The 288,358-nt window shown below is 44.1% G+C and overlaps 2 protein-coding genes across 3 annotated transcripts in view; both read right to left on the bottom strand.

Annotated features, from left to right (window-relative positions):
* Nucleotides 1-57,480: 57,480 nt before the first annotated feature.
* On the bottom strand, nt 57,481-225,494 carry sema4gb (sema domain, immunoglobulin domain (Ig), transmembrane domain (TM) and short cytoplasmic domain, (semaphorin) 4Gb). The gene is made up of 16 exons (XM_041209634.1): nt 225,106-225,494; nt 201,191-201,457; nt 138,519-138,667; nt 136,534-136,596; nt 135,860-135,958; nt 135,645-135,735; nt 130,786-130,902; nt 129,745-129,899; nt 112,886-113,061; nt 99,985-100,129; nt 97,167-97,389; nt 92,674-92,789; nt 90,825-90,979; nt 87,532-87,593; nt 81,130-82,480; nt 57,481-61,393 (listed from the first exon to the last, which is right to left on the bottom strand). The coding sequence occupies exons 2-15, from the start codon at nt 201,429-201,431 to the stop codon at nt 81,603-81,605; spliced, it is 2,670 nt and encodes an 889-aa protein (XP_041065568.1). The 5' UTR covers nt 201,432-201,457; nt 225,106-225,494; the 3' UTR covers nt 57,481-61,393; nt 81,130-81,602.
* A 46,494-nt stretch (nt 225,495-271,988) lies between these two features.
* slf2 (SMC5-SMC6 complex localization factor 2) overlaps nt 271,989-288,358 on the bottom strand; it is a 103,837-nt gene continuing 87,467 nt past the window's right edge. For both annotated transcript variants that reach the window (XM_041209783.1, XM_041209784.1), the window contains 9 exons: nt 288,152-288,263; nt 287,465-287,641; nt 285,635-285,732; nt 282,791-282,878; nt 281,220-281,348; nt 278,588-278,665; nt 277,652-277,738; nt 276,353-276,421; nt 271,989-274,546 (listed from right to left, as the gene is read on the bottom strand). In XM_041209783.1, coding sequence (XP_041065717.1) covers nt 274,409-274,546; nt 276,353-276,421; nt 277,652-277,738; nt 278,588-278,665; nt 281,220-281,348; nt 282,791-282,878; nt 285,635-285,732; nt 287,465-287,641; nt 288,152-288,263 — 976 coding nt within the window. In that variant the 3' untranslated portion in view covers nt 271,989-274,408. The remainder of the gene's footprint in view (nt 274,547-276,352; nt 276,422-277,651; nt 277,739-278,587; nt 278,666-281,219; nt 281,349-282,790; nt 282,879-285,634; nt 285,733-287,464; nt 287,642-288,151; nt 288,264-288,358) is intronic.

Genomic DNA, 288,358 nt, shown 5'->3' with positions numbered 1-288,358 from the left:
ACTGTCCCCCTCTGGCGAGCTTAGGCAGGGATATAAAATCCAGCAGGTGGCCTTGCCTCTGCCTACCTGCCTGCCCCGATCTGTCTGAAATGAGGGAGGCATTGAGCAGCCAGCCTACCCTTGGGTCTATTAAGGCCCTTAAGTGGCCGATTAACTTGGTTTAAAATCTCTTCCGAAAGATGGCACCTCCGACTCCTGCATTTCCTCGCTGTGAATTTTGTGAAGTTGTTAGAAAGAAATTTAAGAACATAAGAGGGGTAGACCATATTTAAGCCAACGTCAACATTCAATACAATCGTGGTTGAATTTCGTCCTTAGCTTCACTTGCCCACTCCCCACATCCTTTGATTCCCTAAGACATCAAAAATCTGTCTAACTGAGCCTTAAATATATTCAGTGATGGAGCATCCACACCCTCTGAGGGAGATTCACAACCCTCTGCATGAAGAAATTTCTCCTTATCTCAGTCCTAAGTGATTGACCCCTTGAGACTGTGTCCCCATGTTCTAGATTCCCCAGCCAGGGGAAATTCTCTATCCAATCAAGCCCTTTGACAATCTTATGGTTTAATAAAATCACCTCTTATTCTCTTAAACTCTGGAGGATATAGGCCCAATTTATTCAGTCTTCCAGGAACCAATCCAATGGACCCTTGCTGTAACATCTTCAATGAAAGTAGAGCCATAGAAAAGTTATGGTGCAGAAAGAGGCCATTCAGCCCATTTTTGGTGCCAGCCAAAAATAAGAGAAAAAAAGAAGCTAGCCGCTCATTTTTAATCCCACTTTCCAGCGCCTGGTCCTTAGCCTTGTGGGTTACAGCACTTCAGGTGCAGATCCAGGTATCTTTTAAATGAGTTGAGCATTTCAGCCTCAACCACCAATTTAGGCAGAGAATTCCAGACGCCCACCATCCTCGGGATGAAAAAGTGTTTCCTGATGTCCCCTCTAATCCTTCTACCAATCACCTTAAATCTACGCCCCCTGGCAATTGACCCCTCAGCTACAGGAAATAGGTCTTTCCTGTCTATCCTATCTAGGCCCCTCATAATTTCGTACACCTCAATTAGGTCACTTCTCAGCCCCCTCTGTTCTCAGGAAAGCATCCCCAGCCTATCCAATCTTTCCCAGGATGCTAAAAACAAAAAAACTGCGGATGCTGGAAATCCAAAACAAAAACAGAATTACCTGGAAAAACTCAGCAGGTCTGGCAGCATCGGCGGAGAAGAAAAGAGTTGACGTTTCGAGTCCTCATGACCCTTCGACCGAACCGGTTCGGTCGAAGGGTCATGAGGACTCGAAACGTCAACTCTTTTCTTCTCCGCCAATGCTGCCAGACCTGCTGAGTTTTTCCAGGTAATTCTGTTTCCCAGGATGCTGCCTGGGCCGGAGGGCCTGAGCTATGAGGAAAGATTGGATAGGCTGGGGTTGTTTTCCTTGGAGCAGCGAAGGTTGAGAGGGGACCTGATAGAGGTGTATAAGGTTATGAAAGGCATAGATAGGGTGGATGGGAAGGCACTTTTTCCATTAGTAGAGGGGTCAATAACCAGGGGGCATAGATTTAAGGTAAGAGGGGAGTTGAGGAGAAACCTTTTCACCCCAGAGGATGGTGGGAGTCTGGAACTCACTGCGTAAAAGGGCGATCTCGTAACATTTAAGAAGTATTTCGATATTCACTTGCGTTGCCATAGCCTCCAGGGCTATGGGCCAAGAACTGGAAAATGGGATTGGTGTAGTCAGGTCCTTGTTGACTGGGCTGAATGGCCTCCGTCTTCTGCTCTGTAAACGTCTACGAGTCTACGGGCAGAATTTTACGTTTGACGGGTGGGTGGGACTCGGTGGCGAGTGGACGGCTGGTTGCCGCTTGGCGAAACGGGCCGCGCCGCCATTTTCTGTGGGTGCGCCAAATGAAGGCCCACACCGCGGCTTTGCTGCTCCCGTGGAGAACGGGAAGATAGTCACGGGGGGGGTGGGTGGACTTAGACCGCCGGTTCCAATGGGGAGTCGGCCGCCTGTATAAAGAGTGGCCGGGCTGCCTGCTTGAGGCAGTGCACCATGGCCACTCAGAGAGGTAGCAATACGCCAAGGAGGGCGGAGGATGAGGAGGAGGTGGAGGAGGAGGGGGGGTGGGTGGGCAGGCTGTAGGGGAGGCCAGCGGGGTGGGGGGGGTTGCTACTGTGCACCCAGATTCTCGGACGCATGCCTTGCTGTCCTCCTGGAAGAGGTGGGCCAGCGACTTGATGTTCTGTATCCTGAGGATTGGGAGGAGGAGCACCCCCCCCCCCCATGTTACCAGCCAGGCGTGGGAGGGGGCGGGCGAGGCTGTAAGTGCCCATGAAGATGTCAGACACACTGGCACCCAGTGCCGAAAACGCTTCAATGATTTGCTGCGCTCCGGACGGGTGAGTACCATGTCTGTCTGGGCTATTTGAGGCAGAAGGCAGCCTGAGCCTTTGCCCCACTCCCCCACCATGTATGGCTGCCGTTACTGCAGAGGGCATCTGTCGCACGCTGGGTTGGCAAACGGGTACTGACTAAGCTTATACCAGCCTTAGTGGTTGAGGAGAAGATGAGCTTTCTGCACAGCATATGTTGGTTTCTGTGGCATTTGAGCAGTCCGGGGGCAACCTGCACGACACATACTCAGAACTCCAACACCTGTCATATTGACGGTGATGACAGAGTCCAAAGGGAACCTCAAGGTCTTTTGGGCAAGTCTCATCTGCTGGTATCGACGCCGCACCTTTTTGATCCTCCTTTTCATGGGCGCTAGGACCCATCTGCTATTCAAAATGATGGACGCCAAATGTGTCCAAGGTGTCCGTTGGGGGAGGGGGTTGGGAGCAGCCGTACTATCTTCTGGGGACTGATCACCATTAGTGTGGACAGGAGCCGCTGGAGGCCTCAGATGGGCCACTGTGGTTGGGGTGAGCGATCAGCCCCAATAAATCCTCTTATGTGTTTTGCAGGCAAAAAGGAACCACAATGCCCAGGAACGCCTGAGGACTGGTGGTGGGCACACCCTCCTCCAGCGCCTCACCCCATTCGAGGAGCAGGCCATGGAACTGGGCAGGAGGCAGGAGGCCAGGGCAGTGAGGCTGGGGTCTAGCAGGCAGGTATTTGAGGTCCACAGTCCCATCCATCCTGTCTGCCCACCATCCAAACCACTGATGGTTGCTGCAATTGTTAATGCTGCAACACTGCTCATTGACAGACTGAGACACTCTGACGTGAGGGTCATACAGAAGGGACCCTTGTCCCCTTGAGGAACCGCCTCTCCACCACCTTCCAAAGTCACCTTATCCCATTTGCGACCACTGTCACCATGGTCTCACATGCCATTGGATCGCTGCTGCACACCCAAAGACTTATTCCTTTTTGGGGGGGTTTGGGACCTCCTGCACCCTTTCAGCCAGTGCGCCCCACATCACTCTGTCCACAAGGGCCTCAGCACTTCAGCTGTGAACCTCATGGCGCTCAACTTAGATGAAAGCCACCAAGTTAATCATCCCTGCGCCAAGGGGAAATGTTGCCTTCTGCCCACCCGGTCTATGTCCCTCCTTAAGGAATGAAGGACAATAAGGTGACCTCTCAATCTCCTGAGTTCAGCGGAAAATGACACAACTGTTTGAAATGTTTCCTAGCTGCGCAACTATCCAGGCCACAATGCATCCACATCAGATACCTCAGCACTCTCCCTACTCCTCTGGTTCTTTACAAACTGTGTGCCATTCATGAGGTCATCTAACCAGCCTGTTTGCACGTGGGTTTAATGCTTGGGGCCCATCTGGACTCATTTGGACCTCACCAATGTTCTTCTTTTAGGGCTCTTTAAGGGTGAGCAACTTATGAGGCTGGGGGGGGAAAGGGATGAAAGGTTGAACTGACTGTACGCTAACTGATGCACTGTCCTTGTTGTTAATTTCAGCATCACCACCAGAGCGACCCACACCCATAGACACCGCAGCCCCCCCTCCACACCCGAGGGCCAACAAGTGCAACTTGTGGCACATCATTTCAGCCAGCCAGGCACCAGCGCAGACACAAACACCTCGGTGGGGACTTCACCGTCGGCTAGTGTCCCGGGTCACAGTGGATAGGCACATCACGATCGCTGGAGGAGATGGTAGGGGCAGAGAGTGCCGATGGTGCCAGCAGCTGGAAGGCTGCAGGGGATGAGGCACACGCTGAGTCCGGCACTGATGACGTGCCTCTGGAGTTGTCCCCAGTGCAGCAGCTGCAGGAAAGGCAGCAGTAAGTGTGTTTGCATCTGGCGGGGTTGCATGAGGGAATGGTTCAGTTGCTCTCTGTGTCGGAGGTGTCTAGGCAGAGTGCGCGTAAAGAATCCACTCTCAGGGCAGAGCATCAGGATTCCTTCGATGAGAGATTGGCGACTCTCAGAGAGAGAGGCTTCCACCAAATTGATGAAAATATGATTGGGTTACACACTGACCTGCAAACCCTCTCAGCGGTACTGGCCACAGGTGGTGTTTTCCACTGTGGGAGATGTTGTGGACACTAAGCGCCGGCACTCAGTGCCCATGCATCTGCGGTGAGCAGGGAGGTAGATTTGAACCTCATGTTGGTGCAGCAGCTGCCTGTCGTTGCTGTGAGCTCCTCTCAGGGCGCTCCGGATGAGGGCAGCAGCTCCTCCGCCCCTCTGCCAGTCAATGTTTCTTCCGTTGAGGCTGCAACAACTGGGGAGGTGCCAGTTCTGGAACTGGCCACTGACTCCCAGGCGGGGCCAGCATGGGCTCCACAGGCCAGAGGAAGCCCGCCTAGGTCATCGAGGCCATCAGGACAGCAGAGTCAGCAGCTGTCTCACAAAACACTCCGAGCGATGGGGCAGCACCAAGATGTAGCACCCGCAAACGTAAGCATAAGGCACCTTAGGCACTCCCCGGGTATGTCACTGGTGATTTTGTGTTGGCCTTAGAATAGGGACCCCTTTTTGTAACATTGTCGAATAATCATGTGGGCTTGAACTGTGGACAGAATAAAGTCCACCTTTGTTACCACGGCTGAGCGGCTTTTCATTGTGATGCTTTTTCCATTTTCACAAAATGATCATGATTGATAATTGATGTTTCTGTATGAAGGCCTTAGTTGCAGCTGAACAGGTGGAAGATGTGGTACCTAAGTGCCAAGTGTGGAAGTTCCAGGCAATGCTGCTCCTGCTGATCCATGTGTGTGGAGCTAGCTGAAGGTTCTTTGGATTAAATTGTCCCGAGTGTCCCTGCCTCCTTGGTGTAAACCCGAGTCGTCGTTGTGGCCCTCACCATCGCCCTGTGCTTCCTCATCTTCTGAGGCACTGCTGGATTCATCATGTGCAGCCTCATCCAGGACATCAAGGTCTTCATCGTCAACTGCATCCCCCCTTTCCAGCGCAAGATTGTGCAGAGCACAGCGGACTACCACAATCAGAGAGACGCGATCTAGGGGGTACTGGAGTGCCACCCCCCACCCCCCCCCCCCACCCCAGCCTCCCCTGAGCGGTACAGGCAACAGAAGCACATCTTGAGAAGATGGTTCTCTCCACCACAGGCCTTGAGGAGGCGTGGCTCCTATTGTATCGCTGCTCAGCTTCTGTTCTTGGTTGGGGGAGAGGTGTCATGAGCCACCTTCTGAGGGGATAGCCCTTGTCACCCAGCAGCCATCCATCCAGCCGGGCTGGAGCACTGAAGAGCCCCGGCACCTGGGAGTGTCTGAGGATGTAGGCGTCATGGGAGCTGCCTGGGTACCTTGCACAGATTTGTAGAATCAGCATCCTGTGGTCACACACTATCTGCACGTTCACGGAGTGGAAGCCCTTCCTGTTGACGAAGTCACCGGGCTCACCTGCTGGCTCCTTGATGGCCACATGTGTACAGCCTATAGCACCCTGGACACGGGGGAAGCCAGCAATGGCCGCGAAGCCTCTGGCTCGCTCTGATAAAAACAAAAAACTGCGGATGCTGGAAATCCAAAACAAAAACAGAATTACCTGGAAAAACTCAGCAGGTCTGGCAGCATCTGTCGAAGGGTCATGAGGACTCAAAACGTCAACTCTTTTCTTCTCCACTGATGCTGCCAGACCTGCTGAGTTTTTCCAGGTAATTCTGTTTTTGCTCTGGCTCACTCTGTCTGACCTGCCTGGTCGCAGCGGAAGTGGATGAAGGTGGATACCCGTCTGGACAGAGCGTCTGTAACCTGCTTGACACAAGTGTGGACAGCTGATTGGAAGACTCCGCAAAGATCACCCACCGAGCCCTGGATGGAGCCAGAGGCATAGAAGTGGAGGGCAGCTGTGACCTTTAGAGCCACTGGCATGGGGTGTCCATCCATGCAGTTAGGGGAGATCTTAGGGCCAATCATCTGACAGATATAGTTGACTGTCTCCCTTGAGAGTTGGAGCCTCCTTTGGCACTGCACCTCAGCCATATTGAGGTAGCTGCTTCGCTGCCTGTATACCCTGGCAACAGGATAGTGGCACCTCCTGCGGCCCCTTGCACCTTGGACAACCTCTTGGCACTGAGCCCCTTGTGCCTGCACCTGGACACCCAAAGATGCCTCCCCTGGAGGCTGATTGTCCAGTCCTGGCCTCTCCTGATTCTATCCCTCCCTTCCTCCTCAGCGGAGCTGCCTCCAGTGGAGAGGTCAGAACCCATAGCCCCAGGCTAAACGGAAGCCTCCGGAAAGCTGCAAGGCCGATAAAGAATGCTGTCTGCGGACTGCTTTCACTTTACACAAAAACCTCCTGGACATCGATGGGAACGACTAACAATCACACAGGTATGTTTTAAACACTTTCATCAAATATAACTTTGTCAAAAACATGAACAACCCCTCTGAGTCCACATATCCCGACATTGCAAAAGTTTCCTTAAATAATCTCCTACTCGCCTGCCCATTGGGCCCATGCGCCGCCTCGCAGTTCACACGGGCCCCTCAAAATCGTACACAGTTGGCAAGTTATGGGACTTAATGAGCCCTTCAATTAAATATGGGCGAACTGATCACGCCCACCCACCGAAATATCCCGATGGCGTGAGCTGACATCGGCACACTCGCGCGATGCCAGCACGCGTCATTTTAGGCGCTGACTTGCGCGCTACGCCACCTACACATCAGCCGGAAGATTCTGGCCTATGAGTCTACCCGTAGCTGCAATTTTCCAGTCCTGGCAACGTTCTTGTAAATTTCCTCTGCACTCTCTCCAGAGCAATTACATTCTGTCTGTAATGTGGCGACCAAAACTGTACACAGAATTCCAGCTGTGGAAGGAAGTACATCCTTCCTTAAATATGGAGACCAACACTTCACACACTGTCTCAACAAAGCCCTGTTCAACTGTAGCAAGATACACTCTTCTATCCAATCCCCTTGTAATAAAGGGAAACATGTCATTTGCCTTCCTAATTGCTTGCTAGTCATCTAGATGCCTGGATGGAGGAAGGAGTTCAGATTTCACCAGGGCAGCTGGAGAATTTAAATTCAATTATTTAAATTGGGAGTTAAAAAGTTAGTATTAGTAATGGTGGTCATGAAACTACCAGGTTGTTGTAAAATACCCAAACAGTTCACTCAGATCCATGAGAGAAGGAGATCAGCTGTCCTTACCTAGTCTACATGTGAATTTAGACCCTGTGGTTGATTCTTAACTGCCCCGTGAAATGTCCTAGCAAGCCACTTGGTTGTACCCAACTGCTACACTTGCAGCAGTTCAAGAATGAACCATTACCTTCTCATGGGTATTTTGCAATGGGCAATAAATGCTGGTCTTACCAGCGATGCCCACATAGTGTGCATGAATTTAAAAAAGCATTATCTGTTGACAAAAGTCTTCTGTTTAACCCACAAAATCGCTGCGCTCTGGAAGACACTCACTCCCAACCTATGTGATAAAAACAAATCAGATCTCCTTTAATTGCAAGTATCGCATTCTTCAGAAAAAGACGAATATATATAATCAGGGAGTACAGTAAATGAGATTCTCAACTTCCAATGTGGAGAATTGATTTTAATATTTAGTTTAAGGACATTTTTTGGTTAAAAAAAATCAATAAAAAATGTACTTTGACTGAAATATTTAAGAAAGGATTCATTATCCAATATGGGATTCGAATCCATGACCTTGAGATTATCTACCAGATGGGGTACCTGGGCTATGTAGAATTTCTCTGCGCAAAGCCATAACACACCGGATTCAGCTTAGCGAAGGAGCACTCATGTAAATTTTCATTGAGATTGCTATCCCATCATAGGTTGGCAACTGGGATGGATTGTTGCCAGTAAATTATGTTTTTCTACGTGCTACAGGACTACACTGAAATGCTGCAGTAGGGTTCCCATCGTCATGCCACTTGCTGGTATCACTGGTAACTTACACACGTGCCAGTATTGAATTTTAATATTGGGATTCCCATGGGAAATGCTTACATTGCAGATTCCAAAGCAGCGTGAGGCTGCATTACTATTCCTTTTTGAGAGATCCAAACTCCAGCGGCTGACAGGAAAGGCATCAGGAACTGTTGTGATCTGCTGACAGCTGCAGTGTGCGCCCAGTGCGCATGCACAGCTGTCCCTGACACCTTTCCAGTCAGTGGTAGGAACATAAATTTGAAGTCTTGGGGGTCACAGATTACCCAAAATAGGCAGTTGAGAACTCATAGGTGATTTTAAAGTAGTTGATCTCTGAAGGCGGAGGGGCATGTTAGTGGGGTGGTGAAAAAGGCATTTGGGACACTTGCCTTTATCAATCATGGCATTGATTACAAAAGTAGGGAGGTCATGTTGGAGTTGTCTCGAACCTTGGTGAGTACCTGGAGTACTGTGTGCAGTTCTGGTCATCACAGTATAGGAAGGATGTGATTGCACTGGAGGGGGTGCAGAGGAGATTCATCAGGATGTTGCCTGGGATGAAACATTTAAGTTATGAAGAGAGGTTGGACAGACTTGGGTTGTTTGCATTGGAGCAGAGAAGACTGAGGGGCGACCTGATCGAGGTGTACAAGATTATGAGGGGCATGGACAGGGTGGATAGGGAGCAGCTGTTCCCCTTAGTTGAAGGGTCAGTCATGAGGGGACACAAGTTCAAGGTGAGGGGCAGGAGGTTTAGGGGGGATGTGAGGAAAAACTTTTTTTACCCAGAGGGTGGTGACGGTCTGGAATGCGCTGCCTGGGAGGGTGGTGGAGGCGGGTTGCCTCACATCCTTTAAAAAGTACCTGGATGAGCACTTGGCACATCATAACATTCAAGGCTATGGGCCAAGTGCTGGTAAATGGGATTAGGTAGGTAGGTCAGGTGTTTCTCACGTGTTGGTACAGACTTGATGGGCCGAAGGGCCTCTTCTGCACTGTGTGATTCTGTGATTAAGTTTATGAAGAAGCACCAGTTTAGATATGATGCATAAGATAAATAGATAGGAAAAGTCCTGTCAATGTCAATATTTCAGAAGAAATTAGAAGCATGAGGGACGAGGAAGCTTCTTGAAGAATAATATTATTTATCATAGCAATTTAAGAGTAGCAGCAAGATTAAAAGCAATAGGTCAATTGATTGATAAAATGTAAGCCAAACTTAACAAATGTATTGATTTTCTGACATTGTCACTCTAAGTCTCATAAAGCGTAGGATAAGGTCTCTTACAAGAAGTGAAAACTTCTAGGGTTAAGTAGGGTTTGTATAGAGGTGACGTTATGGGAGAAGTGCACAAGACAGGTGAGTGCTGTTTCCTCACCCCAGAGGACGAATGGATGGATGGTGCCGATTGTGTTAATTTCTGCACCTCTTGGTGGCAGGATTCTGCGCTGTATCCAAAGTGTCAGGGAACTCTTCCTCTAGTCTTCCGTTATCTTCCTTGGATTTCCTCCATTTGAAGGAGGCAGCTGCCTAATGAGGACTGCCCCCTGCTTCCGAGCAGCCGTTAAAATACTTTATTGCTGAGGGCCGGTTGTTTACCCTCTGTCGATCACTTACTGGAATAACTCTGGTCAGTGACTGCAGGGCAGATACCACCCCCCATGTCACCTCTCCCCCCCACTGTCCATCACTTTAGCTCAAGGTCACCTTTTAGTTTACCTCATGCTAGAAGCCATTTGTTAACTTTTATTAGACACTCGCATAGATGAGAGGGTACAAGACGCCATCTTGTTGACTTAGGAATGTCAATATGGAAGTCTGAAGCAGGAGGCCTCGACATTTCTAGAGACTATTTATGTGTTTTTCTGGAGAGAGAGGAGAAGCAACTTTTCTGCCAGATGTCATCATGCTACGCAAACTAACTCCGTTAGAATTCTATAATATTCTGAAAAGCGCCATTTCTTACAGAATTGGAATGCTCCTTAATTTCCCTTTAAATTACTTATTTCACAGCTGCAGGAAAATGCACATTCTCCACCCTGGTTCTAACTTGGCAGAGTCTCAGCCAAGAAGGTGGCAAATATCACGGGTTACAGTGCTGGTCGTTAAGAAACTGGAGTGACCAGAATGTGCCAAGCCTGGCAGGATGAGATTAAGACATGGAGACCCCATCAGCAACTTTAGCTTTACGAAGCTTTTTGAGCAGTCCGATCAATTTCAAACTTTCAGAAGGAATTAGGAGCATGAGACAAGGACACTCTTTGAAAAAGTAGCCAGCAAGATTAAAAGCAATAGATCAATAGATCTAAAACCTGACAAATGTATTGATTTTCTGAACTTATCGCTCTAAATCTTATAACACACAGGATATGGTCTCTGGGTCAGAATCCTGGAGCTCCCTGTCTAATATCGCTCTGGGGGCTGAATTTTTAGTTCAGCTGGTGGGCACACGTCTGACCCAACTGAGCGTAAAATGACACACGATGAGGTTGGGTCAGCACCCACCTTCCCCCCACCCTCAAACCACACAGACAGCGCTGCCGCTCGCTTTTCACACTGCGTGGGCCTTAATTGGCCCGCCAGTGCAAAATCGCGGCCCCACCCCAATCGCGGGCAGCAGTCAGCTTCCTGACCGCCCCCACCCATCCCTGCCAAGCCCGCCCGAAAAGGGCAAAATTCTGCCCTGTGTGTACCCACACCACATGGACCGCAGCGGTTCAAGAAGGCAGCTCACCACCACCTTCTCAAGGGCAATTAGGGATGGGCAATAAATGCTGGCCTAGTCAGTGACACCCACATCCTGTGAATGAATAAAAAAAAGTGAAAACTTCTGGGGTTAGGTTGGGTTTGTATAGAGGTGAATTTATGCAGGAAGTGTACTAGCTGCAGCTGGGATCCAATGAACACTGATGTATCCCAGGACCATTCATGGGAGCCCTGATGTGTCTAAATTTTAATGTAAGAATCTTGACAAGGGTATTGTAAAGAATGCCCAAGTCTTTGAATAACGTGAATTGTGCAGATTAGTAGCGGAGATCTACAAAGATAAATTATAGGATTTTTTCCTTTATTCTTTCATGGGATGTGGGCATCAGTGGCAAGACCAGCATTTTTCTTGCCCTTCCCTAATTGCCCCTGTACTAAGTGACTTGCTCGGCCATTTCAGAGGACAACCACATTGTTGTGGGTCGGAAGTCACATGTAGGCCAGACCAGGTAAGATGGCAGATTTCCTTCCCTCAAAGGACACCAAAGATGGGTTTTTACAAAAAAATGATGATAGTTTCTTGGTCACCATCATTAAAACTAGTTTTCAATTCCAGGTTTATTAACTGAATTTAAAAACCCACCAGCTGCTATGGTGGAATTTGAACCCATGTTCCTAGACCATTAGCCTGGAATTCTAGATTATTCGCTCATTAACATCACCATTTCCCTCCCCCCCCTCCCCATTATAGTTCATATTTCATAGTAAGAAGCCCAAGGTATTCAAGCCTGATAACCTAAAGTAAGGAATACTGAGGATCCTGGAGTGAAGAACACTCCGTTTTTCAGGAGTAAGGATCATTGGTTATCCTAAAGTAAGGAGCACTGGGTATCCTGGAGTGAGGAACACTGGGCATGCTAAAGTTAGGAACAGCGGATACCCAGGAGTGAAGAATACTGTGTATAAAGTAAGGAATACTCAGCATCCAGGAGTGGAACACTTGGTATCCAATAATGAGGCTCACTCAGAGTTCCAGTGTATCTGTGTTTGACTGGTCACCTTCAGGAATAGATCTGGAAAGATATAATTTTTCTAGGAAATCTGAGCTTCACTCAGGCCAGTAAATAAATCAGCCATATTATTTCTTACTGTGTGCAGAGTATTGTAGCACAACCCCTATTCCTTCAGAAAGCTATTGAGAAAGAGACTCTCATGTATCTGGGCTCAATATGAAGTTGAATAGCTTGTTGGCAATGGGTTCAAAACTAAATGAGTTTGCGGTATGAAGACTGAACCTATTGGCAAAGTATTAGTGGTTTGCCTTGGCCTGTGACTCAGAGTGAATCAGAGGTTTCAAGTGAGGAGGGGAGAAAAGGAGGAAAGCAAACTTGCTGTAGTCCATTTTTTTGCATGCTTGCGATTTTATTTAACAGTCAAAATGTGATTTAATTCAGAAATCTTCGTCATGGAAACAGCAAAGGGGATCATTTTCCCTACTTACTTATCCTAATCTCATTGGCTAGGTTCTCATTAGGATGGTGCAGCACTGAGCTGTGGGCTTGTTGCTAGGTAACCAGATTCCTTATGAGTTGCAAGACAGAACGAGCAGGCCTGAAGTGGAAGGTACAGGCTGCAGCTATTGATTTTTAAAAAAAATATCATAGCCTCTTTTCCGGGAAAACAAGCTTGTTTGTTTTTTCCCTTTTATCTCATCTCCTCTTTAACAAAGAGAGTGATTTTGCACGTACATTTCAGGCATGCAGGGCTCCAACTAGGGAAGCTGGTTCTGGGGTTATTGGGGTTGTGCAGGGAAATCCTGCCCTTCACTCGGAGGATAATCCTAACACATATGAGCATGAGGGATCAAATTGCCATCAGGCATTCAGGGTCTGCTTTATGGATAGTTACACAACAGTGTGGATGAGTCATTTCCCTCAGTAGCTGCTCCAGTCGTCCTGGTTTATTTGCACACTAACTCATCCCTCAGAAGACATTGGCCAATTTTAGGTTAAGCAGTGCGACACAGCACTAAGAGACGAGGTGCAACAACTCGGATAGCCAGACAGTGAAGGATAGAACTACAGCCTAGTCTCTGTACACTTCCAAAGCTTTTATTCACAGAACCATACATTACATATCAAGATCTGCCCAAGAAATCCGGCCACCCCAACGAGGCTTATGCCTGAAGAGGCAAGATTGGAAAAGGGCCAGTTTCAGCCTGCTCCTATATATATATATGAGCACAGGTGAACCTCCAGTTAATGCCCACCATCTGAATACAATTAAACACCCAATTAATATGCAATTAGTACAAATCGCTTGGTTTGCAGGAAGGGGACGTGGAAATAAGCGGCTTGTCTACCTTGGGCTGCACTCCATCGGCCTACAGAGCAACACTAGAAAGACCAGTGGAGATGTTTCTAGTTACCGATGTGCATTCGCTTCATCTCACTCTACAGGGTGAATGGTGGTATAGTGGTAAATGTGACTGGGTTCACAATCCCTCTGGGGCATGAGTTCAAATCCCACCACAGCCACTGGTGGAATTTAAATATGTTTAATAAAACCTGGAATTGAAAGCTAGTATCAGTAATGGTGACCATGAAACTATCATCAATTGTTGTTAAAAAAACCCATCTGGTTCATTAATACCCTTTAGGGAGGGAAATTTGCTGTCTTTATCTGGTCTGACCAACATGTGACTCCAGACCCATGGCAATGTGGTTGACTCTAAACTGCCCTCTGAAATGGCCTTGCAAGCCACCAAGTTCAAGGGTAATTAGAGATGGGCAATGAATGTTAGCCTTGCCAGCAATGTCCACATCCCCTGAAAGAATAAATAAGACTAAAATTTGGGAGGCTACAGTTTGGGCAAAATGGGAATAAAGTTTGGGGCCATCTCAAAAGTAAGCTGTTTAAGTAATTGTGAGCATGTTTTTGAACCCTTGTGCTCCTGAACTGGCTCAATATGTAGCGCACCCACAGAGGAGGTCCTTGTGAATACAGGGTCATCCTTGAACCAAGCCGGGCTGTGATGACAGACGATCAGAGAGGATTCTGTACTTTCTGCAGGATTGCCTTTGCCCTTGGGTTTAATCAGCCACACTTTCAGGCCAGAATTTTTTTTAAAAATATCTCTTCGTTTGGTAAAGAAGTGGCTTGAACTCCAAGGGTGGGAATTTTCAGATCGGCGTGCCGGCACGCGCCCAACCTGATCGGGCTTGAAATCACGCAAGATGATGTTTGGCGAGCGTCCTAACGCCATCTCTCACTCGCACGATATTTCGGTTGGTGGACAGGCGCCAGTGCCGGATGCATGCCCGCTGACAATTAAAGAAGACAATTAAAGTTGTTAAAATTCCAGTTGTCGCCATTTCTTCATGGCCTGTCCGACCTTACAGTTGGCCGACGGGGCGAATCTGCCAGGCAGACTTTGGATTTTTGATGAAACCTCATCCAAGTGTGGGGGCGAGGCTCCCGTCATTAAATTTTAAAAATTAAGTTGTATGGACTGAATTTTCACCGTGTATATTTTCAAGTGACTGATTGTGATGAGCGCCCATTTCCTTTCTGGATTTTAATATCTTTATTTAATCGTCTTGAAGCCTTCAGCTCCCTGAGGCAGCTCTCTGTCTCCCGGGAGCCTTCATTCAGCGCTCGCCCTCGCTTATGTCAGCGCTTGCCCCCCTCCTCCCCCCATCCCCCTCCTCCCGCCCACCCCCCACCCCCCCCCCCCCCAAAGCAGCGCTGAGCATTTCGGCACGCGGTCGAGGGGCCGATACCCCAGCCCACTGATCGCCCCGCAAGCCAACCTGGAAATCCTGTTCCAAGAAGAGAAAACAAAACCAGGGTTGCGTTGTGATGAAACAAAAACAAAAATAGCTGGAAAAACTCAGCAGGTCTGACAGCATCTGCAGAGAGGGACACAGTTAACGTTTCGAGTCCATATGACTCTTCATCAGAACTAAAGAAAAATGGAAATGAGGTGAAATATAAGCTGGTTTAAGGAGGGGTGGGACAGGTAGAGCTGAATAGAGGGCCAGTGATAGGTGGAGGCAAAGGAGAGGTTGCCAAAGATATCATAGACAAAAGGACAAAGGGGTGTTGACGGTGGTGATATTAGCTGAGGAATGTGCTAATGGGGACATTAAGGGTAGAAAGCAGGATGAGCAAGGGACAGATAGCCCTAGTGGGGGTGGAGTGGGGGGAAGGGATTGAAATAGGCTAAAAGGTGGAAATAAAACAATGGATGGGAATAATTGTGTTGCGATGAACCTTTCTGTTTCAGCCCCACTCCCTCAGTCACTGACAATAATCCAGATTTTAATGTCATAACAAATACTCATTGAAGAGACAGAATTTGGGAAATAAGTGCAATAGAAAACAGTGAAAAGGATTAACATAGAAGAGAGATAAAGGGAGGCATTTTAATCCCCCCAAAATGGGTAGCTTGGGTAGAGTGGGATATAATAATGTTAAAAATCTGAAACCCAACACATCTCCAATCCACTTGCTTTCAAGTTTTAATGGAGGTGGGCTGGGTGGTGAGTCAATCAACTTGTACCCCAGAGGCAATTGGTCATTGAAATGCTATAATGAATCAGCATGCCCCAGAATTAACCTTCTTTTTAAATTTTACCCTAGCCAGTCAGGCTTCACAAGCCTTGGGAAACCCTGCAGGTAAAGGGAGGGAAGGACTCATGGATTCAGGAGACGACTGCTTTTCCGCTAACCTGCTGCATTTGGTTTACTTCCTCCATCCAAACAGTCAACCCTCCCAATCACGAGCCAACCACACTCACCTGCCTCCCCTTCTGGCCTTTCTGATCCCTCCCTCCCTTCTCTCTACTCCTTGAGTCCAGCCAGGTGCTACAGGACTACCAACCCCCACAATAAGGTTCATAATCCAACATAAAGGCAAAATACTGCAGATGCTGGAAATCTGAAACAAAAACAAAAAATGCCGGTAAGACTCAGCAGGTCTGACAGCATCTGTGGAGAGAAAGACAGAGTTAATGTTTCGAGTCTGTATGACTCTTCTTCACAATCTGTCTGGCTGTAGTTAGGACACAAAGACAAAAGTGGTAATTTACCTAATGGCAAGCCCCAAAGAAAATCCAAACTTTGGGTTTCCTGACTGCAAAAATCACAAAATTCCTTTTCTGGTTGGCAGGATGTAATGATTGGTCACAGGGATCAATGCTGGTGCCTCAACTTTTTACAATTTATATAAACGACTTGGATGAAGGGACCAAAAGAATGGTGGCTACATTTGCTGACGACACAAAGATAGGTAGACAAGTAAATTGTGACGAGGACATAAGGAGACTACAAAGGGACATAGATAGGTTACTGAGTGGGCAAAGGTCTGGCAGATGGAGTATAATGTGGGCAGATGTGAAATTGTCCATTTTGGCAGGAAAAGTGAAAAAGAAGCATATTATCTAAATGGTGAGAGATTGCAGAGCTCTGATATTCAGAGGGATCTGGGTGTCCTAGTGCATGAATCAAAGGGTATGCAGGTACAGCAAGTAATTAGGAAAGCAAATAGAGTGTTATAATTTATTGTGAGGGGAGTTGATTACAAAAGTAGAGAGGTTATGCTTCAATTGTACAGGGCACTGGTGAGACCACACCTAGAGTATTGTGTACAGTACTGGTCTCCATACTTAAGGAAAGATGTAAATACATTAGAAGCAGTTCAGAGAAGGTTTACTAGACTAATACCAGGAATGGACGAGTTGTCTTATGAGGAAAGGCTGGACAAGCTAGGCTCGTATCCATTCGAGTTTAGAAGAGTAAGAGGTGACTTGACTGAAACTTTTAAGATTCTGAGGGAACATGACATGGATGTGGAGAGGACGTTTCCTCTTGTGGGACAATCTAGATCCAGGGGTCATTGTTTAAAAATAAGGGGTCGCTCATTTAAGACAGAGTTGAGGAGATTTTTTTTCTCTCAGAGGGTAGTGAGTCTTTGGAACTCTCTTCCTCAAAAGGAGGTGGAAGCAGAGTCTTTGAATATTTTTAAGGCAGAGTCGGATAGATCGTTGAATAACAAGGAGGTGAAAGGTTATCAGGGATAAGCAGGAATGTGGGGTTGAGGTTACAATCAGATCAGCCGTGATCTTATTAAATGGGGGAGCGGGCTCAAAGAGCCAAGGGCCTACTCCTGCTCCTGATTCATATGTTCATATGCACATATGGTCTTGAGAGCTCCCTGGCATCAGCCAGTCACATTCATCAACAGGACAGGTTTTCACTGTTTGAATGTGCAGCTGATATGTGATCACAGAAGGTAAATGCTGCAAGTTTATACTCAGTTCCCAGGGAGCTTTCACAGCCCCTACATTCTGAAGCACTCCCAGGTGCCACAAGTTTCTGAAGGACCTTGATGGTCTGCTGAGCCAAGCAGAGTGCTCCACCACCGAGCAGGCAAAAGGCATCCTAAAGATTTAGATGTTTGGACCGCTCAGGCAGGGGTCTCCAATACCTCCCACAGAGAGTGTCCTGGATCATCTTTGTCCACTTCACCCTGCACAACATCACGATACAAAGGAGGAATATATTGGCTAAGGGGGGAATGGAGGAGTGAGATGTCTCCTCCAGCGATGAGGGCAGTAAAGGGGAAGGTGAAGATGAGGTCATTGTAAGGGCATGTGGCAGAGAGGCCTGTGACAATCTGATAGATAAGAGATTCTAGGCAGAGTAAGCTGCGATACATTTCCTTTACAGTTTGGTTTTCTATCCTCTGCTGGTAATTCACAGCCCCTTTTGGTAACAGACATTATACTTTGCTCTCATGTACCTTAAATTATGATAGCTGAATTAAATTGCACTACTTAACATCTGCCCGGCTGGTGGTTGATCCTTTGCATGGACCAAATTGTGCTGATATACAGAGCCCTGGTGTTAAATGCACACATTAGAACCTGTACAGCGCTCTGTCCTCTGGCAATCTTGGGCACTCAAAGTAGAAATGTGATTTTTCCCGTGCCTCTACAAAGCCTGTATCTATGGCAACTTGAAAGCAATATCAAAACTAATCTCAGCAGGGAAGCACTTGTGTCACCCTCACACCTGTTCCCAATGGTCGGGGGGGGGGGTGCAAACCAGGCAGAACCAGATAGGTGGGTGCACAAGGAGGAGCACCATGCAAACACCATTTGGCCCCTCGAGATCACTCCTTCACAGTAATACCAGAATCTCTTGACACCTTTATCATGCTGAAAAGTTTCAAGGTTACTTTGAGAGTCCACTCACCTGAGTGAGGACTCACCTTCACTATGGGTTCCCCCCACCCCGATTCATGGGATGTGGGCATCACTGACTAGGCCAGTATTTATTGCCTTTCCCTAATTGCTCCCCTTGTTTAGAGTCAACCACATTGCTGTGGGGTCTGCAGTCACATGTAGGCCAGACAAGGACAGCAGATTTCCTTCCCTAAAGGGCATTAATGAACAAGGTGGGTTTTTACAACAATCATCAGACTTTTAATACCAGATTTTTTTTTTAAATTCAAATTCCACCATCTACCATGGCAGGGTTTGAATCCAGGTCCCTAGGGTATTACCCTGGGTTGCATAGATTACTAGTTCAGCAACAGTACCACTACACCATCACTGCCCCCACTGTGCAACCACTCTGAACCCTCCAAATGCAGAGACCCCTACAAATCCCAGTCCTAGATGACCTCAGCATTATTGTGAGATGTGATCCGTCATTCTGGACACACCAGCCAAATAAAACTCCTTTCCTACATGGACCCTGGAGAGACCTGTTAGAGTTGCTGATGCTTCACATGGATAGCCTCACAGTCCTCGGCACGGTCCAGTACACAGGCCCATTCTACTCTCTCTTACCTCATGGAATAATACCCCGGTCCTTCAATGAGGTCAAGGGCATTTTGGTTGCAGTCCCTTTATGAGAAGGTTACTGTAACCCTCGATAAGGAGATGAGCAGGCCAAATAAATCTCAATGTGAGGTCTGACAAAGGCTTCAGATAACTGCACACACACATCTTTAATCCTACACTCAATCTCTTTTGCAGTCAAGACTAACTTGCCCATGGCCTCCTTATTTGTAAGCGTCGCCTACTTGTTAGTTCAAAATGACAAATCACCAAGGACAGCCAGTAACGACGGGATGTGCCCACCAGCTTTCTCCAAAAATCCAGGGAAGCCTCTGGTTTTCTATTGTTAAGACAGTGTAGAGCTTCACTCAACCCTGAAACTGTATGTACAGTGCTCCTTGCCACTCACATAGCCTGTTTAACTCTCCTTGTGAACCCCTTGCATCCACCCACATCTCACATCAGGGTAGCAGCAGCAGGAGACACAATGACCTCAGGGAACACTCTGCACAGACATCATTCTCAGAGCTCAAACATGGGGAGCTGCAAGAAATGGGTTACATGATGCGTGGCCAGGCCACACATTCACAATGACGGCCAGTGCTTAATCACACACCTATCGGATTATTGAGTAATTATGTTGATAATGTGAGAGAAGTGAATCGATAGGAGTTCATTATCAGACTCTGATGGAGGAACCAAACACACCCTTAAATACCATTGAAGCAATTAGTAATAAGATGGAATCTAGGACACATCCATAGAGTGCAAGTGAACATAAGTTTACAAGTGCCAAAACTACATACGATGGTTGTACACCTGTGCCACCTGAGTGCCTTCAAAACACCTTATCTTTTCTTTTCCTATTACTATGTCCAGGTGCAGCCCCACATCCACAGCTGAGCTGGGGGCAGCCTCTGGCTGCTATACCCTGTTGACTGTGATGACTTTGGCAAATATTCTCTGGTTGCCCGAGGCTAATAGGGCCCCAGTCTGCCAGGGGTCTCCTGCTCAGGTGCGGGTGCACCCTCCTCAGCCTGACCTGCTGGAGGCGATGGGGTCACAGGCAGAGGTGAGGTTGAGCGGCTGGATACCCTGGGGTGAAACCCCTGGGGTGCTGGCATTCCTCCTCCCTGTGGGCTCCCAATGGCACCTCCCTGACTCCTTGAGGAAAAGGGGCACCTGGAGGGAGGTCAAGGTGCTTCACCTACCTCTTGCATGGCCACTACTGCACTATACCCATGGTGAGAGCAATAGAGTGCTGGTCCAAGCACCTATCAGCAGCCACTGTGTGTTCTGCTGGACCTGGGTCTCCAAGGCGGCCACCACCCTTTCCACGGAGGTAGCCAAGAGCTCGCATGCTGGAGCCAAAACCTGAGCTGACTCCTCCAGCCTTCGGTCCAGTCTGCAACATGCTCTGGCATCTCTACCTGATGTTCCCCTGCCTGTCTCTGCATCTCCATCAGGTTTCTTAGGGCTGAGACCAGAGGCTCTTCATCTGCATGGGACTGAGCAGGGGCCTGGTCTCCAGCTGTCCTCCAAGAGGCCTTGGCTGTCACTTCCTCCCCCAGCTGAGGGCACGTGTCAGTGTTGTGACCCCGAGCATACTCTAGAATGTGCACCCGCAGGGGTGGATGTCTCTGCACTAGTGATAGTGCATCATCTGAGGCTTCTGCGGCCTCCTCCTCAGAGTGGGGTTGGGGCTGATTCACTGGCTGGCTTCACTCGTGTGCCTCCCTCCTTTCTTGCTGGTATCTGGAATGGAGAAAAGGAAAATTTAGTGGACGCCTAAACAGACTCCCTGATTAAAGCAATGTCTCATTCTGCGAATGCACCTGACAACCGTAGGCTGGAGACGTACTCACTGGCTTCCTGGGGGAAGTCCTAACTCACCTCCATGCTCCTCCCCGGCTAGGTTGGCAGCCTCCTCCTCCAATGGGGTGAGCATTCCAATATTGGGCGTGCCACTGCCAGTCCCAGTCCCTTCTGGTGAGCTTGTTCTTGTGCTGCAGACAGACAGAAGCATTGATTAAAAACAAAAAAACTGCGGATGCTGGAAATCCAAAACAAAAACAGAATTACCTGGAAAAACTCAGCAGGTCTGGCAGCATCAGCGGAGAAGAAAAGAGTTGACGTTTCGAGTCCTCATGACCCTTCGACAGAACTTGAGTTCGAGTCCAAGAAAGAGTTAAAATATAAGCTGGTTTAAGGTGTGTGGGGGTGGGGGGGGTGGTGGGCGGAGAGAGAGAGAGAGAGAGAAGTGGAGGGGGGGGTGTAGTTGTAGGGACAAACAAGCAGTGATAGAAGCAGATCATCAAAAGATGTCACCAACAATAGAACAAAAGAACACATAGGTGTTAAAGTTGGTGATATTATCTAAACGAATGTGCTAATTAAGAATGGATGGTAGGGCACTCAAGGTATAGCTCTAGTGGGGGTGGGGAGAGCATAAAATATTTCAAAATACTTAAAAATAATGGAAATAGGTGGGAAAAGAAAAATCTATATAATTTATTGGAAAAAAAACAAAAGGAAGGGGGAAACTGAAAGCGGGTGGGGATGGTGGAGGGAGCTCACAACCTAAAGTTGTTGAATTCAGTATTCAGTCCAGAAGGCTGTAAAGTATTGATGTCATCCCAATATGGTTGCATGAGCAGGTTAGGAGCATGCAATGCCTAGGCCAGCTCCTGAGCCCTCCCCATTAAGTGAGTAACCAGCAGGATGTCCTGCAACCGATAGAACATTGAGAGCATGAAGTGGCCGGCGCACATTCAGCGCACTTGTCCCATCTGCTGCTGGGTCCTGCAACCCAAACTCCTCCCTGACATCCCTGTGCACTCGCACACTCGCACTGCCTGATTCCCTTCTGAGTTTCAATTCTCAGTGAGCAGATGCTCCCACTTACCCTGGGGGAAGTGCAGTAGATCATTCATCCCCTTCCTGCACTGCTGGGCAGTCCTCCTATGGTCGCCGCAGTCGCTAACCTCCACTGCGACCTCCACCCATGTCGCGCTGGTCAGACGGGAGGGCCTCCTGCGGCCATCCCTGGGAAAAACAGCTCTTCCCGCCTTTCCTGGAGGAGAGCCTGCAGGGAGGCTTTGCTAAACCGTGTGGCCACATGCTGTCTCCTCTGTGACATTCTGGCTGAGGCAGAAAGTGGAGCTCCTGGCCTACAGCGAGTGAATGGCTGTCCAGTTGCCCTTTAAATATGGCTCCCAGACCTTCGAACCCCCCGCCCCCCCCCACCCCAACCCACAACAGCAGGATGGCCACTTCCTGCCTGCCCTTGTTGCGAGATTCGTCCTGCTCCTCTTGGGTGCATATGTAATGAGCTGGATGGTGTGAGATCACACGTGGCCAGCTATTCCCGCCTCCCACAGTGGAAACCACTCCCACTTCCCCGCTCGCCACTGTACTTAGACTCCAGAATGGAAGATTCCACCCATTGTTGTAACAGAGGGAAGATGGCAGCCAATTTGCACACGGCAAACTCTCGCAAACAGCAACGTGACAATGACCAGATATCCTGCTTTTTGTGAAGTTGACTGAGGGGTGAATACTGGCCAGGAGAGCTCCCCTGGTCTTCTTCAAAAGAGAGCCTTGGGATCTTTTACATCGGCCTGGGGCCTTCGTTTAATATTGCATCTGAAAGACTGCAACCTCTAGCGAGTGCAATGCTCTTTCACGACTGCGCTGGAGTGTTAGCTTTGATATTTTTGCACTTTAGTTCTGGAGTGGGACTTGAACCCAAAGCCTTGTGATTTAGAGATTAGTGTGCTACCCACTAGCTGAGCCATGGTTGATGCTTTAGCTGTTTAGATTCCAAGTTGAAGCACCCACACAACCTTAATGCAGCAACCAGGATGAAGAGGCCCTGCACAAAAGATAGATTGACACCAAATTCAAAATCACAGATATCAAGATCTGAAAAATGAGTGTGTAGCACATGTTGTGTTACCCAATCCATCAGCAGCAAGCTGCAGTGTATATATAAGGAATTGTGCTGTCAAAAGTACACGTTAGAAATGGTTGCCTAATTACACAGGAATGCTGATGTCTGTGGGAAGGGGACACACACTTATGGGATGTATATATGGCAGATGGCTTCCAGTGGAGCCTTTTGTAGATTTCGATGCAGTTACTGCAGTTCTTTGAGCTGCACCTGTAATTGGAGGAACCGGCGAGAGATGCACAGGCCTCCCATCCAGCGGTTACATTCCAGTGTATAAGCACTTGGCAAACCACTGTCACAGTGGGGCCATATAAACATGAGTCCACACAATGCACGTGAGATTGAAGAGTGGCCGTTTCACATTCAACTGATACAAGCAACTCAATCTCTGTTTTGTAGAGTGGAGGCCAACACAACAAACATAAAAGCAATAGGGAGGGAGCAGCAAACAGAAATCACTCCCCCAAGTTGCATTCATTTGGCACCATTAAGTTAGTAAAGGCGTTTGATGGAGATGTAATCAGAATTTGATACTGAATTTCCTAAAGAGATGGTAGGACAGGTGAACAAATGCTTGGTCAAAGAATTTGAAAAAGCATCCTAAAGGAGGAGAAATAGAGAGGTGAAGAGGTTTATATTGGAAAATGCAGAATTTGGGGTCTAGACAGCTGAAGGCATGGCTGCCAATGTTAGAGCAAAGGGGCTGCAAGATGCACAAGAAGTCAGAGTGGAGGAATGCAATGCCTTCAAAGAGTTGTAGGGCAGCAGAAAGTTACAGAGATAGTAAGCACAGGGGTGATGGGTGAATGGGACTTGATGTGATCCAGCCACAGTTAAACCTGTCAAACGGATTAAATGAGAATTAGCCAACCTCATTAAAATATAGAAAATTGTCAACCCCCCCACCCCCACCCCCGGGAGTGGGTTGGCTGCAAGCCTCTGGTCCTGCCTCCCTTAAACCCGGAAGAGGGCATTTTGGGATCAGGTTTGAGATTTTCAAAATTCTAACCTCTGAACTGACCCCAAGCCAGCATTTTATGAGTGTTGCAGTCCAGTGGCTTTGGCCTTTGCAGTATTTAATTGTGTAACAGTGAAAACAAACAGCGGAGTTTAGTCGAGTTTACTCGTAGGATAGTTTCAGGATGTCAAAACAGGAATGCAAGGGAACCTGGAACGTGTGCCGTTTTAACAAAAGCTGTCGGCACATCTTTAACACAATGGCATAAAAAGTCTAGAAGCTAATATTTCTTCAAAATAGGTCAGATTACATATCTGTGTCAAGACTATAATAGCCATATTAACCAGTAGCCCAAATGCATATCATGCCAAAGGCAAATTTGGTCATTACAAAGGTGACATCAATACATTCCCTAACTGCGTAATGCTGCCATTGAAATGTTTTATTAAAACACGGCTCTCGCTGTTGAACGGGATTAAGCTGCATATTGAAAGTGAGAAGCGTTGGAGAGTTGACCTTTCCTTCCTTCAATCATTTGCAAGAATAGAAAAGCCTGGGCGATACCAAACATGCACAGACACACATCGCCTTCCCAAAGGTCACCACCATTTTAATAACCCTCACACATATTTAATTAAACTCTCAGTAGGATAGAAAGGTTCTTTGAGAAAGATGCATCATCTGTGGCTGAATAAAGAAGTTAAGGACTGTATCAAATTGAAAGGAATGCTGTATAAATCTGGAAATATTAGAGATAGGTCAGAAGACTGGTCAGATTTTAAGAACAAGCAAAGAATGCCTAGAAAAATAAAGAGGGAGAAAGCAGAGTTTGAGAAAAAATCTAGCCAGTAATATACAGATAGTAAGAGTTTCTGCAAGTATTTAAATAGGAAAAGAATAACTAAAGCTAGTGTTGGTCCTTTAGAGAGTGATTCTGGGGAATTGATAATGGAAAAGCAGGAAATGGTGGAGGCATTGAGCAGGTATTTTGTGTCTGTCTTCACTGTAGAAGGCTTAAAAAAAAATCCCAAAGATATTTGAAAATCCAGAAGTGAATGGGAGGAAGAAAATTAAAATAATCACCATCATGAGGGAAAAGACGTTGGGAAAACTATTAAACCTAAAGGCTGACAAAGTTCTCCCTTGTGGGATAGTCTCGGACCAGAGGGCATAATCTCAGAGTAACGAGGCGCCCATTTAAAACAGAGATGAGGAGGAATTTCTTCTCTCAGAGGGTAGTCAATCTGTGGAATTCTTTACCGCAGAGGGCTGTAGAGGCTGGGTTGTTAAGTAGAGTTGAGGATGATCAGATCAGCCATGACCTCATTGAATGGCAGAGCAGAATCGATGGCTGAACGGCCTACTTCTGCTCCTATGTGTTATGGTCTTATGGCAACCCCAGGACCAGATGACCTGTATCTTAGGGTCCTAAAAGAAGTAGCTGCAGAGATAGTAGAGGCATAGGGTATAACCTTCCAATATTACTTAGATTCCGGAAGGGTCCCAGTCAATTGGAAAATAGCTTTATTCAAGAAAGGAGGGCGAGAGAACCAGTTAGCCTAACATCTGTCTTAGGGAAATTGGTAAAATCCATTATTAAGGCGATTGTAGCAGGATACTTTGTAAATCACAGTGTGATCGGGCAGAGTCAACATGGCTTTGTAAAAGGGAAATCGTGTTTAACTAATTTATTAGAGTTTTTTGAGGAAGTAACAAGCAAGATGGATAAAGGGGAACCTGTAGATGTGTGTACTTGAATTTCCAAAAGACATTTGATAAGGTGCCACCTCAAAGGTTACCATACAAGATAAGATTTCATGGTGTAGGGTGTAACATATCAGCATGGATAAAGGATTGGTTAGCTAACAGGTAGCAGAGGGGATAGGGACAAATGGGTCTTTTTGGCTTGACAGGCTGTGACTAGTGGAGTGCCACAGGGGTCAGTGCCGGGGCCTTGACTATTTACGACCTACGTCAATGATTTGGATGAAGGGGCTGAATGTATGGCTGCTAAATTTGACAATGACACCAAGATAGGTAGGAAAGTAATTGTCAAGAGGAGGGAGAGAGTCAGCAAAGGGATATAGACAGGTTAAGTGAGTGAACAAAAATTTGGCAGATGGAGTACACGGTGGGAAGATTTGAACTTGTCCACTTTGGCAGGAAGAATAGAAAAGCAGTATGCCATTTAAATGGAGAGAGATTCCAGAACTCGGTGGTACAGAGGGATCTGGGTGTCCTGGTACATGAATCACAGAATGTTATTATGCAGGTAGAGCAGGTGATTAGGAAGGCAAATGGAATGTTGGCATTTATTGCAAAGGGAATGAAATATGAAAATAGTTTTATTGCAGCTGTACAGGGCCTTGGTGAGACCACAACTGGAATACTTTGTACAGTTTTGCCCTCCTTATTTGAAAAAAAGATATAATTGCATTAGAAACAGCTCAGAGAAGATTCACTCGACTCATTCCTAGGATGAAGCGTCTATCTTATGAAGAAAGATTGAACAGATTGGGCCTATACTCATTGAAGTTTAGAAGAATGAGAGGTGATTTTATTTAAATATATAAGATCCTGAGAGGATTTGATAGGGTGGATACTGGGAAGATGTTCCCCCCTACAGGGGAGACTAGAACCAGGGGACGCAGTTTAAGAATAAGAGAGCTGCCTTTTAAGCTGGAGATAAGGAGAATTTTTTATCCACAGAGGGTCATTGATATGTGGCATTCTTTTCCCCAGAGAACAGTGGAGACTAGGTCAGTGAATTTATTCAAGGCTAAGTTAGGTAGATTTTTGATAGACAAGGGAGGCAAAGGTTATGGGGGACAGACAGGAAAATGGAGTTGAGAGACAACAACCAGATCAGCCATGATCTTAATGGAGGTGGAGCAGGCTCAAAGCGCTGAATGGCCTATTCCTGCTCCTAAGTCTTATGCTCCTCTGTTGTTACGTTCCAGTTGTTCATAGAGCTGCCAGGTGACATTCTTGCTGCTTCGCCCTGGCACTCTCCAAAGAGGCACAGCTGTCCTAATACTTCCTCATCTGGCTTGGTGTCAAGTTTTGTTTGATAACAATCTTGTGAAGCACCTTGGGGATGTTAAAGAGGCCATAAAAAGACAGATTGCTGTCATCTCAGGTCTGACCTTACCCTGCATTTAGTGAAGAGCAATGGCCAAGGAACATGCCTGGCCTTTATACAAAGAACATATGAACAAATGAAATAGGAGCAGAAGTAGGCCATTTGGCCCCTTGATCCTGCTCCACCATTCAATAAGATCATGGCTGATCTTCTTGTGTTTCGATTTCCACATTCCTATCAAACCCAGATAACCTTTGATTCCCTTGCCTAACAAGAATCTATCTACTGCTGCCTTAAAAATATTCAATGACCCCACCTCCACCACCTTCTGAGGCAGAGAGTTCCAAAGTCGCACAACCCTCTGAAAGAAAAACATTTCTCCTCATCTCTGTCCTAAAAGGGTGACCCTTAATTTTAAAACAGTGCCCCCTGGTTCTGGACTCACCCGCAAGAGGAAACATCCTTTCCACGTCCACCTTGTCAAGACTGTTCAGGATCTTATATACTTCAACAAGCTGAGAGTTTAGGTTATTGATGAGCATCGATATGTTGTAGCTGTGGCTGACATTGCCAAGGTTGGACATATTCCAGGAGGTTGCATCATATGACCTTTGGCCTCCAAGAGCCCAGCCCCTCCGATTTTGCTGTTCATCTCTGAAAACGTCCACCTTCATGGTTTCCCCTTTCTCCACCAATTGGAGACTATCTACATTACTCCATTGATTATGTCAAACCTCCTTTGTTACAATCTGCCAATATTTATAATTAATGAAAGGAAAGGAGAGATTCATCTTTCATTTCTGGAGACTCCAGAATAAACGTTGGAGGCTTGACAACCCTTAGTTGCAGCTATTTTAACTCAGAGGCAGCATATCCAAGGGTACAGGAGGAAGATTCACTTATGTTATCTAGAACCATAATTAAGCACATTTATGTGCCTTTCAAAACAGTATTCATGAACCAGGGGCTGTCAAGTTGAGAGTGGTCCTGCTCTAGCTCGATGGAAGACGAATGCATATGCTGAAATCTATAATGGATGCTCGGTGCAGAAGACTTTAACAGGGCAGGATTACACCTGTGCACGCTGTTGCATGGCTCGTTCTTTGATGATATGCAGTTTTATCTCTTAGATCCCAGGCTCTATGCCAAGTGAAATGCTACCCACAGAAAGAAAAACAACATTCCCTGCTATTATGCAACATACAATAAGCCTCAATGATCTAAAATTTCCATTGGAGAGCTGCAATTGTTTGGTGATCATGCACGATTCAAGCCCATTCAGCAGCCAGCACATGAGGGCACGTTATCAGTGACTGTTTATACTGTACCCGGCTCCCGGTCTAGTATTTTTCACATCGGAGCATCGCTTGTACATAATCAGGTTCCAAAGAAAGCCAACAGTTGCACAATGGAAACTCAAATTACACCAGCAAATCCCTCCAAGTTAAAAGTGTGCTTATTCAGGGCAATTCAGAGTCAACTTGACTTACACTCACTCATCTAAACACAGTTGCCCACACCCCACAACACCCTCACCCCTTCCCCCCCCCACCAACCTCAGCAAACTTCACTGACTCATTATGCACTAACAAATTGATTTCAGGAATGATTGCCCTTGCTTTCGAATCCTTTTGATCACTCCCACCTCAAACCATCTTCATCAGTCAGCCATCGCCAACTCATCCTCTATCAGAGAAGCCAAATGGCCTCCCTCTACATTGTAAAGATACTGATGCTGATATTGATCTGTTCCCTGTTCTTTATCCCCAAAAATTATTGGTTTTATCTTTCAGCCATTAAATCTTCACGTTCTGGAATTCCATCCCTAAACTCCTTCTTCTTAACCTCTCTCTCACTAATTTCCAAAACCTTCAAAGGGCCCTACCTAAACTTTTGGCCCTCCTGCCCCATTTTCTGTTTCACTTGGTGTCCACAACATCCCACTCTCCCCAATTCTGGAAAGTGTTGGCACTTTGACAGGCTGGCTCTCCTAGACAGCAATCCCTCAACCAAAACAAAAACAGAAATACCTGGAAAAACTCAGCAGGTCTGGCAAACCAGGGTTTTGCCAGACCTGCTGAGTTTTTCCAGGTAATTCTGTTTTTGTTTTGGATTTCCAGCATCCGCAGTTTTTTGTTTTAATCCCTCAACCAACACCAACAAATTTAACAGCTCATTCATCTTACTGCTCGTACAGTTGCAGGGAGACTGTGGTGTAATGGTGATGTCATTGAGTTAGTAATCCAGCCTAATGCTCTAGGGAGCATGGGTTTAAATCCCACCACAGCAGTTAGTGGAGTTTGAATTTAGTTAATATATCTGAAAAATAAAGCCAGTCTCAGTGATGGTGACCATGAAGCTATCATTGATTGTCATAGAAACCCACCTGGTTTACTAATGTCCTTCAGAGAAGGAAATCTGCCATCCTTACCTGCTCTGGTAAGTGATTCCAGATCCACAGCAATGTGTTTGACTCTTAACTGCCCTCTGAAATGGTCAAGCAAGCCCCTCAGTTCAAGGGCAATTAGGGATGGTCAACATATGATGACATTGCCAGTGATGTCCACAGCCCACGAAAGAATAAAAAAAAACCTAACAGTGCCCAAATTGACTGCCGCATTTGTCTATCCAACAGGGATTACATGGAAAATAGCTACTTGGTTGTAAAAGACTTTGGGCAGAATTTTTGGTGGGAGCAGGCAGGGGTGGTCAGGAACCCAACCTCCGCTGCCTGCGATCGGGTCCGTGCCACCATTTTACGTGGGAGGGCGGATTAAGGCCAGCTCAGTGTAATGTGTGACTCCGGAATCGGCGTGAAGATGGGGAAGGGAGCTCAATGTCCAATGGCGGCCAGGCGGCCTATTCAGAAACAGCGCAGGCGGCCAATGAGAAGGCTACCATTGACTCAGAGGACCGTTGTCAGGAGGAACATCAGTGCTGAACACGGTGGGCGGGAGGAGTCGGTGGGGCAGTCAGTGGGGCAGTCGGTCCCGCGGTTTTCCGACGAGTGTCTCGCTGCCCTGCTGGAGGAGGTGGCAGCATCACCGGGATATACTTGTCCCTAGGGAATGGGAGGAGGAGGACCCCCACCTCACCACACATGCCTGGGAGGAGGTGACATCCAGGGTCAGCTCCCATGATGTGGTGAGGCGTACATGGGTGCAGTGCCGTAAGTACTTCAATGACCTCCTGCAATCAGGAAGGGTGAGTATCGTGTTGGCATGGGTCACTCAGCGCAGCAGTTAGGAGCGCCACCCCCCCCCCCTCCGGACTTCAGAGTCCTTAGAGTGAGTGACAAATGTCAATGAGGCAGCATCTGGGCAAGAGGGTGAGCCCTGGCTGCTTGGAATGAGTGTCTTGCAGCTCCAGGGTCACGAATCGGCTGAGCCCTGCGAGGTGTTCCTCAGGTGGGGTTGACCAGGCTGCAATGGCGTTGCAGGTACAGGGTGGACTAATCAATGCTCCTCTGTCCTTTCAGGAGATGACATCCCACAATAATGCTGAGAGGCTGCAGACTGGTGGAGGACCAACCCACCTTCTAATCCTGTCCAGATATGAGCAGGAGGCCCTGGAGCTGGAGAGGAGCCCTGCACCCAGGTCAACCGGCCACGGTGAGGTTGGCGTGCCACAGGGAGGTAAAAGCGCAGTGCACAGAGGTCAGGATGTCTGTAATAGCAACCATTCCACTGTTGTCTCTATATTGATGTGAGCCTCGGACATGGAATCCCCATTGATAATGGAAAGATGAGGGCACCCTGATCCGGGTGCCAGGTATGCACAGTAACAGTGTAATGACTTCAACTAATAACATGTCCTTGTTCTTCCTTTCAGGCTCACCAAGAGCCCGTCAGGGTGAGAAGCCTAAAGGCCCCCCCGCTCACCCCAGAGGACACAGATAACATAAACACACTCCCTCAGCCAGGTAGCGCCAGTGCAGATACCAGCACCTCAGTGGGCATCAGATCGGTGGATAGTATCTCAGGGCACAGCGGTGAGGCCACTCCACACTCACTTGAGGTGCAAGCAGAGACAGAGAGTGCCCAGGGTACTGGCAGTCGGAGGATTGCTGGGGACCAGGAATATGCTCAGTCGGTGGCTGTTGATGGGCCTTTGGAGTCGTCCCTGAGGCAGCAGATGCTGGAAGTCCAGCAGGGTGTGCGGGAGGATCTGGTGGAGATACATGAGGGAATGCGTGGCATGGTCTCCATTGTGGAGGAGTCCATGTGGAGCATGAGCAATGCAATGACCCTTATGGCCGAGCGCACTGCCTCCTCCATGGAGAGAGTGGCAACTCTCATGAGGAGGCTGCTCCAGGAGCTGATTCAGGGGTCCCTGGGGACCTGCAAGCCCTCACACCAGCAATGACCTCAGGTGGTCAGTGTCAGTGTGGGACATGGGTTGGGCACACAGTATCCCATTTCGGTGCCCATCTATCAATGGTGAGCAGGGAGATCCAAAGCGACCAGATGTTGGCGCATGTGCTGCCTGTTGTCAGCTCATGCACCAGGTCAGCGTCCATCCCCTCAGTGTTCTCCTGACCGTGCTCATCCTCGGACTCACTACTGGACTCATCATCTGCTGCCAGAGCAGATGCGTCGACATCTCCTGCCTCCATTGTTTCCCCCCCCTTTCCAGTGCCAGATTGTGGAGAGCGCAGCATGCAAACACTATCAGTGACACACAATCTGGGGGGGGTGGGGGGGTGGGGGGGTGGTGGGTATTGCAGTGCGGCCCCTGAACAGTCCAGGCTTCGGAAGCACATCTTGAGAAGACCGATGGTTCTCTCCACCACAGCCCTTGTGGAGGCGAGGCTCCTATTGTACCGCTGCTCGGCCTCTGTTCTTGGATGGCAGAGAGGTGTCATGATCCACCTTTTAAGGGGACAGCCCTTGTCACCCAGCAGCCATCCATCCAGCTGTGCCGGAACATGAAGAGACTCAGCACCTGGGAGTGTCTCAGGATGTAGGTGCCATGGGAGCTGCCTGGGTACCTTGCAGAATCAGCATCCTGTGATCACACACTACCTGTACATTCATGGGGTGGAATCCCTTCCTGTTGACGAAGGTACCCAGCTCACCCACTGGCACCTTGATGGCCACATGTGTGCAGTCAATTGCACCCTAGACGCAGGGGAACCCAGCAATCGCGGCAAAGCCTCTGGCTCGCTCTGCCTGGCTGACCTTGTCCGTGCGGTAGAGAATGAAAGTCAATACCCGTCTGAACAGAGCGTCTGTCACCAGCTTGAGACAACTGTGGACAGCTGATTGGGAGACTCCACAAAGATCACCCACCGAACCTCGGAAAGAGCCGGAGACATAGAAGTTGAGGACCACTGTGACCTTCAGAGCCACTGGCATGGGGTGTCCACCCACAATGTTGGAGCTGACCTCAGGGCTGACCATCTGACAAATGGCGGTCACGCTCTCCCTTGAGAGACAGAGCGTCCTTCGGCATTGCACCCCAGGCATATTGAGGTAGATGCATCGCCGCCTGTAAACCCTGACAGCAGGATCGTGGCATCTTCTGCGGCCCCTTCCACCTTGGACTTCCTGGTGGCCCTACGCCTCTTGTGCCTGCACCTCTCCTCCCACAGGTTGTTCCCCTGGAGGCTGAATAGGGACACCTGATCTCCTCTTCCTTCTGCCCCTCTCTTCCTCCTCAGAGGAGGTGCCTCCAGCGGAGACCACAATCCCTATTCCCAGGGTAACAGAAGGCTGTCTGATACCTGGAAGGTCCCAAATGGTATGACTCCTCCAGAGTCCTGAACTGAAGCCTCTTATTTCTGGCAAAGCAGCTCTGAAGCAAAATGAAGTTGTCCTGTTCACACAAGCAAACAGCAGCAAGTTATGAGCTAAAATACAAACAACTCACATTAGCGAGCCCACTCACCCCTCTAATCCCACCCGTGGGATGAGGTTTTTGAAAATGTGACCTACCCGCCTGCCCGTTGCACCCGTGCAACACTGTGAAAATCGCACGGGCTGTGTAAAAATCACAGATAATTGGTGCCTCGAGGGCCGTGAATTAATGGCGGGTGTGCCTCCGCCCTCATTGCACACCCACCTACTGAAATATCACGATGGTGCGCGGTGACATCAGGACACGTCATTTTACATTCCGGCGTGTCGATCCCGACCCCACATGCTGCATGTAAAATTCTAGCCTTCAGAATATATATATATATATATATATTTTTTTAAAAAAAGACTTGCATTTATATTATGCCTTTTATGACCTCAGACTAAAAATAGTCTACAGCCAATTGTGTAAATTTTTTTTTTGAAGTGTAGTCATGGTAATAATGTGTAGGAAAGATTGCAGCCAATTTGTACACAGCGGACTTATGGAAACAGCAATGTGATAATGACCAAATGATCTGTTTTGGTGACGTTGGTTGAGGGATGAATATTGGCCAGGACGTTGTGGAGATCTGCCTTGCACTTCTTCAAAATTGTGCCATGGGATCTTACACGTCCACCTGAGAGGTTAGATAGAGGCTCAGTTTAATATCTCAGCCAAAAAGTCGAACCCTTAACAGTCCAGTGCTCCCTCACTACTTGAGCCCACAGTCTTCTGACTCAGAGTCGTGAGTGCTAGCGTTGAACCACGGCAGAAGGTGCTAGAAAATTCTTTCTTATCACATGCAGTAATCAAAGGTCTTTTTGCCATCATTGGCTATTAATGCCAGCATTCTGTCTCCTCAAAGTTGATCAAACAGATTCAGCAAATAATAGATGAGTCATCAGAAAAGCTCAGGAAACTTGCAGAACTGAAAGAAACTACTTGAACAAAAACAAAAGTACCTGGAAAAACTCAGCAGGCCTGACAGCATCTGCGGAGAGGGATACAGTTGACGTCTTGAGTCCATATGACTCTTCAACAGAACTAAAAAGTATAGAGAAAAAGGAAACTACTTGAGTTGCTTCATGTCATCGCTACAACTGGAACTTAAACTTCCTAATCCATTGATGTCCTGAAATCTTTGATATTCTGCTGACACATCACACACTACAATTGCAGGCCTCAGTCACCCAGACTTAATGTAATCGATTTTCATATGGTCATATCTCTGAAGCAGTATATCCAGTTCTTTAGCTGTGAAAAGTGCGCCTACGCTACCAAACCAGCTCTTTGAAGCAGAGGTAAATGATAATGAACTACAGACTGACATTGGAGTGAAAATTTAATCAGCTTTCTTCACATATTACTGGAGTCCAAGACCCTTTGAAAAAATCTGAACGTAGTTTGTGATTTTTCTCACCGTGTGATTTAGATCCTGGAATTTGTAGCCTCCGGGATTCATTAGTTCAGCAAGATAGCAAGTCCTGAAAGAACTATAAGAACTAATTAAAAAGTTTCACCTTCAACAGCCCAGGACGATACTCAGCATTTTTGCAACACACTACTACCTCTGGTTCCAGGCAACATAAGAGACTGGTCTTAAAACGTCATTGAGTTTTCACTTAGCCAAAGTCTGAATATTGATTTCTACTTGTCAGCAATTTGTGCAAATTGTTTCTAATGGCTTCAATTAAATGCCTCAAACTAAAACCTGCAAATTAGCGATGGAAGACTTTGGCTGAGAACATACAGATGCTGCTCGTACTCACTCAGCAGATTGAGCAGACTATGGTTCGACACTAAAAGCCACTGTAAAACAACTCGGAAAGAGATTTGTTCTGATGAAAGGTCACAGACCTTAAATGTTAACTCTGTTTCTCTCTCTGCAGATGCTGCCAGACCTGCTGAGTATATCCTGCACTGTCTGTTTTTATTTCAGATTTCCAGCATCTGCAGTATTGCGCTTTTGTCAAAAGGAGATACATTGCGTCTCAGGGTATTACATAGTACTTACAGCACAGAAAGGCCATTTGGCCCATCAAGTCAATGCCAGTGTTGATGTTCCACTCAAGCTTACCAAGAGGTACTTAAAAGCTCCCTCAACTCTATGGCCAGGCTTTTTCATCCCACGAGCAGGCGCGCGCCTGACTGAACAGGAGTGAAATAGTGCGTGATGTCAGGCGAGCGATATTTCACTCGGTGGGCACACGCAAGAGGTGGCAGTGTGCCCACCCACAATTAAGAGCCTATTAAGGCCCTTAATCAATTAATTAAATGAGTTTATCACTACCTGATCAACCGTTCAGTTGGGGATGGGGGGGTGGGGGGGCAAATAGGCCAGGCATTTTTAACGAAACCTCATCCACGGGCGGGCTGAGGTTTCGGACAGTAAGTAAAAAAAAGCAATAGAAAAACTTCTCACTCATTTTTAACATGTCCCCACTCGTGTGACAGAGTCACATGAGGGGACACGTTTTCCTTATATTTGAAATCTTTCTTTTGAACGTTTAGAAACCTTCAGCTCCCTGAGGCAGCTCTGTGCCTTCGGGGGAGCTTTCACTGAGCACACACGCCCCACACCACCTCCCCCCCCCCAACCCCCCCACCACCCTCCCCACCACCCCCCGCCCTCCCCCATGCATGCGCACACCTCAGCGCTCACGATCTTCCCGCCCCCACCCCGGTAGCACTGAAGCTATGAGCGTTAATTGACCGGCCAGCGTGAAATCGCAGTCAGGGCCCCAATGATGGGCGCCGGTCAGTTTCGCGGGCGCCGGTCAGTTTCGCGGGCGCCGGTCAGTTTCGCGGGCGCCGGTCAGTTTCACGGCCACTCCCAGCCCCTCCACCACGCCCAGCTGACGAGGTAAATGTTCTGCCCCGTGTAAAACACCACCTGGTGAGGTAGTCAGATTTTGCCAGCTCATTTTCCGCCCTCCCCCCCCCTCCGTAAACTCAAAACGCGAGGTGGTTCCCACAAGAATGTCAAAAAATATGGAATAATTCCCCTTTGCCTCTGCGTTAGGCCTCAGCTGGAGCATTGTTTCGAATTCTAGGGCACCGCCACATGTTAGGAAGGACCTCAAACCTTTGGCGAGGGTGCAGAATGCTACCAAAGTTAAGAGACTTTTGCTAGGCAGAAAGACTGGAGAAGATGTGGTTCTTGAGCAAAGAAGGTTAAGAGGAGATTTGATGGGAGCATGAACGATTTTGAGTGAATACAGGGAAACTATTTCCAGTGAGGAGAGGTTGAAGCCTCAGATTCAAGGCGTTTTGCAAAGGAACCAGAGACAACATGAAGAAACTTTGTTATCCAGTGAGTTGTTGTGATCTGGATCGCACTACCTGAAAGTGGGGTGGAAGCAGAGTCAATAGCGACTTCCAAAATACGAGAAGGAAAATTATAGGGTTATAGGAAAAAATTAGAGGAGTGGGACTAATTGGGTAGCTCTACCAAAGAGCCGCTACTGGCTCGATGGGCTGAATGGCCTCCTTCTTTGCAGTATCCATGGGCAGGATTTTTTAGGTTGGCAGCAGACATGATTGGCAGGCCAGGGATCGACCGGGAAGGGTACCACTGCCCGCGATTTCACGCTGGCTGGCCAATTAACTGGCAGCCAGCATGAAGCAAGCGCTGAAACGCTCAGCGCTGCCGGGTTGTGGGGGTGGGGGTGGCGGAAGGAGGGCTGGCACTGATGTCAGTGCAGGTGTCAGCGAGCACTGAATGAAATTTCCCTGAAGGGGGAGAGCTGCCTCCGGTGGGGTGGGGTGGGGGGTGGGGGGGGGGTGGGGTTGAAGACTTTAAAACCCACCAATAAAGTTTGTAAAATCAGGGGAAAAAAAGTCACAATCAGTCATCTGATCACTTACATTTTAAAAACGCTGTGCATAGTTTTTCAGTTTTCCTTATTTAATAATGGAAACCTCATGCCGCCCTCGGATGAAGTTTCATGAAAAATGCAAAGGCCGCCTTGGCCGATTCGCCAGTCTACCCACCATAAAGTTGGACGGACCACAAAAAATCGAAGACAATCGGACCACGAAAAATCGGACCACGAAAAATCGAAGACAATCACAACTTTAATGACCTTAATAATGATCTCAATTGTTGGCGGGCCCGCTTCTGACTTTTGCTCGTACCCGCCGACCGCAATATCGCGGGAGTGTGGGATGACACCGGGACGCTTGCCCAGCGCCACCCCACGCGATTGTCCATCCAATCGGGTCAGGCGTGCGCCCGCATGCCAACCGAAAAATTCTGCCCCATGATTCTCTGTTCTCTTTTCCCTTCTAATTTTTCCATTGCTCTCTCTCTCTCTCTCTCTCTCCCTTGTCCATTTTTCTCCCCCCTCTTTTATCTGGGGTCATAGGAACAGCAGGAGGCCATTCAGCCCCTCAAGGCCTTTTCTGTCATTGAATTAGCTGATCTGCATCTTACCTCCATCTGCCCACCATGGTTCTGTTGCCTTTAGTTCCTTTACCTGCCTCTCAACCTTTTCTCCACCTGCGCTTCTCTTTCCCCCCTCTCGCCCTTGAACTGAATCTCCTGTCAACCATCAGCTTTATAGACCATACATCAGTCTGTTGGTGTTTCATCTGCCCTCACGCCTTCTCCTCCCTCCCTTGATAGGGTTCCCCTTGTCCTCACTTATCATCCCACCAGCCTCCGCATTCAAAGGATCATCCTCCGCCTTTTCCGCCAACTCCAGCATGATGCCACCACCAAACACATCATCCCTTCAACCCCACTGTCGGCATTCCATAGGAATCGTTCCCTCTGGGACACCCTGGTCCACTCCTCCATCACCCCCTACTCCTCAACCCCCTCCAATGGCACCACCCCATGCCCACGCAAAAGATGTAACACCTGCCCCTTCACTTCCTCTCTCCTCACCATCCAAGGGCCCAAACACTCCTTTCAAGTGAAGCAGCATTTCACTTGCATTTCCCCCAACTTAGTCTACTGCATTCATTGCTCCCAATGTGGTCTCCTGTACATTGGAGAGACCAAACGCAAACTGGGCGACCGCTTTGCAGAACACCTGCTGTCTGTCCACAAGAATGATCCAAACCTCCCTGTCACTTGCCATTTTAACAATCCACCCTGCTGTCTTGCCCACATGTCTGTCCTTGGCTTGCTGCATTGTTCCAGTGAAGCCCAACGCAAACTGGAGGAACAGCACCTCATCTTCCGACTAGGCACTTTACAGCCTTCCGGACTGAATATTGAATTCAACAACTTTAGATCTTGAGCTCCCTCCTCCATTCCCACCCCCTTTCTGTTTCCCCCTTCCTTTTGTTTTTTCCAATAATTTATGTAGATTTTTCTTTTCCCAAGTATTTCCATTATTTTTAAATCTATACCTCTTATGCCCTGTTAGTCTCATTTCATCCCACCCCCACTAGAGCTGTACCTTGCATGTATTGCCATCCATTCTTAATTAGCACATTCTCTTAGATAATATCACCACCTTCAACACCTCTTTGTTCTTTTGTCTGTGATATCTTTTGATTATCTGTTCCTATCACTGCTTGCTTGTCCCTACAACCATCACCCCCCCCACATTTCTCTCCCCCCACCACCCCCCACCTTAAACCAGCTTATATTTCACCCCCTCCTAATTTTACTCAGTTCTGTTGAAGGGTCACGAGGACTCGAAATGTCAACTTTGCTCTTCTCCACCGATGCTGCCAGACCTGCTGAGTTTTTCCAGGTAATTCTGTTTCTGTTTTCATCTTCCCTCACTGTCATTGGAGGCTGTCAGTAAAAATCAATGAGATCATTTAGAAGATGCAACTGGATGGCTTGGAAAGCAGGCCTGCAACATTTCTGTCTCCCAGTGTTTGCTGTGCACAATCTTGAGGCAGGGAAATTTAAACTGAGCTGTTGGTCTCCGATAGTCCCAGTTATGGGTGTGTTTATTCAGTGCTCATCCCCAAAATAAATTATGAATCAACCACTAAAATGTAGCTTCCAAAAACATTTTTATTTCCCTCAAAACGAACTTGCAAGGGCATTTCTGATTGTTGCCTTATACAAAGGTTTATTCCCTTCAGCTCTGTTTGCAACCTTTTACTTGATGTTCCCAGTATGATGCATTCATTGGTTTGACCCCTGTCACTGCTCTCCCAGAATTGCCATGGTTTTCAACAAAAATAGTTGGAGTGATGACGATTTTTATTTGTCTGAGTCAGTGGTCGTACACTTGCGGCTGAGTCAGAAACTTGTGGATTCAAGTCTCACTCCAGAGGCTTGAGCACACAGTCCAGGCTGACACCAGTTCAGTGCCGAGGGAATGCTGCACTGTCAGGGGGTGCTGTCTTTCGTAAAAGTGAGGCCCTCATCAGGGGTCAGAGCTTCAAGATACCACGAAATGCACCAAATAAGGCATTAAAAAAATCACCATGTTCTGAGAGGACCATGTCCCAAACCTTCAGCACTGAACCTGCTGATCACTGTGCATTCCAATAAGAGCTATTGCATAACAAAAACAGAATTACCTGGAAAAACTCAGCAGGTCTGGCAGCATCGGCGGAGAAGAAAAGAGTTGACGTTTCGAGTCCTCATGACCCTTCGACATGAGGACTCGAAACGTCAACTCTTTTCTTCTCCGCCGATGCTGCCAGACCTGCTGAGTTTTTCCAGGTAATTCTGTTTTTGTTTTGGATTTCCAGCATCCGCAGTTTTTTTTGTTTTTATAAGAGCTATGGCATGTTGAGTTCACCTGTTGCACAGGTTATGACTTATCTTGTGTCCCACTGCATTCTCAATCTAACTTCTTGACTCCAAAGAGTCCGGATTTTAACTGGAAATAGGAATCATGTAGGCCGCGGAACAAGGCGAGAGTGAAACCCTCGACCCCAACAGCATGAAGATAACCTTCTGACCTCACGCCTTCTCCATCACAAAAAAAACTACCTCATTGCAAATCCATGACATCACCTACCTTCTACCACATTCATCTGCTACTGAAACCTCACCCATGCACTTGTCACTTCCAGACTTGTTTGCGCCAATGCTCTCTGGGTTGGCCTCTCATTCTCTCCCCTCCATAAACTTCATTTCATTACAAACTTCGTGTCCCACTACCTATCTGGCACCAAATTCCACTCACTTCATCTTTGTCCTTACTACCTAATTAGCCCAAGGTGCCCCAATGCCTCAAATTTAAAATTTTTATCCTGGAATACTGTGGTCTCCATATAAGATAACTCGCATTGGAGTTTCACTAGGTTGGTCCCTGGGATGAGAGGGTTGTCCTACAGTGAGAGGCTGAGTAAACTGGGCCTCTATTCTCTGGAGTTTAGAAGGAGAGGTCATCTCAATGGAACATATAAAGTTCTGAAGGGGCTTGACAGGGTAGAACTTAGAGGTTGTTTCCACTGGCTGGAGTATCTAGAACACAGGGGCACAGGTTCAGGGTAAGGGGTCGATTGTTTAAGACTGAGGTGAGGAGAAATTTCTTCACTCAGAAGGTGAAGGTGAATCTTCAGAATTCTTTACCCCAGAGGGTTGCGGATGTTCTATAGTTGAAAACATTTAAGGCTGGAATAGACAGAGTTTTGATCTCTCAGGGAAACAAGGGATATGGGGAGCGGCAGGAAAGTGGAGTAGAAGCCCAAGTTCGTATTGAGTGGCAGAACAGGCTCGACAGGTCATATGGTCTTCACCTGTTCCTATCTCTTGTGTGTTTTTGTGTGTTCTTATCTTTATTTTTAAATTCCACCATGGCCGCAATCTTCCTTATATCTGTGGAGTCCTCCAACTCTCATCCCCACTACATCTACGGAACTTCCTGTTCCTCCAACTCTAGCCTAACGTGCATCATCCCCTTTCTTTGCCCCTCAATTTCAGCTGTCTAGGTCCCACACCCTGGAATTCCCTCCTTAAATATTTCCGCCTCAACAGCTCTCTCTCTCTCTCTCTCTTTCTCTCTCTTCCTTTAAGATCCTCCTTAAAGCTTGTGTATTTGTACAAGCATCTGGTCACCCCTCCAAATAGTTGATTCTTTGGCTCAATGCTCATTTTTATTAACCGTCTGTGTGGTCCTTGGCTGCATCAGAGATGCTAAATGAGTGCAAGTTGTTGTTGTGCTTGAGAGAGAGAGATGACCTATGAGGAAAGTAGCCCATTTTTGTGTTGTCTGCTCTGGTATGCGTGAGAGCTATATCATCCATACATATAGTAACAGTGTCCAAGTCTTAGATGGATTTGGAGATTTACAGAGAGATGGGAGCTGTTGAGGGGAACAGAATTGTTGATAGCAATGAGAAATCCTGAGAATTTCTGAGGGGTCTCCCACTTCATCAACACAACTTCAGCAGAAGCTTCACAGGAATCCCTTTTACCACAACGAGACAGAGTACTGTGTTCAGCTCTGGTCACCACGTTTTAGGAAGGATGTGAGGGTCCTTGAGAGGCTGCAGGGAAGATTTATCAGATTTGTTCCAGGGTTGAGGGATTTTAGCTCCAAGGTTGGGCCGGAGAAGCTGGGGTTGTTCTCCTTGGAACAAAGGAGATTGAGGGGAGATTTGATAGAGGTGGACAAGTGTATGGGTGGGGTTTACCGCACCCACCCGCTGCCGGGATCTTCCGGTCCCGCCGCTAGTCAATGGACATCTGGCTGGGGAGCCCACAAAGGGGCCATAAAATCCCGGCCTATGACAGGTTTAGATAAGGCTGACAAAGCAAAGCTGTTCCCATTAGCTGCTGGTACAAGGACTAGAGAGGCACAGATATAAGATTTTGGACAAGGGTTACGGGGTTGGGGGGGGTGGGGGGGGGGTGGGGGGGTTGTTGGGGGTGGGGGGGGTGGGGGGGGTGGGGGGTGTGGGGGCGGTGGGGGCGGAGGAGAGATCTGAGGGAATCTCTTTTACACAGCAAGCGGTGATGACCTGGAACTCTCCGCCTGATTTCACAAGGAAATTGAGGGAAATAAACTTGCAGAGCTATGGGGGTAGATTAAGGAAATAGAACCAATTGGATTGCTCTACAGAGAGCCAGCATGGACTCATTGGGCTGAACGACCTCCTTCTGTGATGAACTTACACAGGGAAGAGTAGTCTCCAAGAAATTCACCCTTCTTTAGCAGTGGAGATACGCTCCATTGCAAACAACGGAGAGAATGAAGATATGGGGAGGCAGTGGTGTTGGGGTAACGTAGTTGGATTAATAGTGCAGGATGCTGATGCTCTGGGGCCATGGGTTCAAATCCCACTGTGGCAATTGGTGGATCAAATTTGAATTCAATGAACAAACCCGGAATGCTAAAGCCAGCCAGTCTCAGTAATGGTGACCATGAAACCATCATCATATGTTGTAAACAAAAAACCTATCAGGTTCACTAATGCCTTTTAGGGAAGTAAAGCTCCATCCTTACTTCGTCTGGCCTACAGTGGCTCCGGACCCACAGCAATGTGGACCTCTGGAATAGCCTAGCAAGCCACTCAGTTCAAGGGCAATTAAGGATGGGCAACAAATGCTGGTCTTACCAGTGACACCCACATCCCATGAAAGAGTAAAGGATAAAAAATACACCTGGGATGGTGGCGAGCGGCATGGGGAGAGAGTTTGAAAGAAAAAAAACAAAGGTAATTGGCTGTCTTACCAGGGTATTGATAGAATCTTACAGCACAGGGGGAGGCCATTCATCCCAGAGTGCCTTGCTAATCCTGTTCCACTCCCTCCCTCTTTCCCCACAACCTTGCAAATGTGTGGAAGACAATGAAAGCTGAGGGTGATAAAAACCTCCGTAGTTTAAATCGAATCGAGTGCAGCTTTGGAATCGTTCTGACTCACGTGCTGAAATAAGATGATCTTAAACTGAGCAACATTCCCATTATAAACAATGCCAAGGAGAGTTTCTGAGGGAGGGTGATTAATCCGAATCGGATCTTTAGAAATCCTCATTGGAACAAACATGGGTCAGTCTGTGACACCGTGCGATCGTGTAAAATGAATGTAGTCAGTTGTTCGAAGAAAGCCGGGAGGTAAGTAAATCAGGCAGCCAGCCGACTCTCTGCCACCAGCTTTACGCTATCACAAAAAGACAAGATGATAGAAGTCTTGAATGGTTACAGAACAGAGGGAGGCCATTTAGTCTGTCGATCCTGTGCTAGCTCACCGGAAGAGCAGTTTAGCTAGACCCACTCTCTTTTCACTAGCTCTGCATTTTTTTCCTGTCAGGTGCTTATCCAATTCCCTTTTGAAATCTACCTCCACTACCGCATCAGGTAGTGCATTCCAGATTCTAACCATTCGCTGCATAAAAATGTCTTTCCCCGTGTCACTGTTGGTTCTTTTGCCGATCACTTGAAATCCTTGTCCTCTGGTTCTCCACCCGTCCGCCAATGGGAGCAGTTTCTCCCCGCCTAGACCCCTCATGATTTTTGAACACCTCAATCAAAACCCCCTCTCAATCTTCTCTTGCCTAAGGAGAACAACCCCAGCTTCTCAAATCTATCCTCTCATTCCTGGGTGACTTCCTTTAAATGGATCTAACCTACTGGGTCATGTCAGTAGATGGCTGATGTGCCAGTCACTGATCCCACATGCTTAAAAAAAAATCTGCAGCTCCCGGATCAAAATGGGCTTGTCAGAGATAGAAATCAGAAAGTTTATGTTAAAAAAGTTGTAATTTTAGCTAGATCGATTTACAAGAGAATTCATCCTAATAGAATTTGCTTAATTGAAGCCTGATAATGTTAGTCTCCCCAGATATGTCTGATAATAGAATGTGCATCTGCAGAACGACACAAGTCATTTCCTCCTGGTGCTTTGCCTCAAAGTGGAGCAGAGCTTCATTTTGAGAGAATAAAGCTTAACAATACAATCTGCTTAATGAGGAGACCAATGGGCTTAGGTGGGGATGTATGAGAAATTACAGTTTCCATTAATATATTAATGTTTTATGATTATCTGCAGGCTCAAAAATATAATCCTTCTGCACACTCACACAGTTACTGGTGTTATTTCTAGGTAACATGTTGCCTTGCAACTTTGCAACTTAACTTTGAGACTTTAAGACATCTTTTGTGAGATATTTTTCAACTGTAAGTCCTGAAAATAAAGGCATGTACCTCTCAATGACATTATTAAAAAATACAGTCATTGCTGTTTGCAAAGGCCCTGTTAAGTGAATTCCTTCGGTTTCTATTTAGTTGGTTCTGCTCTCTTCCCACTTCAGATATGGCTGCTGTTCATTGATTGGCCAACTTCCCTTTGTCTCGTTTTATTTTACTTCATCTTTAAGTGCCTAGGCTGAAGGGTGACTTGATAGAAGCCTTTAAAACCAAGAAAGGGTTTGATTAGGTAAATCTAGAGAAGAGGTTTTTATTTGAAGGGGAGACCAAAACTAAGAGTTATATCTGCAAGATAATCAATAATAAATCCAATAAAGAATTCAGAAAATGTCTCTTTACCCAGAGAGTGGTGAGAATGTGAAACTTGCTACCATGGAGAATGGTTGAGGAGAATAGTATAGATGTAGTTAAGGGGAAGCTAGATAAGCATTATGAGGGAGAAGGGAATAGAAAGATATTCAGATAATGGTTTGATAAGGAGAGGTGGGACAAAGCTCGTGTGGAGCATAAACACTTATGTGGGCTAGTTGAATCGAATAGCCTGTTTCTGTGCTGAAAATTTTCAGCACTATTTGACTTCCTCCTTCTCAGCCCCACATCATCCTTTGACCCAGACTGTGAACCACTCTCAAGACTTTGGTAAGCTCACTGCTCAGTTCTTCATGATGAGCATGCGATCCAGTTATTGAGCTTAACCTCTGCTCAATGTCTTTCGATGTCCAGGAGCGCCCCACATGGAGGAATGCAGAGAGAAGAGTGCACTTTAACAGTCCAGGTGTATTATGTTAGTACCCTAACAGTCAGCACCCTTTTATTCAGTAGCAATGTACCTTTCAGTAGCACCATTCATGTAATAAAGTATCATGAGGTGTTCCAGGGTTGGGACATGAATTCAAAGTGGCAAGTTGGAGATAAATGAGGTGAGGTAATTGAACATCTCACTATTTAAGATATTGAGACATGCTGAAGCTACGACATGTCTCTTTTTTTACTCAAATTCTGTACTATCAAATGGCTATTTAAGATATAGTTCCTTTCCCTAATATTGGGCCTATCTCCTACATACCTACCCAAACTGCATTATTTTTCAATCCTTCAATGTAGCGTTGTCTAGGACAGCCAATCACACAGCATAAAGACAGCTGTAAAGGCAAGAGTGGGTGACGAAGAGATCAGTCTACGTTTCTGGTTGATGTTGCCAAGGAGCGGGATACAACTATGGAAGCAGGAGCTGGCCGAAGACAGGAAATTGAGACACACCGCAGTGGTCAGGCAAATGCAAGAGGAGAATGACTTTAGAGGAATTCACGGGAACAAGTACAAAGCCAACCAGACGTTCCCATGGTGAGCCGTGGAGGAGAGGTGGTAGAGCAGGATGGAATGTCGATTGTATTGAAAGCTGAAGAGAGGTTAAGAAAGATCAAATGGAATAAAATGTCCCAGCAGCAGTCACTCTATATATCCAGGATGTACCTACTGACAAGGTTGGTTCCAGTATTTTGGGCAGGACGGAAGCTGGATTGGTAGCACTCACGTTGGAGGGAGGAAGAAAATGAAAAATCAATGTGCTAACTCTCATAGAAGTATTGAAGTTTACAGCACAGAAGAAGCCAATATGCCCATTGGGTCCTTGCTAGAGCAGTCCAGAACCAGTCCCAAACTCTTCCTGTATCTTCCTCTGCTTCAAATCTTTATGCAATTGTTTCGAAATAGCTTTTCCTAATATTTATGTTAGTTCCAATCACAGTAAGAAGCTTGATGCCACCCAGGACAAAGCAGCCCACTTGATTGGCACCCCTTCCACAAACATTCACTCCCTCCATCACCAATACACAGTAGCAGCAGTGTGTGTACCATCTACAAGATGCACTGCAGGAATTCACCAAGGCTCCTTAGACAGCACCTTCCAAACCCATGGCTACTACCATCTAGAAGGACAAGGGCAGCAAACAGATGGAACACCACCGCCTGCAGGTACCCCTCCAAGCCAGTCACCATCCCGCCTTAGAAATATATCGCCATTCCTTCACTATCACTGGGTCAAAATCCTGGAAATCCTCCCTAACAGCACTGTGGGTGTACCTACACCACATGGACTGCAGTGATTCAAGAAGGCAGCTCACCACCACCTTCTCAAGGGCAACTAGGGATTGGCAATAAATGCTGGCCCAGCCAGCGAAGCCCACATCCCGTGAATGAATTTTTAAAAAGCACGGTTAAACCTAAAGCTGTCTATTCAATATGTGTAGGCTGCAGGTTAAGGTGTATCACATTTGAGCTGGACCACACTGTGTGTGTCAGCATTTGATGCACATTTTCATAAAGTGGTCTTGTTGCCATAACAACCTTCCCATTGGCCGCAGGTGAGGGTGGCGAAATGTGAGATCATCCACTTTGGGCTGAAGAGAGATCGATCATAGTGTTTCCCAGATGGTCAGTATTTTGGAACTCTGGAGGAACAGAGAGATTATGGACCTACGTACTAAAACATTAAAAGCTAGCGATAAGCACACAACAAAAAAAATAAAAAGCCTTCATCTCAAGAGGGCTGGAATTTTTTTTAAAAATGTGTGCAAGTTATGCTCCAGTTGTATAAAGCTCTGGTTAGACCCCATCTGGAGTATTGTGTTCAGTTTTGGGCATCGCACATTACGGGGGTGGGGGTACAGGGTTTCCTGGGAGGGAGTGTGGCATTCACCACAATGATACCGGGGCTAGAAGAGTTAAATTATGAGAATAGGTTGCGTAGACTGGGCTTGTATTCCATGGAGTATAGAAGATGAAGAGGTGACCTAGTTTTTCTGCCACTTAAAAGCAAAACTTCGGAAAGTGCTTCTATCTTTAATGTTCTTTTACCACAGCAGACAGCAGCCTTCTACTAGGATTATTTTAAAAGGTGAAACTTTGGCAGGGGGTGGGAGGGGAAATGTTTATTGGCAACTAACTTAAGGAGACTCACCTACAGCAGTCTCCCACCAACTGAGTTGCATGTCTCATTGGTCTTCTCTCCGCGAAGCTGGTAATTAAGGTTTTCTGCTTTCATCAGGTGTCACTGTCTTCTATTCCACCACCGAATCTGCTCAGTCATGCATGGCCTCACACTGGTGGAGTTAAATATCTCACTGCTGGCTGAGTAGCAGTCTATAATTATCAGCAAGCTTCTGCTGTTTGGGTGGCTGCATTTGTTACTCTCATTGCTCAGTCTTCAGCCTACTTACCTGTGAGAAAAACCTGGCTCTCATCCACCTGGGAAAAAGAATTCTACCACATTTTGGATTTAGAACACAGCTTTAATTACGATTGTTTCCATGGAGATGAGTTTCGAAGCATGAACGGTCTCAACGACTGCCTGGAGCTCCACTCTAAGATTTCCTTCTGAGGAGGTACTTGGTCAGTCTCCATCCCAAACGTTCACATCTACAAACCTGCAGTGAACTTCACACACTGGTTTCCCGATCTGCGGAACTCTCTCCCAAATAATATTGACACCTAACTTTGCCTGACTGGAACAAAAATGTTAAGCGTCTGACCTGCTGAACTAGGATTGTTGAAGCAGGAATTACACATTGAGAAAACTCTAGGCGTTGATCTTATTAACCAAACAGGGAGTCAGGTAATTCTAGTGGGACTAGAAAGCAGCAGTTAATTAGACCAGCAAGCACAAATGTCATTTGGTCTCCATTTAAAAACCTTATTTTTATTACTTATTTAGAATTAAATGGCAAAACCTAACTCAATGGGGAGGAAGAGTTGGTTGAAACATAAACATTTCTCTCTACAGTACAGGCTGTACTACTACAGCACCACCTCTGGTGGATGGTATAATGACAGTGTGACAGTGTGACATTTACATTGGCAGTTTCCTCTCCTTTCTAAATGTACGTAAGAACATGAGAAATAGGTGCAGGAATAGACCATCTGGCCTACTGAGCCTGTTCTGCAAGACTGATCTGGCTGTGGCCTTAACTCCACTTTCCTGCCAACTCCCATAATCCTTGACTCCCTTGTAGATCAAGAATCTGTCTAACCGAGCCTTGAATATATTCAATGACCCAGCCTCCACTGATCTCTGGGGTTGATAATTCCAAAGGTTAACAACCCACTGAGAGAAAAAATTTCCATACAACTCCATCTTAAATGTTGACCCCTTACCTTGAAACTGTGCCCCCCGAGTTCTAGATTCCCCTATGAAGGGAAACATCCTCTCAGCCCCTACGCTGTCACCTCAGAATCTTATATGTTTCACTAAGATCATCTCCCATTCTTCTAAACTCCAGTGAGTATAAGCCCAACCAGCTCAATCCCTTCATCCTAGTAATCAGTCTAGTGAACCTTCTTTGAGCTGCCTCCAATGCCAGTATATCCCTCCACAAACAAGGAGACCAAAACTGTACACAGTACTCTAGGTGTGGTGCAGTGCCCTGCACAGTTGTAGCAAGATTTCCCTGCTTCTATACTCCGTCTCCCTTACAATAAAGGCCAGATCATGAGAACTTATAATGGATGAAGTTGACAGAAAAACGTGACAGAAATATGGCAACAGGAAGTAAATCTTCTAGACAGGAAATGCATGTGGGTATAACACTTTTAATAAGATATCAAAACTTTAAATTATAAAAATATATTTTAAAGTAATTATTTCAGCTTGGTGTATTGATTGATTATGGTTATTAGCCTCGACTCAATGGTAGTACCTTCTCCTCTGAATCAGTTCAGTGGGTTCAAATCCCACTCTCTACTGACACTCCAGTGCATTTCTGAGGGAACTGCCATCTTATGGATGATATTTTAAACTGAGGCCCCATCTACCCTCTCAGGTGGATGTTAAAGATCTTATGGCCTCTATTTCAAAGTGTCTTGTCCCAATATTTATCCCTCAATTAATATCACTAACCCAGATCTGGCCATTATCCGATTGCTGTTTGTGAGGCCTTGCTGTACGCAAATTGGCTGCTATGTTTCCTACACTGCAGCAGCAACTACGCTTTGAAAGATCCTCGTTGGCTGTAAAGTATTTTGGGATGCCTTGTTGTTGTGAAGGGCACTAAATAAATGCATGTCCTTCTTTCTTTAAGGTACAGCTAATTATTCTCCTGCTGTCCTGGCTGTGCTGGATGGTGATAACAGTTAAAGGAAAAATTCCACTCCACAACACTAATATCTTTCACCCTTGACACAGCATCTAAGTAACTCCCCTTTATTGACCAACTGTGTAGGCGATGTATTTATAATCTTCAAATGAAAGGCTCCTATAAGAAAAATTGGGACAAAGAGATGCTGGCAGAGACATTAGCTTTCAGTCTTTCCCCTCACTGACCATAGTGCTGTACTGATGATTCTCTGAGGCCAATAATGCTGAGATTAGTTTCTTTATTACTTGGCAATTTGACACAGGGCTGGGCTCAATAATGTTTCGCTGCAAGTGGAAACAGGGTAGAAGGTCAAATGGTTCATACTTGCTGACAGCGTGGGCCTTTATAATGCCTCTTGTCTGAGCTGGACGCTCCTGCCCTGGGAATTTCAGCACGTACACTGTCACTGTAACATTCAGGGAGCGCACACACACACACATGCACATACACATAGAAATACATACACACACACGCACATACACACACATGCACATACGCACAAATCCACACACACACAAAATACATCCACGTACACACTCATACACACTTTAGAAGGAGGAGGAGCTGTGTCACATCTAGGATAGAGGGAAAGCAACCACAGGTTAGTCTGCTTTACTAATGGTGAAACGTCACTTAATAAAGCTGTCTCACTGAGTTAACGTATAGCGTGCAACAACGTTCTGTGGGCTGGTGTCACAACCAGAGGAAATTAAATCTCCAAACGTAGACAAATAATTTCAAAAAGATTAACTGAAAGAAAAACAGAAAACTTTGCAATGACCTGGTCAAATATTTGAACAAGTGTTGTGCACAACATTGTGTTGATGTCTGCATATTTGAAGAAGGACCCACCAGTTTAAAGCAGGTTGAGGAACCTAAGGAACCTGAGATTGATGAATCCCACAGGCGATTTTAACCACATGCCCCTCCAATTTCTGCCCTTTGGCCATGAGGAGGTGAATTACTTTTACAATGCCCTTAGGCACCAATTCATGTGGATTTGTGCGTATGTGCATGTGTGTGTATGTGCGTGCGTGTGTATGTATTTGTATGTGTATGTGCATGTGTGTGTGTGTGTGTGTGTGTGTGTGTGTGCTCCCTGAATGTTACAGTGACAGTGTACTGCCGCCGGAGCAGTGAATTGTTCAGTGATGAGTGTCCCAAGAAGACCCAAAGAGGAAGAAGAGAGATGAATTTAGAAGGAGCAAACCTTCAAGACACCACTTCAGTGATCTTATTTCACAAATATATTGATCTTTGTGCAAAATACATTCTCCCAACTTTCCTTCTAACTTCCTACCTTCATACTCTTGTCTCCTGGCACTGCAGATACTGCAAATCTGAAATCATGACAGGAAAGGCTGGGCACACACATTCCTTACACCCTATCATAGACCTTTCCATTTACTCTTGCCCTGCCCTGCCCTCTTCTTCCCTCACTCTGTATTTGCGTAAAAGCTGTTCATATCTCATGTCTGATGAAGTGTCATCGATCTGAAACTTTTCTTCCCTGTCCACAGATATTGACTGCCTTGCTAAGTGGTTCCAGCAATTTTTCTTTCCATTTCACAATCTTGAAGACTCTAATTAGATCACCCTCACATCCCTTTCTTCAAAAGGGAACAAGTCCAAAGTCCTTAATCTATCCTTAAAATTGGACTGCCTCTCACCATAAATCAATTTACTTGCTGTCCTCTGTACCTATAAGAAGCTTACATCGAGTATATTAATTTCTCGCATCTCTCCATGTGTGTGTTATAGTGTTAGTTTGGTACACAGACTGTAGTGCAGTAATGACTGGCGTGAATACATATGCGTATGGCAATAATAGTTCCTAAATCATTTTGGAATAATATGACAAAATAACACCACCGCTCTGCACTGACTAAGCACACTGCAGTTTTCAGAGTCCAGACTAATCCGCAGAAGTATCCCTGCCACATTCCTCTACTAAAATAGGGGTACACAGGTGCTGTACAGCCATGAGGTTTTTAAAGGAGAACCAGAAACAAATGGAGTAACAATGCTGCCAAGGATGAGGTAGCCTTCAGATCACAGGTACAGCACTAGTAGTTTACTTTAATCATAAATCAGTTGTGAGGCAGAAACAAAGCTAACAACTTGCGCATGACTCTGTGGAGTCAGACGTCTGTGCTATAATAAGCAGGTTTATGGCAAGCAATCATTTTTGCGTTGTTGGGCATTTAACCAAAAGCATAGTCAAACTTTCACACGTTCCAGCCCACAGAGCTCTCTCCCAGACAATCTTATTATCTATGTGCTCTGTTGCTTGTGTGCAGGAGTTCAAAGGCAGAGTTAACCCACATTTGCTGAGCCAGCATTGTTGGAGCATGTACTGGCTTATGATAGTCTCTGGGGTGAGTTAATGAAATCCCAGCACTAATTGTCTTGTGCTGCTCTGTTCTGTCATCAGCCATTATGATATATATCCTTTACAACAAACACTTGCATTTATGTAGCATCATTAATCTAAAACATCCTAAGATGCTTTGCAGGAGTGCTACCAAGCACAATTTGAATAGGACTCTACCTGTTTACCTAATCCAAAGCTAGACAGAGGGCAAGTCAAGTACAGGACAGTGAATGCAATTGGAAGTTCATTGGCTTTGCTAGTGATGAAATATGATAACGCTCCTTTGATGGTTTGTCCACAGTGCTGCAATAGTGCACAACACAATGCTGCGTGCTGGCATTAAGTAGTGCACTACCAGAGAAAATTAAATCTTCAAATCTACTAAAACAGATTAATTGAGTGCATAATAAAGCAGTGAAACAAGCTGGTTAAATATTTGGTTAAGGGTTATGCACAATATTGCATTGTTGTCACACTGAATGAACTTCCAATTCATAAACTAAAGACGCAAAAAATACTATTCAGCATTTTGCTTTGTTATCCTCCCATATAACAGGATCTGAATGACCAGTTCAAATGTGTGGACCTCTCAGACACTGCCTGGGGAGATTAGCTAACAAAATGCTAAGCCTTTCAGGCTTTTTCCTTTTAATCTTGTACATCTTTGACCCTTCCCCTCCTCTCCTGCCCCACAGCAAGTTCCCACAAACAGTAACACAATAATTATCAGATAATTCATTTTAGTGATGATGGTTTGAGGGACAAATATTTGCAAAACACCAGAGATTACTCCTCTTCTAAATACTGTCATGGGATATTATCCATTGAGATAGGGCAGGCAGGGCCTCAGTTTTAGCGTCTTATCTCCCATGCATTAGCAGCACAACAGCCCCACAATTTTGCACTGGACCTTCAATCTAGATTTTGGTGTTTGACTCTCTGGGGTGGGACTTGAACCCATGCTTTTCTGACTCAGAGGCAATGCTGATACATCTGCATCATGTTCGCCAGTTGCATTTCCACAAGCAGAAGTGAGCTTGTTGACAGAGTACATGGAAATAGTGCAATAGGAACATTACTGGTAGGGAATGAAACCCTCTGTTAAATACTGACAGGGCTTTAACTCTACCCATCTGGGAAAGAGGAGCTCATCGAAACTGAGCAACACCTGCACAACTATAACATTTTCTTGCTTCTGCATAAGCATCTGCATTTCAGAGTATGGGGCTAAGGTGAAAACTCTGTAGCAAGAAGCAGACAGAGGAGGGAAAGTGCAGTGGACCAGAGTTATAAATGTATATGGGCAGGGAATAGGAATTGAGGAGGTGGTAGAGTCTTCTATAATTGGCCTGTATCTTGTCTAATGAATAATTTTACCATGTTAACTAATTTTAGATCATCCTCGGTTTAGACACCAACTGTAGCCCTGGTGTGGAGGGGTCCTCAATTCTTTGATATCATTCTTGCTGTGGGAGAATTTCTTAATGTTGAATTTGGCTGGAAAAGCTAAACAACGTTTTTCATCTTGGCCTCAATTCCACTTTCCTGCCTGTTACCATAACAACTACTCTTTATGTTTCCTATATTAAATCATGATACTTTGTGGTGCAGTGGTTAGTGTCCCAAGCCTCTGAGCTAAAAGTTCTGGGCTTGAGTCCCACTGCAGGGCTTGATGGCCAAGGAAGGCTCATTCAAAATGTGTCAAATAGGTTGGTTATCAATCTACAGATCCTTTCAATCCAGACCTATGTCAGGTGGTAAGAGTGGTGGAGATTCCTGATCAGCCATGTGATGGAGCAAAAATTGGTGCCTCTACCATCACTATCCATAGCTCTGACTACAGTGTGCGTGTTGTGGACTTCTGAGGGGGGGTTGTTTGGCTCATTTGGCTGCATTGGATAGTGTGGATCAGATTTGTGCCTGTTCTGGCTAGGATGGATTTGGTAGCTGTATCCTTACCCTAAAGTAGGGTTGCACCTGCCTTCATTCAGAAAACTGAAGAAGAGCATTAGATCAGTGACCACACTTCACTGACCTCAAAACAATTTAGAATAGAACATTAGAAATAGAAAGAGGAGTAGGCCATTCAGCCCCTCGAGCCTGCTCCACCATTCAATAAGATCATGGCTGATCTGCTTGTGTTTCGAATTCCACATTCCCATCTAACCCTGAAAAACTTTGATTCCCTTGCCTAACAAGAATCTAGCTACCTCTGCCTTAAAAATATTCAATGACACCGCCTTCAGAGGCAGATAGTTCCAAAGTTGCATAACCCTCTGAGAAAAATTTTTATTCATCCCTGTCCTAAAAGGACAACCCCTAACTCTAAAACAGTGCCCCCTAGTTCTGGACTCACTCACAGGAAACATCCTTTCCACATCCATCTTGTCAAGACTGTTCAGGATCTTATATACTTCAGTCAAGCCACCCCTCACTCTTCTAAACTCCAGTGGAATAATGGTTTTGAGATGTCATGAAAGGCAATATATAAGTGTAAGTTCATTTTTCTTTAATCCATTTACGGTCAGGTATATAATCTTTTGTACTTATCTGGCATGTTTCTGTAGTAAAGCACTGAGACATACAGACTTGGAAGGTCCCAGGTTCAAATCTCCTGCTCTATGGTGAGTTGGTTGATCTTGGCCTGTACACTCACAGTTCTATGCATCTGCCACTAAATGATGGCTATCTAGTGATTCCTATCCCAGAGCCTGCAAGTGAGAGTAGCACCGGCTCTTATATAATGCCTCTGTCTCATAGCCAAGTGTCCGCACTGTCTAGGAACAGGCCTGAAGAATGACCACTTCTTGGAGGTGCCAGAGGGCACCTGGAACCCACAGAACTGTTCCCCAATACCACCTTCTGCAGAAGAGAAAGGAAAAACTGTAAATGGGGAAGTTCTTCAACAATAAATAAACCTTTCATGCAACTTTTCAAGTAGTATTTTCACTGATTTTATTGAAAGACTCAAACTCTGAGGAAAGTTGATTTTAACACAATCATATAATAAATAAACAGAAAAGAAAAATTACCAAATTATTTATACAAAAATTCCATTTAGCGTTGCAAAGTCAACATGGCTCAGTCAATGAAGTAAGAATTTCATGAAGAGTCGGAATTGAGTAAGAATGCATATATTATCACAGGCGGCCATGTCATTGCTACATGGCTATTTTAATTATCTCTCCTCTTTCCCGCATTTTTGCCCCTGAATTTTCTTTTTGTCCTGTTGCATCCATCTGCTCTGCCCTGTTGGGTCGCCTCCTTCCTCAAGCTTAAAAGAATATATTGAGGTTGTTGTTGATGAAGGCCCATCAATTCATACACTCTCCCTAGTCAGAATTTCCAATTGTTTCCTAAAATAAGTCCAAGGCTTCACCTTATCTGGAAGCCCAGTCCACATGTTGCTGAATCTTTGTGTGACAAAGGATGTCTTGCCATCAGTCCTGAGTTTCTTTCTTCAGAGTTTGAACCTGTATCCTTTTCACCCAATTCACATGGCTTTGTTTTGAAGCAGCGGTTCCCGATTTACTTTTTCTACACAGCTGCATCAACAGGAAATTCCCATCTTAAATATCTGAAAGGACCAAGCTTCCATGCTGTTGCCAGTTTGGCTCAGCAGTAAGCCTTGTGTCTCAGGACCTGAATGCTTTGGGTTCAAAACCCGCTCTAGGACTTGAGTGCTGACATTGATAGAGAATGCTGCATGGTCTTACGAGCTACTTTTTTGGAGACATTTAACCCCGTCTCATTTCTCAGATCCCATGACACTAAATGAAGAAAAGCAGGGAGTTCTCCTGGTGTCCAGGCTAATTAATGTTCCTCCCGCAAACAAAACAGAATAACTGGCCATTTACTGTGTATGCAATCTTACTACGTGCAAATTGGCTGCACTGTAACTACACTTCAAAAGCAATCTATTGGCTGAGAAGCAGTTTGGAATGTCCAAGGTACGATATAAATGCAATTTCTTCCTTTGAAAATCACAGTGCTATGAGGAAGGAACATGGGGAGTGAGACTAATTGGATAGCTCTTCCAGAGCAATGGCATAGGCACGATAGGCCTAATGGTCTCCTTCTGTGCTGGATCATTAAAACCACATTGCATGCTTGCTGGGTCTAAAAACTTGGACCAAGCAGTAAAATCCTTTTCTCAGATGGTGAACAACATTGAAATCATTGCTAAGACCTAACCATCAAAAACAAAGCAGAAAACGCATGGCACCATCCAGTTTATCTATTCTTTATGGTTTTCTGAATAGAATTTAGGAACAATGGCCCACAATGATCAGATTGATTACTGATAGTCAGTCTTCATTTGTTGCTTATGAGAGGCTGCACGCAATGTGAATGCTGAAGGTAAAGAGATTGTAATCTGTGGAGAACATGGATCAGTTTCAACCAGGCGAATCAGTTCATGCTCCAGTCCTGGAACTTGTTAAGAGCCTGTTACGCAGGCTTGAGTAGCAATCATCAGACTGAAAACTTCAAATTACTCCTGATTCAGCTACTAAAAAAGGAAATATTTGCAAGGCTATGGGTAAAGAAGAGGTAAGTGGGAATAATTGGATAGGTCTTTCAAAGAGCTAGCATGGGCATGATGCTGAATTGCCTCTTTCTGTGCTGTGTCATTCTATGATAGAACTCTTGAGCGAATCTCTACTTGAAAACAAAAGGAAGAAAAGCTAGTTTTGCTTATGCTCTTACTGAGGTGGCAAATGTTTCAGTGTTAATTAACACTTCCTCAAGGGCCACAATTGTACTGTATAGGGCTGCCAGCCCTCCAGAATTGCCCTAGAGTCGAGGAATTGAAGGTCAGTCTCTTAGACACTGCTATGGGCACCTCTGGGGAGAAAAAGAGTCCTTGAGGCTTCTGAAACAAAATTATGTGCCCTTTTCATTTTCGTCGAACAAGGTTGTTTGTTGGTTACAACAGTATTGGAGTTAAGGGCAGAAAATATTTTTTGACTGAATTAGGTGGACAGGCGCTCATGTGATAACATCTCCAGGAATAAGTTCAGTCAGAGTTGGCAAGCCTACCACTAACCACGGAGCAATATCAAACAGGCTCCCTCAGCGTGAGCTCCTGATATAAACCATGCTGCAGTGGAACAAGTGAAGCCAGCACTTACAGGAAGAGATTAGAACAAATATTAAACGTTTCATAGATAGTGGACCCCACTAGGCTTAACTATTCTCATGTTCACTTGGCCAGCACCCCCATCTTCCACCCTACATAAACTCGAGCTCATTCCAAATTCTGCTGCCTCTGTCCTAAGTGGAGCCAAGCCCTGTGCACCCATCAACCCTGTGCTTTCTGACATACATTGATGTATTACCAGACCACGAGCCAACGTTAAAATTCTCAGCCTTGTTTTCCAATCCCATGTCCTCATCCCTCCCTATGTTTGTAATGTCTTCCAGCCCCACAGCTTTCTAAGATCCCTGTGCTCCTCTAATTCTGGCCCCTAGTGCATCCCCAGTTTTAATCTGCCCCTCTTTTGGCAGCTGTGCCTTTAGCTGCCTGGGCCCAAATCCTTCTGCCTCTCCCTGCTCCTTTTAAACACCCCTTAAAACCAATCCCTTTGGCTAGCTGCCTGAATATTTCCTTATGTGGTTGTGTCAAATTTTGTTTAAAAAAAGGCTTCTTGGGCTATTTTACAACATCAGCAACACTACAATAAACCTTGGGTCTACTGCCAGCATTTTCAGTATGAGTCATTGGAAAGAAGATATGCACTCAAGTGTAGAAATATCAGGATGAGTGGTGGGATTTGAACCCATGTCTCCAGAGAATTAATCTGTGTCTTTAGATTACTAATCTAGTGATATTACCTCGATACCACCATCTCCCCAAAGGTGAGGGTGATTGGCAACATTCTGTTTAACATTGGATCATGTGACTACTGGGATGATGGGAGAATTAGGTGGATCATGGTCTTTCTTCCATCCTCCATCCCTATGAAATGCTGTAATTTCCACTCTCTTTCCCTGGACAGTACAGCTCAGACGGGGAAGCAAATGGAGCAGTTCCCAAACCCGTGCCTGCCGTTTAGAGCTTGCTTCTTTATCGTCACATGTTAAGAAGTGTATTTCTGAATGAATAAAATACAATCCCTCGATGCATGTGCATTACCGCGTAGAATCGCTTCCAATAATGCACACCTCTCAGTTTCAAAGAAACATATGGTGTTTATTTACTGATCTTCAACAATAATTAACATTTCCTAATGTGGAAAAATATATATAGTTCACTAGCAAATGTTTCTGTATAAATACATCTGGGCAGCTGCCAGGGCAACTCATGCCCTGTAACAAGGAGTTGAACCCAAAAATCTTCAAGTAAAAATGCCAAAAGATTGGATCTGATAAGCAATCGCTAAGATTTTGTGTTTCCCTTGACGCAGCAAGCTGACATTGGCCAAATCTCTCCGCACAGCTGCCGCTGGTATCTCGATGGCACAATGCCAGGAGTCGGAGGAGAATGGTAAGCTAATCGATCTTTCCGAGTGCCATGCAAGACAAAGAAGAGTTCCTACTGAAAGGAAAGCTTAAAAACACAGCAGAAAGGTGCTTTTAGTGCCTGTGAAAGCTATTCACACAACAGCTAGATTTCTGTACAATACCAAGAGAAAGGAAAAAGGTTATTAAGTCTGGTAGGTTTATATATTTTACATTCATCACGTTGGCAAGTGAAGTAGTCCTGTAATAATGGTTCTAAACCAAACTGTTCAAAATTAGGCGGGAGTTAAACAATATTGTTGACATGGGACCTTAGCAGAGGAGAGATGCAACAAATTCTAAAGCAGATTTACGGGCTGTCAGGCCAAGTGTAATTTCTGGGGCCTGGAGAAGTCCGTGTTCCACGAAGAAGCAGCGTGTGAGGGGTTTCTGCCTCTCTTCCACTATCTGAAGGGTCTGCACCTCAATTTCCGGCTGCATTTCAGTCCAGTGGTCCTTATCTTTGGATACCCAGTGCAGAGAGGAGGGGGCAAGTCGGAGGCCTTCCTGGTAGGACTGCTCCTGGGGCTGGCTGTGGTGGCCACCAACAGATCCAGGCAACGGGTGATTGAGGGGGTTGTTCAGAAATGCCTGCCTCCCTTCTGTGGCTGCAATTGCTCCTGGGTGTCTCTGGAGATGGTGCACACGATGTCCGTTGGCATGCTTGAGCCTTGTTACAACCAGTGGGTACCAACAAGACTGAAATGTTGCATTAATACATGGGATCAAATTTCATTTTAATTTGTTTAATTTTACAGTTGTGCCCCTTTGAGAAGGGACACATGCAATCTTTTAATTGGAAGTGACACTTGAATTAATCACAGTAATTAAGATATAAAAGGTAGCAGGAAAGTATGACTCAATGGGTCAGAATTGTGACCAATAGTCATGACGTAAAGGATATGACAGCAATATCATTGTAAAATATGTTACAAAACAACCAACTCCAGATAATCACATACGTGCTTCCAAGCATAGGTTCCAGGCACCCTTCACATTCACTCAAAGACATAGAGATCTACCATCTCAGCAAAGGTGGCTATTAAACAGAAGGGCTTATCAAAATACAGCCTGCATCAATCACGGGGTTAATTCAGTGCAATGTTATCACCAGGAGTTCCCAATAAAGCATAATGGGGGCCGTTTGTGAAATCTTCATACTGTGACCAATTGTAGTGCACCCAGCTGTGCAGGTGCAGACTTTCACTCTTCCAAAGTTTGGCTGTGCTGGGAGACAGCGTTCTGAGTTGTATAAGGGCGAGGCGAAGGACCTGTGATTTCAGGTTTTTCACCGGGTTCGTTAATACTGATGGGATCAATTTGCGGGGGTTAATTATACATAAAATACACAAGTGATAACACTGAACTGGGAAACAAATTCTATACATAGGAAAGTAGGACCAGGAGTAGGCCATTCAGCCCATCAAGCCTGTTCCACCATTCAATGAGATCATTCCTGAACTGTATCTCCAATCTATTGCCCTCCTCTGCTCCATGTCCCTTGATACCCTCAGCAGTAGCAGCTATTTAGCTAATGGATCTGTTACACTTAATATTCAGTTTCCTCTTGTTGCTCCAGTTGTTTGAAGGATTTTAGGATATCCTGATAGTGTGATAATGGCATTGGATAATTGCAGGTTCTATTGTTCTTTTAAATGTGGTCATTGGGGTCAATCAAAGTTTGCCTTGATGGCCTGTGCCAACAGAAAGTGATAGCTGTGGCACCACGTGGCGATAAGAGGCACTTGTCCTTTTTGATGCCACCACCAGCAAAGCTTCACCTTGGAGGCAGGGACCAAAGTCATCTCACCAGAGGTTGGCCCCTTCTGCTTTGCAAGGCAGGATTCCCTAGTTCTGGAAGTTACAAGTGTAACATAAACTGGGTATCACACTTTGCCAGTGGGCAGGTGAACTGGGCTCTGTATGGTGCCAACATTGGTTCCACTGCCGTAACTTCATCGGAAGTATGGCGTAAATCCTGCTTACCCACATGAATGCAGCTCTGCTCTACTTCTGGCATAGTTAGAGCAGGATCAGCTCCGAGAAAACTCCCAGCTGTAAATGCCATTGTTAATTTTAAGGACCCCAGCAGTGAGTTCTTTCACAGTTCACCAGAAGCAACTATGATTTGTCAACACGTTTGCCACCAGTCACGGAAAGATCTCTCATTTCCCCCGTGCATTACTTTTAACCCATAATGATTGTGATATCTGCATTAGGGGGTTAATTTATCATGAAAGGAGCATGGAAATAAATTTATGGGGTAAATTCAGTGAAGTCTCAAACCACAATAGAGCCAGGTGCCAGGTTTGGAAATTGGGCATTTATGCTTTCAGGCTAATTGTCGAACGTTTTCCTGATTGCGCTCTTTTAACACAGTTTGTTAATGGCTCGCAGATGATATTACAATGTGAGCAACATTAGCAAGGTCATATCTATTGCCCGTCCTTAGTTGCCCAGCCAATTGTTCTTTACAGTTGAACTGGGCTACTTCAGAGGGCACTAAGGATCAACTGTATGATATTGGGCTGGGATCACATATAGGACAGACTGGGTCCTGGGTGGCTGGTTCATTTACTTGAAGGGCATGAGTCAACCATGTTGGGTCTTAGCCAGCAACTTTTGCAGTTACCTTTTCGTTCTAGTTCACAAATGATCTGAATTATTTCAATTTAATTTCTTAATCTGAGCTCCTGACCTCCAGGTTATTAGCTCAATGCCTTACCCACTGCACTACCCCTGAAATTCACCTCACAGAATCTGAACAGTTAGCATTATATGTCTGAGTTCACAAGCATGTGCTACCAGTTACATTCTCTCTAAGCTGCCTGGGTGTACAGCCATGCGGTCATCTTGAATGCCACAGTGGGCTGTGAACAACAGAGAAGTATTAGATTGGGTAGTAGTGTTGGAAAACCTGGAAGTATTGTCAAAATACCCTATGGGGCCACCGATTGAAGGCTGGTCGTTAATGGTCTTCTGCAATTTTCACCTACTCCATATAAAGAATTCAAATTTATACTGCTCTAACCTTGTGGGCATATGTGCCCTAGAAAAGGTGTGGTGAAGGCACCTGAATGTTAGGTAATATAGCTTGGGGGAGGACAATGGGATTGGAGGTACAGTACTTTCTGGAGATTTTCAAGTTGTTCAACCAATGTTCACCAAACAATTTAGAGCAGGGGTGTCCCAACTATAGCTTGTGGACCTCGAAGAGCCACAATCCCAGGCCATCAAAATCCAAACACCACATTCTTATGTGCACTCATATTTCTTATCCTCTGGTTTGTTTAAGTGGAAATGGCTGCTCAGTACTATGTGGGTTGGCCAGTTCTACTTCAGAACACCGAGAACCGCTAGCATCAGCCGTTCAGGGTATATTCAAATTAACGGCACCATAGAGTTAACCCATCGACATGGGCTCCCAGGCTCTATGTTACCTGTCTAAGTGGCCCACAGAGCCAAAAGGCTCAGACACCCCATTTCCACTTTGATGGACTCTATCAGACAGGAATATCGATACTGTTCCAAACACAGAAAACTTCCTTCGGACAAGCTTGGGCTCCACTTCACTTCTCATCTGAAAGCAACAACAGGGAAAAAAAAAATCATAAATATTTGTGTCACCAACGAGGTTCAGTCAATTAAGTTAATGCAACAGCTTCACCACTTTTTGTTCCAAAAAAGTCAAAGATGGTTATAAAGCTACAAACTTCCTTTTTTGTCGGGGAATATTGTGCTTCAAGCTTCGGACACATCACAAATATTTTACAATGCAATCCAATTCAAGCCACTGTCCTCATAACTTGTGATTGTAATTTCACCAGCAGAAAGGAACATAGGAACAAGAAACCTCCCCTCAACTCAATACATCAGCTCACTGCATCCGTGACATCATGCTGTGCAGAGAATACTATTATCTCCAACTAATTCAAGGCTTCAGCATTTTATGATCTTATTCCCTTCCCAGCATGCTCCCAGTTCAACGCAGTATTGAAATATTATTTTCAAATAAGTACTGAATCAGCCCGAGTTATACAGACAAAGCCATCCACCAACTTCCCAAAACTTTGTCTAATGAAAGCACCGGGTAGAGGTGAAATTTCTCTGATACAAAGCTGTAGAATGACTGTTCTTCATCATATTTATGGCCAGATCCCATCTGAAGTACTGAAATTTTGTGGATTGCACCTCAGGAAGGAAGGGAAATAGAGTTGCAAGGCTACAGGGATAAAGTGGGACATGGGGACTGACTGCATTGCTCTACAGAGCCAGCATGGGCTTGATGGCCTGAATTGTCTCTTTCTGTGCTCTATAAGGAAATATTGGCCTTCGAAAGAGGAGCAGCACAGATTCACCAGAATGATAAATAAGGCTTAGAGTGTTAAGTTATGAGGGCAGTGGCTTGAATTGGATTGTATTCATAGCATATAGAAGATTGAGTTGTGATCTGATGGCGGTGTTCAAAATACTAAAAGGATTGGATAGGATAGATACAGAGAAAGTTTTACCTTTTAGTTTTAATCTTTCATGGATTCTGGGTGTCACTGGCAAGACCCAGCCCCAATTGTCCTTGAACTGCTGGAGTCCATGTGGTGTAGGTGCACCATCACTGCATTTATGGAGGGAGTTCGAGGATTTTCACCGGCGACAGTGAAGGAGCAGTGGGGTAATCAAGAACTATTAAAATCAGAGCCAGCCCAGAAATCAAGACATGCCTTTTGTTACACAAAGGAGAATCTGGAACTCTCTTTCCCCCAAAGGCTGTGGATGCTGGTGTCTTGTGTTTGGCTGGATAAGTGTATTGAGAGGTATGCAGCGAAGTTGGGTAAGTGGGATTGAAATACAGATCAGTTCTGAATGGGGGAGAAGACTTGAGGGGCTGAATGGCCTAACTCTTGTTCCTATGTTCCTTTCTGCTGGTGAAATTATAATCTCAGGATTTACGGTAAACTGAATAAAGCCTCGCACCAGTGCAGAGACAGGATCCTGGTTTGGAAGTCGGACTTTTACACCAGAAGGCTGATTCTCCAACTCACTCTTCACCTAGTTTAACCAACAATTTCCACTTGCGTTCTCTTAATGCAGTCACTAATATTTCATTGACTATGTAGCACACAGAATATCTTTTTATTGCTATCATGATGTACATACCTTTGGCAAAACCGCATTTATTGCCTATCACAAGCCTCCCTGCCGGTTGTTTATTTTATAGCTGAGTGGTTCACTAGACCACTACAGAGAACACTAAGAGCGAACCATGACATGTTAATCTGCAGTCACCTGTAGACCAGACTAGGTCACCTCAGAAATCATATTTCAAAAGTTGGGGATTCCTCCAATTTCATTAAGTAGTTGTGAAGTAGGAATAAAGAAGCATTCTTCCACCTATCATTAACAGAGGAACTTTGCCCTCACCCCATGTAAATGTGAACGGGATCAAACCTTTATCTTAGTAGCAGCATTTCCACCTCTGAAGCCAAAGGGTTGAAGACCCATTCTCAACACCCTTGGCAAATGGAAACTAGAAAATGGTCTCTAAATACTCTCTTGACACCCAGCAGAAGATTCATATCTGGATGGAGTGACCACTGACTCAGTGGTAATAAGTCCATCTGCAACTCAGAATGGTTGGGTTCAAGCCCAACTGCACTTAGCCCCAGTGAGCAGAGATGGCAGAGCCACCTCTGAATACTGGGTTGCTGCCCTGTGGGGGTTCTTGTTTCTAATGGGTGTGGGTGGGTGCCGTCCATCATAAACGGTGGGAGGGCCTCTGTAGCCTTAGTGGCAGCCCAGCTTGGAGGTGGTACTCTTCAGCTACAATCCATGAGGGAGGCAACAGAAACCTCAGCTATTCTTCCCTATGACGTGGCAGAAGAAACTCATGTGTGAGACTTGAGTTAAGAGCTGCACAGAGCCAAAACACAACAGATGTATGGATAATGTGACAAAGGCACAAAAAGGAGGAAGGCGCCAGCTTTGATCCCCGTTCTGATTTCAGACTGAAGTTGAATCTGGGACCTGCTCAACAAGTGTTTTTGTATTGTACCACTGAGGGGAATCTTAAGCTTGGATCTTAAACCCTTGGCAATGAGCCAAATTCTTTTTATATATTTGACCTCAGGACACAAGTTTAGTCTGGCAAGCCTCATTGGTTGTTGTGAGACGGTGGCTCGATTCCTTGTGATGAGGGCATTCCCACAATGATATTAAATAGGGAGCTACAGGAATACTGACCCAGCAGCGATGAAAGAAAGGTGATGAACGGTCAAGTTATGGTAGATGACTTCAAGGGGAAACTTGGAGATAATGGTACTCCCACGACATTGCTGCTTTTTGCCCTTTCCAGCTGTAGAGATCAAGGGTTAAGTGCTGCTGGAGTGCACTGGAGTGCTGCTCCAGCACCTCCCAACAGGGCCAGGGAGAGGTGGGTGCAGACGGCTCCAAGCACTGGGGCCTGTGCGGGGTTGGGGGGGTGTGGGGGGGAGCCTGGGCTCAGCATTTTAACCTGAGCTCTCGTCACCCGTGCTGGGCAACTAGAGTTTAGGACCTGACAGACCAGCTTAAAAACAAATCAGAATTTTCAGGTTTGGGAGGGTGTGGGTATTGGGGATGGGCGAGGTTGTTGGAGGGAGGGGTGAGAAAGAGGTTGGTGGTGGTAGGGGGCACTAATACTGTTCAGGTAGAAAGCATAGTTTTACTGACTACTAGGGACTTAAGTGAGTAATACGTAAGAAAACAGTGTAATAGTAGATTTAGAAATGATATGGCCAACACACTTTCTTAGAGCTCCGGCACCTCTAATTTTGGCACTACATGGAGGGGATGGTCTACTGTAAATCCTGTAAATTGTACACACTGTAGCCATGGTGTGCTGATGATATAGGAGGTGGACATTGTATCCATTGGCAGGGATGCCAATCAAGCAAACTGTCCCATCCTGGAGAACCAGGCTCACTAAGACCAGCATCCTGCTTAAAAAAATACATCAGCCCCGACAGCTAGGCTTAGCGAGTCTTGACCATTCAACACTTGGGTGTGCAGCCAGTTAACCCACAATCTCTATTTGGGCGGCATTAGTGTGAGTCCCATGCAAAACCATGAAAAGTGCCTTGTGGCTTAACGCCATCCCACATCCCCCATGTTGCATCTGCCCAACTAAGCCTCTTGGCATTTTTATGAGCATAACCAATTTGAGGAGCAAATCAAAAATAAAGGGGCAGAATTTTACGGCAGTGGGATCTTACGTTCCCACTGAAGTCAGTGGGGTTTAGAATGTCTCGCCGCATTTTATGGCCTTGTCCCCACCGAAATGGGGTCGCAAAATTCTGCCCAAAGTGTCCATGGGACATGGTTTCCAATGTGGTGAGCAAGCCAGCTGGTCACCTGATCAAATCCTGGTTGGCAATTTTGCAGGTACCTCTGACTGGCCTCAATTACCCACTAACTCTCTGAAACCTAACTGGAAACTCCAATTATTTTACAATAGAGAAAAATCCCTCCTCTTGGATTTGTAAGCTGTTTCAGGCAAAACAAGGCAAGTGAGAACAAATCTATTGCACACAATGGCCCTTAGAGTAAAAAAAAACCACTTAAATTTAGGCTGATTCTCATCTCTTCCATCTTTATAGAAAAATCATTGAAGATGCTTTGGGAAATGCTGTTATGTCGATAGTATAAAACTTCATTTACAGAGATGGTGAACTCACTGAATTTTTATAATCTTCTAATTTCTCTGCTCCGAATTTTCAAATGGATCCAACTCCCACTTCCTTCATTCACTCAGTTTGAATTGGCTTCTAATTTAAGCCCTGTGAACATCTGCATGCATTTCCTTTTCTTCCTCGTTGGCATTTATAACCATGGCTGTCAATCTCCTGAGGCAACTCATTAAAATGTTATTACTGACTTTTAAGCAAGCTTTAAGAGCTCGATGTTTCCTTCCTCCTCCAGTCACTCCTCGCTCATCCCCGGAAGGTGCTGAATCAAACTGGGGGCCAGGTCTGCAGCTGTCAGCTACCGCGCACTTCATGTGTAAGCGGAGACGGTTTTGTGTCAGCAGCCCTACTTCATGGAAATATTCCAGCTGAGCCCAAACCACAACTGATGCTCACACACATGGACCTTTCGGGGTTAGAGGGACGAGCCAATTCCACCCCCACTCCCCCCCCAATCCCAGTCTTGCAATCAAAAGATGCAATGGCCTCAGCCTCTAAGTCAGAAGGTTGAGAGTTCAAGTCCCACTCTAAAGACTTCAGCACTAAATCTATGCAGACACTCACTCCTGTGCAGCATGGAAGGATTATTGCACTGTCGAAGGTGCTGCCATTCAGAAGAAATGTGAAACCAATGCCCTGTCTTCTCCCTCCAGGTGGGCATAAAAGATCCCACGGCACTATTTCAAAGAAGAACAGAGGAGTTTGTCCCAGTGTCCTACCCAATATTTATCCCTTAGATTATTTGCTTTGTTATCACATTGCTGTTTATGGGAGCTTGCTGTGCACAAATTGGCTGTTACATTTTCTACATTGCAACAGTGACTACACTTCAAATGTACTTTGTTGGCTGTAATATACTTTGTAACTTCCTGAGGTCATGAAACATGCTATATTAATACAAGTCTTTCTTTATTAAATATATATATAAATATACACATTCATTAAATATGTGTACTGTACACCTAACTTGTGTGTTTAAATATATGTATATATGTGTGTGTGTGTGTGTGTGTGTGTGTGTGTGTGTACGTATGAATGAGTACTTAGAAATGTGTTGTTAATAAAAGTGTAAATCAACCCCAATATGAACAATGGCCTCATAAAATAATCTTGTGAAAGAGACCCTTTTTGAGGATACAATAAAAATAAAGTTGGAAATTGGTAAGTGATCCAGGGCAGATAAAAAGATAGAAAAATTGGAGCAGGTCCCTTTTTGCCTCACAGAAACAGGTCAAGTGCATTTGAAAGACTAGTTCTATTTAATAGGCCTGGATTGTACTGGGTGTGGAGTCATTCAGAGGAGTTCAACAGAACAAAGTCTGCAGTTAATTGAAATGATTTTGGCAGCAGAGTCAAGTCCAGGAGAGGAAATTGTGACTTCCAGTGTCCCGCAGGATTTGAGCACATTGTATAGGGCGACAATGAGAGAGTGCTGCTTGGTCAGAGGTGCCGTCCTTCTGATGAGATTTTAAACCGTGAGGTCCTGTCCACCTATTTGTCCAGATGTTAAAGATCCTATAGCACTACTTGAAGAAGAGCAAGGCGCTTTCCCTGCTTATGGCCTGCACTCCTCTCATAATCAATAACATTAAAACCAAAGTTACCAGCTCACTCATCTCATTGCTGTTTGTAGAACATTACTGGTGCCTAATTGCCTATGTAACAGCAGTAAGTGGAGTAATTCATTGTACGTAGAACATTGAGATCCTTCAATAATGTGATAAGATGCAATATAAATGCAAATATTTCTACGTTATTTCTTTTCTGATATATTAACCTCTGGCGATGAACATTCACATGGACATATAGTTAGATAGCTGTTATCTGAAAAAGACGAATATGCTTCAGTATCTGAGGAGTCATGAATGGCGCTGAACATTGTGCAATCATCTATGAACATCCCACTTCTGATCTCACGATGGAAGGGAGGTCATTGATGAAGCAGCTGAAGGTTCATCATTCCACAAATGCTGCTTAACTTGCTGCATTATTCCAGCATTTTCAGTTTCTGTTTTGGATTTCCAGCATCTGCAGCTCTTTGCAGTCAAAATCCAGGAACTGCCTCCCTAACAACGCTGTAGATGTCCCTACACCAGACGGACCGCAGCAGTTCAAGAAGGTGGCTTACCATTGCCTTCTCAAGGGCAATTAGGAATGGGCAATAAATGCTGGCCTAGCCAGCAATGCCCACATCCCATGAACAAATAGAGGAAAAAGTCTCCAAATTTGTCTTGAACCCTTGTCATGGTCATGGCTTCGTTTGAAGCTATATGCCGGAGTTACTGTCTTATTTGCCTCCAGGAGTTCACTTCTCAGTCACATCCTTTCAGAGACTGAAAGTTGCAGCCGTAGAATCTGTGATACTGCACCTGAGACCAAGTCATCTGTGGAAGGCAAATAACCAGAAACCACCAATAGGGCAGCAGTGTAGATGAGTAGATGTTTTGTCATTTTTCTGACTATGTCTGGGGGAAAGGTCAGAGAGAAATTATGAAGATCTTTCCCTATTAAATATGTAGATAAGGTAAATGGGTGGTTTCTATTTTCTTGTTTTATATTTTAAGGTAACTGATGTAGTTCTTGTCATTGAAATCATGTCAGCTCAGCCCGTGTAGATAAATGTGTCAAAGTCTGTTAATCTAGAATTAATCCTCCATCATACCATTCCAATTAAGAATGTCTCCTGGCACTTGGCACTGGGGGACTCCCAATACTCATCATAACGACCAGAGCTTTGAAGTTTCCATCAATGTATGCTCAATTCAGTCACATTTCTCTCTGCTACTTTAACACTGACATTGACCTATTTAATTACCTCTACTAACAAAGCAAATGGGCATCAAAGGAACACACAGGAGAGGGCCGCCTTAACCTAACCAGGTTGATAGGACATGGACAGGTTAGGGTGAGAGACATATTTTTAAACCCTGCTGACTTTTAACCCTCCCCAGCCATTAACCCATCCAAAACCAATCCATTTGCCTCGAGTTAAAAATGGGTCATTGACTTCAATGTAGAGTACAAACGCAAGGGGAATGAAATTGGGTGGGTATTCCATTAAAAAATAAACCAAATAACCAAAACAATTAATTATTTTACAGTTGTTATTTTATAGTCGCGTGGTAGCACAGAACATGAGTATTGCTGTAAAAAGAGACAGGCTGTCGAAGCTTTTGACCTTGTGCATATCAGGACAGACACAAGAATACCAAATTTCAAAGGGAGAAACAATTTACGCTACATGTAAAAATGATGCATTCAGGGGAGACAATGGAATAATGCATTGTCACTGGACTAGTAAACCAGAGACCCAGGGTAATGATCTGGGGACCTGGGTTCGAATCCTGCCACAGCAGATGGTGGAATTTGAATTCAATAAAAATCTAGAATTAAAAGCCTAATGATGACCATGAAACCATTGTCAATTGTTGTAAAAACCCATCTTGTTCACTAATGTTCTTTAGGGAAGGAAATCTGCCATCCTTACCTGGTCTGACCTACGTGTGACTCCAGACCCACAGCAACTTAAATGCTCTGGCAAGCCACTCGGTTGTATCAAACTGCTACAAAGCCTCAAAAAAAGGAGTGAAACCAGACAGACCATCCAGCATTAACCTAGGCACCGGAAACGACAACAGCAAACTCAGCCCTGTCGACCCTGCAAAGTCGTCCTTACTAACATCTGGGGGCTAGTGCCAAAATTGGGAGAGCTGTTTGACAGACTAGTCAAGTAACCTCACGGAATCATACCTTCCAGGCCATGTCCTGTGCCACCTGTGTTAAATGGGATAGATTTTGAACAGATCCAGCAACTCAAGACTGGGCATCCATGAGGCACTGTGGGCCATCAGCAGCAGCAGAATTGTACTCGAACACAATCTGTAATCTCATGGCCCGGCATATCCCTGATTCAACCATTACTATCGCCAGCTTGTACTTCCAGCAAGTTACAGCACAAATCATTTTCAAACTGAATGGGGGGTGGGGGAGAAGTGTCTAACAGGGCAGGCTGTGAGAGGCCACACTCCGGCAAATCTCAGCCTGATTTTCATTTATTCATGAGCAAGGTGTGTTAAATGGAAAAGTGTTTCGTCAACAGACATAAGAACCAAAAATAAATCCCTCAAAAATGGTAAGTGATTGATGCGGTACTGCTCAGTGCCAGGGAGTGGAGTCGAAGAGGAATTTGAGTCTTAATCCACTTAATTCCTGTAAACACTTAACTGTATTGTGAGGAACCTCATGTTACAATGCCACATAACGTTTGTCTATCATCGGTCAACTTTTAAGAAATACCAAATTCAAACTAAATACTCAAGGGCTTGCTTTAAGAACCAGCTCACCTAGGGACACCCCTGTCCAAATGAGTTTTCTGTTGTTACAGTATCACTTTGGAACGTGCCCATTCAGAACATTCACGGGTGTTATAGAGTCAATACTGGTGGAGCAGGTTTGCAAATGAAAAGTAAAAGCCACCTATTCGCAGCTCTCCCAATGTCTCAGCAGGTTTTATCTGGTGGAAAGAAACACCAAAACAAGGAAGTCCCCCAGCTTCGATCTAGTTATGCTAAATTAGCTGGTATGCTGTACTTCATTACCTCTGAGCTACAGTAGCAAAACTCTGCTGGTGTGCCTGTTCCTGATCACTAAAATAGAAGGCAAGAGCTTACATTTATATAGAGTCTTCCACAACTTCAGGACATCCCAAAGCGCTTTACAATCCATGAAGTATTTTTGAAAAGTAGTACAGCTGTAACATAGGAAAAACGTGGCAGCCAATTTCCACATAGCAACCTCCTACAAACAGCAATATTATAATAACCAGATAATCTGTTTGCTGAAGAATAAATATTGACTAGGACAGTTGGCCTACTTTTCTTTGAGAATGTGCCACGGGATCTCTTACATGCACTTGAGAGGGAAGACAGGTTCTTGGTTTAATGATCCATCCAAAAGACAGCACCTCTGACAGTGCAGAATTCCTTCAGTACTGGACTGCTGCTATAGCTGATCACCTTTCAGTGTTTGCTGCTGTAATTTCAAATGGTTCACTGATGTCCTATAAATCTCCCATCTCAACACTGTCTGGCCTACATGTGACTCCAAACCCACATCTACATTATTGACTCTTAACTGCCCTCTACAGAGGCCAAGGTGAGCCCCTCAACTCAGGGTACAGGGTAACTAGGGATGGGCAATAAATGCTCCCTTGCCAGCAATGCCCACATTCATCAGAAAAAATACAAGAAAATCAGGATAAGGGCTAAAAACAAAAAACTGCGGATGCTGGAAATCCAAAACAGAATTACCTGGAGAAACTCAGCAGGTCTGGCAGCATCGGCGGAGAAGAAAAGAGTTGACGTTTCGAGTCCTCATGACCCTTCAACAGAACTGAGTGAATATTAGGAGAGGGGTGAAATAACGGAGAGAGGAGCAATACTTCTTCAAGGTAGGCATTATATAAGGGCCATTGACTGACCCAGCTCCTGAAAGTCAACCTTTTAATTAAGGGGATGCTAGCAAAGCAGTTATCTTACTGGATTAGTCATTCAGAGGCCTAGACAATGCTCTAGAGACATGAGTTCAAATCCCACCATGGCAGCTGGAGGAATTTAAGTTCAATGAATTAATAGATTTGGAGTAATAATGATTAAGCAACTGGAATGTTGTAAAAACTCATCAGGTTCCCTAATCCCTTCAGGAGAGAAGAGCTGCTACCCTTACACGGTGTGACTCTGGTCCTGCAGAAGTGTAGCTCTCTCTTTCTCAACTCTCCCCTGAAAAGCCCTAGCAAGCCATTTGTAGCTGCAGATGGCTCACCAAGGACAATTAGGGATTGGCAATAAACGTTGGCCCTGGTAGTGATGCCCAAAACCCAAGAATAAATTTTTAAAAAAGCTATCCAGTTTGCCTGACCATGGTGAGACAGAGGATTTTGTTTTCTGGTCACATTCCAACTTAATGCTTGTCAAAACTGTTCAAGGTCTGGTAACAAAAGCGTTTCATCATAAGGCACCCCGCTTACCAAGTGACCTCTTGCTGTGGATTGTGGGCGGCTAGTCATGTGTATTTAAAACGGAATCCAGCCTTTGTACTTCCAGACTATAGGGAACACACATTAGTACAAGCTGCTTAGGTTTGTGAAGACTGTGGGAATCCGAAGGTAGCTGAATTATCAATTTGAGTGTTATACTGAAGGGAAAAAAACCCAACAGGCTGCCTTAGTACCAACACAGATACTTCGCTCCATACAAACTATTCTCTGCTGCTCCTTTTTGTGTCTGTGCTAGTAAATATTTTGAATATTGTAAACTTTTATTCATCCATCTCTATCTCCTTAGTGGCTTGATCCCACCACCCTCTCTCCTCCCCTCCTAGGTCCATTTCCCTCCTACTCTTACTGAGTTAGTACAGTCTTAACGTGTCCCTGTTGTACTTCACCTGATTGAAGACTTTGAACAGCTCAACCAGCTCCAGTTTAGAAGAATGAGAGGTGGTTTCATTGAAACAAATTAAACATTTAAGGGGCTTGACAGAGTAGATGCTGAGAGGATGTGTCCCCTGGCTAGAGATTTTTTTAACTAGGGATCAAAGTCTCAGTTTAAGCCCCTGTGCTTTAATCTATATATTGATTGACAGCCCAGCCATCTGTTGAGCCTTTGAAACAGTGGAACAAATGGCAATCTGTTTAGGCTACTGCAAAGTTTTTGATGTACTCAGCTCTGCATATTATATGGACACAGCTTGCAATAGAATCTCATTATGAGCTCCAAGCTCCACAAATGGATTCAGCTCGGTAGCAGCTCGGTAACAGGTATCAAGGGGACTGAGAGCTTTGTTTTATTGGCAGTTTTATGAGCAGTTAATATGATTATATTTTTGCAGAGGTTTTTGAATGGCTGGTTGTTTATTTTGATAGTTTCATGTGCAGCTTAAAGACTTCTCAATGTTATTATAGGCAGTTCTGTCCATAGTGGAGAATGGGTAAGTGGAGGGGTATGGAGGGGGTATGGGGTGGATGAGGGTGAGGGTTAGTGTGCCTATCACTCATTTACAGAACTCGGCTGATTTCCCAGTGAATGAGTCAGGCCTTATAACTTCCTGGCCTCAGCATCACCCTGCTTCCCTTCCTGCCTTGGACCTGTGTCCGGAGGCAGCCCCAACTCCAGCCCATCCCTTAAATTGACAAAACAGATCAGACAGCGAGAGCTGTAAATCAAACAATCTTTTCCCTGAGGTGCAGGTGTTTCAGAGCTCTAATGGCCATCTGGGGCTCTCATTTCACAATATTTACTTACATAAGATAGAGGTTTCAAGTGCTTGCGGTTTCTGCTATTGATACATTAAATGGTCTGGATGATTGCCAATTTCATTGGAACTGTAGTAAAAAGCAATTTTATGAATGGTGGTTGTTTTCTTAAACTTTTTAAACACATCCTATTGTCATTACAGGGTTCAGTGGTTCCATATGGAGCATGTGAATGGGCATAAATTTGTACAAAAGGTATGAGGGACCATGGGGGGGCCATGGGGAGTGTGTGGGGGGAGGGGGGGATGAGGGGTGTGACAGCTGGAGAGCTTTTGTGTTTTTATTGTAACTGAGACAAAGTCCCAAAGCAACGAGGCAGGTCTTTAAAACAGCTCGCCTCGGCAACCAGCAGCCTTTGTGACTGCCTGCAAACTCTTCCTGGAGGCAGCGCTGACCCAACTCCTATGAGCACCCAGAACAGAAATCTTTACAGGTGCTTCCTCTTGAGGTGGCTGCGCGAAGCTGGGAAGTTTCCTGGTTCCTGCCTCAGAGCAGAAAATCCAGCCTGTTAGGGCAGGTGAGCCAGAGCTTGGCCAAAGAGGAGGGTTGTCAGCAGCGTCTTAATTGAGGAGAGGTAGGTGGAGAGACGGAGAGGTTTGAGGAGGGAATTCCAGAGCTAAAGAGGTGGGTTTTAAGCAGTGTCTTAATAGTCCAGATTCAACCCAGGGAAATCATCAAGAAAGCGTGATTGTAATCGGTGGAGAACAGAAAGCCTGTCGTAAAATCCAGCCAAGAGAAAGAGACCTCCCTAAGGAGATACTTCTTTCAGCCCACGTCAACTAACATTGAAAATAGCTGGGAATTTATTGCTACTAAACTTTCCCCTTTAACACTGCCAGCAATGGCTGTCAAAACTCCAATTCAAAATAAATGCCACTGTTCCTATTCTATTACCTGTACTGACAAACTCAGTGAATTTATTAATTCAATACACGGCTCATTAATGAAACATGATTAACGATGGACATTAAATCAGAGTGGCTTAAGGGCTCGGTCCTTTTCTGAGCCTCACTAGTGAAAATGCCTCAATCCATCTTTGTACACTTAGAGCAAGAGTTCGCCTGTATATCCCTTGTTTAATTATTAACATACTTGGTAATTGTGCACAACCACACACAACCACTGGGTCTTTCCAAGAAGAGTTGTAGATTTGCTGATTCAGAGGAGCTCTTAATAAAACATGGTCCTTAGGGCCTGCTTCTAACTATTCTGTGCTCTTGTGCTCTCCTCTTTATCGTTCTTTGAGCATCCTCTAAGAAGTCCTTTCACACTGATTAATCGCACATTGCTTAGCCTCACTGTATTATCTTCAGTGTGTTTTATTTAATAATATGAACAAGTATTACTGCTCCAAGGTTACCCATTAAATTGGTGAACAGACCGGAAAGCCGACAAATATTGAATCAGCTTTTCAGCTCTATGTTTGAAAAACTTAATTTTCTCTTCGTTAGGGTCATTACTCTTCCCCATTGAGCAGAGGAGGCTGGATCATTGAGGATGTTTAAGGCTGGGTTAGACAGATTTCTGATTGACGAGGGGTCAGGACTATTCAGGGTGGGGGGAGGGGGGCAGGCATGAAATTGGATCTAAGGCCACAATCTTATTGAAGGCCGAACGGCCTACTCCTGCTCCTATTTCCTAGTTCCTATCCTGTGTTATGGCCACAACAAACTGAGGGAAAGGTTGCCTCAGACCATGGGCGGAATTGTATGGCCCCCATCGCGGCAAAGGCCGTTCAAATGTCCATTGACTTCAGTGGGACCGTAAAATCCCACCGGAGCGAAATGCCGCCCCCTGATGCAGCATTTGCCACTAGATATTTGAATGAAGGCAGATGGGACATGGCTAGAGCATGGAGTAGTTCACTGGGCTTATAACCTAGCTTTAACCCAAGGTTGTGGGTTCAATTCCCACTCTGGCACTGAAGCACAACAATCAAGGCAGACACTCCAATGAGAGGGTGCTGCATTGTCAAAGGTGCAGTCATTCAGTTGAGACATTAAACCAAGACCCTGCCTGCCCTCTCAGGCGGAAGTAAAAGATCCCATGGCACTATTTCGAAGAAAAAGAGGGGAGTTATCTTTCTTGCCCAGGCCAATATTTATCCCTCAATCCACTTCACAAAAACAGATTGTCTGGTCGCTATCATGTTGCTGTTTCTCTTCAGTTCAACTGTTTGTATAAAAAAAAAGGCTTGCATTTATATAGCACCTTTCAAAACCTTAGAAATGTTCCAAAGCGCTTTATAGCCAATGAGGTACTTTTGAAACATGGTTGCTGCTGCAATGTAGGAAGTGCAGCAGCCAATTTGTGCATCGCGAGACCCCACTAGCAGCAATGTGATAATGGAGGACAATTGGTCCTGGGAGGTGGCGCTAAATGGACAGCATTGCATTTGCCACTGGTTTATACGCCCTGTTTAACATTGCATTCGATTAAAGTCAATGGAACTGAGTATCAACCATAGCGTTTAAACAAGTGGGTAATTTGTTCTCACCCATTTCACGCTTCTATCTGAGGTGAGTTTCTAGCCCATTGTGTTTTGGTCAGATTTGGCCAGTGATGTGCTATGTTCATACATAATACTATAGACTGGATCATCTTCTAACATTGTGTTGAAGTTACATTTTAAGGGCAACAGATAGTGTGCAGTCTCACTATGTGAAGCTGCCAATTCGCAATAACTCAGAGTCTTTTTGTGCTGTATATCCACCAGGAACTAGACTGTGACTCTCCAAACTCAAGGGGCATGGCTCCATTGCAAATCAGAGACTTTCAACCCAGCAGTCTGAACTGGAGTTGAGCCTAGAATCTAGGAATGAAAACTAGGCTAACCCACTCCAGTGGCCTATCCCTCCATTGCTTCAATCTGGACATTTAAGACCACACAGCGCTGCAGCAACTCACCAAGGCTCCTTCGACAGCACCTTCCAAATTCATGGCCTCTATCATCTAGAATGACAAGGGCAGCAGAACACCACCACCTGCAAGTTCCCCTCCAAGGCACACACCATCCTGACTTGAAACCATATCACCGGTCCTTCACTGTCACCAGGTCAAAAGACTGGAACCCCTTCACACCAGATGGACATTCTTTTAATTCATTCATGGGATGTGGGCATCGCTGACTAGGCCAGCATTTAAGAGTCAACCACATTGCTGTGGGTCTGGAGTCACATGTAGGCCAGACCAGGTAAGGACAGCAGACTTCCTTCCCGAAAGGATATTAGTGAACCAGATGGGTTTTTACTAAAATCAGCAATGGCTTCATGGTCATCATTAGACTTTTAAGTCCAGATTTTTATTGAATTCATGTTTCACTATCTGCCATAATGGGATTCAAACCCATTACCCTGGGTCTCTGGAATACTAGTCCAACAATAATACCACTATACCATTGCTTCCACCACCTTCTTGAGAATAATTAGGGATGAGCAAATAAATGCTAGCTTTGACAGTGATGCCCACATCAACAGAGACAATTGGTATAATTTGCGTTGGGGAGAGCACAAAATTACCAGGCAACCCATTACTTCAATTCCCTACTCCATTTTGTGCCATAATTTTGTGCCACTCTACCATGAATGGGTGCTCGGGCCTGTAATATTCCTGCCCACGGGCCTGTAATGTTCCTGCTCATACATGAGTGGGCATTTTACAATGGTTTGCAACTTTAGGGAAATGCATCATGAGGCCTTCTGTACTGCAAATTTCCATGATTCTATGTGGTATATTCCCCATCATTTGCAGCCAAGCAGAGGGCATCAGGAGTGTAAATTTTAGCCTGGTTGCTGAGCCAAATCAGCATAAAAGAGAACTAGAAGCTTCAAAACCATTTTGTTCTAATGCTTTGGGTGATCATCGAGGGCCAATTTTACACTGCAGAGCGATTTGTTTCCTTTCCACCTGAGATAGGAGCAGCCGGTGTTCTATAAATGAACACTACCTCTACCCAATATATTTAGCCACCTCCCCCGCCATTGCCCCCGGCACTGGGAAATGGGCCAAGGGCTTGTGGAACAAGTTCTCAAAAGGTGGAGGAGGGTCTCATCTTGCCAAAGATCTGTCACTATTGAGGGACAGGCAGGAAATGCATGCCCTGCTTCTCTATGTACAGTCATTAGGCCTTTTCTTGACTTTAGAACACTCAAGAGTTTGTTTTGCATCTTATGGATACTGGTGCCAGAACCCCACACCTTCAATTAGGTTTCTGCGCTTTATTTTGTAGCCCATTAGCTCAGGATTAGTGAACACACAATGGCAACTTTTTTTTTGAAGAAATGAAGTAACAAACACAGTGAGGGATGGAAACATCTTAATTTAATGCACAAATGGAATTAAGCAACAAAACGGTTCCATGAATAAATTAAGTAACTTACATGGAATATGTGTCCATACGCTGAAACATAAAATTATTTCTTACAATCTCCAATATGGATTTAGGAACAAGTAAGCCCTCACTCTCACAAGTCAGTTTCTCACAAATGAGGAACACCACACATCTCCAGGATTTTGTGCTCATTAAGTTTTGACATTGTGTTTTGAGGCAGATTCTCATTTCCTTACGGAACAAGCTTCTTTTCCAAATTAATTTGCTGCCTCTTTCAATCTCGCTGCATCATTTCCTTGCTGTTGTTTCAATTGGTTGCCAGTGGCGATGTAATGTTGCCTTAGTTACCCATTTTATGACTCCTTCTTTGTGGGTTAACAAGCTGCAAAGCATCAGCCTGTCTGTAACCCCACACCCCAAGGGGGCCTAGTTGAGAGCAGGGTATCCTCATGCAGGTAATCTCACATCCCACCATCCAGTGACCAGGCCAGCTGGTCCAAAGAGGATTGTCTAAGCTAAATAGTTCACTTCAGTTGAAATAGTTTGTTTGATAACAAAACAAAAAAAATCAAGGCGGTTCAGACCATCGACCTTTCACTTCTGACACCTGGGTTCAAACCTGGCCAGATTGGGTGAGAGTTTCCTTTTGCTAGCTGTGAAGGACTTGTGAAAAATGGTTTCGGGCCTCCTCTATCCAATCCTTAAGGGACATGGGCCCACAGCATCATATTGGAGCTAATCTCATGCAGAAGGTTTGTGTGCGATGTGGAAAAAGGGTGCATTGTTGCACTAAAGATTGTTTGTCTGGGTTTGGGGCTCAGACAGTTGTTGGGGCAGTGTAGAGCGCACACGGTATCTCACCCTATGCTCTACCTGATCTGCGAAAGTCGCTTTATACTGTCACTCGGTTCCTGAATCTAGCATTAAAATTCCTCTACTTGATGTGCACAAAAAAAGGTTGTAGAAGCACTATATTGTCGACACAAGCTAGAACATGTGGGTTAACAGCAAGCAAAGCACATGAGAATTAGATTTACTTGAGGTTGCTCTCTCATCCAGGGGAACAGAGCTCAATATAAGACATGAGGAAATCTTTTTAAATTGCTGAAAGCTAAAGGAACTTGAATGCAACAGAGTGTAATGACTGCAATTGTGGCCTAGCCACTTCTCAGGGGGATTCAAGCTCTGCGCCTCTACCCACAGTGTTTATTAGCACAGGCCTATCATTTTAGCAGGCTTTCAAGTGGATTGAGGAGTGGTTTAACTAAGCCATTGCAGGCCAATTGAATCCGCACCAGACAGAATGGTGCAGAAGGTGACTTTGTAAACAGCATCTAAATGGTAGAACTTAGTTCTGTTGAAGAGTCATGAGGACTCGAAACGTTGACTATATCCCTCTTCGCCGATGCTGCCAGACCTGCTGAGTTTTTCCAGGTATTTTTATTTTTGTTTTGGATTTCCAGCATCCACAGTTTTTTTGCTTTTATCTTAGATTAAACGGCCTTCCAGTTTACTCTGCTGTTTAATAAGATCATGGCTAATCTTTGACCTTAATTCCACTTACTCACCCAATTACCATATCCCTTGATTACCCCTGAGTTCAAAAGTCTATCAATCTCAGTATTGAATATGCTCAACAACAGAACACCCAGAGCCCTCTGAATTGCAGAGATTTGCAACTCTCTGAGATCCTTATCTCAACTGTAGAAGGCAGACCCCTTGTCCTGTCCCCCAGTTCTGGATTCTGCAGCCAGCAGAAACAGCCTTTCAAAACCTCTCTGAATCTTATACTTTCCAATAAGGTCACGTCTCATTCTTCTAAACACCAGAGTATAGGCCCAATTTACTCAGCCCCTCATTATAGGCAACCCACTTATCCCACGAATCAATCTAGTAAACCTTCATCACACTACCTCCAAGTCAAGTATATCCTTCCTTAGGTAAGGAGACCAAAACAGTACACAGTACACCAGATGTAGACTTACCAAAGCCCTACAAAGCTGCAGCAAAGCCTCCTTACTTACTCCAACCCTTTGCAATAAAGGCCAACATACCAGTGCCTTCCTAATAGCTTGCTGTGTCTGCATGCTGACATTTTTGTGTTTCATGTACAAAGTTTCTTACTATTTAAAAACCGTTGTTTTATTCTATTCTTCCTGCCAAAGTAAATAACCTCACATTCCCCCCCCCCACAGTACTCCATCGGTGGGCCGAATGGTCAGCTTCTGTGCTGTATAATTCTAGGCTCAACAGCATAGAGACCACCCTCCAGAAAATTCAACTTAGCTGGACAGGCTACTCTCCCACAAGGATGACTACAAAATCCCCAAACAGATCTCCTACTGGGAACTGTCTCAGAATAAACAACATCGGGGTGGTCAGTACAAATTATAGAAGGACGTCTTAAAGAAGGGCCTTACAAACACTGCGGCCGGCCAGTCCACATTTAGGGCAAGCACTGAAATTCGGTTCAGCTTGCTGTGTGGACCCACCTATGCCAAATGGACAACAACTAACCTGCCCAGGGAAAGGCCAGGCATGGCGCAGTTGCAGAAGTGCCCCCCACGTACCAACAACGAAAATACCAGCTGCCAGTTCTGTGGACGTCCATGCCAATTCTGCATCGGACTCTTCAGTCCTGAGAGGACCCCACAGTTGACGATGAGGTCACTTACAGCTTGGGCACGCTTGAACAACGATGAGTCGAGCGCTAACAATTCTGTGTGATTCTGTTTCTCCAGAGCTAACTCGGCAGAGAGACTGTTTATAGCAACCCGCAACTCCGTTCGCAGCGGATCTATAAGATGGCCGGTCCTTCACCACTCTCAGAATCAACTTCATGCATTCCCCACTCACCCTATGCCTCCCTTTGTTGCTGGGTTAGGATCAAGCGGCCTCCAGGGTAGGCTGTCAATTCAATACATCTCAGGATGTATACATCCAACCAGCCTGGATTGTCATGAGGACTCAACTGATTCACTACTGACCTTCAAGGAGGGAGTCCTGCCAACACCCACCCCACTTCCTCTAAAATTATGTGTGACTCCAGATGCACACTAAGTGGTTGGCTTTTAAATGCCCTCAGGGCAACCAGAGATGAGTAATACTTTTTTAAAAACTCATTCACAGAATGTGGGCTTCGCTGGCTGGGCCAGCATTTTATACCCATCACTAATTGCCCTTGAGAAAGTGGCGGTGAGCTGCCTTGCCAGTGAAACCTATACCCCAAAAACAAACGTTTGAATAATGCTCCCTATCATACAGTCCGTCCCCCTGCCCACCCTAAACACCCCGGAAAAGCAACCCACCCCTCACCCTAAGCCCGGGCATTAGCTCCATGCCACCACCACCTACCCCCCCCCCCCCCAACCCCCGTCCCTACTCATGCCCCCATTCCCTGCAACACTCTCCCTGTCACCCGTACCTGGGTCTGCTGGCCAATAGGCCTCGCCAGCCAATAGGCCTCAATAGCCTCCCGTCCACCATTTAAAAAATGCTTAACAATACGCAAACGGGATGCTGAATGATCAATTCAGACCCATCCCCACGTTAAGGACCAGTGCTGCAGCTCTCTTTTAAACAGAAAGGGGATCGCTCTAAGAGATTATTTTTCCCCACGCAATTCTATTTAAAAATGTCAGCCAAAAATGTCACTAGGTGTGGGCACTGCGGTTAAGCCGGCACTCTAGAGCTGGGCAATCCACCTGACGTGATACTTACACTTCACCAGCTGAAGCTCTTGCTATCGCCCCCCCAGTCACGACCTGTAAGCACCAGCACCTCAGTCCGTGTAGGTGATATACAGCTCGAATTTAAACCCTTGATTTGGACTACAGGTAATTTGCGCGCACAATTTTATCAGCATAAATACGCCTGCACGTACAAAATGTATTTACCATTTTATTCCACAGTCTGGAAGCATCACTCCACAAAAAGCTCAGATTCAATGTTTGACTCACCATTGTGATTGTCCTGCGGGTCTGTAGCAGCCTGCCTTTTAAGAGGAGTTTCTCCCTGGGTTACACAGGAACAGGAGGAAGAGGCCATTCAGCCCCTCAAGCCTGTCCTGCTTGGGGGACCTGACACGTTTGGTTGACAAGCATCAAAAGTTCACTCGAGTCTCTCATTTTAATCTCCCCCTGCGTGTCTTTTGTAAGCTTCCTGGATTTTGTATCAAATCTCTCTTTTGATTGCTATCCAAACAGAGTCAAGTATATATATATATATATATATATATATTAAAGCTCAAGGGGGGGGTTATTTACAGGTGATGAAGGTTCTTTTTATACACAATTTGTTTTGGAATCGTAAAGGGGCCTCAGGTTTAGACAAAATACTAACGTAGGCCCTTCCACGGTGGATTTCCCTTGAATACTGACTGAGGTAGATAACTTGGAGTTCTCGCTGAGAGGTCCCACCACTTCTGCTCTCCTCACACTGAGCTTTCGTCCGGCTTCTCCACCAGCTGAGCGTGTTTCCGCTTCTCCAACATTTTGCTCAGCTCTTCGGTGAAGGAGTGGTAATGGGGCAAGGTGGACTCCATCTCACTAGCCTGCCGCAGCAGGACATAGCTGTTGCCGTTCATCTTCCTCAGCACGTGTGGCAGGCCTGGCAAGCCGTTGGGGGTGGTGGCGCTGGCGGGCTCGGGGTTGCAGGAGCACGGGTCAGGAGGGAGCGGGAGAGGAGGCGGGGGGGGAGGTGGAGGCAGCAGCTCGGCGCTCGGCGTCCTGTGGTTGCCCGTCGTCACCCCCTCGCCGGGGATTATCTTCAGGAAGCGGTCGTCACGGTAACGGCCCGGCTCCACCTCTTCGCCCTTCCCCACGCAAGTGCCGGAAACGTTTTGCAGCTCCACCAGCGACGACCTGGGGAGCCGCACGTTGTAGTTGCCCCTTTTGGAGGGCGAGCAGAAGAGGTAGATGGACAAGGTGGACAGGACGAAGGAAACAGCAGCCAGGACTGCAATGATTAAGAGATATATGAATTCCCGGCCCTTGGAGATCTGCCGCTGAGCTGATGTTGGAGGGGAAAAAGGTGAGAGTGCCGAGTTTTCCATTACGGTGATGTTGTACGAGGCTACCGCGTACCTAACTCCGTTTTCTTCAGCAAAGCAGTCGTATTCTCCATCGTCCGTGACCTGCGCATCTTTTGTCACCAGAGAACCATCTTTTAGGCAGTAATGTTTCCCATCGTTACCCAGGAGATCAACCTCATTGATTTTCCATCTTGCAATGGCTACGTTGGAGCTGAGACGGCATTGCAGAAAAACGTCTGTTCCTTTCTGGACTCTTCTACTCTTCACTTCCAAAGGAACTGCGGAGAGAAAAAAAAAGGTATAATAATTGGAATTGGAGCAATACTGTTATTGCTGTGAATGTAAGCAGAACTTTTACAGTGAGAGAAATATCTCTATCCAATCGTTGCAATGAAGCAAGTATTATCGAGCGTCACCAGGGAAAGACTCCACTTCAGTACATTGTTATAGTGGCACATTGGCCTGTCAGAGTGGAATGTATGTTTAAGGCCACCTTTAAGATCAGAGCCAATGAAGTCTGTTTGAAGTGTAGTCACTATTATAATGTTGGAAAACGCAGCAGCCAATTTGCACACCGCAAATAGCAATGTGATAATCACCAGCCAATCTGTTTTAGTGATGGTCGGTGAGGGATAAATATTGACCAGAGCACCGGGGATAACTCCCCTGCTCTTCAAAGTGCTGCGGGATCTGATAGGTTCTGTTTACCTGAGAGGGAAGACAGGGTCTAGGACATTTTTTTTTTCTATTTATCAGCACTTAGCAGTCACGGGTCAGGGTGAGTATACGATAGATGCAGAGTAAAGCCCCTTCTTTCCCTTCCTGATCATTTTAACCCCAACCTCAAGTTGGTGCCCAGGAATGTAGTGGCACGACAATCCCAAAACCCAACAACCATTCTTACGATCAGTCTGAACAGGTTTAACATACTGTTGCCAATTAATGTAGGATTATGGTAGATTTTTGTTCTTGTAGGTTCAATACCAATGAGCGGCTGCCTTAACTTATAAGATGACAGTGATAAACTTGTAGAATGGGCATAAAATTTGCAAATGAATTTAAACAGAGGCAAGTCTGAGGCATTACATTTTGGTAAGAAAAATAAGGAGGTCACAGATTGCTTGAAAATAAGAATCTAAGTGGGGTAGAGGTGCAAAGGGATCTGTGAGTACAAATATTCAGGATAGAAAAACGTGGACTGATTCAGAAGAGTCAGCATGGATTTGTTGAAGGAAAATCGTGTCTAACTAACTTGCTGGAGTTTTGTGAAGAGGTAACTGAGATGATTGATGAGGGAAAGGCTATTGATGCGGTGTATATGGGACTTCCAAAAGGTGTTCGATACAGTGCTACACAACAGAATTGTGTGGAAAGTTACAGGTCATGGAATGAAAGGGACAGTAGCAACATGGATACAAAATTGGCTAAGAAATAGGAAACAGAGTAATTGTTAATGGGTATTTTTTGGGCTGGAAGAAAGTTTATAGTGGAGGTCCCCAGGGGTCAGTATTGGGACCCTTGCTCTTCCTGATATGTATAAATGATCTAGATCTTGGTGTGCAGGGGACAATTTCAAAGTTTGTGGATGATACAAAACTTGGGAGAACTGTAAATTGTGAGGAAGACAGTGTAGAACTTCAAAAGGACATTGACATATTGGTGGAGTGGGCAGATAGGGGGCAGATGAAGTTCAATGTGGAAAAGTGTGAGGTGATGCACGTTGGTACAAAGAACATGGAGAAGCAGTATAAAATTAACGTAGGATTATGGTAGATTTTTGTTCTTGTAGGTTCAATACCAATGAGCGGCTGCCTTAACTTATAAGATGACAGTGATAAACTTGTAGAATGGGCATAAAATTTGCAAATGAATTTAAACAGAGGCAAGTCTGAGGCATTACATTTTGGTAAGAAAAATAAGGAGGTCACAGATTGCTTGAAAATAAGAATCTAAGTGGGGTAGAGGAGCAAAGGGATCCGTGAGTACAAATATTCAGGATACTGGAAACGTCAACTCTTCTCTTCTCCGCCGATGCAGCCAGACCTGCTGAGTTTTTCCAGGTAATTCTGTTTTTGTATAAAATAAAGGATACTATTCTAAAGCGTGTTCAGAAGCAGAGAGACCTGCATGTATATGTACATTAAAGGCAGCAGGACAGGTAGAGAGAGCTGTTTCTAAAGCATACAGTATTCTAGGCTTCATTAATAGGGGCATAGAGTACAAGAGCAGGGAGGTTTGATGAACTTATATAAGACACTGGTTAGACCTCAGCTGGATATTGTGTATAGTTCTGGGCGCTACCCTGTAGGAAGGATGTGAACGCACTGGGGAGAGTGCAGAAGAGGTTTACGAGAATGGTTCCAGGGATGAGACACTTCAGTTATGAGGAAAGACTGGGACTGTTTTCCTTGGAGAGGAGAAGACTAAGAGGAGGCTTGATTGAAGTTTCCAAAATCATGAGGGGCCTGGACAGAGTAGATAGAGAGAAACTGTTCCTGCTCATAAATGGATTGAGAACCAGAGGGCACAGTTTTAAAGTGTTTTGCAAAAGAAGTGAATGCAAGGTGGGAAAAAACTTTTTCACACAGCGAGTAGTTAGGGTTTGGATTGCGCTGTCTGGAAGTGTGGTGGAGGCAGGTTCGATTGAGGCATTCAAGAGGGCATTGGATGGTTATTTAGATTGAATCAATGTGCAGGGTTACGGGGAAAAGGCAGGAGATTGGCACTAAGTTAAAATGCTCAGAGAGCCGGTGCAGACACGATGGGCTGAATGGCCTCCTTCTGTGATTCTGTGATACACACATCATTAAAAACAGTGAGGCAGGTTTGTTTATAAGGCCATTAAAAAAAGCAAACCAAGAACTAAAGTTTATTCTTAGAGGGATAAATTATTTTTCTCTTTATTCTTTCATGGGATGTGGCTGTTGCTGACAAGGCCAGCGTTTCATGCCCATCCCAAATTGCCCTTGAACCAAGTGTCTTGTTGGGCCACTTCACACGGAGCAGTTAAGAGTCAACCACACCACCATGGGTCTGGAGTCTTTCCCTAAAGGACATTAGTAGATCTGTACAACAAGTGCTAATAGTTGTCATGGTCACCATTACTGAGACTAGCTGGATATGGGCATTGCTTATAAGGTCAACAATAATTAGCCACCTTCCCTGTTTGCCCTGCACACAGTGGGATTGCTAAACCATTTCAGAGGGGGACTTTAAGATTCAACCACATGTGGGACTGGAGCCACACCTAAGCCAGACTGTGTAAGGACAGCAAGATTTCATCTCAGAAGATAACTGTGAACTGATCGGGATTTTATGACAATCTGACAGCTTCATGGTCACTTTCACTAACATCTTAATTTTATTTACAGATTTTTAAGCTGAATTCAAAGTCAACCGTGGATATGAACCTACATTCTCTGGATTATCAATCCAGTAATATCACCACTACAATACTGAGCCCACTAAATTACCTAGCTGTCAGCAAACTATTCCACTTCCTTTCCTTATCTAGGCTGTTCCTTCAGTGTTCAATTGGATCCCTTCCTTCTTCATCCCTCCCATCACACAGTTTTCTCGATACAGAGAGAAAAGAGAATGAAAGACTTGCATTTATATAGCGCCTTTCACAACCACCAGACGTCTCATAGAACCGTAGAATCACAGAATTGTTACAGCGCAGGAAGCGGCCATTCGGCCCATCATATCTGCACCGGTTCTCCGAATCAGCAATTCACTGAGTGTCATTCTCCTGCCTTCTCCACATAACCCTGCACAATCTTCCTTTTCAGATAAGAGTCTAATTCCCTTTTGAATGCTTTGATTGAACCTGCCTTTACCACACTCTCAGACAGTGCACTCCAGTCCTTACCCACTTGCTGTGTGAAAAAGTTTTTTCTCATATAACTTTTGCTTCCTTTGCCAATTACTTTATAAATGTTCTCTCTCATTCTCGATCCTTTCATGGGTGGAACTGTTTCTCCCTATCTAATCTGTTCAGGCCTCCCATGATTTTGAATACTGCTGTCAAATCTCATCTCAGCCTTCTTTTCTCCAAGGAAAACAGTCCTAACTTCTACAATCCATCTTCATAACTGAAGTTTTTCATCCCTGGAACCATTCCTGTGAATCTTTTCTGCACTCTCTCTCCAAAGCCTTGACATACTTTCTAAAGTGTGGTGCCCAGAACTGGACACAATACTCCAGCTGAGGCTGAACCAGTATCTTATAAAAGTTCAACGTAACCTCCTTGCTCTTGTACTCTTTGCCCTATTAATAAAGGCTAGGATACTGTATGCTTTATTAACCACCCTGTCAACCTGTCCTGCCAACTTCAATGACTTATGTACATATACATCCAGGTCCCTATGCTCCTGCATCTCTTTTAGAACTGTACCTTTTATTTTATATTGTCTCTCCATGTTCTTCCTACCAAAATGTATCTCCTCCTTGAAATTCATCCACCACCTGACTGGCCATTCCACCAACTTGTCTATGACCTTTTGAAATTCTACACTATCCTCCTCACAGTTCACAATTCCTCCAAGTTTTGTATCGTCTGCAGACTTTGAAATTGTGCTCTGTACACTAAGGTCTAGGTTATTAATAAATATCAGGAAAAGCAAGGGTCCTAATACTGACCCCTGGGGAACTCCACTGCAAACCTTCCTCCAGTCCGAAAAACATCCATAAACCACTTCCCTCTGTTTCCTGTCACTCAGCCAATTCCGCACCCATGTTGCTACTGTCCTTTTTATTCCAAGAGCCATTACTTTGCTCACAAGTCTGTTGTATGGCACTTTATCAAACACCTTTTGGAAATCCACGTTCATGTACAAGTCCATGTGTCAACAAACTTTATAGCCAATGAAATACTTTATGAAGTGTAGTCACCGTTGTAATGTAGGAAATGCAACAGCCACTTTACAGCAAAGTGATTATAACCACAATCTGTCTTTGTCTGATGTTGACTGAGGCCAGCACACCAGGGATAACTCCCCCTACTCTTCTTTGAAATAGTGCCAAGGGATCTTATATATTCAACCAGGCAGGCAGGGCCTCAGTTCATCTGAAAGACCACATCTCCGACAATGCACTGGAGCATCAGTCTTGATTTTTGTGCTCAAGCTCTGAAATGGGACTTGAACCCAGAACCTTGTCATTCCGAGGTAGGAGTGCTATCAGCCAAACCATAGCTGATACTTAGGAGAATGACATTCTTCAGTCAAATCCTCACTAGCTGTCCTGCGAGAGACATTCCCACACTCTGTGGACTGCTACGACCAACAGTAAAGATTACCCACAAATGTGAAAGTAAACAACTACATACCATCTCCACTGCTGTTCAAACACCCTTTGTTCCCAGTCACAATGTCTTGAATCAGCTGCGCTCTACAACAGAGAAAACAAATCTTGAGTGAAGTGTAGGAAACGGGAGTCTATTAGCAGCAGAGAACCAGAGGAAAGAATCTCCACAATGCTGCTGCATCAACTGAAAGGCAAGGAGGGGGTTAGAGGACCACCCACCACTTTCACCTGCCAATGACCCCATGCCAAAATCCCAGGAATGAGGTCATTTAAGTTCAGGGTTGGCATCCACATCTATATATTATCATATATATAATTATAGAGTATATATCATTACCCTCTGAGTGAAGATGCTCCATTGACTTATGCCTACACTCCCCATATTTTATTGTTTCCCCTAATATTTCAACTTTTTTCCACTGGAAAATATTTATCTTTGTCAATTCCACTTCAGGACAACCTTTCAAACTTTACTCAAGGCACCCTAAAGTCTCCTGGTTTCCAAAGTAAACCATGCGTTCCGGGGTTGCTAAGAAGGCCTCATGGGCACCAACACACTGCACTGAGGTATGGTGCAAATCATAGCTTTGATTTCCCTCATACTGAGTTTGTTGTTCCAACATCACAAGATGGGAAGTGGATTACACCAGGTAAGCAGATTACACTGGGTGACGTTCATGTGTCTCCTTGAAGCCAACACCAACTGCCTTGGTTCAAGTCGATGTTCTGCACCAGTGGCAACATCCAGTGTAGAAAGAGCAAGAGTTTTACATAGATTTAGATAGAATGTACAGCACAGAAACAGGCCATTGGGCCCAACTGGCCCATGCTGGTGTTTACACTCTAAATGAGACAACCCCTCTTCAACTAATTCTACCTTTATTCCTTTGTATGTCTATCCAGCTTCCCCTTAAATGCAAGAGGGGACAAGGATATAGAACATCTTCTATACAGAGATTGGAGAGAGCTAATGGACCCCTAATGATATCATTAGCCTCTTCTCCAGAACTCAATTGGAAATCTGGTGAAACCATTAACCTCTTCAGAGCTCAAGGGGAGTTGCTGACTCACTATCGCCTTACACTATCATAACAAAAATCAATCCAAGCAACTTCTTTCCAATTATAGATTTTGCATCTGTATTCTTTCAGTTTCAGAAATTTCTCTTCCTGGAACATATCTAATAAAGAAACCACCCAAGCTGCTGTGTAAGCTCAAATATCTGCCAAACAACTTTGAACAAACAAGGCATTGCCTAGGTAACAAGAATGCTGTTGGAAATCTTTTAATTTGTGTGTCTTTACCACTCCCTGCTAATGTCAGCGCTTCCTCCACTTATGACAAGTGTAACATTAACAGTGTGTTGTAGAGGGTCAAGCTGCACAAACTCAGCCAGAATTGGCTTGGATTCCCCTGAAACACAGATGCCTAGGGACAGGAGGAGACCATTCAGCCCCTCAAGCCTGTTCTGCCATTCAATGAGATCATGGCTGACGTCACTTCAAATACCTGCCTTTGCCCCACATCCCTTAACACCTTCGTTTAACAAAAATTCATCTCAGCTTTAAGATTAAGAATTGATCTAGCGTCAGCTGCCGATTGCGGAGAGAGCTTCAAACTGCTGCCATCAAAATGTTTCCTAATTTCAATCCTGAAAGGCCTGACTCTAATTTTAAGGCTGTGCCCCCTATTCCTAACCCCAACTGCTTACTTTTAGTCAAAACTCTAGTCCCTCACCGCCTAAATAATCTGAGAATAATACTTTTATTTTCTCCCTTCCTTTGAAAGCATAGGGGGTTATTTTAACATTAACTGATGGTGCAACATGCGCAATATCAAACTAGCCACTCATTCTACATCTGTCTCAATTTAACCTTCCTAACCTTAATGCATTAGGCCAATTATCCCTAGTGTACATTCATTACCATAAACAGCTCAAGGATATTTAGAAAGAGGTGTTTCAATGGTCAGACTCTCCTGACACAGGGGGGGAGAATTTTCTCCCTGTTGGTGTGGAGGGGCTGAGAGGGAGCAGGCCAACAGTTGGCAAACTGTTGCGCCAATCTGTGCTGTAAAAATTTCTGTGTAATACTATTTAATATTGTCACGAGTGTCAAGAGCTTGTCAAAGGAAACAACTAGATTACCATACAAGAAATTCTTGTGAAACAACTTCCCTGCTCTTCTCCAGTTGGTAAATATGAGGTGTTCTTCATGACTGAATGCAAGGCATACTGCAGCACCACGTCCCTCGGGGCTGCAGTCATAGGGGTGTTAATCTGTTTAATATTTTAAACATGTTACCATCAGCACGGGAGAGGGGCTTTGTTATGAGCGCTTTGCTTGTGATGCGGAGCAGAGCTGCTCATTGTTTCTAACCAGCAGCATCTTGGTGAGGAGACAAATTGAATTCAAAAAAAGTTGTTTTGAGGTGCTTCAGGTTTAGAAAGACAAGCAAAAAAGGACTCATGATGGGGCATCAATGACCAGTCACTTCCGAGCAACCCTGTCATCTTCCTTACATCTATACCGCACAGTCAGCTCATCTTCTGAGAGATTTTAAAGAAAGAGACAGTGCAAATGCCGGGGCTGATCCAGGGGGAAAATTTACTCTGGGAAACTTGTTCCTCAGGAAATCGGAATCATTCCAGGAGATCACATCCACCAAGTTTCTGCTTGATCGCCACTGACCTTGGATATGATGCAACCTCTAACCCAGTCAAAAATGAGGCCAGTTTTGTTTGGTTTTGACAATGTTTCAAGATTTCAGTAACTTTAAAGGGAAAAAAAAATGGGTAAAAGTGGTGCTATGCTGCACAGGAACTTCCCCCTCCAGTAATGAGGAAGATTGCACAAATTGTCCTGAATAAACTGGGTACTTAAAACTGCTCATAATACTCTTAAAAATGCCCTTTTATCTGGTTTTCTTTCAAAGATGCGCCGGATTTCAACCTTCATGGGGTCATTCAGCACAGAAAGAGGCCATTCAGCTCATCATGCTGTGCTGGCTCTTTCAGAGCTACGCAATAAATCCTACTCCCCTGCTTTTCCCCCCATAACCCTGCATTTTTTTTCTTCTTTCGAGTATTTATCTAATTCGCCTTTTGAAAGTTACTATTGAATCGGCTTCTACCAGCCTTGCAGGCAGTGCATTCCGGATCAGAATAGCTTGCTGACCTAAAGACAAAACTCTCCTCAGCTCCCTCGTGATGGGTTACATGCAACAGTGGACCTGAACCCACCAATGATTGCCTGTCCAACAAAGATCAGCATTTCCAGACAAGGTTTCATCAAAGCTCAAGACCGAGGCCCATACCTGCCCTGTTCCATCTGAATCTCCCGGCAAACTTTGCCGTCCCAGCCACAGTAGGGATCCCGAGCCAAGACGCAATCGAGGCACGTCGAATATTTGCGGCAGCTTGCCACAGGGAGCTGAATCACGCCACTCTGTGATCCGATGTACAGCATTCCCTGTAATTATAACAGGCACACCATCAAAGTTAAAGTGTCATTCCATGCAGAGCATGTCTTTGGTGAGCACTATTTTAACATTAATTTCCATCAGGTCATAAATGCTGAGGTGCATAATAATCATGCTGGAATAACAGTTTGACCTTTCCCTTTCATTTTAATTGCAGAGTTATGTGAATAACAATGGGAAAAAAACATATGGTTTGTCATGGCTCTCTTGCTGAGGTGACTGTTTTACTTGTATTATTAGTGTTTTGCTTGAATAAGACAGTGGGGTGCCTTGGGAGCTCAGTGGTTACACCACTGCTTACTCAGCCATGTATAGGTACCTTTAGTGGAGCCCTTGATTTGAGTGTCATTGGTAAGGTCAGCAATTATTGCCTAGCCCTCATTGCCCTTGACACAGTGGGCTCGCTAGGCTTCAAAGGGTACTTTAACAGCCAACCACATGTGGATTACTTTATTCTTTCTTGGGATGAACTGCCAAGGCCAGCATGTGTTGCCCATCCCAAAGTTCCCTTGAACTGAGTGGGCATTTAAGAGCGAACTATGTTGCTGTGGGTCTGGAGTCACATGTCAGCCAGACCAGGTGAAAACGGCAGATCTCCTTAGGGAGCCAGGTTGGGTTTTTACAACAGTTGATGATAGTTTATCACTTTTTATAATTCCAGATTTTTTTTTTCAATTAATTGAATCCAAATTCCACCAGTTGCCATTGTGGGGATTTGAATCCATCTCCCCAGAGCATTAGCCTGGATCTCTGGATTCCATTACCACGACAGCACTGTCTCTCCATTAAATCGGGAATCACATATAGGCCAGACCAGGTAAGGAGAGCAGGTTTACTCTTCTAAAGGACAATAGTGACCCAGTGGGGCTTTACAGCACTCTGATAACTTCACGGTCACTCTTGTTGACAGTATCCTTTCATTTCCATAACTCCTGGACTTACATGAGAAGGAACATTCATTGTCTATCCCCGCCTTGAATTGGAAAATGATACTGAGCTTATCCAGTACATAGGTTTCCATTGCAACCTGCTCCTCTGGTCCTTTGTTTTAACTAACAAAGCAGCTCAGACTCAAACCTATTATTCCCTGATCAGCAGAATGATCATGAGGATTAAGGATCTTTCCCCTTGCGGGAGAGACCGGAACTGGGGGAACCAATTTAAAAATAAGAAATAATAGATCTGAGGTCTGAGCTCCCCTTTAAGATGGAGATGGGGACAAATCTTTTCTCTCTGAGGGTCGTGAATGTTTGGAACTCTCTTCCCCAGAGAGTGGTAGAAACAGGGACATTGAATGTTTTTAAAGCAGAGATAGGTAGATTCTTGATTAACAAGGGAGTCAAAGGGTATAGGGGCTAGACAGAAAAGTGGTGTTGGAGCCACAATCAGATCAGCCATAGTCCTGTTGAATGGCAGAGCAGGCTTAAAGGGCTGAATCGGCCACTCCTGCTCCTAATTTTCAAGTCTGTATTATATTATTCCCACATGGTGGAGTTGGGGAGGGTGAGGGGAGAATAGGTCATTTTACCGCTTGGGTGGTAACCTGACAGAACGGACTGTCTGCCCATTAGAGAACCTGCATGGTTTTCACTCTCGTCTCAGCCCCACCAAGCCTGACCGTGCACTGTAACAACGGAACCTGCCCACGTCCACTTATATAGCTTCACACGGTTACAAAGTTTACCTGGCTGCTGGCGAGTACCAGACTTTCCACCGGCTGGGCTTTCTCGTAAAGCTGGATCTCCTCTATGACCTGTATGTTGGACCCAGTGTCCACCACCTTGTGCAGCCATCCATCAACTTTAAAAACAGGCGAGATCAAGTCACATTGGAAACAAACACAGGTGATCCTCCAGCAGCTCAATAGCGCTTTTGGAGTGAATACATAGCAGAGCAAGACAGAGTAACAATCTCTTCACCACAGACTGATCGTGAATTGTGCAGGAAGTCTTTCATTTTCCATGCATCAGTAAGTAAAATAAATCAATACCCGATATCAGGGATGTTAGGGCCTTGAAGTCAATGCAGAGGCAATTAAGTAGAATGGTACATGGGGGCGAGGGAATTCAGTTATGTGGAGAGACAGGAGAAGTTAGGATTATTCCCCTTTACAGCAGAAAAGGTTACTGGCAGATTTAATGGAGGTATTCAGAACAATGAGGGGTTCCAGTGAAGAAGATTGGGAGAGAAACTGTTTCCACTGAAAGGAGGTTGGCGGCCAGAGGACATCGATTCGAGATAAATGGTAACACAACCAGAGGGAGGATGAGGAGACCCTTTTTTCCAAAGCAGCACGTTGCTGAGATCGGGAATGCACTGCCGGAAAGGGTGTCGGAAGCAGATTCGATTACCACTTACCAAAGAGATTTAGATCAATACTTCAGAAGGAATCTTTTGCCGGACTATGAGGAAAGAGCGGGAGAATTCGACTAATGGGATATCACTTTCAAAGAGCTGGCACAAGCACAACAAGCTGAATGGCCTCCTCCCTCTGCACTGTATGACTCAATGAGCATCAGCACTTGTTAAGTCTTGCAATTTGACCCAGGAGCCAAGCGTCTGCCGTGACCACATGTTAACCAAACAAGGCAAGTATTTACTCTGTTACCCAGAATATCACATTTTACAGTATGCTCTAGGCACGTAATGGTTATTAATTATTAAACCCAGGGGTTTCAAGGCCATTGTTTTACTGCCATCTAAAAGCTGCGAGCAGGGCATGGGGCAGCTTCAACTTTTGGTGGCAGCATGGGTGGTTGGGGGAGGGGACGGGGAGGGGACTGGCGGTGGTGGATGGGGGTTCTCCGTGACACAGCCTAGTCCGATTTTCCTTTTCACTGAGGTGAATGGCAGGAGGGCGGTGGTAGAGGGGGGAAATCAGGCAGGGCGTTTAGCGGAACAACTGCTCGGCGCGTGACAAAAGTGAAAATGACCCTCTCATCTTTTTAAAAAAAAAAATAGGCCCAGGATTTTATGTCCCCATCCCTGCCCCCACCCCCCCGGCCAGTGGGATGTTGCCGCCGAAATGAATGGAGAGTGAAATGACTCTCCCATTCACCAGAGCAAGACACACTGTGGCAAGGCTGGAAAATCCTGGCCATGGCGTTTTGCACACCAGGTTCTGAAAAGCCGAGTAGAAAAATGGGAGACAAGTTTATTTTTTCACAACCAGGACAGTTGCTCAGTTCCTCTGCAGGACCAATAAGCGATGCAAACCACTGTGTACAGCAAAGAAAGAACTTGCATTTACTTAATGCCTTATTGTAGCTCTCGCAAATAAGCTACGATGTTTCACCCAGCGTCAACAGCTCTGACGTGCAGTCACTATTGTTATGCAGGCCTTTTCAGAGAGAGCCAGGGTCCCACAAACAGGGATAAGTCAAATCTGATTGGTCGGTTTTGATGGCCTTGAGTGAGGGAGGTAAGGTGGAACCTTGGGAGAGGGCCTTGCTTTTTTTGGATTGCACAGAGGTGTCGGCAACATCCACCTAAACCCCCCCAGAGCAGGCAGGGGGACTTGGCTTGGCATATCCACCAGAAGGGTGTGTCACTTCTGAAAACACAACACTCACACAATCCTGTACTGAAGTGTTACTCTAGGCACTTGTGACAATTACTATGATTAAACAGAGCATTGGTGGGACCACACCTCGGGCAGAATTTTGCCATTGGTGAGCAGGAGGCGGGGCCCGCTCGGCGACGTGTAAAATGACGTGCGGTGATGATGTCAGGCAGAACCCCCGACATCATCCCGCCCCATGTAAATTTTCAGGAAGGCGGGTCCGCAGCAAAATCAGCTGCGGGCCCGCCGACCTGTCAATGGCCAATTGAGGCCACTGACAGGATCATTGAAACAATTAAAGGACCTGCCCGTCCAACCTTAAGGTTAGCGGGCAGGCTAAGAGCTCCGGCGGGGAATAGAGAAAACACGAAACCTCATCCACCGGCGGGATGAGGTTTCATGCAGGGTTTTAAAAAGTTTAATAAAGTTATCATGTAAATTCTGAACATGTCACATGAGGGGGACATGTTAGGGATTTTTTTTTTTCTAATTTTTTTTATAACAGTCAGCGATCTCCCTGAGGCTGCACTTAGCCTCAGGGAGATGTGTGCTCTTTTGTGCGCAAGTGTGAAAGATGCACTCTCACTTTTAGGGAATCCCCACCCCAGCTTGTACAGGGAGCTCATAGCACTTCCTGCCGGGCGTCACACTGGGTGGGCTTTAATTGGCCCGCCTACTTAAAATGGCGACGGGGCCCGCTTCTCCGGTGGGGATCGTCTTCCTGTCCCGCCTGCCCCTGGAGTAGTGTGTGCAGTTTTGGTCTCCTTACATAAGGAAGGACACTGTTTCACTCCACCTAGGGAAACTAAGACCTGGGATGAGGGAATTGTCCTACGAAAAGAGGTTGAGTAGACTTTGTCTTATATTCCTTGGAGTTTAGAAGAATGGGAGGTAATCTAATTGAAACACATAAAATTCCTAAGAGGCTTGAAAATGTAGATGCTGAGAGAATGTCTCCCCGGGGCTGAGGAATCTAGAACACAGGGGTCACGATCTCAGAATAAGGGGTCAGCCATTTTGGGTTGTGATGAGGAGGAGTTTCTTCACCCAGAGGGTTGTGGTTTTTTTTGGAATTCGCTATCCAGAGGGCTGTGGATGCCCAGTTGTTGAGCATATTCAAACAGACGTTCGCAGATTTTTGGGTGCTAAGGGAATTAGGGATATGAGGGAAGGTGAAGCTGATATGGATGATCAGACATGATCTTATTGAATAGTGGAAAAGGCTCAAAGGCCAAATGCCCACATCCAGCTCCTATTTCTTCTTATGCTCCTTTTATTTATTTGTTCACAGGATATGGGTGTCACTAACTAGGCCAGCATTTATTGCCCATCCCTAATTGCCCTCAAGTAGGTGGTGGTGAGCTGCCTTCTTGACCCGCTGCAGTACCTGTGGTGTAGATACACCCGCTGTGCTGTTAGGGAGAGAGTTCCAAAGTTTTGACCCAGTGACAGTGAAGGAACAGCCATATAATTCCAAGTCAGTGGTATGTGGCTTTGAGTGGAACTTCTGAGTGAAGTTGGGATTTTGTTTCCACAAGGACTGTGCAGTAGTCACTCCTACTGTTATGGACAGATGCATCTGTGACAGGAGCTCAAGTATGTTTTTCTCTCTTGTTGGTTCCCTCACCACCTGCCACAGACCCAGTTTAGCAGCTATGTCTTTTAGTAATGGTGCTACCGAGCCACTCTTGGTGATGGACACTGAAGTCCCTCATCTAGAGTACATTCTGTGCCCTTGCCACGCTTAGCGCTCCCTCTAGTTGACGTTCAACATGGAGGAGCACTGACTCATCAGCTGAGGGAGGGCGGTACGTGGTAACCAGCAGGAGGTTTCCTTGTCCATGTTTGACCTGATTTCATGAGACTTCTTGGGATCCACAGCAGATGTTGAGGACTCCAAGGGAAACTCCCTCCCAACTGTATACCACTGTGCCGCTATCTCTACCGGGTCTGTCCTGCCGTTGGGACAGGACATAACCAGGGATGGTGATGGTGATGTCTGGGGCATTGTCTATAAGGTCTGATTCCCTGAGTATGACTATGTCAGGTTGTTGCTTGACTAGTCTGAGAGACAGCTCTCCCAATTTTGGCACTAGTCCCCAGATGTTAGTAAGGAGGACTTTGCAGGGTCGACAGGGTTAGGGGTTTCCATTGTTGTTTCTGGTGCCATGCAGTCCGTCTGGTTCCATTCCTTTTTTAGACTTTGCAGCAGTTTGCTAGGCCATTTCAGAGAGCATTTAAGATTCAACTGCATTGCTATGGGTCTGGAGTCACATGTAGGCCAGACCAGGGAAGGAAAGCAGATTTCCTTCCCTTAAGAACATTAGTGAACCAGATGGGTTTTTAACAATAATTGATGATGGTCACTATTACAAGACTAGCTTTTAATTCCCGATTTGTGAATTGAATTAATCCTGTGTCTCCGAGAGCAATAACCTGGGCCTTTGGATGACTAGTCCAGGGACATATACGAACACCGCCTCCCCACTTATGTTGCTGTTAACTTAACTAGTGCTCGAGTCCTGGAGTGGGGGTTTGACTACACAATGGCCTGATTCACAGGTCAGTGGATTGCAGAGTTATGACAGGAGGATATCTCTTTCTACAACACCTACCTGTGCCGATGAACATCACATCATACTGTTTATCGTCCAGTGCTGTGACTGTGTCCACTACAATCTTTGTGTACTTCACATTTTCCTTCGTAAAAACCGGACCTCCTCCCCTGGGTCTGACTTCCTCGTCCATCAGGGGATGCTTCTTCACAAAGTCCAGAACGGTGTCTGGCAGGTCATGTGATGTCGTGAAGCCCTCTCTCCTGAATTCATCTGTAATGCACTGTCGGCAAGAGAGAGCACAACCAAAATGGTCAGCAACTTGCGTCTATACAGCTTCTTTAGCCAAGTCAAATGCCACAAGGTACAGGAGTGTTATCAGACCAAGTTGGACCCTGAAGCTCATGAGGAGATATGTGGGAAGGTCAGCAAGAGCTTGGTGAGCAGATACTGGGCTGAATAATCCCAATAGGGCAGCCCCCGGAAACCAGGTCAGCCAACATGCGGCACACCCAACCTGATCCCAGCTGTAACGCACTGCGGGGTGGGTTAATGAGGGCTGAACGAGAATTCTGCCCCTCACTGGGGAGGAATTCCCGCTCCCCGGAGCCGCTGGCCAATAGGATTGGCCGTCACGTCCATTTGTCCTGGCAGCGCCAGGAAGGCGTTAGTGGCGGCTACCGGGACTGCAGGAGAAGAAGATGGATCCCTGGAGCAGGTAAGTCCGGGGTCTTGGTCCAGGAGGGTTTGGGTAGGTTCGGAGAGGGGTGGGGGAGATAAGGGGGGGGGGGGGGAGACCGGGGAGGAAACGGTGGGTTTAAGGAGGGAGCAGGTAGGAAGGGGCAATTTGATCTAAGAAGGGAGGGGGGAGGCGCTCCACTATTGGCAAAGGGTAGCCCCTGAAGAGCGACTCCCCCTGTCTTCCTTCCCACCCTTTAAGCACTTAAGTTAAAAAAAAATCAGGCTTTCTGCCCCCCACCCTGCTTCCCACGCTAAACATTTCACAATGTGAGCGGCACATTATCAGGAAAAACTGGCTTTATGACAAGCCTAATTGACCCTTAGTTGTTCATTTAAATATGGCGGGCGTACTGCCTATATCAGCACCCACCTGCACCCCTCCCATATTATGGGGGTGAACGCAGGAGTGAGTTGGGCGCCCACCCTATTTTACGTGACCCCCCTCTCCCCGCCCCTAGCCATGGGATAACACGCCCCCTGGGGAACATACAATTCAACCCATATGCTTAAAGAAGAGGCTGAAAGAGAGCCGAAAAAGCAGAGAGGTTTCGGGAGGGTATTGCAGAGTTTAGGGCCTCGACAGCCGAAGGCACAGCCGCCAATCGGGGAGTGACTTAAATCTGGGGTGCCCAAGAGGCCAGAGATGTTGTAGGCATTAATGGGGCTGAAGGAGATTACAGAGATAGGGAGGGAGCGAGATCTTGGAGGGATTGTGACAAACGTTTGCACGCTTTCCATATCATGACTCCTTGCTAGGGTATAATTCATGAGAAAGACTGGCAACAGCTGGACATAGTCACACTCATGGGATATAGCAGCTATCATGAGCTCAGAACTCCCCAAAGCCCTTCAGAGCCAAGGAATTCCTTTTGTAGGGCAGACATCATTGACAAGTAGGCAGGCCTCCTTACACAGCAGTGAGATAATGACCAAGTAATCTGTTTTAGTGATGTTAGTCGAGGGATAAATTTTAGCCAGGACACTGGGAAGAGCTCTACTGCTCTTCTTCACAATAATACCATGTCCAGTTGCGAGGGCACACTGAACCTTGCTTCAATGTCTCATTGAAAGGTGGCGCTTCTGACAGTACAGCACTCACCCAGCACTGCGCTGGAGTGTCAGCCTCAGTTTTGTGCTCAAATCTCTGGAGGGGGCTTTGAACCCACGACCTTCTGACTCAGAAGTAAGTGAGCTTCCACAGCTGTTATTTGACCTTCAGTTTCTGCTGACATCAAGGTCATGGATGTTTTTTTCGATGAGCTGTGGTTCACCCTCTCCTCTGAGTTCTGTTTGCTCCATTACAATAGCTGCACTTCAAATATACTTTGGTTATGTCCAGTGGGTTGTGAAAGGAACTACATATATTCTTTTGTTTTCTCCCATTTTCCTTATCCAAATGGCGATTTGGCATGTATGATGGAGGCTGCGTGTTGGTAGGAAATCTCATAGCGGAGGAGGGGTGGAAGAGGAGAGGGATCACAGTGAAGGGCAACACTCTGCTCGCTTGCCATCTGCATAAGAACATGTCCAGTCAGAGTAGCTGGATAGTGACCTACAGCTGGACCCCTCGCTAACATTCTCCTCTCTGATCCAGGAATATTAAAGGCCACTTAACCCATACTGAGATCAGCGTGGACTTGGGGTCAAATCTGGCATATTCCCAGTCTGCATTCACAGGGTAAACTCACTTTGTGTGGTAGAGTAAAAAAAGAGGTGTTAGTAAGTCCGGGGAGCCGATTTAAATTTCCATTCATCCCCCTGCTGGAATGTGCAGCTTGCAAAATCCACCTCCACGATATCTACACACAACATGGACAGGACTGTACAGCCCCTCCACCTGCCGGGATATTGACCTCCCACCGAACCGAATGGAGATTTAAATGTCTCGCTGCACCCGCCGGTGGGCGGGAGACACATCACAGTGAGGCAGTAAAATTCTGGCCATGATAAGAGAGGGAGGACTCATGTGTAAGGGAATCATATGTAGAGATTGGAATAGAAGGTGAGATGGTTTCCCTGGACACATATTGACTGCTGTAAAGCTCCGTTTTCAATCTCAATCTGTTGCTTTAGTGTGAGCCCTAGGGCAAAAAAATACCCAAGTGAAATAGCACTTTCAAATGCTGAAGAGTCTTACCGATCCTGGGCGAGGTTCAGGAACCTTCCCCATGTATCTTGACCACCACCGTGTCGATTCCTGGTCTTCCTTATACCGCCCCTCAAATGCCTTCTGAATATCGGCAAGGGAATATCGGCAGACGGCAGACGTTTGTACATTTTGCCTTCATTATTATCAAGGAGAGTAAATAAACATTAGAGAAATCAGAGAAAAACAATAACCACACACTATGCCGTGGGGTGTCAGTTGCCTGAATACCTCAGATATTTGCCTGAAATTCCTCTTTCCCTTATTGCTCCTAGAAATCTGTAAGATCTAGCAATCTTGCAAATAGACAGCACTCCTTGCTAGTGTCACACCTTCCCCCCACTTAAGCCTTTTCAGTCCACAACCTCATGAGAGATCTGCTTCTTAATTTTCTATGGGTTTACCCAATTGTTGCCAACTCTCAGCATTGAGGGTTTATGTCAAGGACACTGCTGTGAGCAAACTCAAGAGAAAAGTTGTGGGGGGGGGGGTTAAAACAAAATAAGTTTTTTTTTCCATTTTATTTGGACACTTAGTTATAAAAATCCTGGAGAGCGCTGCGGTGGGGGGAGCGGCGGGGGTGGAGGGAGGGGGTGGTGAACAGGTTCTTCCACTGGCAGTCAAGGTTAATCCCATTGGGTGACAAAGAACTAGTTCCCTTTTCGATTGGCCTGGGGAAGACAGTATGACTGGGGCTATGGTGGCAGTGTGGGGGTGAGAAGGTTTGGGGTGGGAGGTCATGCGATGAAAACCACCAGGAATACACCCAATCAGATTTGGAAACCCATCAGCCAAAATAGTGCAGAGGGGAATATAAGATGACTGTGCCTTGTGTTTGTACACTAATGGCACACGGCGCATATTGTTAAAATCTGCCCGGCATCCTTTTTCCACACAACCAACAAAGCCCAACAGAGCAGGACATTTAACAAAGGCAGTCATTGAAGAGGTTGAAAACAGGCAGCGCAACACATCAGAGGGCAGGATCTTTGTTTGGACGCGACACACCCAATGTGATTTTTCTTCGATTGGTCAATTAAGGGCCAGAGGGTGGGTTTGCTGCCCAATTAAGGACAGTGGCAAGCTCCTGATGTCGGAGGGGCAATGGTAGGCCACTCCAGCACTCACAAAGTGGAAACCTGCCAACGCAGGTAAGGTGGAGAGAGGGTGACTCCAGATGGAGGCGCCCTCTCAGCACTTTTAAAATCTTTGAGGAAACAAATGGCCAGAGCTGCCAGACTGCCTATGGGGAAAGGGCATTCTGAGGCCACTTCTAAGTTGGCTGTGGGGCGGGGAGGTGGCGGAGGGTTGGTTAAATAGTGAAACGGAGCATTGCGCTCCTCCCCCAAGCCCCGATCTGCCGGGTGGAGGCCAATTCCTCTCTCGGTCAGTGATAGAGAGCTCAGGCTTATTCACAGCTCAGTGGGCTACCCACCACTTGCAGACGGGTAGCTGTCTTCCTGGAGGCGAGACCCTCATGGCAAACCCGGCATGCTGACTGCCTCAGGGAGATTCCGAGTCTGTCCGAGCCCGTTCCAGCCTCCGCGGGCTTCCAAAATTCTTCTCGGAGTCGTTATTTTTGACCTCGGACCAAATAAAATACTGAAATTCCAAGCTTTTTGAAGCAGGGAGTTTCAAGGAATGTTCGGGCTCCACCCAGAAAGAGTGGCACGATGCATGTAAGAGCGGCAGACTAATCAGGTGACTCTCTGTTTGACACACACAGGGTAAATATCCAGAAATGAACCCAACACCTAGCACTCAGTAGCACCCAGTGAGAGACCTTTGCTTTTCCTGATATTTTTAAATGATCTAGATCTTGGTGTGCAAGGGACAATTTCAAAGTTTGCGGACAACACAAAACTTGGGAGAACTGTAAACTGTCAGGAGGACAGTGCAGAACTTCAAAAGAACGTTGACACATTGGTGGAGTGGGTAGATAGGTGGCAGATGAAGTTCAATGTGGAGAAGTGTGAGGTGATGCACTTCGGTACAAAGGACGTGGAGAGACAGTATATAATAAAGGATACTATTCTAAAGGGTGTGCAGGAGCAAAGAGACCTGGGTGTATATGTACATAAATCATTAAAGGTGGCAGGACAGGTAGAGAGAGCTGTTTCTAAAGCATACAGTATTCTAGGCTTCATTAATAGGGGCATAGAGTATAAGAGCAGGGGGGTTATGATGAACTTATATAAACTTATATAAGATACTGGTTAGACCTCAGCTGGAGTATTGTGTACAGTTCTGGGCGCTTCCCTGTAGGAAGGATGTGAACGCACTGGGGAGAGTGCAGAAGAGGTTTACAAGAATGGTTCCAGGGCTGAGACACTTCACTTATGAGGAAAGACTGGAGAAGTTGGGACTGTTTTCCGTGGAGAGGAGAAGACTAAGAGGAGTCTTGATAGAAGTTTTCAAAATCATGAGGGGTCTGGACAGAGTAGATAGGGAGAAACTGTTCCCGCTTGTAAATGGATCGAGAACCAGAGGGCACAGTTTTAAAGTGTTTTGCAAAAGAAGCAAATGCGAGGTGAGAAAAAATCTTTTACAAACAGTGAATGGTTAGGAATGTGCTACCTGGAAGTGTGGTGGAGGCAGGTTCAATTGAGGCATTCAAGAGGGCATTGGATGGTTATTTAAATAGAAACAATGTGCAGGGTTACAGGAAATGGAAGGAGATTGGCACTAAGTTAAAATGCTCAGAGGTGGTGCAGACATGATGGGCCGAATGGCCTGGTTCTCCACCGTAACAATTCTGTAATTCTGTGATTCTCTGTGAGATGACTTCGATTACTAAGGACACCACTGATAATTCAATAACGGTCAGTTTACCTCGAGCAATGGAGTAAAATGGACAGTATTGATTCAACCGCCTGTTATATACCTCTCACCATTTTAATTGGAAATTAAAATCAGGAGAGATGTGTAGCAACAACTCGCAATTATATGACGCCTTTAATGTAGTCAAACAGCAAAATGCTTTGCAGCAGCGTTATCAAACAAAACAGGCAGCTGAATTGATTTCATCCAGTTTTATGCTCATGCTTGAAGCAAAATTATCCCGAGTGAATTCATCCAATGAGCAGTAATAAAAAGAGCAGGAGTTAGGAGGGTAGAAAGTAGAGGAGAGACAGCCCATGCCTCACAAGGCTGCATCATCCCCAAAATGCCTCAACGCTCTGCCATGGGTGAGGATTGCCCTTTCTGGGTGTCAGCAATCCTTAATGGCTCTCCCAAAGCAGGCATGAGCAATCTAACAGAGAAACGATGCGTCTGATTCAGGGGCATGTAATCAATCTCTGAGATACTGCAGTTTCTCATTCTCGACCATGAAATTCAATTCTCCTTTCCAACAGAATTAATCGCAGAATATTTGCACTCACATTTCAACCCACCACTTTCATTATTATTCTATTCTTGTGACAGGAACGGGACTCATGGTGGGGAAAAGAAATGAAGAGACATCAGCACTCAACTGTATAAAACGTTCCAACAACTAACGCTCTCCAGATTTGTTTAGCAAGCAGAATGAGTTCCTTTTTTTGTTCGTTCATTCACAGGATATGAACATCGCTGACAAGCAATGTTTTGTCTCGGAGTTGGACGTGGGCACAGCTGTGCGGCAAGTCAGAAGTTACTGCGCAGACTGCTCACAAGTCATCCGCTTATAGACGGCAAGTGCACGCAGCCATGCAAGGTACTATTCACTGGAACAAATAAGCTCCGCACAACATCAGAGGAGATTGCTTTTTGAACATTCTTTCATGGGAATGTGGGCATCGCTGGCAAGGCCAGCATTTGTTGCCCATCCCTAACTGCCCTTGAACTGGGTAGCTGGCTGGGCCAGTTCAGAGGGCAAGTTAAGAGTCAACCACGTTGCTGTGGGTCTGGAGTCATGCGTAGGCCCAGACCAGGTAAGGATGGCCGATTTCCTTCCCTGAAGGACATGAATGAACCCAGATGGGTTTTTACAACAATCAGTGATAGTTGTCACGGTCACCATCACTGAGACTAGCTTTATAGTGCAGATTTATTTATTGGAATTTAATTTAAATTCCATCAACTGTCATGACAGAATTTGAACCCACGACCCCAGAGCATTACCCTGGATTACTAGCCCAGTGACGTCACCAGGACGCCAACATCACCCCATGGTATGTTCCAGGCAAGACCAGAATTTATCTCCCACTCCTAACTACCCTTAACTGAGTGGTTTGCTACTTTATTCAAAGGGTCGTTAAGATTCATCCATATTGCTGGCCCTGGAGTCACATATTTCCTTCCCTAAGGGGCATTATTGCTGTCGCTTTATGACAACCCAGTAGTTTCATGCTCATCATTACTAATACAAGTTTTTTTTATTCCATTTGCTTTTATTAACTGCACTTAAATTCCTCCTGGTGGGATTGAAATCCATGTCTTTATATCATTAGATTAGATCTCTAGATTATGGGGCAGTAACATAACCATCATACCACCATTCGCTCTGCAATGAAATTTAATCCAAAGAGAACACCTGTTGTCACACAATGAGAAGTACAGCACATCGCAGATATAATTGGAGCCATCCAGCCAAATTTCTGCCTTCTGTTATGAGTCACTGTTTCCATGGGGACAGACAAGCGTTACATGACAAAGCTGCTTAGGGGCATTTCGTTTTGTGCTTCGATAAAGCTGCACTGCGTTGAGAGGGGTGACAACTGCAATGCCTGTGGTTTCTGAGGTTGGTACCAGAGAACCACGTTACCTTGTTGGAGAGTTAATAGCCCAGAGTCACTGAGTCCATAAGAGGGTGTGCAGTACCGAGTTGGAGATGACACCTTTCGGATGAGACGTTAAACTGACCCGTCTGCTCCCTCAGGTAGACACAAAGGTCCCACAGCCACAATTTCAAAGAAGTGCAGGGAATTCTCCCCGCTGTCCTGGACGATATGCATCCAACAGCCAACATCAAATTGGTCTTTTCTTTCATTCATGTGTGGGATGCGGGCATCATTGGCAAGGCCAGCATTTAGTGCCCACCTCTAATTGCCCTTGAGAAGGTGGTGGTGCGCTGCCTCCTCGAAGCATGTGGTGTAGGTACACCCACAGCGCTGTCAGGGAGGGAGTTCCAGGATTTTGGCCCAGTGACGGTGAAGGGACAGTTGACATTGCTCCAAGTCAGAATGGTGAGTGATTTGGAGGGGAACTTGAAGATGGTGGTGTTCCCATGCATCTGCTGCCCTTGTCCTTCTAGGTGGCAGAGGTCAGATTTGGAAGGAGCTGTCTGTGGGAGCTTACTGCGTGCCGATTGGCTGCTGCGTTTCCTATATTTTCACACTTCAAAAGTATTTCACGGATTGTAGGCATTTTGGAATATCCTGGGGTCAGGAAAGGCACTATATAAATGCAAGTCTAATATACTAAGTCTCGAATCAAAAGGTTGCTGGCTTACCAATGAGAGGTTATAAAGTGGGATTAGTTTACCTGAACATTCTGCTGGAATTATTGACATAAAATAGAGAAACATAAGCCCGATTTTAATCTAACTTGTCCAGTGGGAACAGGGTGGGTTTGTTGTTTTACAACTGTGGTCACGAAAGGGGCTGTGTAGATATAGGTCTTTCTTTTATTCACCAAGATTGCCATGAAGTTTAATTTTGTACCAACGCTTCACTCCAATTATCAACAAAGTGCACAGCACACAGTATCGTGTCCAGTATTAGGCATCGAACTACGGGGTGAACATGAAGATTTTGGATGCGGTGCAGAAGAGATTTATGAGAATGGTTCCAGGGAATTCGATTACCTGGACGGACTGGAGAAGCTGTGGGCTGTTCCCTTCCGAGAAGCGGAGATTGAGAAGAAGCTTGTTAGCGGTTTTCAAAATCATGAGCGGTCCAGACAGAATAGATAGAGAGATCGAGAGAAACAGTTCCCATTGGCGGAGGGGTTGGGAAACAGAGGACACCGATTTATGGTGCTTGGCAAAAGAACCAAAAGAGGTATATGAGGATACCTGGTTTGTTTTGCAGCGAGTGGTCAAAATCTGGAATACATCTGGAATACATACTTCATGCCCATCTTCATCCAAGAGAATGAGGATGAAAGTATCAAACTCGGGGAGAGAGAGACTGCGAGGTTCTTGAGCAAATTGATATAGGGAGTGACAAGGTACTGGAGGTGTTGGCAGGCTTAAAAGTGGACAAATCTCCAGATCCAGATGATTTGTGCTCCAGACTGCTGAGGGAGGCAAGGGAGGAGATCGCAGGGGCTCTGACCCCAATTTTTAATTCCTCCCTGACCATGGGGGAGGTGCCAGCGGACTGGTGAACAGCTAATGTAGTTTCACTATTTGAGAAGGGTTGTAGAGATAAGCCAGGGAACTACAGGCCAGCGAGTCTCACATCAGTGGTAGGGAAACTATTGGAGGAAATTCTGAAGGACAGTATCTATCTCCACTTGGAGAGGCAAGGTTTGATCAGAGATAGTCAGCATAGCTTTGTCAGAGGGAGGGCATGCCTCACAAATTTGATTGAATTTTTTGAGGAGGTGATCAGGTGTGTAGATAAGGGTAGTGTAGTTGATGTAGTTTATATGGATTTCAGCAAAGCCTTTGACAAGGTCCCACATGGGAGGCCTATAAAGAAGGCAAAGGCACATGGGATACAGGGTAATTTGATAAGGTGGATTCAAAATTGGCTTAGTTGTAGGATGCAGAGTGTGATGACAGAAGGATGCTTTTGTGACTGGAAGCCAGTGTCCAGTGGCGTATCACAGGGATCTGTGCTCGGTCCCCTATTATATGTCATTTATATAAACGACATAGATGACTATGTGGCGGGTAGGATTAGTAAATTTGTGGATGACACAAAGATTGGCTGGATGATAACAGTGACGTTGAGTGTCTTGGGCTACAGGAAGATATAGACAGGATGGTCAAATGGGCAGATAAGTGGCAGATGGAATTTAACCCTGAAAAGTGTGAGTAATACACTTTGAATATTTCCTTGTCAAATTACTCCTTCCAATGAGCAGCATGGCACTAGGAAGTTCTGAGGAACAAAGGGACCTTGTCGTGTGTGTCCATAGATCTCTGAAGGCGGAGGGGCACGTTAGTGGGGTGGTGAAAAAGGCATATGGGACACTTGCCTTTATCAATCGAGGCATCGATTACAAAAGTAGGGAGGTCATGTTGGAGTTGTATAGAACCTTGGTAAGGCCACAGCTGGAGTACTGTGTGCAGTTCTGGTCGCCACATTATAGGAAGGATGTGATTGCACTGGAGGGGGTGCAGAGGAGATTCACCAGGATGTTGCCTGGTTGAAACATTTAAGTTATGAAGAGAGGCTGGATAGACTTGGGTTGTTTTCATTGGAGCAGAGAAGACTGAGGGGCGACCTGATCGAGGTGTACAAGATTATGAGGGGCATGGACAGGGTGGATAGGGAGCAGATGTTCCCCTTAGTTGAAGGGGAAGTCACAAGGGGGCATAAGTTCAAGGTGAGGGGCAGGAGGTTTAGGGGGGATGTGAGGAAAAACATTTTTACCCAGAGGGTGGTGATGGTCTGGAATGCGCTGCCTGGGAGGGTGGTGGAGACGGGTTACCTCACATCCTTTAAAAAGCACCTGGATGAGCACTTGGCACATCATAACATTCAAGGCCATGGGCCAAGTGCTGGTAAATGGGATTAGGTAGGTAGGTCAGGTGTTTCTCACGTGTCGGTGCAGACTCGATGGGCCAAAGGGCCTCTTCTGCACCGTGTGATTCTGTGATTCTGTGAGATGGTGGTGGAGGCAGATTCAATTGTGGATTTCAAAAGGGAATTGGATAAACACCCGAAGGCAAAAAAAATACAGGATTATAGAGAAAAGGCGGGTGAAGTGGGTCTGTAGAAAATGCTGTCGCAGAGAGCTGGCATAGACTCGATGGGTCAAATGGTCTCCTGTGTCGTAACCATTCTATGCTTCTATGAGTTGATTATTGTGTTACCCTTTTTGGCTGCAATCATATGCCTGGCTAACCAGATTTTAGTTCACATTACGTATAACTGCAGTGCTTCACCCAACAGACTTAATCTTGCTCCCTCAGGTTAAAATGCAGTCAGAAAGCATAATGAAGGCACGATTATTCGCTGCAGTGTTTGAGTTCCACATAAAAGAACAGTCACTAACCGAGTCTCTTCAATGCACTCCACTTGGAGATTGAATTTAACGAGCACTGACAAGAGTTGCTCTCTAGTGCAGATTGCCACGCAACATCAGATATACACGGCTACACTGGAAACCTTCGCCATTCATTTATTAAACCTGGAACTGATGGAAGGGCAATTGACAAGACTTGCTGTGGAAACAGTAGCTCAAGTGGGAAGAAAGAGAGAGAGACAGAGATAATTGGAGAGAGCAAGAAAGAGCAAGAGAAAAGGATGGACAGGCAGGCAGACATGCAGTAACAGATTTGAAATGAAAACACAAAATTCCGGAAACATTTCCTAGATTTATCCAGCGCCTTTTATGATCTCGGGACATTCCAAAGTGCCTTGCAATCAACGAGGTGTAGACACCACTGTAATGTAGGAAACATGGCCACCAAACAGCAAGCTCCCACGAACAATAATGTGAAAACGACCAGATAATCTGTTTTAGGAAGGTTGATCGAGGATAAATATTGGCCAGGCCACAAGGGATAATTCCCCAGCTTTCCTTCAAAATAACATCACGGGGTATTTTGCATCCATCCGACTGGGCAGATGGGGCCTCCTCCAAACAACAGCCCAGGAGTGTTGGCCTGGATCTTGTGCTCAAGGTTCTGTAGTGGGGCTTGAACCCACAACCTTCTGGACTCATAAGAGTGCCGCCCCCACTGAGCCGTAGCTGTGTAGGTGAAGGACTGGTGGTGGGGGGGGGGGGAGCAATAATTTATTTATTTCTGAATAGCTGAGCTAGGATAAGCCACATTACCTTCGCCTCAGTATGTATCGTGTGACCTTCTGAAACTCCAAAATGCAGCCCTTTATAAAACTTGGCAATCGGTCTTTAATTACATCTTTAAATTGAAGTTTATGTTGTGACAATCTTGTGACGCATTTAGTGGGCCATCGCGTTTGCGTTAGTCGGATCATGTGCATGCGGTTTCTCCTCTTTCCAGTTTTATGGAACAATTATTTCCAGTTAGTTATGAACTGGGGCATATGTAAAAGATGATGGCAGCTGTGTGAGAATGGAAAGTCACACAGGCCCAGCAAAACCAGGGCTCTATAGATGTTCAAAACAGTCTTCAATGACTGCTAGAACAATTTTGACATTCCACTGCATCTTGATGCAAATCCACTAATGCTCATCATGTGGTTATTAAATAGTCGCTTGGTAATACAGAACTTGAGTATTGCTGAGAAAAGGCATTTTGTCAAAGCTTCTCGCCTTGCACTCATCAGGACACTCGCAAGAATACTAAATAAAAACAGAAAATGCTGGAAATACTCTGCAGGGGTCTGACAGCATCTGTGGAGAGAGAAACAGCGTTAACGCTTCCAGTCCTTATGACTCTTCTTCAGAGAAAACCAACGTCAGGGGAAGCAAACAACTTTATGCTGCATGAGAAGAGAGTCCTGATTGGTTGGCAAGAGGACTCGGATTGGTAGAGGTGTTGCCTTGGAGAATTGCACCGATTAATGATGACAAGGATATCAGAGTAGGCAAATTCGACTCTGAGCTTTTGGTGTCAGCAGTGGATCAGTGATAGCATTCTCAGCTCTGGGTCCAGACACTTGAGCCCAAAATCCAGACTGGCACTTCCACGAGTCTATCGGGTAAAATTTTAAACCTGTCTGCTCTCTCAGGTGAATGCAAAAGGTCACAAAAGGCACTATCCTGAAGAAAAGGAGGGGAGTTCATCCTGGCATTCTAGTCAATGTTTATACTGTAACCAACATTAAAAACACAGATTATCTGGTTACTATCATGTCGCTATTTGAGGGAGCTTGCTATGTGCAAAATGACTGCCACTTTTCCCACTTTACAACAGGTTACGTTCAATTGACCAGTGAGCCATGTGATGATTGAATATTCCTCCAGCCAGGCTAGTATAAACCAGCCCTGGACAGGGTCTCCTTTTGATCTCGAAGGATGACCATCAGAGCACCACATTGCCACTGTGTCGGGATGAGGAAAGGCTCCATATATAGTGATGTAGCTTTTCTACATCCATAGTTCAGTTGCTTCCAAATGTGGACCAACTAGGACAGAGAAACATGGTTTCCAGCAACATTTCTCTTCATAAGTGAAACAAGGACCTGCTGAGTGGAAGGTAATTATTAAACGTGCAGAACGCGTTACAAACTGTTTTCTGTTTAGCTTCAATGAAGTGACTGTGAAAAATGCACAGACCGATGTTTTGGGTAGTTTTACTAGCTGTTGCTGCACTTTCAACTCTCCTGTGTCCCAAGATCAATAGATTCTGTCAGATCGTTCTGTATACAAACGGCACTCAGCTTGGATCAGTATTGTTATAGTTACTAGATCAGGAGAGAGTAGTAGAATTTATAAACCAGGCATGCTTTCCTGCATCTTGGCCTAAATATCTTGCCAAGCGGTCACATTAACAATGTAATTTTTCTTCTTCAATTCTTGTTAAATCTCATACGAATGACGCAAGGACTGGATGATACAATGGATTTCCACAATGTTCTTTTAAATCTGAGATAGATTCAAACCCAGTGTTGACTGATGGAATTGAGATCGCCCATGTCTGCTGGTTGTCAGAATCTGATGTTCTGGCTGTAGTCTCAGCCCACCTGCTGGAGCGCAGAAGGTTACAACAGAAAGGGGAGCTGGCAGCATAGTGGTATTGTCGCTGGGCTGGTATTCTGGAGACCCAGGGTCATGCTCTATGGACCTAGGTTTGAATCCCACCACAGGTGAAATTTCAATTCAAAGTCTGATGATGACTGTGAAACCATTGTTGAAAAAACCCATCTGGTTCACTAATTCCCTTTAGAGAAGGAAATCTCTACCTGGTTTGGCCTACATGTGTCTCCAAACTCACAGCAACGTGGTTGACTCTTACAAATGCCCCTCTGGAAGAGGGGCAATTAGGGATGTGTGTGCCCACATCCATTAAAAAAAGAAAGCTGCCAGTAAGTTGCACGAGGCCACAAGAATGGTTTGTGGAACACTACACTACTCTTTTAAGGCTGAGGTTAAGACATGTTCCCTAAGGAAGAGGAGAGGGAGGTTTCCTGATCTGAAATTACTGACGAATTCCTGAAGCAGAAAAGTGGCTCATTCAATACTGCTAGCATCACCTCAACTTAACCAGCAGAATAAAATACACAATAAGGAGACAATGTGAATCACTGGAGCTGAAAATGGCAACATGGGGAATGCTTTTAGTGACAGCACTAATCTTTCTCCAAGATAAAAGCAAAATACTGCAGAGGCTGGAAATCTGAAACAAAGACAGAATCTTTCTCTCTATAGCAGACGTGACAAGTGACAGCCAGTTAAAAAGGTTGCAACTTGTAATATTCTAAAGAATAAGGAACTGCACCAAGATGGTTTCTTCCTTCCCTTTTACCTTCTCTCTGGAAATTGGCAACATTTTGATGAGTGGCTTTGGGCGCCTCCATCCATATAGTGGGCCAAGTTCAATGCCCCCTGACAGCGGGTTGGGTGGAGGGAGGGCATTTAATCAGGCGGGAGTGTGCCAGGCGGGGATCCCATTACCTTCCCACCTCTGCCCTGATTAAGTGGGAGGCAGGAAGGGTGGTTGGCAGCCTTCCCAATCGACACCAATTAACGCCCATGGTGATTAAAGAATTTAACTATTAATGGGTACAGATTTCTATACATCTGTTACCTGGATGTTGCCTGTCACACCTGCTCAGAGTGTGGAAAGTTAGTTCTCTCTTTGGTTTCAATTAATATTATCTGAGGTCTGATTTTTTTCTCCTTGGAGGCAGGGAGAAATGTTTTAAAGGTGTGTGTTCAGTAAGGGATTGAAAAGTGTGCAACAGTTAACATGGGCTGGTATCAAGAGTCAAAGTGTATCCTTTAAACATAGTTGCCTTCTGAATGTTGCCTCCTCACTCATGCCTTGTATTAAAATAGGCCTGGAAAAGTGACAAGGATTACTTCATTGGCTATGAAGCGCCTTGGGTTGTCCTGAGGTGGTGAAAGGCACTATATAAATGCAAATTCTTTCTTTGATAGTTTCAGATCAGAAGACCAGCATTGAACAGAAAACTTCCCATGTGGTCTGAAACCAGATTATTGAAAAACGTGGTGCCCACCTTCATCCCAAGTAGGAAGATCACATGTTCCTCCTAATCTACCTTCCCAAACCCTACTTGCCCCTCATCCCACAATCATTTCTGAAATGCAGCGAATGGCAGGAGTTCTCTCGGGCTGCTGAAACAGAGAAAGCATTCAAATGTGAACCTGCACCCAGCAAGCCACAGAATATTGCCCCAATTTGCTAAACTCTCCGAGTCTGCATAACATCTAGTTTCATTTCCAAACTTTCACCAGTTCTCAGTTTTCTTCCCTCCTCAGCTGAGGTCCTAGACATTGATGGGACATTGTTGGTTTGTAGATAATCACCTCAACCAATTCCTACACCACAAGCAGCAATGATGAATAACCACAGCTCTTTTGGTTTTTTTTGCGATGTTGGTTGAGAGATGAATATTGCCCAGGACATGAGGAGAACTCCCCTGCTCTTCCTTGAAAAAGTGCAATGGGATCTTTAACAACTGACTACCTTAACAGTTAGGTGGAACCTTGGTTTAGCCGTTCACAAAAGGCAGACCTCCAATAGGGCAGCACACCCTTAGTACTGTACCATCAACATCGACCATGTGTTATTTTGCTTGTTACACTGCCATAATTTTCTGAATGCAGTATCTATACTTACCATTGTGATACAAACACCCCATAGAATATGGTGTTCTGCCAGTTTCCTTGGTTCAAAACATAGGTACTCTTCAGGATGTTGAAATGGAAGCCAAACTCTGGGATAGAACACACAACTCGGGTCTTTAGGAAGGATGTCCACTTCCTCTGCAGAGTTCTCATTCCTCCCTCATCGCCCTGTAGCACAAACATATTCAATATTGGAAGATATATATGTGTATTTGTATATATTGCACTGTTACCTCTAGCCATTGCCAGACAGTCATCTATCTGGCTATCTCCAACTTTATTATGGATCCTTTGTGGCTTAAAACAAAATGAGCTTTTTCATTCATATAAAAATGAAGACTATAAAGCAAAATACATTACATTTCAGAACGCTGGACCATTTAATGAATCATAGAATGGTTACAGCACAGAAGGAGGCCATTTGGCCGGACATATCCATGCTGGCTCTCGGCAAGAACAACTCAGTTTGTCCCACTCCCCTGCTGTTTCCCTGCAACTCTGCAAATCTTTCCTCTTCAAATAATTAGCTAATTCTCTTTTGAAAGCCATGATTGAATCTGTGTCCACCACACTCTCAGGCATTGCATTCCAAATCCTAACCATTCCAGAAAAAAAGTTTTTCCTCATGTCGCCTCTGCTTCTTTTGCCAATCACCTTAAATCTGTGCCCTCTAGTTCTCAACCCTTCCAACATCGGGAACAGCTCCTTTGATCTATTTTGCCCAGACCCCTCATGATTTTGAACATCTCTATCAAATCTCACTACCTTCTCTTCTCCAAAGAGAACACAGCCAGCTTCAGCAAACTATTCATGTAACTGAAGTCTCTCATCCCTGGAACCATTCTTGTGAACCTTCTCTGTATCCTCTCTAAAGCCTTCACATCCTTCCTGAAGTCTGGTGCCCAGAATTGAATGTAATGCTGCAGTTGAGGCCAAACCAGTGTTTTACAAAGATTCATCTTGCTTTTACACTCTATGCTTCTATTATAAAGCCTAGGATTCCAATGCTTCAGCAACTGCTTTTTCAACTTGCCCTGCCACCTTCAACAATTTGCGCAAATATATCCTATCGTTCCTCTGTTCCTGCACTCACTTTAGAATTGTACCCTTTTTTTATATTGCTTTTTCTTCATTCTGCATAACAAAATGTATCACTTCACATTTCTCTGTGTTAAAGTTCACCTGCCTCATTTCTGCCCATTTCACCAGCCTGCCTATGTCCTCTTGGAGTCTCTCACTATACTCCTCACAGTTCACAACATGTCCAAGTTTGTCTCGTCTACAAATTTTGAAATTGTTTTCCTGCGCTGCACCCAAGCCTAGGTCAGTAAAGCAGATCAAGGAAATCAGTGGTTCAAATACACTGCCCTGGGGAACCCCTTATGAACCCACTGGTGATCTCCAGAGACCCCAGAGGTTTTGGGATGCAATATGTGAGTTAACTTGAGATGTGACGTGTGGTAGGTGTTGTTTGCTTGGAAGGAACATATGACTTCGGACCTACGGTCCTCAAAGCTTTTCACCACTGGGCACCTTCTTGTGTCATGTCTGTGTCTGTTGTAGACTCATTCATCGAAATAGACTTTGATTGCTATGATTAGTTAACAACTCAATTTTTGATGTATCTTGTGACTGCCAGAACTGTAGAAGGCAAATGAGATGGATCTCAGCCTTTCTAGGAATTTCTATGTACTATTAGATCGTACAAGGATGTTCCAAAGTTTAAATGTGGTTGATTTGCCCTTTTACCCTTTCTTTTTCCTTCTATCTATCCTGTCTACATCGGTCAAATTCATGTATTTGGTTTGTCAACTCCTAATTGTGGTGATGGATCCCCACACAGGGAAGACACATAACTGACCAAAAGAAGGTCCCTCAGTCTAAAACCCATTTAAACTTTACATTATCTTCCTTTTTACTCCCTGCCCCAATCCTTTAACACCTCAGGTTCAGGTCATTGCTTCCTTGGCTTTATTTAATTGCTGCTCTGTAATTTTCAAGCTGTGGGGTCTTGGGGCTACGGGGTCTTGGGCTATGGGGTCTTGGGCTATGGGGTCTTGGGCTATGGGGTGTGATCCTTTACCTGGGCTTCTCAATAGAAAAGAGACACCACCCACCTCAACGGCCAGTACAGAGCCTCGTCTGTACCCTGTACAACCCACATATCATTCTACACATGATCCTGCCTATTTATTCCACCAATCCTGTTTCAGGATACTTGGACATTCATACGAACACAGGCATTTCTATGTTTGCAGGGTTAATGCAGTGCAGCGGTGTATTTACAACTTATTCAGATTACATTCAACCGTTGAAAACAATGGGAGTATTCACTAGGCCAGTACCACACCCAAGTGAGAAGTCAAATTTTAACGTCTTAAATGACAGGTTGTCAGAAAACAACAACCCAAAAGACAACATCTCTCTCAAGTATTTTAGATTCGTCCACAAACTGGAAGGAAAATAGGTGAAACTGTCACCTTCAATTTTTCATGAGGACCAAGGGTATATTGTTCAGGACCTTATATGAACACGAACACCAAAAATAGGTGCAGAAGTAGGCCATTCGGCCCCTCCAGCTTCTTCCGCCATTCGATAGGATCACGGCTGATCTGTGTTTCGAATTCCACATTCTCTTCTACCCCCGATAACCTTTGATTCCCTTTACTCTTGAACTTTCTCATCTTAAAAAAAAACACTGCCCATCATGGAGACTGAGTCACCCAGTCCAGGAAAATCCTAGCCTCACCTGAATAATACCGTGGCTAAAAGGGTTAAACAATTAGGACAGTTTGTACAGAGTAGGCTTGTAATTCCTTGAATATAAAAGATTAACGGAGGATCTAATTGGATGATGAAGATGTTTGGAGGGGTTGAAGAGGCACATAGAGAGAAACTATCTCCTCTGATGGCAGGAGTTGGGGTGGGGGGGCTTTCATAACCTTAAAATTGAAGCGAGGTCATTCAGAGATGATGTCAGGAAGCAGTTCTTCATCCGAAGTTTAGTGGAAATCTGGAACTCAAAATGTTGGGACTGGGGGTCAATTGAAAACTTCAAAACTGAGCTTGATAGGTTTTTGCTGGGCAACATTAAGCCAGATAGCATGGAGTTAAGATACAGATTAGCCATGGCCTAACTGAATGGCAGAAAGACTTAAGGGGCTGAATGGCTTAGTCCTGTCACTATGTTCCATTAGCAGTTGTTCAGGTGCTACAACTAATCTCGGTGCCTAGGGGTCCCATTCCTGATCACAATCCAGTGATTACTGTTGGAAAACATGCCTGGATGTTTGTCATTGAATTCCCTCTCTTTATTGCAAGAGTTAACATCTGTTAATTTATGCAACTATATTTGTGGGTGTGGTAGGAAAAAGCACAGGGAGAATTAAACCCACCAGCAAGAAGCATTGTGACAACCACGAAGGTTTATCTTCTAGCAAGGGTCCATTCTAACAAAACAGCAACAATATCTTCCATTTGAAAAGCACCTTTAATGTAGCAAAAAAGTCCCAAGGCGATTTGCAGGAATGTTTACCAAACAAAATATGACACTGAGCCAGGTAAGAAGATACCAGGGTAGATGATCGAAAGCTTGGTCAAGAAAGTAGGTTTTAAGGAGTGTTGTAAATGTTCAGGGAGATAATTCCAGAGCTTAAGGCCTTGGCAACTGAAGGCACTACCACCAACAGTAGTGCAATTAAAATTTGGGAGGCGCCAAGAGGCCAGAATTGGAGGAAAACAGAGATGTCAACAGTTGGGTTGTTGGAGGAGGTTGCAAAGAAAGGGCAGGGAGAGCCATTGAGGGATTTGAGAACAAGGATAAGAATTTTAAAATTGAGGCATTGTTGGACTGGAGGCCAACGTAGGTTAGCAAGTACAGATGTGTTGGTTGAATGGGACATTTGGAGTTTAGATACAGAATTTTGGATCTGCTACCCCAAAAGCAGCGCCAACGGAGCTACGCTAATGGATGATAGCCTTGGCTTTTGATCCAGACCTTCCTTGTCTGTGTGGCTAAGCTCCACTCTGGAGCAGAGCATTAATCAAGTACCTGCTTTCAAAAATAATTGCTTACGCAGGCACCATTCAGCGAGCTGCTGGCACCCACTGTAGGGGGTGCAGGCATTGCTGGCAAGAACCACATGGGCAAAGTGTCAGAGGTCAATCGATGCTGATGAAACCGTACTCCAACGTGAGTCAACAGCTTTAGAACAGGAGGAGGAAAAGCCTCAGCTTCGAAACTCAAACAGCTAAAAAAGGTTAATAAACTTTGACCTCCTCTTATTTTTCCACCATGCACTCCTGTACGTAAATATATTTTGGGTTATTTCCATTTAATTGGTGGTTGTCAAGGAGACATTTACGGAATAGATACAAGACCTGACCTCATGTGAGGGCTGAATTGCATTTGCGGTTGAGATGATTTAACTGTTGAGCACGCTGGGTTAATAACCATCTCTACTGATGTTAGCGCAGCTCCATTACACTGCGGTATGAGAGACACTCATCAGCCAGTTCTTAATCACGCATCACTCAATTTAAAAAAAGAATCAAAGGAATCAGAGCTGTGAGAACAGCGTTAAAAATAAAGATAGCTCTTGGGAGAGTACGAAGTGACACTGATGGTGAAGCTGCAAGGATATAAGTGAACCAGATGGGTTTTTACAAGAATCCGGTAGTTTCATGATCATCATTAATGAGACTAGCATTTTATGTAAATTAATTGAATTTAAACTCCTCCAACTATCATGGTGGGATTTGAAGTCACATCTCCAGAGCATTCAGGCCTCTGGATTACTACTAGTCCAGTAGCATTAGTACAATGCTACTATTCTGATGCCAGCACTCCAGGACTGTCCAGGAAAGGTTAATCTCCTGGTACGTTCCGGGGGAAAAAAAAAATCACTGGCACAATAAAAAGATGAATTTTTCTCATTTTCTCCCAAATTCCATAAAAAAACAAGCCAAAACTTCACCTGTAGTGCTTGTTTTTGGCTCAGTTGTAAGTACTATCCCAACATGGCATTCAGAGTCCTATTATGTCAGAGGCCAGGAATTCCCAGTCCGCAAGCAGGGGTGGGGGGGCCCGCTCGCTGAGGCGTAAAATGACGCAGGATGATGTCGGGCGGAACTCCTGACGTCACTCCGCCCCATTTCAATTTTCAGGTGGGCGGGGGCTCAGCCGAATCAGCTGTGAGCCCACTGACCTATCAATGGCCAATTTGAGGCCATTGACAAAGTAATTAAAGTAATTAATGGACATGCCCGCCCAACTTTAAGGTTGGCGGGAGGGCCGAGAGCCCTGGCGGGCTTCAGAAAAAGCATCAAACCTCAACCATGGGCAGGATGGGGTTTCATGTAGGTTTTTAAATTTTTAATAAAAGTGTCAGTGAAGGTGATGGACATGTCCCAACTCAGGTGACAGTGTCACATGAGGGGACATGTCAGGGGAATTTTTTTTTTCTGTTTTTAATGTAGAGCCGATCTCCCTGAGCCTGCACTTAGCCTCAAGAAGATGAATGCACCCTTCCGTGCGCACTCTCGGGTTTAAGGATTCCTCCCCCCACCGCCCACACTGGGAGCTCACAGCGCTTCCTTGCGGACGTCACATTGGGCGGGCCTTAATTGGCCCACCCACCTAAAAAGGGCAGCGTGCCCCCAATTGGGGGCGCCAATCGGAGGTGCACCTCCATGTGCCTGCTCCTAAGCTCCCCCCTCCCCCCGGCCACAACGGGGGGGAATTCTGCCCGTAGTAACTGACTTGCATTATTTACTCTCCGACTCAGTTTTGTTTTGTTCTTTCATGGGATGGTGGGCATCGCTGGCAAAGCCAGCATTTGTTGCCCATCCCTAATTTCCCTTGCAGTTAAGAGTCAACCACGTTGCTGTGGGTCTGGAGTCACATTTCGGCCAGACCAGGTAAGGATGGCAGATTTCCTTCCCTAAAGGACGCTAGTGAACAAGATGGGATTTTACAACAATCGATGATAGTTTCATGGTCACCCTTACTGAGACTAGCTTTATATTCCAGATTTATTAACTGAATTCACATTCCACCAGCTGCCGTGGTGGGATTTGTATCCACGGCCCCAGAGCATTAGCTGGGTCTCTGGGTTACTAGTCCAGGGACATTAGGTAGGGCATTTCTGCCTCGTATTGGTGGACGGGAGGTCTTAAAGTCTTTCCCAGTCTGTGAGAAAAAAACTATTCTGCCTAGACTCTAATTCTATAATATTGTACTCTCAATTTTCACTCAGTACAGGTCAAATAGCCTGTTTAGATCTTCATTTTAAGGTGTGAATCACACTTTCTCGTCCACCCTCCACTCCAAAATACACACACATATCTTCATTTCTCCAATAAAAGAACAGCCTTGTGATTCAATTCCCATAGGCCCCAAATCCTATACCCCTCACTATCCCGTAACCTTCTCCAGCCCCTACAAGCCTATGAAATCTCTGCCCTCCTCCAATTCTAACCTCCTGAGCACCCTTGATTTTAACTACCCCACCGTTGGTGGCCTCCTTACAGCCTCCTGTGTCCTAAGCTCTGAAATATCCTCCCTAAAGCTGGGTCAGCTGTCTAAAATGGCTATAGTGTGGTGCAGAATAGCGTCAACAGTGTGGGTTCAACCCCCGCACCGGTGAAGTAGCTCTTGGGTCCAGCCACCTTGCATTGCCCCATAGTGATATCATGGCATAAGACACAATTAACAATCCTTGGACAGCAAATACACAACATGGAGGGAAAGAGACCTCCCCATCTCCTGCTCCTTAAAACCTAGTTCTTTGCCTAATTTTCAGATCACCTGTTTTGATACCTCTTTCTCTGGCTTGGTGTCAAATTCAAAATTCTCTCTGAAGCGCCTTGGGGTGTTTTCCTCTATGAAAGCTGCTATATAAATGCAAGTTGTTGCTGTGATTATCAGTGTCTTTGAACTGTCACAATGCAACAATGCCCCTTCCAGGACTGGGAATGCCAAATCCACAAATAGTATTCCAAATGTGGTCTCGCAAAGTTACAACTACTTGTTTTGCCTCACAACCTAATGCTCTTGAGCTATATATGTCAATGGATGATTGCCTTGCCTCTACAAGTTAACAATAAGCTGACTAGATGCTTCAGTTATGATGTTCGATAATCACAAACAAATCTGTTTCTTTGCCAGCTTTGCTGATGGAACTCATTCAGCCTGTACACAAATTTCCTGCTCAAAACACGCATTACATTAATCTACATTAAAATCCATCTGCCACTTCACAGCTCATCTGCCTGACTCAAATTCCCTTTTAGTAAGCCTTTATAATGATGTACAGGAGGAATTACAGGTGATAATTATGGACTCAGTAATGCGCAGATGTCAACTGAATTACTCCCATTGGGGAAAGAGCTGGGGCAGTGTACAAACTGTGTGAAAGCTCAGCGTCACTTGCTGCCAGTGTTAATGTGCTCATGTCCGGGGGAGATGCAAGCCGACAGCCTTAATCTTTTGCATGGCACGGATGTCACGACCATAGATGTCAGCATATAAGTTGACCTTTGAAGCCTTGAAAAACCCATCCAAAAATGGGGGCCGACTTATACCCTGAGTATAAAAGTGAACCACTGACAGGGATGTATGTGGGTGGTTGCCATTTTGAAATGTCATCAGTAACTGATGCAATGAGTGGATGTGACTTAAACTCCCACTCATCTTAGCAACACAGCCTTGATTCCTTGTGCCTAGTTATAAGTCACCAATAAGTAAAATATGCATTCATAGGGTGGGAAATTGAGGCTGACTCCTTATGTGAGCATAGCATTATACATGACTGGAAAGCAAAGGGGTCAACTTATACACCAAGTATATGCAAAAACATGATTTTTGGGACCAGAAAAATGTATTCATCTTACATGCCGGGTTGACTTATAAGTCATGATTTATGGTATGCCTATTGCTGCTCTTGCACTTTTCTTGTTGGCTTAATTGTGGTTCTGTTTTTGTGTTAGCTACAATCTACTCCCCTTAAGACGAAGTTGGCCAATTGGAATTACCTGTTAACTCAGGGAGTTTTAAATTAAGGTGGCGCCTTTCATGCCCTTAGAGATCCTAGAGCTCTTCTACTGTCGTAACGTAGGGATACACAGCAGCCCCGGTTTGCACACAGCAACTTGCCACAAAGAGTGATGGACGGTCAGGTAATCTGTTTTAGTGATGTTGGTTCAGGGATGAGCATCACTATGGAGCCGTTCACAGCCCCCCTACCGAAAGGACGGACTGGGATTCCAAACAATGTAGAGTTCCCGCTGAAGTCCATTTGCCTCAGAAGCAAGACCGTGTGCTGCTAGTGAGCCACAGCTGAAACTCTTCTAAATTCAAACTGCTGGATAATAAAAATGTTCATTTTGAACCAAAAAGAGATCTTGGCTGGAACTTTATGACCCATCGCAGTGGGGAAGGAGCTGTAAAACGCGACGAGCATTTCTAAACTCCGCTGACTACGCGGGACTGTAAAATCCCACTGACGTGAAAATTTAGACCCTTGAATCAACAGGTCTGATTGGTTGCAATTGCTACCTTTTGCCGTCGCAGTAACTTTTTATTAACTTCAAGGTAAATTAAAGTCAATTTCGAGAGATGTGCAACATTAAGATGATAAATGTGACCTTTAGACTCAAATATCCAAGGACTTGTCATGATCGTCATAATTCTTGTGCTGAATGGCTACTGGGATTAAAGAGGACAGGCGGTTTAAGACGTTTATGTGTTTTATTGACAGCATATTGCTTAACATTGCTTTTGCCCAAGACTAGGGTGGAATTGAAATAAACAACAATTCCTACCTGATAGACTGTGACCATTAGAACGACACAAGACAGTTCACAAGCTAAAGTCTAGATAACTTGTTTTATCATTTCATATGACGGCCTTGCATCTAAGGCACATTGATAAAATGTCAGTATAAATCATAAGTACAACAAAGATAGAAAGCTAATCATTTCGTGGTGTTTGAGACGGCTGTGATTAAACCTGCCTCTTCCGGAAGACACGAGCAAGATGCATATCAGCAGGTGCACATCGATAGAAATTGCCCTTCACAATGAGCTTTGCATCGACCTCAGGTTGGGCCCTACTAACACCAGCACCTGCACCCCCCCCACCCCACCCAAACTAATAATACCTGAAGCGGTAGCCTTAAAGGGACACTCATCACGGAAAGAGGCCATTTGGCCCATCATGCCTGTGCCGGCACTTTGAAAAAGCTATTCAATTAGTCGCACTCCCCTCACTTTCCCCAGAATCTTGCAATTCTTTCCTTTTCAAGAACTCATCCAATTCCCTTTGGAAAGTTACTACTGAACCCACTTCCACCGCCCTCTCAGGCAGGGGCATTCCAGATCTAACTGCTGCATCTCCCCCATGGATTATTCGGCCAATTATCTTAATTGTCTTATCCTGACGTGTCAGGGTAAACACAGCTCCATCAATGTAGTTACGCATACAAAACCAATTAACAGATTATCACTGAACAAATGTCGATAGGCTGAGATGAAGTAGGGTGGGAGGAGGTTCATGCAGTGCACAGGCCAGTTGGGTTGAACAGCCCCCAACGTGACTCTATGGTAGGGCAGGTAGTCATTTAAAAATCAATTCACTATTGTCTGGAAGAAACGCTGTTTGCTTGGCTGGTGGAGGCTCTACTCTGCGTGGGAGGAGGAAGCGAGATATCAGCTAGGGATTCCATCTGTCGATGTGCTCTCGAGTGACTCCTCCTGGGACAGGAATACCGGGAGAGGCACAGGATCTGATTCGGCTGTGACCACAAACCCCCCACCCCATCCCACCCACTCACTGTCGACCAGCCCAGCTAAAGAGGCACACGGACAAGGTCTCATCGGGCATCGGTCACAGCACCATTTTCAGAGAGGGAGAGAAGCAACTTAGTGGAGGGGGGAATGTTTTATATAAAAATGCATAGAAACAGGCCATTCAGCCCAACTAGTCCGTGCTGGTGTTTATGCTTCACTTGAGCCTTCTCCCACACGTCTTCATCTAACTGTCAGCTAAACCCTGTATTCCCTTCTCCCTCATGTGCTTAACAAGCTTCCCTTTAAATACATCCATACTATTCTCCTCGGCCACTCTCTGTGGTGGCGAGTTCCACATTCTCACCGCTCTAAGTGGTAAAGAAGTTTCTACTGAGGTCCCCAGTGGAGTTCTCGGTGACTATCTTATATTAATGGCCTGTTCAAGCCGCCTGTGACAGAGTTGCAAACGGACCAGCGACTATACAGCAATCATAAGGGAGTGTGATCTCTAAAACTCCCTAAGATTGCTGCCCCTCATTTAAAAGCCCGATTAATCAGTAAAATTTCCAGAGTGAGTCAGCTGAGGTGAATCATGATGTTGTGAAGGAAACGGCAGCATTCGAAACAAGCATGGCCAGCTTGCAGACTGCTTATCACACAACAGTGCCCTAGTACTAAATTACAGGGCCAGGCAAATGAAGTGAGAACGCTCCTTACTTTTTCTTCAATAAGTGATGGCAATAACTTACTCCCTCTCCAGTTAGCTGGTGAATAAATGAAAATTATTATTATTATTTTCAAGGCACAGTGGTGAGCCACTGGTTTCTCCCTCCCCACTCCCACCAGCTCCCTGTACCTGAGAGGGTCAAGGCCACAACTGTGGCTGCTCTTGCCAAGCTGCCAGGAGCTGGACAAAGAGCAAGCCCCGCTGGACGCTCTCCCTCTGACTGTTGAGCTGTGCTCAGCATTTTCCCTGTGGCTGTGGGGCTGGGATTGGGAATTCAGTGGAGCACCAAATCTCTGCCCTGCCAGTCCGAGAGTACCTCAAAGTCAGTGCGTTCTAATGTCCTGTAATTATCAAACTTATATAAAGATCGTACAAAGAACAAATTCTGACATAAACTCAAATTCAGGTGAGCTTGGCTAACCAAAAAATAATTTTAATGAATAATAATTAAACTAACCAAAATCAAAATTATTTCACAGCTAGAACTAAGTAATGTTTATAATTACATGATTAAAATATTAATATTTAAAACTAAAGTTATTTGGTTAAAAAAAAGTGACGCTGATTGTAAACGTGGAATGTAGAACTGGACTCACATATAGACAGACTAGGCCGCAAGATGACAATGGCGATTCAGTTGGTTTTTTTTGACAATCCAACAGCTTCATGGTCACATTTACACGATAGAGCCCTGTCAGAGTTTTATATGTTTTAATAAGATCTCCTCTCATTCTTCTAAACTCCAGTGAGTACAGGCCTAGTTGGCCCAATATCTCCTCATACAACAATCCTGCCATCTCAGGAATCAGTCTGGTGAACCTTCACTGCTCTCCCTCTATGGAAAGTATATCCTTTCTTAGGTAAGGAGACCAAAACTGCACACAATAATCCAGGTACGGCATCATCAAAGCTCTGTACAGCTGCTGCAAGACATCCTTGCTCCTGTACTCAAATCCCCTCACAATGAAGGCCAAAATACCATTTGCCTTCCTAACTGCTTGCTGCACCTGCTTGCTTGCTTTCAGTGACTGGTGTATAATGACACCCAGGTCCCTTTGTACACCAACATTTCCCAATCTATCACCATTTAAATAATACTCTGCCATTCTGTTTTTCCCACCAAAGTGGATAACTTCACACTTATCCACATTATACTGCATCTGCCATGTATTTGCTCACTCACTCAACCTGTCTAAATAGTCTTGAAGCCTTTCAACATCCTCCTCACCACTCACATTCCCACCTAGTTTTGTGTCATCAGCAAACTTGGAAATATTAATTTGGTTCCCTCATCCATATCATTGATATATATTGTGAATAGCTGGGACCCGAGTACTGACCCATGCAGTACCTCACGGTCACCACCTGCCACTCCAAAAAAGACCCAATTATTCTTACTCTCTGTTTCCTGTCTCAATCCATGCGATATATTACCCTGAATCTCATGTGCTTTAACTTTGCACACTAATCTCTTATGTGGGACTTTATTAAAAGCTTTCTGAAAATCCAAATACACCACATCCACTGGTTCTCCTTTATCTACTCTCAAGTTTGCATTTCAGTTGGATGTTTGGACAAATAGCAATTAAATGGTTCAGACAGCTCCCCATCGACTTCCAAAGCTCAAAAGCCTCCAGTTCAAATCCAAGGTCAACTGATGCTGAATCAATTGCTAGTTTTAAAGCTAAGATTAATAGATTTCTGTTAACCAACATTATTAAGGGATATGGGACATGATTGAGTTAGGTCGCAGATCAGCCACAATCTCACTGAATGGCAGAACAGGCTAGATGGGCTAAATGGCCTCTTCCCATTCCTGTGTTCCTAAGGGTTGCCACCTCGCTCAAGGTTGCCAGTCTTAAGTCCCATTTATACCTATGAGACACTTGGACAGTATTGCTTGTGTTTCTGTTTGCTCTTGCAGGGTAGACACATAACAATGAAACACCACAGTCACTCTAAAGTTATCTGGACAGCTTTAAAATCACTGTGAAATTACAACACTTATCCACATTATACTGCATCTGCCATGTATTTGCTCACTCAACCTGTCTAAATTTTCTTGAAGCCTTTCAACATCCTCCTCACCACTCACATTCCCACCTAGTTTTGTGTCATCAGCAAACTTGGAAATATTAATTTGGTTCCCTCATCCATATCATTGATATATATTGTGAATAGCTGGGACCCGAGTACTGACCCATGCAGTACCCCACTGGTCACCACCTGCCACTCCAAAAAAGACCCAATTATTCCTACTCTCTGTTTTTCCCATGTACCCTTACAGTCCCAAATGCTTTAACCACCCCCTTAAACCTCCCCCTACCCTCCCATCCACCCCCAACACCAACTTTTCCTTCAACTACCTACCTCACTTATTCTAAAATGTTGATATGATCTTTGGGTCAATCGCTAACGGTGCCATATCCTACCTCCCCCATAGTGTATTCCACCGCCTCACAACCACCTGTAAAACACGTTTCTCCTGCTCTCTGTATTAAATCTCTGGCACTGGACTTTATACCCGTTTCTCAACCCTTCAGTCACTGGGGACAATTTGGCCCAAGGGGGTCCTTTGTTCCAACGGCTTGCAGTTTTACAGCGCAGACTCCAAACAGCTATAGGCCAGTAATGTGAACATTGCCAATTCCAAATGGCATGACTATCTTTGCACCAGTCACTACCTCACCAGGTGATTATTATGGGCAGCTAGTGCCAAGTGTCCCCCCTTATTTATATTACAGTGCTACCCCTAAAAGGCAAGATTTTATAAATGGGATACAATGTTGGCAGTGCTCAACAGGCAAGGCAATATTTGTGGAGACAGAAGCTGAGTTAACATTTCAAGTTGATGACCATCAGAATAGGAACAGATATTACAGGTTTTAAGCAAATACAGAGGCAGGGAATGAAAGCAAAATACTGCGGATGATGGAGTTCTGAAATAAAAACAGAAAGTGCTGCAAAAACTCAGCAGTTTTGGCAGCATCTGTGAAGAGAGAAACAAAGTTAAGCTTTTGAGACCAATATGACTTCTGAGGAGGCAGGGAAAGGGGTTATACCTCTCCCGTTTTCCAGTTCCGATTGACCTGAAACTTTAAACTCTGGTACTCTCTCCCCGTATGCTGTCTGACCTGTTGAATATTTCAAGCATTTGCTGTTTCTTTTTCAGATTTTTGGAATCCGTGGTATTCTATAAACGGATCTGGATGTTCCCCCATCAGGTCTCATGGGTCCTTCTGTGGGGAAGATCAGCTGTCCAACAAGGGGAGAGGGAGGGGGAGATTTTCAACTTGCTGCCCAGGTGCAAAACTAGAACCTGGAAATGATCGCCCATTGTGTAATCTACCCAAAATATAAAGATTAATGCAAATTAAAATCAGCCGATTTACTCTCTGATGGCGAAATGAAAATCTAACCCCACAAGGTTCAACTTTCTTAAAGGTGAGACACCTGTAATGGGATGAAATTTTGCCAAAACAAACTGGTAATAAACGCTTCAATGCATTTATTGTGGCAACTGTTGAGTTTCTTGCTCTACCAGCTGGTTAACTTGTCTATTACACAGCACAGATTTTACCTCAGAGTTGAGTTTGTCACGGTGGACCTTGGAATAGCTCAACTGCACGTGGACAACGATCAGAGCAGAAAAGATCCTGTTAGAATAGGTCCTTGTCTTCTTTTTTAAAATCCAGCACTTAAGTCCTCATGTGAGAGAGATTCAGCCTAGTGGCATTTGCATTTCAAGGACAATTTCTTCAGATGAACGTGTATTCAGAACACGGCCTTGTCAAAAATCTTGCGTTCCTGACATTTAATAGCTACCAGACCACAGCTGTTTCTCACCAGTTTTAATATCAGACCTGGCTTTATTACTTGGTGAACACGCTGCAAAGGGACTGAGCTTGCGCCAAACAGCAGTAAATTGGCCCCCAAAAAATCAGAAGAAATATGATTTCCCAAGGAATGCATTAAATGTAATCATAAAGTACTATTATTGGATGATCGATGGTGAAACATGCAAAGCAATAAGCTGCACCACTGTCACAAGGTTAGATATAAGCCTGAAAACTACTGGGTATAATACTTGCACAAAAACACCCACATTAATAGCTGAATACTGTGGATACTGGAAACTCAAAATAAAAACAGAAAATGCTGGAAGCACTCAGCATTTCGACTGTATCTGAGTCGGGAGAAACAGAGCTAACATTTCAGATCAATGACCTTTCGGAAAGGTCATCAACCTGAGATGCTACCGACAATTAGAACACAAGGATTCAGAGCTGGAGTAAGCCATATGTGTCCTGGAACCTTCTCCGCCATTCAATAAGATCCATGACTGATCCGCTACCTCATTTCCGCTTTCCCACCCTAACCCCATATCCCTTGACTCCAAAACTTTGTTATTTTAATGAAAGTTGATTATTTTAAATGGGTTGCACATTAAAATAACAGGCAAAGAAAGGTCACAAGAAACATATTAAGCTCTACTACCTAATATCGCACAGTTACTTTAAGACTACTGTTATATTTGTGGAATTATGTTCACCTAAATCTTAACACAGAAACATTAAGCAAAACCCAACAAGATACTGCAGCAGATATAAAAACAAAAAAACTGCAGATGCTGGAAATCCAAAACAAAAACAAAAACAGAATTACCTGGAAAAACTCAGTAGGTCTGGCAGCATCGGCGGAGAAGAAAAGAGTTGACGTTTCGAGTCCTCATGACCCTTCGAGTTCTGTCGAAGGGTCATGAGGACTCGAAACGTCAACTCTTTTCTTCTCTGCCGATGCTGCCAGACCTGCTGAGTTTTTCCAGGTAATTCTGTTTTTGTTTTTGTTTAAGATACTGCAGCAGCTCATTTATCTCTAGAACTATTAATAACTCCCTGTGATATGATTGGCAAAACACCTTTATTTTTATTCTTTTATGGGACGTGGGCATCACTGGCTAGGCCAGTTTTTATTGCCCATTCCTAACTGCCCTTGGTCAGAGGGTATTTAAGAGTCAGCTGTGCACCTGGAGTCACATGTAGGTCAGACCAGGTAAGGACAGCAGATTTCCTTCCCTAAAGGACATTAGTGAACCAGATGGAGTGTTTTTTTTTTTGTTATGACAATGATTTCATGATTATCATCAAACTTTTAATTCCAGGTTTTGACTGAACTCAAATTTCACCATCTGCTGTGGTGGGATTCGAACCCAGATCCACAGAGCATTACCCTGGGCCTCTGGAATACCAGCCCTGTGGCTACGCCACTGTGTCCGCTAAATATAAAAGAGAAAAAACTCATTTGAATCTTCATATCTGTTGCCCAGACCCATGCAACAATACTTCAAACACATTTTCTTCCATTGATGAAACTGAGATGGAGGGAAGGCCAAGAGCTGTTGTGCAGAACACCACCAAGAGCAACAGGGAAGGTAGAACTAAGCTCAGGATTTCAAGGCCTGTAGGTGACAAAATACACACCAATATAGGAAGGCCACTGAGCTCACTGAAGCTCCTCCCTCCAGAAAGAAATAGCTGACTGTCACCCATCCTTTCCTAAGCCTAAGTCATTCCTGGAATTCTGCCTCTAGCCAGAAAGTCAACCCCAGCAGATTGTGAGAGGGAGGAATAATTGAGGAAGGCAAGAAATTACAACGTTTTGAGTGACTAAATCTAGATTAGGAGACAGTGCGACAAGCGCTGATTTGAATGTGCAGAAAAGATGGAGGGAGGAGGAACCATGGCAACAAAGTAGGAATTTACCCTTCCAAAACAAACACACTTGCTTCTCTGGGTTAGTCATTCTAATGCACTCTCCTGCAGATCTTCCTTTTACATCAACATTCATGCCAGCTGACATGGCAAGACCATTTGGTAACCCCAATAACCCCACTATACCACAGAATCCTCATGAATATAGCGGTCCAAGAATATTACTGCCAGCAACAAAGACAGCAAACCAATAATATAGACAGGGCATCATATAACAGGCAGCAGGATATGATACCTATAAGATATCCCTCAAAGCTATCAATCTAGCCTTGTTGCTTAGATAAATTTAAGGGGTAATTGGTGAAATAATGGTCCCGCTTCACAGCCTTACCCAACGGAAGCAAACGTGTGGGATTTGGGTTTGTATTTGATCACTACCCCAGCTCCCTCCCAACAATCTTCTGGCCATTAGGTTTTATGGATGGAGTTTATTAAGTGATGCATGCTTTCATTGGGCAAGGTTTCGTGCTGGGTGCATACATTCATAGAGTTGTCCCTTTGATAAGCTCCCACACTGTATCCTCTACATGTTGCTCACAAATCCAAGCTATGAAATCCTCTTACCTTGCAGACACGAGCCACTCTAGTAACTAGCGGCTTCCCATTAAACACATTCTCTTCGTTCAGCTTCTCCGTGAAAAATAAGTAAATCTTGTCATCGTCTCCCACGGAGCTATTGACACTTTCTGTCACCAGGAATGAGTCAATAAAGGTTACATCTGAAAAGAGGGAAAGGGCAGTTAGTGCACTGATGAGCGTAAGAGCCTAGAAATAGGAGCAGCAGAAACCCGTACAGTCTGTTGCGCCTGCTCTGCCGTTCAAGATGATCAAGGCTGATCTGCCTCAGCTCAACTCTCCCACCCACTCCCCATTATCCCTTAATTTCCTGAGAACCAAAAAATCTGCCTACCTCAGCCTTAAATATATTAAATGATGGCATATCCACAACCCTCTGGGTAGAGAATTCCAAAGATGCGCAGCACACTGGCAGAGATAAAAGCACCAAAGCTGAACACGGCACAATGTTTTGGAAAGCTGGGAGTGTGCAGCAGGAAATGTGGACAGGGGAAGTTGAAGTTAGCCCGTCTTTCCTTCTTCAAGGGGCTGACTGACCCATATCGTTCATCTCCACTATTCTGATTCAGATTCAGGGGCCCATCAAAATTGTGCCCAAAGTGACAACAACAAAGTGGACTTTGTAAACGCAGAAACGTTCAATTCCAATTTTTTTTCCCCTCAGGGGCCTGGGTAATACTGGCATTTATTATCCAGCCCTGATTGTCCTTCAGTGACTTGCTCGGCCACTTCAAAGGGCAGTTAAGAGTCAATCTGTGACCTAGAGTCGCACGTAAGCCAGACAAGGTAAGGACGGGCAGGTTTCCTACCTGAAAGGGCATCAGTGAAGCGACGATAATCAGACAGACTGAATCGCACTTACTTATCGGTTTCCAAAGGCCTGAATAGGCCTTAACTCAGCCCTTCCTTTTCAAATGAGGAGACTGAGAGTAGCCGTGGGGATAAAACTGGGAGCGTGCAACTTCGTTCCAGGACAGGTCGCCTCAGGCAGATTACAACCGGGTTGAATAAATCAATTATTTTTCTTACCATTCAGTGAGTAAGGGAGAGAATCATCCATCCTGAGTGAGCGTTTTTGAAAGTGCCTCTTTATGTCTGCGATTGTGCCATGGAAGCCATATAATGTGGCCATGTAGATTTTATTGTCTGTGGGAACAGCAGATTATGGAGGTTTGTTTGGTTCAGAAGTTTCAGCCAAGATAAAGTCTCCGTTACCAGCTTAAAAACAGCCTTTCAAGTGCATGATTGTCCTTAAGAACATCAGAAATATTTCTGGGCCTCAGGGGTTCATGAACAGAACTTCAGGGAGTTCTGCTTGGTTCCTTCGGTAAGGAGATGACTGAGTTGGTCGACAAGATAATGAAGGGAATTAGGAAAGACTATCCAACCAAATAGGCTGCTAATGCGAGGGCTCAAACGGCAGGGGATGCAAGTTAGGAATTAAGTAATGGGCCGTAACTTCCGGCTAGTGTCGGAAAGTGCTGGCCTGCAGGAATTAGAAGATATAAATGCACACTTAACTTGTGTTGAAAACTGCATCCCCAATTCTGTTTGCCGGAGCTGCAGGGGGCCGGCAGTGAAAGACCCCTCGCAGGTCCCAGTGAAATGTAGCTCCAACGTATTCAAGGAGGCCACGCCCCCATTTTTACAGCAATGCCGTAAAGCGGGTGAACTTAAAACGCCAGAGACATTGACAAGACAGGGAGAAGGTAAGTGTCTAAGGTAAATAGGTAGGATTTGGGGGGTGTGTATGTCCCAAGGCTGGGGGTGGGGTGTGTGTGTGTGTGTGTGTGTCCCGGGATCGGTGGGTTGGGGGGGAGGGGGCGCGGGAGGTGTGTGTGTATATGTGTCCCGACGTCGGGATGGGTGGGGTGAGGGGAGGTGTGTGTGCGTCAAGGTTGGGGTTGGGGTGTAGAGGTGGTGTCTCGGTGGGGGGAGGTGTAGGGTGTCTGGGAGTTCAAGGTTTGGTGGGGGAGGGACCTTCGGAGGTCGAGGGGGGGGGTCCGAGGACTGAGGCGGGAGTGGCGGGGGGGTGGGGGGTGCTGTGTGTGTGTCCGGAGGTCAGGGGTTTAAGAGGTCGGGGGAACCGAGGTCTGTTGGGTGGGGATGTTGGGGCGGCTGGAGGTCGAGGGGTCCGAGGTCGGGGTGGGGGTGGTCCGGAGGTCGTGTTGTGGTGGTGGTGGAGTGGGGGGGGGGTTCCGGATGTCAGCGGGGAGGTGGGGGCGTTCAAAGGTCGGGGGCTCCGAGAACTGGGCATGGGATCTGAGGTCGGATGGGGGGGTGGGGGGCGGGGGGGGCTGTTGTCCGAGGTGGGTCGGGGTGGGGGGAGGCAAGTGGGGGTGTCAAGGTCGACAGCGGGGGGAGGGAATGCAATCGGGGGGGAGTCCCGTGGGCTCGGTCTGAGCCTTTACAATAGTTTCCCAGAAGTTAGAAGAGGTTTTAATTCTTCTAACTTTTTCTGGGTAACTATAGGTGTAACCCCAGCGGAACCACCAAAGTTTGTGATTCCCCACCACAGCACAATTGTCCAGAGGAAGTCAGCAGTTCCGGGCAATTGTTGTGCAAACCCTTGCCCAGGAACTTGCCAGAGGGTTTCCCCAGCGCATCTTTGGGGTATCCCTGAAATCCGACGCTGGAGAGCATGGTAGTTACAGGCCAATACATAAAGTGCAGCAGAACTTTCTCATCCAAAGGATATAGGATTGTGGAACAGATTACTATGGAAGATCTCTAAAACAGGATAGCATATGTTCTCGAGATCTCAAGGAGGCCACATTTCTAGGTGTCCCTGTGGTGGTGGGTGTCTTGACAATTGAGGGCATCTCTAGGTGCAGCAAGTAGTCCGAGTCTAAACATATATTCTAAAGCCTAAAGGACACAATGACTTCCAGGCAGTCATCGTTTTTCAGTATGGCTCCATGTGAAAAACAAGATGAGGTTACTGCCATCAGTTCCAATTAACCAGCCTGTTGAATAGTTATCCTGTTTTCTAAATATATTTTTGCTTGGCAAATGATTTCCCGAGAGCTGGTAATTCCATTGCAAAGGAACATAAAAGTTTGTAGGAACAGGAAAAGGGTATTAACTATGCCAATTCAGACCTAGGGCACTAAGTGTCAACCACATAATGTGGGACTGGAATCACACGGAAGTCAAAACCAGAAAAGGGGCAAAATCCCTTTCCCTGAAGGACATCAGCGAGCCAGTTGTGCTTTTACAGCAATCTAGCAGCTTTCGTGGTCTTTTCTTTCTGATGTGAACCTCCAGGTTTGTTGGAACTGAGTTTCATAGGTTACTGTAATGAGATTTGAACTCACGACTCTGGATCGCTCGTCCAGTAACTTAACCATCCCACTAGGGTACCATAATGAGACAACTCAGAGCATTCCTGGTGATGAATTAATACTCTTTTCCTGTTCCTACAAACTTTTATGTTCCTCTGCAATGGAATTACCAGCTCTTGGGAAACATTTGCCAAGCAAAAATATATTTAGAAAACAGGATAACTATTCAACAGGCTGGTTAATTGGAACTGATGGCAGTAACCTCATCTTGTTTTTCACATGGAGCCATACTGAAAAACGATGACTGCCTGGAAGTCATTGTGTCCTTTAGGCTTTAGAATATATGTTTAGATTCGGACTACTTCCTGCACCTAGAGATGCAAGAGGCAGACAAAGCATCTGCTAATGTCTGTTTTCTGAAGCTTGTTTATCCTGGAATAGGTCACTAGCCTCACACTACAGCTGGAGGGATACCACTCTGCAAAAAGCCTGGCTGACTAGGGGTCTCTCCCACTCTTACCACCTGCATATCGGAAAGATTTACAGGTTGATAACCAACCTCTTTGGCCACATTATGAACGCACCATCCGAGGCCATCGAGTGCTGGAGTGGGACTTGAGCCCAGAGCTTCTGAAGCAAAGGCAGGGATGCCACCCACTGTACCATTAAAACCTCCCTAATAGGTGTTGGATGCACCAGTTTTATTTCACTCATGATTTCTTTTGCCCCCCGGCTGTCATCGATTGCCAGGTGCATCATGTAGATTCCCGTTGCTACTCCTTTTGCCCTGCATCACCAATGCTTTGGTCACTTAATCTCTCTTGTCTTCCGACCTATCACAGACCTTCCCTTCGGTTCTCCCGTTTCACCTGCTGAAAAGCTATCACATTTCCAACTTCTCTCGGTCAACCTAGAACATGAACTCTTCTCTCTCTCTCTCTGCAGATGCTGCCTGACCTGCTGAGCATTTCCAGTGTTTTCTGTTTCATCTCCCAGCAGTTGCAGTGGTTTGCTTTTGCATTGTGTAACTGACCGGTAATGAAAACCTCACTGCAGGATGGATAACTGTCCCCCAATCACCGCAAGCTTATTAAGTGATAGCTGGCTCCATTTTGTGAATTGACGAACGCAGATGGATCAAACAGGACAGGCAGCTATGAAACAAAAACAAAACCAGCTGGAAAAACTCAGCAGGTCTGACAGCATCTGCAGAGAGGAACACAGTTAACATTTCGAGTCTGTATGACTCATCAACAGAACTAAGGGAAAATAGAAAAGAGGTGAAATATAAGCTGGTGTAAGGGGGTGTGGGACAGGTAGAGCTGGATAGAGGGCCAGTGATAGGTGGAGGCAAAGAAGAGATTGCCAAAGATGTCATAGACAAAAGGACAAAGGGGTGTTGACAGTGGTGTTATTAGCTGAGGAATGTGCTAATGGGGACGTTAAGGGTAGAAAGCAGGATGAGCAAGGTACAGATAGCCCTAGTGGGGGTGGGGTGAAGGGAAGGGATCGAAATAGGCTAAAAGGTAGAGATAAAACAATGGATGGAAATACATTTAAAAATAATGGAAACAGGTGGGAAAAGAAAAATATGTATTAAAAAAAATATTAAAAATTATAACTTATTGGAAAGGTGGGGGGGAGCAGAAAGGGGGTGGGGATGGAGGAGGGAGTTCATGATCTAAAATTGTTGAACTCAATATTCAGTCCGGAAGGCTGTAATGTGCCTAGTCGGAAGATGAGGTGCAGCTATGAAGGTTGAGAAAAGTAGAAGGTGAGGTAAGTCAAGAGCTGGTGGTTAGGTTACGACACCAAGCATGTAACTTTAAAAAGCCTGCAAGATGTAAAAGGAAGTACTCAAGGTCGGAGGTTCCACAGTTTGAATGGCCTGCGCAAAATGGGTTAGCATTGTGCACTATTGGCATCACAGTGAGGAGGCAGAGAGAAGGAAAAAGCATGCATCAGGAGCTTAAGACAAGGAAAATAAGAAAGCTTTGAGCAGCAATAATACTAAGAGAATTGCTAAAATAGAACAAAAAGGGTTGCAGCAGAGCTATAAAGCAGAGTTAAAAAAAGGATCAACAATCAAACAGCATGTTTTTAGTTATATCTTGTATCCTCTTAATAGACACATTAGCAGTAATTTTCCAGCTTCACACTCGCAGCCAGGAGCACAGCCCAGTGGGGAGCAACTATCAGAAGTTCAAGTGATTGAAAAACAGAAATTACTGGAACACTCAGCAGGTCTGGGAGCTTTTGTGGACAGAGAAAGAGAGTCAATGTTTCAGACCTGTGACATTTTGTCACCACACAAATGCTGAAACATTAACTCCCTTTCTCTCTCCACCGAGTAATTTCCAGCATTTTCTGTTCTTTTTTATTATAGATTTCCACATCCGGAGTGCTTTGTTTTGCTTTCGAAAATTCAAGTGATTCAATGTGATTTTCCCGACCATTTACTCAGGTGGTCAGACGCTGCCTTGAAGGTCAAAGAGCAGGCTTCCTCTGAACTAGGAGCACCATCAGAAAGTGACCTTGATTAGCTTGACCCGAGCACCAAAACGCAAATACATTTATCAGCAGTGTCTCAGGTTTGTTACCCACCTACAATGAGGCCTGTGTATCCAACTGTGGGGTCATATGGACATTTCTCTTTTCCCTCAAAGGTCGGTGATAAAGTGAAGTTCTCGATCTCCTTAATTAGCGGGGGAGAGAAAGAATGAAATCAAAGTGGTAAGAACATTTGTGGAAGACGAGCAACGCAGGAGAATACTTTTACCATCAAAGCCAGCAACCACTTGCCCAGAAGACATACTTACAATGTAAGCACAGTGAGGATGAAACGCATACGTCCCACAGGTATATAAATGGGTTCCATTGAATCTTTTCAAAAAGCGGACATAGTTAAAGCAGTCAACCTGAAAAGGGCACAGAGTATTCTACAATCAAATTAAATCTCTATAAAGCATTCATTCAGTCTTCCAACAGCAACAACTTGGGGTTTACATCATGTCCAAAAGCACTTCACAGGAACATTATCAAACTGAAATTACACTGAAAGAATTTGGCACCAAGCCACATAGTATGATAGGCGGCCAAAATCTGAGTCAAAGAGGTCGTTTCTAAGGAACACCTTAAAGGAAGAAACAGAGGCAGGAAAGCCTACGGCGAGAATTCCAGAGTTTAGGGCCCAGGTAGCTGAAGGCATGGGCACCAATGGTGATGCGATTAAAATCAGAGATGGTTAAGAGGCCAGAATTGGGGGGGAGGGGCAGAGCTCAGAGGGTTGTAGGGCTTTAGGAGGTAAGAGACGCATGATCTTGAAGGGATTTGTAAACGAGGATGAGAATTTTAAAATCAAGGTGCTACGGAACCAGCAGCCAATGTAGGTCAGCGAGCACAGGGATGATGGGTTAATGGGACTTGGTGCGAGTTGTGCACACAGGCAGCAGAGTTTTGGATGAGTGCAAGAGGTTTAATCAGTTTCCCATACCTTAGTGTAACTCCGTTTCTCTAAACAATCGTTTCTTTTATCTGCCGAGACCTCCCAATAGATCTGTTAACAAAAGAGTATTTAAATACGTTGGTGAAACAAGCTTAAATCCTTGTGAGGCAATAAATTAGAGGCAACAATGGGGGTCTGTACATTATCATTCAATGTCACGGGGTGGGAATGGTTGTGAGCTCAGGGTCAGCTCTGCTTAGTTCCTGATCAGGGACTGGGATTCCGCTGCTTCCACTGTTGTTCAGGAGGCTCTCGAGAATATGGCAGGGGTCACGCTGGGGCAAATGGTGGAGTTTCAGTTGACACGGTGGGAGCCAGAGTGGAAGTTGCTGTTTGGACTCACTGTCTTCGTGTTAAAGAGGCTCTCTCCCACTGACCCCGCAAACTCGAGCAGGCTCAGCACTAAGAAACACCAACCACCAGGTGCCCCTGCTGCAGATTTTCAACCCCAGTACTTTCCCTATCACCTGTTTTACTCCCCGGGTCCCCCCCACCCACACTACCTGCCATCGCTTGTCGTTTTGCCTAATCAGTGGCTCTCAGCACATGCCCCGCTCGCTTTCTGCCCCATATGGTCGATCGCACACTGCTGTGGCTTCCCCTTATGCTCTCATCTCTCCCTCTGCTCGTCCTTGCTTAAGCTTTTCTATTCTTGATGATTACGACAGCCCGATCATCAGTCAGCTGCCCGCAGTGCCAGTCTGGTCCTGAGCACTACCTTCGGCTCAAGGTCCCCGAGTCCCTGAACATACCCCACCCACCCACCACCCTCCCCCCACCCCGCCAACCCCCACCCCCCCAACCCCCACCCGCTCACACCCCTACCCCCACTTGCCAGATTTCGACAGGTGGCGACTGTGATCAGGTGGACCATTGCTCCTCACTCCCTCACTCCTGAAAGCCTCCAACTGCACCTCCTCCTGTCCACCCGAAGCTCAGGACCCCTGTCTCGGTCTAGCCCCTGCTCAAAGAGGGCAGCAGGCCTCGACTGCCCATAATCAGCTGGCCAATCCTGGGCTGGCACTTCTCACCACTTCCAAGGGGTCAGCAACCTCCCACCAGCCCATCACTCGCCAATCACCAGTTGGCCAGGTCGATTGCGGCTCTTCCAATCACCAGTGTGGAGAGAGCTCACCAATCAGTGCACATTATTGTTCTGAGTATTTAAATTGATAAACCTAACGAGTCAGGATTTAACACGGAGGTGGTGCCCCCATCCACCCCATGGAAGCCATGACTGGATTTTACAGTCGTCAGGAAATCAGGTCATGTTACCCTGGAATATCCACAGTTTGAATCAAATGGTTTTTGTTGATAATGTTCAGTGGAATATCACACTCTATATGAAGTGATTGCTGCCATGATAGTCTCACCGAGGTTAAGAAACACTCTCCCAGCTTTAAAGTGCCCTGTATAAATTTACCAACTGTCTAAAGTGTTGGCTTGTCCAGTACTGGTGCCAAAAAGCGTGACATGCTTAGACATGTTGTTTCTATTATCAACATGAACTTGGGAATTTATAATGGTATATATATAAGGACAGAATGTATGGCTTTAAAATTGAGGTTGAGTTCCGTGTGCATGCTTTGGTCCAATTCTCCCTGCTCTCTAACCCTAACGTATCTGAAAGCTACGCTTTGGTCTGCTCTCCCCACACACACACACGCCATCCCCCCAGTGCACCCACCACAAGAGATCAACCGGTAACAATAACTTGTCTTCCCACAATAGATGTCACATTGCAAAATACTGCTTACCCTGTGCAATGCACTGCCTGGTAGGGCAGCAGGAAAGAATTCAATAGTGATTTGCAAAAGGGAAACTGGATCAATGCTTGAAAAGGAAAGAATTTGCAGGGCTATGGGTAGGCAGCAGGTAGAGTGTGACTAATTAGACAGCTCTTTCAAAGAGCCAGCACAGGCACAATGGGCCGAATGGTCTCCTTCAGCACTTTACAATTGTATGATTCTTACCACTTTTGCAGAGCTGTCATTGATGTTGTTTATATTTAGGGCAAAAATGGCTCCTCTTGCACCAACATAAAGGAGCCCCAGTTCCTCTTCAAGCCAAAATGTGGTGTAGTTGTGCACTTTATGACTGAATTGCTTGTAATCAAGTATATCTACAAGAGATAAAAAAATGTGTTTGGAAGATTAATTTTCAGTGCACATTTCAGGAGAAGGTATAACAGTGTAAAGTTTATTCAAAGGTTAACTGAGCATAAAGCTTAGCAGCAATAAAGGCATTACAATGAGAAACAGGAGGAGACGCTATTCAGCCCCTAAAGTCTGTTCCACCATTCTGTTAGATCATAGCTGATCTGTACCTTAACTCCACAGACCCTTAATACAATTGCCTATCAAAAATCTTGCAATCTCAGCTTTGAACCTACATCTAACTGTCGTCCAATAATGCATACCAGGTTCACTTATGGTCAAACAATGTGCCAATCCTCAGTGTGCTGGTTCACATGAATAATCCACACTTGGGGGAAGGTACGAGAGGCAGTAATAGGTCATAAAGTAAATTCACCAATCTCACCAACCTCCCAATGAGCAGGCAGGATTGAAGGAAACTCGAGCTGGAAAATTAGAGTTAGAGTGTTGTATCTTTACTTCCAAAGATCTTACCTTGAAGCAGAGCTTGCCAGTGGGAGTGCAGAACTGCCCTGACATCAGAACAAAGAGTCAATGGTTTGAGCAGCAGAAGGAAGTGATGAAAAATGAGGAAAGAAGATTGGAAAGGTAAAAGCACAGGCTCATATATCGAGGGAGGGAGAAATGGGAGGGAGCGAGAGAGTAACGGCCAATTAAGTACTTGCTGAAGCGTAATCACTGTTGTAATGTAGGAAACATGGCAGCCAATTTGCGCACAGCAAGCTCCCACACACACAGAAAAGTGATAACGACCGGATAATCTGTTCTTGTGATGTTGATTGAGGAGTAAATATTGAGCAGAATACCGGGATAACTCCCCTGCTCGTCTTCAAAATAATGCCATGGAATTTTTTAAATTTACCCAAGCAGCCAGATGGGGCCCTGTTTAACATCTCACGCTTGAAATGTGAACAAGAGCTTAAAATTAATCATGTTTCTGAGTTTATTCTGGTTGCTTTACTTGTTTTTGAAACAAGAGCGAGGGAGTAGAAGGCTCAGCTGGAATAATTGTAGCATTATGTCAAACAGGGAAGAAAATCTGGTGATACTGCTCGCTCAATTAACTGTCAATCAGAAGCTCTTTTCCGATCCTGATACACATTATTGTGAGGTGATGAATGATAATTCCCCAGTTTGTTTTTCAATTCTCCTGTAGTATGTAGGTGAAGATTTCTCATTGCTCGTATATTGGAAAGCACGGGGGAGGATACAATATTTTGCATCTGTTTGACAAATCAACAGCAGCAACCTCCTTCTCACTGTATCCTTTAACTCTTACAGCAAAGAAAACATTACACCAAAACATTAAAGAATTTATAGCACACACAGGCTATTCAGCCTGCTCCTTAACCTTTCCTCATAGTTTAAATGCCTTATGCCTGGAACCATCCCCATTAGGGCCACTGTATCATCTCAAGGATACTAATGTCCTTCCTATGATCGGGTAACTAGGAAGGCACAGTATGTTGGATGGGATCTGAGCAACACCTCACATAGCAGGAAAACAAATTCTGGTTGAGGAGTCACTAAATTGAAAGGCGATGGGAAGAGAGTGAGTTGGTGGGATTAGTTTTGGATTGTACTGGCAAAGAGGTTGCACACATGTGATGGGCCAAATGGACACCCCTCTATGCTGTAATCTGCTACACTTCCACATGGCCACCACCATGGTGAAATACAAGAGCCTGAAGCACATGATATTCTAGCATTCTAGAACATTCTAGCATTCTGCTAAGAAAAGTCTCACATTACCTGTAATGGAGCAAATGAGAGGGGGGATCTGACAGAGGTGGATATAGGAGAGTAGAATAGCAAAGGTTAACCTTGAATAACATGGAATGATCTCTGAGCTGAAGACATTCCACTGGAGGGAAGATGGTCACAGATGTATGACAATTGGCAAAGAACCAGAGAGATGAGATGAGGAGAATTTTCTTTTGATGCATTGAGTGGTTGCAGATGGTACACACTGCAACCACGGTGAATCTGTGGTGGAGATAGTGAATGTTTAAGGTGGTGAATAGGATGCCAATCAAGCGGGCTGCTTTGTCCCAGATGGTGTCAAGGTTCTTTGGCGTTGTGGGAGCTGCACTCATTCAGACAAGTGGACTTGCAATCTTGACTTGTGCCTTGGAGATGGTGATCAGGAATGTCTGGAAGGATGGTTGAAGCAGATTCAATTGTAACTTTCAAACGGGAACAGAGTAAACGCTTGAAGTGGAAAGATTTACAGGGTGAAAAGAGCAGCGGACCATAGGACTAATTGTTCCAAAGAACCATCACTGGCCCAAAGGGCTGAATGGCCTCCTTCTGTGATTCTATGACCGGGGAGTGGAAGCAAAAACTCTGCAGTCACTCAAGACGCAGCTAGCTGCTCTGACAGAAATATGTGGAATAGGTGAGCAATATGGGCTGAATGGCCTCCCTCATTCTCTTCATTAACAAACACGCCTTCTGTTCTTACTCCATTAGACGTAGTTTGACTTAAACATGTGGCCCACCTCGAATTTTTTCCACAACATCAAGTACAACTCTTGTGCCTCAACAATAAGCTAAATTTGGGGAAAAAAATTAAGGATAAAGATGAAAACAGCTGAAAGTCTTTAGTTCAGCTTCAATGCTTGTGACATTATAAAACAACAGCTGCCTTAACAGGGGGAGTTAGATACATGTATGAGGGAGGAAGCTATAGAAGAAAATGCTGATAGGGTTAGATACAGAGGGTTGGGAGGAAACTCACATGGAACATAAACATCGGCGTGGACTTATTGGGCTAAGTGGCCTTTTTTGTGCTTTAAGTTTGATGTAATTCTGGGTATAAACTGAAGATTGCATCAGCCTTCGGAAAGAGAAAGCTAAGATAATGGGTAAAGGTCCATTGTCTGACTCAGAAAGAGCTTTGCCGCTCATCTTTCAAATCCATTTGTGGGACATGGGCTTCACTGGCTAGGCCAGCATTATTGCCCATCTCGAACTCGAGAAGGTGGCGGTGAGCTGCCTTCTTGAACCGCTGCAGTCCCTGTGGTGTTGGTACATCCAAAGTGCTGTTAGGTAGGGAGTTCCAGAATTTTGACCCAGCGATGGTTAAGGAACGGCGATATGTTTCCAAGTCAGGACAGTGTTTGATTTGGAGGGGAACTTCCAGTTGGTGGTGTTTCCATGTATCTGCTGCCCTTGTCCTTCTAGGTGGTAGAGGTCATGGGTTTGGAAGATGCTGTCGAAGGAGCCTTGCTGAGCTGCTACAGTGCATCTTGTAGATGGTACATAGTGCCGCCATGGTGTGTCAGTGATGGAGATAGTGAATGTTTAAAGTGGTGAATAGGGTGCCAATCAAGTGGGTTGCTTTGTCCCAGATGGCGTTGAGGCTCTTGAGTGTTGTGGGAGCTGCACTCATCCAGGCAAGTGGAGAATATTCCATCACAATACTGACTTGTGCCTTGTAGATGGTGGACAGGCTCTGGGTAGTCAGGAGGTGAGTTTCTCTCTGCAGAATTCCCAGCCTCTGACCTGCTTTTGCAGACACAGTGGTTATTTGGCTAGTCTATTTCAGTTTCTGGTCAATGGTAACCCCAACTATGTTGATAGAGGGGGATTTAGTGATGGTAATGCTATTGAAGGTCGAGGGGAGATGTTTAGATTCTCTCTTGTTGGAGATGGTCATTGCCTGGCACTCTTGTAGTGCGAATGTTACTTGCCACTTATCAGCCCAAGACTGAATATTGTCCAGGTCCCATTGCTTACGGACATGGACTGCTTCAGTATCTGAGCCGCCACCAATGGTGCTGAACATTGTGCAATCATTGCGAACATCCCTACCGCTGACCTAATGATGGAAGGTCATTGATGAAGCAGCTGAAGATAGTTCAGCTTAGCACACTCCCTGAGAAACTCCTGTAGCGATGCCCAGGGACTGAGATGATTGACCTCAAACAATCGGAATCATCTTTGTGCTAGGAATGACTCCAGCCAGTGGAGAGTTTTTCCCCCTGATTCTCATTGACTCCAGTTTTGCTAGGGCTCCTTGATTCCATGTTTGGTCAAGTGCTGTCTTGATGTCAAGGGCAGTCACTCTCACCTCACCTCAGGGGTTCAGCGCTTTTGTCCATCTTTGAACCAAGTCTGTAATGAGGTCAGGAGCTGAGTGGCCCTGGCGGTACCCAAACTGGGTATCAGTGAGCAGTTTATTGCTAAGCAAGTGCCGTTTGATAGCACTGTCGATGACACTTTTCTGATGATCGTGAGTAGACTGATGGGACGATAAATGGCCGGGTTGGATTTGTCCTGCTTTTTGTGTACAACATACCTGGGCAATTTTCCACATTGCCAGTCGATGCCAGTGTTGTAGCTGCACTGGAACAGCTTGGATAGGAGCACAGCTGGTTCTGGAGCACAAGTCTTCACAGTACTTTTGCCAGAATACTATCAAGGTCCATAGCCTTTGCACTATCCAGTGCCTTCAGCAATTTCTTGATATCACGTGGAGTGAATCGAATTGGCTGAAGACTGGCATCTGTGATGTTGGGGACCTTTGGAGGAGGCAGAGATGGATCATCCACTCGGCACTTCTGGCTGAAAATTGTTGCAAATTTTTCAGCCTTATCTTTTGGACTCAAGTGCTGGGCTCCCCCATCATTGAGAATGGGCATATTTGTGGAGCCTCCTTCTCCTGTTAGTTGTTTAATTGTCCAAAGCCATTCAAGACTGGAAGCGGTAGGACTGCAGAGCTTAGATTTGACCCATTGGTTGTGGATTGCTTAGCTCTGTCTATCACTTGCTGCTTCTGCTGTTTGGCATGCAAGTAGCTCTGTGTTGTAGCTTCACCAGGTTGACACCTCATTTTAAAATGCCTGGTGCTGGTCCTGGCATACCCTCTGCGACAGGTAAACTGGCGAGGATGAGGTCAAGTAGATTCTTCCCTCTTGTTGGTTCTCCCACACCTGCTGAAGGCCCAGTCCAGCAGCTATATAGGACTCAGCCAGCTCAGTCAGTATTGGTGCTACTGAGTCACTCTTGCTGATGGACATTGGAGTCCCCCACCCAGAGTACAGTGTACTCTTGCCACCATGTGGTTCATCCAATTGGTGATCAACATAGAGGCGTACTGATTCATCAGCTGAGGTGGGTGCAGTCGATAGTAACCAGCTGGAGGTCGCCCATGTTTGACCTGATGCCATGAGACTCCATGGGGTCTGCAGTTTATAGTGAGGGCTCCCAGAGAAACTCCCTCCTGACTGTATACCATTGTGCCACCACCTCTGCTGGGTCTGTCCTGCTGGGGGGGGGGGGCGCTGGGGGGCAGTGGGCATTGCCTGTTAGGTATGATTCAATAAGTATGACTATGTCAGGCTGTTGCTTGACTAGTCTGTGAGACAGCTCTCACAATTTTGGCACAAGCTCCCAGATGTTAGTAAGGAGGACTTTGCAGAGTCGACAGGGCTGGTTTTGCCGCTGTCATTTCCACTGTCTAGGTTGATGCCAGGCAGTCCGCCCAGTTTCATTCCTTTTAGACTTCGTGGTGGTTTGATACAACAGAGTGGCTTGCTAGGCTACTCAAAGCATTAACACATTGTTTTCCCTTTTGACGTGCCGGTGTTGCTGCATAATCCCATCATCTTCTGTCCTCAGTTTTAACGCAACATTTCACCGCTATTAGTTTTATCATGAACAATTGCAATCTGCAAATCTCAAACTGTGTCTCGCTTTGAGCTGTCCATTTCCTTCCTGTTACACCTGTCACACAGATGGGAGATCTTCATTCAAACTGCATGGTCTGGCTGCGCTGGGAACTCCGGCCCCCAAGATAAAACAGAACATTACACAGCCTCTTAATGAGGATCGGAAGGAATTCCAAAATTGCTTGCTAAGCGACAGTGCACAAGGAATAACTGTCCCTTCCCCGGTCAGCTTCACGCAGTTCCAGGGCATAAACTGTAACGAGACCATTGGCAATGCTACGTTATGAAGTTTGTGGTAAATCGCTTCTTTTTACTATTTACAACCCGTGGACTCCATTATTTAGCAATCAGTGCAAATACAGTATTAAAACATAGTGTTGCTATCAGTATTTTTCCAACAGCGATTTCAGCTCTTTCATATATATTAAAAAATCTATAATACATGAAACGTCTTGCTACTGTTTTGTGCTTCTTAAAGGAGGCTGTTAAAATGAGCAATTGGAGCACTCTCTCATTTTCAGCATCCACTCATCCACATTAAACACTCCCAGGTTGATTATAGCACAGGTTCGGTTGGAGGGTCAAGATTTTTTTATTCTGTCCCTACAATGATAACATTGTCCAATCTTCAGAAGAGCACTGTCTGTTCCATTTTTCAGAGTGAGGCTGCCAATGAGACAAATCCTCCAGGAGCTGGGTGGACCCCTGCCCATTTCATACTGATCCCATTGGTCTGTACTGGATTTCATCACAGGTCTGAGTGACACAAGGGCTGCTCACCAACCATTGCCAGGGCACTGGCACATTTGGCTTTCCATTTGTATTGCTGCTTCTATTTTGATGCTGCTTTTCCACACCTCTACTCAATCATTGTTGGCCGCTTGCAGTTCAGTAACCCTGTAATGGAGAGAACCTGGAAGGTAGAGATCAGGAGTGTGGAAACGTCAAATGGGGAAATTCATTGTCACCTTGTCCACAGAGACCATTTTTCAGCTCAATCTTCTACCAAGATGACGTATGAATTTGCCAATCCACTTATTTTAGTTCCCACATTTGTGTGATTGGAGGGATCATAGCAGCCAATTTGCACACAGCAAGCTCACACAAAGAGCATTGAGAGCAGAACATCTGATTTCAGTGATGTTGGTTCAAGGATAAATATTGACCAGCCCACCAGGTCACCCCTGCTCTTCTTCGAAATAGTGGGATCTTTTATGTCTACCAGAGCAGGTAGACAGGGTCTTGGTTTAATATCCCATCCAAAAGGTGGCATCCCCAAGCACTATATTGTGTGCTTAAATCACCAGAGAAGGATTTGAACCAGCAACTCTCTAACTCAGAGCCTACAGTGCTTTCAACTGAGTCAAAGGTTGACACCTCATTTTGACCTTAGGATGTGGTAAGAGAGCAAGATGCTGTGAGGGATCGTGCACAATGTTTCCACAATGCCACAATTACTGCCTTCAGACACTCCTTTGCTGATGGTTAGAGGTTAACAAACAGTAAGCATCTGCTGTCTACCAGGTAATGTCTCTCTCAATGTTACATAAATTGAACATTCTATTTCATCCACTGTAATTTACTCAAACTGCAAAATTAAGAAAAAAGGCCTTCCCTTATTAAAAACTGAAAATGCTTTTTGAGAAAATGTTTGCCTTTCTGCTGGGGACCCTGATGCATTTACCAGATTTTCCTGCAGTGGCGAGATGAGCGATGGTAAATTTCACATGCCAATTTCACCATCGATAACTCACTCCAAACGTTTGTTCATTTCTAATTTACAATACTCTGCAGCAAACATAGCAAATCAGAAACAGTGCAGCGGAATTCACAACATAAGAACATAAGATTAATTAAGCCCCTTGAGCCTGCTCCACCATGACTGATCTTCTTGTGTTTCGATTTCCACATTCCCAACTAACCCCGATAACCTTTGATTCCCTTGCCTATCTAGAATCTATCTACCTCTGCCTTAAAAATATTCAATGACCCCGCCTCAACCACCTTCTAAGGCAGAGAGTTCCAAAGTCGTTCAACTCTCTGGGAGAAAAAAATTCTTCTCATCTCTGTCCTAAAAGGGCGACCCCTAATTTTAAAACAGTGCCCCCCTTGCTCTGGACTCACCCACAAAAGGAAACATCCTTTCCATGTCCATCTTGTTAAGGCCATTCAGGATCTTATATACTTCAATCAAATCACCCCTCACTCTTCTAAACTCCAGTGGAAACAAGCCCAGTCTGTCCAACCTTTCCTCATAAGACAACCCACTCATTCCAGGTATCAATCTAGTAAACTCCCTCTGAACCGCCTCCAATGCATTTACACCCTTCCTTAAATAAGGAGACCAAAACCGCACACAGTATTCGAGGTGCGGTCTCACCAGCCACATGGAGTAGTTGAGATGAATGGATTAGATGAATTTAAAGAGGAGCTAGCTAGCTGCGTTATGGAGAAAGGAATAAAGGGGTACGTTGGATAGGGTTAGGTGTAGGAGGAGATTCATGTGCAGCATAACCACCAGCATTGATATGTTAGGCCAAGTGGCCTGTTACTGTGCAGTAAAACTCAATTTAGTTCAGTATAAAACGTTGAAACATTGGAGGCCTCTTTTAGCTTTCAGCCTGGAAGCCCGAGATACACTTGTCTTCTGCAGGTTCAAATTAACCTTCCCACATCTTTTAACCACAGTAACCACTTCATCATTTTAGAGCAGAGACCACCCCACTGCCTCCACCACCAGCTGCAAGATTATTGATACAAGCTCAAACATTAACAGTTGTCAAGCATTAGACGGTTAACTGAAGAGAATGGGAACTAGTAAATATGTGTTCAGCTCATCCCTTTAACGTGGTCATATCCTCTACCATCTAGAAGGACAAGGGCAGCTGATAATTGGGAACACCACTACCTGGAAGTTCCCTCCAAGTCACTCACCATCCTGACTTGGAAATATATCGCCGTCCCTTCACTGTCGTTGGGTCAAAGTCCTGGAACTCCCTCCCTAACAGCACTGTAGATGTACCTACACCGCATGGACTGCAGCGGTTCAAGAAGGCAGCTCACCACCACCTTCTCAAGGACAGTTAGGGATGGGCAATAAATGCTGGCCTAGCCTGCGATGCCCACATCCCATTAATGAATAAAAAAAAGAGGAATTATAGCCTTTATGTAAAACTAGAGCCGAAGGTCATGATTAATAACGTACCAACAACAGGTTGCATTGGAAGTTTTGAAGAGCTGACCTTAGTGAAGGACAGATAATTTCACGTGATCCTTTAATCACAAGGGCTTTTGGTATTCTTAATTCATCCTACAGTCAGTCATGTCCCTAGAAGACATATTTTCATAGATAAAATGCAGTGCTCATGTTTGTACATGATCACAATCACCTTCTGGTCCACACAAATCAGGCTGCAGCCGGGTCACTGCTTACACTATGGTGTGAGTGGCAGCAATATGAAAACTGGCTTAACTGCTGAAAAGTCACCACCTCCATTGATATTAATAGTGGGGGACCTAATTTAGTGACATTCTAATTGTTTTCGGCAAAGGTAAATATTCTCCAACAGTGCAGCGTTCCCATTAGTACTACCCATTAGAATCAGTCTGGAATTTGTGCTTAAGGTCTCTAGAGTGGGACTTGAACCCACAACCTTCTGACTCAGAGATGAGATACGCCACCTAATGAACTATGGCCAAACAAGAAGGAACCAATTATGTATGAGACCACAGAAATGAGCTTTGCACTCTAGAACACTATGGAACCACCTTTTACACAGTATACCACTGTCAAGATAATCTGCCTCGTAAATGGAGATTGAGCTGTGCATGGACAACAAGCTGGTCCATGATTCCAAAGCTTCAATTTGATATTGCAGAACGACACTTGATAGGCTTCAAGGCATGCAGAGTATGTGCAGTTGTGTCAGCACACCAATATGAGATAATTAACCAGCCTCTTCCCAGTCCAGTTAAAAAAATGAAGAATAATTGCCTATGTAATTGAAGAACAGGTCCAGTAAGGTACACAAAGGTAGAGAGAGAACTGGCTCTGGCAGGTTTCTCTAATTACCAAGTCACCTCATTGGTCGATCTCCAGAAAATATCTCTGGGTTAAACATCCAGCTCCGAACCCATCAACAAGTCATCAATAAGCTGCGACGAAAAGTACCATTTGTCAAAACACAGCACAAACATGCCTCAAAAAAAAACAGAATTGCTCTCGAGACACTTGTAACAATACAAAATCATAATAGGATAATAGAGGGTTTGAGATGAGTTACAAGGCAGTAACTGAACTGAGCAGAGATGATGTTGTAAAGAGTAGGATCAGGTTACACTGTTAAATTAACTGCCAGCTTTATGTTATTCTTAATAACATGTGCTCTATGTTTTTATGTAAACAGAATTACTTTCATTCTTCTCTGTTATGTAGTAGCAATACTGAACCCACTTGAGGCAACAAAGCTGAGGTGCTAGAGGGACCAAACCAGGTATGGCATCTGGACTAAGAAATGTCAAGTTCATTGGTTTTACAATTGTCAGGTTTGTTGCTCTCTACAGCGTATACGTAAGATGTTCACCACATATATCGATTAAAAGTCTTTCATGTAACGTGCACTTCCACTCAATTCCTGTCACAGTCTTAGACATTGAACTTTAGCTCTGGTGCGTCACGGTGAGGCACACTGTGGCTTACTCTCGAGCATCGCCCTGAAACCTAGCCAAGAGTACGTCTCAGCCCTTTTTGCTTTCAAAGCATGTGGGCGTCACTGGCTCAGCCAGCATTTGTTGCCAATCCCAAATTGGCCTTGAGAAGGTGATGGTGAGCCACTTTCTCAAACCACTGCAGTTAGGGAGGGAGTTCCAGGATTTTGACCCACTGACGGTGAAAGAACAGTGATATAGTTCCAAGTCAGGATAATGTGTGGCTTGGAGGTGAACTTGCTGGTGGTGGTGTTCTCATGCATCTGCTGCCCTTGTCCTTCTAGGTGGTAGAGATTGTGTGCTTGGAAGGTGCTGTACAGCAAGCCTTGGTGAGTTGCTCCAGTACATCTTGTTAATGACACACATTGCTGCCACTGTGGGTCGGTGTTGGAGGGAATTAATGTTTAAGGTGGTGGATGAGGTGATAATCAAGCAGGCTGCTTTGTCCTGGATGGTTCTTGAGTGTTGTTGGAGCTGCACTCATCCAGCCGAGTGCAGAGTATTCCATCACACTCCTGACTTGTGCCTAGTAAATGGTGGACATGCTTGTAACCTCAATGCTTCAGCCAGTGATCATCAACAGCTAGAGCTTCACATTCTAGGGGTGAGATGGAGCTGTGTGACTCTAAACAGGTTAATGCTTTTGTAAGGGTAGTGGACAGTGATATTTTTAAGAGTGGATAAATGCTTTTGTTGCTAATAGCACAGCATCTTTTGAACTTCGATCATTTAGCACATGAGATGTACAGAGGGAGAGATTCTGAAGCTGTATATATTGCATTGGAACATTGGTTTCATTGGCTGAATAATCTTTGCTAGGTCTTTACTTCTGTTAGGCAAGGATAAAAGGTTATAGAGCCAAGATGGGTAGCTGGAGTTAAGATACGAATCAACCATCATCTAATTGAATGGTGGGATTGGCTCAAGGGGGAGCTGCTCCTGTTCCTAGGTTTAGGTCCTTGTTATGTGTTCCTGATCTAACATTTAACAAAGCAAAAGCTGGGTAACCATATACTGTTATTCAACTGCAAGTGCATCATGGTCTCAAGCTCGTACCTGTGCAGCCTCCCACCCCACATGTAGAAATACAACCACACTATCGGCAGTGGAAAATGTAACTAGGCCAACTTGGCTGTGATGAAAGAAGTTCAGCACACTACAAAACCATTTGCAAATGCTGCATAATATGATTTACAGATTCACCAGAAATTTAAAGAAAAACATGAAGTGAATCTCCCTCAGGAAAACAAAATTGGCTCCATAAAGGACAAACACATTGAGTAGTGATGGATTGCAGGAACTATCTTATCCAGTTGTAGGAATGAAACTGGACGGATCACCTGGCATTGACCTTGGTACCGGAAGCGACAACAGCAATCTCAGCCCTGTCAACCCTGCACAGTCCTCCTTACTAACATCTGGGGGCGAGTGCCAAAATTGGGAGAGCTGTCTCATAGACTAGTCAAGCAACAGCCTGACATAGTCATCCTCGTGGAATCATATCTTACAGATAATGTCCCAGATGTCACCATTACCATCCCTGGGTATGTTCTGTCCCACCGGCAGGACAGGTCCAGCAGAGGTGCTGGCACAGTGGTATACAGTCATGAAGAAATTGCCCTGGGAGTCCTCAAGATTGACTCCGGACCCCATGAAGTCTCATGGCATCAGGTTAAACATGGGCAAGGAAACCTTCCGCTGATTACCATGTACCGCGCCCCACCCTCGGCTAATGAAACAGCGCTCCTCCATGTTAAACACAACTTGGATGAAGCACTGAGAGTGGCAAGTGCACAGAATGCACTCTGGGTGGGGGACTTCAATAGCCATCACCAAGAGTGGCTCGGTAGCAGCACTACTGAGCAAGCTGGCTGAATCCTAAAGGACATAGCTGCTAGATTAGGTCTGCGACAGGTGGTGAGGGAACCAACATGAGGGAAAAACATACTAGACCTCATCCTCACCAATCTGCCTGCCGCAGATGCATCTGTCAGTGACAGTATCAGTAGGAGTGACCATCGCACAGTCGTTGTGGAGACAAAGTCTCGCCTTCACTTTGAGGATACCCTTCATCGTGTTGTGTGGCACTACCGCCGTGCTAAATGGGATAGATTTTGAACAGATCTAGCAAATCAAGATTGGGCATCCATGAGGTGCTGTGGGCCATCAGCAGAAGCAGAATTGTACTCAACCACAATCTATATCCACATGGCCTGGCATATCTCCCACTTTACCATTACCACCACGCCAGGAGCAGCACCAGGCATACCAAAAAATGAGGTGTCAACCTGGTGAAGCTATAACAAAGGACTACTTGCATGCCAAACGCATAAGCAGCAAGTGATAGACAGAGCCAAGCGATCCCACAACCAACAGATCAGATCTAAGCTCTGTAGTCCTGCCACATCCAGACATGAATGATGGTGGACAATTAAACAACTCACTGGAGGAGGACACTCGACAAATATCCCCATCCTCAATGATGGAGGAGACCAGCACATCAGTGGAAAAGATAAGGCTGAAGAATTTGCTACAATCTTCAGCCAAAAGTGCCATCTCAGCCTCCTCCGGAGGTCCCCAGCATCACAGATGCCAGTCTTCAGCCAATTAGATTCACTCCATGTGATATCAAAAAACGGCTGAAGGCACTGGATAGTGCAAAGGATATGGGCCCTGACAATATTTCGGCAATAGTACTGAAGACTTGTGCTCCAGAACTTGCTGTGCCTCTAGCCAAGCTGTTCCAGTACAGCTACAACACTGGCATCTACCTGGCTATGTGGAAAATTGCCCAGCTATGTCCTGTACACAAAAAGCAGGACGAATCCAACCTGGCCAATTACTGCCCCACTAGTCTACTCTCGATCAACAGTAAAGTATGGAAGGGATCATCAATAGTGCTACTATCAAGCGGCACTTGCTTAACAATAACCTTGTCACTGACACTCAGTTTGGGTTCCACCAGGGTTGCTCAGCTCCTGACCCTATTACAACCTTGGTTCAAACATGGACAAAAGAGCTGAACTCCTGAGATGAGGTGAGAGTGACTGCCTTTGACATCGAGGCAGCGTTTGACCGAGTGTGGCATCAAGGAGCCCTAGTAAAACTGGAGTCAATGGGAATCAGGGGGAAAACTCTTCACTGGTTGGGGTCATACCTAGCACAAAGGAAGATGGTTGTGGTTGTTGGAGGTCAGTCATCTCAGCTCCAGGGCATCACTGCACGAGTTCCTCAGGGTAGTGCCCTCAGCCCCACCATCTTCAGCTGCTTCATCAACCATTTTCCTTCTATCATAAGATCAGAAGTGGGGATGTTCACTGATGATTGCACAATGTTCAACACCATTTGAGACTCCTCAAATTCTGAAGCAGTCCATGTCTAAATGCAGCAAGACCTGCTGACAAGTGGCAAGTAACATTTGCACCACACAAGTATCTAGCAATGACCAACTTCAACAAGGGAGAATCCAACTAACACCCTTTGGTGTTCAATGGCATTACCATCACTGAATCCCCCACTATCAACATCCTGGGGATTACCATTGACCAGAAACTGAACTGGACTAGCTATATAAATACTGTGGCTATAAGAACAGGTCAGAGGCTAGGAATCATGTGACGAGCAACCCACCTCCTGACTCCCCAAAGCCTGTCCACCATCTAAAAGGCACAAATTAGGAGTGTGATGGAATATTCCCCACTTGATTGGATGAGTGCAGCTCCAACAACAGTGAAGAAGCTTGACACCGTCCAGGACAAAGCAGCCCGCTTGATTGGCACAATGTCCACAAACATTCACTCCCTCCACCACCAACGCACAGTAGCAGCAGTGCGTATCATCTGCAAGATGCACTGCAGGAATTCACCTAGGAATTCTCCTCAGACAGCACCTTCCAAACCCACAACCACTACCATCTAGAAGAACAAGGGCAGCAGATAGATGGGAACACCACCACCTGCAAGTTTCCCTCCAAGTCACTCACCATCCTGACTTGGAAATATATCGGCCGTTCCTTCACTGTCGCTGGGTCAAAATCCTGGAACTCCCTCCCTAACAGCGCCGTGGGTGTGCCTACACCACATGGACTGCAACGGTTCAAGAAGGCAGCTCACCACCACCTTCTCATGGGCAATTAGGGATGAGCAATAAATGCTGGCCTAGTCAGTGATGCCCACATCCCATGAATGAATAAAAAATAATGAGTGTCTGAGTTGAGGAATATCTTGTTCTTGGCCGATGCCACAATGATCCAGCAGGGGGGGCGGTGGGTCGCTGGGTATTGAGCAGGAACTGGAACCAGAATCATGGCTGAGATTTTTCTCACCCTAGCCTAGGCACACAGAGTTCAAATGCAGGGAAGCTACCAGCATCCTAGGTGGGATCAGCAAGCTCAACACTGGTCAGGGATTGAATGTACATCCGCTCCTAATCTCAGTCCCACACCACATGATGCATTAACCAGTCTGGATGGTGAGAGGAGCTTGTTATCGTGTATAAAGGTTCCGGCGTTCCATCTTGTGCAAAGGAGGGAGAGCGAGTGGGTTCATGCTTTTGGTCCAGAAGATAGTTGCAGAGAGAGCTTAATCTGAATATGGACTTCATGTCCATGTTAGAATTGAGTGCCAAGAAAGAGAACGTTAAAAAGTGGTGAGTGAACGCTGAAGGGGAAAGCAGAAGGAAATAAAACTCAGGCTGTGGATAAACAGCAACAGGGCACAGGGCCAGGTGCAGTAGGCATTGTCCATCAGTGACATCATTGACATGTACAAACTGTGAACCATCCCACACAAAGACTGTTGTAACTTCCACTAGTGGCAGGTCAAACTAAGTTGTCATGCATCCAGTAGCCTAAGCAATAAACAAAGTTCAATGTATTCTTTTCCCAATCAGTTTTGAGATGCATTCTTAACCAATCGATGCCAAGGCTGCCTCTTTCTTATGGATTTTTTATTTGCCCAACAGGACTGTGTTTAGAGATGCCATTGCTTGTACATAGTGATGGGAGGCCATTAAACACGTGCCCTCCTCCTGCCCCGAGCTTGTTCTGTCATTCAATTAGACCATGGTTGAACTGTATCTCAACTCCATTTACCTATTGGATCCATAACCTTTGATAACCTTAAATTGACAAGCTCTGTTCATTGCAATTCTGAAATTTGCAGTTGGCTCCTCTAGCCTTAACAGCTCTATTGGAGGAAGAGATTCCAGATTAATCTGAGAGCTAAAGTGGTTCCTGGTATTGCCCCTGAAAAGCCTAGATCCAATTCCAATTTTACATTCTCTTGTTTTAAGAGCTTCCTACCAGAGGAGATAGTTTTGCTCTAGCGGCCCTATCAAATCCTTTAATTATCTTAAAGACCTCAATTAAATTACCCTATAATCTGCACTAGAGACTGACGGACAGGGTGGTGTAGTGAGTTGGGGACTGGCCTTTTGGTTTCTGGGTCCTGGTCTGAATTCTAATCCAAGGTGAAGGTTTTTTCTCCCCGCTGGCTGTTACATGAAATGACTTTGTGCATTCTTAACCCAGGATCCCTTTCACATCCTCAGGACGACTCAAGGAGCTTCACAGCCATGGAGTTACTTCAGAAACATAGCAGCTATTGTAATGTGGGTGACTATGGCCAGTGGCCATCAGTATGTGCACCAAAAGCGATGAAATAGGCAAGCGGCTAAATCTGTTTTACTGATGGCTGAATACCAGGCTAAGTCCAACATACACTTTAATTTCTTTTGGAGTACGCAGGTTGCTTAAGTGCGTGGTCCCTTTAATGTTATTTGCGTGGTAACTTAAAGGAGCCGACTCGCAGACTGGACTGGGTCTTTTGGGTTGCTGCACAGACAGAGGGCCACGCAGCTTAGAGGGGACAACATACTGGGGGAAACTACCCTCTCCTTCTTCAAATAGCGCCAGGGGAGCTTTTACATTCAACTGAGAGGGCAGACCATTCAACATTTCATCCTTATGTCAGTAGCTTCTACAGTGCAGCATTCCCTCAGTACTGCACTGGAGTGTCAGCTTAGATCACAGAACCAGGCAACACAGGAGAAGTCTGTGCAGCCTATCAGACTTGTCCCAGAGTCGCGAGGTGTGCCGGAACGTCAAGTGGAAAAACGCCTTTAATTTGGCAATCTCATTTCAGGAATCTACAGGATGGTGATTGGAAGGAATCAAAAAATTCACACTGGTACAACAGGAACGCCCTTCTGAAGTCAAGGCTAAAGTCCACTCTTGTGGAGCTTCACTCTGCATTGAGAGAGAGTGTTATGCCTCACCTCATAATGTTTGATGTTGACATTGGGTGCCCAAAATAGAAAAGTGTTTCGATCCCAAGCATGAGCAACACTTAGCTTGACAAGTACAACATTTAACAAGTTATTGAGTCACTTGGGAGTTGAAACCACAGCCACTGAGCAGACAGTTGACAAATGGAGGTCTCTTCTTTATTGCTCACTTTCGGTTAAATGCCCTCATGTTGATGTCAGTCCAACTGAGCAATGTCATGTCCTTCATAAAACAATCCTTTACAATTAAGCCTGGGACAATTGTACGACTATAATTAAACAGCAATATGAAGTTTCATGTGTAATAACGCACCAGCTGCACGATGTATTTTTTAAGAAGTTACTCATTAGGCCTTCAGGTATCTCAAACAATGGTTATTCAGGCGACATCAGTGCAACAATCTCTTAGTAATGTATTGGAGAGGCTTCAATCATAGAATCATATAGTACAGAAGAAGGCCATTTGGCCCATTACGCCCATTAAGCTGGAAACACATATCTTTGGTCCACTGGGTGTTCCCCATGCCCCACCAAACGCTCACTTTCCAACCTGTCTCCTATTCTACCGATACTGTAGAGCTTCCAAACACCACATTCTTCCGCTTGGGAACTCTGTTCCTAAACACCTCTGCCACATCAACTCTCCATCCTCTCCCCCCACTCCCCAACACTCTTCCCCTCTCCCACCTTCATGAGCCTGCTTGAAAAAATACCTTTGTACAATTTCTCTCTCATGTCCTACTCAATGCCCTCCAGTCACCTGTAAAGTGATTGAGCTCATTTGCTCTGTGAAGGTAAAAGGTGACTGTTTGCTATTTTTTCCACTCAGTCATGGGATGTGGGTGTCACTGGCTAGGCCAGCATTTATTACCCATCCCTAATTGCCCCTGAGAAGTTAGTGGTGAGCCGCCTTCTTGAACTGCTGCAGTCCATGTGGTGTGGGTACATCCATTGTATTGTTAGGGAGGGAGTTCCAGGTTTTAGACTCAACAATGATAAGGAAACAATGGTGGAGTTTCAAGTCAGACATGTTGGTGGATTGGGCAGACAAGTGGCAGGTGAAGTTCAGTGCAGAGAAGTGTGAGGTGATTCATTTTGGCAGGAAAGATATGGAGAGACAGTATAAAATAAAGGGGGAGCCTCTAAAGGAGATGCAGGACCAGAGGGACCTTGATGTATACGTACATAGGTCATTGAAGATGGCAGGGTATATTGAGAGAGGTTAATAAAGCATGTAGCATCTTAGGCTTCATTAATAAGGGCATTGAGTACAAGAATAAAAAAGTCATGTTCAACTTGTATAAGACACTAGTTAGGCCTCATCTGGAGTACCGTGTCCAGTTCTGGGTGCCATTCTTGAGGGAGGATGTGAAGACATTGGAGAGGGTACTGAGGAGATTCACAAGAATGATTCCCAGGATGAAGAACTGTAGCTATGATGATAAATTGTAGAAGTTTGGACTGTTTTCCTTGGAGAACGGAAGGCTGAGAAGAGACTTGAAAGACGTGTTCAAGATCCTGAGGGATATGGAAAGGGTAAATAGTGAGAAACTTTTCCCACTCAAGCGAACATCAAGAACTAGAGGGCACAGATTCAAAATAATTGGCAAAAGGGGTAAATATGATATGATTTTTTCACCCATAAGGTGGTTGGAGTCTGGAACAAACTTCCTGAAAGGATGGTGGAAGCAGGTTCGATCGAGGTATTCAAAAGGGAATTGGGTTGTTACCTGAAAGGAGAGAATGTGCAAGGTCACAGTATAAGGCAGGGGAGTGGGACCAGGTGGAATGCCCTTTCAGAAAGCCAGTGCAGATTTGATGGGCCGAATGGCCTTCTGCATTATAAAGACACTGTGATACTGTACGTGACTTGGAGGGTGACTTGCAACTGTTGGTGTTCCCACGCATCTGTTGCCCTTGTCCTTCTAGGTGATAGAGGTTGCAGGTTTGGGAGGTGCTTTCAATTAAACCTTGGCAAGCTGCTGCAGTGCCTCTTGTAGATAGCACACGCTGCTACCACTGGTTGTGCTCATGCGGGTTGTGTACTGTTTTGCTATTATGTACTGTTTCTTTTGTCACACAGAGAGATGCTGGCATGAGACGTGTGAAACAAGGCCAGTCTGAGTGCACATGAGCTTGCATTACTGTACTGCACAAAACTGGGAAACAAAACCAGTTCATTCACTGAAAATGAAACTCAGACACTATTGCAATGCTCAGTTCCAAACTGGAGATGCTTGATTACAGCCAGGAGGCTCAGCACAGAAACTACACAAAGAAAAACATGCTAGTGGTTGCATAATAATGGAAATCTCTCCCCTCTCCAGCCTCTCTGGCACTTCGAAGGGCAACTATTTGATTCTAGGAGTTTGAAGTTCTCCAGATGCCAGGGTCCTTCCAACATCCTGTTCTTCATACGAGTCTTGCTCTACTGGTGTCCTGAACAGCATTCATCCTTCAGCCAACACAACAAAAGCACAATAGTTGGCACTTTTGGTATGATTTTTTTTGGATCCTTGCATACAAAATAGCTGCTGCTTTTGGCTATATCATCATAGTCATCGCACTTTTAAAGTAATTTATATTATATCCAGCACTTTGAAGTGTGATCTTGTTGCTCTTGAGAGAAGGACAACTCGGGCGAGACAGTATTTATTGCCCATCTCTCATTGCCCCCAAAGGCATTAGAAGTCAACCACCTGTCATGGGACTGAAGTCACTTCTAGGTCAGACCTAGTCGAAAGGGCTGATTTCCTTCCTTAAGGGGCAGCAATGAACCAGTTGGAGTCTTAGTGACATACCAACATTTTATGGTCATTTCTTGGTGCCAACCAGCCTTTCAAGGTTAGAATCACCCATGGTGCGATTTAAACTCATGAGACTCATGTTACCCTGTGCCATAACATTGAAACATAGGATATCCTGAAGGGACTTGACAGGGTGGATGAGAAGATGCCTCCCCTTTTGAGAGACAGACTGGAACTAGGGGACACAATTTTAAAATTAACGGGTCTCCCATTTAAAATGGAAACGAGAAGAAATGTTTTCCCTTGGAGAGTTGTGAATTTTTGGAACTCTCTTCCCGAGAGATTGGTGGAGGCAGGGTCAATGAATATTTTTACGGCAGAGGTAGTTGGATTCTTGACTATCAAGGGGAGCCAAAGGTTATCGGGAGTAGACAGAATGTGGAGTTGAGGCCACAACCAGATCAGCCATGATGCTACTGAATGGCAGAGCAGGTTCGAGGGACCGAGTGGCCTACTGATCCTAACTCCTATGTAGGAACACCCAAACTTTGGAGATATGTGATCAGGTCTTGTATAGATATAAGACTTCCTCCATTAACACCCTGACATTATAAGCAGGCCGCCATCCAGTTAAGTTCTTTCAGAAGCTACTATCTCACAATAAGTAGCATAAATGCAGAAATCCCCACAGCATCTAGCAAGTTCATGCATAAGAAGGAGATAAAATATTGCTGCTGAGAAAACTCATAGTAACTGGTAAGACAAACTAATCTCGGTTCAATGAAACATCTCTCTACCTCGAAAGAACAGGTCACAAGTTGATTATGAAATGTAAGGCAATGACTCACAGCTTAAAGAGCAATTAAACAATGCCCCAACGCAAAAACTTCCTTCTATAGGTCAATAGGTATGCCAGGAGGCAAAAAGAAAATGATCCCCCAATTAAACCAGTCTGGGTCCCTGTCAACTTGTTTAAATTACAGCTACAAAGTTGGATAGTATCTGTTGATTTGTCTTCCTCTCCCAGAGACTGAGGGACCAATCAGGAAGCACCTTGCCCAAGGCCCCTCCCTGAACCAATTTCAAGAGAGAGGATCGTGTGACGCAGATCTCCCAGCCGTCATCTCAGTTGAAGAACATTGCTGAATACAGGGAGGCAGGAGGGAGGAGTGGGGGCCTTGGGACAACTTGAAGAAAAGGAAAGGAAAATAGTTCTGAGTTTTACAGGGTGGCCTGTTGCTCACCCCTCAGTGGGAGGAAGTCCCAGCCTTGAGAGCTGCCAGCCAATCAGATTGGCCAACAGCTCTAGCAATCTTGGCAGCACCTGAACTCAGGAGTAGGCCCTGCAAGCAAGCCCAAGAGGAGGAGCGATGCCATCTGGAGTGTGGTAAATCCTGGGCTTTTGGAGTGAGAAGGCATTGGGCAACCTAGGGAGTTGGGTTGGGGGGTGCTTTGGAGGCCAGACAGGAAGAAATAAAGGGGGAGTAACATCTTGGGGTAGGGGTGGGGGGGTGCCCTCCAATCCACACAATCCAAACCTACCCCCACTTCCCACGTTTTAACAAGTTGGGTTAAAAAAAATCCTATGCGTTCCCACCTGCCTGCCCACACCAACCTTATTACGACATGGGGAGCGAATTACACCAGTCAATTGGTTTATTAACCAGCTCAATTACCTGTTAATTATCTTTTTAAACATGATGGATGGGTAGCTGATAATGGCGCCTACCTACATACCATATTTATAGGGGACAGCTTGAGGGTGGGCAAGGTGGTGGTGGGCTGTACTTGCTGAACAATCCCAAGTGTGCTAAGAATTACACTAACAACCAATTTAAGATAATCAGTCAGGCTTGCAATGTGGCTCACTTCCGCTTGCTGGATGCGGGGACCTTTCCTCTGCAGGCAAAAGGAACATGTCCAGGTATTGTGCCTTTTTTGAATTTAACCAAGGCTTGGGCGGGGGGGGGGGGGGGGGGGGGTACAATTGTGTCCTGGTACATTCTCCATGGCAGCACCTCGACCAATCAGATTCGAGAGATTTGTTAACCAATCAACAGCCTTTTTACATGCAGCATAAATTGTTGTTCCCTTAGAAATTTGGCATTCTTGCATTTGTCCTGATGAGTGCAAGATGAAAAGCTTTGACAGCGTGTCTCTTTTTTCAACAATACTAAAGTTATAAAGTACTGGGGGTAGGACACGACTGCTATTTGACTAACAATAAAAACTCATTCAATGGGCTAATGCGTAGCCTAATTTACTTTCTAATTGACGTGGGAAGGTAGGGCATGGTGAGAATGGGTGTGTCGGCTCTGATGAGGGGGGCAGGGGAAGGGCAATTGGAGGGCAGGCTCGTGTGATGCAACCTCCAGGAATGCGCCCAACCAAAGTTGGGAAACCGAGCAGCAACCTGTCCTCAGCTTTCCTCGGGCACCCATACCCTGGGCAGTAAACTGGGGCCACGTGGTTCCCAACGCACTCTCTCTTCAATGGACGGCTACGGTATGGCAAGAGATGGGGGGGGGGTGGGGGGGAAATGGCAGAACGCTGGCAGGTCAACCAGTTAAAAACAATTAACCCGCTGTCCACCTGTACTCACCACACACTTATCAACCTGCACCAACAAGGCTGGGCAAGGCAAAGTCCAAAGTTTTATTTGCTCATTTCTAAGCCGAGGATTGTGCAAAGGTTGCTAATTGCCGACACAGAGAAAATTCCAGTGGGGCAGTATTGCTTGGAAAACTAATTTTTTTTTTTAAAAATGAAGAAACTGTTTATTAAAACTAGGGCGTTTTTCATTTTCCTGCAGTTTCTCAAGTGAGACTTTTACCGAGAATCAAACTACCCCCTCAAAAACCCAAAATCTTTAAAACTCTGCAGCTGCCGGTAGGGTTAAAACCCAGCAATTAACCACCTCGCTATTTGTATCGTTTAGAGCTCTTGTGGGTTTGTGAATCCCTACTTAACTTCAAAAGGAATTACTGAAGACTTTTTATCAGCTTGGGATATTCAAAGAGACATTGTCGCCTCTTTTACAAGGTACTTGGCAAGTTTATATTGGGATAAAATGGGAGACGCAAGACACTGTCACATAGTGTCAGCTTTCAGCTGTTAGTTTTCCTAGATATTAGCTGATCTCAGCCATGGCACCATTGGTAGCACACTTGTCTCTGACTCAGGAGGTTCCAGGTTTAAGCCCCACTCCAGGGTCTGAGTGCAAAAATCAGGGCTGATACCAATACTGAGTGAATGCTGTGCTCTTGATGTCTTTTGGATAAAATGTTAAGCCAAGGACCCAAGGGGCCCTCTGAGGTGGATGTAAAAGATCCCATCATACCATTTCGAAGAAGGGCAGGGGAGTTATCCTGGCCAATATTTATCCCTCAGTCAACTGCACAAGAACAGATTATCTGGTCATTATCGCACTGCTGTTTGTGGGAGCTTGCTGTGTGCAAAGTGGCTGCTGCATTTCCTACATGACAACAGGGACTACACTTCATAAATACCGCGCTGGCTGTAAAGCACATTGAGACAAGCTGAACGGAAAATAGAAAAAGGCAGAAATTCTCAGCGGGTCAGGCAGCATCTGTGGGGAGCCTGTAGGTGCTACAGAAATGCAAGTTATTTTCATTCATTTTGGGAGTTGAACCTGGGCCATTCCCGCTTCCCATATCTTAACTACTCAGCAGATGAACTGGGCTATCGGTTCGTTCACATTGCCAGTGATTGTGTAACCGGAGGGCAGCTTGTGATGTTTGTACTGGGTCAAGGGTTACATGAAATGTCTGTTCCACAGCCACCTTGACCCAGCAGCTTGAAAACATGTAAAAAGTACAGTCACACACACACACAACACACACACACACACACACACAAACACACACACTCTCACAAACCACACATCATATATACACCTTGGACACACACAAACCAAGAACGCACACCCACCCAAAGACAAACAAACATACGCACACACACGCGCACACAAGTGATGGGGCTCTGTGAGATGCCTGTGAATTTAGCAGCACCAAATCCTCCTTGACAATCCTTTGGTTTATGTAGCCAGTCAGCCCCTCCCTTTGATGCCCATAACAAAATCTTGGGTATTACACCAGAGGGTGACTGCTCCCAATTTAACTCTTTAGCAGCCAAACAGAGTTTTCCATTTACTGGAACATGCGGCTTCCCTTCCGCCGAATGTTGGAAACATCCTAATGAGTTATACTACAAAATTCAATCTCTTATCTAATTTACACAATGCATTTCAAACATGAAAACCTATATAATCTTAATTTACTGTTACAGAGCTCTCAAAGGAATAATATACTCATTTATACCAATGCCAACTACAAGCAATGAGTAAAATTACCCAAGGGATCACTGATATGAATAGGATGATATTATAATACCTCAGAACTAATGACTGACATCTTTATTGCATATTCAAGGTCAGTTCATCATTCCCAAGGGACAGACGAGCAGAAAACTCTCAATATATCTTTATTATTATAGCCTTGTTATAATAAACCTGATCAAAAACTTGCAAATGCTTTCAGTCACATCAAGCTAACTCCAGCTGTTGTCCATCACTAAGAAGCCATACAGAGCAGGATGTCACCTAAGCTGAAAGGAGGCATTAGGAAAACAAAGGGTCTGGAAGGAAGGCTGAGACTCTGCAATTTTGAGGGCCTGAGAAGGAATGAGTCACAGCAGAAAACTGTGCATAGGTGTTAGAATCGAAAGTACTTGCTCATGACTGAGTCAGAAGGTTTTAGACTGAAGTCTCACTCCAGTTCCTGAGCACTTAATTGGGGCTGGCACTCCAGTGCAGTGCTACAGGGAGTGTAGCAATGTGGGAGGTACCATCTTTCAGATGAGGTGGCCCTGTTTGCCCTTTTAAGCGGATGCAAACGATCCACGACACTACTCCAAAGGAGGTCAGGAGAGTTCTCCCCCAGCATTTATCCCTCAGCCAACATCTCTAAAACAGATGATCTGGCCATTGCTGTTTGTGGGACATTACTGTACACAAAAGGGCTGCTGCACTTTCCTACATTACAACTGTGACTACACTTCAAAAGGACTTCATTGGATCTAAAGTGTTTGGGGAGGCCTTGAAGTTCTGAGACATGCTACATAAATGCAAACCTCTCTTTCTTGATGAGACTTGGTGTCAACACAGCAAAACTTCAGGAAGAAGAGAGCACCTTGAGAAGAACGAAGAAGGAAACTCCACAGAGAAGTATCTGCACTATCAGTAAATAAGAGGCAAAGGCAGGTTACACAGGACACTGGACGGACTGAACTTTAGCACCGCTCTCATCTGTAAGGCAGTCTGATAGCTAACAATACATTATGACACACTCAGTATGTCACATAATAGGTTGATACTGAGAGAGGGAGCTAGAGGCTAGGGGTAAAAGAGGGGTTACCTATCGAGCTTATTGTGATATCCAGTGAAGGGATGTTCTAAAAACCTCACCACAGATGGGAAACCTCTTCACTGAACGTCACTGCCCATTGGCATCAAATCAAATCCAGGGTGGATGCTGAAGGGATGTTTCCTCTTGTGGGAGAGACTAGAACTAGGGACACAGTTTAAAAATAAGGGGCTCTCCCATTTAAGAGGGGGATGAGAGGGAATTTTTTTTCTCTTAGGGGGCCGTGGAACTCTCTTCCCCAGAGAATGGTGGAAGCAGGGTCAATGGATATTTTTAAGGCAGACGTAGATAGATTCTTGACTAACAAGGGTTATCGGGGTAGGCAGAACGTGGAGTTGAGGGCCCAGTCAGATCAGCCATGATCTTATTGAATGGTGGAGCAGGCTCGAGGAGCCAACTCCTGCTCCTAATTTGTCTGCTTGTACAATGATTAGTAGCATTAACTCTTTCTTCTTTGTCACTCCTTTGTCTTTCAGTTCAAAACTTCAGACTATCAGAACATATGAAATAGAAGCAGGAATAGGTCATTGGGTCCTTCACACCTCCTCCAACATTCACCAAGATCCTGGTTGATCTTCTGTCTCAACTCTACCTTCCCACATCTCCAGATTCCCTTAGGATCCAAACATTGATCGATCTCAGCCTTGAATAGACTCAGTGACTCAGCATCCAAAGCCTTCTGGAGTACAGAATTCCAAATATCCTCAACCCTTTGGGCGAAGAAATTTCTCCTCATCTCAATCCTAAATGGCCAACCCCTTTTGTTATTGATTCATGGGGTGAGTGTGCTGCTGGCATGGCCAGCATTTATTACCCTTTCCTAATTGCCCTTGAGAAGGTGGTGGTGAGCCACTTTCACTAACTACCACAGTCCATGTAGTGTTAGGGAAGAAGTTCCAGGATTTTGATCCAGTGACAGTGAAGAAATGGCGATATAGTTCCAAGTCAGGATGGTGTGTGGCCCTGGAGGGGGACTCGCAGGTTGTGTTCCCATGTGTCTGCTGCCCTTGTTCTTCTAGCTGATAGATGTCATGAGTTTGGAAGGTGCTGTTAAAGAAGCTTTGGAGAGTTGCAGCAGTGCATCTTTTAAACGGCATACACTCTGCCACTGTGGACTGGTGTTGGAGGAAATGAATGTTTAAGCTGGTGGACGGGGTGCTCACTCTGAGACTGTGACCCCGAATACTAGACTTCCCAGCCGGGGGAAACATCCTCACATCTACCCTGTCAGGCTCATTAAGAATTTTATTTGTTTCACTGACATCACCTCTCATTCTTTTAATCTGTGGTGAATATAAACCTACTCAATTGCTCCACAAAGGTCAATCCCCTCTCTAAAGGAATCAATACCCCTTCCAAGGCAATTATATCCTTCCTCAGGTATGGAGACCAAAATTGTACACGGCACTCCAGGGTGTGGTCTCACCAGGGCCCTATATAATTGCTTTACTCTTATAACTCTAATCCCTTTCTAATAAAGACTAACATTCCATTTGCTTTCTGCCTGCCAAACCTGCATGTTAACTTGCTGTGATTCAGGTAGCCAGGTCCCTCTGAATACTAACATTTCCCAGTCTCCCAGCATTTGAAAAATATTCTGCTTTTCTGTTTTTTTCTATCAAAGCACATAACTTCACTTTTTTGTCACATTATATGCCAACTGCCACATTCTTGCCCGCTCACCTAACCTGTCTATGACCCTCTGCAGCCTCTTTACATCCTCCCCAAAGTTTACATTCCCTCCTAGCTTTGTATCGCTAGTATACTTGGGTACATTTTGCTCAGTTCCCTTATCACAGTCATTGTTTCAGTGTTAACGACAGTTTTGTTTTTGACCTGAAGTCCTGGACTCTCAAGCGCGAGGCTTGCTAAAGAGTTCAGCTGCAAACTAAAGCAAACAAAACTTCCAGCATCACCTTGGACAGATGGTAATCATTAACCCTCGTGCAGTGCACAGATGTTTGACTGCACCATGCTGCTGGTGCATTAATGCCATTGTACTGCCAGGGTGCTGTGCTCAAAGGTGTGCTGTATTACATGGAAATGGGGAGGGGCAGGGCTGCATTCAATTACATCTACAGTGTTTTTAGTTAAGTACCATTCAGAGCCTTGTACCTTTCAGATGAGATGGCAAACCGAGGGCTTATTTGACCTCTCGAGTGTACATAATGATGCTATTTACAGAGCAGGGGGGCTCCACTCAGTATACTGTCTAATGTTTATTCCTCAATTATCATCAACAATAAAACAGATCATTTGAGTATCTCATTGTTATTTTTGGGACCTTTCTGCCTGCGAATTTGTTGCCCTTTCATTACCCTTCAAACACACTTAATGGCAGTAAAGCCCTTTGGAAATCCTTGAGGTGGTAGATGGTGCTATTACAAAGAGCAGGGATAGACTCCTTGGGTCAAATGGCCTCCTACTGTACTGTATGACTCCTATGATGTAAATGCAAATTCATTCTTCTTTCTTATAGGCCAGAGAAATGTTAAAGTTCAATCTGTCCAGGTTCTATGCTGACATAGCTTCTGTCAGCCAGGCTGACAGAGATTCAAGAATTGACTGTAGCATTCTTGCATTAGACAGGGCACTCCCGAATATCTAGGCCCATGTGAGCACTCATCCGCTTCTTAATTGTTAGCTTGGCTGAGTGACCAGCCTTCCCATCTCAGAGTCAGAAAAATGTGGCTTTAAGCCCCACTCCACAACGGAAGCACCCAAATCTAGGCTGACCCTAGTGAAATGCTGGTGGAGGGCAACATTGTTGGAGGAGCCAACTTTCAGATGAGCTGGTAGACAGAGACCCTTGGGCAGATGCATCTTACATAGAATGTACAGCATAGAGACAGACAGTTCAGTCCAACTAATATCCCACGGCATTATTTGAATTATTCTCCCAGTATTGTGATCAACTTTTGTTCCTCAACCAATACTAATTAAATACGCTTATCTAGTTAATTAAACATCGTTTCCTCTCCAAAGTCCATGAACATGCTGCCCATTCCCAAATACATGCCCCCCTTTCCCGGAACTCTATGTTTGAATCACTCTAATCAGATTTTTACCAAAATGGCTCTTATGAAAGTTAAACATGACATCCAATATGACTGTGGTTGTGGTAAACTATCCCTTGTTGTCCTTCTTGACCTGTCTGCCTTTGACACAATTGACCACACCATCCTCCTCAACGCCTTTCCTCTGTCATCCAGCTGAGGAGCACTGCACTCGCTTGGTTCCATTCGTATCGATCTAATCATAACCAAGGAATCACCATCAATGGCTTTTCTTCCTCCTCCTGCACTGTCACCTCCTGGATCCCCAAAGGATTTATCCTTGTCCTCCTCCCCTTCCCACCCCAGCAAGAATATTTGAAAACATAGGGTCAATTTTACACATGCGCTGCCAACAACCAGCTCTCTCTGATCACCACCTCTCTCAACTCCCCCACTGCCTTCAAATTGTCAGATTGCTTGTGCAACATCCAGTATGGACGAGCAGAAATTTCCTTCAACTAAATACTAGGAAGACCAGAGCTATTGTCTTCAGTCCCCGCCACAAATGCTGATCCCCAGTCACTGACTCTGTGACTCTCCCAGGCACTGGTCTGAGGCTGAATGAGACTATTGGCAACCTTTGTTTCACATTTGACCCTGAGATGACCTTCTGACGGTCCACTTCCACCTCCGTCACTAAGACGGTCCACTTCCACCTCTGAAACATAACCCGCCTCTGACCCTACCTCACTCATCTGCTGCTGAAACCCTCTTCCATACCTTTATTACCTCTACACTTGCTATTCCAATGCTCATCCTTCTTCCAACCTGCATAAACTTGAACTCATCCAAAACTCTGCTACCCATTTCCTAACTTGCACAAAATCCCATTCCCCCGTCACCCCCTTGCTCACTGACTTACATTAGCACCTGGTTGAGTAATGCTTTGATTTTAAAATTCTTATCCTTGTTTTCAAATCCCTCCATGGCCTTGACTCCTCCCTATCTCTGTAACCTCCTCCAGCCCTCCAGCTCACCAAGGTCACTGGGTTCCTCCAATTCTGGCCTCTTTCACATCCCCTATTTTAATCGTTTCACCATTGGCAGCCATGCCTAAGTTCTTGGAGTTCCCTCCCTCTCCACCTCTCTTCCCCCTCCTCTCTTCCCCCTCCCTTTAAGTCGCAGCTTACAACCTACCTATTTGACCAAGCTTTCAATCTTCTGGCCTAATATCTCCTTATGGCTTGATCTCAAATTTGTTTGGTAATGTTCCTGTGAAGCATCTTGCAACATCTTCCTGCATTAAAGGTGACATATCTGCAAGTTGTTGTTGTTGTTGCAATCAGCTATCACACTGCTAACTGTGGGATCCGGTTACATGCAAAGTTATTATCACTGCCTACGTAACAACAGGGAAAACATTTCCCAAGTAATTCACTGGCTCTAAAAAAATCCTCGGGACGTGCTCACGTTGTGAAAGGACATGCAAATGGGAAGCTCTTCCTTTCTTAGACAACCATTCCATCTTCGGACATCAACTGCTCTGCAGCCCAAACATCCCAACACGGTGCTTCAGGAAACAAAAACATCCCTCCAACTCTAAGGGAAAGGTCTGCTGGATTGACAGATATGCAAATAAAAACAAATACGTCCGCAAATACATAACCCGGCAGTTTTGCATGCCCTGGGGATTTTCATTCATTCTAATGAATAATCATTTAAAATCTCCTTCCCTTCAGACAAAGAACATCGGAAGCATCGCCTGACAGACTGAAGACAGATTGCTACATGTTTGCTCATAAATAAATCACAAACTGCAGCACCCAAATTGACACCAAGGAAACAATAATGAGGTTCTGACATCTGCACTATTCCTCAGGAGCCTTGTATTATTCACACTGAGTAATGTCTCTCAGGACAGTCACTGGCCTGTGTTGGGGCAGGTCAGCCCCATGGGATAGCTGCAAATTTCCAAAAATTTCAACCAAACGCTTGACCTGTCTTTTTTAAAGCTAGGGATCCCAATTTTTGCGCTTCCGTATGCGCTGTAGAAAGGTCTTACAAATCACTGGATAAAACTTAGCTCTCTGTCCACGTGCTTGCTTACCTCTCCTGCTCCTTTATTTTAGTCTGATTCTGCTCCTATGAAGCCCCTAGGGACAATTCTTTGTTATTCATTTCTGGGATGTGGGCTTCGCTGGTTAGGCCAGCATTTAGTGCTCATCCCTAGTTGATCTTGAGAAGATGGTGGTGAGCTGCCTTCTTGAACCACAGCAGTCCCTGTGGTGTAGGCACACCCACAGCGCTGTTCGGGAGGGAGTTCCAGGATTTTGACCCAGCGACAGTGAAGGAATGGCCAATATATTTCCAATTCAGGATGGTGAGTGGCTTGGAGGGGAATTTCCAGGTGGTGGTGTTCCCATGTGTCTGCTGCCCTTGTCCTTCTAGGTGGCAGCAGAGGTGGGCTTGGAAGGTGCTGTCGAAGGAGCCTAGGTGAATTCCTGCAGTGCATCTTGTAGATGGTACACACTGCTGCTACTGTGCGTCGGTGGTGGAGGGAGTGAATGTTTGTGGATGTGGTGCCAATCAAGCAGGTTGCTTTGTCCTGGATGGTATCAAGCTTCTCAAGTGATGTGGGAGCTGCACTCAACCAGGCAAGTGGGGAGCATTCCATCACACTCCTGACTTGTGCCTTGTAGATGGTGGACAGGCTTTGAGCAGTCAGGAGGTGAGTTACTCGCCACAGGATTCATAGTCTCTGACCTGCTCTTGTAGCCACAGTATTTATATGGCTAGTCCAGTTCAGTTTCTGGTCAATGGTAAGTCCCAGGATGTTGATAGTTGAAAGTACATTAAAAGTAGTTCGATTATAGGTCCCCAAGGATCCCATCAGCACTGAAAATAAAATTTGAATTCAAGCCAATCTTTAACCCTCACTCTCTTTGGTGCAATTCTGTACTTGGGGAAAGGCTGGCAAATCTATACCTCAGATCAAATTCAGGCTGGAAGATCTAACAGCTCCATAAACCAGCTTCAGTGCCTATAGGACCTTGGGTAGACCACACTTAGAGTACAGCGCACAGATCTTTCTTTTAATAAATATTTTTTTTCATGGGATGTGGGCATTGCTGGCAAAGCCAGCACTCATTGCCCATCCCTAATGACCACCACTGAGGGACTTGCTAGGCCATTTCAGAGGGCAGTTACGAGTCAACCACATTGCTGTCACATGTCAGCCAGACCGAGTAAGGACGGCAGATTTCCTTCCCTAAAGGATATTAGTGAACCAGATGGGTTTTTACACCAATCGATGACAGTTTTATGGTTAATGGCCCATCACCGCAGAAACACAGTGAGTCTTATTTTATGAACTGCACCATAAGCCAGAAGTTTGGATACCAGTGGCCCAAAATTCATCCCCATTACAAAAATCCCCAAATTAAATTAAGATATCAGGCCCTGCGTGGAACGCAAAATCATTTTACACCTCTTTGCTGTGCACAAGTTGCCTGTTTCTTACAACAGTGGCTGCACTTCAAAAAAAAATTCATTGCTGTAAAGCGCTCTGGGATAGCCTGAACTTGTGTCTTTCTTTAGATAAAAGACAGCAAGACATTAAGGAGTTGAGGTAACACATTAAGCAGTACAGGGTGAAGTCATGTTGTACCTTAATGTCTCCTGAACTCATAAATTATTGCCTCGACTCTAACATGTATAATTCCCAAAAGCTACATCAGGCCACAGCTATTTTATATTTATATATTTACATTTATATACAGGAGAAACAGTAAGCTGGAGAAAAATTAGTTATTTGTGCCCTCGTTTTAGACAGGAACAAAGGTTCTGGGACCAAAGGGATACCTGGACCTGGGCGAACTTACACTGTGACTTTGCATAAATCTACTATTTGTGTAGCAGGATCTCCGATGCTTGGATATTTTGGGATGATTTTAATTCCTCATGGTATTGTTCACACTTATGTTTTAGAGTGAAAGTGTTTTGTGTCATTAATCCTCCCTCAGCTTCCTTAAAAGTAAATTTACTGTCAGAGGGACCAAAGTAGCCGGCAGTACACTGGCACAAGTTAAGTTTGTCTTTTTAGGACAAATGACAACAGAAGATGGTGGTTGCGATGCCAAAATTAGGAGAAGGTTCGAGGTTAGCCAGAAGTCATTGAGTGAAGATAAAGCATGTGCTGAGAACAAAAAAAACTCAAGTTTGTAGCAAGGAAAACAAAAAAAATCACAAGGCTACATTCTCTCCGCTTTCCTGTCTCCCTCGGAAATCTGGACAATAAGTAAAGATCTGTGGGGAAAAAATGAAGGCCTTCGAAAGGTGGATGCCAAGATGTATGCTAAAAATTCCAAATACGCGGCATGAGACAAATGAAGAGATTCTTTAAATTGCAAGAGTGAATAAAAACCCAAAGAAAACGCCAGTATTTCAGCCATTTAATCAGAGCTGAAAAACTACAGAAATCTCTTCCAGAGGGTAAAGTACAGGCCAGCAGGACCTAGGTGTACCTGGATGACGGATGTCACAGAGCGGCTAAATACGAGCTACAGTGGATGCATGAGAATGGTGTAAGACAGACACACGTGATATACCAGCAGATTTCCTGACAAGAGCAGCTACAAGCAGCAGCAAAAAAGACTAGAAACACACTTGTCATGATGACTGTTTCTCGAAGATCAGCCATGGGGTTACAGGTTGAATTCCACTAATGGCGAGAACCTGGTGCTGCGTGACCCAACTCAAAGCTGCAGAAACTGCGCCACACAGCTTCTGTTACCGTGATATTGACTTTTTTTTAAACCGAATATTGTAGGGCTGAAACACACGTTGTGCTGTTATGGCCCAGCGGATGGTAAATGCTAAGCTGCTCAAATCCCAGAGGGAAACTTGAAACAGCTGCCACAACTGTTTTGCAATTTGTATTTTTATTTCAAGATCCGTGCCTTGAAATCAGCAGTAATAAGTCCACCAAGGCTTAGAGGTTTTTTTTACAAAACTAAACATTTATTAATAAATGATTTTAAGCACATACATAGGTCTGTAAATTACTGATATAATAACTTCTAAATCCCCTAATTAATCTAGCTGCCAGTTACACCTCCATTAAGGCAACAGTAAAACAACATAGATTTCAATAGACCCAGGCAAAGCACACAATACCCTGGACAGTGATATTCAAAGTGAATTCCCTTAGCCTCAGTTCCTGGAGACAGCAGCTTGGTACATAGAGGCTGGAGGCTTTTCACACTTGTTAGATCTTAGAGCGCCTTCTTCCTTACACATGACCTCATCTCCTTTATACATGTTTCTCCCTTTTTAATGTAAATCCCATTGTTCTAATATGTCTCTGCAACTTTACTTTTTCCATGATATAAATCTTTCATCGTGCTCTTTGGGAAAAATAAACACACTGTTTGGCTTAGCCTCTGTTGGCTAGGTGTAACACCTTACCATCTCTTTGAAATTCATGACTCTGGTTTATCTAAAAATGCAAATGTTCTTCACCCCTCACATTCTAAAACTTCAGCCATATTTACGTATTTAGCATTTCAAACCTAGTTCCCCTTCTGATACATCAAAGCACCCAGACCAGCCGTCTGTAATTCAATTAAAACACACACACACGTGCGCACACACACACACGCACACACACACGCACACAGACAGAGAAACTAATCCAAACCCCACTGTTAACCTACCTTTCCAATAAATTGCAATAATATTATGAAAATTATTATACTTTCATGACAGTGGCCAAAAATCACAAGCAGGGATCTGTAGCAGTCTCGCCAAGGTTGATTTAAACAAAAAAAAAGATTTTTGAAAGTAAGTAGCTGGAGCTGCAGTGTAGGTCAGAATATTGGATACTGTTCCATGAAGCTGAGCGACAGCACCAACGACAATTTGCATTTATATAGCACCTTTAAGGTATAATCAAGCAAAATTTGACATTGAGCCACATAAGAAGATATTAGCACTGGTGAAAAGTATGGTCAAAGAAGTTGGTCTTAAAGAGTCTCTCAAAGAAGGAGAGAGAGATAGAAAAGGTTTAAAGGTGGGAGTTCCTCTCTTTCATTTGTGGATCAGCAGGCTGTCGGTTCAAACTGACCTGGGGCCATTTTGCACTCGTCTTCTAAGTTGGAATTTGGAAATTCAGCACCTGAGAGTCAGGTCTCAGCGTTTACCCCATTAAATTCAATGTTTGATAGCCGCAGATTTTGTAAATGCAATTCCACTCAAGAGTCTCCTAAAATGCAATCTAAAAGCCCGCACACATCAACCTGACTCATGGCTGCTGGACTCCCAGAATCCAAGTTAACGACCAGTATTAAAGTGGCTCGAAGCTGACATTTCGGTGCACGATACGGTGGTAATGAATTTTGGCCCATATCTCAAGTTGAGGTTCCACAGCACTATTTCAAAAAGCCAATATTCCTCCCTCAGCCAATACCAGCTAAAAATGGATTAGCTGGCCATTCATCTCGTGGGATGGTGCTGGTTGGGAACGTTTGCTGCGTTAGCACTCTTGGATCTGAGTCAGAAGGTCATTGGTTTCAAGCCCAGCTGCAGAGCATGCAGCACATAACCTAAGCCAACACTTCAATGCAGCACTGAGAAAGTGCTGCACTGTTGGAAGTGCCGACTTGCAGGTGAGATGTTAAAAGTAAGCCCCCACCTGCCATCTCAGGCAGATCCCGTGGCAGTATTTTGAAGAATAAGGGGAGTTCTCCCTGCTGCCTTGGTTAACATTGATCCCTCAAACAACATCACTAAAACTGATATATTTGGTCACTTATTTAATTACTGTTTGCTGTGTGCGAATGCTATATACAAATGTTTCCTACATTACAACAGTGATTACACTTTGCTAAATGCAAGTATTTTAATAGAATTTTGACTTCACCTTCAAATAAGTAATAGCTTCACAATCCCCAGATTGTGATCGAATTCAGGATATAAACTGATGAGAAGAAAAACAAGGTAATGTCTCTACAAACCCCTGGCACAGCAGAATATATTATAGCCTACAGTCGTCTCAGGGAAACTGTTAACACTTTAATAAAAGGAGCAGATAGAAAAAGCAACCCCAAAGCATTTAATATTGTCGTACAACCTGTAAACAGCCTAGAATTCCATTCCATTCATTAACCAATGCAAAATTCATCAGCATGCACAAAACACTGCTTAGGCCACATACTGCAGTGAGTGTAGTTTTGGGTGTGCCATTTTGGAGAGCACGGCACCATCTAAAGCATCCGAACGCTCTTGAAGTCATAGCAAGCTTAGAGTAGAGCCACCTGAGGATGTTGGCAGGAAGGGAAATCAACAGTTACAAGGAGGGACTTTAGATACTGGGGCTAATGCCACTCGAGCAGAGCAGGTTTAAAGGAGATTTAGTCATTTTTGAAATTACAAAGTGTCCTGAGGGACCAAGGCTATTTCCTCTGGCTGGCAGATGATCACAAAGGATCATCACTTTAAACTGATCATTAAGACAGTGAAGGTGGAGGTTAGGAAAATGTCTTTAAACAGAAGATTGCTGGAACTTAGAAGGTTTTGCCTTGTTTAAAGTAGGGAGCATTCAATCCTTTAAGGGAAAATTAAACAGATATCTGCAACTGTTACAATCAGTTAGAGACCAGTAACTTTTTGTTTAAAGTAGACAAAGTTTGAAATCCCAGTTACCCACAAGGAGAATAAAGCCACAAGATTCTATGGTTTCAAACAAAGAAAGGCAACTTTACTATACCAAGTCATAAAAGTAAAACAATCTACAATGTCTTTCTTATACTCTAACACTCAGAATTAGCATGACGTAAATATGAATTAACAGGTAAACTGTGGTCAAACATACCACACTGCACATTAAATGGTACATATGACCAAAGTAGATTTGACAGATTTCTCAGCTACCCACCCAGACATCAGTGACCACTGAGAGTCACAAAATCTCATTAAAATTCAATCTCTTCTCCTGACACTACATTTCACAGGATTCACAAAGCTGCACTCCTGTCTCTAATTACCAGGGCACTTCCAACTCTTTAGCAGATGACTAGCTTCACTAAGCTGGTACTGCTCCTTGGCTTCTCCGGATTCCAGTCTCTTGGCTGCACTGAGCATTAGTTGGCTCCCAGGGCTTCTTCTGAAACCTAACTCTCTCCAGCATGTAGCCCAGTGACCCTCTGCCACCTTCTCAGTTCCCCTGGGACTTCTTCTGAGCCCTAACTGCAAGGGTTGGCTCCCAGGGCTTTTCTATGAGCTGTAAGCCGCACTAGGTCCAAATTGCAATCAATGACCTCTCCCAGCAAACACACAGATAAACTGAAACCAGAGAACCTTCTTAAGCTCCACCCATCTCCATGATAACATAGCCTTTCAGAGTTCGCTGAATGCTTTTAAACTAATTTAGTTCTAACTCCCAAAATACCACTAAAATATTAACAATAACCATGAACTAGATATTCGCCGCAAAACGCAGAAAGGTTCAAGGCCAAGGAGAGAGTGCAACACATTGAGATGACTTATAGGTTGCTGTAGCAAAGAATTGACATTGACATAATGGGTCAAATGGCTTTTCTCTGTAACTTCTACCTGGCATGTTCCATGTTGGGGAGATACCATCGGCTTTTCTAGGGTCTTTGGCGGGTGAGATGTCACTGACGCGCCCTACACTATCGAAGGACAGACATGCAAGCCCTGTTCCCGAAACCACACAAACATCAATGAAGGGCATGGCAGGGAGCTCATGGCACTTATGCTAGAAATCAGGCCATCCCTCCCCACCCACCATTGATTGTTGGGGCCATTGGCTCCTTAGAACTGTTAGATAGCACAAAATGCCTGTCCATGCCAGTATTTTTTACTAATGTGCCGATGTATGGATATTGAGGAGGATTCACTGGCATATCAATGAACAAAGTGGGCTTGCAACCATGCATTAGATAAAGAAGATCCCATAGAACAAAGAAACATAGAAACTAGGAGCAGGAGTAGGCCATTGGGCCCTTTGAGCCTGCTCCGCCATTCAATATGATCATGACTGATCCTCTATCTCAACACCATATACCCTCTTTCTCTCCATACCCCTTGATGCCCCTAATATCCAAAAATTTATCAATTTATTTCTTGAACATACACAGTGAACCAGCCTCCACAGCCATCCATGGTAGAGAATTCCACAGGTTGATCACCCTCTGAGTAAAGAAATTTTTCCTCATATCTGTCCTAAATGGCATATCCTGAGACTGTGGCCCCTGGTTCTAGACTCCCCAACCAGGGGAAACATCCTCCCTGCATCTAGTCTGTCTAACCCTGTTAGAATTCTATACGTTTCAATCAGATCCCCTCTCGTTCTTCTAAACTCTAGTGAATACAGGCCCATTCGAACCAATCTCTCCTCATACAACAGTCCTGCCATCCCCGGTATCATCCCCAGTGAACCTTCGCTGCACTCCCTCTATGATAAGTATATCCTTTCTTAGGTAGGGAGACCAAAACTGCACGCAATACTCCAGGTGTGATCTCACCAAGGCCTTGTATAACTGCAGTAAGACATCCCCACTTCTGAACTCAAATCCTCTTGCGATGAAAGCCAACATACCATTTGCCTTCCTAATTGTTTGCTGCACCTGCCTATTTACTTTCATTGACTGGTGTACAAGGACACCCAGATCCCTTTGTACATCCACATTTTCCAATATATCACCATTTAAATAATACTCTGCCTTTCTGGTTTTCACATCAAAGCGTATAACTTCACATTTATCCACTTTATACTGCATCTGCCATGTGTTTATTCCCCACACACAACTTGTCTCAATTGCCCTGAATCTTCCTTGCATCCTCCTCACAACTCAACCCCACCCAGTTTTGTGTCACCAGCAAACTTGCAAATATTGCATTTGGTTCCCTCATCCAAGTCATTTATATATCTCGTGAATAGCTGGGGCCCAAGCTCTGATCCCTGCAGTACATCACTAGTCACCGCCTGCCACCCGGAAAAAGGCCCATTTATTCCCACTCTCTGTTTCCGGTCTGTCAACCAATTCTCAATTACATGTGCTTTAATTTTACCCACTAGCCTCTTATGTGGGACCTTATCAAAAGCCTTCTTGAAATCCAAATACACCAAACATCCACTGGTTCTCCCTTATCTATTCTACTAGTTACATCCTCAAAAAACTCCAGTAGATTAGTTAAGCACGATTTCTCTTTCATAAACCCATGCTGACTTTGTCTAATCCTGTTAATGCTTTCCAAGTGCTCTGTTACCATGTCTTTTATTATAGACTCTAGCATTTTCCCCACTAATGATGTTAGGCTAACTGGTCTGTAGTTCTGTTTTCTCACTCCCTCCTTTTTTTAAAAGCAGGGTTACATTTGCCACCCTCCAGTCTGTGGGAGCTGCTCCAGAGTCTAGAGAATTTTGGACGATGACCACCAATGCATCCAATATTTCCAGGGCCATTTCGTTTAGTTCCCCGGGATGTAGATTATCAGGCCCTGGGGATTTTTCAGCTTTTAACCCCATTGATTTCTCTAGCACCATGTTTTTTACTAACACTGATTTTCTCCAATTCTTCCCTCTCACTAGACCCTTGGTTCCCTAACATTTCTGGGAAATTACTTGTGTCCTCTTTTGTGAAGACAGAAGCAAAATATGTGTTCAATTCTTCTGCCTTTTCTTTATTCCCCATTATAATTTCCCCTGTTTCTGACTGTAAGGGACCTATGTTTGTCTTCGCTAATCTTTTTCTCTTCACATATTTATAGAAGCTTTTACAGTCAGTTTTTATGTTCCATGCAAGTTTACTCTCATACTCCATTTTCCACTTCTTGATCAACCGTTTTGTCCACTTTTGCTGAATTCTAAACTGCTCCAAATCCTCAGGCTTGCTGCTTTTTCTGGCAATTTTATGTCTCCTCTTTGGATCTAATACGATCCCTAATTTCTTCCGTAAGCCATGGTTGAGCCACCTTTCCTGTTTTATTTGTGTGCCAGACAGGAATGAATAAGTGTTGTAATTCATGCATACGTTCCTTAAATATTAGCCATTGCCTATCCACTGTCAACCCTTTTAGTAAGGTTCCCAAATCCACCATTGCCAACTCGCACCTCATACCCTTGTAGTTCCCTTTATTTAGATTCAGGACCTTAGTTTGGGATTCAATTCTTCACTCTCCATGAACAATTCAATCATTTTTTGGTTGCTTTTACTCAAGGGACCCTGCACAACAAGACTGTTAATTAATCCTTTCTCAATTCACAATACCCAGTCTAGGATAGCTTGCTCTCTAGTTGGTTCCTCAACGTATTGGTCTAAAAAAACCATCATGTACACAGTCCAGGAAACCTTCCTCCACCGTATTGTTGCTAGTTTGGTTTGTCCAATCTATATGTAGATTAAAGTCACCCATGATTACAGTTGCACCATTATTGCATGCTCTCTAATTCCCTGCTTAACGCCTTCCCTTACATCTCCATTACTGTTTGGGGCCTAGAGACAACCACCACCAACGTTTTCTGCCCCTTGGTGTTTCTTATCTCCACCCAAACAGATTCCACCTCATGATTTTCCAAGCTAACATCCTTCCTCACTATTGCATTGATTTTCTCCTTTACTAACAATGCTACCCCACCTCAGTTCCCTATTTGTCTGTACTTCCTAAATATTGAATACCACTGGATATTCAGTTCCCATCCTTGGTCAGCCTGTAGCCAAGAGTCCATAATTACAACTATATCACAACCGTTTACATCTATTTGCACTGTTAACTCAACTACTTTATTGCAAATGCTCCATGCATTAAGATACAATGCTTTTAGACTTATCTTTTTAATCTTGTTAGTCATCTTAGCTTTATTTTGCACTATGGCCCCATTTGTTTATCGCCCTTGTATTTTCTGCCTTCCACTTTTGCTCCTTACTTTTCTAACTTTTGTTTCTATCCTTGTTTCTCCCTCCTCTGTCTCCCTGCTCAGGTTCCCATCCCCCTGCTATTCTAGTTTAAACCCTCCCCGACTGCACTAGCAAACATCCCCCCGAGGACATTGGTCCCAGTCCTGCCCAGATGCAACTCGCCCTGTTTGTACTGGTCTCACCTTCCCCAGAACTGATCCCAATATCCCAGGAATCTGAATCCCTCCCCCCACACCATTTCTTCAGCCACGTATTCATAAGATATATCCTGTTATTTCTACTCACGTCAGCACGTGGCACTGGTAGTGATCCTGATATTACTACCTTTGAGGTCCTACTTTTTAATTTACGTCCCAGCTCCCTACATTCAGCTTGTAAGACCTCATCCCTTTTTTTACCTATATCATTGGTGCCAATATATATCATGACCACTGGCTGTTCACCATCCCCCTTCAGAATGCCCTGTAGCCTCTCCAAGACATCCTTGACCCTGGCACCAGGGAGGCCACATGCCATCCTGGAGTCTCTTTTGTGACCGCAGAAACGCCTGTCTGTTCCTCTTACTATTGAATCCCCTTTCACTATAGCCCTGCCCCTCTTCCATCCTCCCCTCTTGTGCAGTGGAACCACCCGTGGTGCCATGTACTTGGCTCCTGCTTCTTTCCCCTGAGAAGTCATCTCCCCCAACAGTATCCAAAACAGTAAATCTGTTGGAGAGGGGGATGGTCACAGAGGGCTCCTGCACTACCTGCCTTCCTCTACTCTGCCTGGTAGTCACCCATCCCCTATTCTGCCTGTTTAGTCTTTACCTGCAATGTGACCACCTCACTGAATGCCCCATTTGCGCACGAAAGATAGTGGGCAGTCAAACTTCCTAACCTTCTAGTGATCACTGACATTGTGTGAAACAATAGATTCCCAATGTTTACTTAAACCTCTTAATCTGCTTTCATTTTGAGGTGGTTATTTGATGCAATCATACAGTGTGTCATCCAAGGAGCAACATATTTGTTGTTCCTTCAGTGACAAGGTTCCTTTACTGATCTGCCGTATGTAAGGGAGGGAGGAAGGGTGAAGGGAAGGAAGGTGGGAAAGAGGAAGGGAAAGGAAGAAGGGAGGAGGGTATATAGGTGAGGCCCCCTCTACACTGCCGATCCATTGGGCTTGTTAAACATATGCATTCCAAGTGGACAACCCCTGTCCTCTGCTCTGTTCCTAATGTCCCGACACAGCCCTTCTCAGCTCAGCTCACTGCTGCTCCATAAAGTTTTAGTTTCTTCCCTCTGTGCATGCTGTTGGAGGAGTCAATCTAATAGCATTGCAACTGTGATTAGCCAGCATGCTAAATCAATGCTACATACCACACTGTTACATAGAACTTACAGCAAAGAAAAAGGCCATTTGGCCCACATGGTCTAAAAGCACCCATGTAAGTTATCTCAACCACTCCATGATAGCAAATTCCACTTCTAATTACACCCAGGGTAAAGAACTTGCTCCTAAATTTTCTATTGGAGATATGGGTGCCTCCTTATATTGACAGACTCTAGATTTGGACTCACCCACAAGTGGAAGCATCTTTTCTACATCCACCCCAATCAAAACCTTTCAAAAACATAAAAGCTCTAATAAACCAACCCCTCAGCCTCCCCTTTCCTAGGGAACAGAGCCCCAACCTGTTCAGTCTTTACTTCCTATTAATATTTGTAAATGTTAGATGTGATAGTCTCAGAATCTTTATTTGCTGCATAACAGTGGTATCTTCATTCTGGCACAAAATCTTATGGATGGTTTTCATTCAGTTTCTGCCTGCTTCGTTGTTCTGATTCCTAACGAACTGAAAGGAAAGCTTTGACGTGTTGAAAGTGAAAGGAAACGGTTGAAAAATAAAGTCAGAGAGAACTGTGACTAGTGGAGTTCCGCAGGGAATAGTGCTGGGACCTTTGCTGCTTGTAGTATACGTAAATGATTTGGAGAAAAATGTAACTGGGCTAATAAGTAAGTTTGCAGACAACATTAAGGTTGTTGCAGATAATGAAGAGGGTTATCAAAGGATACAACGGGATATAGATCGGTTGGAGACTTGGGTGGAGAAATGGCAGATAGAATTTAATCCGGACAAATGCGAAGAAATGCATTTTGGAAGGTCTAATACAGGCAGGAATTATACAGTAAATGGTAGGACCCTTAAGTGCATCGACAGGCAGAGGGATCTGGGTGTACAGGTCCACAGGTCACTGAAAGTGGCAACGCAGGTGGATAAGGTAGTCAGGAAGGCATATGGCATGCTTGTCTTCATCGGCAGGGGTATTGAGTATAAAAGCTGGGAAGTCATGCTGTAGCTGTATAGAACCTTGATTAGGCCACACTTGGAATATTGCGTGCAATTCTGGTCGCCACATTACTAGAAGGATATGGTGGCATTGGAGAGGGTGCAGAGGAGGTTTACCAGGATGCTGCCTGGTCTGGAGATTATTAGCTATGAGGAGAGGTTGGAGAAACTTGGATTGTTCTCACTTAAGCGACAGAGATTGAGGGGCAACTTGATATAAGTTTACAAAATTATGAGTGGCATGGACAGAGTAGATAGTCAGAAGCTTTTTTCCAGGGTGGAAGAGTCAATTACTAAGGGACATAGATTGGAGGGCCGAAGGGCCTGTTCCTGTGCTGTACTTTTCTTTGTTCACAGATTCCTGTAATTCCCTGAAGCCAATGTCAGCTAGTGTCCTTCCCAAATAGGGATCTGCCATGAAGATATGAAAAAATTGTGCTTCTTTCCCTCAAACACATCACACATGCAAACATTTTCAGATAGGCCAGTGGAACCTGTTGTGTTATTTTAATGATATATCTTGTGTTTATTTACTGTGCAAGACACAAGGCACCTACCACTCATAAAGGATTGGGTAAACATGTTGCGGATTCATTTATCAAGACAAGACGCATGAGAACAGTTATACATAGGTATGAAGATTAAAGATATGAAAGCTGTGTGCACTTGTCCTGCTCAAAGCAAAAGTGAAACTAAGACTGGATCACATGGCACATTCCCTTCTGTTGATGCCATACTGATATCCCTTAAGGACTCATTACAACAGGACTCAACTACCACACTACAACCAATGTTAAGTCAATAGACTGGCCAATATTTATCCTTCAACAACATCACTAGAACAGATTATCTGGTCATCATCACATTGTTTGTGGGAGCTTGCTCTGTACAAAATGGCTGCCATATTTCTTACATTACAACAGTGACTGCATTTCAAAAGTACTTCATCAGTCATTAAGCGTTTGGGATGTCCCGAGGTCATGAAAGGTGCTATATAAATACAAGGCTGCCTTTTTTTAAATTAAAAATGCTGCTGTTTTACTGTATAAACTACAATGGCTCAGTAATATCCTTCAGGAAAAGGAATCAGCTACTCCTATTCAGTATGATTCACACATGCGACTCCAGCCACACATTATGTGGTTGACTGTCACGAATGGGCTATCAACTCTACCTTGCCAGTGTTTCCCACATGCCAAGAACAAATTCTTATACAAAATGTACAGCTTAATTTATAAGTTATCATTTTACCTGTAGGAAATTAACATAAATTAGAGTCTTAAAAGCTATTTTCTCCCCCCAGGGCCACCTGCTCTCCAACTTTGTGTAGATTATCCATTGCCAATTGTTGTAAAAACCCATCTGTTCGCTAATGTCCTGAGGGAAGGAAATATGCTGCCCTTACCTGGTCTGTACTATATGTGACCCCAGACCCAAAGCAATGTGGTTGACTCTTAAATGCCCTCTGAATAACACACGTCCTGTAAAGAAATGTGAGCTTTTCTTCTGGAAAACCCAGCAAATGGCTCAGGCATTCATCTCCTTTATGCTGGTGATCTCGTCCTTGGGGCTTGGCCATTGCTGGTTGAAAATCCTGGACTTCTCTACCCAACGGTTGGTTGTGTGACGCACAAAAACTGGCTAAACAGAATCTTTCAGCAAATGTGAAAGATTTGAAATGAAGGAATGCAGCAAGGAATGCGTGCGAAAGATACTGCCCAAAAGAATCAGAGGGGAGATGCGGAGAATGTGTTTTTAATCCACTGAGTTGTGATGATCTGGAATACATTTCCTGAAAGGGCAGTGGGAGCAGATTCATTACTGACTTTCTTAAAGGGGATTCAATAAAGACTTAAAAAGACAAAAGAAAAAATTGCCAAGCTAAGAGGAAAGGGCGCAGAGAAAATCGCCAGTGACAAGGACTGGCTTAGGCTCCAAATGTTGGAGAAAATAATGGGACTTAAGGCTAGGTAAAAGCACTGAATCATGCTGCAGTAAAGAGCCAGGGGTTCTCGCATTTTACGTTTAATTTGCTCTCAACGTGTGGGCGTTGCTGGCAATGCCAGCACTTATTACCCATCCCTAGCGGCCCTTGAAACAGTGACCATGGAGCTTCTCCTTTAACTGCTGCAGGCCATGTGGCGATGGTGCTCCCACAGTGCCGTTGGGTAGAGAGGTCCAGGATTTTCAACCAGCAATGGCCAAGCCCCAAGGACGAGATCACCAGCAAAAAGGAGATGAATGCCTGAGCCATTTGCTGGGTTTTCCAGAAGAAAAGCTCACATTTCTTTACAGGACGTGTGTTATTCAGAGGGCATTTAAGAGTCAACCACATTGCTTTGGGTCTGGGGTCACATATAGTACAGACCAGGTAAGGGCAGCATATTTCCTTCCCTCAGGACATTAGCGAACAGATGGGTTTTTACAACAATTGGCAATGGTTTCATTGTCCTCATTATTCCAGATTTTTATTCAATTCAAAATTCTACCATCTGCCATGGTGGGATTTGAACCTGGGGTCCCCAGAGCATTACCCTGGGTCTCTGGATTACCAGTCCAGTGACAATGCCGCTGTGCCACTAACTCCCCACTATAAGTCCATTCACCCTCTCAGGATGTCCCAAAATGCTTTACCGCCAATGAAATATTTCTGATGCACGGTCGCTGTTTTAATGCCTACGGGAGAAGCCCAGAATTCAACACCTAAAACTAGGTTACCTGGTCATTACAATGGCACCTTGCTGCTTCATCAGGGAAGGGCCTGGCTGAAGGACAAATGTTTGTCGCAGAAGTCACCCTTCCTTTGGTTGCCACCTTCCCAACAGCGATCAATTTTTTTTTTTAAAGATTAATTGCCTTCGTGAAATGGGCACTGGGGAAGATGGCACTTAAGAGCTGCAAGACAGCCACACGAGTGACAGAACGGGCAAGATTTCTGCTGGGGAACTTCATCGCACTGGTCGGACTCCTTGCAGTAATGTCAGGAATGGACATGGATGGACAAAATGGTTGCCACTGCCCTTTCACATATCTGAAGGGAGGACAAAAATGGCAGCCTAGGACTCTTCCCTACATTCCCCTCTCCTCTTCATGCTCAGTTTACATGATCTTGTGTAGTAGGAAAGTCACAGGAATTTTGATGCTTAAACATCAGATCATTCCAGGTCAGGTTATTGCTTAGCTATTTATATACAACGGGTTGCAATATAACTAAGAGCTCAAAGTTTTGCCAGTCTCTTTGCCAGATTTTGTATTTTATTTTGTTCTTCGAAGGATCTTGGCTCTATCATTGGATTGCGTCCAACATTAAAATACAAGCAGAAAAAATTTCACTCATGCATGAAGAAGCAATGAGTCAATGTCACTCTGAGATCAGTCCTTCTGAAAATTTCTCACTGTCTATTGAAAATAGACCGAGAACAGCAGGAATATAGCAAACTGTGGACCGGAGTGCAATTAATTTACTCCTTATATACAATCCGAGGGCATTCTATATAGTAACTAAGAAAAAGCTAATAGAAAATTTACCAGATAGTTATGGTACATCTTTAAAAAGTTACTTATCTCACCTCTTTAAATTCCCTGTCACACATGGACTAAACACCACTTGAAATGATCTGTTGATCCTGAGTAATTATTGATAATCCTTTAGATAGCTTATCACAATCTGATTCCCTTTTTGTTAAAGGGCAATAGAAGACATTGCAGTCTGAATGGACGATAACCAGTAATTTTGTCCCATCCTCCAACTGTCACCTTCACCCACCATCATTTTTCCTGAAAGCAACAACTCATGGTTGGTAGTTTCATTGATGCTGCCAACTGACACACCCATTCTTCTGTGAGAACACCAAGCTGACCGTGGCTCAGTTGGTAGCACTCTTGCACCCGAGTCAGAAGGTGGTGGGTTTAATCCCCACTCCAGAGATTTGAGCACAAAATCTAGGCTGACAGTCCCAGTGCACACTGAGGGAGTGCTGCACTGTTGGGGATGCTGTTTGTCAGATGAAACATTAACCTGAGATCCATATGTCCTTGCAGTTGGATGTAAAACATCCAATGACACCATTTTAAAGAAGAGCAGGGGACTTCTCCCTGATGTTCTGACCAATATTTATCCTTCATTCAACACCTAAAACTAGGTTACCTGATCATTACCTCCATGCGATTATTAGCTGTGGAAACTTGCTGTGTACAAATTGGCTTCCACGTTTCCTACATTACAATAGTGTCATTTCAAAAGCACTTCATTGGTTGTAAAGCACTTTGCGATGTGCTAAATAAATGCAAGTCTTTCTTCCTACTATGAATCTACTTGGTGAGTACCACCAGATTATCCAATCATAACTAAACCCAATAATATTCTACGCTTCCATTTTCAAATAGCCATTTTCTGACAAGGGTCATGGGATGGTGATCAGCGGCATGGCGCCTGAATGAATTGTTAACCCTGCTTGAGCCTTGGGCTAATAAGATAATTTCTTGGAACCCAACTGTTGCCTTGGTTGATATCAGCTAACTCAGAAGGGCCTAGATAGCCAGCCTGGTCACCTGATCTAACATATCAGTTCCTTTCCTCCAATTTCTCGAGAGAAACACAATACAAAAGTGATCATTAGTGAAACCAGTATCAAAGTGTCACAGCTGCAATGAAATAATGAGAGATTTTGATTGCTTTCATTACTCTGTGAACTATCATAGCTTGCTCGAGGCAGCCTTACTGCCTGCTGCTAGGCAGCCTCCGGAATCATGGATTTTTACACTTGCTTTTTTTCATATTGATTAGGCTTCTATCGATGCTGTTTGTGCTGTTAGAAGGCTAAGCACATAATTGGATCCTTCTTTATTAAAGATTCATTAAACATGCCGGTAATCTTTTGAAAATCGCATGTGACATCCCGATCATATTAGACAGCAACAGCAATCTCAGTAACTCGCTGCAGACATGAGTTCTGCACAGACTGGGAGTGGGAGGGAGGTTGCAATGGAGGCTGACGCTAAAATAAGAGACCACAGCAGCTTTGTAAGTAGGTCAATCTTATCTCATTTCATTCCCTGTTCAGGCAGCGAAGATTCAGTGCTCCATTTTTTTAAACAATGTACATGGGCTATGACTGGATTGGCTGGGACAGAACCATGCAATGCAATCCTCAAAACGTAACTTTGGAGATACAGAAATCTCAAACGTAACATAAAGAGAACTTGACCAATTTACTTCTGATAAGTTATTCATTTTACAATGGATTGCCTAGTGGCCATTCACCTGGAACGTCCAAGTCTGAATTCCAGTCTAAAGTAACATGCAGGAGATGGTATTGTAGCCATAAATGGTACCAGTTGAGAAATTAAAGGTTGTGTGTTCAAATCTCAGCACGGCAAGTTCTGTAAATTTAGCCAATTTTGGCTAAGATAATGAAATCTGTAAATAGTCAAGTGTTTTACTGCTATCCTTCAGAGAAGAGAACCTGTCACCACTTTCTGTATACACAGCCTTCACATGACCCCAGTCAACAATACACGGATGACTCTTCGTGCCCTCTGACCCCTAGCAAGCTTTTCAGTTGATCTATCAACTATTTAAGGGAAAGGCAAGAAATATGGCTTTGCCAGCCTCACCCACAAGAAATAAAAATAAGCTAATTAGCTAAATAGTTGGAATTATGCGATTTGAAATGGCTCAGATGGTCTATATGGAACTGGAAAGATTCAAGTTCAAATCCTGGTCTTACTTTTGATTCATTCTCAGAAGGCGAGTACCGCTTTATTTCGCCGCTCCTGCAGGTAGATCTCTTTGCAGAAACTAATATTTTGGAACCCGGTACATGAGCAATTTGAGGCATGATGTGTGGCAAGTGTAGCAATCCTTGGAATAGGAGACATTGAACCCACAGTTCCCAAAGCTCGCCACCACTGGGGTTTTCCTCACCTCAAAGCTGGGCCCATCGTAGACTAACTGATAAAGACTAGTCAACAACTCCATTACCATTGCATTTTGTGACTACTAGGATAGTAGAAAGCAAATTCATTGGACTTTGGTCTATCTTTGACTAGCAATTCCTAGATTTTCACCTTCTGTGTGCCCTCTGTCCAGTTTATCATCACTGAATGAGACAGCCAGGGCAGTGATTAGTAGCTCTTTTCATGATCCTTTGTGGCTGAATACCTCCATGGAATGGAATACTGCTGGAGATCCAATACACTCTGCCCTGTATTGCCCCACACTCTCGATGAATAAATCATCACTGGGTGATGCAAGCACCGCACCCCAGGTCATGTCAGGTGGCAACCAGCCCAGGTTTTGTCCAGTTTATCTCAGTGAATTCCCAACGGCACACTCCTTCAGATCGGTACTTCCCCCACCAAGAACACAGGATGATAGAACCCTTTCATAATTCATTCATAGGATGTGAGTGTTTCTGGCCAAGTCAGCATTTATCGGTGGTGGTGTGTTACAGTTCACTCAATGAATCTGAGTTGCTGTGGCAACAGGCACTTTTACTTCCATGTTGTAGTCTGGAGTTATGGATAGTGACAGCAGAGGTTCCAAACGTTCTTGCCATCACATGGTTGGTCAGGAACCTCTCCCACTTTTCACTGCCTGCGTTGGCCTGTGTTGGAAGGATTTACAAGATAATAATCAACCTGTTTGGTAACGTTATGAATACACCTTCCTTAGCCATCAAGCCCTGGGGTGCGACTCAAACACAAAGCTTCTGACTCAGAGGCAGGAACACTATGCACCACGAGACATCCTGGTATTTTTTACCCTTCCCCAATTGCCCTTGAGAAGGTGGTGCTGAGCTGCCTTCGTGAATACATTTGAGTGATTTCTGAGGCCATTTCAGAGGGCATTTAAGAGGCAACTACGTTGTTGTGGACCACAACTGACACATACACCAAACTGCTTGAGGAGCACAGATTTCCTTCTCTAAAGTGTGAACCAGATGTATTTCTAAAGCAACCTGGTATTTTCATGCTCACCACTAGCTTTTTATTTCAGATTTATTTAATTCGCTGAATTTCAATTCCCGGTTGCCCTGATGAGATTTGAACTCACATCTCTGGATCAATAGTCCAGGCCTTCAATCATCCTTTATACTCTCAACTAATTTTATTCCTGCACTGTTTTGCAACATTACCTTCATAAAATGCTGCATTCTGTTGTTGTTCATGAGTTCTGTGGGAATTCCCAATGCCAAATAGACAAAGACCCCAAACAATGATGATCCACACTCTGGATGGAGATGAAAACAGCAGCAGCCCCATGCATGAGATTATTTGTTCCTCTCTGCATGCTGTAGTTTTTTACTTTGTTTTCCCAGTTTTCCTCACCTGAAAGAACAGAATCTTGTTGGTATAAGATGGCCATCTTATGGCCACAAGTGCCAGCCATCCTCTGGGAGCTAGCCCAGAGGAGCATTCATTGTGTGAAAGCCTAGGCAACATGCAGAATCTATTCAACCAAGGGTGTGTAATAACTGACTCACTGGGCAGTGATTAGCACAAGGACAGTGGTTAATTACAGTGACCTCGAAACTTAGCCCTTGCTGTGTATGATTCAGTATCTGATTAGTCAATGCACTGAGCAACCAGAGACTATTTTTCATTTATTAACATGCACGCAATGCGACGAGGTAAACTGTGCAAAGGTACATTGCTATGTAAATACAATGCACGCAAGGTCATTATGACAAAAGCATAGCTTTGTCCCTCCCATAAGCTAGGCCAACACTGCAGTGCAGCACTAAAGGAATGCTGCATTGTTACCAGGTGTCATCTTTTCGGAGCAGACCTCAAACAAAAGCTTGCTAATGGTCCAGGTGGATAATGTGGTAAAGTTCAATGAAGAGTTAGGAGTTCTCCTGGAATCTTGGTCAATATTCCTCTCTCAGACAATGCCACAGCACATAGGCTCACCTTACTTGCTGTTTGTGGGATGTGCACAAAACGATTGCTCCATTTGCCTTCGTAACGAGTGGCGGCAAAGTTCAAAGCCATTCACTGCTTCGAGAAACATTAATAAGGAAGGGACAGCCAAAATTTAAATCTTTCTTATTTCTAATTTTCAAACAAAAAAAGGGAGACCTTTCAAATGTACTTCCATGAAAACTTGCGACTCTTAAATCTCTCACAATTCAAGTAAATCTTTCCATTTCAAAAGCTCAATCTCTTGCGATATTTTATAACATTGCCCCAGGTGAACTATGAGCTGGCAAACACTGAACCATTCACATTCTGTACAGTTGCCTCATCTCCACATTCACTATCCTAACCACCACCTACCCTGACAGCCCCCTTTTCCTTAAATTCAACTCAAAGCCTCCGATTGTCTGAAGCCTCACCAGTACCAAAAATAACGAGAAACAAAGAACAGGGTTCATTGTCATCATTGCCAGTGGTACAGCTTTCAGTCCAGTGCCATCCCAAAGCGGTTTGCTTGTCCAACTGCATTGAAATCGTTTTTATAGATTATTGACAGATGCCCACCCACACCCCACAACCTCCTGGGTGATTATACTAAATACCAAATAGGCTTTTTGTTATTAAGTTGAGATTGGATTGAGACTGCCTCAAATCAGAATCAGTGGAGTAACGATGCCCTAAGGAGCCATCCCAGAATTATCATCTTTGTCAACAGAGTTCTCCTGCCTAATCCTCCTAAAAGACAATGGTGGTAATTACACTTAATACACTACACAGACACCCCTGCCCCTATCACAGAAGCACCTTGTTTACCCGAGACAATATTATATCAAATAAAATATTGTAGTTAATCCCATAACATAATCATACCAATCCCAAAACATGCATTAAGTGCCTGTTATACTTTGCTGTTACTCAGGAATGTCTCTGCTTGGCTTTTTTTTTTTACAGAACTGTTCTTTAAATACTTCTGTTTATGTTCCAGTCTTCTAACAGCATGGGCCCTGAAAGGTGAGGATTTTGAAAGGTGAAAATGGTGAATACTGTGATGGATGATCTATAACCGTCTGCACAGATTTGGCAACATTCACCAAAATAGAAGCATCAAATCTAACAAAAACAACACAGGCGTGTCTCGTGTTTCCCCGCTTATTAAGTAAAATTAGCTGTGAATGTGGAAGTCTATGTTGTCAGTGTGGGCAGACTGGAGGAAGCTGACACTGCACCTTCATTTTTAGCTCCAGTCTGATACCATCTCCCAGGTGTGGCACAGAAAAATGGAGCAAAAATTGGAACATTCCTTAAAGAAACAGTATTTGATGGAACTTACAACATAGGAATAAGCTATTTGGTCCAACAGATCCAATGCACCACAAGAACCTCCTCCGCTCTATTTCATCTTACCCTATCAGCAAATCCTTCCTCCCTCATGTACTTGCCTAGATTCCCCTTAAGATGCATCTGTGCTAGTCATCTCCCCTGCGGCATTCTAACCACCCTCTGGGTAGAGATGTTCCTCCTGCATTTCCATTTGGGTTTATTAGTGACTACCTTGTCTTTATGACCCTTAGTTTTGATCTCTCCCAAAAGTGTAAACATCACCCCTATGTCGACCCAATTGCACCCTTTCATAATCCCGAAAACCTTTATCAGGTCACACCTCAGTTCCTGTTTTCTATAGAACAGAGCCCCAGCCTGCTCAATACTTCCTGATAAATATAAATGCTCAATTCTGGTATCATCCCAGTAAATCTGTCTTGTACGCCCTCCAGTGCTTCTATATCCTTCTCAGTGATATAAAAAGCAAAACTGTTCACAATACTCCAAGCGCAGTCTAATCTTCCTTCTTCGCTTTCTAATTCCACCCTCTAGAAATGAGCTCCAGTGCTTTGTTAGCTCTAAAAAAAAACTTAATCACCTGTGTGATTTGTATAGCTGTACCCTCAGATCCCTCTGCTCTTCTATCCCATTTGAACAATTATTTTCCAAGGAGCATGTGATCTCTTTATCCTTCCTCTCAAAATCTACCACCTCACATGGACTGAAGCTCAATGACTAATTAAACAACATTCTGCAAATTTATTATGATATCTTGCTGTATTTTGCCACAGTTCTTCTCTGTGTAAACTGTAACCTCCAATACATTATGAATTACAAACTGCCATCTCTCTGACAGTCCTATCTGCACAAAAAAAGGGCAAAAAGTGTTCAAAGCTGAATCTAAAGCTAGCAAATCAGTGCTATGCGGATCTGTTATAAGAAGGGACAAAGGAATTACATTGGAACGTATTAACCTAGGCCGGGACTTGCCGGCCCTGCCCACCATCAGGGTCTTTTACATTGGAACGCATGAACCTAGGCTGGGACTTGCCAGCCCTGCCCACCATCAGGGTCTTCCGATCCTGCCAAAGGTCACTAGCTCCACCAGGACGAGGCTCGGAAATCCCCGGCCCTCACCTTTGCACAGGATCGTTTCAAGACCAAAGGCTTGCTTTGATCTAATGCTTCATTGCGTCTCTCAGAAGCATCTCAAAAGTGTTTTAGATAAAAATGATGACCGTGAAATACAGTCTCTGCTGTTATGCAGGCAAATATGGCAGCCATTTTACAGAGCAAGACCCCAAAATTGACACCAACACGAACATACAGTTCATCAGATGGTACAGAGGACCAGAACAAATGAGAACACCCGGTTTTTCATTTAAGGTTGCCCAGGGATCTTTGATGCCCAACTAGACAGGTAAAAGTACCAACCCTCAGGTTAACATCTCATTCAAAAACCAACCCTAATAATGCAACGCTCCCTCAGCAGCCCCCTTGGTTATGAACTCAAGCTCTCTGAATAGGGTTTGCACCTTCAATTTTTTAACCCAGAAGTCAAACTGCTACCAGGACCAAGCCTCGAGTCATTGCTCACTAATGCTCCATATATTCTTAACAGCTGTTTCACTGGTAGGTGCTGTGGGGATAAGTATCTTGGCTGTAGAAAGTCTGTGACTTGATCCAATGAAAACCATTCATGGAGGACAAAATAGGGGAAACAATTTCCTTAATTCTTCCCCTGGACTTTTTCAGTGTGATTTATTCGACCCTGCCTGTACCAATTGTAACAAACTTACATCCTAATAATAAAGTTATGAGCTTTTGTTATTCTTTTATAAGATGTGGGTGACCCAGCAAGGCCAGCATTTGTTGTCCATCCTTGAGAAGGTGGTGGTGAGCTACTTCCTAGAATAATTACAGTTCATCTGGCGTAGGTGCAGCTACAGTGCTTAGGAAGGGAGCTCTCAGATTTTGAACCAGTGACAGTGAAGGGATGATGATATAGTTCCAAATCAGGAAGGTGTGTGAGCAAAGGGAAATTTGGAGATAGTGGTGATCCCACGTGCCTGCTGTTCTTCTAGGTGGTAGAGTCGCTTGGAAGTTGCTGTCAAAGGAGCCTTGGCAAGTTGCTGCAGTGCATCTTGTAGATGGTAAACATTGCTGCCGCTGTGCATCGGTGGTGGAGGGAGTCAATGTTTAAGGTGGTGGATGCAGTGCCCATCAAGCAGGCTGCTTTGTCCTGGATGGTGTTGAGCTTCTTGAGTGTTGTTGGGGCCACACTCATTGAGGCAAGTGGGGATTATTCTATCACACTCCTGACTTGTGCCTTGGATATGGTGGACAGGCTTTGGGGAGTCAGGAGGTGAGTTACTCACTGCAAAATACCCAGCCTCTTACCTGCTCTTGCAGCCATAGTGTTAATATGGCTGGTACAGTTAAATATCTGGTCAATGGTAACCCCCAGGATGTTGATGGTGCAGAATTCAATAACGGTAATGTTTCTGTTAGGCTACAGCATATTGCTGCCAGTACTGTCGCATATGTATCGAGTGCTTTTTGAGATTCAGGGAGTATTTTGACCCCAAAGTTTGGAAACTTGGGTCAATAGGTTGATTCACTCTTCTCGGTGAATTGCTGGTGTGAAGCTGAAATTCCTCCTATCGATGCCACTATGCGTTGCTGTCCCAATGTGTGATGTGATATCCATGCTATCCAGGTTTGAGACTCATGCAGAGACTTGAGCACAAAAACTAGACTGATACTCCAGTGCTGTACAGAGGAAATACTACACTATCACAGGTGTCATATTTCAAATGAAAGATTGAACCAAGGCCCTACTGGTCCTCTCAAGTCAATGTAGAAGATACAATTGTGCTATTTGAAGAGAGAGGAGTTTGCCCCATTGTCCTAGCCCTCAACCTACATTTAATAACATACTCATGATCACATTATGATAAAAGGAAAATACTGCGGATGCTGGAAATCTGAAACAAAAACATAAGATGCTGGAAAAACTCAGCAGATCTAACAGCATCTGCGAAGAGAGAAACTGAGTTAACGTTTCGAGTCCGTGTGACTCTTACGGACTCATCAGAGTCATACGGACTCTTACAGACTCGTCTTGGTCATACAGGCTCAAAAGGTGTTAACTCTGTTTTTTCTCTCCACAGATGCTGTTAGACCTGCTGAGTTTTTTCCAGCATTTTCTGGTTTTGTTTCTTGTTATCAGGTTGCTGTTTGTGTGCAAGTTGAGTGCCGCATTTTTTTTTAAACCTTACCTCAGCGACCACGTCTTAAATGTACTTCATTAACTGTAAAGAGCTTTGGGATGTCCTGAGGTCATGAAATGAGAAATACCAGAGGCCATTATCAGATGGTCATCAAAAAACCTAATAAGGAATTCAGCAGGAAATTCTGTCCCCAGGAATTGATGAGAATGTGGAACTTACTTGTAACACAGTTGCATTTAAAGAGAAGCTACATAAGCAAATGAGGGAGAAGGAAGTTATGTTGATAGAATCCACAGATTCACAGAATCATTACAGCACCGAAGGAGGCCATGTCTACACCGGCTCTACAAATGAGCAATGCACCCAGAGCCATTTCCTTGCCTTCTCCCCATAACCCTGCACGTTTTTCCTTTCCAAATAATAATCAAATTCCTTCTTGAATACCTCGATTGAACCTGCCTCAACCACACTCTCAGGCAGCGCACTCCAGATGATAACCACTTGCTGCATGAAAGAGTTTCTCCTCACGTCGCCATTGCTTCTTTTGCCAATTACCTTAAATCCATGCCCTCTCATTCTTGAGCATCCCACGAGTGGGACCAGCTCTTCCCTGTCTATCCTGTCCAGAGGCCTCATGATTTTTGAATATTTCTATCAAATCTCCTCCTAACCTTCACTTCTCCAAGGAAAAGTCCAAACCTCCCCAATCTATCTACAAAACTGAAGTTCTTCATCCCTGGCACCATTTTTGTGAATCTTTTCTGCACTCTCTCTAATGCCTTCACACCTTTTCTAAAGTGCGGCACCCAGAACTAGATGCATTACTCCAGTTGGGGCCGAACCAGAATTGTATCCAAGTTTAACATAACTTCCCAAGGAAGATGAGTCAGATGAGGAAGGGTGGGACGTCAGCCTGAAATGGGGCAAAAACACCAGCTTGGACTGGTTTGGCTGAATGGCCTGTTTCTGTGCTATAAATTCTATGTTGAAAAGAAACGCAGGGTTTTGTTTTACTGACAGTAAGTTCCTTGAGCAGATGACTTGCGTGAGCTAGCTGTATCCTGGCTGGTAGAAAGGAATAAACTGTCTCTTTTGCCAGCTCTCACTTGTTAATGCTTGGAAGGTGTGCAAGTAAAGCAGACGAGATGTCCATTTAACAAAGCCTCTTCCTCATCGTGCATTTCATCACTACCATATCATTTTTTGTTAACCAGAATCTGCATTGGAACAAGCCACATGAATTCCATGGCTACGACAGCAAGCCAGAGGTTAGGTATTCTTCAGCGAGTGACTCACCTCTAGACTACCCAAAACCCTTCCGGGGGAGTTGGAAGTATGTTGGAATACTCCCAACTTATCAGGACAGCTGCAGCTCCAACACTCAAGAAGCTCGTCACCATCCAGGACCGCAAAGTCCACTTGATCAGCACTTCACCCACAAGCCTAAACCATCCACACCTTCCAGTACCTACAAGATTCACTGTAGGAACCTGCCAAGGCTTCTTCCTCTGCACCTCCCAAACCCTCAACCTTCACTACCGAGAAGAACAAAGGATGGAAAACCATCACCTAAAGTCTCACACCAACCCGACTCGGAACTATATCGCCGTTCCTTCACAGTCACTGGATCAAAGTCCTGGAACTTCCTCCCTAACAGCATCGTGGGTGTACCCACACCTCACGGAGTGCAGAGGTTCAAGAAGGCAGCTCACCAACACCTTCTCAAGGGCAACGAAGGACAGGAAATAAATGTCTAATTAAATGATTAATAAAACAAAATCCAATGAGCTGTTTGAATTCCTCAATTGAAACCAGTGGCTTTGTTTGACTGGAATCCTGGGACTGAGAAGTGTTTGGCAATGGCTTGCCCTTGTTACCTGACACTCAGCTGAAAGCTTGACAAAGCTATGAGGCAGCTTTAATTCAGTTTTGGAAAATGCTTCTGGTTTTGCAAGTAGCTGGTTGTGGTGGTACGTGGGACAGGAAATTGGTGGCCAGACACAACAGAATGCAGTCATGACTGCGGTGTGTAAAAATAAAACTCTAGGCCAGCATCAGGATTGGGTTTTAAATCAACATGGTCACCAACGCTCAGGCTATTACCTATTTCACGAGACCTCAAGCGGGTCGAGCTCTGGGACAGGACATTGTGGTCAAATATTTCACAACGTGAAATTCCACACACAGGTTCCTGCTCCTGGCTTTCGCAGTCTTAGATCCTTTCCATTTATCTACACAGGTGAGTAAATAAATGACTCACTCAGTGCCGGGAATATCACCTACTACACAGGACCGCCCCTTTAAATTGCACAACGTTGGGATTGGAAAGTGTTACAAAATTGAGCAATTTTCACTGGAATGAATGCAGGATACAACTCACATTGCAACATCTTAACATTACGGGCAATCCATAATGATGAGGTTATACCTATCAGGAAGGATACAGGCTGGGGCTCTTTTCTCTACAAAAGAGAAGACTTGAGGGGGGGCAGTGACCTGATCAATGTCTTTAAGATTATGGAAGTGTCTGACAGGATAGATATAGGGAAATCATTTCTGCCCATAGGGGAGACCAGAACTGGAAGCCACGAATATAAAACAGTCACCTTAAATCCAACAAGGAATTCATGAGAAAATTATTTACCCAAAGAGTTTTTAGAATGTGGAACTCACTACTACGTGCAGTGGTTAAGGCAAGTAGAATAGGTGCATGTAAGAGGAAGCTAGAGAAACTCATGAGGTGAGAAAGGAAGACAAGAGTAGATTGAGAGGTAAAAACAAAAAACTGCGGATGCTGGAAATCCAAAACAAAAACAGAATTACCTGGAAAAACTCAGCAGGTCTGGCAGCATCGCCGATGCTGCCAGACCTGCTGAGTTTTTCCAGGTAATTCTGTTTTTGTGTTAGTAGATTGAGGGGGTTAGATGAAGTAGGTTGGGAGGAGGATCGTGGGGAACATAAGCACAGATCAGGTGGGCTGAACAGCCTTTCGGTGTGCTGTACGTTCTATGTAAACTATGTTTGTTCCTATAGTTGAGCAACTATTTCTGATGAACATCAGGCAACCAACAAGGACAGATACCCTTCAATTCTTAACTCCTTTAATTGCTGCATCTCACACATGATATAGTTTGCTGTGTTGAATTAGCCCTGAATTATTTGAAGAGCAAACAGGATATGATATAGAAACGTGTCAGCGGCAATCAGACAGCCAAAGGGCAGCATATGGTCAAACGTAACTACGACACCAGTGATCAAATTCATGGCCTTTTGGAAGCAATGATACCAAAGGGATAGAAATGCATGTGATTTGAAAGAGCCCTTGATTACGGAAGATGCAGATACTCACGGCTGCTCCTGAGAAACAGCCCAGCTAAGATTAGGTTTACCAATCCTCCAGGATTGGCACAGGGATCACCAGAAGCTGAAGGTCACCTCTTTGACACATCTACAAGTATTACCCAAGAGAATAATCTTAGTGGGGGGGGGGGGATAAAAACAAGAGGAGTTGTATTCAACTCCTTTGAACATTTTTGTTGACTAGTTATAAAAATATTGACGCTGAAAGAAAAAAGGTATTTTTTTTTTACGGGGAGGGACAATTGGAATGCTGAGGGTGGGGGAGGGGGAGGGGTTTGCTCATGCAATGGAACCTCCAAGAATACATCTGACCACAGTTGCCAACTCTTAATAGGCACTCGTCCTCATCCCAGAGGGAAACATGGGACAGTTAGCAGGGGCAGCGAGACTTCACATTTGAGAAAGGGGGCGCTTAAGCATTGCTGTCTTTATTCTTTCTCCTCTGTCATGTTTCCTACGTTACAACAGCAGCTACACCTCAAAGTGCACTGGCTGTAAAGCACTTTGGGATGTCCTGAGGCAGTAACAGGGGCGATATAAATGCAAATCCTTTTCTTGTTTCGCTTACGCACTTCCAGCGTGTTTGCTTTTTTATTTCCAATTCGATTGCTGGCACTTGCAGCTTTTCCACCTTATCTCACTAGCTCACGGTGACGTGCCAGTGAGTCAATCACGGAGGCAATTTTTACAAGACCAGGTGGTGCAGTGGGTTCAGTACTGTGCTTTCACCTTGGGACCTGAATCAGAATCCAGGCCAGAGTGGGTAGGTCAAAGCATCACATGTCTCTCCTGGGCGTCTGCTATGTGAAATGACTGAGCAGATTCAATGGAGTTTCTAGTGAGCCCTGGGCCCATTGCACAAGATAATACAAGGGCGATGGTGATGGAGTGATAATATCGCCGGGCCAGTAATCTAGATGCCCAGGATAATACCCTGGGGGACATGGGTTTAAATCCCACCACAGCAGCTGGTGAAATTGGAATTCAATTAATTAATAAATTCAATTTATTAATAAGAAATCTGAAATCAAAAGGTAGTCGCAGTAATGGTACCATGAAAATCATCAATCGTTGTTAAAACCCATCTCATTCATTAATGTCCTGGTCTGGAAGGGTCTGGCCTACATATGACTCCAGTTCCAACGCGGTTGACTCTTAGCTGCCCTCTGAAAAGGCCACTCAGTTCAAGGACAATTAGGGATGGGCAACAAACGCTGGCCTTGCCAGTGATACCATTGGACCTTTTTTTTGCCCTTGGGTAAAACAATTTGTGTCCTGTAACTTGTCCAGTATGTCAGAGCTGGTAACAGAGAGACAAGGACAATGGATCTGGGGGCCTCAGAAAACAAAGGGACCAACAATGTGCTGCTTCAGCCAACGGGAAGTAAGGAATGAGAACTTGATCAACGATGGACAAGCAACTCGGATGAATTCGAGCCAAACCAGATGCAGAAAGAGGAATAAAGTGAGGAAACTTAAAACACCAACAATGGGTGGGGTGAGGTTGGGTGAAACCTAAAAATGTTTTAAATGTCAAACCTAACCTCAACCCACCTTAAACCTGCCCACTTCCATTTTTAATGGATACAGGATGGCGTGTGGTCAACTTGCTAACTTGCTCACTTACCAAATATTTTAATGAGGCCACACGTCTCTGATTTTATATCCATGAAGCCCAGCAGCTAATGTGAGGTGGGGACGGCTGTGTCGAAGAGGTGAGTGCCTTTGTAGCACTGCTCTGGGCCGAGCAGAGCAGAAGTGCTTCTCCCAACTCCCCAAGCTGACCTGTTTCCTTCTGCATGATCGAAAGCCACCCCCCCCCCGCCCTTCCCCCCTCCGCCCGCCAACCATCCCACCATGCCTCAGGTTCCCCACAACATACAACATGACCAACCCCTTCCCCCCTACATTTGCAAACACCCCTTGAGGGGGGGTCACTAAACCTGTTCACCACCCCACTACCCCACACCGTCGGACAACTGCGGTAATCACCGTTCCCTCACCAGACCCTCATCTCTGTCCCCCCCGCCCCAGCCTATCCCTGAGCCCCCAAAATCGTCACCTGAGCCACTGTATATGCACCCACCCCACCTCCCCTGCACCCGCACAATTCTACTCCAGCACACACACCTACATTCTCCCAGGCTACAGCGATTCCCACCTCACAGACAGCAAGCCTGTCAACAGGTAGTATTCCTACATAAAACCAAAACACACCGTACCCCCCGGCTTGAAAGTCCCACCCCAGCAAATATCAGGGTCAACGAGAGGGAAAGAAATTGGCGCAGGAAGGAAAAGTAAGATTTTTTTTTTAATTGACATTTTTTGGTGATCTGTAACAACAATTGATTACATGCATGAATGAGATTAAACATTTTAAATTGTGCCCTTTCTGGGCCAGAGAGGCTGACTGGCATAATATTAACAATGATCATACTGTTACAAAGTGCGTACTCTGTAGTACCAGCCCTGACTTCAGTGAATTTAACAAGTAATTAATGCGCAACTCCAGCAAGTCAAAAATGATGCAAAGACTAAGGATGAACAAACAGTGAAGCAGTGTAAATCAACCAGCAGGTTCTGGAAACTCACAACCCACAGTATATCTTATTCCTCGAACTTACAGGCAAGTTTTCTCATTAATACTATTGGTGTGTGCCATTAACACGTCATTATTTTTCCAGCAAAATCTAGATCATTGTCAAGGCAAAGTAGAGAAAGCTTTAGTCTGCACCAAGCATTGAGCTATCATGCAGGATCTCACAAGATTGGCTGCTTTGATCTGGCGAGCGCTTGACACTAACAGTGGGTGTCAGAACTCCTCAGCAATAACGTCCCTCACCTGAATGAACAGTGAAAGTGAAAGGAAAGAGAATCGCACCTTTTGTAGCAAACTGGTAATGATATTACAATGATCGTTATGGCATCTGCCACAGATGCTGTTGGGTGCAGAGGAAGAGAGTCAGAGCCATGAATAAAACAAGCAGGAAATGTATGAATACTAAAAGTATTCAGAGTTCAGTGGAGTCATGCTTTATGGAGTCTTCTTAATTAAAGGCTTTTGCGTAACAGCTTCAACTTATTTACCCTAACAAGTGGTTGGAATGTGGAATTTATACCGCAAGGAGTAGTTGAGGTGAACCGGAAAGATGTATTTAAGAGGAAGCTAGATTATTACAGGAGGGAGCTTCCAATCAGTGATATCAAAAGAAGCAGCACTGGGCTTAAGAAAATTTGTAACTCAATGTAAATACAAGAACAACAGAGGGAATTTACTGACAATGTTCAACTGACAAACCATTGAGCTTCATTCTCTCTCTCATTTTCCAAAGCCCTTGCAGATCACTTGCCAGTCAGTTACTAACTGACTAGTACCACAATGTAAGCGCAAAATAGTACCCAGTATATATAACCCAGAAACAGTATCCAATATGTAAGAACCCTATATCGTACCTACTACATAAAAACCCTATGTAATACCTATTAAATATAAGCTCCATACATTACCCACTATGTAAGTCCTATATGGCACCCACTATATAAGCCATTACATAGCACCCCCAAGTCCCATATAAAACCTGCTATATATATGCTTTATACAGTACCAGCTTTATAAGCCCTATTTGGTTCCCACAATTTATAAGTCACTTATAGAACCAACAACATTTAGGTCCATATAGCACCATATTTACCACCTGTATAGGACCCGCCATATACGGCCAAATAGTACCATTATATAAGTCTTATATAGAACTCATAAAATTGTACTACTTGGCATATAGTAAGTCTTATATAAAACTCACTATATATAAACCCTATACAGTACCCATTATATATACCCTATATAGTGCCTGTTATGCCCTACATAGTTACCACTATGGATATAAGCCCTAGATTGTACCATTATATAACCTATACATGTATTACCTGTACATTGCCTGTTACATAAAACCCTGTATAATACCCACTATGTAAGCCCTATACAGTACCCACTACATAAGCCCCATATAGTATCCATGATATAAAAGCCCTATATATTATCTGCTATATATGCCCTATGTAATATCAATAAATAAGCCCTATACAGTACCCATTATATAAGCCTTATGCAGTACCTTGTTTACAAGCCCTATAGAGTATCAGCTAAATAAACCCTAGTCAGTACCTGCCATAAACTCTTTATAGTAACCGCTATATACAAGCCCTATACAGTAACTGTTATATACAAACCTTACAGAGTGCCCACTGTATACAAACGTTCCACAATGTCATGCCAAATAAGCCCTATACAGTACCTGCTATATAAATCTTATTCAGTACCTGATATAAGCCTGATATACTACCAGCTATATATAAGATCAATATAGGAACTGCTATATAAACCTATGCAGTTCCTGTTATATATGACCTGTACTGTATCCACTATATAAATCCTGTATGGTACTCATTTTATATATATATGCTTAGGATTTATATGAGCTAAATCCTTGTAATCCTGGAAATGCAACATGAATAAGTGCCACATTACCATGAACTTTGACCGTCGTTCTGGGGATATTGTCTAAATCCATAGCATGTGTCACTGAGCACAGCGTAACTCCAAGTATTAAAGGGATGAAGAGGTGAACTTTCCAACCACAGCCACTCATTTTCTGCATTCTGGGGCATGTAATACTGTTGAAGTCAGGTTTTGTGAGAAAAACTGAAGAGACAAGCCGTCTATTTTCCCTCTGGCATCGCGCAGTTATCCTTCCAGTTTGGTTTTCCATGCTGCTCAATCATAGATTCATAATCACTGTGGGAACGAAGAATAAGCAAATCAAAATAAAAAAAAAAAGATTCGTCACCACACATCAGAGCGCCAGTTAGAAGCGTCAACAATAACAACAACATACAGCAATTGATCTTTTCTTTCCGCCTCCAACGCTCCCAAGTTTGCGTTTATTCACGCATTTCTTGGCTCCCCTCTCAATTTAACCTGACACTCTTTCCACCTACCCTTACACAGCAGCTTTAACATAGTGCAGCATCCTGAGCTGCTTCACAGGAAGGGAGGGAGTGCAAAGCAGACACCAAGGGGAGACTGGGAGAAGAGTTAGAGGAAATGGCTAAAGAAATGGTTTGAAGCCAGGCCTACAGGTATAGTGTGCAGACCCATGACATTTGAGGTGGAGGGGTGGGGGTGGGGAGTTGTGGAGGGAGGGGGTGGCGAGGTTGTGAATGGGAAACAAAGTAAAGTACAAAGAATTAATCGTCACGTTTGATTTATTTTTGCAGTCCCTCTGACCATTTTTGACTTGGAGGGTGGGGGGGGGGGGGGGGAAAGAGTGTGGGGGAATTGAAATTCTTTGTTTATCTAATAATGTTGATCTTGCAGGTGAAAGACCCCAAGGTTCGTGGACAGAATGCTGACAAACTGAGCCAAGAGTAAGGACACTTGCTCACTACACTTACTGAAGACTGTAAATCAAGATGCTTAAATAACAATAGAGGCTAACTGGGTGGACTCAAGGCCAGCCATATTATCGTATGAAAACCTGAAGATCTTGTGCCCCTGCTCAATCATTATCGATTTACTTTGAACAGGTTAGTGCCTCAATGGGAATATCACAGTGGAGAAATCAGTACAAATGCATTGTGTTGAAATGCTGATTATCAACAGTAATTCCCTCCCTAATTACTCTGTTTCCTCCATTCCTGTACAACCTTCACATCTACTAGTAAAGAGAGAAAAAAAAAAATCGCTGAATGGAATCCTGAACAGGTGCCTAATAAAATGCAAAGATTCATGTGCAAATTGAACAGAACTTATCAGATCATGCCAATATTTCAAATGCTGTGCTGCTCCTTCAGAATTGCATGACGCACTTCCTTTTTAAAGGACAGTATTATTACCCCGAGTTTTCAAACTGTCTGCAATTTTTAGACACAGTAAAAACTTGTTATGACAAATCCTTTACTAAAAGCCTCGTTCGTCAGCTCCCCTGATGGATAATCTGGTTAAAGCAGTGAGCCCAGAAGTGTTGCGATTTATCATTGTAAATTACCAGGCAGATGGAGACAGAAGTCAGAGGAAGACACGAGACCGAGACAGAGAGTTTGACAAGCAAGGGAAAGAGAGAGAGAGAGAGAGAGAGAGAAGGAGAGAGAGATATGCGGCAGGCAGAAAGAGAGGCAAACAGAGGTAGAGAAAGTAAGAGAGAAAGACAAAGGAGAGTGAGAGAAAGACAGCTACAGAGACAGACAGGCAGGGGGATTAACAAAGAAGGGAAAGACAAACGGTGACAGAGAGAGAGAGAGAACATGAGTACTAGAAATCCAAAATAAAAACAGAAAATGCATAAACAGTTTAAATAAAAAAAGATCTGATCTGACTTCAACTCTGAAGAAGACCATTCTAGAAACCGCCTAACCTTTCTTTTCAGGTACTCACTGACCTGCTGAGCATTTCTGTTGTTAGACAGACCAACAGAGAGAGAGAGAGAGAGAGAGAGAGAGAAAGAAAGCATAGAGACAACACTGAGGGAGATAGACATGATAGAATCAATCCCCTGCTGTTTGATCACAGATCGTGAAGCAACACTTACTGACGCTACTCAAGGAAAATTCTGCAGCAAAGATCATCTCAGCATAAGAGGAATCTAACGTCTTAAAGAAACAGCTAACTATAACTATGATGACGCAGATAAAATATTGAGCTTGGTTTCATACTTTCATTGCACATTTGTCGGGGAAATAGAGAGAAAAATCATCAGGGCAACACTCTTAAACAATGGGAGTGTGCAGAAAAGGTCTGTTTATTAAGCAGCAGCTTCAGCAAGCAGACTGCAGCAAGGCAGCTTGTTCTGCTGTCTCTTTGGCCTCTGCACAGCAAAACCCGTCTCCATTTGATATTCATCCTAATATATTATTCTCTATTAAAAGTTGTTGAAATCTTTGCAGAGATTGTGAAGTACTAATGACTGCTTGCAAAAAGATTACTTATGGATTCAGCTGCTGAATATTGGATGTGAATTTGGGTCATTAGCAACTGCTGACGTGGGCTTTTGTTCAAGGATTAGCATAATCTATGCAACTGATTTTAATCAAAACATGCTCCATTTTTTTAAAAGCTTAATGCAACTGCTCAGCAAGTTCTCGACTGCTATTTCCCATTTTACTTAATTCCCTTCCTCTACTGAGATGCTGAATAATGCAGATGTTCTATTTTACAATGCACAAATAGCAATTTCTAAATTGGTGCCAGTATGGTCTTTTCAGGTTTCCCCCTTCCTCCCTAAACCCCCAAAACAGTGATGGACTGACTTAAAATGTCACTCCTCCCGGCTTCTTCTTGGCTCATCTTTCATTTAATGAGCACAGACTGAAGCATTCATCCGCCTCATTAAAGACATTAACCGTTTTTCTGTGTTGGAGAACGGTGAGGGTGAAGGTTCCTTTGGGGAGTGTAGCCACAGCCAAGTTCACGGCACCGTGGGTGACTCAGCTGCGCAAGGGGTGGAGGAGTCGGAATGCAAGAGCAACAGTAGCAGGAGACTCAACAGTGAGGGGTGCAGGCAGGCGCTTCTGCGGCTGTAGACGTGACTCCCGAATAGCGTGTTGCCTCCCTGGGTCACAGAATGGCTGCAGGGCGTTCTGAAGGGGGAGGCCGAACAGTCAGGGGTCGTGGTTCACACTGGTACCAACGACAGGTAGAAAGAGGGAAGAGGTCCTGCAACAAGAGAGCTCGGTAGCAGATTAAAAAGCAGAACCTCAAAGGTTGTAATCTCTGGATTACTCCCTGTGCCGTGTGCTAGTGAGTATGGGAATAGGTGGATAGAGAGAATGAATGTGTGGCTGAAGAGATGGTGCAGGAGGGAGGGCTTTAGTCTCCTGGATCACTGGGTCTGCTTCTGGCCAAGGTGGGGCCTGCACAAGTCGGATGGGTTCCACCTGAACTGGAACAGGACCAACATCCTTGTGGGGAGGTTTGCTAGTGCTGTTGGGGGAGGGGGCTTAAACTAATTTGGTGGGGGGGTTGGGATACAGAGTGGGGGTAGAGTAGGGAGTGATGCACAGCCAAATATAGAAGAGAAGCTAAACTAGCCTGGAAAGCAGAGCAAATATAGACATGTTAAGGCACAAAGGAATAATGCAAGGCTGGATTGTATCTATTTTAACACAAGGGGTCTTACAAGTAAGGCAGATGAATCGAGGGTGTTGACTGACACATGGGAATATGATATTGATGCTATCACAGAGACATGGTTGATGGAAGGGCAGGACTGGCAGCTCAATATTCCAGGGTATAGAACCTTCAGGCATGACAGGGGCAGGGGGTGTAAAAGAGGAGGTGGCATTGCACCATTGATCAAGGAGTCAATTACTGCAGTAAGAAGGGATGGTATCTTAGAAGAATCCTCAAATGAGGCCATATGGGTAGAACCTAAAAACAAAAAGGGGGCAGTCACTTTGCTGGGAGTGTACTATAGGCCTCCAAACATTCAGGGGGGAGATAGAGGAGCAGATATGTAGGCAAATCTCAGAGAAGTGTAAAAATAATAGTAAGGGATTTCAACTTCCCCAATATTAACTGGGATAGTCTTAGTGTGAAAGGCTTAGAAGGGGCAGAATTCTTAAAGTGCATCCAGGAGAGCTTTTTGAGCCAGCACGTAGAAAGTCTGACAAGAGAAGGGGTGGTACTGAACCTAATCTTAGGGGATGAAGCCAGGATAGTGGTAGAAGTGTCAGTGGGGGAGCATTTCGGGTACAGTGACCATAACTCTGTAAGATTTATGGTAGTTATGGAAAAGGACAAAGATGGACTGGAAATAAAGGTCCTGAACTGTGGGAAGGCCGATTTCAATATGATAAGACAGGATGTGGCCAAAGTAGACTGGGAGCAGGTATTTGTAGGAAAGTCTACATCAGACCAGTGGGTGTCATTCAAAAAGGAAATAATGAGAGTTCAGGGCCAATACATTCCTAGAAAGGTGAAGGGTAGGACCAACAAGTCCAGGGAACCTTGGATGTCAAGGGATATAGAGGACTGGATAAGTAAAAAAAGGAGGCTTATGGCAGATACAGGGGGCTGAAAACAGCAGAAGCCCTAGAGGAGTATAGAAAGTGTAGAGGGGCACTTAAAAAGTAATTAGGAGAGCAAAGAGGGGGCATGAAAAAAAGAATGGTGGGCAAGGTACAGGAAAAGCCCAAGGCATTTTATAAATATATTAGGGGCAAGAGGGTAACCTGGGGAAGAGTAGGGCCACTTAGGGCCCAAAGTGGCAATCTGTGTGTGGAGCCGGAGGACATAAGGTGAGGTTTTGAATTATTACTTTTCATCTGTGTTCACTGTGGAGAAGGACCGCGTAGGTGTAGAAATCAGGGATGGAGGCTGTGATTATACTTGAATAAATTAGCATTGAAAGGCAGGAGGTATTAGTGATTTTAACGGGCTTAAAAGTGGATAAATCCCCAGGCGAGATGTAACCCAGGCTGCTGTGTGAGGCAAGGGAGGAGATCGCAGGGGCTCCGACACTCATTTTTAAGGTAAGAGCCCATGGGATCCAGAGCAATTTGGGAAATAGGATTCAAAGTCGGCTTAGTGGCAGGAGGCAGAGGGTGATGGTCGAACCATAGAACCATAGAACACTACAGCACAGAAAACAGACCATTCGGCCCTTCTAGTCTGTGCCAAATTATTATTCCGCTAGTCCCATTGACCTGCACCTAGTCCATAACCCTCCAGACCTCTCCCATCCACGTATCTATCTAAATTATTCTTAAAACTTAAGAGTGAGGCCGCATTTCGACTAGGGACTTTACAGCCTTCCGGACTGAATATTGAATTCAACAATTTTAGGTCGTGAGCTCCCTCCCCCATCCCCACCCCCTTTCTGTTTCCCCCTTCCTTTTTTTTTCCAATAAATTATAAAGATTTTCCTTTTCCCACCTATTTCCTTTATATTAAAAAAAAACCCCACTAGAGCTATACCTTGAGTGCCCTACCATCCATTCTTAATTAGCACATTCGTTTAGATAATATCACCAACTTTAACTTTAACACCTATGTGTTCTATTGTACTATTGTCGTTGACATCTTTTGATGATCTGCTTCTATCACTGCTTGTTTGTCCCTACAACCACACCCCACCCCCCTCCACCTTTCTGTCTCTCTATCTCTCCACCCCCCACACACACACCTTAAACCAGCTTATATTTCAGCTCTTTCTTGGACTCGAACTCAAGTTCTGTCGAAGGGTCATGAGGACTCGAAACGTCAACTCTTTTCTTCTCCGCCGATGCTGCCAGACCTGCTGAGTTTTTCCAGGTAATTCTGTTTTTGTTCCGCATTTACCACGTCAGATGGCAGCTCGTTCCACACTCTCACCACTCTCTGAGTGAAGAAGCTCCCCCTAATGTTCCCCCTAAACCTTTCTCCTTTCACCCTAAAGCCATGTCCTCTCCTGTTTATCTCTCCTAATCTAAGTGGAAAGAGCCTACTCACATTTATTCTGTCTATACCCCTCATAATTTTGTAAAGTTCTATCATATCTCCCCTCATTCTTCTACGCTCCATGGAATAAAGTCCTAACCTGTTTAATCTTTCCCTGTAACTCAACTCCTTAAGACCCGGCAACATCCTAGTAAATCTTCTCTGCACTCTCTCAATCTTACTGATATCCTTCCTGTAGTTAGGCGACCAGAACTGCACACAATACTCCAAAGTTGGCCTCACCAATGTCTTATACAACCTCACCATAACATCCCAACTCCTATACTCAATACTGTGATTTATGAAGGCCAGTGTGCCAAAAGCTTTCTTTACAACCCTGTCTACCTGTGACGCCACTTTCAGGGAATTATGTATCTGAACTCCCAGATCCCTTTGTTCCTCCACACTCCTCAGTGCCCTACCATTTACTGTGTATGTCCTACCTTGGTTTGACCTTCCAAAATGTAACACCTCACACTTTTCCGCATTAAATTCCATCTGCCATTTTCTGGCCATTTTTCCAGTTGGTCCAGATCCCTCTGCAAGCTTTGAAAGCCTTCCTCACTGTCCACAACACCTCCAATCTTAGTGTCATCAGCAAACTTGCTGATCCAATTCACCACATTATCATCCAAATCCAAATCATTGATATAGACGAAGGTTGATTTTGTGACTGGAAGCCTGTGACGAGTGATGTACCGTAGGGATCGGTGCTGGGACCCTTGCTGTTTGTAGCGTTCATTAAAGATTTAGACGTGAATATAGGAGGTATGATCAGTAAGTTTGCAGATGACGTGAAAATTGGTGGTATCGTAAATAGTGAGGAGGAAAGTCTTATATTACAGGACGATATAGATGGGCTGGGAAGATGGGCAGAGCAGTGGCAAATGGAATTTAATCTTGAGAAGTGTGAGGTGATGCAATTTGGTAGGACTAACACAGCAAGGGAATACACAATGAATGGTAGGATCCTAGGAAGTACAGAGGATCAGAGGGACCTTGGTGTACATGTCCATAGATCCCTGAAGGCAGCAGCACAGGTAGATAAGGTGGTTAAGAAAGCATATGGAATACATGCCTTTATTAGCCAAGGCAAAGAACATAAGAGCAGGGAGGTTATGTTGGAGCTGTATAACATGCTAATTAGGCTGCAGCTGGAGTACTGTGTGCAGTTCTGGAATCCGCATTATAGGAAGGATGTGATTGCACTGGAGAGGGTGCAGAGGAGATTCACCAGGATATTGCCTGGGCTGGAGAGTTTCAGCTATGAAAAGAGACTGGATAGGCTAGGGTTGTTTTCCTTAGAGCAGGGAAGGCTGAGGAGGGCCTGATAGAGGTGTACAAAATTATAAGGGGCAGAGATAGGGTAGATAAGAAAAAACTTTTCCCCTTAGCGGAGGTGTCAATAACCAGGGGGCTCAGATTTAAGGTAAGGGGCAGGAGGTTTATAGGGGGTTTGAGGAAATTTTTTTTCACCCAGAGGGTGGGTGGAATCTGGAACACACTACCTGAGGGGGTGGTAGAAGCAGGAACCCTCACAACATTTAAGAAGTATTTAGATTAGCTCTTGAAACGCCACAGCATACAGGGCCATGGGCCAAGTGCTGGAAAACGGGATTAGAATAGATAGGTGCATGATGGCCGGCACGGACACAATGGGCTGAAGGGCCTGTTTCTGTGCTGTGTAACTCTTTGACTCTAACTGCTGTGTTAGTCCATCTCAACCAATAATGGTGAAGTGGGGGACACTGAAATTAAGGTTGCCAACCCTCCAGGATTGCGCTGGAGCCTCCAGGAATAGAAAACTGATCTTGAGGAACGTGCAGAGGGTGGACCCAGGGCAAAAGTCATTAGGGTCATTTTCATTTTGAAGTGTTTTTTTTCCTATTTTCCTTGAACACTGTTGCATATAAATTATAAAAATGTTGGGGTTGGGGGAGGGTGAAAAGAGGCGGTTTTGATTGACGGTCAAGAAGCTCCCAGCTAGATGTTTGCTTTCCAGTTGCTGTGGGGCGGTGCAGGGATGGAGGTGTCAGGTGATAAATGTTGGAAGCTTGCGGAGGGGGTGGGTGTGTGTGTGTGTGTGTGTGTGTGTGGGGGGGGGGGGGGGAAGAGGTGGTAGGGAGTGTGGGCCAGGACAACATGTGATGAAACCTCCAAACCTCCAGGAATATGCTCACCCAGAGTTGGCAACCCTAACTGCAATTGACTGGTTGGTCAGTAGACAAAAAGAAATAGCCTCCTGGGGCAGGATTTTGGACTTCGGCTCGGGGCAGTGTCTCAAACGACCCGGCGCTGTGCCGGAAGCAGGCACCCGATAATGATTTTAGCTGAATTGGACAATTAGTAGCCAGAGGGTGCACTCACTATCCAAATAAGGACAGTGGGCAGGACCTCAAAGCTGGAGGGCCAATAGGGGGGCCCCCATGGAACTATTGGTACATTCCTTGAGGCCCCCGTGGAAATATTGGAACAATCGCAGGGACCCTGTGGAATTGAGGCACATTCCCAGAGGCCCCCGTGGAAATGGTGGCACACTCCCAGAGACCCCCATGGAAACGATGGCACACTCCCAGAGACCCCCATGGAAATGGTGGCACACTCCCAGAGACCCCCATGGAAACGATGGCACACACCCAGAGGCCCCCATGGAAACGATGGCACACTCCCAGAGACCCCCATGGAAACGATGGCACACTCCCAGAGACCCCCATGGAAACGATGGCACACTCCCAGAGACCCCCATGGAAACGATGGCACACTCCCAGAGACCCCCATGGAAACGATGGCACACTCCCAGAGACCCCCATGGAAACGGTGGCACACTCCCAGAGACCCCCATGGAAACGGTGGCACACTCCCAGAGACCCCCATGGAAACGGTGGCACACTCCCAGAGACCCCCATGGAAACGGTGGCACACTCCCAGAGACCCCCATGGAAACGGTGGCACACTCCCAGAGACCCCCATGGAAATGGTGGCACACTCCCAGAGACCCCCATGGAAACGGTGGCACACTCCCAGAGACCCCCATGGAAATGGTGGCACACTCCCCGAGACCCCCATGGAAACGGTGGCACACTCCCAGAGACCCCCATGGAAACGGTGGCACACTCCCAGAGACCCCCATGGAAACGGTGGCACACTCCCAGAGACCCCCATGGAAACGGTGGCACACTCCCAGAGACCCCCATGGAAACGGTGGCACACTCCCAGAGACCCCCATGGAAATGGTGGCACACTCCCAGAGACCCCCATGGAAATGATGGCACACTCCCAGAAACCCCCATGGAAATGATGGCACACTCCCAGACACCCCCATGGAAATGATGGCACACTCCCAGAGACCCCCATGGAAACGGTGGCACACTCCCAGAGACCCCCATGGAAATGATGGCACACTCCCAGAAACCCCCATGGAAATGATGGCACACTCCCAGACACCCCCATGGAAATGGTGGCACACTCCCAGAGACCCCCATGGAAATGGTGGCACACTCCCAGAGACCCCCATGGAAATGGTGGCACACTCCCAGAGACCCCCATGGAAATGGTGGCACACTCCCAGAGACCCCCATGGAAATGGTGGCACACTCCCAGAGACCCCCATGGAAATGGTGGCACACTCCCAGAGACCCCCATGGAAATGGTGGCACACTCCCAGAGACCCCCATGGAAATGGTGGCACACTCCCAGAGACCCCCATGGAAATGGTGGCACACTCCCAGAGACCCCCATGGAAATGGTGGCACACTCCCAGAGACCCCCATGGAAACGGTGGCACACTCCCAGAGACCCCCATGGAAACGGTGGCACACTCCCAGAGACCCCCATGGAAATGGTGGCACACTCCCAGAAACCCCCATGGAAATGATGGCACACTCCCAGAGACCCCCATGGAAATATTGCCCCTTCTGGGAACCCCTTGTAAGTACTGATAAACATTGAGCAATAAGGCAGTAGTGGAGATCCCTTACAAATACTGACATGCTCTCAAGCACCACGTGAAAACAGTAATATATTCCCAGGAAACTATACCCTCTCTTTTGAAAGATAGTACAAACCATCATATGGAAGATAGCAGCCAGTATTGATTTTGATCTCCGAATGGGGAGCATCACCTCCCAGCATTGAAAATCCAAGCTCATGATTCAGTCAAACGGGTCGAAAAAACATCACGGGCAGCACAAGTCTGAATTTCTGCTCTAGTCTGTGACTGCATCACAGGCTAGCATCCACATTCCACCAACCTAATCATGTGATAATGACCAAATAGTCTGCTTTTGTGATGTTGATTGAGGGATAAATAGGCCAGGATACTGCGGATAACTTCCACGCTCTTTGAAATTGTGCCATGGGGTCTTTTGCATCCACCTGAGCAGGCAGACGGGGCCTCAGTTTAACATCGTATCTGAAAGATGGCTCTTCAGCAGTGCCGTGTTCCCCCCAGCACTGCACTGGAGCATCACCCTTACTTGTGATGTGCTCAAGCCCAGGACTGGAACATGAATACAAAACTTGTGGTTCAGAGCCACAACCGACACCACAATATGATATAAATACTGGAAATACTCAGCATCCGTTGAGAGAGAAACCAAGTTAATGTTTCGGATTAATGGCCTTTTCTCATAACTGGCTGAACAGTTTCACTCCCTTTCTCCCCTCACACCGGCTGTGTATTTCCAGCATTTTCTGTTTTTATTTCAGATTTCCGGCATCCACAGCATTTTGCTTTTGCATTGCTGATTTTCTAATACTCCCCCCTATGGTTATGGCTCGAGGTTCCCCACAGGAGGTCGGAAAATTGCCTATCTTCAGGCTGTCGCTGCAGAATATTCTCTCTCATTAGTGTACAGCAACAGAAAAGCCATAAAACATGTTCCTGAGTCCGGAAATATACTACACGCAAATTGGTGAAACACTGCTCTCAAACTATACAAAAACTCAGCCCCTGGTGGTCATACAACAACTTAGGTGTCCAAATTCTCCTTCACAATGTGTTAAAACCTCAATTAGTACGAATGCACCATTCCATATAACCACAAATCTAGTAACCAAGGAAACAGCAGATCTTTTTAACTATAATGGTAACCTAGCAGTAAATTAGCAATGAATTCAATTAACAGCCTTTCGTTTAGCCCAGATTAATCATAAACTATTTGCATAATTCATGCAACTCTAAGGTTAGCTAACACCTCACAAGCTAGTGATCAGTTTTTCTTCCACGCTATTATAAAGTTAAGTTGAACAGCCTCACCTCCTGTACAACCGTGTGTTACCCCTTTAAGGACAGAGTTCCCTTTGCAACTTTCAAACCACTCAAGTCATTTCCATTCTGTGACATGGGAAATTAAGGTTGCATTTCTCCAATACAATAGTTAGAAAACTAAATGAAAGATGGTGAAGGAATGCTGTTGATGTGATAATATTTGTAGTTTATACAGCGTTATATCACACCAAAACATCTCAAATTCACACAATGAATCACTTCCTAACTGCAATGGCTGTCGGCTGGTAGACAGATGCAACATCCATTTTGCGCTAGTAACGCAAAAATATAGAATTCCACAATTGGAGCCAGGAAATGAGGAACCAGCTCACCTGCCCTTGGCGGTAATGTCTGAGGGAAGAACAATGTTAGTCAGAATAACAACATGGGATCTTTAACATCCACCTGAACAGGCTGTCATGAATGAGCCTAGTTTTCATATCTTATTCAGGGTTGGGCATCTCCAACAGTGCAGGACTCCCTCGGTACAATACTGGAATGCCAACTTAGGTTATGAGTGCAAACTCTTAATGAGAGTTCAAACTCTGATCTAGAAGTGATCTAGATTATGGTGGCACAGAACTGAGTTGACCCTGATTTCCAAAGGCTCTGTTTTGATCTCCAAGCTCTTGGCTGTCAAGAAACACTCTTGTTTCAAATAGCAAAGGACTGGTGGATTGCCAATGCACGGGGCAGATGTTGTGGGAATATCATCACCACAGCAGGTCAAGAAGATGGTTTATCACCACCTCTTCAAGGGGAAAAGGGTGAATGGGCAATAAATGCTGGCCTGGCTAGCTATGCTCGTACTTAAAACAACAGATTCCGCTGCTGACTCTTCCCACGGGTCACAACTATGGGGATGCAGAGTGTGATGGCATGGGGGTGGGGGCTGGTGAGGGGGCGGGGGGAGTTGGAGGGCGGAATAAAGTGGTCCCAACAAAAACTGGCATCTACAGTGGAAGTTTGGCAGTCACGTGATGTTTACTGAGCTAATGATGCAGGATCTGCTCGTGTAAATTATGAAACCACAGTTTCCTCATATTCTCACCAGCTAAAGGAAGCAGAGACAATGATAAACTGCATTATATCCCAAGGCACTCTCCCAGAGATAATGCCAGTACAACACATGCATCCATAAAAAATAGTAGCCAAAATCCATAAGAATTGTTAGGTTTCTGATAGGTTTTTTTTCATGGGAATTAGAAAACCTATCAGAAACCACATTTTTTTTTTTGGAAAATCTAATTCCTGATACTGGTGACAACGCCCCTGATCCTTGTCCAACTTTTTTTTTGCTTATCCCGTCAGAACTGAGCAGAACAGTGCTTGACTGCAGACTTCCCCATTATCATGTCACTGGTGAGGCTCATTTCAGAGCCAATCTGTCATTAATAGCTTCCCCCTCTCTCTCTCTCTGTGGGTTGCACAGCTGCCTGGTTGCACAAGGTTCCACTTCCGCCCACCAACTCATCAATGAGATCAGTGTTTGGGGCAGGGGGAGGACTTTGCAGGAAAGGGGGTTGCCACCAACTAGTTTACTCCACCGCTTTCCAAATGTTTAAATCTGCCCACCACTCCTAAACTTAACTCAGTAACTGGCAATCTGTTCTCCAAATGCTAGGGAGGTGAAACAATTAAGCCTCGACTACTATTCCTTCTTGTTCCAGTGCCCCTCAACCCCACACAGATGCAGCTGAGAGAAGGTTCACTCACCTGATTCCTGAAATGAAGGGGTTTTCTTACAAGGAAAGGTTGGGCCTGTATCCAATGGAAGTTTAGAAGATTGAGAGGTGATCTTATTGAAACACAGAAGATCTTGAAGGGACTTAACAGAGTGGGTGCTGGAAGGGTGTTTCCCCTTTTGACAGCAAGACTGGAACTAGGGAGGTGGGGGGGGAATAGTTTAAAAATAAGAGTTCTCCCAATTAAGACGGAGATTAGGAGAATTTTCTTCTCTCAAGAGGGTCATTAGTCTGTGGAATCCTCTTCCCGGAGAGCAGTGGAGGCTGGGAAATTGAATATTTCTGAGGCTTGAGTTAAATAAATTCTTGATTGACAAGGGAGTGAAAGGTTGTAGGGGGTAAACAGGAAAGTGAAGCTGAGGGCACGGTTAGATCAGCCATGATCTTATCAAATGGCAAAGCAAGCTTAAGGGGCTGAATGGCCTACTGCTGCTCCTAATTTGTATGTTCATATGTACTAGGAACCGTACCTGTACACGCATGTCCATCTGTGCTTGTGTTTGCATCAGGGGCCAGGCTTGGCCGTGAGGGTTTTCACGGTCAAATAGCTTACAGTCACTCTCCTGGCTGAGGCTAAAGGAACGGCCAGTTTGGCGAGCTAAACAATAGCTCGACAGTCGCTGGCCTGTGCAACTATAAAAGCCCGGAGTGTCAGCTCTGGCTCAGTGTTAGCACTCTCACCTCTTGGTTAGAAGGTTTCGGGTTCAGGCCCCACCACCAGTTGCTTGAGCATGAGATCTATTCCCAGTGTGACATTGAGAGGGTGCTGCACTGCCGGAGATGCCTTCGTTCAGAGGAGATATTTAACCAAGGCCCACTGTGTGCAAACTGACTATTACAGTTTCTGAATGACTACACTTCAAAAGAACCTTTATTGGATGTCAAGTGCTTTGGGACATCCCCCCCTGGGGTGACGGAAGGTTTTTGGAGAACATTAATACTGAAATTCCGTGGGGGTGGTCACTGTTTAGCCTGTTTCCCCTAGGTTTTCCCATTCTCATCCCAGAACAATGGTAGGCAAGGGAAATGGTGTAGAGTGTAGAGCTGGAGTCCGGTCCCAGTCAATTGTCCGTACTTATGCCTGGTTTCAAGATTTTGCATATTACATAAGGATTATTAGGAAAGAGACTGGGCAGAATCATTTGAGACAAGGCATGTGCTCGGTGTAGCAATGCCAGAGAGGAACACGTGACTCTGGGTCTATGGTTCCTAAAACTCTCCACCCCTGAGGATTTCCTCACCTCGTGCTTGGGTCTGTGGGGGACTAATTGGCTATGAGTCAACAAATCAATTACCACTGTGTCATACCACAACAAGAATGGAAGATAGCAAATTGGATGGATCTTCTTCTATTCGACATTTCTGTATATAAAACAGGCCTGCAGCTAAAACTGAACTTGCAAACATTCAGCTAAAATGACAAAAACATTTGTCCGTGAAACCAATCCTTGAAGGAAACAATTTTCACGTCTGACTCAATCAGTCGGTAGCTTCTGGCAAAATCGGGGGGGGAAGGGCAGTTTTTAAATATCACTACCGTCCCGGTTATGCCTCAGCACAGTGGTAGTAGCAGGAGCGAAATAGGGAGGGAAGCAGGCGTTCTTAGTGCCAGGCTCCCACCAGTTCCGATTTTTCCAACGATCCGTGATCCTGGAACGCGAGATCCCTGCCAGAAAGAGGGATTAAAAATCCAAATTCCCCTTATATTTCAACTCTTTCTTGGACTCGAACTCAAGTTCTGTCGAAGGGTCATGAGGACTCGAAACGTCAACTCTTTTCTTCTCCGCCGATGCTGCCAGACCTGCTGAGTTTTTCCAGGTAATTCTGTTTTTGTTTTGGATTTCCAGCATCCGCAGTTTTTTTTGTTTTTATCCATCTCCAGTCCTTGCTTCCAGATTACCAGTCAGTCCCAATCTCTACCCACCGGACAATCCCAATGGAAGACAGGAAGCAGCCATTTTGAGGAAACCTTGCCCGAATCCTTGGCAGCAGGCAGACAAGCAAGCTTTGGTAACAAATTTCTGCTTTGCAGTCACCCGCGGCTTTTGAGGCTTAAAGGCTTCCACGATTCACGCATTTACTGTCACAAAGGCTTCCAAAACTGCTGCTTCATCCTAAAGGTTGCCGCTTCCATTCACTTCCACTCCCTCCGCCTTAAAGCACTGCTGCAGGCCGGTTAAAATTGGCCATTCGAAACCGGAATGCCACCCCAAGAGGAGCGAGCTAACGCCGAGGGTGGGGGAGAGCACATTCCACAATGGTCTCTCGTCAAATTCAACATACCACTTGCCTTCCTAATTGCTTAGTGCGCCTCTACTTCGTACACAAGGACACCCAAAATGCTTTGGAAACCGACACTTCATAGTTACTCACAATTTTAAAAACTACTCTGCTCCCCTATTCTCCTTCCAAGGTGAGTAGCCTCACATTTTTCCATAACAAAAACAAAAACAGAATTACCTGGAAAAACTCAGCAGGTCTGGCAGCATCGGCGGAGAAGAAAAGAGTTGACGTTTCGAGTCCTCATGATCCTTCGACAGAACTTGAGTTCGAGTCCAAGAAAGAGTTGAAATATAAGTTGGTTTAAGGTGTGTGTGTGGGGGGCGGAGAGAGAGAGAGAGAGAGGTGGAGTGGGGGTGTGGTTGTAGGGACAAACAAGCAGTGATAGAAGCAGATCATCAAAAGATGTCAACAACAATAATACAAACGAACACATAGGTGTTAAAGTTGGTGATATTATCTAAACGAATGTGCTAATTAAGAATGGATGGTAGGGCACTCAAGGTATAGCTCTAGTGGGGGTGGGGAGAGCATAAAAGATGTAAAAAAATAAATAAATAAAATAAATAAATAAATAAATAGAAATTTTGCCTTTTTCTCTTTTTATAATGGAAATAGGTGGGAAAAGGAAAATCTATACAATTTATTGGAAAAAAAAGAGAAAAGGAAGGGGGAAACAGAAAGGGGGTGGGAATGGGGGAGGGAGCTCACGACCTAAAGTTGTTGAATTCAATATTCAGTCCGGATGGCTGTAAAGTGCCTAGTCGGAAGATGAGGTGTTGTTCCTCCAGTTTGCGTTGGGCTTCACTGGAACAGTGCAGCAAGCCAAGGACAGACATGTGGGCAAGAGAGCAGGGTGGAGTGTTAAAATGGCAAGCGACAGGGAGGTTTGGGTCATTCTTGTGGACAGACCGCAGGTGTTCTGCAAAGCGGTCGCCCAGTTTACGTTTGGTCTCTCCAATGTAGAGGAGACCACATTGGGAGCAACGAATGCAGTAGACTAAGTTGGGGGAAATGCAAGTGAAATGCTGCTTCACTTGAAAGCTCATTTTTCCATGTTGTGTCGGACTCTTTGTGTACTCGAGTTTACATTCCCACCGAGCTTTGCATTGTCAGGATCAGTCATCAGATCAGATGTCACAGAAGGGAGACCATGAGGCCCCTCACGCCTGTACTGACCACCCACTTTAGGTTCAAACCCCAGCTTTCTTCCCCAGGAGTCTTCAAATACATGTCGAGTTTCATTTCTGAAGTTCCTATTGAATCTGATTTCACCAGCCTTTCAGGTAGTGTGCTCCAGATCTTAACAACCCTCTGTGTGAAGTAATTTCTCATTTCTCGTCGAGTGCTTTTCGCCAATTGTTTTAAACCTCTCCCCTCTAGTTACTGACCCACTTGTCAGAAGAAACATTTTCTCTATCAAAACCCCCTCATAATTTTGACTAGTCCGATGGTGAGTGATTTGGAGGGGAAGTTCCAGCTCTAGTCTCTCCACATAACTCCTGAGTATATTTATTTTATTCGTTCATGGGATGGGATGTGGGCATTCAGAGCCAACCACACTGCTGTGGATCTAAAGTCATGTCAGCCAGCTGATTTCCTTCCCTAAAAGGGGTATTAGTGAATCAGTTAGGTTTTTACAACAGTCATCATCAGTCTTTTAATTCCAGATTTTTATGGAACTCAAATTCTACCATCTGCCATGGTGAGATTCGAACCCAGGTGCCCAGAGCATTATCCTGGGTTTCTGGATCACTAGACCAGCAACAATACCGCTACACCACTGTTTCCCCAAATTATCACCCTGCTAAAGCTCTTCTGCACCCTCACCAAGGCCCTCCTCAAACACGGTGCACAGAATCATGCCTAGTGCTATAGCTAAGGCCCAAGCAGTGATTTATAGAGGTTTAGCATAACTGTAACGATCAAAGGCTCAAAGATAATGCTGCATTATGCTGTAAGAAGGACTTGCATTTTCCATTTTTTTTTGTGTAAAAGTTGCTTTCATGTAACTGTTGACCCCATGAAATTATTTTTCTCATAAACCTTGTGTAAAAGTTTACCAAAGCCCAAAAAATTCAGAACCAAGGTTTTTTTGAATTCATTCAAGGGACGTGGGCTTCACTGGCTGGCCCATCCCTAGTTGCCCTTGAGAAGGTGGTGGTGAGCTGCCTTCTTGTACCGCTGCAGTCCATGTGGTGTAGGTACACCCACAGTGCTGTTAGGGAGGAAGTTCCAGGATTTTGATCCAGTGACAGTGAAGGGACGGCGATATATTTCCAAGTCAGGATGGTGAGTGACTTGGAGGGGAACTTCCAGGTGATGGTGTTCCCATCTATCTGCTGCCCTTGTCCTTCTAGATGGTAGTGGTCGTGGGTTTGGAAGGTGCTGTCAAAGGAGTCTTGGTGAATTCCTGCAGTGCATCCTGTAGATGGTGCACACTGCTGCTACTGTGTGTAAGTGGTGGAGGGAGTGAATGTTTGTGGATGTGGTGCCAATCAAGCAGGGCTGCTTTGTCCTGGATGGTGTCAAGCTTCTCAAGTGTTGCAGGAGCTGCACTCATCCAGGCAAGTGGAGAGTATTCCATCACACTCCTGACTTGTGCCTTGTAGATGGTGCACAGGCTTTGGGGAGTCAGGGGGTGGGTTACTCATCGCACAATTCCTAGCCTCTGACTGCTCTTGTAGCCACAGTATTTATGTGGCTAGTCCAGTTTAGTTTCTGGACAATGGTAACACCCAGGATGTTGATAGTGGGTGATTCAGTGATGGTAATACCATTGAACATCAAGGGGCGATGATTGGATTCTCTCTTGTTGGAGATGGTCATTGCCTGACACTTGTGTGGTGTGAATGTTACTTGCCACTTGTCAGCCCAAGCCTGGATATTGTCCAGGGCTTGCTGCATTTGGACATGGACTGCTTCAGTATCTGAGGAGTCATGAATGGTGCTGAACATTTTGCAACCATCAGCGAACATCCCCACTTCTGTCCTTATGATGGAAGGAAGGTCATTGATGAAGCAGCTGAAGATGGTTGGGCTGAGGACACTACCCTGAGTGATGTCCTGGAGCTGAGATGACTGACCTCCAACAACCACAACCGTCTTCCTTTGTGCCGGGTATGACTCCAGTATAATTCTGGAGATGTTTCGATTGTAAATGTATTAAAAATTAAGGAAAATGAGAACTGGTAAATAAATACTTAAAACATGCCTACATTTAAATTTTATGTACTCAAGTTATTAACAGATTATGAATGACAGACGTATTGTGATTTGTCAATAATTTAGTGTTGTCTTTTTATGGATTTTACTTGGGCCAAAAGCAAGTAAGCGTTTCAATCCCTTGATTACATTAGGCATGTAAAAGCCAACTCCATGACTTTGCCTGAAATAATTAGTCTTAAAAATATGACTTTTACACAAATATATACATAGCATATATGGCTTTCATGACCAATGGGCACTTTACAGCCAATGAAGTACATCCGAAGTGTAGTCACTGTTGGAAACCAACTCTTGACATTTGTCAAGAAATTCCCCTGCCTATTAGCAAAAAAGTGTTAACCCATTTAAATTAAACACTTCCTCTATAATTATATTCAGCTTCATGAAGAACGTATTAAAAGTTGGCACTAATATTCAAGCACTTCATTTCAGGGTCACGGGAATCATGGAGCGCAGTTTAAAGGGGAACACAAGAGATAGGATCAGGAGTAGACTGGCCTGTCAATCCCATCTCTCCATTCAACACGATCATGGCTGATCTTGGGTTTCTGGGGAAACCTTTCTGTTCCCGGCGCCCCTTTCTTTAATAAAACTGTCTCCGCATTAATTTATTTTGATCCCTTTTCCTTTTTTGGGAAACATGTAGATTCTAAAGCTGAGCCTTACTCCCGGGTGAGGCTGCTCAGCTAACATCCATTATAAATGGCCAGTTCCCTGTACAGGTGCTGTGGCAACCACAGGCCTCAACGTCAATTTAAAGGGGCAGAGGGAAAATCCTCGACTGAGAGCCTGTGACATGGCAGAGCCAGAGAACCAGTTCTTGCAAAGGGAGCATTCATCAGGGCAGCTGAAATGGAGTCACCCTGTAAATGATGTCACTGGCGCCAACTGCCAGGGATGGGAAATCACTGTTCAAAGTGTCAGACGTGGCTCTCAATGGGTAGTGCCCTTGTCTCTGAGTCAGAGAGGTTATGTGGTCAAATTCCAAGTCAGAGACTTGAGCACAAAAACTAGTCGGACATTCCAAGTGCACTACTGAGGGAGTGTAATAGCAGTACTGAGGGCGTGCAGTACTGAGGGAGTGTAATAGCAGTACTGAGGGCGTGCAGTACTGAGGGAGTGTAATAGCAGTACAGAGGGAGCGCAGTACTGAGGGAGTGTAATAGCAGTACTGAGGGCATGCAGTACTGAGGGAGTGTAATAGCAGTCCTGAGGGCGTGCAGTACTGAAGGAGTGTAATAGCAGTACAGAGGGAGCGCAGTACTGAGAGAGTGTAATAGCAGTACTGAGGGCATGCAGTACTGAGGGAGTGTAATAGCAGTACTGAGGGCGTACAGTACTGAAGGAGTGTAATAGCAGTACAGAGGGAGCGCAGTACTGAAGGAGTGTAATAGCAGTACAGAGGGCATGCAGTGCTGAGGGAGTGTAATAGCAGCACTGAGGGCGTGCAGTACTGAAGGAGTGTAATAGCAGTACAGAGGGAGCGCAGTACTGAGGGAGTGTAATAGCAGCACTAAGGGCGTGCAGTACTGAAGGAGTGTAATAGCAGTACTGAGGGCGTGCAGTACTGAGGGAGTGTAATAGCAGTACTGAGGGAGCGCAGTATTCGGGGAGTGCTGCATTGTCGGAAGTGCCATCTTTTGGATGAGATGTTATACCAAGGACCAGGCTTCCCTCTCAGGTGGATGTAAATAGTGGTAGGGGAGCTCTCTCCGGTGTCCTGGTTAATATTTATCCTTCAACCAATTTCACTAGAACATAGGTTATCTGGTTATCATTGCACAGCTGCCTGTGAGAACTTGCTGTGTGCAAATTGGCTGTCACATTTCCTACAACAATGACTATGCTTCATAGTATTTCATTGGCTATGATGTACTGTGGGATGTCCTGAGAATTTAAAAGATTCTATGTAAATGAATTATTTTGAGGAGGCTTTCAAAAATCAGAGATACTTAAGGTTAAACTAAGAATTTATTTTTTGAAAAAGGTGATGCACTTTTAGCAAACAGCACTCTTGTTAAATTTTGCTGCCTTTTTTTTGCTAATTAACCACATCATATTAAATAAAATTTAACCGACTCCCACAGAGAGCACGGAGTGAGGACTCAGTTCAAACATTCGGAACTGCGTCAGCAGAAGCTGCACCAACACTTCGTCTGCTTCACAGAATACAAAACCTTAGAAACTTACTACACAGAAGGAAGCCATTCGGCCCACCATCCCTGTGCTGTCTCTTTGCAATCAACAGCTGCGCAGGACTGGAGTATCATCAAATACAGCAACCTGTATTTATATAGCGCCTTTAACGTAGCAAAACACTGATTCCATTGAATCATTGAGGGAAGTTTTCAACCCCCAAAAAATGATAGATTTGGGCAGTGTTAAAATGTTAGAAATCTCAAAACTGAATCCAGCCCCTTCTTCAAATCCACCCACCCACTTCTGGGTTTAACAGAGGGTGTAATAGGAGAACAGGAACCAACCCACTCCCAACCAGGTGGGTTGCTCATTTCAATATTGCGGTGAAGCTATGTGCCTTGGGGTTTACATCCATTTAAAATTTTACACTGGCCAGCCAGAACTCCTGGGCCTCAGGAAAGCCAGCAGCTAAAGGGAGGCGAGGACTGCTGGATCCAACCGGTAAGTGCCTTTCCAGCACCTGTTCTCTCCACTGATGCAGCCTGACCAGCTCTGCTTCCAGTGCTTTTGTCTCACAGCAGTGTTTAGCTTTTTTTAAAAACCTGAAATAGCTGATTTATTACCAAGCGCCAGTTACATGAAGACCTTGGGGCAGTTTACTATATTTAAAAGGTGCTATCTAAACGCAAGTTGTTTTTGATGAAGTTGGTGCTTACTGTTATAAACAGGTCAGGTAACAAAGCAGCTCCTTTTGCATGTCTTGACTTATTTGTTAATACTCCTGTCCTGCAGCTATTGTATCTAACATGGAAGGCATTAATTTTGGATGATGGAAGCAAAACTCAATCAGAAATCGCCACAAACGTTCTACAGTAAGAGACTGCCAAAGCAAAATGTACAACTTGCGCTGGATAAAAATCACCAAACATTATATATTCATTATTAGGAATGGACAATTACACCAATTTATGACTCAATAAACATGCCATACCAACAAGCACTGCTCACCTATCTAAGGCATTTCTTTAGGGGGATGGGAGAAGGATTTTCCAGTAGTTTCTTTTTTCCCCCTAACTGGGTTGTGTCTTTATTCAGTCTTTCATCTCTCCCTGAAAACTAGCTCTGGGCAGGTGTGAAGCCTTTGGATCAAGATGCAGACAGCATAATTATTATATGGGACAGGGTAGATAGACCAGTGGGTCTTTCACCTGTATGTGATTTTGTATCTTGATCTGACGGCTGCATGAGGTTTAAAATGATGAACTCTTATCAACTTAGTTTTTCCAATAAAGATAGTTTATATAATAATAATAATAATAATAATAATAATTAGTATTGACAAACACAACCAGGACAATGGTATGGGCCATGGAGACATACCACTTGTCCAGCTATGCAGTTGGCGAGGCTAAATTTTGTGTTCTGATATATTGGGTTCAAAAGCCTCCCTGCATTTCAAAATAGCCTCATTGCTTTGCTGGCAAACACTGCACATCGTATTTGTCATAACTATTCTAGACACCTGCCCCAGTAAAATACTGACAATCTCGCTTTAATTATACCTATTCAGAACAGCAGGCAGGCCAAGTGTCGCAGATTTCTGCTGAGAATCCAAACCATCATTTAAAGGCATCCATTTTTTTTTTTAAAAAAGTCCCAGGTTATTTTTTTTTTAAATCCCCAAGTTATGGTCCCAAGGGAAAATTTCTCACAGGGTGATTCCTGTTACAGAGTGGCAGGGGAAGGGAGGATGAGCTAAAAGTTACACTTGGCCAGGAGACACAAATTCAGGGCAGTAATTGTCCTGAGACATTCCAATGTAGGTCCCAGCTGCTGCTGACAAGAATGGCAGCACCAGAGGTCTATATACAAGCCCCCCAACCTCAGGCAAGAAGCCAGCACAGTACAGTATGGTCAAACTTCACCGGGTTAATTAATTCCTAAACCATGGGCAAATCATTTTCTACGTTAGGCATATATATATATTTTTAAAAACGTTTAAATCTCGGAATTCCACGTCATAAATTATCAACTAACTGCAGCCATGGTTTTAGTAGTTAATTGGTTCTTTTGGAGGGGTAAGAGGGAGGGCTTGGCCCCACCCCCTCCCAGATGATTTTAATTTCTTTAATCTCTGCAGTTAGACAACCCTGAGGAAAGTCAGACAGAGAGACAAAAAGAATGGGGGAGCCCTTTCGTTATGGTCAAATTTCATTGCAATCCTCCAGAGATTTCAACGCAACAGCAAATTCACAAGAGGGCAGGAATAACAGCCGCTAAAACATTAATGCCTGCACTGGACAGTTAAGTAAGATTATTGCCCAACAGAAAGGCCACTGTTAAAAACACAACAGTTTGCTTTCACACCACATGAATTATTCCAACAAGAAAGCAGAAATTATTATAACTGGCATAATATAGTCCTCTCCCTTCACCCTCCAGCCCCCCCCCCCCCATCCACAAAACCATATGAATAAATTATTCTAATCAATCCAGTTTTCTTTCTATTCATTCCTACAAAAATTAAATAATCTGGGTAAAGGGTGAAATATTTGCTTTGCTTTATTCACTGGATGTTTCATGCTGATTGATCTGAAAGGTTGATCTTTAAATCTGGGAAAAGGTTGGTCCCAGCAAACTACACACAAGACAGAGGGAGAGAACAGTAAATAGAGAACGATAGCTGGACAATTCTTTCTTAGCAAATCTTAAAACAATTAAGCTCCCTAAAACCACTGCAGAACAGTCTGAATGGATGATATGGGAAGTCAAGTTTGATTTGAGACATAGGAAGCGAGTGGTGATTAAAACAATCTAATCAGACACTGTCGAGAAATTCTATACATATATATATATATATATATATATGGAAGTCCTCCTCCTTTAACAATCTTGCTCTGATTTGAAAGGACAAGAACAGAGGCACAGGGGCAAGCAAAGGCACAAGCGTTGGGTTCCCTGTACAGTCAGAGAGGAGAGGGGGGGAAACAGGCAAAGCGACCCCTTCACCTTACTGACTGCAGCAAGAAAAAACAGCAAAATAAACCCTCCAGGTTAGACAAGAGCGTATCTCAACCTGCATCATTCAACGTGCATAAAGGGCTATGTGTCATATATAAATGGAATGTGTTTTATACGTGGACGTTTATTAAATGCAGGCGGATATTTATCACATGCGAATCTATATGAGTTTATTATAAATTATAGAAAGATGTGCCGATTGTTACTAACACGCCGCAGTTGCTATGTGTCCATGGTATCTAAGGGACTCCCCACACTCACTCCTTCCATTAAACGTTTTCACTTACCTTTTAAATGGTTTATTTTCTCACGGAGACTGATCAAACAAACATGGTTTGGGGAAGGCAAATCTTGCGATAGATGGCGAGAGGCGCAGCAGGTCGGAGCCTGCTTGATCTTCCAGTCCCTTTTCTCCCTCTCTCCCCCTCAATAAAATGTGACGGAATAAGTAAATGTCCCAGGTTCAATAAACTTTGCTTTTGGCCACGTAAGTCTTGCAAATTTCTTCCCTCCTTGCTTTTCCTTCACCTCTGTTCCAGCCCAGTTTTGTAGTACACCTTCCTTTTGGTAACCTCCAAGTCCAGTTTCTCTCACAGTCTGTTAAAGGATAATAAAAGGAGAGAGAAAGGAAAAGGTTAGTTACCTGCTTCTGATTTCTAAACGCTGTGCACTACACGGGGAAAGGGGCGTTCACCCACGTCATTAGGGCGGTGTTTAATACATGGGAGGTTATTTTAAATCCCACACTCATTGTGGGGAATAGTTGACCCGCTCATTGCAGTCAACCCAGTGCAATAACTAATAAATCATAGAGTCTTACAGTTCAGGAGGAGATCACTCGGCCCATCATACCTGTACCAGCTCTTTAAAAGACTCGCACTTGCTCTCTCTCTCTCCCTGCCCTAGCTCCCTTCACATCCCTTTTTCTTTATCCAATTCCCTTCGGAAGTTACCATTCAACCTCCTTCCTCTGCCTTGTCAGCCAGTGCATTCCAAATCCCAACAACTCATTCCATAAAAAAGATTTCTCCTCATCGCCTCTAGCTCTTTCGCCAATTATCTTGCACCCTGTGCCCTCTGGTTACTGACCCTCCTGCCAGTAGAAAGTTTCTCATTTACTCTGTTAAAACCCTTCATAATTTTGAACGCCTAGGTTAAATCTCCCCTTCACCCTCTCTGCTCTAAAGGGGAATAATTCCAGATGCTCCTGACTCTCTACATAACTGATAGCACCATTGATAAATATTTTCACAAGGTAACGAGAACTCAGTGTTGTGAATACCCGAGTTCATGGTTCAATTGGAGCAATTTTTAGCCCTGGGAAGATTAAAGTTAACTGTAGCAAATGAGATAAATGCAACTAATGCAGCTTGGAGATGACTACACTTAAAGGTTGAGGCAATGTGGACCTGAGGGGTTCACAGCTAAAAAAGAAAGATGATAAAACAGCAGCTGGGTTTCCTTGGCTGGAGCATTGGAGACCAGGTGCTTGCAAAGAAATGCAGCTCTGGGGGTTGTTTTGCTTTGGGAGTTAGAGCTACAAAAGGCATTCGGTGAGCTTGAAAGGCCACATCGTTATGGGGATGGGCAGAGCTTAAGAAAGTTCTAGGGTTTCAATATATCTGTGTGCTTGCTGGGGTACTGAGTGTTCTTCAGCAGAGAGAAAGGCCATACTGAAAAGGTGCTGCTGTTAGCAGGCTCTAAGCAGCAAAAGTGTTGCTGTAGGCTGGCTCTGTGCAGTTAAAGCTCAGAAGTCCAGGGGAGCCATTTATAGCTTGGTGCAGCTGGGGACAATGGAGCTTGGTCAAACCCATGGGCAGCGCCAGCCCGGTGAAACCTGCCAGCTAATAAAGAGCTGAGATTGCACCAGTAGGTGGAGGGTGGAGTGCAGACACAAGAGCCCAAGGGAACAGAGTTTCGGGAGATGAGTTTGGAACTCTGCAAAGTGTGCCGTTGTTGAGGCCGTCCAAGTTGGAGCAGCTTTGAGGGAATACAGAAAGCGAAAAGTTTGTAGTTCCTCATGAGAGAGAGACAGAGTTCCAATGAGATTGGTTGATCCCCAGTTTTTAACTAATGTCTGGGTGGGTTGCTGAGAAATCCATGGGATCTGACTTGGTTGCATTCGCTGTTTCTTGTACATTGTGGTGTGTTTGGCCACAGTTTACCTGTTAATTCACATGTACCTCATATTAACCCCTAATGTTAGAGTATAAGATCCATATTGTGAATTGTTTTATCTTTCTGACCTTGATTGTTCAAAACCCATGGAATCTTGTGGTTTTCTTCACTGAGCAAGTGTCTTGAATCTCCAACCACCCCCTCCCCTTCCCGCCCCCCCCCCCCACCCCCCACCCTTAAACCAGCTTATATTTCAACCCTCTCCTAGTTTTACTTAGTTCTGTTGAAGGGTCATGAGGACTCAAAACGTCAACTGTGTTCTTCTCTGCCGATGCTGCCAGACCTGCTGAGTTTTTCCAGGGTATTCCTGTTTCTGTTTTTGTCTTGAATCTCAAACTTTGTCTACTTTAAACAAAATGTTGTTGGTCCCTAACTGGAACTTAACAAATATTTGCGGGTCTGGTCCAGGATCATAACATCAGTCTTGAGTTAGCGCTCATGTTAATGTTCATGTTTAATACATTCAATCTATTTTTCAGCATTGCCGTTATCCACTGGCATCTCTCAGGCAATTTTGCCCCACTTACAATGTCATAAGAAATTTAAATGGCTTTGCCAGTTATGAGTTATCAGGCCAGTCCACTAACGTGTTATAAATCATATTGCACAGTTCCATTTCATGTGCCTGCTCTCTCTGCTGTCCTCCACTGCCATTGTCAACTGCAGCACAGATATTGCTGGTAAAGACTGGCAAACGTTTCTTCCCTCACCTTCAACAACGTTTCCAATTGTGCCTTTACCACTGAATTCTTCATTTAAGAAGTGACAGTAATACAGTACGTAGGCTTCGGTATGAAAAGCAGGTCACCTGCTGGATTTACTTCACTTCCTCTTATCATTCACACGCAGTGTTCCTGAAGTATGGATCCATTATATTTTTGGAGATAAAGGGTTCAGTGAAGCACCACCTACTGGTGCTTACGCAGCACTGAATGAAGTGAAACTTTGTCTAATTCATTATTCAAAATAATCCTACATCTTAAACTCAATAAACTCTTCAGGATACAGCCTTATTGACACCTGCAGCTCAGTAAACAATGGTTCTGTTGAAGAGTCAAAAGGACTCGAAACGTTGACAGGGTTCCTCTCCACAGATGCTGTCAGACCTGCTGAGTTTTTCCAGCTATTTTTATTTTGGTTTTGGTTTTGGTTTCAAATGTGCATTGATTTGGGCCTGTGAATGTAGCTTCCTGAGTTGGCTCCTGATCTAACATTGACCCGGTCTGAATCATCCCTTCTTTAAGGTGCTCCTTAAAGCCAACATCTTTGACCAAACTTTTGCTCATCTGTCCAAATGTCTCCTTCTTTGGCTCAGTTTCAATGTTTGATCAGCAAAGCACCTTGGGACATTTTATCACATTAAAGGTGATATATAAATGCAAGTTGCTGTTGTTGAACATATTGAACCACAAGTATGGAATCTGTCCTAGACCCAATCAAAATCAGTTGCTTTATCAATTACCTTCCTTCCATCATAAGGTCAGAAGTGGGGATGTTCGCTGATGATTGCACAATGTTCAGCACCATTCGCAACTCCTCAGATACTGAAGCAGTCCCATGTCCAAATTCAGCAAGAAATATTTGCGTCACACAAGTGCCAGGCAATGACCATCTCCAACAAGAGAGAATCTAACCATCACCCCTTGACATTCAATGGCATTACCATCGCTGAATTCCCCACTATCAACATCCTGGGGGTTACCATTGACCAGAAACTGAACTGGACTAGACATATAAATACTGTGGCTACAAGAGCAGGTCAGAGGCAAGGAATTCTATGGAAAGTAACTCACCCCTTGACTCCCCAAAGCCTGTCCACCATCTACAAGGCACAAGTCAGGAGTGTGATGGATATTCCGCACTTGCCTGGATGAGTGCAGCTCCCACAACACTCAAGAAGCTTGACACCATCTAGGACAGATCAGCCCGCTTCATTGGCACCCCATCCACAAACATTCACTCCCCCCACCACTGAAGCACATTAGCAGCAGGGAGTACCATCTACAAGATGCTCTGCAGAAACTCAACAAGGCTCCTTAGACAGAACCTTCCAAACCCACGACCGCTACCATCTAGAAGGATAAGGGTAGCAGATACATGGGAACACCATCACCTGGAAGTCCCCCTCCAAGCCACTCATTATCCTGACTTGGGAAATATATCGCCATTCCTTCACGTTCACTGCATCAAAATCCTGGAACTTCCTCCCAAACAGTTCACGACAGGGGCTGCAGGGGTTCAAGAAGGTAGCTCACCGCCACCTTCTCAAGGGGCAGTTAGGGATAGCAATAAATGCTGGGCCCAGCCAGTGAAGCCCATATGCCGTAAATGAATTTAAAAACCTGAAGCCATGAGTATGAAATCTATTTTGGAGAAAGTTGTTGCGCATCACTCAGATTGGACACTGTGGGGTACAAGGCCAATACATCATGCTATCAAGTTTAAAGATTATGCAGGTGATCCATTGGACTTCCTACACTTGCTGTAAAGTCTTTTTTAAATGTTTTACATCAAATTAAACTGATATTCCTTTAGCTCCTAAGTTACAGTTGCCCTATATTCCTCTGACAATGCTTCATGTATAGTTCAAAATCCACCTCATATTTTCTTTTTCATTATATTCCCTTAGTGCCAAGGAAGAGATATTTGGAATTGGCAGAAAGTTATCCGGACACACAACATAACAGGGTTTATTTGTTCCAGGTCATGAGCAACATTAACAAATTTAGTTAACAACCACTCCACAGGCCAAAGTGTTTAATCCCCTGTCCTTGAAGCATCCCAGGATGAGGAGGAGAACATAGCCGAAGGCTTTGGATTCAATTGCTGCCCACTGACTCCTGCCGTGACTGTGGGAATGGTGGGTGAAGAAAGCTGGAGTTAGGCTGTGATTCATCCTGCAAACACTCCAAAGCCTGGGTTCACATATCAAGAATGGACGCCTATCCACCAGCATTGGTTGACCTGTACCGCAGTACAAATCAATTTCAAAAGGAATTTGGAAGACTTGACTAACATTTGAGTTGATGGTCACTTAACCAGAACAAAGAGAAGAAAGATAAAATCTTACCTGTGACAGGGAATCGGTGTTTCCAAAATCCAACCATAAATAGCCTTGCCATGATGGTGGACAGAAAGCACATCCCTGAAGCATGGATATAAAGCACGTCTAGACCAGCAGGCCTCCGGTTTCTGTCATTGTAGCTGATGGATAGCAGTAATATGGGCTTGGCCTCAGAAGCCAAGGTAAATCGTGGCAAGAGTGAGGCCATGTTCTTTGGGAACTGGGCTGGCCGATCAGACAGCCTGAAGGTGCTGGGGATATGGTTCAGAGGGTCCTGGTCATGCGTTAGAAACTGGAAGGAGCGAGTGTCTATGGTAAAAATAAAACTGGGCATGTGGGAGCGACGCTCCCTCTCCATTGTGGGTAAGAACCTGGTCATCAGGTGTGAGGCACTCTCGCTGTTGCTGTACGTGGCGCAGGTCTGGCCCATTCCTCACTCCTGCACGATGGCGATCACTTGAGCTATCTTTCGCTTTACCTGGAGGTCAAAAATGGATTGTGTTTGCATGGACATGATGTACAAGCCTCTAGATAAAGGGGGGAAAAACGTGCCCAACATTGCCCTCATCCTGATGGCCACCTTTGTGTGCGGCTGCATCAAGCTGTGTGTAGACCCTTGGTACGCAAACAAGTGTCACTACGCAGTGAGGTTCTACCTGTCCCCGGTGTTGCAAAGGATGGGTCTGGCCACGCTGCCGCAGAACATTCCAAGTAGTTGGACTGTGCCGTACCACCTATCCCTGGTGGAAAGATTTATGCAGAGAAACACCTTTGACCACAAGTCCATCAGGCAGTGGTCGACACATAATGTCCTAGAGACCCTGCCGGAAAAGGAGAGGGTGGATCCTGTGGGATGGTTCCCCTAGCAGACTGTCAAAGTCATTTGGCAGAATGCCTCATCGCCAGAACTTTCCAACAAGCACCAAGACGTAGCTTGGCTGTTGGTGAGAAAGGCCCTCCCTGTCAGATCCTTCCAACGCCAGGAGTCTCACCCTCTCTGCACGTTGGCCTTGAGGTGGCTGTGGTGGGGACGAGACCGTTGTTCACCTCCTTACGGATTGTGCCTTTGCAAAGAAGGTCTGGAGAGAGATGCAGTGGTTTCTGTCGAGGTTCATCCCGAGCAGTTCTGTGACACAGGACTCTGTGCTCTACAGGCTGTTCCCAGGGACACACACCGAGACAAACATCAACTGCAACTGGAGGATCATCAACTCGGTGAAAGACGCTCTTTGGTCTGCCCGAAACTTGTTGGTCTTCCAGTGCAAAGAGTTGTCCCTGACCGAGTGTTGCAGACTGGCACACTCCAAGGTCCAGGACTACGTGCTGAGGGACGCGCTAAAGCTTGGGGCAGCCATCGCAAAGACGCAATAGGGAAGGGTCGCTGTCTAAGACCTTTCTGCCACAGTGCACCAAGGGACTGTGCAGATCCCTCGGGTTGTACAACTCACAATGAATGTATGTAATGAACACTAAATGTATCATAATTGTATTGAAGCACCTCAGAGTGCAACATGATATAGGTAGGTAACTCCAATCCCATCGCACTGTCTGTCTGTAATATTGAAATGACTGTAATATTCATTGATTGTATTGAAGCACCTCGTGATCCATGTGTAAAAGTTGAATCTGATTGCATTTTTTGTGATGGCCCTTTAGAATTGTTTTGTAATGTTCTTTCAGATGTTTTATGAATAAAGTCTATTTTTCAAAAAAAAAATAAGGGCTTCAGTCTGATATCATAAATCCAGGTAGACAGGAAGGGTGATTGACTACATACATTACATCCACAGGAGTTAACTCAGCTACAATCCCATCAGCTCCTTCTAACATTTGTAATCTCCAAGGAGGAATAACACAAGTAAACCTGGCAATTTTGCCCTATTTGTACCAGGTGCCAAGTTCGATTTTGCCTCTCAATGCCCATGGATTGAACATGGATGCTCCCTGAGAGTGAGAGAAAGCAAGATCAACAAGAGGCCCCAGCAGAAAAGACCAAGAATCCCGTGGACCAAATCATATCAGACCTCTGTACCTTCCACTGACGTAGAAAGAGAACAAACTGGAAACGTTCAGCTGGCCAGGAGGCATCTGTGTTGAAGGGGAAACAGAATAAATGTTTCAGGTTGATGGAAAACAGGTTGAAACAACCTGAAATGTTACCTTTGTTTCTCCCTCCCCCAGGGCGCTGTCTGACTGGTTTAGTGTTTCCAGCATTTTGATGTTTTATTCTAGATTTCCAGCATCAACAGTGTTTTGCTTTTGGACAAGGATATTGACATCCGAGCGATAACAAAATATGAGCCTAAGAGCAGGCTCCTTTTCTGAGTTTAGGGTTCAAGAGATATCAGAGAGAGGAGGAGAGGAAGTCCTATATTGTATCATTTGCTTGTTGTGCTTGAAGCTATACTGGCTGACCTTTGACTTGGCTCATCTTGATTTGCATAAAATTAATACTATTTTTGGAAATAAAGATCATGTAGGAATATATCTGAATCTTTCTAGAGCAACCAAATGATTTGGATGACTGACCAAAAAATTAGGCAGAGTGAAAAATCTATTATTTGGAACAAATCTGTCACCATTTAAATACCCTGAGGTCCAAGTGTTGAGTCACTGGACACGAACGCCCAAAGAAATGTCAGGAATGTGCTGGTACAAGCAAAATTATAATTGATTAGAAGTTGATTGTAGCAGGAGTAAAATCACAAGATCTCGCTATGTTCATCACATGAGAAAAGCAATGCGATTCTATCTGAACTAAAAGCAGGAAAGTCCCAGCATGTCAGGCAGCATCTGAGAGAAGCAGAATCAATGTTTCGGGTCGATGATCGTTCATCAGGACCAGGAGATGCCAAAGATTAAGAGTTTTTAAGCAAACTCACAGCCCGGAAAATGGATGGAGGCAGCTGAAATGGAATTGGGAGGTCTGGGATGCTATGATGGCAAGAAGGAGCGAGCAGAATACAGGTGAGATTAAAGTGATGATGGTGCAAGGCAAGAACTGAACAGCAGGCACATACTAACCCTTACCAGCAGAACTCATGAAAGTCTGAAACATTAACCCTGTTGCTCTCCGCATAGATGCTGCCTGACCAGCTGAGTATTTCCAGCTTTTTCTGTTTTTATACCAGTTGAACTGTACTGCAGTATAAATCAATCTTGGATGATAATGAGCCATGAAAATGATGGGTTGGGGGGAGGGCTAAATAGGAGAAGAGGAGGGAAGCATTGGATACTGAACTGTAAAATTCTGCATGCTTGAGTTGGTATCTCAATTTTAACTAAAATGTGATAATCACCACATGCAAGGTAAGTTTGAGCTGATCTGTAGTGTTGCATATTGGGTGTGTCTGTTCTTAAGGAAAGCTGGGTTAGAGGATGGACGATAATTGCACTAAGGTTACAGAAATAATTACATAGAATTTACCTCACAGAAACGTGCTTTCAGCCCCATGTCAATGTTAATGTTCCAAATGAGCCACTGGTAACTCTATTTGCTACATCTCATCCGATCACCATATCCCTTTTCTCCCTCATGTACTTATCCAGCGCTCCCTTAAACACATCTATGCAAATCGTCTCAACCACTCCACACGGTGGTGAGTTCACCACTCTTCATTTTAAAATTGCACCTTCTATCCTTATTTTTATATAATACCTGAATGTTTTTTTTTTACAATTAAATGGAAAACCTCAGAGAAATTTGACAAGCAGCATAGTTGGAGCATAAGAGCATCTCTGCATTATGGGCTAAAGAGCTGGATTGAGGCACTGCAGCACCACCTCTGACGGCACCATGCAATTACGTCATGACAAATGAAAATAGGCAGGATAACAAGATCGAGGTCGAATACTTGAATATCATTGCACTCTCTGTAATAACCATTTTGAAATGTCGGTAATGTCTCTTTGATTGTATTGAAGCACCTCAGACTGCGACATGACCTTTGAGAAAACTTGAATTTATTGCACTTTTTGTGATGGCCATTTTGAGATGTTTTGTAATGTTCTCTCAGATATTTTATGAATAAAGTACATTTTTTTTTTTGCAAAAAAAAATTGGCAATTTCCCTTACCGATTATGGACAAAGGGATTTAGGAATGAAAGAAACTGAGACAAAAACACAACAGCAGGAAGTGGGGCTTTGTAGGCAACAAGTAATGTGGTGCAGCCAAAATCAATGGAATGAAAATCTGGTGGCTTCATTAATGGATACCTGATTACTATACATGCAGGAATGATGGAAATGTACTCCAACGTGTTATTAACCAGGGGGAGTAAATAATTACATTCTGCTTTGTCAAATCAGTAAAGTGTGACTAGAGGAGATTGTGTTGGGGAACATGTACAGCATAACATTTAGCAGGAAGTGCAAACCTCCCATCCTGTTGGGCATGGTGAGTTGGTGAACCTACCACCTTATAAATACACTCCTGTTGGCAGCAACTTGTGACTGGGGTAGTGAGAGATGGGAAGTATTTGAAAAATACTTTAATAGAACCATTCAAAATTATGAGGGGTTTCGATGTAGTAGATCGAGAGAAGCCATTTCCACAGGCTGGAGGGTCTATACGAAGAGGACAATTGGGTTTATTGGAAAAAGCCAGAGGGGAGACAAAGAGAATTTTTTTCTATGCAGCAGGTTATGATGATTTGAAAATCAATGCCTTATAAGACATTGGAAGCAAATTCAATGGTAACTTTCAAAATGGAATTGGATGAATACTTGAAAGGGAAAGATTTGAAGGGCTGGAGTAAAAGAGCAGGTCAATGGGACTAATTGGATGGCTCTTTCTAAGAACCAGCAAGGGCATGTTGGGCTGAATTGCCTCACTCTGTGCTGCAATATTTAGTGAAATAAATGTACCAGAAAAATATGCGCTAAACTCAGGACCTTCAGCTTGTTACAGATGTCTACCAGTGGATCTCCTGTGCCATTGCGTATGGTGAGCCAGAAGCTACGATAGTACTGGTGATGGAGAAAGGAAGTGTTGTGATTTGGTGGCATTGAATACGGAATAGATCTTGGAATTCAGCAACCATGTGAATAGGGAAAAGGTTTGGATTTTGTAATAGTAGGAAGGGGGAGATCCTCAAGGTGACAACATTGGAGTGAGGGGTCTTGGAGTTGGCCAAGCTGAGCAGAGGATCTGGTGGTCGGTGTGGGACTGGAGAACCGGAAAATATTGCAGCCAGGAAGTGTAAAACACTAGCACAATGGCATAATTAAACCATAATGCAAGCAACCATTGTTTTGAAATCATTGGAAGCAAGAAAAGATAGCCCAGATGTGTTTAATCAAGGAGGGCTAATCTATCATGTGCTATAATTAGTGAATGAGACACATATTGGGCTGAATTTTATTGTCCCCCTGGTGTATTAGAAGATGGTGGGTCTTATAAAATAAAACAGGTGTCTTGCCCTCTGCCTTCCTGCCCACCCATGGCCTGTCTCTCATATTACGATGGGCAGGGGAGGCCTCAGGCAACCAGCCCACCCCTGGGATCACTGACGCCCTTAAGTGGCCAACTAATAGCCACTTTTAGGGGAGGCGGTGGCATAATGTTATTGTCACTGGGCTAGTATTCCAGCCACCCAGGGTAATGCTCTGGGGACCCGCGTTCGAACCCCATCATGGCAGATGGTGAAATTTGAATTCAATAACAACCTGGAATTAAAAGTCTGATGATGAGCATGAAACTATTGCCGATTGTCACAAAAAACCCACCTGGTTCACTGATGTCCTTTAGGGAAGGAAATCTGCTGTCCTTACCTGGTCTGGCATACATGTGACTCCAGACCCCACAGCAATGTGGTTAACTCTTAAATGCCCTTTGAACAAGGGCAATTGGGGATGGGCAATAAATGCTGGCCCAGGCAGCAATGTCACAGATCCCATGAACGAATATAAAAAAAAACTTAAGGGCCTCATTCCATCTCCAGCCACTATATTACATGCAGCAGTGGAAGGTAGAGGCAAGGGAGGCAGCTTTCATTGAGCAGGAAGGTGTCAGAGCCTCGATTGGCACAATCCCCCCTCCCCCTTCTCCCCCAAGATCATACCGCCCTTTTAAATCTTGTCCCCAGACCTCTAAACCCCCCACCCTTGTCCCCCCACTCCGCCCTCCCACATGGGAGCCCATCCAAAATCCTCAGACTTACCTACAGTCTGGGATCCATCGGGGGCTGCTTGTGACCCCAGCAGTGGTGTCAATCAGACTGGCTGACCGCTCTCTAGGACGGGACTTCCTCCCAGAGGCGGGGAGGGTGGCGGAAATCCCGCTCTAAATCAGCGAAGTCTGCGCCACCACCCCCCCCCCCCCCCCCCCCCCCCCCCCCCACCCCCCCAGCGTAACATCGTCACAAGGCAGCTGGGCTTCAGGTGGGCGGGACGACCATGGACTCTTCGGCCGTGGATTACCTCGCCCTGTAAGATCCAGCCCAACGTTTTGGATCGGTTAGAATGCGCATCAAAGGCCATTTTCCAACAACAGGTTTAGAATAGAAGGCTTTCCACTTTTATCGTAGAATTTCGTTCCCTGGCGAAACTTTCCCCTTCCTCACAGTGACTCACCAGCAATGCAGGACAAACACCCTCAATCCACAACACTTCATAGCCTCACATGGAACGTTATCACAAGAATCTCTTCTGACCTCAACTTTAACAGTAATCCTGATTCACTCGACAATCCTGCAATTTCTATTTCGTAATGATTACTATCCTCAAAGTTTAAAAAAAACTAACTGTCTGAACTGAAACTGCTCAAAAAAAATCTCTTTAAATTCATTCTCCAACATGTTCACACATCATTTAGGAGAATTGCCATAGCATAGGTCTGCTCTGACATTTCCACCAAGAAAAATTGATGTATTTTCGGTAAACAGTCATTGTTATAATTTCTCAGTCTAACCAAAAGAAACCCACAGCTGATATAATCACTCTCTTTGTATCTCCCCTCCTTTCTGCCTAAGTGAGGCTTTCTCTCTGAAATCAATAAGCATTTGCTAATAGTTTGAATCAATAAGCATTTGCTAATAGTTTGAATCAATAAGCATTTGCTAATAGTTTGAATCTGAAGCGTTTAAGTAAAAAATATAGAAATCCTTTACTTTCAGTTTATTTTCAGCTTTACAAATTTTTCAGAAATACAAAGACACCAAGAAGCCCTGTCACAACGAGAAATGATTAGCTACACAATGGTCCGGCGAGATGATTGTAGCTGTGCACATGGAGAAACATTTCATATGCCCAGATGTCCAGAGATTGTGGGCATAGACATAGCTGATAAATCCCCTCAGCTGACAGACAGAAAGCTTCAGGAAAAATATCCTGTTAAATCCCAAGCTTTCAAGAAAGGCTTGGTCCTCCAAGTAAAAACATTAAATATACAAATAAGACAATTCTGAAGTCATGCTATTGTAAAAAAAATTTTGGGGGAATGTTTTTGCTATGCTCAAAGCTTTATTTTGAGCTCATAATCAGCAGGCAAATAGATGGCTGCTGATTATTTTTTTCAATCTATGTTGATTGCTTCCTTTTGGGGAGGTTCTGCTTTGTTTCCTTGGAGAGATTTTGGCTGATTTTTTCTTGCCTGGCTTCAGTTTTGATTTGTACACTGGCTCTAAGTGATAGAGCCCTGATTAGTTGCTGTTTCATATCAATATACAATTTAAGTGAATTCGGAAGTGTGCCAATAAAGCGCAACAGAATGGAAATGATGGCTGATTGAGGCAACAGGAAGTTTACTGTGACACACCGTTTGTAGAACGTAGATGCCATGTCATGTGTGCTCTGCCCAAAGGCAGGTCCTTGGCTCATTCTCTTCTGATGCTTCGTCTTGAGCCATTTCCTTGAGAGTTTTCAAATCTGTGGTTTGCCGTTGCTTTCCATTCTCAGGCACAGGGTGAGGAGGTTGGTCTCAAATCTATCTCAGCCAGAACAGGAATCAAACCCACGCAGTTGGCATTATTCTGAACCACACACTGGCCTACTAGCCAACTGAACTAACCAGCCTCCCAGACTGTGGATGGGGCTTGTTAAAAGCCCATGGGTTGAACTTCGGTGCATTTAAATATCCTTCACAGAAATGAGGATTAGTGCCTGAAACAGGGAGTTGCAAAAGGGCCCAGGTCAAACACTGGTGCTTTCCAATCAAATGGTCTGATCCGCTTGATCACTAATCATGTGACTGGTAATACCACTCGATCCCCATGGAGCAATCAACTCACAGAAGAAGTACGGACACAAAATGGTAGAATTAACATAGAAACATAGAAACTAGGAGCAGGAGGAGGCCATTCGGCCCTTCGAGCCTGCTCCACCATTCATTATGATCATGGCTGATCATCCAACTCAATAGCCTGCTCCCGCTTTCTCCCCATATCCTTTGATCCCTTTCGCCCCCAAGAGCTATATCTAACTCCTTCTTGAAAACATACAATGTTTTGACCTCAACTACTTTCTGTGGTAATGAATTCCACAGGCTCACCACTCTCTGGGTGAAGAAATTTCTCATCTCAGTCCTAAATGGTCCACCCCAGATCCTCAGACTGTGACCCCTGGTTCTGGACTCCCCCACCATCGGCAACTCCCTGCATCGACCCTGTTGAGTCCTGTTAGAATTTTATAGGTTTCTATGAGAACCCCCCACATTCTTCTGAACTCCAGCAAATATAACCCTAACCGACTCAATCTCTCATCATATGTCAGTCCCACCATCCCAGGAATCAGTCTGGTAAACCTTCGCTGCACTCCCTCTATAGAAAGTACATCTTTCCTCAGATAAGGAGACCAAAACTGCACACAATATTCCAGGTGTGGTCTCTGTATATTTGGAGCAAGACATCCCTGCTCCTGTACTCAAATCCTCTCGCTCTCAAGGCCAACATACCATTTGCCTTCTTTATCACCTGCTGCACCTGCATGATCACCTTCAGCGACTGCTGTGCAGGTATACTTAGGAAGTTGCCTCCCCAAATGACAGCCATTTTGCAATGTTAATTTATGCCTAAATCTACCACTGATGTTATCAGCATAAGTGAAAATGAGCACAAAAAGACAGCGGCCAACAGAGGTCACATCATACATTCCTTCTTCCAGTATGAAAATTAGGGTTTCAAGCTATCTAACCATCATTAATGCACATTAGATGCAGCATGCAATCATGGAAACTTTTATATTTTTAATGCAACTTACACTGATTCCATGAAAATGAATTCAAAAGGAGCAGAAGAGAGCGTGAGTTCTCAATGGCGACACATTATTTGAGAATCACTTAAAAATAAATCACAACAGAGCAGCAGACTCCTGCTTTGCCTAAATTCCTGGGTGTAAATTTATATCTAATTTGAAGCCGTGTAATTGCAGGAAATTTGTGTGTATGGGTCTTTAGCCCAGGGATGGAACTATTTTAATGAATTGAGATGCAGTGAGGAGTGTAAGTAAGTGTGTCACATCAAGCATAGAACCAGTGATGCAGTGATATTTTTCTGTGGTACTGGGAAATAACACACATAAAAAGAGGTAGTGAGAGTTTCTATTAATATTTTAAAAAATAAATGATTTAACAAAGTGTGCATTGGTCCTATAGAAAGTGAGTCTGGAGAATTGATAATGGAAAATAAGGAAATGGCAGATGAATTGAACAGGTATTTTGCATCAGTCTTAACTATAGAGGATACAAGTGACATCCCAGAAATAGCTGTAAATCGGAAATGGAAGGGAGGGAGGAACTCAGGAAAATCACAATCAGTTGAGAAGTGGTACTGAGGAAAATGTTGGAGTGCCTGTGTCCTGATGAATTTCATCCTAGGATCTTAAAAGAAGTGGCTAGTGAGATAGGTGATGCATTGGTTTTAATTTTCCAAAACTCCCTAGATTTGGGGAAGGTTCCATTAGATTGGAAGATAGCAAATGTAACTCTATTATTCAAAAAGGAAGGAGACAGAAAGCAGGAAACTACAGGCCAGTTAGCTTAACAGCTGTCATAGGGAAGCTATTATTAAAGAAGTTATAACAGGGCACTTGGATAAGTTCAAAGTAATCAGGCGGAGTCAACATGGTTTTGTGAAAGGGAAATCATGCTTAACCAACTTATTGGGAGATCTTTGAGAAAGTAACACATGCTGTGGATAAAGGGAAGCCAGGGGATGTACTGTACTTAGATTTCCAGATGGCATTTGATAAAGTGCCCAGCACTGATCCCTGTGGTACGCCACACATTACATCTTGCCAACCTGAAAAAGACCCGTTTATGCCTACTCTCTGCTTCCTGTTAGCCAGCCAATCTTCTATCCATGCCAATATGTTACCCCCTAGACCATGAGCTTTTATTGTCCGCAATAATCTTTGATGTAAAAATAAGGGGTCGCCCATTTAAAACAGAGATGAGACAAAAAATTTTCTCTCAGAGGGTCGTGAGTCTTTGGAACTCTCTTTCTGAAAAGAGTCTTTGAATATTTTTAAGGCAGAGCTGTGAGATAGATTCTTGTTAAGCGAGGGGGTGATAGGTTATCAGGGGGTAGGCAGGATGCAGATTTGAAGTTACTATCAGATCAGCCATGATCTTATTAAATGGCGGAGCAGGCTCGAGGGGCTGAATGGCCTACTCCTGCTCCTTGTTCATATGCACGTATGTAACCCCCTTGTATTCTAATCCTCCAGGTATAACAGCATTCCATTGGCCTTTTGATTATTCTCTGTACCTGATCTATCAGTATAAGTTATTGAACAAGAGAACACAACAAAAAGTACTGATTCTCAGTTTGTGAGTTATTTTAAATGGCTAGCCTACAATATGTAATATAGTCCCTAGTGTTACTTATATCTTACTAGCTCTTTCTGAATAGGTGCAAAGAGACTGCCTGGAGAGCAGCTGCCTGTTGCTAAAATGGAACTGTATTGAATTTGGTCTGTCTCTTGAAGATCACAAAGGCTAATGGATGGAAATATTCACAATCCTGAGGAGGACTAACTTTGGAGGTTGGTGGCTATCTGTAAATACTCAGCTCCTCCACTTGTGTCAAAGCCAGTTTATGAAATCCAAAATAAATATGTAAAAGATGTAGCTATCTGTTTAGTTGTTTTGAGCTGTTAATGTTTGGCTGCAAAATTGTGACGTAGACTTTAACAGACAGACTAAAGACCTTTAAATATGAAGATTGTTGGGATTTGACTGTTAATATTGCAATTTTCTGCAATTATTGCTTTCTTGTAAGTGCAAAATGAAAATAAAAATACTGAAATGTGATTTTAATTTTATTTGGTCCTATGAGTGTTCTATCTTAGAACAAGCTTAATTAGATGATGTATTAATGGATTTACTGATTAATAAATGGAGCTTGTAGCATATTGGCTGATTATAGTAGCAATAAGTTGAAGGTTAATTGGATTTAAAAGAATTGGGTGCCATAGCTGAACACACTTCAGCTTTACTGATTTAACGTCTAGACTCTACCTGAATAAACTCAGCTAAAAATATTTTTGCTTACATAACTCAGACAAAACAAGGATGTCAATGGCCAGATCTCTCCAAAAGTGCCCTAGAAGCATACTGCACAGGAGGCCATTTGATGTATTGTGGTTGTGCCAGTTCTTTGAAAGAGCTGTTTAATTAGTCTGACTGCCTTGCTGTTCTCTGCCCTCCAAGTATTTATTACATTCCCTTTGGAATTGAATCTGCTTCCATCGCCCTCTCAGGCAGTTTATTTCAGATCATAACAACTTGCGGTGTGGAAATAAAAATTCATCTCACTCTGGCTCTTTTGCTAATTAATTAATCTTAAATCTGTGTCCTCTGGTTACCAATCCTTTTGTTAATGGAAAACAATTTCTCCTCATTTTCTCCAGCAAGATCCTTAGTAAATCTCCCCTTCTCCTTGTCCACTGAACAGAGAACAATTACAGTGTCTCCATTTTAAAATTAGGGACATGAAATTCCTCTGCTCATGAAAAACGAGCCTACGTTTCTTCCTGATTAACAGAACGTTAAAAAATCAATGGTATGTTTTGAAGCATGCATATTTTAGGAACGTAACCTGATTACAAGTCATTAATTACAGAAAAAGATAAATCCCATAATGCCAAAAAAACAAATAATTTAAAGATATTGGGAATGTGCAGGAAAGTGGGTTTAACTGCGGCTGAAGATCTAGTACAATGACGATGACTAATGCTTATATGATGGACCGAAGTCCCTTCTTAACTGTCAGTTCTGTGCACTTTCTCATCTTTTCTTTGTCACTATCCAGAGATCCATGTTGGAAATATGCATGGAACTAACTTGAAGACAAGGATGGAGAGACAGGCTTGCACTTGGGTCTATGGGATCCCAATAAGCTATGTACTCACAACAGCTGCATCAAAATATTTAGAAGGGGGCAAAACAGAGTCGGCAAATTTGTTACAATATAAATACTGACACTTGGCATAAAAATTCACGTTTGTGTTTTAATGGTTATGGCAATTGTGCCAGGGGATGTTCTTGGTGTCCAGGGCCCCAAGAATTCTGAAGCCAATCCTGCAAGGTTGACTTTAGTTTGACATCACCATTTGCTTCATTGACAGGCAAATGACAAGTGACCACTTTAGTGATGTAAGGAGCAGGGCAGCCATTGCCTGTGGAATGGCATGACACCAGGATTCAGCCACCTTAAAAAGGCATAAATTGAGCAGAAAAATCAGAGGGAAAAATAGAAAGTATAGGAATTATTAGTCAATTGTCCATAATGTTGTTCATGGTTAATTACAGGAAATGTTCTGTCAGCCATGTTTATTGCAGCAGGACAAATGGTAGTCAGAATCACACCATAGCACCACCAATGGTGGGAGGACTGATATTACAATGTGCAAGGAACATATTTTTTTTAATTTCTGCTGGACTGTTGTAAAGAACATATCTCTTTAATTTCTGTTTGACTGTGGAATCAAATTACAATTGCTGCAGTTTGAAAGACATGTCCACTGGAACAGAATGAGAGATATATACAAAGTTGCAGTTCTGGAACAGAGTGTGCCATGAAAGACAGGATGGTGCCGGAAAGGAGTCCTGGATCAAGGGACCTGCCTGGCAACAATGTTTTAATTGGCTCCTGACCAGGTGACCAGGTTTTTGTGTGGGGACAGTGCAGAAGAATAGCTCCTCGCCTGAAAGGAACAAGACCTAAAACCTCTTTGTCCTGTGTGTAAAAGATTCCAGTAATTACACAATAATAGCTAGCTGGCATTTGCTCCTCACATCTTTATAACCTACTCTCTCTGAAAACTCCTGCAAAGAGGCAAAGGGGAAAATCACTGTTAGAGACATTGAAAGGCAAGTGCTCAACCAGTGAACTAAATACTGAAAGTGCTGGAAGACCACCTTATGTCATCAGCAAGAACTGAAAGTAATTTGAAAGACCTCGATCAAAATCAACCCATTGAATCCTGTAGTCCAGACTGGTAAGACCCTAAGACCATAAGACATAGGAGCAGAAATTAGGCCCTTCGGCCCGTCGAGTCTCCTCCACCATTCACTCATGGCTGATAAGTTTCTCAACCCCATTCTCCCGCCTTCTCCCCGTAACCTTTGATCCCTTTACCAATCAAGAACCTATCTATTTCAGTCTTAAATACACTTAATGACCTGGCCTCCACAGCCTTCTGCAGCAATGAATTCCATAGATTCACTACTCTCTGGCTAAAGAAGTTTCTCCTCATCTCTGTTCTAAAAGGTCTTCCCTTTACTCTGAGGCTGTGCCCTCAGGTCCTAGTCTCTCCTACTAATGAAAACATCTTCTCCACGTCTACTCTATCCAGGCCTTTCAGTATTCTGTAAGTTTCAATCAGATCCCCCATCATCTTTCTAAACTCCATCAAGTATAGACCCAGAGTCCTCAAACGTTCCTCATATATTAAGCCTTTCGTTCCTGGGATCATTCTCGTGAACCTTCCCTGGACCCTCTCCAGGGCCAGCACATCCTTCCTGAGATACGGGGCCCAAAATTGCTCACAATATTCTAAATGTGGTCTGACCAGAGCCTTATAAAGCCTCAGCAGCACATCCCTACTTTTATATTCTAGTCCTCTCGAAATAAATGCCAACATTGCATTTGCTTTCCTAACTACTGACTCAACCTGCAAGTTAACCTTAAGAGAATCCTGGACTAGGACTCACAAGTCCATTTGTACTCCAGATTTCTGAATTCTCTCCCCATTTAGAAAATAGTCTATGCCTCTATTCTTCTTACCAAAGTGCATGACCTCACACTTGCCCACGTTGTATTCCATCTGCCACTTCTTTGCCCATTCTCCTAAGGCGGATGGAGGAGAGAGTTCAAGATCTAAAATTGTTGAACTCAATATTCAGTCCGGAAGGCTGTAAGGTGCCTAGTCGGAAGATGAGGTGCTGTTCCTCCAGTTTGCGTTGAGCTTCACTGGAACAATGCAGCAGGCCAAGGACGGACATGTGGGCATTCTCCTAACCTGTCCAAATCCTTCTGCAGCCTCCCTGCCTCCTCAATACTACCTGTCCCTCCACCTATCTTTGTATCATCTGCAAACTTAGCCAGAATGCCCTCAATTCCTTCATCTAGATCATTAATGTATAAAGTGAAAAGTTGTGGTCCCAACACTGACCCCTGCGAAACTCCACTAGTCACCAGCTGCCATCCTGAGAAGGACCCACTTATCCCCACTCTCTGCCTCCTGCCAGACAGCCAATCTTCTACCCATGCTAGTACCTTGCCTCTAACACCATGGGCTCTTATCTTACTGAGCAGCCTCCTGTGCGGCACCTTGTCAAAGGCCTTCTGGAAGTCCAAGTAGATAACATCCATTGGCTCTCCTTTGTCTAACCTACTTGTTACCTCCTTAAAGAATTCTAACAGATTTGTCAGGCATGATCTCCCCTTGATGAAACCATGCTGACTTTGCTCGATTTTACCATGCACTTCCAAGTATTCTGAAATCTCATCCTTAATAATTGGTGCCAGTGAACTGCTTATCCCACTCTTAAAATCCACATTTTGTGTGTCTTATGTGCCTTGTGTTTGTGTGTGCATGTAAGGATTTAAGAAGGGGTTGGAGTTTAAGTTATAGTGTTAGAAATTCGCAGTTCATATTTCTTTCTTTTGCTACTAGTTAAAGACAATTTGTTCAACAAACCCTTTTACTATGTTTACAAACTTGGTGCTTGGATTCTGTTAATCTAAATTAAACAGTTAGGTAGAATTGGAGCAATCTGGTGGTTTGGACAAACTTTTCATATTTGCCGCAGCCTGGGGACCAGTCAGGTTTGATATTACAGCGCACTATCCCCAGTGAGTTATGACAAATGTGACTGCATAAAAATTTCTTTATAAAATAAAATGTTACAAACTCAGAAAATATTAGCTAATATACATTTCTGGTCTTTGAGGGAAAAATATTAAACTTACAAATCATAATCTCAAAAACGTTCATATAAAAGAAATATGTGACCTGAGTGGAAGTTTTCCATTATGTGTTTTGTGTTATTCGATTTTTTGCCACTTGAGTGCAAAAATTGCAAGCTTTGAACAAGGTGCAAGATCAGAAAAAAACACATGCAAGAGAGAGAAAACATATTTAATGACCACTTTTAGAACTGTCGAGTAGGGGGGGTTAAGGATTACAAGAGTTGTTAGGTGCACCTTTTGGGCAAAGTAGGGAACGAATATGGAAGTGTGCGCAAGTGCATGTGTGGTTGGGAAATGGGGAGTCCATGGTCGGATAATCACACACAGACTCTGGTTAGAGTGCACCAGATGGACCAAGACCTTTACAAAGAATTAGGTAGAATATACAGTGCAGAGAAAAGGCATTTGGCCCAATAGGTCTGTGCTGGTGTTTATACACGACACGTTTCCTATTCTATCTACCCTCCTCTCAGCAGATCTTTCTGTTTACTTTTCTCTCATGTACTCATCTGGTTTCCTTTTGAAAGAATCTAAACTATTTGTCTCAACCACTTCTTTTGCTAGCAAGTTTCACATTCGAACCAGCCTGAGTACAAAATTGCTCCTTAATTCCTAATTGGATTCACTAGTTAACTACCATGTCGCCTAACTTTATGTATACCAACTTATTTATATACCTTTGTTTATTGTCCTAGGATCTTCTCTAAGCACCTTAGAGTCTTTTAGAGAAAAGCATAAAACTGCGGATGCTGGAAATCCAAAACAAAACACAAATACATGGAAAAACTCAGCAGGTCTGACAGTATCTGCAGAGAGGAGCACAGTTAGTGTTTCAAGTCCGTATGACTTCAACAGAACTAAGGAAAAATAGAAAAGAGGTGAAATATAAGCTGGTTTAAGGGGGGGCGGTGGGACAGGTAGAGCTGGATAGAGGGCCATTGATAGCTGGAGATAACCAAGAGATGTCATAGACAAAAGGACAAAGAGGTGTTGAAGGTGGTGATATTATCTAAGGAATGTGATAATAAAGGTACAGATAGCCCTAGTGGGGGTGGGGGGAAGGGATCGAAATAGGCTAAAAGGCAAAGATAAAACAATGGATGGAAATACATTTAAAAATAATGGAAATAGGTGGGAAAAGAAAAATCTATATAAATATTTGGGAAAAATGGAGATTGGAAAGGGGGTGGGGATGGAGGAGGGAGTTCATGATCTAAAATTGTTGAACTCAGTATTCAGTCCGGAAAGCTGTAAAATGCCTAGTCGGAAGATGAGGTGCTGTTCCTCCAGTTTGCGTTGAGCTTCACTGGCGCAATGCAGCAGGCCAAGGACAGACATGTGGGCATGAGACCAGGGTGGAGGGTTGAAATGGTAAGCGACAGGGAGGTCTGGGTCATGCTTGCGGACAGACCAAAGGTGTTCCGCAAAGCAGTCACCCAGTCTCCGTTTGGTCTCTCCAATATAGAGGAAACCGCATTGGGAGCAGTGAATGCAGTAGACTAAATTGAGGGAAGTGCAAGTGAAAAGCTTTTCCCAAGGTTAGATCTTCCTTCGATAGCAGCGTGTCTGAGAGTGCATCGTCCGCTCCTCTTACAACTATTCTATCCCAGATAAGTTCAGAGTTTAGTTCTCCATGTTTGAAATCTTCAGCTGTCCTGTATAGATCATTAATGAATGAGTCGACAGGTTCTCCTAGCTGCTGGACACACTTAATAAATTTAACCCTTTCGAGGATTTTGTTGCTTCCGAGGTTAAAATAAATGATTTTAGTACTTCTTCAAATTTAGCAGATGATTCATTGACTCCTTGTCTAGCAATAATGTTGTCCGCAATTGGGCCTATCAAATAAAGCAATGTGTTAACGTTTTGAGCTTCTATCTTTTTATCTAGGCCCGAAACAATCATGTATTTAAGGAATCTTTTTCTCCAAAGTCCCCAATTATGTGATTCATCTGGGCCTTGGAAAAGTCCAAATTTTTCTGGAAGAGTGGATTTCTGATCCATGGTTATAAAATTTCAAAGCGTAGGTTAAGCTTTAAGAAGCTGCTGAAATCCAAGATGGCACCACCATTTGTTTGAAAACAAAGGGTTTAACCTTCGCTCGCCGGTGTTGGCGGGCTCGTGCTGTAATGGCTGTCGCACTCAGCCTTGAAAACAATTTAAACAATGGCTGCATGAATTGAGTAGCTACAGACTTCTCCATTTCAGCGCAATGCTTTAAGGTCATGAAAGTGTCCAACCCTGGACTTTGCTGGTCTTTAAAGCTCATTCGTTAGCTGTGATTCTTCCCAATTGATTGATTTTTTTTTCTCCCCTTTTTGGAGTGAAACAAGGATGCCACATGTTCAGTCGCTGATTCCGGAATCCGTTTTTTCTGACCGAGTTTCTAAACGGCAATGTCTGACCACTGAACGATTTAAAAGTTTCTCAGGACTTGCTCCTGGAATTTAAAAGTGTTAGCTCACCCCTGCTAGGTCTGCTGACTTTGAATGTTTAAGTTGGTGGATGGGGTGCCAATCAAGCAGACTGCTTTGTCCTGGATGGTGTCCAGCTTCTTGAGTGTTGTGGGAGCTGCACTCATCCAGGCAAGTGGGGAATATTCCATCCCACTCCTGACTTGTAGATGGTGGACAGGCTTTCAGGAGTCAGGAGGTGAGTTACTCGCCGCAGGATTCCCAGCCTCTGACCTGCTCTTGTAGCCACAGTATGGCAACTCCAGTTATGTTTCTGGTTAATGGTTACCCCCAGGAACTTGATGTTAAGGGATTCAGTTGAATGCCAAGGGGAGATGGTTCTTATTGGAGATGGTCATTGCTCAGCACTTATGTGGCATTAAATGGTATTTGCCCAAACTGGAATGTAGCCCAGGTCTGGCTGCACATGGACATGTGCTACTTCCGTATATAAGGGGCAGAATTTTGCCATCGGTGAGTAGGGGGCGGGGCCCGCTTGCCGACGTGTAAAATGACACGGGATGACGTTGGGCGGAACTCCCGACATCGTCCCACCCCATGTAAATCTTCAGGAAGGCAGGGGAGCAGCAAAATCAGCTGCAGGTCCACCGACCTGTCAATGGCCAATTGAGGCCATTGACAGGATCATTGAAACAATCAAGGCACCTGCCCATCCAACCTTAAGGTTAGAGGGCAGGCTAGGAGCTCCGGCGGGGAATAGAGAAAACACGAAACCTCATCCACCGGCGGGACAAGGTTTCATGCAGGGTTTTAAAAAGTTTAATGAAGTTTTACTGTAATTTATGAACATGTCCCATCTCATGTGACATGTTAGGGAATTTTTTTTGTCTATTTTTAATATTTTTAAAAGTGTATGCGATCTCCCTGAGGCTGCACTTAGCCTCAGCGAGATGCGCGCTCTTTCATGTGCATGTGCGAAACAGCGCACTCTCACTTTTGGGGAATCCATGCCCCCCCCCACCACCCCCGCCCGCACAGGGAGCGCATAGCGCTTTCCACCGGGCATCACGCTGGCCGGACCTTAATTGGCCCGCCCACGTAAAATGGCGGCAGGGCCCACTTCTCCGGTGGGGATCGGCTCCCCACCCACCGGAGGTTGTGTTGGGCCCACCCACCCGACAGGTGGAAAATTCTGCCCCTGGAGTTGTGAGTGGTGCTGAAGACTGTGCAATCACCAGCAAACATCCCTAGTTCTGAGCTTATAATGGAAGGAAGGTCATTAATGAAGCAGATGAAGATAATTGAGCCTGGAACACTATCCTGAGGAAATCCGGCAGCGATGTCCTGGAACTGAGGCGATTGACCTCCAACAACCACAACCATCTTCATTTGTGCTAAATATGATTCCAACCAGTGGAGAGTTTTCCTCCTGATTCCCATTAACTCCAGTTTTGCTAGGGCTCCTTGATGCTACACTCGGTCAAATGCTGCCTTATCACGGGCAGTCATTCTCACCTCAGCAGTTAGTAGCGCATACATAAATACACACACGGCTTTCAAAACACTGAACAACAGAGCTTTAATAAGGGATTAAACCAAAAGGGGTTTAACATTAGTAATTTAGTTGGGGATTAATTTTATCCCCCTGGGGACTATATTAATGTTACGTCTAATTCCTGATTTTTTTCGTATAATGCAGAGGATTCATTCATTGTGCCCTTTTCACTGTAATCAGCATTATCATTTTACACAGCACCATTCTTTCAGTTACAGGATTATATGCTTGAAGCCATTATTGGAACTTGTGAGGTACAAAGAACCTTCAGTTCATCAAGAGCTTTTACAGATTCACTTATTCAGCACCTTATTTTATTAATATGTCCATCCATTTTATGTCTCTCTAGCACATGATTAAGACTATTTGATTCACATATGCCCAGAACAAAAAAAAAACAATACATCAGTGGCTCATTGTTTTCCTTCATAGGTACAGAGATATTTGTATGTGGGTGTTTTATTACAGCTTATTGAGGAGCTGTATTGGCAAGTCTGTTCTGAAGTTGGTTTAAAAAATGCGTCTTATTTCTTGGTGCTTAATTTTTTAACACCTTTTTCCAGATTTTGAGGTCTTTTCACTCCATTTATTCATGACATACCTCTGCTGCTGTGGCAAAATAGTTTTGGATGAAGAAGGTTTTTGAGCCCGTTTTTCTGGAATGCCAACCTTTGCTCTATTCCAGCATTAAGCACAAAACTGAAGAATCAGGCAGGACTTCACCCACAATGTGACACCTCTGACAATTAGACCCCACACACCTTCTAACCTGGAAGTCAAAGTGCTTTCAACTAAGCCAGGCTGACACAGGTTGCTAACTTTGATGTCATGACACGTTGAGGTTTGGTGGGCGGGGGGTGGGGGTGGGGGGGGGGGGAGGTGGATTTCCAACCCACCAGCCAGGTGTAAAACCAGCATGGTGAATCAGCTATTCATGATGGAAACTGCCCAACCATCATTTCCCATCACGACTCCTCCCCTGCAACACCTGGACTATAGTTGAAAATATACCCCAATGTTTTGAGAAAGAAATCCAAATGCTGACTCCAAGTCTAATAAAGCTCTCCATGTCCCCACCTAAACTCCTAGACAACCACCAAATGTTACCAGCTTCCGTTCCACAGGGAGGTAGCTTTAAATTTTTTATTGTTGCATCCAGTGCCTCGCCTTTTATTATCATATCTTGCACCCCACCCACCCACCCACCCTCTGCTGCTGCTGCTTGATGTGCCTACACACAGGAGTGATTGCATCTCTTTCTCTCTCTCTCTATCTCTCTGTCCCTCTCCTGTTGTGTATCTCTGTCTGCCTGTCTCTCTCTCTCTCTCCCCTGCATCTCTCTCTCTGTCTATCTCTCTTTCTCTCAGTTGCTCTGTCTCTCTCTCTCTCTGTCTCTCTCTCTGTCTCTCTCTCTCTGTCTCTCTCTATCTCTCTGTCCCTCTCCTGTTCTGCCTCTCTGTCTGCCTGTCTCTCTCTCTCCCCTCCATCTCTCTCTCTCTCTGTCTATCTCTCTTTCTCTCAGTCACTCTATCTCTCTCTCTGTCTCTCTCTCTGTCTGTCTCTCTCTCTCTCTCCCCTCCATCTCTCTCTCTCTCTCCCCTCCATCTCTCTCGCTCTCTGTCTATCTCTCTTTCTCTCAGTCACTCTATCTCTCGGTCTCTCTCTCTGTCTGTCTCTCTCTCTCTCTCCCCTCCATCTCTCTCTCTCTCTCTCTGTCTGTCTCTCTCTCTCTCTCTCTGTCTCTCTCTCTCTGTCTATCTGATCCTCTAACACAAAGGCTCCCCCTTGGCTTCTGCTCCCACTATTGCTATCTCTTGAACTGCCTGACCAGTTCCCTCCAGCTTGCCACTTCCTTCCTTGCTTTCAAGAAAAACCCTCAAAGCCTGTTCTCATGATTCCACTGTTCATCTTGGCGAGTCATTTGCCACATTCCCATAGTCCCATTAGTGCCAAAACCAGAGTTTTCCTCGGACTAAGATAAAAGCGAAATACTGCAGACGCTGGAAATCAGAAAGAAAAACAGAAGAGGCTGGGAAAACTCAGCAGGTCTGACAGCATCTGTGGAAAGAGAAACAGAGTTAACGTTTCGAGTCCGTATGACCTGTTATACGGACTTGAAATGTCAACTCTGTTTTTCTTTCTCCACAGATGCTGTCAGACCTGCTGAGTTTTTCCAGCATTTTCTCTTTTTCTTTTCCTTGGGTTGCTCACCTTGGCCCCTAAACTTTCAATTTCCATTAATGAAGTCATACAGCTCAGGAGGACATTCTGCCCATCATACCTGTGCTGGTTTCCTGATAGAGAGACCAAGTGGTTCTATTCCCCCAAACCCCTAAAAACTTTTCCTTTTTAAGTATTCATCCAATTTCCTTTTGAAAGTTACTAATGGGTCTGCTTCTGCAGATGTTTCAGGCAGTGCATTCCAGTTCATAAAGCACTGAACAAAAATATTTCCCATCTCACCTCTGGCTCTCTTACTAATTGACTTAAATCTGTGTCCTCGTTTTACCGACCCTCCTCCCAGTGGAAATAGGACCCCTCCCTCAACCCTATCCACCCTATCAAATCACCTCGATTTTGAACACCACTCCCCTCAAACCTCTCTGTTCTACAGAGAATAATCCCAGCTTCTCAAGACTACCCAAATAACATTCATAACCAGGTAATTATACAGCTCCTTCCTGAAGGAATCATTTGACGCAATTATTGGACCGATTGTTTCACTGAGAGGTTTGCTCTACATAACTTCAGCTCTAAGGGGGAAACACAATTTTTTTCTTGGCCTGTAATCTTTTTCAAGACCTGGCAATTTTGTGCTTGCACCCTTTAATTCTGCACTCACAGCCAAAGTTAGATGGCCCACTTACATTTAGGATGCCAATATCTCTCTTTATTTTAGAGTATGAATCATGTCTCCTCTGATTCTACTGTCTCGTTGAAATCAAGCTCACCTCTGGAAGTCTGCTCTCAGCCTTAGAATTATCCTTTCCTTTGATCCCTCCCAATACATCAATGGCTCTTTGCAGGTAGAACACCCAAAATGTCGCAGATGACTACAAATGTGGCCTCACCAATTATTTATCCAGTGTTAAGAATAATTTAGTTCAACATTAATTAAAGGCCCTTGAGATGCATGCCCTAGTCCTTGATTAATGTTGTTGATTCAGAATGGAAGTTCTTATTGAATGGTCAGTAATCAATCTTCATGAGCCTAAGACAAGGGAGAGTTTATTTGTCAAGGGAACACAGCCACAAATGGTGCCTACAGTATTTAATAAACAGTGAGGTGTTCTATTGAATTAGATCAATGCCCTTTGCCACCCTGAGTGTAGAGATCAAACCCAGGCCTGACTGATTTGATGAAATTCTCCTCTCTCTCTCAGCTAAAATAAACCAGATTAGTCTCAGTGTATTTCCAGTCAACACAAATCAACAGCACAAAAAATGCTCATAACTTGATGCTAAATTGGTGATCTAAGCTCTGAGACTGCATAGATTGTGGGCGTTTGAAAAGGCAATATAAGTCATATGGACTCAAAACATTAACTGTGTTCCTCTCTGCAGATTCTGTCAGACTTACTGAGTTTTTCCAGATATTTTTGTTTTTGTATCATAGGGAGCTATCTGAGTTTGGGCTTAAATCATGTGCCTTGGGGTGAAATAGAGTGTTGCTTCGCTATTCCTGATATGACATATTGTATAGTATTTTTAACAGAAATAGGCCATTCAGTCCAACAGATCTGTATCCATGTTTATACCCTACATAAGCTTCTTCCTACCTTACTGCATCAAATGCAGGCAACATACATTCTACTGCTGTTTTTTCTCTCATTTGTTTATCCAGCTTCCCCTTTAAATTCGTCTTTGCAATTCACCTCAATCACTCCATCATGTGGTAATGAAATTCACATTCCAAATACTCTTGAGGATGAATTCATTATTGGATTTATATTTATGGCTCCTCTCTCCCACATCTTCCCTGTCAAACCCTTTCATCATTTTATCTCAAAAAGTTGGCATGCAAGTGATTGGGAAGGCAAATAGAATGTTGTTTATTGCAAATTGAATATAAAAGTAGGGGTGTTTTGCTGACAGTTGTATAGGATGTTGGTGAGACCACTCCTGGAGCAGTGCATACAGTTTTGGTCTCCTTATTTAAGAAAGCAGTTCAGGGAAGGTTCACTTGAACGATACCTGTAGTATAAGGGTCTGATACATATAGGGTTAATGTAGGACTGAGTACAGTACCACCCATAGTGACCTTCACCTATGGGTCAGTCTGTTGTTGGACAGAGCCATTGACACAAGCAAGCATAGAGACAGCTCCAAGCTTGAACCTTTCACTGTTTGTATGTAGATAGTTCTTGAAGTTAATAAGTACATATTCAAGACTTCATTAAGACCTACTGAAAGTTATCCAACACCCTACAACAATATTTGGGATGGGGTAGGTATGAGGAAAGGTTGGACAGACTGGGCCTGTATCAAATGGAGTTTAGACAAATGAGAGGTGGTCTTACTGAAACATATAAGATCCTTAAGGAAATTGACAGGGTGGATGCTGAGAGAATGTTTCCCTTTGTGGAAGAGACAAGAACTAGGGGACACAGTTTAAAAATAGAGGGTCTCCCATTTATGATAGAGATAAGGAGAATGTTTTTCTCTCGGGGGGGTAATAAGTCTTTGGAACTCTCTTCCCCAGAGAGTGGTAGAGGGAGGGTCAATGAATATTTTTAAGGCAGAGGTGGATAGATTCTTCACTAAAATTAAGCTACACGACCCTGAGCGCACCTAAAGTGCTGCAGGGCTATGGGCCGGGTGCAGGAAGGTGGGATTAGAAAGGGCACCTGGGGGTGTCCTCGGGCTGGCATGGACAAGATGGGCCAAATGGCCTCCTTCTGTGCTGTAACTTTTTTATGGCTCTATGGAAGGCAAAGGTTATTGCCAATAGGCGGGAATGTGAATTTAAGGCCACAGTCAGATCAGCCATGAGTTTATTGAATGGTGGAGCAGGCTCAATGGACTGAATGGCCTACTCCTGCTCCCAAATCATATGTTCATATGATCTCTATCTGAATACTTGATACCAATGAGAGCACAAAGTGAAAAATTGTACCATTCCATAGCACTGACATATTTCACCTTGACAAGAACAAAATATTCAGGATCAAACAGCTAAATAAAAGGTGTAGAGCACAGATGTGCAATGAATGTTAATGTTGGCACACAGCAGCATCCCTTGTGTAAGCATACTTGTCAATACTTGTGAAATGAAAAGCAAAGACAGAGCTATAGGGCGTCAAATGCTACACTTGAGAAAGTTTAAAGTGTGTATCATGAGTGACATAACAGTGCGGTACAAGTGTAGTGTGAAAAGGCAGACAAGCTGCAACTACTGTCCATGAAAATTCAGGAACAGCCTGAGCATCATAAATTCAATTCCCTTTTAAATATATAGTTGAACAGGAAAAAATGTGTTCAACTATGGGTCAATGTCCCCTCTGTCTGAAAGTTCTGTGCAGGCTGCGCACAAGTTTCTTTTTAATGCATTCGTGGGATGTGGGCCTCGCTAGCAGGGCCAGCATTTATTGCCCATCCCTAATTGCCCTTGAGAAGGCGGTGGTGAGCTGCCTTCTTGAGCCGCTGCAGTCCATGTGGTGTAGGTACACCCAAGTGTAGGTACACCCACCTACAGTACTGTTAGGAAGTTCCAGAATTTTCATCCAGCGACAAGTCAGCCCCTTTAAGGTTTCCAGCATGTGTTGCCATGCAAAAAAAAAAATTAAAAGAGCAGTACACTTAAAACAAATCGTGCACACACTCCCAACAATAGCTGAGGGGGTACAATTGCTATAGGGAAACAGCAGAGAAGTGGGACTAATTAGATTACTATAAGAACTTGGATGTGCATAATGGACCAAATTCAATTATTCCATTACAGCGAAGTTAAGCCCAAGAAGTCCCCAGAATAAAAAAGGAAATGAAAGTAGAGGCAAGATCATTGGAGCTTTTCAAGATGCACTTGGAGGTTATGATGGGAAAGAGACACCTCTGTGCTGCAGAAAGCCTCACTGAGTAAGTGATGGTAAACTCTGTACTTGAATGCTTACTCGTTCCAGACAACGATAGCTCCAGGTTAGTGTTCTAGGAACAGGTGAGATCCCATCCGAAGCTCAAAAGAAAGTTTAGTACTTAGCATGGTGATAAAACCAGTGCTGAACTGAGGGCAGAATACAAACATCTAAAATTTATTCCCAATACCCTCAGGGTCTTGAAAACCCTGTGGATTTGCCAAATGTAATATGAAAGAACACTGTTTGGCATCAAAAGAAACAAAATAAAAAGACAAATGCAAAATTTGATATTAAAGCATTATTTATCCAACACTTTTTTTTTAAAAGAACCTTAACCACTGACTAGGTTGGTATTTCCTATTCCTAGTTGCCCTTGAGAAGATGATACTGAGCCACTTTCATCTTGAACATGTGCAGTCTGTGCGGTGAAGATGCACCCACCGTGCTGTTCGGCAGTGAGTTCCAGGGCTTTTACTCAGATGAAGAAATGGTTGACTTCTGTCCAAATTGGGATGGTTTTTCGTTTGTTATAATCTTCACAAGCAAATGAAGGTAGCCCTTTCCATGTTTCATTTCTGTAAGGAACCTAATTGCTATTAAGAGCCCAATTGCTATCAGCAAACAGCTTTATAAATGTACCCTGTCCTTGGTTTAGCTCTGCACCCAAACAGAACCAGCAGGTACAATCTAGAACCAACTAGTTAGGAGTTAAAAACAGCAGTGATATCTACACAACACCACTGCACCTCAATTGAATTCATTGTGTGGAGGGAACTATTAGATGTTGAGACATTCATAAAGCAACACATCAATGTCAGCCTTCCTTTAATATCATTACAGGAATTATCAAACCTGATAAAGATCATTTTCAGGGAGATTTTATGCCACCTTAGTTTTACACATTCAGCAATACAAGAAATCTTTTCTGAAATTATTTTTATTTTAAAGTCTATTTCTATATTTCAGTAGTGTATATAGAACCATTTTGGCCCAAAGGATGCAGGATATGAAGAGTTAATGTCACAGTCAACATGAATACAGCAGTGACTGACAGGGCACACCTGAAGAACCCAGCACTTTTGTCCATTTCGCTATCTTTACTCCTCCTCTCTCTCTCCACCCACCACCAGCCACCTCCTCACCCCAGCCCCGGACAACAATGTGTATTGATATAGTGTCTTTAATGTATTAAAAGCTTCCCAAGGTACTTGTCCTAGAGGGAGTGCAACAAAGGTTCACTGGACTGGATGCTGGGATGAGGAGATTGTCTTGAGTAGATACTGAGTATCTGAGCCTATATTCCCTGGCGTTTAGAGGAATGAGAGGCAATCTAATTGAAATGTATGAAATTTTTAAGGAGCTTTTTACAGGGTAGGTGCTGAGAAAATGCTTCCTCTAGCTGGGAAATCTAGAACACAGGATCACAGTCTCAGAATAAGAGGTAAGCCAGAGATGGGGAGAAGGTTCTTCACTTAAAAGAGTTGTGAAACTTTGGAATTCTCTACCCTAGACAGCTGTGGTTGCTCTGTCATTGAGTATATTCAAGGCAGAGGTTGCTAGTTTTTTGAATGCTAAGGAAATTAAGTGATTATTAGTGGAAAGGTTGAGTTAAGGCAGATGATTGGTCTTGATCTTGTTGAATGGCGGAGACACAAATGGCCTGCCCCAGTTCTTATTTCTTATGTTATGTTATTGGTAACAGAACACTTGGAAAGCATTAACGGGATTAAACAAAGTCAGCATGGGTTTATGGAAGGGAAATCATGCTTAACTGGTTTACTGGAGTTTTTTGAGGATGTAACTAGTAGAATATATAAGGGAGAACCAGTGGATGTGGTGTATTTGGATTTCAAGAAGGCTTTTGATTAGGCCCCACATGAAGCTAGTGGGAAAAATTAAAGCAGATGGGATCGGGGGGTAATATATTGGCACGGATTGAGAATTGGTTTACAAACTGGAAACATAGAGTTGGAATAAATGGGCTTTTTTCTGGATGGCAGGCGGTGACTAGTGGTGTACCGCAGGGATCAGTGCTTGGGCTCCAGCTATTCATGATATATATATATATATAAACGACTTGGATGAGGGAACCAAATGTAATATTTCCAAGTTTGCTAACAACACAAAACTGGGCAGGGTTGTGAGCAGAATGTAAGGAGGATTCAGGGCGATTTTGACAAGTTGTTTGTGTGGACAAACACGTGGCAGATGCAGTATAACGTGGATAATTGTGAAGTTATATGCTTCTGTGTGAAAAACAGAAAGGCAGAGTATTATTTAAATGGTGATGTATTGGGAAACATGGATGTACAAATCTGGGTGTCCTTGTACACCAGTCAATGAAAGTTAATAGGCAGGTGCAGCGAGCAATTAGGAAGGCAAATGGGATGTTGGCCTTCATTGCAAGAGCTCAGAAGTGGGGATGTCTTACTGCAGTTATACAAGGCCTTGGTGAGACCACACCTGGAGTATTGTGTGCAGTTTTGGTCTCCCTATCCAAGAAAGGATATACTTGCTATCGAGGGAGTACAGCCAAGGTTCATTAGGCTGATACCGGGGATGGCAGGATTGTTGTATGAGGAGAGATTGCTTCAACTGGGCCTGTTTTCACTAGAGTTTAGAAGAATGAGAGGGGATCTGATTGAAATGTATAAAATTCTAACAGGGCTAGATAGATTAGATGCAGGGAGGAGGTTTCCCTTGGTTGGGGAGTCTAGAACCAGGGGCCACAGTCGAGATATGGGACAGGCCATTTAGGACAGAGATGAGGAAAAATCTCTTCACTCAGAGGATGGCCAGCCTGTGGAATTCTCTACCATAGGAGCCTGTGGAGGCCAAGTCACTGTGTGTATTAAAGAAAGAAATTGATAAGTCTTTGGATTGTAGGGGCATCTAGGGTTATGGAGAGAAAACAGGTACATGGCGTTGAGATAGAGGATCACCCATGATCATAATGAATGGTGGAGCAGGCTCATAAGGGCTGAATGGACTACTCCTGCTCCTAGTTTCTGTGCATCAAGACAAAATTTGACACCCAGCCACAGAGATTTTTGGACAAGTGACCAAAAGTGATCAAAGAACCTGCGGTCACACAGTGTTCGACAAATCACATGGCTGTTTTATCCAAATGTCTCAGACACTGTGTATACTCAAAAGCCTTCAGGTCCATTCACTATAAATCTCCCCACAACGTGTATCAATGATTTGGATGAGGGAGCCAAATGTAATATTTCCAAGTTTGCTGACAAAACAAAACGAAGTGGGAATGTGAGTGATGAGGAGGATTTTCAAAGAATTCAAGGTGATTTAGACAAGCTGAGCAGGTGGGCAAGTACATGGTAGATGCAGTATAACGTGGAAAATGTGAAGTTATCCACTTCGGTAGGAAAAACAGAATACCTTGGTGAGACCACACCTGGAGTATTGGGTGCAGTTTTGGTCTCCTTACCTAAGAAAGGACATACTTGTCATAGAGGGAGTGCAGCAAAGGTTCACCAGACTGATTCCTGGGATGGCTGGATTGTCATTCGAGGAAGGAGTGGGTCAGCCAAGCCCACAATTCACCGGAGTTTAGAAGAATGAGACGGGACCTCATTAAAACATATAAAATTCTGACAGGACTGGACAGACTGGATACAGGGACGATGTTTCCTCTGGCTGACGGGTCTAGAACAAGGGGCCACAATCTCAGGATACAGGTAGGCCATTTAGGACTGATATGAGGAGAAACTTCTTCACTCAGAGGGTGGTGAGCCTATGGAATTCTCTACCTCAGGAGGCTGTGGAGGCCAAGTCACTGAATATATTTAAGAAGGGAATAGATAGATTTCTGGACTCTAAAATCACCAAGGGGCATGGGGAGAGAGCGGGAGTATGGTGTTGATATGGAGGATCAGCCATGATCACATTGAATGGCAGAGCAGGCTCGATGGGCTGAAAGGCCTACGCCCCTGCTCCTATATTCTATGTTACGACTTGTATGTGATGTTGCAAAAACTTGGATTTATACCAGATTGTAGGTTAAAAACAGGTGCAGGTGAAGTTGAGTATTTTATTGACTTAGCTATTACTCAGTGGTTAGAATTGGATCTCGCTACCAGATTGAATGGCTGCGGGAAGCTAAGAAAAGCATACGCTGTTAAGACAAAATGGAAGTAAGAGGGGAGGAGGTTCATGTGGCTAATAAACACTGGTCCATTTCTGTGCTGCACTTTACATCTAAACTTAGGCAGGTGCTACCAGCACACCCAATTGAGGTGGAATGAGGGACAGTCTTCATGGAACACCCATGCCCCCTCCTGGCTGACTTAAATGCAGCACTAGCAGGAGTCTCGGATGCAAGGAAACCAAGAGGAGAGAAAAGTACTAAGTGTGACAAGATACACAGGAATAACCCCCAACTGCTGATTTTAAAAAGCGCTGCTGCTCTGCTCATGCCAAAGGATTGTAGCCGGAGAGTGCCCTCCTTCTTGAAGAACCCACCTCTTAGGCCAAGCATTTAAATACCCCTTCCTAATGTCTCCGTTGGATCGGTATCAATTTTTGTACGGTTACACTCCTGTGAAGTGCCTTGAGGCATTTTCCTCTGTTAAAGATGCTATAAAAATTGCTGCTCCTGAAAATGGACTCTTCAGTAGAAACTGAAACTGAAGCCTGACTGTATTTCAAAGGTGGTGGGATTGTTCCAATTTTCCCTGTAAGGCGTGCAGTTGACCAGCAACCCAAAGTGCCCACACAGGCCATAGGTAAGTTGGCCTCTAAGTTACCCTGCATATGTGGCCATGCAAAAAAAAACTTAAAAGAGGCCACGTACTCTTTGAAAAATTATATAGGGAACGTTGGATTGTTCCTTTGTTTTATTTTAAAGGTAAGTCCTTAATCCAACCTCAAACAAATGGCATTAATGCAAAATACTAGGTCTATACTTTAGAGTGATCTGCATTCCTCCAGGCAGGAGATCCTGAACAGCTTCTCCCAACTTTAACCTCAATAGCACTCTAATCTTCTCAGTTTACACTCAGTTGGATTAGGCTGAAAGGTTCCTGATAATTAGTTCTGGACCCTGCTATTAAAAGTAAATTTGACATCTTTACCACAACAGAGGGAAAATATTAAAAGATTAGGTGGTTTTACAGAGGATGGAGCACAAATGTCATTCCGTCTCCTCATTATTAAAATTACATTTGTTAAGTGCCTTATCTCTTAGAAAACCTCTTTACGCTGACTTACTTCTAACTGTAGTTATGCAAGCATTTTACGCATAGCAAGTTCCTACCGAAACCAGTGAGGTAAATGTCCAATTGATCTGTTGTGGTTGGCATTGAGCGAAAAATTGTCAGAGAAACTTGAGAGCTCCCATATCTTCATCGAATGGTACCATAAGATCAGGAACATAGGGCACTTAGTGTCAACTTCAACTAAGTAGTAAGACAAGACATCTGGTGGCAGTTCATAAGGAACGAGCAAGGCAAGTTCAGAAAATACCAAGCATTACTGACTGACATCCATCGGAATTGCCAGGACACATTAGCGCAGCCTGGCTTAATAACACAACTGAAAATTGGGACCTCCAAGTGCACTTATGCAATCGATAACTTTCTGATAAAAAAAAGTATAGACATTAAGCATGGAGTGGGACCAGAGTTTGAAAAATTTACCAATTGTTACTGGACTTTATTTTAAAATGTCCCCTTTTAACTTAAGGTGAAACAGAACATTCTGAAAAGGGGGGGGGTAGCTGAGGTCATACTGAACACCTCCATTTGGAGACAGACCCATATGATCTGGTTACCATGGGGAAAGAAATTTAAAAAGAAACCTATTGAAATATCGTGACAGCTTTCACACCTTTAGACAATATCTCAGAAAAGGGAGACACAAAGAGACAAAATAGGTAATGCTGGAGAAACAGGATAATTGTTTGGTTGTTAAAAACCAAACAGGATGCTTGTAAGAGGTCATTTTCTGTTTGAAAGGGGACAGAATCAAAGGGGGTCTTGGAGATTTATGGAACAGGGAATCGCTGCAGTGGGCCTTATTGGTGAAAATAGATCTGGAAGACTCAGGCTGAGTGCAACAACTTACAAAGAACACAAAATTCCGAACTATCGTAACAAGAAGCAAGTATGCTGGCGAGCTATGAGTTACTATGGAACTGTTCCTGTAATGCTACACACATCTGCCAGAAGTGCACAATGAAAGGGGTTGAAAGGCATATCTTGATTGCAATAGTTAGTTAATGCAAAAGTACTTTTCTTTAGCTTGATGTATTAGTTGCTGATTATTAATGTTTGACCAATGTTGATTTCAGATTTTTTGTTACAGCAAATGTGAAATCTTGTCCTTTGGATATTTCTGTTGGTCCTTGAGGAAATTTGTCTCTTTTTAAAAGTTAGCGGTCTCCATGAGGATCGTAACAAATTGGGGGCTCTTGTGGGATTGAATCTAGGAGGTTGCAGGACAGATTCACTGGAATTTTTCCATTCTTAAATAAGATTTCACATTTACTGTGGCTGTATTCAGTGTAAAGTCAACATGACTATTCAAATTGCTCAGGTGTTTTTGGGAAGAGACTTATCTGTTGGTGCCTTCCAACAGTTAGCAAAGGTTAATTTTAAGGTAAGGCAAAGAAAGTAGAAGCTAAAAAGGCAGAGATTGTTGAAGTATTGGCTCAGCACTTAAGGAGTCAAAGGGTGATCACAATAGCACTCAAGATGAGTTAGCTAGAATTCAATCACAAACAAATCAACTTGAATTCGAGAAAGAGAGGCAAAAGAGAAAGGCAGAGGAATGCAAAACAACCTGAATTAGAATTCCAATAAGCACAAGAAAAGGAAAACATCAAATTCTAGAGAGAGAGAGAGAAAGAAAAAAGAGAAAAACTAAAATGAGGTAAAGGGAAGCAAGAAAATTTGAGATGGACAGAGAAAAGTGTAGATTATGCAAATGGGGGTGGAGGTAAAGCATTAGGATGACTAAGAATTAACTCCTGGTTTAGATTTGGAGAGGAATATTCACTTAGTGTCTCAAATCTTTTGCCTCTCTTTCTCGAATTCAAGTTGATTTGTTTGTGATTGAATTCTAGCTAACTCATCTTGAGTGCTATTGTGATCACCCTTTGACCCCTTAAGTGCTGAGCCAATACTTCAACAATCTCCGCCTTTTTAGCTTCTACTTTCTTTGCCTTACCTTAAAATTAACCTTTGCTAACTATTGGAAGGCACCAACAGATAAGTCTCTTCCCAAAAACACCTGAGCAATTTGAATAGTCATGTTGACTTTACACTGAATACAGCCACAGTAAATGTGAAATCTTATTTAAGGACGGAAAAATTCCAGTGAATCTGTCCTGCAACCTCCTAGATTCAATCCCACAAGAGCCCCCAATTTGTTACGATCCTCATGGAGACCGCTAACTTTTAAAAAGAGACAAATTTCCTCAAAGACCAACGAAAATATCCAAAGGACAAGATTTCACATTTTGCTGTAACAAAAAATCTGAAATCAACATTGGTCAATCATTTATAAACAGGAACTAATACACCAAGCTAAAGAAAAGTTACTTTTGCATTAACTAACTATTGCAATCAAGATATGCCTTTCAACCCCTTTCATTGTGCACTTCTGGCAGATGTGTGTAGCATTACAGAAGCAGTTCCATAGTAACTCGTAGATCGCCACCATACTTGCTTCTTGTTACGCTAGATCGGAATTTTGTGTTCTTTGAAAATTGTTGCACTCAGCCTGAGTCTTCCAGATCTTATTTTCACCAATAAGGCCCACTGCAGTGACTCCCTGTTCCATAAATCTCCAAGACCCCCTTTGATTCTGTCCCTTTCAAACAGAAAATAATCTCTTATAATCATCCTGTTTGGTTGTTAACAACCAAACAATTATCCAGTTTCTCTAGCATTACCTATTTTGTCTCTGTGTCTTAAAAAGCAACTTTCCCTTTTCTGAGAGATTGTGTAAAGGTGTGAAAACTGTCACAATATTTCAATAGGTTTATTTTTGAGTTTCTTTCCCCTTGGTAACCAGATCATATGGGCCTGTCTCCAAGTGGAGGTGTTTAGTATGATCTCAGTCATCCCTCTTTTCACAATGTTCTGTTTCACCTTAAGTTAAAAGGGGACATTTTAAAATATAATCATCTTATAAAGTCCAGTAACAATTGGTGAATTTTTCAAACTCTGGTCGCACTCCATGCTTAATGTCTATACTTTTCTTTATCAGAAAGCTATCATTTGCATAAGCTGCCATGCTGTCTCAGCGCATTTGGAGGTCCCAATTTTCAGTTGTGTTATTAAGCCAGGCTGCGCTAATGTGTCCTGGCAATTCTGATGGATGTCAGTCAGTAATGCTTGGTATTTTCTGAACTTGCCTTGCTCGTTCCTTCAAGCTAACTCACCTTGAGTGCTGTTGTGAGTGTACTTAGCGTCATTTGAGAAAATTGTCACATAGCTACATTGCCTGAGGGAATTAGACTATTCTACTGCAGAGTGTATTAGTAGGAAAAGCTATGGGGATGTATTCATGTCTTTCAGGCAAACAGCCTGATGACTATGATACAGTGAAAACTGATGTCTTCAATGCCTGAGTTAATGCCAGAAGCTTAAAGATAGAAATTTAGGAAGTTAAGGAAGATAGACTTTTGTGGAATTTGCTAAAGAAAAGGAGATTGTGTTTGATAATGATATAGGTTAAGATTGAACAAGACTTGCAAGATCTTAGAGATGGTTCTAATCAAAGAATTTAAAAGTGTACCTTTAGGAATAAGGTCTCACTTGGAAGACCATAAAGCTGTTAAGATTAGGGAGGCTGCAGTAATGGTAAACGACTATGAGTCGTCTCAATGACTACAAGCTGGACAAATGGATGAAGTAGCAGTGGTTGACCATTTTGGAGATAGTGACTGTAATACAATTAGATTTATTATAATTATAGAAAATGACAAAGATAGAACAGGAATAAAATTTCTAAATTGGGGAAAGACAAATTTTACGAAGCTGAGAGGTGATCTGGCCAAAGTGGACTGGTTACTTGAAGGGAAATCAGTGTCAGACCAGTGGGAGGCATTCGAAAGTGAGATTCTACTGGCACAGTGTAGACATATCCCCACAAAGAAAAGGGGCAGTACCACCAAATCTAGATCCCCTGGTTATCTAGAAGCATACAAAGTAAGACAAAGCAAAAAATGAAAGCTTATGACGGTCACAAAAAACTTAATACTGTAGAAAGCCTAGAGGAGTATGGGAAATATAAGGGTAAGTTAAAAAAGATAACTAGGAAAGCAAAGAGAGGGTAATAAAATATATTGGTAGGTGAAATCAAAGAAAACCCAAAGATGTTTCACCAGTACATTAGCGGCAAGAGAATAACTAAGGAAAAGGTAGGGTCTATCAGGGATGTGTATAGTAACTTTCTCAATATGTACTTTGTCTCTGTCTTCACCAAGGAGTAGGAGATGCAGATATTCTAGTTAAAGCGGAGTAGTGTGAAATATTAGATACAATAAGCATAGTGAAAGAGGAAGTACTGGAGGGACTGACATCCCTGAAAGTGGATAAATCACCAGGGCTGGATGAATTGTGTCCCAGGATGTTCAAGAAAGTCAAGGAGGAAATAACAGATAGCTATCACTAGATACAGGTTGGGTACAGAGGGTTGGAGGTCTGCAAACATTGTACCATTATCTAAAAAGGGTGCAAGTGATAAACCAAGTAATTATAGACCAGTCAGTCTGATTTGACAGTGGGCAAATTATTAGAATCAATTCTGAGACGCAGGATAAACTGTCACTTAGAAAGGAACAGATTAATTAGGGATAGTCAGCATGGTTTTGTTGAGGGAAGGCCGTGACTCAGTAACTTAACTGAATTTTTTGAGGAAATAACGAGGATAGATGAGGGCAGTGCAGTGGATGTTGTCTGTCTGGATTTTAGTAAAGCATTTGACAAGATCCCTGTTATGGCACAGCCGATGGTAAATGTTGAGTTGTTCAGATCCCAAAGGGAAACTTGAAACAATTGCCACAACTTGTTTCATAATTTGTATAAATTTCGAGATGCGGGCCTTGAACTCAGTAGTAATAAGAACAACAAATCTTCCAGGTTTTTACAAAATTAGATTAAACATTTATCAATAAGAGAAATTATTTTTAAATATATAGATCTACAAATTACTATAACTTCTAAATACCCTACTTAATCTGACTCCCAGTTACAGTTCCGTTAAAGCAGCAGTACGACACAGATTTTAAAAGACTCAGGCAAAGAAACATGAAACCCTGGACAAGTCTAATTCAAAGTGAGTTTTCTTAACTTCAGTTCTTTGAAAACAGCAGCTTGAGGCATAGATGCTGATAGTTTTTCACACTTGTTAGATCTTACTGCCCACCCTTACACACAGCCTTCACTCCTTTACACACATTTTCCCCTTTGAATGCAAATTCCCATTGTTTCACTATGTCTTTGGACTTTATCTTCCTGATAATAAAAACGTCTCATAGCACTAATTTCTACTAGTAATCTTTGGAAAATATAAACACTTTCTCAACTCCACCTGGCTAAGTAACACATTTCACCCATCCTTTGCAAACAATCTAGCCTGGTTTATTTAAAATGCAAATATCCTTTTACCTTACATTTTAAACTTCCCCCATCTTTACATCAAAGCCTTCAGGTCAGCTGCCTTTAATCCAATTAAGTCTCTCACACAAACACACCCCATTATTATTCTATTTTACAATAAATTCCAATAACTTTATGAGAATTATTATATCTTCCTGATAGTCCCACGTAGCAGACTGGTCAGAGAAGTAAAAGCCCATGGTATACAGGGAATGTGGCGAGCTAGATCCAAAATTGGCTCAGCGACAGGAAACAAAGGAAAATGGTTGATGGGTGTTTTTGCGAATGGAACATGATTTCCAGTGGCGTTCTACAGAGCTCAGTGTTGGGTCCCTTGCTGTTTGTTGTATACATTAATGATTTGGACTGAAATGTGGGTGGCATCATTGGGAGCTGTGCATATGACACAAAGATTGGCTGTGAAGTTGAGAAAATGGTAGCTGTTGTCTCCAGAATGATATCAATGGTCTGGTTGAGTGAGTGGACAGAAAAGTGGCAGATAGAATTAAATCCAGAGAAGTGTGAGGTAATGCACTGGGGAGGGCAAACAAAGCCGGAGAACACAATAAATGGGAGGATATTGAGGGATCGAGGAAATGAGAGACCTATGAGTGCATGTCCACAGGCCCTGAAGGTGGCAGGACAGGTGGATAAGGTGATAAATAAAGCATATGGAATGCTTTCCTTTATTGGACGAGGTATAGAATACAAAAGCTGGGAGGTAATGATGGAACTGTATAAACCATTTAGGCCACAGCTGGAATTTTGTGTACAGTTCTATTTGCCACATTACAGGAGGGATATAATTGCTCTGGAGAGAGTACAGAGGAGATTTACAAGAATGTTGCCAGACCTTGAAAATTGCAGCTGTGAGGAAAGATTTGATGGGTTGGGGTAGTTTTCCTTGGAACTGAGGAGGCTGAGGGGTGACCTGATTGATGTGCAAGATTATGTTGGGCCTAGATGGACAGGGATGCTGTGTTTCTCCTAGCAGAGGGGTCAATTACCAGGGGACACAGATTTAAGGTAATTGGTAGAAGGATTAGAGGGGTCATGAGGAAATGTTTCTTCAGCCAGAGGGTGGTGGTTGTTTGGAATTCGCTGCCTGGTTTGGTGGTGAAGGCAGAAACCCTCAATTCATTTAAAAGATACTTGGATCTGCACCCGAAGTGCTGTAACCTGCAAGGATACAGACCAGGTGCCAGAAGGTGGGATTAGAATGGGCAGCTAGCTGTTTATTTTTTCTTTCTCAGCTAGCACAGACACAATGGGCCGAATAGCCTGTTTTTCTGCCGTAACTTTTCTATGGTTCTATTCGAGGAAAGAAACAGGCCCTTCCCAGAGTAGTGAGAGACACAATCTGAAGGTTAAGGTTGATTCAAAAGGTGTTGACATGTTATCGTTTTCATTAAAAAAAAGGACATGTGAAGGCTGAATGTTGGAAATTGAAAAGCAAGGGCGTAGCATTTCTAAAGTTGCAGTACCCCTCCATAAAACACTGATGGGCTCTCCTGTATCTACTACTAAAACAGGTCAGGGTGCAGGAAATTATGCAACTTTTCTGTTAAAGGTGGTGACCTCATTCTCGACCTGGTGAGGCAGGGAACCCAATTGTTATTCTTAGGGATACAGGATAGCGCACTCACTGATGTTCCCCCCAGAAAATTTGCGAAATAAAAACATAATACAGGGTTATTGATGGAAATTGTTCACCTGTTCTTTGTATAAAGATAGCTTTAAAATGTGGTTTAATTACCAATGCTGTATTTGTGGGGGTGGTTCATAATTTGCCTGTTACCGGTCTGGATGTTTTTATTAGCAAATGACTTGGCTGTGGATAAGGTATCGATGTCTCTAGTGGTTTCAGAAGTTACACAGGTAAAGTGGAGGTATTTAAAAGAATCAACGGCTTCCTGTAATCCTGCCATGAGAATTAATCTTTCAACTAAAGATGTGTCCAAGGAGTTAAAAATTCAGCCTAATAACTTTAAAGGGATGTTGGAGCGTCAGGCTGAAAAAGGGGATGGGGGGGTTAATGACAGTTAGAGACAGAATTAAAAAGGCAAACAAAACATGAGCAAGGTGTGGCAAAGCTGATAACAACTGTACTCAAAGCTAATGATGAAACAAAGGAGAGGAATGCTTTGGAGAATGGAAAAGCCAAATCCATTGCTGACATTATGAAACAAGGAAGGGTACATGTTCTTAAAACGTAAACTAAAATTTCAAAACGATGAGGCAATCACTCTTGCTAAAAAAAGGAATTAGACAAAGCTGGACATCTATGGGGAGAGGATATGTAAAAAATTAGGAAAATTTGTCAACTGACTGAAAAGGAGTATAAGGCTACTTAGCTGAACACTGAAATAACCTTATCGAAGTTCTTACAGCAGCTAAAGAAGATTTGAGTGAACTGAAAAATGAACTGCTTGCACAGAAAGGAGACAGTATTAAACCTGCATCTCCAGGGTTAAATCACGAAAAAGAATTTAAAGTTAAAAATAACCCTGAATTTAAACAGGGTGAGGTGAGTTGAATTGTGAATGACAATTTGGATGTTTGGCAAGTTGAAACTTTCTTCACAGATTTGGACATTAAAAAACATGTAAACAATGAAGAAAATGGAGATCAGGAGTTAAAAACTGAATAGGATGGTTCACAGTCTGTCTTGAAAAGTGAAAACCCCGATGACCCATGCCTGGTGGCTGGCTTTATCGAAGAACACGGGAGATTGCTGAAACCAGAGGGTATGAAGCAATATGACAAGGGATTTCTCCTTGGATTCCAATTCACAGCTGCGGTACCCAAATGATTTGCCAGCAAACCTATGCTGGTCTGGTCAACTTTGTCAAGAACAAATTGTGAAACCTTCGGGCCCATAACAATCCCAGAGTCTGTACTGTATACAATCCAAGCAGATTTTAAAAAGCAACATGAGGAATGCAAAACCAAGATATAAACTTTTAACCAAGGACATGAAACACTGTACAGACTGCGCAAAATGAAAAAGATCTTTTGCAGTGATTGAAAGAAAGCAAGTTGACCAGTAGTAAAATAAACTCATTTGCAAGAGAATTGGGACTCTTAAGAATTCATGTAAGCAGGATTTTAAAATATTCGTTTGGCTGTTATGTTGCCAATACGAGATGTTTTAATGGAAAACAGGGAAGAAAGGTGAGAGAATGTTACTTGTAGGATGAAATAAGTTGGCTGTTAAAATGATTATAACATTGTAATGTGTTGGATTTTGGTGTTAAGGAAGAAATTTTGTTTTTTTTTATTTTTCAGGTGGAGATCTTATGAAGCTGGGCTTTAAAAGGTGGTTATGTTTTAAAATGCCCCCTTGAACTTAAGATGAAACAGAACATTGTGAAAAGGGGGGTGGGCTGAGGTCAAACAAAGCACCTCCACTTAGAGACAGGCCCATGTGATCTGGTTGCCATGGGGGAAACTCAAACAGAAACCCATTGAAATATCAAGTGACAGTTTTCATACCTTTACACAATTCCGCAGAAAAGGGCCGGTTGCTTTTATGAGAGAGAGCAAGAGCGAGAGAGCAGATACTGCTAGAGAAACAGGAGGACTGTGCTGTGTTAACTATCAAGCAGGATGCTTACACGAGGTTATTCTCCATAAGAAAGGGGAAAGAATCAATAGGGCTCTTGGAGATTTAAGAAACAAGGAGTCACTGAAGTTGGCCTCGCTGGTGAAAATCAGATCTGGAAGACTCAGGCTGAGTGCAAAGATTTCAATGGACACAAAATTTTGACCTAGCGCGACAGGAAGTGAGTAGGTTGGAGAGCTGGGAATTACTTTGGAACTATTCCTGTAATGCTACACATCTACCAGGAGTACGGTGCACAACAAAAGCGGTTGTAAGGCCTATCTTGATTGCAATAGAATTTTCTGCAGGTAAAGCTATGGAGGTGTATTCATCTCTTTCAGGCAGTCTGGTGACTATGATGTAGTGAAAACTGCTGTTCTCAAGGCCTATGAGTTATTGCCAGATCCATGTTGATTTCAGGTTGTTTGTTACAGTAAAAGTCTTAAAATAAGAGTAATTTCCATTGGTCATTTGGCAAATTCATTTGTTTTAAGTTATTGTTCTCTGCAGGGAACATGGCACACTCATTTCATCCCTTTCAATTACTGTGCTTCCATTGCTCTGCATTTGGACCTAGTGATGTCATTGTGGAATTCAATGTTTTCCTTATCCGATGCATACTGCTTGATAAACCTTTGTTCTGTTGGATTGCTTCATGGTATATTGTGATATATTGGATATTCAGTTCACAAAGTCGTTGAATTCTCTCACGCGGCCTGCACAGTAATCTAGTATTTACTCATTTGCATGTGTCAGCTACATTACAAGATGCTCCCACAACCATCACTCTCGTAGAAGGCACCAGCACAGAGGGTTTGTAATAACTGAATAATTATTATTAATCACTAACCCCATGCCTCGACTGACAATGCTGAATGGAAGCACTCACCAGGCTTAAGATTTACAGAGACAATGTACGCTAACAACAGTTCAATCCACTTTGCTGGTATTTATCCAGCTGCTCACATATTTATTCTTCGACCGTATGAATAAAACAATCAACCAGTTTATGTATCGGTTCAGGGTGGAGAAATCTCAAGAGTTCTGTGATCACCTGGATTCATGAATTACAAAATTCAGCCAAGATCATCTCAGATTTTCAGACCCAGCAGCAATTTCTGCTGAAAGATGGGAGATGGGGTTAGATTTTACACCAAGAAAACTTTAAAACGGTCAATTCAGCCTTTGCTCCATTAGAAGATAATAGTCACCCTTAACGGGGCCAGCATACTGGCAACGTTGGGGGCATTTTGTTGCTAGGCATTACAGTAATGAGGTCATAAAAGTGACATTTCTATTCATTGCCCAAGTATTTTGACATCAGTAGCTATTTCACAATTTTGCATTGCAGGTGTTCAAAAAACAGCTCTATCCAGAAGATCAGTAATCTCAGTCCATTGTCTGTTAATTAGAACTTACTGGAGAAAAATACTGGGAGGTATTAAATGGAAAAATACGGATTAATAAACAAGTTCAAACAGAGGTTATAACTATCGGGAAATATTGAGCAGGCCAGGGAGGGACCTTTTCTGTAGAAGGCTGAGGGTAAAATAATACATTTTAAAATGATCAAAATTTAGGCAAGATCATCTCAGATTTTCAGACCCAGCAACAATTTCTGCTGAAAGATGGAGATGGAGTTAGATTTTACACCAAGAAAACTTTAAATGGTCAATTGAGCCTTGTAATTCATGAATCCAGGCAATCACAGAATTCTTGAGATTTGATAGAGGAGACGTTTCCACTTGTTGGGGTAGGAGTTGGTGGTGGGTGAAAAAAGACCAAAACCTGCACCTGTAAATGGGACTCGCACTAATGGGCTTCAACTCCATTTCCCCACTCACTCCTCATAACCCTCAATTCCCAGAGACATCAAAAATATGTCTAGCTCCGCCTTAAATATATTGGGGCATCCACGACCCTCTGGGGTAGAGAATTCCAAAGACTCAGAGCCCTTCGAGTGAAGCAACTTCTCATCTCAGTCCCAAAACGATCGGCCCCTTATCCTGAGACTTTGTCCCCATGTTTTAGACTCCCCGACCAGCAGAAACAATCCCTCAGTGTCTACCCTATTAAGCATGGATATGTATCAGCATGGACCTGTTGGGCCAAATGGCCTGTTTTTGTGCTGTAGATTCTATGTAAATACACCCATAAGAATGTGAAATGAGACAAGTGTTTAGGCACAGCAAGATGCAGAGGAACAATTTCTTTTAAAGCAGTACAAAAACACAAATATTTTAATAGTACAGAAAATTTATTTTGCCAAAATAACGTGAAAATTGTTTTGTGTATAAAGGACTCATTTAAAAAAAATAAAAAATGCAAATTTTCTGCATCACACAATTGCCTTAAAGCAGAAAAAAATTCAAGTCTTTTACACATTTCTTAAGCCTAAAGTGCAGGGTGGCAGAATTACAAAAGGAAGTGCCCTGAGGACAAACGCTCTGATCTAATGCTCAGTTCTGTCCTGAGGTAGATTAAGTAGCAGTAAAAAAACTTAATCATGTTCTTTGGTTAATGTGAAATACCAGATCACAAAAGCACTTATTTGTACCAATGGGTATTTCAACACTTTGGGAAAGCCAGTTTTCCCCTCATCTTAATAGTGCACCAAAGGCAATGCTAGATTCACTTAATTAATCAACAATATTTTATTTCAAAGAAATATTCTAAAATGTGGGACTACAGAAATATTGAATTTGGAGTAATAAATTATATGCAAAATTAGAGATGAGTTTAAAGCCAAACATTTAAGACATTCCCAATATCTCTCAATGGAAACATTTTGCCAAGTTTTCTCCATGGCAGGTAGATGTAACAAGGCCTGGCAAGACTAGTTCCAATCTACAGAGCTACATATCTCTTGATGGACAACCAATGAAATGTCTTCAGATCACAATTACAGCTCCTTGTCTCAGGGAGCAGAACAAGAGTGTGTTTTTTTTATAAAAAGCATTTCTGAAAAGAAAGGTTCCCCAATACTAGGCTGCAGCAAAGAGACCTGACAAACAAAAGTACAACAGGCCTCCAATAAGTTGGCAAGGACACATGCCAACTTGGCCTTTGTTCACACATCTTTCCTCTTTAATTGTAAGGCAGAAACCAGGTTGGCCTGGCCAAAACTGGGAACCCAGTCACATGGAGATGTTAAACAGCAATCCACCTCCCACAACCATGTGCAATGGTATACCACTAACCCGTAAGTTCAACAATGTCAGACCAAAGTAGGGATTGGTGTCAGTAGCTCAGAAGCACCTGGACCAAAGCTTCAGGAAAAGCATTCTTCATAATGTGAAAACTGACATTTCATTAGGTGGCATATCCCATTTGTACAAATTTCGTAACTGACAGGAGCACTTGTGACCAATCATCATGTCCACTCATGTTCAGATACGGTAGGCAGATAGACAAGGTCAGTCCATTGAGATGGTTCAATTTTTAAAAAGTCGATCTAAGAAAACAATCACACCTTTTTACTTTAGTATTAAAAGCACAAGCTGTGGCAGTTTGTTCCAGTTGAAAGTTTTGCAATGCTTAGGAGAAGCAAACTCTGCCACCCTGCACTAGCTGGAGGGAAAACAAGGACAAATACACAGGTGGTGAATAATCCAGCACTTTCTACAAAACAAAACCAAGCATATAATACTCTCCTTCAACAGTCACACAGTCTTACAGAATTGTCCCAGGACCAGATTTTCTTTTGTTTGCAGCCCCTAAAAAGTTGGGAAGCAGCAATAAATTTACAACTTATACATAAATTAAGAGTTAAGTAACAGAATTAAAGACAGGAACACAGTCAAGGTTCACGTGGCACATATTAACAACACAAGACCTTTGCTTCCTGTTTGAGACATCTGAACCACTTAGGTGCATTAATGGCATTTGATTAGTTTCACATGCCTTTTATTCTATACACAGAAATTAGGGCTGGGATTGTTATTATCTTACTGCATTGTTAGTGCAAATAGACAAATCCATTGGAAATGAGGTCTAGAGGAAGGGAAAAAAATAAAAGATAAAGAATCTTAACACCACATGAACATTTTAAAGTGTATGAAATATGAAAAGTGGGGCACAGATTCTTGCAAACTCAATTAGCACAGTCTCGAGTCTGCACGCTTTGGAGAATCGCAGCATCAGTATGCAATAAATGTGCAGCTTGTCATTTGTTGTTTTCTTCCTTAGTGATTTGAGAATTCATTGCATCTTCCACATGAAACAGTCCATTAATTTGAGTTTCAAATGGCATAAAGTTAAACAAAAAAAAGCTGACATTTTCAAGTAGAACATTTTGAAGATTCAATTATTACAATATCCAAGTACAATAAAAATGAGAACATTACAAAAGGAGCAAACTTTTATGTACAGCAATAAAATTGACATTACAAAACACTGCAAACATGGCTGCAATTATATAAATAAACTCGATCTCTAACATTATTACAAAATATTTTTGATAAATCTTTTGATACAGCTAAAATATCAAAAACGTTAACTGCTATAACAAATTCGAATAGTAGTTATGCTAAACCATGTGTAGGTCCCTGTCTAAAAACAAAAACCAGAACACAAACTGATCAAGGTCTAAACTCTTTTTTTTTATATATAACAGGATTGCAACTTCCTAACTTAAAAAAGAATCTATACTTGTTGCACTAAGCAATGTCCAAATCTTTACCATTATCATTAACTTCTTGAACCATGTAGTGTTCTGGCTCCTCTTCAAACACAGAGGACTGACTAAGGTGATTCCGATCTTCAGACATAGGTTCCCAATAGTCATGAAGTTTTCCCTAAAATAAAATTACAGAACATCTGAGAGAAAGTACACCTTTTCTTAAATGGTGGTTTATCCAGCATTAACCTAAAAAAAAACCTTTCCAATGTGTTTCAGGGGTACAGCAAAAAAATAGACTCCAAACCAAAGAAAGAGGTCTCAAGGGCAGCGGCCAAGAGGTGGCCTTTAAGGAAAGAGAGGACACCGGAGACTTTTGGAAAGTAAAATCCGAAGAGCGGGACCTGGGCAGTTGACAGCACACCCACCAGCGATAGAGCAAAAAAATAGTAGTGAGGCACAAAAGGTTAGAGATGGAGGAAAAGAGCTTGGGTGTTCGTAGGGCTGGGGAGGTTACAGAGATAAGGAGAGATGAGATCATTGGCCAAAGTAAACAGAAAACAGCCATTATAAATGTTATGGGGCTGGGAACAAAACAGATCAGCAAGGAGCTGGTGTGGGGTAGAACATGGGAAGCATTGTTCTGGATGACCAGGCTTATGGAGTTTGGAGACAGGAAGCCATATGGGATGATACAGCAGCAGTCAAGTCTGGAGGTGACAAAAAGCATGACAAAGGTTTTTTAGTGACAGCCTCAGTGAGGTGGCAGCAGAGGCAAGTTATGTCACGGCAGCAGAAATAGTCTTTGTGATGGAGACAGTAGGGGTTTGGAAGCTCAGCTGAGGTTAAAGCAGGATATATGTTTAGAGTGGTTGGGAGCAACAGCAAATCAGAGGGGATACGAATTTTGACAGGAGCGCCAAACACTTGGCTTTGCTCTTTCCAGTGTTTAGGTGGAGCAAATTATGACTCATCCAAGACTGACACTGGACAAACAGTCATGACAGTGCAGAAGTGATGGAGGATTGAGAGGTGGTGGTGGGCAGGTAAAGGTGCACATGAAAATGTTGACTTCACATTTACAAGGGAACATGAGGAAGAGAAGGGCACCGAGGATGGATCCTTGGGGACTCCAGAAGTGAGGGTTCTGCTAGTGATGGGAGGGTGGGGTGAAAATAATAAACCATTACTGGAAATACTCTGGATGCGACAGAATAGATAAGGGTGGAGGCAAGACTGGTCCTGAGATGGATGAGGAAGAAGCAGTAGAAAAGACTTCACAAGTTAAGAAAACAGATGTGCACACATATGCACAGCATCAGAACCCCATCTTATCCCTCAATTATTTCTATTCCTCTTCCAAGGATCCAACTTCTCTCAAGTGTATACTTTAGGTGCCAAGTGCCCTTGGGAGCCCAAGTGTTGGACTGCGAATGCTATTAGGCATTTCACCAAAGTGATGCTGTTCTCAGACAGCTTCCAAACCCATGTAGTTTTTCAGCAGGTCTTAGTGCTCCCGATTGCAGTACACTCACACCGGCTTACCTTTCTTCTCGCTCACTCAAGGGTGTTAAGGTCAATAATCACAATCCCACCACCCCACCTTTGGAGGCAATCAGCTATCTAGGCAGCTCAGGAATTGAACCTTTTGCTCAACATGCACAAACTCCTTTCACCAAACTGTGGCATCAGCTTCCGAAAATGTTGCATCTCTTAAATCTTCAATGCAATTAAATGAAATTTGAAGAAGCCAGTGACAAGATGGTAACTGGTAACTTGCAGCTTTCTGGGATGCTGAACACCCTGCCTCTAACATATTTAAAATTTACATGCACAAACCCTGTGCATTCTGCAATTTTAATTACAGTACTGCTGCCCACAAATCCTCAGACCAAGGAAGAAAACTCCTAAGTCTCGATCAACTTCATTCTATAATCCCCCTCGAGTTGCATTATCACAGCAAGTTTACCGTGTGTCATATTACCTGAAGAGGTCGCGAGCGTTGTAACAACTCTTGCCATTTTGCATGAGTTCTCGCTTCTAAATCTTTCACCTACACAAAAAAGTTGATGTTAGTTAGATATCAACATGCTTTTAATTCCCACCACTGCCCATGAGTACAAGTCGCAACTCTATTAAAATGACAAACTAAGAGCTGAAATTTAAACTAGTACCTAATTGAGTGTCTGCTGATTACTTTAAAAACAATTTTGTTGGAACTGTACATGCACTGGCTGAGAAGTCTCATAGGTGAACACAGCCCTTCTAATGTCACTCGATTACTGGTCACTAAAGGCTGAAATAAAAGCAGCTAGCGCTAGATTTTCTTTTTCCTTTTATTGAGCGCAAGTGCCTAGCAACACCCTTTGTTTAAAGATCAGCTGCGTTTAGAAACATAATTTAGCGCTCGTGATCAGTTCAACATTTTAGCACTCTAATTTGCTGCCTGTTGATAGTTACGCAATGGGATCAAGTAGTCTTCCCACTAGGGAGCAGGATGGAAGTTGGAATACACAGGTAAAATAGATGCAATATAAGCCACCCTTTAAAATAAAAAGTTTGCATTTGTATAATACCTTGAACAGTAAAATATCCCAAGGTGCTTCCACAAGAGCATTAACAAAATTTGACCTCTGCACACTTAGGCTACCATGCAGGGATTCTGTCCCCACCCTTCAAGGCTCAACCAAATATTAACCTTTGCTTGACATAAACCCCTGGTAAGAGAGCTACCTAAGGCTGATGTCCAGCCCAAGTCATACATTGTACACTGAATTCCCAGCATGCAGGTTATAAAGCAACCTTGGGAGAGAACTAAACCGCCTGCTTAAATTCTTATGAGACCTCGCCCTTTTTCCCCAAAATTGGCTTTATTGTTTGAATTATGGCAACATAGAAAATCGGAGGAGTAAGCCATTCGACCCTTCCAGCCTGCTCCGCCATTCATCATGATCATGGCTGGTCATTCAACCCAATAGCCTGCTCCCGCTTTCTCCCCATACCCTTTGATCCCTTTCACCCCAAGAGCTATATCTAACTCCTCCTTGAAAACATGTTTTGGCCTCAACTACATTCTGTGGTAGCAAATTCCACAGGCTCACCATTCTCTGGGTGAAGAAATTTCTCATCTCAGCAAGTATTGTACTTCAGAGCAGACATTCCCTAAAGAAGCATCAAATTGAATAGAGCATACAGAAATTGTGCTCCTTGCAACATAAAAAAGGCACTTAAATTTCAGTGAGTTACAGCTACAAGTCAACTCAGCAAGTTTTTAATTGAGTACCTTGCTTCGGTAAAGTAGTTTGGGGTCCTCTCTTATGTCACATTTGACATATTTTTCTATTTCAGCACAGAGCTGTATAAGATGACTCTGAAAGAAAAGCGCTTACATGAACAAGTACTATAAAAAGTAAAAGTAATAACAAAACATCATGTTAACATAGACACATGGCAGAAGTATAACTTCACCTCTGACTCATTTGGTAATTAAAAACAAAAGATTTGCATTTATACAGCACCTTTCACCACCCTGGGACACCCAAAGTGCTTTACAGCTAATGAAGTGCTTCTGAAGTGTAGCCACGCTTATAATGTAAGAGCCAAGAGCAATTAGTTGCCAGCATTGCCCACATCCCATGAATAAATAGAGAAAATAATTTGTACACAGCAAGGCCCACAAACAGTAATGTGATAATGACCAGGTAATCTGGTTTTAGCAATGCTGATGAATTGTGACAACTGCCCTTGTTAAGTGTGGACAGTGTGGGTAGTGCCAACTATACATTGAACTCTGGCACTGCCACTTTTTCTGCATGGATATTTTCAATTGTTACAAATTAAGGTACAGTTGTAACAGACACAAACAAGTGTCTAAATCTCTAGCTGTTCTAATGCAATTCTGCAAAAGATTAGCAAACTGGTCATAACTGTTATAGATGGCAGATTCTGGTATGCACATTGCTTCTTAACCATGTCCAACTTTTAACTATTTTTTTTAAACAGTATAAAATTACATTGGCTCATTCTACTAATCTACAAAAAATCCGCTAGCCAAAAAAAAACTGGCACTCAAATGGACTGCAACTTTAGAATTTGGTTGTATTTGCAACAACTCTCATCTCGAAACTCAACTGTGAAAACCAGGCCAATCCTTTCAACTTTAGGACACAATATAATCCCACTCACTTCCCAATTATAAGAAAAACAAATAGAAACTTACCCGCTGACTGGAAGGAATATGTTCTATGTGCACCACTTCATTTGCTAAGACTAGAAGACTGTAGCACAAATAATAGGCCTGGTAAATTAAATTAAAGCACCATTAAACAATTATTGCAAATTAGTATCCATTACCTCTCATAGATTTTTAAAAGTAGTTTTCCAATTGATCCCCATTTGGAAAATCTAGCACTAACCCAAAATCATTTTTTGAGGTAGGGTGAGGGGATTTTGTGCTCAAGGTACTCAAGAGTTTGAGATCAAACAGCTCAAAGTAATTAGCAGGAATGCAAGTTGGGTGCAGAGTATTTGTGCCTCTATTTTGCTCAATGTGTTTTATCCCCAATTCCACAGGGCACTACTGTATTAGCATGACATTTTCATTTCCCCAACGGGAAGAGCCCGAATGCCAACTGAGTGATAAATTAGGGAAGTCTTATCCATGTTCGAGCCAACTGGGAATAGAATTCAGGATAGGCAAACTCATTTCACATGGGACCAATGCAGTCAGCAGAGACTTCCAAGCCCATCGGTTTGAGATATGTCAGATCCCCGGAATCATGACAGCAGACGGCTCATCTACTAAACTACCCTGTCCCATTGAACTTTTACTATTTTCATGTGATGTCATAGTGCAGCCACAGTGATAGTGCCCAACTTGCTGCGGGGGGCTTACAAAAAGAACTTCTGTAAAGGTCAAAAAGTGAAATTTAAAATCCCACAAAAAATGTTTCACAATAAATGCTCTTATTTCAAAACGTACAGCTAAGACACACTGGAATTCCACTGTTGCAATGAGGACACAGCTGAGTCATTCTAAATGAATGAATTAAGGCATACTGAGAGGCTTCCCTTATCTAGAGCCACTGTGTGATGTGTGAATAATGTGTATTCGCCCCCACCCCCCCAACCCCCCCCCCGCCCCCATCCCCCCCAAACCCCCCCGCCCCCCCCCCCCCGCCCCCATCCCCCCCAAACCCCCCCGCCCCCCCCCCCCACCCCCCCGCCAACCCCCCCCACAAATTTCAGGAGGATTCTTTAACATGGTAATAAATTCCAGCCTCTTCAAAGTCAAGATCTGAGAGAATGTCAAATCTCTGCAGTTCATTCATAATTGGCTCCAGTGCACAGCAAAACAAAGTTCATCCAACATTCTGCAGTGCTGACTAAGATGGTGGGAATTTTCATGCAAAAAGCAGCCTAGTTTTCAACTAAAAGTCAGATGCAACTTTTTTCACAGAGAAGTGCCAGAATGCATTTAAAAAGTATATAATTTTTGCACTTAAGTAAAACACATCAACTTAGGAGGAACATATAAATTTGTTGTTTGACTAAGCAGAATAATTAGCGCTCACATTCATATTCAATGTTTTGATGGTTTCCACTATGCCCTTTTTAAATGGAAGCCCCAGTGAATAAGAAATTCTTAGGGCAGGATTTTTAGGTCAGCATGCAGGTGTGATTGGCAGGCCCGGGTACAGCCACCCGCGAACAGCCCCCGACCCCGATTTCACACTGGCTGGCTAACTGACAGCCAGCATGCGTGAAGCGCTGCCGGGGTGGGGACAGGGGGAGAGCGGGAGCGCACATAAATGTGGACGTGGGGTGAGCGCTGAATGAAAGCTCCCTGGAGGCAGTGAGCTGAAGGCTTCAAATAATTAAATAAAGGTTTTAAAATCTGGAAAAAAAAACGTCCACATATCAGAATCAGTCACCTGAACATATACACAGTGAAAATTCTACCCGTTCGTTTTTATTTAATTTAATAACGGAAACCTCATCCCACCCCTGGACGAGATTTCATCAAAAATGCAAAGTCCGCCTGGCAAATTCATAAGGTTGGGCAAAGCACAAAAAAAAAACGGGAATAATTGAAACCTTAACAAATTTAATTGTCAGTAGGCAATGCTTCTGACACGAGCGCACGGCCACCGACCAAAATATCACACGAGCGCAAGATGATGTTGGGGCACTCGGCCGATGTCATCATGCACAATTTCGCGTCTGATTGGGTCAGGCGCACACCCGCATACTGACCTAAAAATTCTGCCCCTTGGTTACAGATGGTTAAAATTTCCCTAAATGAGCAAGTTGCGGTAAGAGGTCACTGAAGATCTACGTCCTGCTTCTAAGTAAAAGTTATGGAGAAATTTGTAAGCAATGAAGCATTTCCACAAGACAGTTAAGTTTGTAAATTATCAAATTTCAGTCCTGAAGAAGTATCTTGGAACTGAAATGTTAACTTTGCTTTTCTCTCCCTCCATGGATGCTGCCAGGTCCACTAAGCATCAGCATTTTAATTTCAAGCATCCACAGTATTTTGCACTTGAAGCATATACGAGAAGCACACTCAACATACAGTAGACTCAATATAACAGATATTTTCCACAAGTTTACCAAGTCTAAGTTCTTACAATATTGTAACACTGCAACACTGTAGTGTATTTGCTGATAAATTAGGGCACTTAATCCATCTGAAGGCAGGTTGCACAAAAAATATATACACAGTTTTCAAATATTTATCATATTCTGGTAATTGATCCATGTTACCAAAGCCCTCCCAGTCCCAAAGTCCTCACTGAAGTTCTACTGTAAAACTCAGTGAACCTGTTGAAAAGAAATTGGAGCAATACCTGCTGATCAAGCTCTGTAAGTGCAGCTTCCTTTCGCTTTCCCTGCTGTTTGGATTTACTCGTTTCTTCAATGGTTTTTAACAAAGAGGATGGTTTCATCATGTACAAGAACCGACACAAATTAGAGATCTGGAGACAGGAAAATAGACACATATGATACTGCTTAGAATGTCATTTTGTGATTTTACTGTAGGCTTCATTCACATAAAAAAAATTTATATTTTGTTCAGTGCACAGATTTAAACTAGTATAGACACAATCAGGAAATTCTCCACAGAAAGTGACCACCTCCCACTGTAGGAAAATTTAGGTAAAAACTCCAGAATCACTTTAGAAACAACGGATGCTATGACATATGGCACGGGGAACAAAGTTTTTTTTTTAATGAACAGATGAGCTAGGGTGTACAGCATGCAATCTTATGGACCAGAGCTGTTCGTTTTCCATGTGCCATTTTAACTTAAGTTTCCATATGTCCACTGCAAGGCTCCTTCACATCATTAAACTATGCTACAGAGGGTCTTGACGTACCTGTTCTGCAACCATGTGCAAAAGCACTTTCAGCATCCATCCTGAAAATATTAGCATTCAATGCACACTTAAGCTTATAGAATCAGAATTCTGAAGTACAGACAGCTAGCTGACTAACTGAATCTGTGCTGAGTTCTTAAAAGCCAGCCATCTTCTCTCAGTGCGCTTTTAAAAAGAATATTGGAAACATTTAAAAGACCATTATGGGTTCCGCTTCCACCACTGGTTCCAATAAAGCAGTCCATTACCTAATAGCCTCTGCATAACGACATTGTCTTCAACTCGCCCATTGCCTTTATTAAATTTATGTCTCTAGTTACTAACTTAGCGACTAATGGAAATAATTTTCCCTATTCTCTCTTATTAGAGATGTTCACAATTTTGAATGATCTATCAACTTCTTATCCTTCTTTCCTCCATTAGAGTGCCAGTTTCTCTACTCTATTTTCTCCAAACGAAAGCCACCCCACCCAACCACCCACAAACCTGGTATCACATAGGTGAATCCCTTCAGAATCTTCCAGACCGCCAAGAAATCCTTCCAAAAGTAAGGTACTCATAAATACAAAATACAGCATTACACTGCAGCTGAACCAATGATTTGTAAAGGTTTCTCACGAGCTCTCTGCATTTATACTTTATGAATGCATTCATAAACCTTTGGTTGCAACCCTTTTATGTGCTTTTGTTTAAAAAAAACAGCTTATCAACTTTTCACTTTTAAATATTTATCTATCTGAATCCTCAAGCCTCCACTTTTCAAGGTATCTGTACATGTTTCTCATTCTTTCTCCCAAAGTTATCAACTCATTTAAGTTTCATACATCTTGCTTCACAATCCCATTTTCTTCTGCTGCTTAGACTTCCTCACAATTTAGTCCCTGTTTTATGACCCATTTTAGCACTCAAAAAAATCTTTAAAAAGTGATAAACTTCATAGATCCATGTAACATTTACAATTGTAAGTGGTTAATTTGAAGCACATACTGTACTTCTACTGACATCTATGTAATGTTGACGAAATGAAGTTTGACTCTTGCCTTCAAATCTGGATCCTTTGGTACATATATGCATCCTTTGTCTAGAAGTTTTGAAATTATCACCAGGCTAAGATGCCTTCTTAGTTGCCTAGAAAAATATAATTAGCCCATTAAATTACAAATCACTACAATTTTGAGAATTCTGATCCTGTACACCACCCTTTTTTCCAATTCTATCATTTTTAGTGAGTGAATAAATGAGTGCAACAAAGGCTCGCCTGTTGTTCCCAGGATGGCTGGGTTGTCCTAGGAAGACAGATTGGGGAACCTGGGCCAGTATTCTCTAAAGTTGCAAAGAATGAGAGGTGACCACATCACAAAATATTGAAAAGTGATAGACAGGGTAGATGCAGGTAAGATGTTTCCCCTGGTTGGAGCCTAGAACCAGGGGACAAGACTTTCAAACCTCAGGATAGCGAGGAGGAGAAATTTTTTTTTACTCAGAGGGTTGTGAACCTTTGGAATTCTCTACCCCAGAGAGCTGTGGAAGTTCAATCATCGACTATGCTTAAAGTAGAGATCGACAGATTTCTCCATAGCAATGATATAAAAGGATGTGGGGTTAGTGGGAGGGAAAAGGCATTGAAGTGGATGATCAGCCATGATCGTATTGAATGGTGGAGCTGGCTCGACGGGCTGAATGGCCTACACCTGCTCCTGTCATGAAACTAACATTTTTTCATTATATTATTGTGGCTTATTGCCAAGACGATTTATGGGTTTGAGTGCAGATGGTTCTGTCTGTGTGATTTAATTGAATTAGAGTCAGATAAGCTGCAAGCTTGAAAATATCAAAAGTCATTAGGGGTAAAAGGAATTTGAGATGCTAATGAGTAAACATGGATGAGGGATTAGCATGTAGGATGTGAAGGAAATTTGCATTTTTTGATAAGTAAAGGGGTTGTTTAGGTTTCAAAGGGATGATAGGATGTGTACAACTAACAAGATAAGTAGGCCTAGCAGTATGTTTATTTTTCCCCAAAAGTACTGACCATGTTCGTAACATGTAAGATTGTTATGATAAGAAAAGTACATTTCCTAGAACATATAGAACAATGAAATTTTCAGATTAAAGAGAGAAAACATAAAGAGGGATGGAAAACTATGTAGAAGTGTGGCCATGTAAAATCCTGAAAGGTACAGTGACACAGCCTTGGAGGAAGCCTTTCGCCACTTTTGCAGAAGTCTGCTGTGTCCAGTAACTAAAGTTGTGTTAAAAAGCCTTTGGAATTCCACTGTTGAGTGGGTGTTGTGGTAAACTTGCTGGATTGCCTATATAAATTTAAAATCTATTTTGGATTGTTGCCTTAAAGAGGGTGTGTGTAGTTGGGAATTAGGTTAATTAGGAATTTTGGGGTTTGTTATAGTATTAAGTAACTGCAATCTTATGAATTGAAATATTTTCTGTTAATAAATGTTTTAAATTAATTTTTAAAATCTCAGTGTTAGCAAACTCATTATTTCTGAATTCAGTGCACAAATCTTCTCGTAATAAATACAAATTGCAAACTGTTGTGATAGTATGGCCAAGTTTCCCTTGTGGATTTGGCTCACCTGGCACAGATCACCTGCCAAGTCATAACACTCCTACGTACTAACTGGGCTGCAGCAGCTGAAGCAACAGTTCAAATTGGCAGCTCACCACCATTCTCTCAAGATTAATTAGAACAATAAATGTAGGCCTTGCTGGTGCTGCCCATATCCCAAGAATGAATTCAAAAAAGCAAAGACACAAACATGCACATATGGCAGTAGCATTGCATAGGACCAGTGTGGTGTCAGTGCTCGCTGTTGACAGAACAAAACAGGTTTTCTTCCTTTTAATAGTTTAGAATTGCAAACAAAGCTGCTTTTATGAAAGAAACAGTTGTTTGACAGGGCAGGAGAGAAGAGAAAAAAATGATGAGTTAGACAAGAAAAGACAAGTAGGAGTTACAGCATTAGCAACATTTCCTCTTTACACTAACTTACTACAAGTCCAAGCCATATTTTTAAGTGACAAAACCACATTAAGATGCATTTCACAGTAATGACTATAAATTACAGCTCAAAGCCCCAATGTAACTTAAAAGGACAGGTTAAAGATAGTCTTGGAGCAGAATGTGCATTTTAACAACTCCAATTTAGACCCAGTAATTTAAGCCAAATAGAAATATGCCTTGGCCAAGGAAAATAGGCCTGCACATTATACTTCACCTTCAAGATAAAACAGTTGCGATATTTATGAAACATCCATTTTACTACAAGAAAAAAAAATCAGCATAGGAGAATTTGTTAAAGACATCAAGCTGCAGAAAATCAATTATTAAAAAAATGCTCATTTCTGTAGCCCCTTTATCGATCACGTTGGCCTAAGGAGGAAGCAACGCAGAGATCTGTGGGAACATCATCTATCCAACACACTCACTATCACCCATGCCTTTTGCTACAATTCACCAGAAGACAAAGAGTGGAGAAAAATATTGAAACCCTTAAAGTATTGAGTTTAGAGACTTTAAGATTATGAAACTAAGGTGGGTAATTGAAACTAAAATGCAAATCAAGCCACAATCTAACTGAACAGTGGTCAAACAGGGTCAAGGGGCACAATGGGGTATTCCAGCCCTAACTTTTATGGCAAGCGTATGCCACAGAAACTTTGGGAGAATACTGTCCACTTTTCTGAAAACCAGTCAAATAACACAAAAGACATGGTTCTAGGATCTGACCAGTTCCCTGGTTGCTTTCTCCTAGGGTCTAATGTGCTGAGGAGACAGCAGGCTCTTGTTCTCATTAAGAAACACCACCAATTATGACCATCCTAAAACAGAACAAACACAGTCCATGTGCAGCACCATGCATTACCTTCCTCGTGTAGAGAAATCTGGCAGCTGCTGAACCAGGTACAAAAGATTATGATGATGTTCTGATAAGTCACTTAGAATCATGCAGAGCTCGAACATCTGTTTAAAATCAAGACAGCTTGTCAACACCACATGCAAACAAACTCATCAGCACAGAAACAGGAGTCATTTTGTTTTACAACAAACATCTAGCACTCTGGCAAACATAACCTAGCCCAAGCAAAAAGAATTATTCCCCATCATCTTTCATAACTCTAATTTCTTCCAAGATAATGAGATGAAGCAGGATTTTTGTAACAAATTAGAAAAACATTTACTTGCAAACCCATGCTAAATAACTTAGAGCTTACACTTTTACACAGAATGCTTTCCAGGCAGTAACTATGAAGTAGCAGCTTTGAAGTGTTAGTTTATCTATACGCCTTCATAAGGTTTCCTGTTTCTTGACAGTTCCTGGTATATATGTTGTTCAGTCGATAAAGTAGATTACATAGGGGTGGTATGATGCAGTCTCAGGGTTTTTTGATTATTGTGATGACAAAAGGATTAACTGTTGTGACATAGACACAAGTTTATTGCATTATAATTTATATTTGATGGCTTGGAAGTACATAGTTAAGTAATTTTTTTTAACATACTGAAATTTAATAGAAATTTACCACTGACCCAAAGAGAATGTGTTCGATCGTTTTGGGGATCTTTGTTCATTTACAAAGCAGTAGAGCATCGTAGCACTTTGTGATGTATACAACCAGCATAATATACATAAAACATGATCAGAGTTCAGCACTGCCTTCTGTAAAGCTGCACTAGTCCTTTTTCAACTATTTCAGAAGAAGTGCACTACTATAGACTGCATTTTTCAGAATTGGCACAAGTCAAGCTTACCCACAGAAAAATATTATCCACTCACGATGTTACAGAATTTTTTGCTGTCAAAAACGGTTTTAGGAAGCTAAATTTTATGCACTCGTCCCATCAAGCTGCTCTTCACCCTATTTTTTCCTCTTCCCCTCCCTCCCAATTGTGGATTTCTTAATCATGTAATGCAATTCTCCATTAATTGTGTATAATGAACAAGTGATGTTTCCCTTTTTAAAATTTGTATGCAAAAAATTGCATACAGCCATCACCTCCTTGATCAATATAATGTCAGGAACTTGAATGACCACAGCTTTTTAAAAATAAGCAACATATTAGTCTCCAAGTTGCTCTCCAGCAGTACAGTGTACATTTCAACCAATGGATGGGCAGATTAATCTGGTCTTGCGCAAGACATAAAATTTTGTTATGTGCTGATAAATGCAATTAAGGAAGACATTATGCACTGCAGGGATCAGGCAACACATGTATTAACAGGTGTGTGATCTGAACTAATGCCTGAAAACTAATAAGATGAAAGTCTAATCTCTTCAGGTTAAACTGAATGTTGCTCTTCTCCTTCTGAAAGCTGGAAGAATCCTACTCAAAATAGTGCTGGAGCATCAATAATTCAGCTCCCAGTACGTCTGGATCCACATCACAAACTTAATTAATTAACACCAACTAGGAAGTGACACGGTACCATTGCTGCTTGATTAAACAGAACAACAAAAAAAAAAATCACATGGGAATAGGGGATGTCTTCCTAAGGTTATAGCTGAGTAATAACTTATTCTCAGACAGAATTTACTCTGCACACGACACCATACTCCTGACCCAGGAGTGTCTAGATATGATGCACCCAAGTAGAACAATATTTCTTTATTCTAGTCATTTTTATATAATAAAATAACTTATTTTCATGCATATCTGTTAAATCACACTCATCTTTCACTAAAGCCATTCTTACCTTTGTGCTCCACTGCCTGACGTTGTTAAGAAGATTGTCCAGCAAACACTGAAAATCTTTCAAAGGAGTTAGCTGCAGCTCTCGTTCAAGGCTGATTCTGCCCAACAAACTTATCAGCAACACTAATTCTTTATCAGAATATGCTTCAGGGCAAATGGAAGTACAGAGCAGTAGAAACTAACAGAATTAAAAAAAAACAGGCATGTTACTCCAGAGAACAGCAAGCTCAACAAAGCATGAAAGATTTTAAACTGCCAGAAGACATTTCCTCGATTTGAACTTCCCTATTAGACCCTCTGCAAGCAAATTAGCCATGATTAAACACTGAACAACAGATCCCTAACTTGTGATCCTGCTCTTCTTAAATTATGGTTTCACCTGAAGCCAGTTTGTGGCCAGAGACTAATTTGAAGGCATTTTCATAAGTTTTTTTGCTGCAGTCTTTGCATATCCCTACTTTAGTACAAGTCCAGCTTAATTTTGCTTAAAATCTCAAAAAATTAGTTAATTCATGTACCATTTCCCCAGTGGGGAAGAACACAGATAGCAATCATCCATTAAGGATCATTAAAAAAACAATAATTTTACCGTAATGCAAAAGGAAATGGATCTAATTAGTGCCAATGAATTGGAGTACACTTTAATACACACAGGCTGTTAACTTAATGGACATGGAGTCAGATTTACCTTAACCACATTCTTTATGCCAAACTCTGGCAGAGAGCTGAAGATGGGATCTCTCTGAGAAGCTGGCACATCATCCTTTGGATAATTTTCTTTATTATTTTGCAGACCAGACCTAGAAACAAATATAATTTTAAAGCTTAATCAGTGTTACAGGTACCACCAACCTAACAATTTTTAAACAATGAAAACTTAACACTGCATAAAGTT

Source organism: Carcharodon carcharias, chromosome 17 (assembly GCF_017639515.1).
Source record: "Carcharodon carcharias isolate sCarCar2 chromosome 17, sCarCar2.pri, whole genome shotgun sequence".
NCBI classification, from domain to species: Eukaryota; Metazoa; Chordata; class Chondrichthyes; order Lamniformes; family Lamnidae; genus Carcharodon; species Carcharodon carcharias.
This window is presented reverse-complemented; position numbering and strand designations above follow the sequence as displayed.

What these genes read in the sequence shown, in the direction of transcription:
- sema4gb (XM_041209634.1), bottom strand. Translation starts at nt 201,431, where the DNA reads ATGGAAAACCAAACTGGAAGGATAACTGCGCGATGCCAGAGGGAAAAT. An exon ending in ATCCTCACTGTGCTTACATT is followed by an intron (nt 135,736 to 135,859) that starts GTAAGTATGTCT and finishes CCGCTAATTAAG; the next exon opens with GAGATCGAGAACTTCACTTT. An exon ending in TGGTACTCGCCAGCAGCCAG is followed by an intron (nt 90,980 to 92,673) that starts GTAAACTTTGTA and finishes TTATAATTACAG; the next exon opens with GGAATGCTGTACATCGGATC.